The sequence below is a fragment of the Diprion similis genome, chromosome 11 (genome assembly GCF_021155765.1).
Source record: "Diprion similis isolate iyDipSimi1 chromosome 11, iyDipSimi1.1, whole genome shotgun sequence".
NCBI classification, from domain to species: domain Eukaryota; kingdom Metazoa; phylum Arthropoda; class Insecta; order Hymenoptera; family Diprionidae; genus Diprion; species Diprion similis.
This window is the reverse complement of record NC_060115.1, coordinates 7,390,350-7,678,707: the sequence shown is the minus strand read 5'-3', so window position 1 is coordinate 7,678,707 and position 288,358 is coordinate 7,390,350. Positions and strand designations below refer to the sequence as shown.

Below are 288,358 nucleotides of genomic sequence, written 5' to 3'. Positions count from 1 at the left end.
CTGATCGTATCGGTGAAAATCAACGGTACAAAAAACATAATTGAGTAGAACCGAATCTTCTACACCACTTTCGGTAGAACTGAACATTTTCCCGACGACGTAAGAACACCTTTCCCGTGACTTCCTACTACAGACTTGCAATCAAATGATCAGGATGAACGCGATAGAGTATGCGCTTTCCATTCTACAACATCGTACCCTGCGTGCGAGGACGAACTGCAAATGGAAACGGCTCGGCCCCTTGAAGTCGAGAAGTTTCTGGATCGCTGAATGGAATTGTCAAGCAGCGATGAGACACACCCTTAGCGGCACAGTAGTGGGTATACGCCCTGTCAGTCGTTGGTGGGTGGAACGATAATTTCCCGAAGAAGAAGGTGTTTCGAGGGGACCTGCAGGTAAAGGCGTGAGACCTTTGCTCACACTGGCACTCCACCAACACGGCAACACCGAACACATGTCCGGACGAAAGCCTGCAGCGTCAACAACGGCCCACGGTATAATGACATCTCGGTAGTTTAGGCATTCCGGAGACGCAGCGGGTGGGTGACGCACTCGGAATGGACCAGCGACAGGAGCGATTCTTTGTCGACGCATCATTCTTACGTCACGCCGCATTGAGTCCTGTATTCATTTCCAACCCCGAAAACCAACGCGGTCTTTATCGCTAAGCGGATGTCATCTAAATGGGGAATGGCTCTTTCCGCTCTGACCGCTCTCCTGCCGACATTCCCTAACGTCGAGTATCAAAAATCACCATTTATGGTCCTTAGCACAGTCCTTGCGCAAATGTTTTCACTTGTCATAGGATTAATAGCGATCGTATATTTTCCATTGTGGTACAGAAAGATCCATGTTTCACGTAATGTCGATTATATTATTGTAAGTGGTCTTTGAGACGGTCAGAATTGTATACCGATACCATTTCACATTTATACCCATTTTTTTTTTGCGAATGACAATTTACCGTTACCGTTAAAATTTATGTCCATGAACACATATAAAATGTAATGGGATTTAAATGGACTCGATTAATGGTTCAATGAGTCTTGAAGTGAAGAAAAAAAAAAAAATATGAACATTACACGAAGTACGTCGTATTATTACACACGCGCCAAATCGGCACAGAGAAATATATATTTTTATTAGACAACCAACCCGTAACTGGTAATAGTTATAGTAATTGAGTCATTCAATAGTATATAGCGTATAGATTACCCGACTATAATTCGCAGTTACGAATGCGATTCGATATGCAAGAATGATAGGTAGGTAGGTAGATTCTCGCGTTGTTTCAAGTGATCATTACACAGCTTCACAATCGCGTGGCAAGAGGCGATCATTGACGAGCGGTGCGGAGCGCACCTAGACAGCTGTGAAAAACTAATGATCTAAAAAAGCACTCGTGTTATATGGCACATAGACAGCGAGTGTGGGCTATCTTGTTAACGGAACGCTTCCGGTCCCCAAACCACGATGCGATACGTGTCTTTTTTCCCCCCATGACCACGCGTTTAATTTCTCAATTCCAAGGTCCCCGTTAAGTTGAACTGTCGCACGACGGGCACACCGACTTTTGCATAATCCGATAGGTACCAGTTTCGGCTGGGATGGCACCCCAACCATCCCCCGCGAGGATATCTCGCGACGAGGGGTTGTTTCTGCAACTCAGCACGCTTAGCTCCGCAACGCACTTATATATACTCGTATATATATTATACCGATGGCTCTATACAGTTACCTACCTTGTTACGGTAATCATCCGAGTAAACTCCGGATAACGCGGGACCATGATTGGCACAAATGACGCCTCCGAAACTAATGGGTTGTATGCTGTAATGGGGCTCCCGCTCGTCTTTAGTTTACCGACAGACGAGCTGCGCTGTGAAAAAGAAGAGGAAAAAGTGATCTTCCTTAAACTGTGTGTATATATTTATACAGGCTCCGAGGATCTCACAGGTGTTTGCTAGTTGGCTTTGTTTAAGGTACGTCGCACGAGTGTGTCACTCACCGTTCGATCATCCCCCGTAATTACACTGAAATAATTAATCGAGCTTTCCATTCGAGAGCCGAGGAGCGATCGGGTCCGGAAGTGAAACTGATGGCCAGAATTAGGATCATGTCGCTCGATCTGTCCGAGCTGGGGGACAGTATCCAGCCAGGGCGACGCGAGGCGACGCGAACGCGCGTCCTCCGCGGCAAACGAGCCGGTTTTGTCCTCCGCGCTCCGATGCGCCGCGGCTCTGCCTCTCAATTCTCATTTATTCTATTGCCCGTTAATTGGTAGTGCAGAGAAAGTTGGTTATCAAAGAAATAGTGTTGACCGAGCGGCGTAATGGTACCGGGCTGCATGTGGAGCCGCCGCGTGTCTGCCTCCACATGCACATTATAAGAAAACAGGCGAAGCAGCTAGAAGTGCCTTAACCAGATATACATAGAGACGGTGGGCTGGTGGGTAGGCTGCAGGTATATAGCGTGATGCATACATCGTGTGGAAAATTTATGTCTTACCAGAAAAAGCGAGATAGGTTGGTAGGTAGGTATATACCTGCTACGCTCGCGCGGTCCAGCTTCGGCCGCTTCTCTAATTCCCTCTTACGCACATATATATTTTATGGATAACGCCGCGACGTTGATTTGTCAAGCACGGCGGTGCCCGGGTCCTCTGATGGCTGCACGACGACGCGTTTTTCCGTCTTATAACAACGCTGTGAGGCGATGCACGATGCACGATGCACTTGTAAGTGTAAAGATAAGGGAGCCCGCATGTGTGCATGTAAGAGAATCGGTATCAGCTGACTGCGACAGTTGTTTATTGGCTCCGAAATGTCAGCTTGTAATAAAGGAACGTTCGTTGTACTTTCATCTCACGGTGGATCTCGATAGCTACACCTACCACTGGATCGCGGTGTAGGTACAAACTCTCCCCGAGTTTATGCGTCCAATGACGCGGTGGTGAATCCGAGTATATTATCCGCACAGCATCATGCGCCATTCCTCGTCTCGTTTAAAGGCATATTGACGAGGCTGTATAATACTCGGGCAGTGGCACCGACGGCGGTCTGATAAACTCTACCTCAACTCAAGTTCGTTGAAGATGTAGATTCCATCCGAAGAAAGGAATCGAGGCGAGTTGTCAGCTCGTTAAATTTTCAACTTTCAAGGAAACTACGTTGTGGTTGTATAAGTGTCGGCGTCGGCGTCGTGCGCCGTTTAGCGACGGGTGTTTCAACCTGCCGCGCTGCCGGGAGCTTAGAGTGTTTGTGTGTGGTTCTTTGCGGACGAGACGCCCGGCCGTGTTATGTTGTACACGTTACATGGAAACTCAGGAACTCGGTGGAGTATTTAGAAAATGTCGAAACTTTCGAAAGGAAGCGCAGTGTGCGGGGCGTAAAACTACTATAGCGGGAAAGAAGAACGACTATAAGCAGCGTACACACTCACGACGAACTCGAGGCGGTTATCCAAAATGAAAGCAGCCTAATATATCTCGGCTACTGCCACGAGCTCGGGAGATGACTGTGACTTGCAACACTATACGCCCGTTAACCTACCCACACTTAAGGTGCTGCTGCTGCTGCTGCGACTCTCTCTCTCTCTCTCTCTCTCTCCCTACATTTATTTCCCTCTCCTCCTATCCCCTCGAACAAACAAATGGCTCTTTACAAACGAGCGAAGTTGTGTAAAGTGATGCTTGTTTCTTTCATTATCTCTGGCTGCTAGGAACAACTTTCCCCCCGTGCACTGAGGCTGTACCTGCCTATACACTTTTTCCCCATGTACTGGTATATACATATCTATTTACATGCGCCAGAGTGACAGGCAGGTGTAACGTTCGTACATACATTGCGAATTACAGGAACGGACACGAGACGTGCGCATACTGAGCTTTGTGATTAAGTGGACCAGTTATGTGAGTTTACTCTGACTAACGGAAAAATACTCTCAAATATAACGCAAGAAATTTAGTCACGCGTGAAGGTGGGTTCGGATTTTTTGATTATATAATTTCCAGTTTACTGATGACAACAAATCGAGGATGCAAACTACAGAAATCGACAAATCGAAATTTTTCAACAAGATCGTTCGATTGTCGTAAGGTTCATCCCTACATCAAAACTTGGTTTACTTTCAATTTTCATAAGGATCAGTATCTCTTAAATTATCAACTTTGGCAATCGATTTTGTGAGCTTCAAGGTAGAACGTCTTTTCAATTTGGAAACTTGGGGAACTGAAGCCATGCCGTTGCAAATATTTTTTTTTTTAGATGCGCTCATGGTCTACGATTGATGGGTCAGTGATTTGAATTATCATTCCAACGTTTCCTCATTCGTCGAAGTGCAGCACACCGATGCTCGCGATGATAAAACTGCAGTCTAAGAAATGAATCCTGATCCGTAAAAGCCCCCTCTAATACCGTCACGCAGGTTCTCCGTTGCAGAAGAGGAGCCTGCGTTTATGGTGTACGAGACCACCCGCGGCGGGTTCGGTATCTGAATTAATTATATTTGTTTTAATATAAAATCCGCGTGGTGTGATTTAGTTGACCGCCACGGGGGTAACTGGGCCTCAGGGGCATAAATATAAGTCCGCGGCCGCGGGTCTCGTTGTCTTGTTGTCTCGTTCGCCGGTTGACTGGCCCCCGAAGACTCACCAGGTATACACATAAGAGGAGAGGAGATCGTGCACACGCCCGCAGCATCCCGACGCTACAACACAGCGAAGCAAAGCAACATTATACACCGCGGTGTGAAAGCCGAGTTTCTTTCGCTCGACCGAGCTCCCTGGCTCGGGCTGCTTTCCGTAGGTTTTAGCTGGTTTCGAGAACTATTCGTAACCCGACACCCGCTGGTTAATGACACGCTGGTCTCAAGCCGGAGGTAAATAAACGCACTTTTACCTCGGCACGGGCTCCCGCACCACGGCACCATAGGAGGACCCGCAGGTGTGGCTAATTGTGGACACGTACGCGAGACGGTTCAAAATTCTCAGCCCGGTGTGCAGGGACTAAACGAATCTATTCCACCCGCCAACACTTCTCGGTGTCCTTGCGCGACCTCGCTTTCTCGATCAAACATAACTGCCACTGCAACGGATTAAATTTCACGTATATGGCTATGGGATAAGTTATTCACCAATTTGCATAACCACGATCTATCGTTCACACGCCTGAGCAAACACGCGTGTGTGTGTGTGTAAGTCAGCAGGCGCGTTTGTTTCAGAATTTCAAATAGCTTATCATAATGCTTTCGAAGCGACGTCGTTGCTGAAGGTTCCTTTCTGCACGCGGTGGCCCGAGGATCGATTAAAATCTCTCTGTTTTGTCGTCTGCAGTCGCGTTTCGTTCGCTCGGGGTCTATAATTCGATCGTCGTCAAAAATCGATTGAAGCCTCGCGACGCGCATGCACGAAACCGTTAATACCTTATATACTGATTACAGTCTTCAGTGTTCCAGTGATTTACGCATCCTGCCCACAATCGCCTACTACGCGTACACCCTGTATCCCGACCATATGAAAGATGCGCGCGCCTCTTGATTGTGAATAAATTATCCCTAATTTCACATACTACCAGACAGTTATGTTCAGCAGCCCCGCCAAACTCGCTACGCACTCGCACGCCACGTTAACGATCATTCCGCACCTCCAACCTGGTGCCTGATCACGACACCGTGCGTGCAGTCCGATGTTCACGTGGCGTGACGAGGCGAGGCAGAGAGCGGACCCAATTACGGACACATCAGGAATTCGGCGAATGATTTGGTGAAGAATCAGGCGCGTTGACGGTTCCCCGATTGATGCCATCCGCGCCACCATCATCCTGGATATTTGTGTATCCCGGCTTTCAACCTGGGAATCTCATTAACTGAAGGTCGCGATCGAGACGCTCGCGTGTGAGCGGGGGAACGGTCGAACAGGCAAACCAGTGTCCAGCCAGGAACGGGGTCTTCGCTCGGCAGCCCACTAATCACCACTAATGTTAATATTATGCAGCAGCCACAATGCTCCACGTGGAGCCTCGATAACCCATGCGAAGAGTCGTGAGATGCATGCCGGGTTCGCATGCGATCGCTTGTTCCTGTCGCCTTTATAGTCGCTCATCCCCGGGGCGAGACGATGGCATAAAAATGAGAGTGACGAAGCTCTCCTGTAGTTGCTTCGCTGAGGCTCTCGTGTATATTGTAGTCAATTTACCCGTTGACTGGCACGTTTAACATGTTGCAGGATAGACTCGATTTTATGTACGATACAAAGAAGCCAGCTCATCACTTTGCAATGAGGAAATCGCGCGATTTGCCGAGTCTGAGAATGATCCTCTCTCTCTGGAAACGACGGTATACGGTCATCAGCGTTTATCACAAACGACGCGTTTCTTCAAATATGTGCCGTTTCGTTTCAGGAAGCTAGCAACGACGGAATCCAAAACAAGTTTCAATTCACCTCCATTCCCCCGCGATCACTTCACTGATCTTTTCGTCGGCATGACGCGGCTGCATCGTTTGCTTCTTAATCAGTTAACACGCCGAATCTTAGAATCATAAAACGCACTCATCGGATGGACAGTGATTAAGGTTAAAGGTCAATTCCATCTTGATACTTCACCCTGGTCAACAAACTTACTCTTACCGATTGACCATCTCAATGACAAGTCCTGAGCTTCCACCCTCTGGTCTACGCCCCAGGCTCCAGGGTATCCTTGACACTCGGTGTCGTCATTGCCCGGAGGCCATGACCCAGTTGGCATGTCGAGCATGAGCCACCCCCTGAATAGCGGATCAGGCTGTCGTGCATACCTACTGTCGCGTCAGAAACGCGCTTTCACGGGCGTGTGCGAGCAGCGTGTAGACACACGGGTGGATCATTCGAGGAGTGTGTCGTTCTCCTTACCTACACAGAGGCGTCCTGGTCGGCAACCGCATGGAGGCTGAGAGATTTCCACCTTAAAGCGACGACCTCTTTGTTCACCGTGTACCACTTTAAGTGAAAACGTCCATTCATAGAGGCGACAATAGTTTGCGCCTTGAATACGTTAGAAGATGGACGAACGGTCGAACGTCGGAACAGCGGGGAAGAGCAGCAGCAGCAGCAGCAGCATCAGCAGCGGAGTCCTTCTGAAAGTGGCTACACGAGATTGTATAAAAGTGGTCGTCGTTCCGAGTCGAGTCAAGCCCTGCATCGGAGGATCGAAGAGTCCGGTCGTCCGGCCAACGGAGCACGTTGCGCTTGGCTTCTATTTCTGGTTCTCCGGTTCGAAAATTGATCGGGGTAATGAAACGAGTAATTAGCAGGAATATATCGGCGGCTCATTCCCGATCCCTATCTCGCGGTTAGTGTCTCCGTATAATTCCAGGAGCCCGCGACGTACAGCAGCTATGGCACGGAAATATCCTGGAGAACGGACAATTAATTTCCGCGGATAATGCGACCGCTTCTTAATTGCACGGGGGGGCTTGAGTCTCGGGACAATATCCAGTGCGTCTCGCCCGACGTAAGTCCAGCCATTATTATACATTATGGTGGTTATTAAACGGGCGCGTTTTTCCCCGATACCCGGGTCCGGTGAATGTGCCGTTAGACCGAGGCCGCGGGTTATCGCTTCTTCGAGGTGGACTCGGAGTAATGAAAATCTATCAGTTGTACGTACCTACCTTATACCTACCTATAGTCGGCTGATCGTTTAGGGGCGTATGGAAGCTGCCGCGCAGCGATGCGTTCGGAGCGAACCGCGTGCAGCAAACGCGGCGCGGTACGTGTTCCACGCTGCTGCAGGTAAATGCGAGACCGGGAGGAGGCAGCCAGGGACTAGCTCGAGGGCTCGAGCGTTCGAATGTGTGTAGGACAAGAAAGACACACCGTACGCATCTGTATCGCCGCGGCCTGGCGCATGGCCGCGGCTCGGCCAGCCCCGGGGTCGCTGACTCGTACGGTCGCCGATCCGTCAGTCGATTACTCTGGGGATCTTACGTGAACGTGGAAACAGGTTCTTGGAATCCGGTTCTCGATTCTACATACAACTCTAATCAACGCGGTTAGATTGCTGCGTCCTCCGCCGTCCGTTCGTTCGTATGTACGTACCAACCAACCTTATTCCTACCCTGCAGCCTGCCTTTTCCACCTTTGGCTTCACTCCGGCACTCCGCTTCATCTTCGTACTTACAACCACCTCGAAGACCGAGCCGGCTTAGTCAGCTCTCAAGCACCCCTTGTCTCTTCTTCGCAACTAATTTTTTCAAACAAGCTTCGGGTCTTATTATCCCTCTGAACGCTGGTACAGGACTCGCTGGCGAAGATATGTTGTAAAAAGAAAAAAAGACACGATATTACGATGTAGTCGATTGAATCGGGGAGGCAAAAACAATCAATCGAACACTTCGTACCTTGATATGCGGTCAAGAAAGCTTTTAAGAGGTCATACTGGTTGCCGTAACCGAGGTCTCTGTAACTTCGCGCATGCGTGTCTATAACTGAAAAGCCATCTCTAAGTGGTTGGAAGCGTTTCCCCAGCCGACGACCTGAGGTACCTCGACAACGATCATTCTAAATTGGTCCGCACAACTGATATCACGAGCGATTGCACGTGACGTAAACGATAAGTGGTAAATATCAGTTTTTAAAATCGGCTCCACTATCACCTCGAGAATATAATCGACTTGGCGATTCTTCGAGTACACGGTGGGAGCGAAGGAGGTTTCGAAGGTATAAGATAAGACGATGAAACCAGATCCCCGCGTCAAGGTCGCGTCGACAGGCGGTCAGGTGCACAGGCAAAGCGTGTAGAGGTATGGGTGTCGTGCCTACGAGAGTAGCCATCATGAGAGTTCCGTCCGGGACGAACCTCGGGTATACATAATACAAATCGACTACGAGGCAGCGAATGGCACCTCGTTAACTTTGATGCGGGGCCCCGCAACAAAGACGTCCAGGATGATGTATCTGTGTTTTAAGGTCTTCGAAGCGATACGGAGGCACGACGGGCTGCCCCGTTTGCCCTATCAAATAATCGAGGTTAGCCGGCGAGCGGCGATCCTCATTCATCCCTCGATCGGAAATCCCGGCATTGGGTGGAGGTGGTCCCGATGTCCGGAGCAAGGTACCAAGTTGCGCACCTCGCCACTTCGTGTACCATATGCAGCGAGTCGTATTCTACCCGCGGTTTATTCTGCACAATTCGCATTCACTCGTGGCCTCGGAACGGCACATTGTTGAATCGATCGTTCGTTCACTCAACGTTACAAGCGTTTTTCCTGGTGCACCGGAGCCGAGCTGGACTGCCAGGATCAACGGTAACGACGTGGCGTGTAATTATTATTGGTATATAAGTATGTATGTTGTACGTTGTACATCTTTTGACGGAAATTTCAACCTCTCGGCTCTCCCGACTCGATCATTATACATTGCACCGGTGTACCCGGCAGTGTTCTCGTACAGGTATGCTCGAATAAAACATCTGCGTTCCCGTCCATAGTGCGTTCGTGTTACAGGTGGGTACGCCTGTATCTCCGAGTCTGAGTGACAGCCGTGAGGGGCAGGAGAGATACATACCGCGATAATTTCTGCGCCACGGTCCACGTTCTGGATAATTTTACGGTTAATTCGGGGTCAAGTCAACTCTTTGTTTCTTGAAACTGGACTGACACCGTGACCCGTAATCTTTCCTCGAACGTTTGACTCGGAGCGGCGTTCAAAGGTGTGTGTTTGCGTGTGTTAAAATAAACCGCGGACCCACATACAGCTGCCTTTCACCTGAATTAATAAATTATCAAACATCAAACGCCCGTCGGTCTCACGCATGTATAATACACATGTGCACTCGCAGCACAAGTCCTAAAGCAGTACCGCGACGGGGAGTCTATCGAAGAAAGGAAAAAAAATAATAATTACAGGTTCAAGTTCTTCGTGCGGGTATTCCGCGCCGTGCGAGACGCGTGCGTCGTCGACAGAAACAATCGACCCTTTCCCGTATCGCCGATATCCGGCGCGAGTGTTCTTCGCTCCGAATAAAAAAGCATTTTACCTACCGAGCAAAAGGACAAGGTAAAAAAACAAGGCAGTAACTAACCGGGAGGTGCAGGATTCTTCGGGGGTGATGCGGACCCTGCACTCGTGCCCCACGAATTCTCGAGATGCCCTGCGGGCGCAATGAAAGTTTCCGTCTCCTTGAGTCAAGCGTTTGTACAGCCAAAGTCCACACAAGTCCTTCTTCATATTCTGACACACTTTTAGTGTGTACCTTGACATCTGGGATTTTTTTAAGTAGCTTGAACAGTCGACTCTATGTGCTCGAGAATTTTGAAGATTTTTCTGAAAATGTGACTTTGTCAAATACAACATTACAATTATTATACCTATGCATAAGTCATCAAGAGTGAAACAATGCCGGAGATTGAGGATGTCTTGGATTTGTAGCAGCACCTTTCTCATTGCGACAGTAAAACGGCGTAGGAGTTGAGTGATTAGTGGAAGACTTTGATCTCAAGAAGTGTTATTCCATGTTCAAGATCTCGTCTACGATTAAAGTAATAAAATAAAATTGTTATGGCATCCAATCAAAGCCACATCGACGAATCACTTCTCGTATGCCTTGGATATTTTCACCGCGCTATATCGAATATCCAATTTTAACGATCAAAGCAATTACGAACCTTTATTATATTACGGTATGCGATCCACAATACTTGTGGCACCGTTCCAATTCCATGTGTAATGACTAATCGCATTCAGCCGTGATAATTATCTACGATGTCTTTTTAAGAATTCCGAGCCATCTCATGGCATTTTAATTTTCATTGTCACAGTTAAAAAGCCGTGAATAAATTTTTATAAAATATTACAAATTTGATCTAGATATCGCGTTATTATTTTTGTACAGCAAAATCTTTTTCGTAACGTCACGGTGTTCAATGCATATAGAAAAAAGTTCAGTAAACCCAACATCTGAATTGCTGTCACGAGTGGCGAATGAAATATTGATCATCAGTTATTTATGTACATATGTTACAGCCGTAAAGTTTGTGGCTGCTGAGGCTTTTAGAACATATATTTCACAATTCTAAGGGTACATATATTACTTGTTTGAAGTATTTATTCTGCAAGTAAGCTCGTAATTAACGGGTTGACGATACAGTTCGGTAATAAATTCAAAGTTCAAGCTAAATAAATGTGAACAAGTCCGGTGTGTTACAATGTTGCGGTAATGTTAAGGAAAACGACCCTTGGCCAAATCAAAGGGAAATCAACTTTCTCCTTTTTCTTGGAATCGGTCTGGGCTGAACATCATCAATGTGTGAGTGTTCAGGTGACTTGCAGGCCAATCAAAAGACTTAAAACTACGGTTTCTCAAATTCCTAGCGTCGTGCCTAGCAAGTATTAGTCCCTTTCCGGTTATTGTCCTAAGGTTAAGACCTTCTGCGATACCAGATAATTCAATGCCCCGTATTGCAAGCCGTTCGTAAGCTTAGTTCTTACATTACACGTGAACGTCGAAGTCCTAAACAATCTGAAATAGATATCCGAATAAAAAACAAACGTAACCCAGTATTAATTTGTCGATATCGGTTATGTATGAACGCAAATTTGTGGCTGCACAGTGATGAAATTATTCATCTCACAGGCACAAAAAGCAAACCGCAGTCGGTTTCGTGGAGTGTTTTTCTCCTCAGTGTGCAGCTTGATCGCATTTTAATGGCTAATTGTTTGATGAAGGGATTGAAGGGCCGTATTTCTGAAATGCACGCGGTATAATAGTAGCTAATTGTTGCCAAAGTCGTTGAAAAATTGGCAAAAAAAAAAAGCAGCGATTCTGTATTTCGAGCGAGAGAACCATCGTCTTCCAAGGGTAAAAAGCATATATACATTATACACTATAATCCTGCAGCAACTGCAATTTGAAATAAATATGAGTAGATATACGTATATTAAAATGGGCGATTCGAGTCATAGACAGTTAAATTCGGGGTGTCCGGTGAACGATAGCGTCGGGGACGGAATTCATGGTATCCGTGAGTGCAGGGATGAAGGAAGGACACGGGCGATGACTCTCTCCCGGCTCGGAGGTCCGCACGTCGCGTCGTTCTCCTGGAGGATGGTGGTGCGGTTCGGAGCTAGGCGGTGGATTCGGGAGGGGAGTCGGGTGTGTGACAAGTGAGGAGGCCCCGGAAAATAACCACGGTCGCACGATGCGTGCAGGACGAGAGGAGAATGGGTCCGAAGTGTTGTTGCCGGCGGTGCAGGAGTATCGCCGTGCAGCCGGAGAGCCGAGCTGCGGCTGCCCTGCGGCGCTGGTCCGACGACATTCCTGCTGCCTTCCTCTTCTTCTTCGTCTTCTCCGTCTTCTTCGCCTTCTTTCTCCACAGCCGCGTCTTCTCGCCTCTTCATTCTTCTCGGCACGTTCGTCGTCTCGCTTGCTCCCAAGGTCCCAAATTTAGACTCACAAGAGCGGACGGCTAAACACTCGACTTTGTCACCTGCTGCCGCAGGGTGTCTTTTTCCCCCGTCGCGTTGTTTTCTCACCCGGTTTGCGGACGCCCTTATAAGCCGCGTTAAATCTTGAATTACCTATTAATTAATTTAATCGCGTTAATTAGCGCGGCCAATTAACCCGGTTATTCAGGACCGCGACGAATGCTGCCGATCCTACGGATAGGTACCTTATACCTACACCTCGCAACAATACGCGGGAATCCGGAGAGGCGCAAAAATGCTCCCCGTCTACATCGGCAGCCTCGGCAGCACGCTGCGGGATGAACTTTCTCTACCAATTAGCCGGTTCGCTGACTCTCGCAGTAGTCTCGCCCGATGATTGTGCAGCTCGTGGCACTGCGCGCTGCTGCGCTAGCCGGCGAGATTTATTCACGCCCATAACCTGCGCCCTCCGGACCGCCAACATATTATAATACCCGCCAGCCCAGGAGACACTTTCCTCGACACACCTCGACGCTCGTTTATCATCCGCCATTATCTTATGGCGCAGGTTATACGTCACCGGGACCATTTTTCCTACCGCGGGTCCAACCACCCGCCCTAACAAGAGACGGATAACCCCGGAACCTTTTGACGCGTAGCCGCCATGCGCCCTGGCTAAGAGAGATATTATACAATGATCCTTGTATATTATATATGACTCGAGTCAACGATGACGGCTGAATATTCGCCAGCGATATCTTGAAGCCTGTCGGATTCCGCTTCTTTACAACCGGCTCGGTCAATTAATACATGCAGCTGGTATGATAAATCAAGGGAGGATGAGTAGGGGGAGGGGGATGGAAGAATGCAATCTGGACGGTTCACGAAAGGGGAGAGATCCGTCGGCGGGTCCATCCTGCGCATGGCAGCAGCATCCGTATCGCGCAGCAGTAGCTTCGGTGGCTCTCTCTTAGCCTACAATCTGTCTTACATATTCATTATGGCTCGAGGGTGAGTGGGTATTATCTTAGATGGCCGGTTTCGAACAACGTATAGCTTGTAATTTTCAGAGCCCCAGTATGCACCGGCGGTCCTCCCCTCGGGTCCCCGCGGACGTCCTTTCGTCGTAATAATGGCAGTTCTTTAAGCACGGATGCATTTACCTGTATGCGCGAGCCCCGGAGGCCGAGGGCATTATAACTTGCGAGAACAACGCGTGTGGGTCGTTTCCTCAAGCTTCACCGCACCGCAGCATCAAATCACGCGTATAAAGCATTTATCCCGCAGGATGGATCGTGGATGATCGCGTATATGTAGGATATATAGGTATGCAAGCGCATGCCGAGAGGTGGAATTACTTTCCCTCGATAATTCTGCTCGTAACTGGGAGGAAGATAAACCCGCCCCGAGGACCGTTTTCAGGGTTAATTCAGACTCGTTTACCCCTCTTTCCATACCTCCGACTACCGAAACAAAGCTCAGTCGCGCTAAACGACGCTTCCTGCAGTTCCTCCAGGGCCGAAACTGATTCAAATGATATACCGCGTAATTCCACGTGCACGAATGACAGCTGAACTCGCGGTTTTCATACCCGCAACGACGCCTGTATGCGTAAACTCTTAACGTCTCTTTCCGCGTCGAGAGGAATCCCCGCGCCAGGGTGACTACCTAAAAACTGTGTCACTCCAGGGTGCAACTGCGAGGCTTTCCAAGGGCGGTTTGGCCGGCACGGCACGGGACAAGCGGAACCAACAATAATCAATGGAGTGCTTAGCTGCATCGGGGTGTGGCGCGCAGCCTCCCGGTGTCCGCCGGCGTCTTCGATCGCAGCCTCTTGCACTCGACTGCAGCCCCTTTCGGTCCCCGCAACCCTTTCGTCTGCTTGTACACGCGTCGCGGATAACCGGGACTCGACGATGCCGCGGGAAGCGGTGTAGAGTTTGTTCTTTATGCGAAATCGATTGGAAATCGTTAACCGTTACAAGCCTCGTTGGAGCCGGTTTAACCCGAACGGGGACGCAGTTAAGTTCTTTCCAAAAATGGTCATTTGCACAAAAATATCGTAAATATTATGCTTTTTGAACTAGCGTCGACCGGCTTCTGATAATTAGGCATCAAAATTCCGGAGAGTAGGAGATGAAAGTGGTAGATGGATGGATGGACCGCACTTGCATCGCTTATTCATTGGCGGCCTTGAATCGCATCATTCAATTTCCAATGCCGCTGCAGCATCAGCGCAGGCCACGATTACTCTCGAGAAGAGAGGAGCCGACTCGAGATAGTCTCATCTATCGACGAAGACTCTTAACAGTCGACGACAATTTCCTCAGGCGAAATTCCCCACATGTTTATTATATTAATTATACGCGCACATGTGCACTTTCGGAGTTTTAAACTACGAAGGGAAAACGTCCGTAATTGCTGTGCAGCAACGTAACGCCGAGGTAATTAGTTATCTCATTTTCGCTGACGTGTTGATTAACTTCTAGTCGTTATTAATATATTATCCACTCGGTAAGGACGTATCTATCGGTTCGTTTATATTTATATACATAGGAATTTCCCTCGCCGTTTCTGCTAGAGATTATTTTATACTAAATATGTATATGTTATATACATTATATACATATATACGAGAATGTATAGACATACCTGTGTAGTCGCATAGATATGTTTATATTCTAATATACCTATCCCGTCGACGGGCCTCATTTATACTGCAGATCTTGTCTGCACCCATATATGACTTCTTTATGGAAATTAATTTCACTCACATAATAAATTATGTAACGAAGGAATAATCGATTTTTATTGCTGTGTCACGTATAGGACTTTATTTTCAACGCAACTCTGGCCACATCACCGACTTAAAAACAAGAGCAAATCTAAAAGAACGCATAAAAGACGTGCATGGATGTAGGTCAGCAGGAGTTAGGTCGTGGAAGCAGAGGTCACAGGGGGGCTGAGGGACATACCCCCCCCCCCCCCCCCCCAATATATATGCTTTGTAAAAATAAAATGAAATTTTAGAAATTCATAGGAATACAATAAGAATAATTGTCTTTATTTGTGGCGGGAAATATGAGATCATATTTTTCACAAATGCGGAAGAAAAGTGCAATTTTTTTCCCAAAGATGAGGGAAAAAGTAAAAATAGAATAATATGCCACTTTTGTCGAGAATAAAGTAATCAATGAACCCATAGAATTTTCTCGAAAAGGAATACGAGCCTCGAGATGTTCAATCAAAGATCAATGGAAGGTGCAGCTTCTATAATTCTCTGTACCTGATAACTCGTATTAATAATTAACTGCAAAGAGCATCGCCTCTTTCTGTGATTTGAAAAACTCTGGAGTACAGCAAGAAAATCCGGGCGTATTTCACAGGTGGAAATAATTACATGCGTATTTGTATAGTAATTCGTACCACGTAGACGTGCAACTTTCTTAAGTGACCACCGAGAGCTGAAACGGTGAGACTAAGATGAGAAGTAGGAGTCGAAGAAGTAGGAGGAGGAGGAGGAGGAGGAGGAGTGGCGGTGTGTGCCGGTAACCCAAGGTGAATCGGATATTGATCTCGTCTTCAGGTAACTCCGGTTTAACGGGGAGAGAGGGGATAAGCATGTTGGGCGTTGCACTGCACGCGTGCAGAGGACCGACGACACACGCACAACAGACACGTATGTGGTATACACACTGACACAACAGCGTGCAGGACGACGCGGGACGCAGTTTCATGCATCGCAGAATCGCACAGGTGCGTGGGATCGGTTGTGCGTCGATCGGCACGCACGCGGGCCGCGTCTCGGAGCCGGTGCAGCGCGGCGTGGGCGCGGGCGTGCAGGAAGTCGTGTAAAAATGGGGAGCAGACTCTTTCGGCTCCAGGTATCGGTGGGCGGTGCAGGTGGATCGGCGGAGGAAGTCGGCACGCCGGATTGAGCTGGTCAGCGTGAGCTTCCGGCGGTCCAGGCACGCGCCTTGCCCTCAGTTTCTTTCCGCGGAAGCTGCGGCGGCCACCGAATAGCGTCGACGCGACGCCCGGCATCCGCCGAGTCATTCCTTGTCTGTCATTCCGGGAGCCGACCTGCGCGTCGATACTTAAAGCAGCACTGTCATCCCCGGGACGCGTTTCATTCACCGGTTTTCCACCGGCTCCATTCAGCCTCTCCGACGCCACGGCTTTGATCTGTATTATAGAATGTTGTGGCACGCGTTTCCGTTTTATTGGCCCTCGGCGGTCACGAAGATCAAGCCTGCGAAGCACCCTGCAACCTTTCCTAATGTTCAAACTCCGGCGAGTCCCCTGACTGTGAATCGTAATTTACCGGCTACCGCTAACGCCGTGCCGGCCCATCACCGGTGTAATTATATTGTCTTTATTTTCTTCCTGTTTCTATCGCGCCGTGTAGGTTAGGCAGGCAATCCTTTATGTGTAATGTGCACAGCCATAAAGCCAGGACGGAAAACAGCTGTGTTATTACACGGTCGTTATCACTTTTGGTATTCACGTAACTCTACGTCGCGTGTGCGTGTGTGTGTATGTGTGTGTGTGTGTGCTGTAGGTACACACTTGCACGCGTAAACCACACGAGGCGTCGTAATTCAACAATTTCATTCAACTATACATATTAGCCCCAGAGGATGTGGGAGGTATATCGATTAACACGCAACGAAAATTGAAACCATACAAATTGTTTAATAATTCCAAGATTAGCGGTATTCAACCGTTTCATCAATTTACGATTCAATTCCATTTTCGGCCGATGTAGAAAATCGTCATGTACATATGATACAACACACCTGTGTACATATTTGAGTTCTTTTCGAATTACATTATTACCAAACGGCAGAATCAGGTCGTCGAACCGTGCCTCGAATCCCGGAAATGAAATCACGTAAACTGTAATAAAAATGATAATCGTTCATCCCATTAGTCCAGGACTTGATAAATTGAAATGGCGTGAAAAAATTACGCAACTCGTAACACCGAAAATAGTCTAAGCTCCAAAAGAGAAAAAAATTTTGTTTTAAAATTGACCCTGTTCATAAAATGCAAAAAATTCCCGGGGGAATCGACGAGGGGGTGAGTTAAGAGAGGGCAAGAAAATCGGGTGTATTTCGGCGGTCATAAGAGGTGGCAAATGACCGAGATGAAAACGGATGCAGCGGATAAGCTTCGGCGGCTTATCGGGAGCGTTTCTCTCTTCGTGGGGGCGCTCGTGCAGTTAGGATTCGGAACGTGTTTCTTTCCCACGTGATCCCAGGGGAATTTTTCCGATTCACGGTGAGTAGCGTTAACCCAAATGCTCATCGGCTAGGCGGACAAGACCGGGACAAATCTCGGATTGCTTGTATCGCGGGGCGCATTGTGCAGCGGCGTTGAGGACGCGCCAGCCATTGTCGGTCCATTGTACCTCCCCTCGGGCGGAATAAAGAACAGATTTTTCGACGCCACTTAGAAGGCCACGTCGGCGGGGCGACACAAACGCAACTCATCCCCTTGTCCCTCTTTTATTTATTCCCATCCCGCAAAGCCGCACCTCATCCCTTACATAGGTAGACTACCTTATACTTTTAGCGACTACTATACGCGCGCACCCGTCTTTCTGCCTTCTGTTCAGAATCCTTTTAGCTGCAGGACATTACTCGCATATTAACCAAGTCTGGGCGAGGCGAGTAAGGAACGCACGACGGTTGAAACCTCACAATTTTCTTTACTTTGAGAAGTTGAGATTCTTTCAAATATCAACATCGAAAGTAAAAGTAAAATTAAAGGTGATCAATGTGGCTGTGGATCATTAGAAATTCAATAGACGGCAAATTTTTGTTCTGCAAATAAAACAAGATGGAATCGATTTTACGAGAGATAAATTTCAATCGAGTAGACATAAATTGTGTTTGAATCAATATTAGTCTTCTTATCTTCAATCGCGAGATTCAAATCATCCTCACGTTGCAAAATGTAAATCTTAAATTTGTGTTAATCTTTCGCTTGACCTTAAATTACCGAGAGAACCTGTCAAGGCATGAAAAAAATGTCAGGGTATAAACGTATAATTTCAACAGCTTACGTATATGGCATACCTGTTCCCGTCCAGTTATCTCTGATAATATGCGGCCGAAGTAACATTTTATCGCAGGTTCTTTCTTCATCCTCATCGTTTTATTTCACCGTCGACATGGTGGCCCCGCAGTAAAAAGTCTCGCCAATGATTGCATTTATAGTTCAGACTTCGGAAGCGCGGTAGGAGAGGAGCTGGCAAAGAAGAAGAAGAAGAATAAGAAGAAGAAGAAGAAGAAGCGGCAGAAGCAGCGGTTTTAATTGAGGTTGGAATATCACCGACTATCGCTTCTCGCTCATTAAAATTCAATCTGTAAACAGTCCAGATAAGCGCCCGACCTGCGACCCAATTCCGAATGTTATAACGAGGCTTCTCAGTCGTCGAAGCTACGCAGGTTTTAGGTGTAGGTAGATTAAAGGACGAGGGGCTGAACGAGGACGGGATGAAAAGTGTGAAGCTGCAGGAGCGATTTGCAGACGAGGCACGTAGTTTTCACCTCGCTCTCTTGTCCCTTCTGCTTGTAACGTGGCGTTATTGTTTCCTACTGTAATCTGCAGTGGAAAAAGTCATAAATTATTTATAAAGGAAAGGTTATACGGCTCTAATTAGTAGGCCAGCCTGTATCCTACTCGGATATTGTAATGGTAATGTGCCGAGGGACCCGTCAAACAATGTTCTACCGACGTACTGCAATTAGCTGATATTCTGCGATAATACGCGACTTACGACTCCCGTTCTCATCCTCATTGTTATCCCCCTTTGTCCCGCACGCCGCGTTTCGAAAATAACGCAAACCGTCGAGTGCGCAGCGGGTTCACCGCGTCTTTCCCGCATCTAGACGAGAACAATTGTATCATCCGTCCGCAGCTTTCCACCTCTTCGCTTATTGTATTCGCAATTATCAAGCATTTCAATTAAAGCTCACAATTATACGACGCAGTTTTTCTCTCCAACTAATTTCACGAGACGTACCGATGTAGGTGTAGGTAGGTACCTACCTACCTGCGCACTGTTTCTGCCTCGCCGCTTATTCCCTTTCTCGTAAAGTACCAGGTATGCACTTACTCTCAGATAATCTCGTCGTGAAAAGGAACTCCGCGCGACACATTTGATACGTACCTAATTTATGTCCCGCGTCGCGAACACTCGGAATGATTTGCGATGACGTAACTGCGGCTTGTTAAGGAAAAACGACTGATATCTTCAGCTTCTGTATAGAAGAAGAAAGAAACACCCGACCGTCAAATGTGTGCAAATGTTTACCGAAGGAGAGATCCTGTGCGGATATATAGGCTGCGGTTGTTCTTGCAGCTAGCCAGGACTAAAGAGGAGGCCGCTCCGGTTTACTTGAATCGGACAAAATTGGCTCTCCTAGGGCAGTAAAGAAGCCGCTGATACACTGATACGAGAGAATGGATTCGCCGGTGTAATCCTCGGGCGAAAAGTTCGCTTAGCATTGCACATTGCGCGAACGGGGTGACACAAACCGGTCGCACGACTAAGCGTCCGATCCTCCAACTCCAGCTTCTTCCCTGCCATCCGTGCGATCGTCACAACTCCGGAGGGTCAATCTCCTCCCGCGAGATGCTAAGGGGTTACCCAAACACGTTGGGTCGTCATTTTTTAGAAAGAATTTTGGCTTTGTCAAGAATTTTTCTCACAAAGGTTGCGATTTTTCAACGGCAGTTGGTTTTCGCATGAAGTTAAAGCAAGAAAATAAAAAAAATTGAGAAGCTGACGAGAAAGCTGATTTAAGTTCAGTGTGACTATTTTTCTTTGAAAAAATTCTCAAATTTATTACAATTCACACATTCACACTTGGATCGCTAACCTATGCTGAAAAAAAAAATTTTGAACGCGAAAATACAGATTTTTCTTTGAACTTTCGTCCGTTTTCTGATGTATCATTTTCTGTCAATTCCGCAATATATTATATAGCAATAAAATATTGAATTTTTATTATGTTCACCTTCAACACTTGATTGAAAAGCCAGTTTATAATTTTTAATTTTACCTGCACGATGATTGTCTCGCGTGAGTCGATCCTTGTGGGCACTGACTTGAGAAATAGAACGAAGAAATCGATCGAGTATCAGGCTCGTTCCCACAGCGTCATTGCGATCTTCAGCTTCTGGATTTGTGCTCCGGCACGGTTACAGGAATACAGGAGCTCGCTTCGGCGTTGGCTGCGGAGGCTCGGGTCCGTTTTGCTTCTGTTCTTCGTATCGAGAAACCAGTTCATCACTATTGAATGGTTAGCCTTGTCCAGATGGCTTATCTCTTTACGCATGGAACTTAGTAAGCCATTGTCATGCCATAGAAGAAAGGCCGCGGCGGCGGCTGCTGCGGCTGCAGGCTCGCAGCTCGCGGTGCCGATCGGATGCGAGACGGTTAATACCCGCTTGTTTATCCCCATTCCTGGTGCCTGAGAGCCAACTTGGTAAAACCGAGTCTTCTATTTGCGAGGGTGAAAATCGCGGGGCGGCACGCATCGTCTGCGGATTCCGGCTGATCCCGGTTTTGGTACAGGCGGCAAAAAAGTACCTAAATTATCAGCGACAGTAATTTTTCCGCGGACAAATTAACGCCGGATGTATGATATAGTGTCCCGCGATCAATCAAGATCTTGCGCTGAAATCGAATCGCCGAGATCGAGCTGAAACTCATTCACCGCACCGCACCGCACCGCATCGTGTAGCGCTCGGCTGTGCGAGCCAAGTCTTTAAATTGGATGTACCTACCGCAGGATTGTGTTCACCAGACAGGCAAGGTTTTCCCAACGTAATGGCCGGGCATTAATTCTAATTAGAACTGCGAATCAGTTACAAGTTGACATACATGCCCCGCGCTTCAAGCCTATAGAAGCTGTGCGCCCGCGGTTAAGCCATTGGCAAATCTCTGGTAATCTGGTTTATTAATTGATGCTGCTGCTGCTGCTGCTACTGCTGATTCTGCCGTTGATTTTACCGCTGTTTCATCGGAGCTATCGGAGTTATGCGGGTAAATGCAAATTACAGGATGTAATGCAGCGCAACTTTCCGTTTCGTAATTTGCTAATATTGATGCGTCGAATCTGTAAGAAAAAAATAATACCAATAAAGATTGATGGTAAAATTTCATTGCGCTATTCATAAAAAACATCTGATATTCTTCCAATCTTGTGAAAAAAATTTTTAACCAAGAGTTTATTTAATTTTCAATAATATCCAAGTATTCGGCGAGTTATCTTGTATCCCATTTCCACATTGATTCCTTATGAATTAATATTCCACCAAGGTGCCGCCCTGGAGAAATTTGCCGGTCTAGAAACTTGTGCAGTTATTATTTTAAAGTGACTAGACAGACGGTTAATTATTTGAGCTAGTATGTAAGCCGCAGCGATGTCGAGTATATGTATATTGTATATACAGGCGAAGGAAGATGAAGAAGAAGAATGAAAGAAAAGAAGAAATTAAAGAAGCAAGAGATGCTGCTCGAAACTAATATACAGACTGCAATTCGGCAAAACAATGCCGAATAAAAAAGGCGTTCGTTTATAAGAGCACAATGTGCTTTTGCATGCTTCGATAATTACGATTATCTGTAACTATTATTGTTATCGTTGTTGTTGTTGTTATTAGTATTGTACCGTTCGTCTTCGAGTTATTTTTTCCGACTCTTTTTCTTGCAAGTCGAAGTATCACAAAAGATTATTGTTGTTCTTTTTCTTTCATCTCAGGCGAGCGCGTCTCTTGTAGCCGCAGTTCCGGGTGCTAATCACGTTCTGAAAAAGTCTAAAAGCAGTCTCTTTGTCGCGGGTGGTTTTTTGTCAGTCTTCTTTTTTCTACTCCTCGTTTTCTTTCTTTTTCTCCCCGCGTATCTCTTCTTCTCTAAGCCTCGGGCACACAGACGAGCGAGCACAGTCTTTTCAATAATAGGTTTATGGAAAGTGGGTTCGCTTAAATTTCTGGTCACCTACGATGGCGAACCTTGGTTATTATGATATATGCGCACCAAGAGAGTAATGTCTAAATTTGTAGATATACACCAGGCTCCGCGACTACGCGAGGCTTGTCAAATACGTTAAACAGTCATCTTGAATACATTAACATTAATTTACACATTTTGTCAAATTGGTTTACGACATAACAAGGATAGGTTGTAAAATAATTTTCACATCTTGTCATTGTGTGCTATTAACTAGCAGCGCCCGTGTGTCGTAACGCGATAAATAATTTGCCGCCTCTGTTCAAATTTTTAGCGGAAAATCTAACAAGAATAATACTACCATTTTCAACGCTCGTCATTCCTAAAAAAAAAAAAAAAAAACTTACTCAGCGTCGAATCGTTCCAGTATATACCGTACATGTCCAAGCCTACCAAATTATAACCTGTGCAAGTTTGTTCCCGAACACCTGTAAACAACGACTAGCGACGACGATCCATGCACTTCTTTTAGTTCACATAAAAACTGTCCATTTTTTTTTTTTTTTAGGGGATTTCTGGATCCATTTCCATCGCTACACGATACCCTGACACTCAGCATTATACCCAAGCGTAGAACTCTCGCCACTGAAAGAGCGAGCTGATTGAAGGACCGATGCCGATGTATAAACGCAGCTGACTACGAAAGCAGATCGTACGTACGTACAACGTACGCGTTGCGTTGCGACGATGGGTGGGTGCGAGATATATTCGTGTTATGGATAGGGTGCGCTGATCTAATTGATCGGAACTGGGGACGAGCTCAGGATATGACGCGAAGCTATTGTGCCCCACATTATTATAATACATCATATACAATATCCTCCACAACTGGTCCACCACCGGTCGCTGCAACGTCGGCGACATATTGTACGTATGGAGGGAGTGAGAAAAAGCGATTGAATGTGTGCGTGAAGCAACATTGTTTCAGTCGATCAACCACTGCTTCGCGGTGCCGATGTAGTACAAACGGGGAACAACTACCGGACACTCCCGTGTATTCCAAGTGTACGAAATCTTTTCGATTTGTTGCGAAAAGCAACTTAGTTACCGAGGGAAAAATTTTCCGACAAATAACGGAGATTTCAATCTAGTCACTCAGGGTTAAAAGGTGCGATAATACCAAGCGTCTTGTCGTTTCAAAAAATAAATTTAAAGGCAGAAACAAAACCAAAAACAATAAAAACAAAAAAACGCTAAAAAAATTGTGACTACAAAATAACCTCCTTGCGGAAGTTGCGCCATTGCGTTGAACGAGTGTAAGTTTTATATAGATAGGTACGAAGCTCGTTATCTCGCGGAGAGTCGTTTGGACACAACCGATCAAGGAACAGGTGATGCAGTGTAGTTAGAGGAAGCTGGCGCTGCTGATTCCCACATAGGTATGTACCTATATAAATGTTATACGCGCATGAACCGACGTCCCGTCGTTGCAGTTAACGACCACTCAAGGAGGACCCGAAGCTCACCGGTATGGGTAAGATGCCATGCCACGCATGCAACTCGGTTGGTAGGTACGATATAATAACGAGCGATATGTCCCGCCGCGGCGGCAGCGCATTGTGCGCAAGGACCCCTTAACACCCCTCACCTCCCCCCCCCTCCCTCTTCCCCGGAAGAGGTTTGAATCTCCCTCAGATTTATCGGTCACCGAGCGTTATGCCTCTATAGGAGCCGAAAATAATTGCCCGGAGTGAAATATGAGTGATATCTATACCCATTGCACCTTGCGCTGTATGCAGGGACGTCTTTTCATCCCCCTTCTCTCCCCCCCCCCCCCCCCCAAAGGTTTGCGAACCGAGCCGAGGCGACTACCTGCCTACTTGGTACGCGAGACGCACCGGGCGTAATTGCGCGCCTGTCTTGAAATTATTCATCTCCCCGCCGATCATCCCGTGCGCCTCGCGGACCAACGGACGGAGGCTCGAGGTACGATAATGCATAGAAGTGGCAGTCATTGTACCGGGAGGGCCATCCGAGGCAGATTACATGCCTCCCGACCCCTCTCGACGCGACTCTCCCTCCCCTCCCCCGGCATCCGCAAACGTGGTCGGTTGATGCATGCGTGCATGGCTGGACCGATATCTTGATGCGCACCTTGATAAACCCCCCTTCCCCCCCCCCCCCCCCCTGACTTTGGTCGCAAAAAGCGTAATCTACTGCTTGAGGACGATGAAATGGGTTGTTCAGCTGCAGTGAAGTGGATTTCCTGGATGATGCCACTTCCTGGATTTACTGTTTCTTCTCTGTGCCTTTTTTTTTTAACTTCTATGAGATTCTCTGTTATAATCGCGACAAACAGTCATTATCATTGATTATTGGAATTCGTGGGCTGGATAGTCAGACCTGAAGCCATTTGTCAGGAACATCATCAACTCGATGTTTTTTTTCGGCGATAATGAATGACGTTTTCGCGTGAAATTAGAGAATCTCGTCACCAGGATTGTACAATGATGGTCGTAGGTGCTGGTGTCCGGTAAGTCTAAATATTTCTCAAAATATCCAGCAAAATTTAATCTATTTTTACGGAATTTGTTCAACGGAAGAAAATTACGAAAATCCAAATCCGCCGATTGATCAATTCCCCGAGGGATAAATTATTACGACTAGTCAGCACGAGACTAGCTGAATCATGTTGTCCTATAATTTGAGACATGCAGGTTTTAAAAATCGTTCTCATATATTTCTCGCAGGATCTGCACTTATGTTCTTGCTTTTCTTACTACATGTCGTGATACATGAGCGTGAGTTGATGCGATTGCTCTTTACGTTCGTTAACAAATTGGTCGACACGGTTTGCAAAGTGTGTGAGTCGTTTCGCGCCTCGATGTCGGTACCAGCGTTTATAGCAATTCTAAACATACGTATATACCTAGATACCTACGGTTTTACTGCTAACAACTGATTGATTCCACGCGAGGTGAACAAGCGGCGAAGCTACATCCGGCGTGTTAAGAAAAAAGACTCAGAGTAATAATAATAAAATAATTTAAAATAATAATAATAACAATAATAATAATAGTTGAAAAAAATTCATATACGTGCAAAATGAAGTGCAGCGATGAACGGACGCGTTCACACGCAGCATTGAGAGAAAGTGCGGGTTGAGGTCAAAAATTTATGAACGTTGAATGGTTCTCGTCTAATTCGTGCGTATAAACTAAGCGCGTGCATACACGAAGACAGCTAACGCCCGTGTACACGCTGGTTATTCATTACCCTTTCCTTTTCTGTATTCCCGCAGGAATGTTGGGGAATATTTATGGACACCGTAACTATATGAATATCCCGGGCCGGTGCATGTGTGTCCGCGTGTGTGTACGTTTGACTTTTGAAATAGCCTTGAAATTGAACACTGGGCATTTTTATTACACACCTGGGCGATTCCGACTCTCGGGGAATCGCTCGACACGTAACAACGTCTGTCTCCAGAACCCATTCGAGGAAAGAAATGGACGGTACAAAGTCGACAGAGCGAAAAGCGGGCTCTTCTACAGGTCGGTCGGTGCCCTCGGCCATTCCTCGGGGTCCGGCTTTCCGCTGCTCTCCGGCATGGCATGGGGACTGACTTCTCCGAAGTGCCACGCCATGCTCCAGGTTTTTATGAATGGGAATTCCCCTGCGTGCCTGTCACGAGACATACGGTAACTCGTTGAACTTTGCTCTCAGTCACGCGGAGACGCTTTCCTCGAGCTCCGAGAGAAGCCGCGGCGTTTGGACGTGTGCTACAGGAATGAATCTGTCCTTTTGTTGGTCAGGAGGATTACACGCTGGGCGCTGGGCGCTGGGCTTCTCGGAGGGAAGGGGAAGGAGGAAAACACGGCGCACTTGGGCCGCGAAGCGTTGCGGCACGTCAAGCCGCGATTATACGTTAACGAAATCTTTATAGTCGGGGAAAATCGATTAGCTCGAAATTTATCACCTCTCGATTATCCCTCACCTTGAGAGCTGGGTTCACCGCGTCTACACCTGACGTTCGGTCCCTCTATCGCGTATTATATCTTGTAAGATATCAGGAAGTTCGACGAACCCGTATTCCCGTGGTGTGGTCCGTTGAAAACTGGTATCAATCCTCATCTCTTCCCTTTGTGAAATCAACTGTACCTATACATACACACAGAGACACACAGGAAGACTATCTCCAGAGGAACAATGAACAAGGTGTGCAATTGGAGGAAACCTCGACCCTGCAATTCTGGACACTCCACGTCCAAGACCAGATTTACCCTTTTCAATGAATCACCATTTTCAACTTTTCCTACAACACTGACACTCACCTGTCAAGCTACACAGATGCCAAGAAGAAGAAAAATAAGAAGAAGAAGAAGAAGTGTGCAGCGCACACTTTCCTCCTCGCAGTTCCGGAACCGGAGCAGTAGGATCGTCCAGGTTACCAATCGCGTGTAACAGCACTGAGAGCGAAACGTATCGTTGGGTACCTCGTTGGCGGTTGAACGGCGGCAGTGCAAGGAGGCAGGGTTACATACGTGTATACCGTGTGAGAATGGCAGCGAGGCTAATGTATTCCGGAGATGTCTGCTCATTATTCAGCGATAATTAATTGGAGGCTATAAATAAGGCCGGCTTGAGCATAAATAAATGCTCTGCTTGAAAGAAACTGGTAATGGTGACTTTGACTGACCGTTTAAACTGGAATAATATGGGGTACGGCTACTCTTCTCTTCGCCCGCCTGGGGTTCGCCCTCCCCGCAGACGATTCATACCTCCTAAATGCGCGCCGGGCATCCGAAGCGTCTACGACGAGTGCAGGGTGCATGAAGAATTGCATCGGAGTCGTCAGATGGGTCTTCTGAAATCAGAATTAAAAGCTCACAGATATAGTCAGTGTCGACTTGAAGTGATCAGACAGTTTAGACACGATTATTGCTAAGTGCGAACAACGTTTTTAAAACTTCACTCGAAGTTTTAATCATAACCATGATTTGTTTTCCGCTGCTTTCTTCAATCGGAAGTGATCGCGTCGTACATCACGACCCATTCAATCCTGGTGAAATTTTATCTTTCACGCTGGTTCACTTGTCTCATGTCTTCGAACTAATGAAGAACCGTTCGAAGATCGATCAGTCGTTGCATTAGCTCGGATATAATCCAGCAGGAGCATGAGACTATAGCAGAGTTATGGACCTACGTATAGATTTAATAAAGTCAGACAAGTGCTTGTACACACACACACACACACGCACACATGCCACGTTTACCCGATAATGATTATACAGTCCTTCGTAGCGTCGATGAGCGGCGGTGCAACGAAGTTGAACTCGTTAAACCGCGTCGCAGGGAGTTTGAAAAAATCCGATGTCCATTCGCCGTTAAAACCGAGAACGAGGAGGGAGGCCGTTGAGTTTCATCGAGTCATCCAAAGGGACTTGAAAATCCGGTCGCATTAAGATATCTATCGAAACAACGGATGTGCGCCATTAAACTTTTACTTTATTTAGCAGCCAAGGTGCGGAGCCTGAGCTGACGCTCAGGCGAGACTCTCGAGTCCAGCCTCTTCGTTTACCAAGGGAAAGGTGTTGGTAGCCGGGAATTCTGGTGTACGTATACGGGGAGGCAGCTGACCACACGATGGGACGACGGTGTGATTGTTTCTCAACGTGTAATTATTATTTACGTTTGCTTTTAACGATCTGCGCAGCTCTTACGCGTTCGAGTTCTCCAAAGAAGACAGGCTACACAGAGGTTATACTATAGTCAGGCAGGCACATTATATACCATTCAGAATTGCTAATGATCGCGTACATCCGATCAAGCTGCCAATATAGATACTAAAACTCATTATCCAACGGTCTAACTAATTGGGCTTACATCTGAGGTCCGCTGCTGATATTGGTTTATTACGAATTACATGGTACAACCGGGTTTGTGGTCTTGGGTTGGGGTCATTGGTTCGACTTGTTGATCTGGGGAGAGAGAAAATGTCCGATAATACGGTTACATGACGGTAATACTTAATCCCAAGTATTGTTCACTTTACAGTAGCTAATGATGGACTTGCAGTTTCATTATTGACACGTTTAGCTGCAAGTTTCCTTTATCGTATCAACCTTAACGTCAAACTGTTCGACTGTTCCGTTGACGGTATGTCCGAAAGTCGTTATCTTTCTACCGGTCCAAATGATTGAGGTTTCAAGTAGCAAAGCAGAGATGAACTTTCAAGAGTGTGAAGAAAAAGCGATCCAACAGCGAGTAAGATCAATTTCGCTGTGACAGGTTGGCTCGCGAAAATCGTACGTCCCACTGGGTGAAATTAAGAGAACGAACGGCCAAGTAGAGTCGATTATATTACTTATATCACCTGAAGGAGGTTTTAATCTTCTTCTCGCGACGCACCGCGCAGCCGGCATTGCATATCTACCCACGGCTTGATACGTGGAAGAGACCGACGTTGCAGAGGTTGGCAAAAAAGCGCTGATGAGTCGCGACCGCGGAAGATACGTTCCTTCCGCTGATTCCCGGCCAAGTTTATTCCCGTTCCACGGTGCGGCCGCGCGGCGCCGCGTAAAACAAGAAGATGCCCGTCGGCCGTCGCGAGATAGCGTCCATCCGACGTCAAGTCCGACCGTCGGCCAGTCCGCGTATCGCGCATATTATAGAAAGTGGAACACGTCCGTGTGGCGATTTTTGAACCGCGCCAATACGCGCGTATATGCACAAACGGCGAACAAGGATCTGCGGGATGTGCGGCTGTTAGACACTTGCTCCGCACGCACGCATGCATATATATATATATATATATATCTATACCTACTTACGTGGAGCGCGTGTAACGGGGCGAAATCCAAGTCCACGCATCACTGACTTTTCGACTTATCGCCGGAGTACACCAGCGTTGTTACTCGACAAGCGATATCGTTGCATCTAAACCTGACGTTGATGATCTGAGACAGCGGGCAACCGATAGCGGAATAACGATACCGTGTCGTGCGTTTGATCGGACACTGTAATATGACTGACGGGGCTAAACGGAATTACGCGACCAGTTAATCTCCGGTACCTGATCTGATACCGAAGCTCGGGTTTATATATTCATGCCGCTTTCAGTCCTTCACATGTGCGCACCTTCATTCGGCCAGCTGCGGAAGCGTTTTAATATCCATAAACGTAACCTTTTCTCTCGACAATAATCTTGCGTCGAGACCTGTACCTACAGGAAAATGTCACTCGATTTCAAAGTGGTTTTTCGCAACATTTGACATAAGCCACCACGTGTTCGCACGTGCATTTTGATCGAAAGAGAAGACTTTACCTCGTGCCAAATGTTCAGAGATCGTTCTTACACGAACCTTGCGAAAGATCTATGAATTGCACACGGCGGAAGGCTCTGGGTATAATTCTGTAGCTACGTAAGAGATAATTCCGGCGGACGTGCGAGGTTGGGGTTGGGCGATAATCGGAGGTCTGCGCAGTGAGATCTCGGTGTGCTCTTAAAGTAGAGATTCATCGACGCATCGATCACCGCGAAGGATAGTGCAAAAGCCTTTCTCGTTATCCGCCTACAGTATATTACCGATCGGCCGGCATACATCATTCCCTCTTTATATATAAGTACTATCTATACCAGCCCCGCGGAGAACATTCGCAGGTTGTATATTTATACTTTAATGCACACATGAATAAGCCGGGGATTCGCTCGATGCAGCATCCTTAGCGTGGGTCGGCCTCGAACCGCACCGTTTTTGAATTGATGTAGTGCAGATCATGCCTCACGGACCGGACAATGCAGAAGGTGCATCGTTTGTGAATCGTTGCATATACATTCGAGAGCTCCGTATCGCGTGTACCAACGGCATATGTGCCTGTGCAAATATGCGCGTGTTGCGAACAAGCCGGCGGCTCGATGCAGGCGTATTAACCGTAATAACCAAAGATTTTCTAATCCCCGGAGTCTAGTCGTCGTGACGCGTTATTTAAGGCACATCCAACATACTCGAGAGGAGACTCGCGCAATCGCCTCTGCGGAGAGAGACGTTAATTTACTTCCAACATATCTAGCGCCTGCATTGTACGATCTATGGTCTACGTCTTACGTAGGTATGTAGTTAGGTACATATTCTCGACGATTAATGTTTCCACTGATCAATTGTGTCTCCAATCAATTACCTCATACCGGTATTGATCGATGATTCTCCTTTAATTAGTCACGTTTATCTTTACTCCGATTATCTACGGCCACGTACTCGACTCTATCCCACACACCTGAAATCCACACCGTCGATTTCACTTCGTGTACCAAACGTCTGCATCGCGTATAGGTATACCTGTATACATGACATATAATGAGTTCCTCGATAGGCATGAAGTACAGTACATTGCGTGCGAAGCTTGGCTCGCAAGAAATTTGACAGTTTGATCGTTTCGAAGGAAATTTTCACAATTAATTATACCTGCACTAATTAGGCAATCAAGTCGATACCTCGACTATTTTCGCAACTGTCGTTCATAAATCAAGGGAAATGTATCTTTGTTAATTTACAAATATCGATTCAGACTATCCGAACCGATTTGACGTTACGTAAACAGGTCTTTTACCCCTAAAACAAAACTTCCTCGAGTTTAACCATCCACACGGTTTCCACTCAGCTAAAGACTCCCATGCATAGGATCCTTTTTTCTCGACGTCGAGCAAATAGCCGAGAGTGATTTCCCCGTGTCGGATCGAACACTTTACATGAATTAGGCCCAGGCTGGGAGCCTCGTTCTAATAGCGTCGAGTCGCGGGGTGGCGGCGAGGTGCAGCGAGTATACCTAAGCGAGACGAAAGCGGTCGACTTGTCTCCCGAGACACTGGGACATTATTCTTTCGGTACAATCGAGCGGTTCTCGCGGTGTCGAGTTCGTGCCTCGCTTCGCGCGCGCGTGAAAGAGAAAGATAAAGAGAGAGAGAGGGATAAAGAGAGAGACAGAGAAGAGTGGCCGATGGGCCCTTACTGACACCGAGGTGTCGGCCGGCCGGCTCGGCGTGCTGTCAGCCTGTCAGCCGTCAGCCCACGCGCGGCACCGCCGTCTCTCCTCTCCTCTCTCCTCTCTCCTCTCCTCTCCGCTCCTCTCCTCTCCTCTCCTCTCTCTCCTCTTCCTCTCCCCGCGCTCCCGGTCCAGGCTGGAAGAGGCTGCAGCGCGGCATCACCGGCACCCACACCGGGACGACACGGCCGGCCAACATTGTTTCCTCCGCACACGTGTGCAGTGCAAGCAGACGTCATTAGTCGTAGACGCGTGTCAATCCCCCGCGCTTCCCGGTCCCCGCAGCAGGCCGTGTCCGTCACTCGTTCCCAGCGTTTTCAACGAGTCCACAACCTCCGTCGTAGCCGTTCGCTCCATGTCCGGTTGGCTCGAGATACCAGCTCCTTCGGACTGCCACGGGAACAGGTGTCCCGCGGGTTTCAGTCCGAGAAGAGTGTTGAAATAGAGAAAATTCCGAGATGACGCGTTATAACACGCCGGTCCCATGACACAAACCTTTTATAGCTATACTCGCTAAGCGCATCAGGTGCACAACGTGTTCATCTACAATATCGGCTCGGAATCGATTCCTACCTTTGAGAATTAGGCATTTGAATGAAAAATTTCGAAATATTCTATCAAGTCCGTCGTAGATTACAGATTGTCGAAAAGTAATTGACGCGTAGTTTTTCTTTTTTCAATTCAATGTTAATTAACAAAGTTACGTCACGCCGAATTCCGCGTGACGTCGTAATGTTCACATTGTAGTATGTTTGTATATATATGCACATTGTGACGTCACGCGTCTATCTGAAACTGCTATATCTTTGTTAACGAACATTGAATTGAAAAAAGAAAAAATACGCGTTAATTATTTTTCGACATTTTATCTGACGAATCTAATGGAATTTTTCATTCAAATACCGAATTATTGCCACGAATTTGGGTCTTCTTACTAGGATAGTGCTGGTTTCAAACTTTTTCACCCCAACTTCGCTTTAAACGAAGGAGGAGATTATTATTTATTCATTTGTAACCAATCTGAGGGAAGGGCGGGGGGGGGGGGGAGCAGATAAGTCAAAATTGGACACAACTTACGCGGATAGTGTTGAATTTTACACCAAATAGTTTGGACTTCTATGGGCACCGAAAATTTCCAAACAGTGTTACTTTGGGACAGTTTTGTCCGAAAGTGGAACGACAACGTAATCGGTTTGGAAGAATGTTGCAACGATTTAAAAAATGTATAATCCGTGCTGTAGATTCGACATATTTTCAGTCTGTGTTGAACGGTCAAAAACCTGTCCCGCGTTAAAGACGCGCGTGCATAATCGAAAAGCCGGGGTATTACATCGTGGTCTGTAAAAAAATTCATCGTTTAATCGTCTTCATTAAAAGCGGTTTCGGTATAAAATACAGCCTTTAAAACCGTTCGCGAGGTGAACAAAACGAGCTCTGACTCGATGTAATTGATCGATAAAATATCCTGTCGACAAAGATCCTCGGGGGCAATTTTACGGTAGCAGAAGAGCCGCTCGGCCGCGGCGATTGGAGCGTGCGGATATACCGTTTCGCCTTTTTCGTCGCCGAGAGAACCGATCGTAGGTTTAATATCCGTATACATACATACGTGTAACAGGAGGCCGAAAGTTGCGCGAACGCGGCGATACGAGCGTGCGAGCGAGCGAGTCGAAGCGATTATTACACATGTAAAAACAAAGCGATTCCCACACGTTGCTGATCGTCTCTATAATTAAATGGCAGATATTACAGCAGCGCTAAAAGCGGCGGAGACCGGATTCTCCAGTCATCTTACGCAGCTCATCTCGACTCGACTCGGCGGCGGGACGCGAGACGCCCGAAGAGATGGTGAACGGTTAATAAAAGAGTTTCGAGAGAAACTGCAGCATAACTCAGCAGGGAATCCAACGCCGCAGCGGTCAACGGTCGAGAGAGCACCTGTTCTCCAAAACTCCCAGGTCAAGGCACGTCTAGGTTGTCGGGAGGCCGTTTCCCCTACCCGAAATCCACCTCGGCCAGCCTCCACGTACTTACCTACCTACCTACCTACCTGCCTGACGCGATGTGCTCGCCTCGCGATAATCTCGCCGATCTCTCGACGCATTTGTGCCCACGAATTTCATCAGCGTTAATTCGATCGTTGGTCGCTGATGGACTCGAGTTCGTAAATTATTTCCTAACCGATTCTTCACCGATAATCTGCACGAACTAGAATCTGCAGGTGGCAAAAGAATCGAAGTGCACGTCTGGGATGATAAATCATTGCCTTAGTCGATTCTTCGTCACAATTAAATACACAATTATTCGTAATCAGAATTAACGCTTGATTGTTTCTTGAAAAAAAAATTTCAACGGTTCTTTCAAAACTTATTCAGTAAAATATTTCCACTCGAATTGTTTGGCGTTTTACGTATACGTATAGGAGACCAAACGACTTTACCACATTTGACAGGATAAAAACAAATCACTTTTTAAATATCGAAAAATGATTTCCTCACGATGAATTGTGTTTTTCAACATGGAAGGTTGAAAGTTCGATTTTTCCGCAATCGATGAAAATCCGCAGGATCGACGAGCCGCGCATCTCTCGGCAATGTTTTCCCTCTCACGTGGGATGGGCTTACTAATCCCTCATCCCGGCGTGTGTTGCGGTACCTATATTTTGCGCCGCAGCCGGGCGTTATTTAAGCTGAAAAACATAAGGAGCGGTGGTCAGCGCGACGTATCTTCGTGATAATTATTCATAACGTCTCCGATTCGCAGCAAGCTGCAGCAGGCGGCTCACGGGGTGGTAGCATCGGTTCCCGGCGCTGTAGCGCTGTAGCGCTGTAGCAGAGCTGCTGCGTGTGTTATAATCTCGGTATCCCATATATCCATGCAGCAAGACATGCCTACCATTTTAAATATGCCATCGTGTAATTCATAATAAATGACTTATAAATGTAATGTACTTTTTGTGGAGCCGAGCAGCGAGCGGAGATCCTGCATCCCGCAGGATACACGCAGGCCGCTCCCGAGGCTCGTATTGCTTTGTTATTTATCTATCACTTTTTAAATATTTCTTTTTCGGGACCGCTCCTCCGGGAGAAGATGAAGTAGGAAAACCCGGCTCGCCGGACACGTTCTCTCTCTCCATACCGGCGTAAAGTGTAAAGTACCGTTCGCATACTTATAACAGCTGCATCCAGGTACCTACGTGTGTTTGCCTTGTTAAGGCAAGCTTGGCTTACAAAGCGTTCGATAAGTACTCTAAATGGAGAGCAATAAGTGGTACGCGTTATCGGAAGAGCGCGTTGTTCACTCGAGTGTTTGAAAGCCGAAGATCCACTCATTCCATTTCCTATCCCCCGTTAAGGCATAACCTATACAGTATACAGTATACACCTGCACTCCGTTTCATTCAAGGTGAATATTAATTCCCGACTCCCGACTCCCGACGATTATCCGCTAGTCGCTAGTCGTCTTCTCCGGCGATACAGCGATACCGATCCTTTTACCTGACACAATATCGATTTCGCAAACTTTTTGAGGATCCTCCGTCGCGTCCGCGGAATAAATAAGCGGAATATAATACCCCCGAGTCGAGGGTAGGTAGGCGAATCGCAAGCGGCAGAAGGACTCGCACGGCAATACCGGGAAAGATTCTCCATCTGTCGCAGCGGGGCGCCCCGCTAAATAATGCAATAACACAAGAATTATTGCAAGGTAATGCTGTTTTATGTATAATTATTATACCTGCGCCTTATACCACGATCCATATGTATGTAGGTATGCCGGGTCCTGCGGACCAGTGGAAAGACCAGCTTATAACCAACCTGTGTTTCGATGTCGATCCTACCGATAACCGGATTACTTAGTACCTCACTCGTCCAGCATCCCCCTCTGCTCCCCATCCGTGCTTAATCGCGTATGCATAATGGAGGCTCGTCATTCGATTGTTTTGCCTCGTGCAAGTGTGATTCAAAAAAGGATTGAAAAAATTTATAAAGTAAAAGAAAAACGCGTCGTACGCACAGGTGGTTGATTCGAAGCCTCGAAAACTTATTCTTCTCGTCGCTTTGTCAGAAAACTGGTGATGAGACTAGTTTTTAACGAGCTGTAAATCGGGAGTAAAATCTTCAGAAAAACTGAGGCGCTGGTAAAAAGCAGAAGTCAACGTGAAATTTTTATTTTTTTTTTCTTCTTCTTCGAAACAATTTGAGTAAACGTTCGCCAATTTGAGGAATACATCAAATTCACGCTACTGCAACAGAATTTCAAAGGAATTGTGATCAAGTTTCAATGATTTTGAACGTTTCCATTGCCAATTTGCTACAGTGGCTAATTAATTCTGAAACAAAAAATCCAGGCATATGAAAGTCGACCGATTAATTACTTACTCGATATTTCTAACGCAGTTCACAATCACTTAAATTCACCCGTTCACTCTTAAAAACCAGCCGCCAGACGATCGGTCTGTAAAAAATGAAATTCTAGCCTACAAGAAAAGAGTACATAGAAATACATGCGAAAAGAAAAGGTGAATCGGCGTTGAATCCCTGCAGGGCTCGGCTATACGCAGGATCCGAAGACGCAGTGGTCAACAGGTACAGAGAAGTGTAATAACGAGAAACATACACCATCAGGAGTATGAGAGCCCGGCATGGATGCTCATTGCCCACACGTACCTTCGCAATACACGCGTCCTTCGAAACATTGATATATTTACTGGTTTTATAGACGACACACGCATACGTAGAGTAGGTATACATATATCGAGTTGCGGAGAAAGACGGAGCTAAAGCAAAAGGAAGAGAGGAAAATGAGAAGAGGACGTACGAAACGGCGAGAGGGGTTGGGGGGGGGGGGGGGAGGAGGGGATCGGCATAATTTATAATGTGTAATATGTAAAGTGGTAATGGAAGGAAGACGGGGGGAGGGGGGAGGGGGAGGTGGTGGATATGCAGTGCAGTTGCAGCGGGTTCGTTTGCCGGGGGTTGAGGGCAGGGGGGGGTGGGGGGGGAGGCACCGCTTGCGTGTCGAGCCTTAATGAATGCAAACCACGATCCGGGCGTGCAGAGGCGACGTGGAGCGCGGACTCGGGTCCACGGGATGCTGGATACTGGATGCTGGAGGCCGATCCCCTCTTCCCTGCACGGACGAGGAGGAGGAGGAAGAGGATAGAGGGGTGGCGACCTGTTGTTTTCCACTCCAGATAGCCTATAATTTTTATTGTCACGGGGAGAAATAGCCGGGCTGATGGAGGCTCGCCCCGGTTTATCTACTCTCTTCGGTCTCCCGTTCCTCGTTCTTCTTGCCTCGTACCTCCTATACCTCCCTATATGTATACGTACAGGTATATCTATAGGTATACACTGGCGTTCCCTTGGGCGCTGATCGCGTACCTTCAGCAACGTCCCACAGGCATCAGGGTTCGCCGTATAAACTCGCGCCTGCAGCAGCGGGAGACGCCAACCCCCCTCCCCCTCTCCTCGGCCATAACTGCCTGCCACCTTCGTGCGTGTATGAAACGTGCGAGAAGATCATATACGTATATAGTGGAGTATACACCTGTACACGCCTTTCATATAACCTAACGCCGTGCTGCGCGCTGCGTTGCTGCACCGCGGTTCAGTTCAGACTCGCTCTCTTCGCTTTTGCTTCGCTTCGCATCGCGCCGCGCCGGCTCGCTTTAGCGCGTCTCTTTCTCTCTTTCTCTCTCTCCTTAATTGCAGACCGATTGCGGTGGACGCGTCGTCCTTTTTCGCGGGTGAAACCCGCGTCACGCGGTCTCCCCCTCACCGCTTCTCCTCTCTGGAGGACGACGATAATATAGGTACCCAAGGCGATACACCTTGTTATACTTTGGAGAAAGCTGTCCGAACGTTTCACACTCTTTCCAATTGACGCGCGATGTACACGTTATATACCTACCTCGCGTTCAAATTGTACGCGACGTGCGTTTTTTTTTGCCAATTTCTTGTTTATTTTCCTCTTTTTTTTTTTTAGTTTTTTTTTTTCTTTCCCTTCTTTTTATTTTATCCGTCGGTATATACGTCGATCTGAACTCACGCATGCATCGTTCATCACGCGATCGGGCCAATTTTTTATTTTTTTTTTCCTTTTTTTTCTGATTTTTTCTCTCCTTGTTTTTACATTACATTACAATGTCGAAAATAATAGGTTTTGCCCAAATTATAAGTGAGGCTAATAGCTATACGCGTATGCTTGTTCAGGCTTGGCGATTGATTGCATGCGATCGGCGAGTTTGTTGCACTTTGCAATTTCGGTGGGTAAAAAATTTCCGTACAACGTGAGAATTTTATTCCGAACGGAGGGGAAGAAATAAAATTTATAAAAAAAAAGGCAATAAAGATATCATACACCTTTGGAGTTCTTTTCATCGGGTGCGATCGTGGCAATTTGAAAAGTTTTATACAGAACTCATAAGAAAATATCTGCTAAGAAAGTAAAATTTAGAATCGAATATATATACAATATTTGTTTTTTCTTTTTTTTTTTTTTTTTGAGTAAAATATGTATAATGTAATGGAGTAAAATTTGTGCAAGGCAAGGTCAATTCTTTCTTCATCTCGAAGAATGTATAATAAATGTATAAAAATTTCCGTCACGTAGTATTCTCGACATCGCGGTTGTACTCAGAGTCTGCAATCGGCAAAAACTGTTCGATACTTTTTTTTTTTTTTACAAATCGGGGAATAATTAGCAGGCTCTTAAATAGAGATAAAGAGAGAACAAGAGGTAGAGAGAAGTATACGGTTGAGACGGACAAGCCTTGATTATAGAAAAGCAATTAGCCATAGACTACGTTTACACGCCGTATATAATATACACATACATACATACACCAAGGGATAGAGATAAGAGAGGGGGAGAGAGAGAAAAGGGAATAAAAGTGAAAAAAAAAACCCCCCAAAAAAAAAACAAAAAACCAAAAAAAAAAACGAAGAGGTAGAAATTTTTCAACAATGTACAATTATTTCGTCACGAAGCGGCGAGAGTAAGCTGCACGTCTGCAGCAGAGGCGAGCAGGTATCCATTAAGTTCATTATAACGGTTTAGGCTCGGGTTAAACCATAAAAGATTCAACGTTAGACGGGCGGCTGGCCGGCTGGACGTTCCTGGCAGGGCCGTCTTATTCCCCGAGTCGTCCTTCTTCTCCGACTGTCCAAGTTGAAAACTGCCTCTTGTTATAACAACAAAGTAAAGTATTTGAACAGCGCCAGTGTAAACCGAGGCGAGTCGTCGTCGGCGCGGGTCTCGGACGCGGCTATGTTAGCCAAAGAAAATCATTTCTCTTTTTTACTTCCACTATCTCTTTTTCCTTTTCCATTCCCCCCCCCCCCCCATCGCTCTCTCATTCTCTCTCTCTCTTTCTGTTGAGCAATTGATCGGTCGAAGCTCAGCACCGGCGAAGAGAATAAAGAAACTTGCGCGCGAGGGTAAGAGATGCGTTATACCTATACGTGTAGGTACGCACGATGCGTGCCCACTACCATAGGTGAAGGTAACGGTTTGCTGGTTGCTCTCCGCATTCATCATCCGCGCGCAATCTTAAACGATAAAAACTGACGACCAATTTATAATCGAGATAATTACAATATCAACTACCCGCGCTCATCGTAATACCGGTACCTACATACCTAAATATCATTTAACGATTCCCCGCGACGTCGACGTAACTCCACAAAGCCGGAATACCTTGGCGCGAAATTTCCGTCGCAAACTGATCTAAGAATGAAAAAAAAAAGGCTCGAATTTGAATCGGAGAAACGTTCTCATGGATGTGAGGAAAAACCCTTCGAGTTCCGGTTCGTGATGTATCGAGGCGTTTCTCGGCTGGTGAGCTGGTATACATAGGCAGTGGTGGTGGTGGTGGTGGTGGTGGTGATTGGTGAACGGTGCTAGTCGAGTCCCAAATATAGTAGTCGCCTAATTGGCAAATATTGACGGACGCGGTACATGCGGCTAGAGGCCGGGGCATCGGGCTTTGTTTGCCAGGTGACCTCACGCACACGCGTATAAACGTGGAGGGTGGCCGACGCGACGCGTCGATGCAACGAGGTAGTTCCGGGTATCCTACAGGAAGCGCGATGTCTTCCGGCCAATTTGACTTCGACGCGAAGGCGAAAGCGAAAGCGAAAGCGAAAGCGAAAGAGGAATAATGTGGGAGGTGGTTGTAATTTTGGTGGAGTTTTCGGCGATGGTGTGCATAACTCAAAGGGATGTAACGTCGGTGAAACGTCGATAAATACGAGATGCGTACACCTTGAGAAACAGGAGAATCCCGAGCTGGAATTGAATCGTTGGATTTTGCTGACGCAATTCCGCACGACGAGTCTTATCATCGTTTATAATGTGTATGAGGTATAAGTATAAGTAATACGGATTCGGTTCCACTAACCAAAGAAGCATTTATTATTTGTGTCCTGCGGTTGTGCGCCATCAGCAAAGGATTACGGTAATCCCATGCAAATTGTTAAAGTTGAACCATTAGACAGAACTAATGTGATTTGTTTTCGCACTCGCCGCCCGCAATCCTCCCTCAAATTTCCGCCTGTATCGATGGGTTCGACAGAGGCTTTCGAGGTCCGCTATTTTCACTCGAGTTGGGGGTGAGATTCCCTTCGTATATTATTATTATTATTATTATTATTAGACGAGGGATGTTTCGAGGCACTTCTGTCATTAGTTGTTTGAGTGACACGCGCGGATTTCAATGCGAGGATTATAATTCTGTATTACTTGTTAGATATTCTGTCTTTTCAATCGTCGAATTTCAATCACACAGAGACAATCGATCAGCTATTGGTTGAAATACTTATGAGTGTCAAAAAAGAAACAGAAAATTGCAGGTCTGTTACAGAGAAAAGAACACCTGAGCATGACGTATGCGTGACGGTATAATGTGCTTCGTCAAACGCACACACAAACACACGCGTACAACGCATATACGCGTATTACGCAGTCGCCAAGTGTTATTGAATCCTTGAAGTTAGCAAATAGAACGAAGAGGCAAGTAAACCAAAATGTTTCAGAGGCTTCGGGCAGAATGTACATGTGTAATCTGTCGGACGCCCGAGTGCATAAGCAGTCCCTTGATGTTTCAAAAGGACACGCGTTTTTAATCGGATACACGCGTTTAATTTCACACTGAAATTATATGCGAGAGGTTTAACATTTTTTCTCTCCAAATATGGAAAGGAAGAATTCAAGTTGGCATTTCACGGATGTTACGATTTCTCCAAGCTCTTGTATAATTTACCGTTGGAATTTCTTAGTTCAGAAATATACTCGTTCAATAGCGCGGACATCTTCAAGGTAATCAGACAACGCTATTCTACAGTTTTAAACTTTAACAGAATCGAGAATAATTCCATTTGCAATTGCAGGCGAAGTCGATCTATCATAACAAACAAAGTTCACATTGCAATTGACGTTACCCCATGCAAGTACGAAGCACCCCGAAGCATATATCAAAGACGAAGCGAGGAAAAAAAAAAGATTCTTCGACGGGTGAAGAGTGAATAATCTTTGTGATCTGGCCGAGGAGAGGCAGCGCATTGGAATCGAGAATAACAATCTTGATCAACGAAGAGGAAGAACGTATTCGGACTTTTTGACCGAGCTGAAGGCTGCATGGAGCTCGAGGGGAAGTGCGTGTTGGTTATATAATAATATATAAACGTGTATAAGAAGTTTGGTACATAGATATATGCATATCGTACATACGTGTGCAATAGTCGAGACGGAGCTTACGTCCCGGAATACGTATAGTTGTACATAGTTGTAGAGTATTCCAAGGCAGCTCGTTGTTGGAGGCTGAAGATTGAGTGGCTCTTTGGAGATCGTAGAGGTATGTGTAGAAACTGGGTACCCGGGTCGTTGCGTAACCGCGAACACAATAGTTTGGTTCAAGAGTCTTTCGTTCTAACCGAGGATTTTTACGTCTGAAAGATGAGCAGCTTGCCGCTGCTGCTGCTGGTGCTGCTGCAACGGACAAGCGTAAGTGTATCTCAAAGAACAAGCGGAATATAAGATGAAGACGAGCACGAGCACGAGGACGAGGACGAAGGAGAAGAAGAAGAAGAAGATACGGCATATAACGGTGTTTTAGAAAATAACGTTCGTAATTATACAGTTGCGACACACATTATTTGTTCGAGATTGTAACGTGACTGGTAGAGGCCCGAGTTGCCGGGTGTTATGAGATTTGTAGAACCGAAAGGCGGGCTCTCGAGAACGGTAAAACGTTAATCAGTAAAACAAAAATTAGTACACTCGCGTATGCGTACGTATATGTGTACATATAAATATATATATATGCAGGAAGACTTTTATAACTGGTCGTAAACAAGGTGTTTTTACCAAAAAATCTGGCGCCTGCAATCGTATCGAATTCTTTCCCCATCCTCGACGGTCATGTAGGCATACCGACGTATAAACGATCGGAACCACACCAGCGAGTCAGGCCTAATTCATTTCGTGGTCGTAAATATCATCGTCCATCGGCTATAATTACTCCTCACCATGGTCCACGGTGTCTACTGTAAATCGTAATGCTGGATGCCTGCATATTACACACATGTAAGTACACGCCATACCAGACGAATTAATTGTTAAGCTGCCGTTTCGCTCCGCGCGAGGCTCGAGAGTTCAACGATCGGACGAAAAGTATCAAAGCAAGCAAGGTGCACTTACCTTGATCATCTCCGTAAAATCGCGCGAGAAGAAACCGATCGTCCGTAAATTATAACCCGAGTGAATGCTCCCGGCATTATTCCCCGCTTTTCCATTATGTGTATATAATACACGTATGTATACATCTACTAGATACGTTGCCGATAATTCTCTCGCCGCGATATATCTTTCTAGGAGTCGAGAAGGACTAGGAGAATCGAAGGAATTAAGTCCTCCTCTCCAAATCGGCTGCTCGAGTAATCGATTATCCGCCAAAATCAAAAGCATGTTTCTACCGGGGAGTGGAAAACGTGAATCACGGATGCACGCGGCTTCTGGCAGGTATTATGTATTATCGTCTGGAGCAATTCGCAGCTGCGGCATCTTGGCAATGGGGATTCGGGCGGGGCCTTTTCAGTCTCCCGTAATCAGGGAAATACAATTATCGCGACGAATGTAGGTATACATATACATGTGCGAATGTAGGTATGTACAATTAAAGGAGAATGTATGATATATAGGTATGCATCCTTCGCGCACACACACACATGCCATGTCGCGAGATGTCGAGGTGGAGGAGGAACTCGGCAGCCTTAGCGTCGTGTAACGACGTCTGATTGTATAAGCCGTGGATATTGCGTTAACCAAACAATGATCAAATGACGAAGGAACGAACGGAGTTAAGGCCCGAAATTCCCCGGCTTTTGCAGAAGCGTCTGACGTCTCTTCGAATCCGCGGCATGTAGACGCCCTGATTGTCGTTAATCGAACAATTGTAAAGCATATATAGATTTGAAGTGAGGAACTTCAACCCCGCGGGTTGAACTGAAGAGTGAAATTCGGTAGCAGTTATACGTCGATTCTCCTGATCGGCGAAAAGGAGGATAAAACGTCAGACCCGGAAGGACTGTACTAACACGGTAAGTCAGGATGGAGGCCGATAATGAAAGTACATACACGACGAGACCAATTCCAGCTTCCAAACTGTGTCACGAAGTTGATATCGGAAAGAAAATAGCGAAAGAAGCTCTCTGCGAGCAGGCTGCCGGAAGTTGGCGATAACAATCACGAAGCGCGGCGAATAAGTTTCCCGAAGTTAGGTACGTAGGTAGGTAAGGGAATGGCGAGGGGGGCGGGGGGGGGGGGGGGGGGGGGGGTCGGAGAGAGAGAAGCAACGAAGGAGGCGGCTTCTGATCGAATGTTACAGGAACTCGATTTTACCCACCGGAGGATAGCCTAGATGTGTATGTACGTACACGGTGCCTGCAGCTCCCACATTCGATTCGCGGAAGTTGGCTCTTACTGGTAGTTAGATTGGCATGCGGCGCCTGACGTCGCGGCGGCGGCGGCGGCGGGGGCTAGACAAGGATGCAGAGCGAGAGCTGTAAGGCGAAGTTCGTTCCCAACTCATATCCTGGGGCGTCAGCCGCATCGTCAGCTCCTTTACACTCGCGGAAATATAAAAATTGCCTTCCATTTACTCGCGTTCACTCCCGCAGCATCTTCCATGGACCGTATGCAGCAGCACGGCGTGATGCGCGACACTATTGCGACGCGTATGGTATATAATCACCGCTGAGATCACCTTGCCATTCCTGCCTCGATCCTCCGGCACTGCATGAGTCCTTGCACAGAACGCCTATGACGTAGGTACCGTCGATAGAATATACCAATTTCCGCTGCTTCTGGCTTACCTATATATGACCTCACTGAAAAACCCCGGAAAGAAATCCCGACTTCCGCCACTGTCATCAATTTATTTCGTTTTAAACGGACGGAAATTCGCAAGGAAGTCTCAAGACACCGTAAAATTCGTTGATTATTTTTTGTTTTTTGTTTTTTTTTGTCTTCATGCACGTATACCGTATACATGTAATTGAGCAGATAATTATTTTCAATTCAAGAACAACTTCAGAAATTCTACTTTTTCACAGGATTTCAAAAAAGCTCAGAAAACAAGAAAAAACGAAAACGAAAACTTGTCCGTAAAATTCGCGTTTATAAGAAATTTTTTTTTCAAACTTTGCAAAATCTGAATTAAGTTCGAAAAAAAAATTACCGTTTTACAGCATCACCGCAGAATAATTCTAAGTATTACACCGATAACAACAAAGGATGAAAATTTGCAATTCAGTAAAATAATCGTCGAGAGAAAAATGAAAGAAAGAGTTTGAGAATGAACAAGAGGGTAGAGGACATTTCGTGGAGTTAAAAATGTAGAAATATCGAGAACCGGAATGTAGAAAAAGTCAAAGTGTGTATAGGAAAGGTTAAAGTATAGAAATACAGAAACGCGAGAATGAATTCTGCGAATTCTATATTTTGTATGTCGATTTTTGTATACTTAGAATTTGGACATTTTGAAAGTCGGTGAAGCAAATTATCGCGTCTTTGAAAGTCTCATATTGCGACCCTTCTGTTTTCTGGTCTGTCTTTAAAAATTTCACCACCACCCGAGGACATTGAGTGCATTATGTCTCGACGTGGCGCCCCGGCACCCCGTAGACGCGGAGTGTTTCAGACAACCTAATTACATCGGGGTGTACACGTACCTACATCGAATGCCGCGACTTCCCCTTGGCAACTTCGAGGTGTTCAATCCGTGACGTGACACCTCGGCTCCGCAGAAGCGACGCGACGAGACGCCACGGCGCGATTACGCCCCTCGAGGTAGATCCACCGATTCTGGCGAGCTCGGTACCGATCGATGCGTTCGTCTATCGATCCATCTATCGACTTATGCAAATTATCAAGGTAGATAAATTTTTATTTTCTAATCAATCGTGTGTTTAAAAGCTCTTCTCGGTATTCGCTATCGCATGTCCGAAGTTTAGTGATTATAATTCAATAATTGAATAGATTTATTTTACCAGAAACAAGCAAACGTTCGACAAGATTGGCCATAAATTTTTACCAATACTAAAAACTCGAAGGATGCAGAAATTGGGTGGGATGGTTGAGGATAAATTGGTATTTGAAATAAGGAAGGATGAACGACCAATTAGTTTTATGATCCTTGCGCATCAAAATACAGGCGTGAATTTGACAAAATTCTTCTTTCATCAGGAAATTCACCGTGTAGGTACACCACGTGGTTTCAGCCTCCTTTCTTCTTCTTCCTCCTCCTCCTTTTCTTCTTCGTAATAACGCGATAATCGAAAGCCTCGTATCATATGGAGTTTTTATTTTTCCCGGATGTTTGATGTCTTTTATTAATTGGTCGTTTTTCGCCCGCAAGTCAGTGTGTGTGTGTGTGATCAAGCTGCTTCCATTGAGAATAAAACGAGCAACGCAAAGAAGCTCGAAGGGACCGGTCAGGTTCGCCTTATCCCTGCGCGTCTCGCCGATGCGGGCATAAAGACTTAAGATTCCTTATGCAATGTCAATAAATATCGATATTTTATGGCGTATGAGGTTGTATAAAATACCTACACGCGAGGATTACGGCGACGAGTTCCTGCTTATAAGGCGGACTCGGCTCAGCGAGAGATAGGGAAAGAGAGAGAAAGAGAAAGAGAGCGAGAGAGGGACCTCGTCCTCCTCCTTGGCGACTCTTATTCTACCTCCCGGTCATTTTGCCATGCCAACTGCCTACTCTGCACGGTGATCACCGAACAACCGATATGGTATGCTGCCCGGTATCTCTATGCACCGTCTGTGACAACCTCCGCTCGAAATCCTGAGGCAAAAAAGCGTAAATGCGAGCTCCGCGAAATGATTTTGACAGAATCTAGAAGACTTATTCAATAAACGAGCTTGATTATCGATATTATGTACGAAATAATGAGAGTTTCATCCTTGCCGTTGCAGGACTTTCTTTCTTATGACGGATATAATAAATAGAAGGAATTAAATTCTCATCCGGAGTTATTGAACTTCAAAGAGATTTGCAGAAGGTGATAATATTCCTCGAATCGATTTCCATACCCCCAACCTCAGGTGATTTACAGTTTTCCTTATCTCGAAGGGTCCGAGTATCACATAATAATTAGACTGCAATTACAAGAATATTCCCCAAGGAGATTAGTTATATCATCCGGAACACGCTGCGCTGCTCTCTGCACAGTAGGTACATAAAGCGGGACTAATTACGAGATGTTACAATTTCCTTATAATTATTGGCATTTGAAAGGAATTTTTTTTCATCCTCGATAGATTCATGTACCTACTGTACACGTATATTCGCATGTAAACGCCATAGGCGAGCCTGTATAAAACGCAATCCATATACGAGTCTATATACATACATATATGTATTGCATCGCTGCAGCACGCGTACGAGAATAACACGAATGCCTATAGCTCAGAGGACTCCCATACCTGAATCGAGCCTCACGGAAAGTGCGTCCGAGGCTCTTGATTAATAGCCTTAATTAAGATATTTAATTGCTTTTATTTTTATTTACCCTCGTATAATGGCGATGTCGCCGGCCGATGAGATTGCATTCTAAGACTATGACCGCACTCCTCGATCCTCCGACAGTCACCGACCAACGACCACTTAGCGCCCGTCATCCTCCCTCCTGCCGATTCCGCTCTCGAAGCGGACGGTATATACGATACGCAACCTCGTCACCTAGGAACGCTGTTCCTTATTTTTTCTCCTTTTTTATTTAATTCAATTATTATTATACCTGCATTTTCTCTTTCCAATTCACTCGCGTGTGTGTACAACGCGTTGCTGCTCTCTCTCTCTCTCTCTCTCTCTCTCTCTCTCTTCTAAAATGCGAACGTATAATGATCGATTCAGTTTTTTTCTCAATTTATACCTTTTACGCACCGCCGCTGTTTTCTTTTTTCTAAATTGCCCAGGTTGAAGGACTGAGCGAGAAAATCGATCGTAAAATTGTTCAGAGTTTTGAAACGAGCCGTTTTGAGATAAATTTTATTTCGACCAGTGCAAGGATTAGGTGGAACAAAATTCTTTTAACATTTTTTAGAACGCCCTCCTTTTAGTCACGAAGCAGGTTAGAAACCGCAGAATATTTCAGCTGGTGTAACATTAAATAGGAATAGAAAAATTTCATTACACTAATCACGTAATCGAATCTTCTTTTCTCAAGTTAAATAAATATAACGTAAAACTGACTCGGATGAAGTACCTAAACGTTTACCTCTTTATCCATGCTGCATCTGAAATGTGTCTTTATATATAATACGCTGATCTTCAAGAACCAGAAATATAGTGAGAATTTCTATTTTTCAACCGATCTTCTCGAATCGGTTGAATCAAAAAACCTGACAATGAGTAAAAGAATAAAGTACATAAAAATAGTGTTATCACGCAAGAATGGATATACGAAGAACGTCGAGAGTATCCATTGTAGGTATATTATATAGTATACACCCATACGGTTGTACGGTGGGCAAAAGGAGGCCTTTGTGAAGCGAGAAACAATGCGAGGCAATCACGCGTGAAGAAATCAGTGATTGTTTCGCGAGCGGCTGGATTGTGTCCCCCTCCACCTCCACCCCTCCGACACCCTCGACTGTTGTATCCGCAACTTTGTCCGACACGTAGAAAGGCGAGGCGAGGGTGTACGTCTCCCCCCTCCACCCCCTCGTTCATTGGGAGCTTCGTGACTTCGCGGCCATCCGGCCTCTGCGAATGCGATGCGGTTATGCTCGTATTCACCTCTCTGTTTCACGGCGAAGCCCCCCGTGGACGAGGGACGAACGGGGGTTGCCGGCTCTCAGAATGGAACAATCAGCCGCGAATCAGGCCGGAATCAGCCCACCGCTTGTTCCACCTCTGGGCAACGACGAGGCGCCGGGCAGCCTTTGAGTGCAAAAGCCGATTATTGCAATTATTCTACGGAAACCAGCTCCTTCGCACCTATAATACCCCCCGCGAGGGCTTCCTTCGCCTCGTTTCTAACAAGGGTGCGAATTGAAGCGCGTGTCGAGACGCCGTTCAGTGATCGATATTCTCAATTTCTCACGTGTAAGGTTTTCAAACGTTTGGAAAAGAAGATATGTTTTTGAATTTTTTTTTTTACAATCTTAAAAAAGGTACTCTTCAAAATCACTCGCTCAATTATTTATATGTTCAAATAATTATACAGTCGAATAAAAAGTCTGGAAAAATTCTGGGTACTGTTTCAGAGTTTGGACAATTGGGTAAGACTTTTTCAACAAAATGAAAAATGGCGAGGGTCAGACGTTGATTCGGCTCGCATGGGATTCCCCATACTTATAAATGTACCCAGAAATGTATAAGACAATACAATCAGTCTTGTATTTTGAACATTTAAAGTTGAGGTTCAATTCGGCAGTAAACTTACCCTGTTTTGATTTTCGAGGTCAGCTCGTACCATCTCAAAGCTATGACGTCAAAGGAATCATCAATACTGTGCTTATCGACAACAGATCTCGCGAACTCCAGTGTAATCACGCTTCGATGCACACTACTTATATCTTCTTATTTATACCGGATATCTCATACACTCGATACACTGTTAAAATTTCCTTCGCAACTATTCACTGGTCACCATATAATTACAAGGCATAATGTTTATTAAAATATTTCAAACACTGCAGATGCTGATTGAAAATTATCTGACCCGAAAGATCTCTAGATGCTATCGAGATAACCGTATCTCCGAGTCTAGAATCATTTGAGAAGGCGTATTAGCTAAGCCTCTAACAAGTGCTAACAAGATGCCGAAAGGTTCCCACAAAAGTGTCATAGAATTTCGAAAAGCAGTCGCCGCCGTCGACTTTCGAGCGACATGACAATAGAAACGGATAAACGGTATCGCCGCCTAGCTTTAGCATTCGGTGCGTAGGTGCTGTCGGAAATTTCTCTGATGGAGTGTAAGAGCGTGAGGGTGGGGGTGGGGGTGGGGGGAGGTCGAAGCCGGTAGTTTTTTAAGCCAGCGTGTATATCGGCACGCTCTGGCAGCAGCAACAGCAACAGCAGCAGCAGCAGCAGCGGCAGTTCGACAAAAGCAGGAGAAAACAAAGAATTGAATTTCTAAAGAGTTTTTTCGTCGAGTCGTCCGTAGCCAGCGAGATATTGTGATCTCGGTGAGCCTAACGACGGGATCCGGGAGACACCGAGCTCCAGGGAGGACGAGGAGGACGAGGAGGACGAGGAGGACGAGGAGGACGAGGAGGACGAGGAGGACACCAGGACCGTGAACGTCGCTCAGAGCTCAGAGCTCAGAGCTCATCGTCAGAGCTCAGCCCAGAGACAATGTCGACAGCTCTCCCGTTCAAACTGATGAAGTGTCGTTTGTGTCACTCGGCACCTCGTCGACCGCGACTCGCGCCCCTCGACGCCTGTTATTCTTCCCGTTCGCTTCTGCAGCCCCTGCCGGGAGCAAGAGGAGCAATATTGTTCAACGACGTTCGTTTGTCTCAGGGAATTTTATCAATTTTTTTCACGATAAGTTCTTTTTCCTCATTACCCTTCATTCTTTTTTCCTGTTTCTGGATCGTCGCTTCCATCGCCAAGTGAATAAATAAATAAATCGCGATAATGTCAGAAAATGAGTCAGACTAATTGGCAGAATATTACGTTTGATTCTCACATATGCATGCATAAGTATGTATGTTTATAAGCGACGTTCGCATTTCTTTTTTAGTATTATACTTTTTCATCGATGTTTCAGTCCAATTTGATTTTTCGAATTGTTTAAACAGACTCCTGACGATTCTTGACAACGAAATAATGAAGTTCAGAAATCTTAGAGACAACAGCCGATGAGTTTCGACGATGACGATGTTTAGGATGACATGTGTTTTCCCAATTCGTCAAAGTGACTCAAGCCTCGTCGAGGAGATAGATACAGGGTATAATATTACGATCCAACGGCGTTTCGTGACGTGGGTTTCGAGCGATGCGAGAAGGCTGCTGGGTGGTTTGCTGGCTCGAGTGTATAACCAAGGGTATAAAGGAAGGGGGTAGCTGAGGCATACAGACATGGGTTGTGGGTGGGTGGGTGGAGGGTGGAGAGGGTGGAAGGGCGTAAGAAACAAGGCATCGGAATGGTTTGTTTGTCGCAATCAAAGCCCATTCAAAGACGCGTGGGCATCGATCGCGGAAGGCCGCCGTTGTGCCGTCGATTTGCATGGAGAGTTTATTCTACACATGCCTTGGTACGGGTGTATAATACGAGCACGAAGGTGTCTGCGCTCACGGACAGCATCTCCGTAATCTCAATTCCTGGAGCTCGAGTTCACACGGTCTCTTCGGTGGTTCACGGTTATGAGAGACCAAAATGAAGAAGATGGAAAGGGGAGGGGGATGGAAATAAATAAATAAAAATGAGTAAAATGAAAGATAAAAAGAAGGAAGGAGACGAAGAAGAAGAAGAAGGAGAAGCAGCCGCAATTAGCACGTCGTCACGGCGCTCGGCGTCCTCACTGTTAAATGACGCAGCCTCTACCTTCCACGTTTGCTCGTATTAAGTACTTAGTAGCGTCTACTTAAGTCTTGAATTCCTTTTCGCCTATTTTCTTTAACGCAAAACGTACAGCTATGGGTGATTAACTATCCGTGGCTGAACAGGTACAACAGCTCCGAAAACCTCTTACAAACACGTTCGCATATGACTGTCGAAGCACGTGGAGCACGATTAACATTGGAATTAACTTCTTTATACGATATTTTTCAAGATTTATTCGCAATGAGTTTTTTTCCGAGGTCGCATATGTACGTAAGACGATATACCTGTAACACATGTAAGTATATTCGACGCCAAATCACGGCGATAATGCCTATTAAGGAACATCTCCGTTTGCATTATACGTTTGATTATTTAATAAAGTAAGGACATAACTCTGTGTGAATTTATTGTGATAATAACTTTTGGCAAAACTTGAATACAATTCGCAAGGAACATGTTCAAATGATAGAATAAAAAGAAAGAAAAGAAATATCAAAAATAATACGATGCGTCGCTACTGCCGAGGACCGTTCAACGACTTCTAATCGATACTTCGGGTTATTCGCGACACCAAAACTAGTATTGCGGTTTATTTCGTTTTCTAATTTCAAATATCAAATGGTTTCCTCGATCGTAAAAACAGCCTGCGATTACCGTTCCTGATATTAATCGAGTGACCAGATCGCGAAGAATATCTATCCGCAAAATAAAATATATCGGACGATGTTTAGAACAGAATTCTATCCATACTACATACAGTACAATGCTACCTATAGGTATAACATTTGTTAAATCAGGGCATAGCTAATCTTATCTTAATTACCATAACTCAATCACCTTCTCTTTTTCTTCCTCCCCCTGGATATAAACGCAAAGTTTCGTGCTTTCTCTCCCGTATCTTTTAAATTAATACAATTGTTTCACACCGTATAAGCTTATAGCAGCCTGCACACCTGTCCCGCAACGTGTTTGACGTCTGGTTAAATTAACCTATTGCCGTCGGATCGAGGGCATGATGATGATGATAATGATGATGATGATATAACGCCGAGGTGTGTAAATCGGCGTAAAAAGGTTTTTAATCGATTGTACGGAGTTAGAGAGAGAGAGAGAGAGAGAGAGAAAAAGAGAAAAAAGTCCAAGAATGAAAAACAAGGTACGTCGACAGTTTGTTTGCATTGTGTCTAGAGGCACTGACGTTTCATTAACGCATTCAGCATTGAATGTAATTGAAAAATCAGGCTGACCCCTGCGGGGCACGATTAGTTTTTGTGCCAGGTTATTCGACGATGTTAATTAAAGCGAGAGAGAGAGAGAGAGAGGAAGAGAGAGATCCGACACCTCATAGACACAACGCACACCTCGGTTGCACACCTTCGTCGAGATCAATCCAACGGTCGGTGCACCAGCTATGTAGAAAGTAATGAAATTACGCTCCTGCGGCGGTGTAGGAGTCACCTGGTTACATAACCGGCGGTCGAAGGCGTCGTACAACGGCGGGAAGATCGAACCTCTCGACGCAGGTGCGCCATCACCACCACCACAACCAGCAGGACATCGTCCGAGCACCTCGTCGATCAATACGCTGAGGACATCCTCCGGCTCTGTCATTGATTCCAACATAATTACATTTGCTCGGGTCCGCTCTCTCCGCTCGACGCTGACATGGACATCTCACTCTCCTCGATCTCTCTCCTTCTCTCTCTCTCTCTCTTTCTCGCTCTCTCCGAGGCCCAGAAACCCACTGACATTGACATTGAACTCGAGGTCATTCGCCTAACCTAACCCCACAGGGGCAAACTACCCTCCACCATTCGGAAGCTTGCACGTCGTTGTTAACCTTTGTCACAACCCCAACCGCGGCGCCTCACCCTCGCCAATTTCAATTTCTGCATGCAGCTCGCGTACCTCGTAACAATTGCCAATTCTTCCATCTTATGCTGCGCGAATGGATTTTCATACGATTCTTCTTACTTACTTACTTACGAAGTGACGAAAGTGTAACTGGCATTAATTTTCAGGCAATGCCTGTTACAGTTCTTTTTTTTTAAACTCACTATCAAGTTCTGATAAACTCGTAAAAATACTCCATGAGAATTTGCAATTTTCTAATATCTTCTTTCGGAAAATTCTGTAGGTTTTTTCCACAACTTACCCGCACCTTCTTTATCAGTGTGTGTATTTATTTTTTCTCATCGATTAGCGGCATTATGAATATCTAAGTCGTTTTAAGACTTGGACGATTTCTGTATAATTATGAAAGAATAGGAAGCCCGACTTGTTGAACCTCCATCGATGTATGATCTAATATTACAAGGCGTCGTCGAGCTGTTTTGTGCCCGGGCAAGTAAGTTAAATGACCAGCAAATATAGGAAGTTTACAACAAACAAGTTTGAAGGTGACGCAAGCTTCTTTGTTCAACTTATTTGTGAAGAGTCGATAAACAGTTGATGCGAAGGCAATTGTCAGCAATTTGCATGCGGGCAATTAGCATTGAAAACTTCAAATATTTGAGACCGCCTCATTAAAGTGATAAGGCGTTCGGAACACCTACTCGACTCACGAAACCCGCATTATACTAACGCGGCGCGAGTTAAGATGCTGCGGTCCGTCCGTTTCTCTGCATGCCTTACGTGGCCTCGATATAATGCTTCCTCTGTGTCTATTATTCCACGTCTACTTTACACTCTCGGACGACGGCTCGAGAAAAATGAAACTTACCGCGTCCCGTTGACGAGATTAAAGCCAGGTTAAAAATGGAAGCGTCACAGGACAGAACGTTTCACATTTCCTACCGTCGTTTACACGCTCGGCTCTACATGTACATACATCTACCCGCCTTATACCTACACTCGCGAGGTTATATTTAGACGCGATATAACCTGCGCTTTCATTAATATACACACGCCCTCTGCCCCATGCACACGCTTATAGACTTCACTGCAGTTTATTGTCTTTCCTCGATCTCGTCGAGCTCTTGTTACCCAAGCTCGTAGACCCGTCACTCTGTATTCCATCCTCACTGTAGCTGGCAGCGTGCAATCTTTCGATTCCAGCCACAGTTGTATAGACAGGAAACAATCCGCCGCGTTGGGAAATGAAAACGTCACCTAATTATTCGTCCGCAAATTTAATAAGAAACAAATTCTTTTCTCATCAAGAAATTCAATTCGTAAAATATAATTTTCTCCTCGCCGCAGATTCTTTCAATATCAAACACAGGCAACGTTTACTTTCGTGCTTTAAAAAAAGTTTTTACCGCCGCGACGTTTCCACCTATTCAAGTTTACCGATTGCGGTCAAATTTCCGCAAAACGTCGTCAAGCCAATTCAGCCCAAAAAGCCCGCCAAACATGTTTCAATCGTCCGCGGATTAGGGGGCATAACAATTAGTCCCGTGGGTGGTTCGATCCATCCAACTTCTCCCGGTTTTTTTCGAGGATTGATCCTTCCGGAGGAGGCTGGTTTCCCGGGCACACGCCTCAATAACGATTACGGGTTCAAAGGGGTGACAGCGCAAGGCCGCGAAGGGCCGGCGGATTCTGATGCGGCAAAAGAGCAGCTCGCCAGGATTTTTTTTTCCAACTCGATCCTTATTCCGTCTACCTTTCTTTTCCTTTTTCTTTTTTTTTTCTTTTTCTTTTTTACTCTCCCACAGCAGCTCGCAGAGCGGCGAACAATCGGTCTCGGCGAGATGCTGCCGCAGCGGAGAGCCGCGAGAGCTCGTTAAAGCCGCGGGGAGAGCATCCGAGCAATCGTCCAAGGACAAGCGTCGTCGGCAGCGGCAGCGGCAGTGATCGCGTCCCCTCGTTTCGCACACGCAAAAGCCCTCGTTTACACGGGGAAGTCCTCCTCCGAGTGTTTGTCGAGAGTCGGTTTTTCGCGGAGTGCACGCAGTTGCAGTGCATCAGCGCGAATTCGCGTGCGCCGCACGCAATCGTTAATGCACGCCGACCGCGGTCTGACTCTACGGGCATTGTTCTTTCGCGTATCCGGCTAATTGCGCATTGTAGGTACGGGATTCGGCATGCGGCTATATCTCTTCATATAAAGCACGCAAAACAAGATAATTAATTACCAGTCTTCCGACCGTTGTTAGACAGTAAATAACACCACGGACTGCGGAGAAGCGAGGGGCGAACGTCCAATTAAAATATTCAAACCAAGACAAACAACAATGCCCCTGTAACCCCCGGACCCGTGAGCTTCAGAGGATGGAAAGTACCAGCCCTTCATCCTCATCCTCATCCTCTTGGCCTGCGTCCACACGCTCACTCGGAATTCCGCGCTGCGAACGCTCCTCGAACCCGGTACAACTGCTGCACCGCCGCAAAGTCTTCCTCGAGCACCAATGAGCACCACGTCACGTCGGTCCTCTCACCTAAATTATAAGTGGCTCCTGAGGAAAGAGCCTTCTCGATGCCCTGCAGTGCCTTTTAACCGCCGTCGAGATGCACTCGGAAAGTTATTGTTGCTTATATAGCCTGATGATCGCCGTCCGCGTCGTTCGAATCAAAGTCCAATTACCTACCACTGGAGCATGCGGTTTTTCGATTTTTTTTGCCATATGTTTGAGTGCAATGCCTCGGATGAAAAAGCGAGAATATTATTGAAGCCACGTGGCGTACACGTGTAATGGCGAAAATTTGAAACGGGGGGAATAGGGTTTGAGAAAATCTTTTGAAGAAGCTCACATAGTCGCTAGAGTGTCGGTCCGCATTTACATTCTATTGATAAAAGTCGTTTCAGCTTCACAGATTTCTTCTTCTCGGCTCGGTAGTATTTTAGTCTGACGGTTCTCTTGATGCCACATTTCTCAATTACCTTAATCGGAGATCACTGTCAAAGTCTCACGATCAGAGGCTGAAAATCTGTCCACACGTGGTTGTAACTGCGAAGATCCGTTGGAACAGGTCTGCCGAGATGATGAAGCGACATTTTTCAGTATAAACGAAAAAACTTGAATGTTGGTCAACGCGGTTAAAAACGTACCAAATCAGCCCAACAACACTGACGAATTGGTGAACCATGAACATACCTGCCATCATCCTTTAAACACTATCGACTCATGACGTATTCGTCAAGTAAACAGAACGACAAAGATACTCGTGAGAATCTAACGAGACAGACGATTCAGCCGGCTGCAGTCTGGAAGCACGCTTATAAAAATATAGGACAACAGCAGCAGCATTAGCAGAAGTGACGCGATAGTCGTTGGCTAAGATTCGAAACGATTCCGGATTGACGTATCCGAAAGTATATCTTTATCCCTGTTAGGATGTACCGCGCGGTACATGTCCCTGCTCACAAAGCGACATACATGTGCATACGTACCTATACCTATACCTATACCTTGAAGCGCGTTACAGAGAGCAGACCGAAAAGAAGACGACGACGAAGAAGAAGAAGAAGAAGAAGAAGAAGAAGAAGTGGCTCGTGGTTAGGTGGCGCAGACGACGGTGGGATGGATATAAGGCACGCGGTGTAAGCCGTCGTATATAGGATGGTAGTAGTTGTGCAGGATAATGTAAATCATTCGCCACTCGTACTTCTCTGGCATTGTAACACAGGCCCTTGGCACGCCACGAGACGTGAGAGACACACAAGGGTGAGGGGAGGGATAGGTGGAAATCTGACGGTATGTATAAACATCGTATGTACACACGGAGTTCCACTGTAGGTGTAGGTACCTACGATACGTGGTACATATCCTGCGATACCTTCCTCCGTCCTCCTCTTATCTCGTCTCTCCCTGTTCTCGTGGTAGTCTCCTTGCCCTCACGCTTTCCTCGTCCTTTTCCTTCTGCCCCTCTTCTTCTTCTTCTTCTTCTTCTTCTTCTTCTTCTACGTACGTACGTATGTCTTCCGTACGCGTTGTTCGTTGGTTGGTGGATATGGAGCCTGAACCAGCCCCCTCCGCCGCTCTGCAGTTATTTATTGCTAGGTACAAACCGTCGAGTGCAAACCTCAACTCGACCTATGCTAAGGCCCATACTCTTCTTATACACCTCGCCCTCTTTTTACGGGATTACATTACAATACGCGTAGGTATAGTGCATTCGGTGTACCTGCATGCTTGGGTTAGGTACTGTCGGCCTGATTCATTACCCGCGAATGATTGTCGTTCCGCTTATATTTTTAAGTAAAAAAATTTCAAGTCATTCTCTTCTTACACTTGCCGATGAAGCGGTTGAAGTAAAATAGAAAGAAAAAAACATTTTCTTTACCTAACTTAGCTCAGAATTCAGAAAGTTTTGAACACGCCAGTATGAAATGGTTTACAATTTCATCGCAGGGTTAGGAGTACTCTGATCGTATTGCGATTTAATAATCTAGCTCGAACTGCGAAGTCGAGTTAATTGCAAATTTCATGTCACACCGTCGTACAAGGTTCGCAACGATTTAAAGGTCTCTAATCATTCCCCAGCCCAGAGAAGCACCATCAAGCTAGTCGAACCTGAAATCGTAGGACGATAACGTTACGTACTGCAACATTTTTACGCAACTGTGGCCAAAAATGGCCCGCACATTTCTGTAGGTCATCATGATGATTCCTAGCTGTTAAGAGCGCTCTAAATAACAACGATCGACTGGCTCATAAAGTCCGCCTGGAACGAGACGTGTGTAATAATTGTAATGCAAAATCACGAAGTTCGCGTCCACGCATCGATCAGGTATTACACAGCAGTATACAGTATACAGTTACGACGATCACGCCGGTCCATTATCCCAAGTCTATCTATCCAGCATCTATCTAGCCATCCATCCATCTATCCATCTATCCATCTATCCATCTCTCCATCTCTCGATTTCCAACTACGGCCGGCATGGCAGGCTCTCCAGTAATTAGATCGTTACCATAACAATTTCCGCCAGCGCTCTCTTTCATCTGCAGTATACAGGTAGGTACCATGCGTAGGTATGCGGCTAGGAACAGCATATCGTGGCGTGGCGAGTAGGTACGCGAAGAAGCCCGAGTGCACGAGCACATGCCCACGGGGTCCACAACACGTGCAGATCCAGACTCTCGGTCGTCGCTGAAGACTAGACTAGACGAGACGAGACGAGACGAGACGCCTTCTGTGTGCTTTGAGCGTAGATAGTCCCGGGGACTAACCGATCAGGAGTGCAGTCAGGTGCGCGGGCTTACACAACTGGTGGATTCCTGGTCCAAGTTGCCCGGACCGTCGCGTCGTCGTCGTCGTCGTCCACATATCGGGCGTCCGTCTCTCGTCCTGGACGCACGTTATAAGGTGCGTAAGATACGGCCGACGAGCTGATCGCGGCGCGGATCGCCAGGAGCGGTTTCTATTCCCGCACCGCGGCGCGATTCTCGCTCATCCGATCAAATCGGCCATACTCGCGCGCCCGATTTATAGTATCATGCGCCATTAGAGATAATCGTTAGGGCTGATGTTGGACTGCCCTTTGAGCGGCGTAAGATAGGCAGACGGTTTTTCACCGCTGCATTGCTTTTCTGTTCCGCAGCTTCCCGACGCATGTATCTCTACAGTATTACACACTTATACAAGACATTGCACCACCGTGTGCGAAGCATACGCACGTCAATTTGCCGGCTACAACACGTAGGAACACACTCGGATATAAACCTGCCCAGCATGCCGAAGAGGCGGCGTCTTGTTTTACTATGTGCGAAATTTCCTTCTCCTTCCCCTCCCCCTCGCAGCTCGTAGTAGTACGCGAACCTTTGTGCACACGTGTATTGATTGTTGTATGCACGCACCTTAAGCCGCACAACACCGACGTCATCGTCTCTTTGAACGAGCTGTTTTACAGCACGCAATAAAGATGGCGGCTTTTCAGGCAGGTTTGACCCAACGCATGCCGCGGTTTTGTATGACTACATCAGCTTATACGCGCGGGAAGATGAGACCCCGGGTAATTGGAATTACATGACTAACGATTAGAAATCATTGAATAGCCGGGCTTAAACGGTGCAATAACACACGCTGTACACTTATCTTACGCCAATGTCCCTGTGAAAAGTAAAGTGTCGAAAGCAGCGTAGCTGAGAAAATTATGTCATTATGTGCAGTTGATCGTTTCCAAGGTTTGAGGAGTAAGGTTCGAGTGGAAGGTATTATTCAATACCGGTCTGACATAAAAAATCCTATCAACCGTCCGCGAGTCGTTTCCAAGCGTTTGACGCAGTGACGTCGATCTATCCAACATCTGTATTGTGTAACTGTAACAAGTATATAAAAATGCACTTCAGTTATGCCGTCTCTAGGCGTGTTTTTTTTTTTTTTTGTTTTTTCTCGTTATTTTTTCTTGTTCCCCTTCCGCGTGAAAGTTTAAGCCTGCTTGTTTATCCCGAGGTTGTTTGAGTAGTGGTAGGTAGGTAGGTAGGTAGGTAGGTAGGTATACGCTGCTATAAATATACCCTCCACATGCGTGTTATACTATAAGCACGTTTTCAAGTGTCTGTATGGATACTGCAGGTGCCGCGTATTATACATACCGCCGAATGCCAAGAGAGTTTATGGCATTCTTTTCTCTCTTCGTCTCTCGAGGGATTATGTAAGGTCGAAATCATTTTTCGACAGTCCTCGACGCGCTCCTATATTATGCAGGTATATATATATATATATATATATATACATACGTGTGTTTGTACATCGTAAACACACATATGCATATGCATACGCAAGTTCAGAATACATATACAATATACATATACATATATGTATGTAAATATATCGATGCGACGCGACTTAATACTCGAGGTGGAATAACGAGAAATGACGGTCAGTTCGAATTCTCACGAGAGTAAAATAAGGAGCGTGGAAACCTGAAACGCAGATGAAATTTCAACGATCAGATAGTCAGCAGCAGCAGCATCAGCAGCGGCAGCAGCAGCTAATGAGCTTAATCGTATTGCTGAATATAAAGCATGACGAATAGCTGGCGGAGTTAATTCATTATTATTCACAATTACAACTCGATGTCGACGGAATATTTTAATGACGATATAATTAGTGCAGATCCAACTAACCGGACGAATTGTCAAAATCGTCGATAATTCTTCTCACATATATACACCTACTTACACATAAACGTTATTTATACGCAGGCGGTTCGAGCCTCGCTGACTGTCAGCGTCAAGTGTCCGCTCGACCGGTTATCTCGAAGATAACAATTTCGTGCTTAATACGACAGCGGGCTACATCGGCACCTGCCGACTTTTGTCGAGCCGCGCAAAGGAAGAAGGCCACGCGAGGTATTCGAAGATAAGCGAAAGAAATACGAAGATAAGAATAAACCGAGTGAACGACAGATAGCCGATTGCAATAAAAGGCGGCAAAATTGACGATGAAAAGTTACAAGCTATGGAGGTATCGAGTCGTTATACCTGATGGTAGAGCCGCGAATGAAACGAGACGAGATCCTGCTACTCGGCCGTATAATATACGCGATACCGGTAACGCGCAGAAGGATAAATTAAAAGGACAAGCTCACCTATTCCGAAGTATTAATGCCTCGCAGCGTGTTATATGTACCTACAAAGTGGGTAAAATATGCAGGTGCTGTTTAGCCAATAAAACGGCCTTTGCCGCGCGCGTATTAAAGTATAAAGTCGCGACGCTGCGGGAGCGGCGTTTCTTCCTTCTTCTTCTTCTTCTTCTTCCTTCGTCTGGCGGTGGCGGCCATTTGGTACTCTTAGTTTAACAATTGGCTCTTAAAGCGGAGGCTGCGTGGAGCAAAGGAGGCGCCGACAGACTGATATCGGTTAGGCCAGACCCGCTGCTGTTTCTCGTCTTCCTCGCGGTCCCCGGGCGTCCTCCGCGTTATTCGCCGCTGCTGCTGCACCCCGAGGAACCCCGCAGCTATCTCACCATCGTCGGGGTGGCGCGACTCGACGATAGACGTTCCCCAGCTTCTCGCTCTCGAGCCAAGACAGACGGACAGACGTACAGACGTACAGACGTACAACTTACAAGGAAGAGAAGGATGCAGGGAAGGAGGGAGGGCGGGGGGAGGATTCCTCGCGAGTCCCGAGCTTGTAAGCCGGGTATTTCTGTCAAGAAACACGGCGGCATCGGCCCCGTTGCGTCATTCCGCATCCTTATTCGCGATCAACATCAGCGACTTCCTATCCGCAATCACCTCCTCCTTCAACTTCTTCTTCGTCATCACCATCATCTTCTTCTTCTTCTTCTTCCTCCTCCAAGTCAGACGTTCAAGGGCCGACGGCCCGCGGCGGGGTCGCCGTATGAGCAACCTGCCATCGCTGTGATCGTTGATGTTGGGACGGGTTTTGACGCGGTGAACCATCGGCGAGGATTACGATCGCGTCGAGAGGAAGAGTAAGAGGAGGTGCCGGTCCCCTGTTGTAAAACACTTCAAAGCGAAGGCGAGTCTCGCGTATTTAGTAAACTATACCGAACGGTTTTAATTACGTTAGGAAAAGCTTTTCCCGGAGATAGCCGCGAGTGCAGTCGCGAGTTGGGCCGGGAGTCCGCGGCGGGTGCAGGAGAGAGGAACTGTTTGTTTTTCCGAGATCCTCCGCGTACACTCTAACAAAGCTGAGCGCTTAATGGACTCGCGGAGGGCAGCCTGAGTTACAGGCGTTGATTTACGGCCGAAGACGGGGGCGCCGAAGAGGCCGGATAGGTGTAAGAGGGGAATAAGAGTAAGAGGAGCCGCCGCGCCGCGCCGCGCCGCCCGAAACGCGGCTTCTGCAAAGTTTTCGTATGAAACGTTAGGAGGTGCGCGCGTTTTACGCCGTTCGAGAGCCGCGTGAAATTGGAAAATATTGATTTCCAAGTCTCGAGCCGGCCGCCAGCTCGGGTATATATATGGGAAAAGGCATAAAGTAGAAAAGAGTTACGCGAGCGAGCGAGCCCGAGCAAAAACGGGGCCGAAAATTCAAAGGATGTATTCCGGCGCGGCGTGGCGCGGCGCGCACGTTTCCGCGGCGAGGCAGTAAAATACCCAACAGTGGCGCACCAAAGTAAATGTTATAACAAACAAGCACACCACCAGCGGCTCGCTCCGCGCGACCGCCCGCTATTTTACATTATTTAGTTTGCTTTGTGGCACGTTTAAACAGTGCAAGCCTGCCTACTACTATGTTTTCTCTCCCCCCCCCCCCCGCCCCGCCCCTGCCCCGCTCCATTTTTCTGTTTTTTTTCTTCTTTCTTCTCCTCTTCCTCCCCCCCCCCCCCCTCCACCCCCCCGTAGGTATTTGATCTGCCCGTGTGTTTGTTTTCTAGGTGGCAGTGGCGCACCGCCTATATCGCAATGCTAGGAGATATCGTGTCTACTTTAGACCCGGACTGTACCTGCGCCTCATCGCGGGTCTTTGAGTAAGACAGAGAGAGAGAGAGAGAGAGAGATTGAGAGCGTGGCGGAGGGCAGGGAAGGGGGAGGAAAAGGGACCTACTTTCTAGCTGGCCTACCGCTGGACCGTCCAGCATCCGGCAGCGCCCGAGGCATTCGTGGGTCCACTCTCGCTGTCTCTCCGTGCTTCGTTGTCGTCGTCGTCGTCGTGTAATCCATGCATATCACGGTCCATATCCACATGAACGATTCTCTGACGACGGTCAAAAAATTTCGAGGTGTACCTATACCATTCCGTCGATCCAAACGTTAGGAAGCATTATTTTTACGGGGCGCCGTCTGCGCTATTATATTCGCTCAGAGCTGAGTATGAGAAGGAGAACGAGCAGCGCACACACACACAGAGGCATATTATACGTAGATATGCATATACGTGTTATAGCGGTTAAAAATTCTATTCCCACTGTTTGAAAAAAACAAAATCTTTTTATTTTCGATTATTTTGACTTTATTTATTTTATTGTCACGTTTAATTTATTCATTCTTCCATAGGCATCGCGCGCGGATGTCTGGAGTGTGGATATAAACAGTGTGTATAATATATAATATGTTTATATGGGCTGGCTTCGTTACTTAATTGGAATTCAACTTCGGTCGAGATTTTATTATAGGTAACGATATATCTATGGCCCGGTCTTACAGAGTTGATGGCAGGTAATAGCAGGTGTCGACTATCGTAGAATGCAAATAAACGTTTCCTTCTTCTTCTTCTCTCTCTCTCTCTATAATTCTTTCACACAGATCCAACTCATGCTCGGATCAGAACGGTTATACGCACACCTAATACACACACACACTGTATTTATAAATGTGTGTATATTTAACGGGCTAAAAGAAACGTGTGAATAATGAAAAATTGCGTCACATACAGTGGTGATACGTTAAGAATAGAGCTCACTTTGGCGTAAGAGAGAAAATCGCTTTTAATTTCATTAGCAAAAATCCCCGCATGCACGCTGACGATGCATATGGATGTGCAACCGCGGATAACGAAGAGAAGGAGAAACGAGAAACGAGAAACGAGAAGCTGGGCGGCATGCATCAGGCAGGCAGGCACGAGGCGGTTTCGCCTGTTAGAAACGGATGTGCAGAAATATTCGTAGTTTTTTCCCCTGGGACAGGGAGGCGGGCATGGAAAGCTCGCGCGCTTCTTGCACGCGGGTAGATTACATGTGCACAGCATGAAGTCAGGCAGGCAGGCAGTCAGGCAGGCAGGTAAGCGGCATTGAAATTTCAGAGTTAACTACACTCGGGACGTAATGGTTACACTGCGAGTAGTAGGGCCATTGGCATACCGGACACGCCGCAAGCAGCCATTTTAGCGACCACAATGCGCGTTGTAAACATGCTCGACTCGTGTAATGCGAACGTAGGTAGGTTATAATACGCGGCCCCTCGTATATACATTCGTTAAATTCCTCCTGACCGCACTTATTAGGGTGTCATAGTAGCCCTCGAGCCCAGCTTTGCGCAGCTCTCCTCGCATCGCGAGGCTTATGCAGCCTTATTCTTATGGGGCACCTTGCCAGAGCTTTGCGCTTGCAGATCGTCTCAGCGTCAGCGACATACGCTTTTACGGTAATTTATCCAGAAACTGCGACTACCACATCCAGCGTGTAATGAGCACAGACAATCGTCAATCTGGTCTGCAGCATCCTTTCGTTTTCCTCATAGCTACATCAAGTGCGTAAGTGCCTGTTATTAGAGGTACGACGCAAGTACCTACACGTCAAGATGCAACTGCGTCGGTTCATTTCTTTTCTCTAACGTGCACGCATCATACTTGTGCGAACCGAATTTTAACACTCAAACGTGAATAAATGTGGCGATATATTATAAGTACCTGAAATGCTGAACAGAGATTTTTCGCCTTGCAGATTGTACGCGTGTGTTTGTGAGTATAAAGTACAGTAATATTGCGAATTTTAATGAAGAAAGAGCGAGTGAAATTGAGGCCATGACGAGGCGAGGGATGATATATATACATATATATATATGTATATGGGGGGGTGGATAATAAATCCGGTTGAAATTCGTCAAGTTGGCGTTACTTCGGAAAACGATTTTGACGAAGGCTGCAAACCAGCGGGTGAAATGCAGGGTTTGAGGTTCGCGAGTTTCCGAGTTACTGGAAACAAATACCGAGATGAGAAGGCGGGGGTGGCAAAAGAGAGAGAGAGAGAGAGATAAAGCGAGGATATTCTCTCACTCTCCCTCTTCCTCTCCTCTCGTCTCCTCTCTGTATATCTCTGTATATACAGTAAGTCTCGAACCTGGGTCGGGGGTCTGCGTCGACTGGATGGTAACGAACGGGGGCGGCAGGAAGCGACCGAAGAGTAGAGCAGAGGAAAGGAGAGGAGAGGAGAGGAGAGGAGAGGAGAGACGGTACCAAAGCGCTTCTACGGCAGCAGCTCACATCAAAGAGTCGGCTTAATAGAAAGCCTTAGAGGCGTTTGTTCGAGTCTCGTCATCTGACTAAATATTCCTGACTGAGATATCGACGGGCCAAGATACACAGCGTGCGGATCTTACGAATAGAACAAACAGCATCCCCCTTCCGCCCCCGGCACCCCGCGCAACGCCCTCAGCGGCACGGTTACCTCGCGATACGCGTCTCTGCATGCACATACATATATACATACACATACACATAAACGTGTATCTAAACACACACACACACACACACAAGTACACACATACACACAAGAACGTCGGTCGGAGGTATTCCTAAGAGATACGTAGCACGGAGCGTCTTTGGGTACGAAGTAGACGTAGCCGTTTGTTCTAGGCATTCAGAAGCAGCCTGGAGCCCGTCGTCGAGGAGGAGGTGGAGACGCCTCTACCTCATTTGCAAATATTATATTTCGCAAACTAATATCTCTGTTGGTGTATCTCTATGCTTGCAGGAAACTCGCGATTGATTCAACCTTTCCGAGTGTAGCTCGTAGGTACCTGACTGACTGTCTTTAATGCCAAGTTTATTCCTACACCAATTAAACTCCGAACGACTCTTGTGAGATAACCTTAGACTTGATTTGTAGGAGCATGGACTACGGTTTGCGCTTACATTTCCTCGGAGAATCCCGAATGCATTCTGCTAGATATGTTCCGCGAAAAGGATATGAGGCATCGACCGAATTGTCGGACCTGAAACAAAACGCATGATCGACACGCGTCAAAGCTAACGAACTAACTCGATGGGGCGTAATGATCAGTCGTGGAATTGGCTGCAGTATATTACATCTGCGGTGGAGTTTCCGGTTCAACGGACTTACAGCTGAAACATATATACCGAGCAGAAGCAGCGCAAAGCGCGTATTTTCGATTGATGGAATCGAGCCTCTCCGGACGAGCTTCCAGGTTCGTTGATCCGCGGTGCCAAGCCGCTCGCCGAGCCAACCTCTAACCTTTTATCCTGCAGTGACAGATACAAATGAATCCGATCGGCGCACGCGGTAATCCTTTAAAAGGATATTCGGCCTCTGTTTCGGTTCAGTTAAGCTATATAAATAGACGTGGGATGTTAGCAATCAGTGGAGCCTGCAGGAGCTCCGAGGTTTGGGGCGGGCTGCGGACCAGGGTGGACGGATACCTAGCCATTTGTAGATGAGTCCTTACCCGCGATCGCCCTACGAACCCCAAGTCGCTGCTTTCACCCAAACAAATCCCCCGTAACCATTGTCATCTCACACTCGGCGTCCCGGGTGGATAAACGTTGTTCAGGGTGGTCCGAGGCGAAAGTCGGTTGAATCATCTCCTCGAACTCCTGGTGACCGTTCACGGTGAAAAATCCTCAACATTTTCCACCACTGAGGCTCATCGTCAGACTCGCGCCTTCGGGGACTTCTCACTCGAGTATCATATAACGAGAGAAAGAGAAATGGAAAAAGTCTCATTGTCAGTGGGAGAGGATCACGAGGACCAATGAGGACCGCGGTTCAACCTTGATTCCCATTGTCTTCCGCGTCGCGTACCTACGTGGGCATTCGTCTCTGCGTCATGACGCCGCCCTCTTCTCGGCGGCAGACCAGTAACAGCGATTTCCGCTCACCGATATCCCTTTACTATATATATATACATCCATAGACAACGTCCTGTTGTGCAGTTTACCAAGGTATGCACGTATCGTCCTTAACAATTATATTATTCAAGCAGAGTAAGAGCGAGCCTCATGAATTAACAAGATCTGTCATAGGTTCACCCCTTCTGGTTCGCCCTCCACCCCCGGCCCCAAGGTTTCTCCTGGATTGGCGCGGGTCGGTCCGACGGTAGCGACGGTAACGAGCAGCGCGTCTCCTCGCCCCCCCCCCCCCTCCCCCGCCCCTCTGCCGCCTCCACGTTGTTTGCGCGCTTACTTTGCGCGAGTTTCCCAGTCTTCCGGCATTGTTTAAATACAATTTTGTAGTTTACTAATTAATGCGCCCCCGGTACATCAAAGAAGATGTTTATTGGTTCATGTGATACTAAAGAGACGGTAACGAAGAGGCGGCTCCACTCCAACAGGGATACGCGGCGGTGGTTGAAGGAGTCACGGCGGGGCGGAATGCGACTGTCGCTATCGCGGTTGGGGATGAAGTCGGAGGGGGATGTCAGGTGACGGGGAGCGAGGGGCGTGGGGGAGGGGGAGGGGGATGCGACGAGGGCAACGAGCCATCCTGCGGAACTTGTGTACTACGTATATATCTATATATCTATATATATATATATATATACAATATACAATATACATATACGTTACCCGGTGTGCAAGTCGAAGGGTTTCTGCTGCAGCCCCGCCTGTATCTCGACTGCTGCCATCATGTTACACTGCACTACCGATGCCCGTGTAGCTGATGCTTCTTTTGCCACTGCTGCACCGCCGTCAGACTGTCTGCATACACTCAAATATGTACAACGATCCCAGCAGAGACACGTCCGTTCGTTCGTTCCACAGTTAACTTTGTTCTACCGAGATTCCTGGAACCATTCCCAAGTGCAGCAGGCTTCTATCTCTCGCCGTTTGTCCCAGGCAAAACTGCACCCCGTTACTTTACCCCTCGTGTGACAGACTCCGCGGTCGCAGAGCTGCGTCACGGAATACTTCACAGTTTGAGAGGAACGTAGTTTTCTTCCTCAAACGAAAGTCACCCGGAACAACACTGCAAACGCAGGCTCGAATTTAAACCTCACGGAGTTCGACGGAATTCTTTCTGGAACAGATAATTATTCGTGCGGTTGATTAATTGGTTCACAATTTTTTAGCAAAAAGTTTCGAAATTTTTGATTCACCGATTAGGGATTGTAGGAGGCCCTAAGCTGACGTGCACGTTTGTCCTTCTCCACCTTCCGTACATAATTTCTACAGACAATTTTAACGACTTCGTTTCAACGGTACGATAAAACGATTAATCTGTAATCGCGCCAGGTCATCACGATGCTGCGTTGAAAGGTATACCCAGGGACGAAGTACGTTTGTACCGGGAGCAAAATACGCGCTTGTGCATTCGAGCGATCACGAAACACCTTTTCTGTCAATCGAACAAAAGGGGATTACAAAACGCAATCTCTGTTAATGGGGGAGGTGGAGGGGGTGGGACGGCCATAGCCGACGCGGTGTATAACGAATGCGGAATGATTGTAGCCCGCGTAAAGATACAAAAGCGGGCTTAGAAAGCCTGGAACAAAGAATACGCGGTGATTGATCAGGGGGGCCGCAGAGATTCAGCCTGTTGATACCGCCGTCGCCGACCGGGACTCGCGCCCCGTGCGGCTCCACACCTCGACGTCGACTCTGCGGCCCCCCGCACCCGGGTTTACTTTTATGTACACAAATACACGGGCATCCGGCGGCCTGCGCGCATAGAGACGTCCCTGGACCGGGACGAGGACGAGGAACCGAGGGATTTGGGGTGGGCCGCTGGAGCCGGACGATAATGTTGTCGTGTTGACCAAACTGCTCCGAGCTGTCTACGAGCTCCTCTTCGGCGTGGTCCAGCAGCCGGCGGGATAACGGTGCCTCCCTTCCCCCCTTTGCCACCCTCGTCCTTCCCTTCCTGTGTCAATAGGCTCTATTTCCCTTTCAAGTTGTCAACTCTTTTTGTATGCCTGGCAAATTGTCGATCCTTTTCGGGGGAGTTAAATTAACATTATTGTTGTGACAAATATAGTGCAGTGTGCGTATGGTTGTGTATAGGCGTGTGCGTGTACCTACAGGGGTTACCACCCTAGTCGCCCGTCTCGAGGGTTGCGGAAAACGGGATCCAGATCTGAGAGGGGAAGGGGGGACGGGGGTCATCAGAGTTAGGGGTCACTAAGGTAAACAATTCCACTTGATGATCGGCCCGTTTGATGTCGGCTGATTACTCTCGATAAACAATCGGTGATTCTTGCGCAAAAAGAAAAATAAAAACAGAGAAGAAAAACTGATAGGTACGTGTGTGTGAGTGGCGGTCGATGTTCTTCTGATATTGGTACGCCTTATAAGTTATGTTATTTCAGAGAAATTTTTAATAATATACTTTTTAATTCAATCTTGGATCTGACGTGCGATGCTTGCGGGTATCTAAATCAATATAGATACTGACATAAATAAAAGAAGAAGATATGATTATTTATATTCTTAAGCAACTTGAGAACAGAATTGCCATTAAAATTGTGAAAGATTCTGATTCGCGTCGACGCGAACGTTTTGAAAGGTTAATTCGACTCGATTATCGACAGAGTTTTATTCTATTCGCCATAAATTTTAATGGCAATCAAACTATTTTTCAAAGTCTTTCAATTTCACATCGAGAGTGGGATCGATTGGTTGTAACGCAAAAATTTGCTTTTCGTAAAGATGATAATTCCCGGCACCGTTTTTACGCGCAACCCAGCTATAATAATAACAAAAAGTTTGAGAATTTGAACGATCGAATTAGAATCAATGACCGCGTATCGTTTGCTCAATTAAAATTAATTGAACGTGTATTAAGCTGCGGTACGTTACGACTTGAGTGCACACGCGGTATCGTAGCCTGAGACTAATGGCGAAGTAGAAACAATCATTTATAAACCGAATACACACACGAACATAAATATATAAATATAGGATGCGGCCAACCACCGTCTTACCAAAGTTAAAATATCCCAAGCCACGTGACCCGTTTTAAAAACCAGTTCTCGCGACAGATGGTTGATCAATCTTGTTAATTAGTACTTAGTCTCAGTCATTCGAATATGTAGATGTGCATGGTTAATTTGAAACGGCGTTTAACCGCCCCACGTTATTCGTTTGTTTCATCCATCCTGAGGACTCGACGTAGCGATGCCGCCGCGATTCGAATAGCTTTATGTACACGCAAACCTGGGAATTCTCACTCTACTCCCGAGGTTCCAGAGAGTCAACTTTCCGGGCGGCGATAAAAGAGGGGGGAGAAGAAAAAGAAGAATAAGAAGACACAGAATGGTAGGTATTCCGGCGGTCTAGCGTTGGTCGGGGAGTTGAAACAGGCAGCGTACAAAAGACACGAAACGTATACATATATACATGTATATATATATATTATATGTATAAATAATACGGTGAAGAGGGAATGTCGCAGAAGTGTACAGCAGCATGCGGTGTATCGCCTCGCGTAATAAACGAGGATGTTCAATGAGTCGATGCCTCACAGACGCAAATATTCACCCTCGGCAGTCACACAATCTGAATAAAAAATATATATGATCAATCAATAGATAAAAGGACAATGCTCTTTTCATCGCTGAGAGTAAGGAGCCCCCCTCTTTCATCCCCCTTCATCCACCGGCGTGCAACCCCGCGCCACTCAACCCCCGACAAAGGAACTCCTTCTATGCAAATTAAATGCTGTTTCCATAACCATTCGGCCGTTCCATTGAGCGAGGTTCGCCGGTTCGCCCAGTTCTTTATCATCAAGGTAAAGAGGGAAGTTTCACGAGGGCTGTGGCGCGGTGCCCCTTCCTTCTCCCCTCCCATACCAATCGCGATTTCAATAACCAAAAACCTCCGCACGTTTCTCCGTATGCCATTAATCAGCGATGAATTTTCATCCTTACTATTATGTATACATATATATGTACCTACTCGACGGGTATTCGACGGTGAAACAAAGTTCCCCCCCTATTTTGTCTAATTTTCTCGAAAAATATCACAAAGTATGCGAAATGTGTACCTATGTATGTATATACATATATGTATATATATATACACACACGTAGCTATACTACGCGAGGTAACGAAGCTACAGCGAGACTCGCGTGTAATATATCTTGAGCGTCTAATTTCCATGTTTTCCACATTCACTCTCCGCTTCTTCTTCGAACCGAGATAAGACGCAGCGCAGTTCTTTCCCCTCGTAGCTGCGAGTGCGAGGCTCGCACAGTCACGCAGGAATCTCCGGTTCACCCTTTTATTAATGGCGACTAATCGCGTTGCTCCTTGCCTCCGCATGCAGCCGCGTGTGGTTGTTTCTCGCCGGGTAAATTCATCCTTTGAATCAAAGTAGGGAATCCGACGAACCCGATGTCTTGAAAAACCCTCGTCCCCTACCCCTGGTAAAAGCGGCCTTTGTAATCTGCGCAATTAATTACTCCTGTACGAGGCATATGAGAGTGTCGAGATAGGTATCGTTCACCGTTTCATCCGAGTGGACCAAATCATCGCGTGAATCTGAAGAAATCCCGCAAAGTGCATGTGGATTTGAGAAATATTTTGAAATTGAACAATCGGTAAGTGTTTTTTTTTTTAACGAGGCTCGTTTATCTCAGGATACGAATTAAGAAGACTCGAAACTCGTAACAACCCGCGACTCATCCTTGCAGGTTTTTCTTTCGCGATCCCTCCTCGTCGTTGTGAATACGGCGCGACTTGCAAGAATTGTTTGTAAACTCGTTAAGAAGCAAGGAGCAAGGAGCACAGTTGGCCCGTCATGCCCCGAACGAAAGTAATTAGTGTACCTCATCCACTTATAGGTAGGGGAGCCCTTATATTCCTACGTTATACATTATACGCAGCGCGATGAAACTGCGAGTTTATTATTCTCCGACAACCCTATCGCGGAGTGTAACGGGGGATGACGGGGTGCAACGAGCGCGGCTATTTAGCGAGAGTAAACATGCCGAATGCCGATGCAGCCGATGAAATAAGAACCGTAAAAGGACGCCGCGAGCGTCCGCGCGGGTAATGATGCTGCGCGGTTATGTTAAGGCTGCATCTCTCTTTTTATCTCTCTCTCTCTTTCTCTCTCTTTCTTTCTTTCTTTCTCTCTCTTGGCAAATGCTGCCGCTGCCGCTGCTGCCTTCGAACAGAAGCGACGCGGTCGTATACTCGGTCGTATAGTTGGCGATGGGTGATTCTTGTGCCTATACTACTATGCGTTACACAGGTACCCGCGCTGCCATGCACTTATCCAGCGATGCAAACCGACCGGCTGCACTTTGCCTGAAGACATTATTAGCCACGCGTTGTTGGGTTTTGTTATGCTCTCTCAGAGCTGGCAGCATCCGACCCAACCCCCTCCCCCTCCCCCCGTCCGGCAACCTTCGCGGAGGGTTATTCCTGCTCTTCTCGGAAGCCTCTCGACGTAACGCGGTGCGTAACTCGTTATATTGGTTATTGGTTATTGGTTACACCGTCTTTGATTAGCGGTTTTTCGCTACCTATTTGCTCACCATTCATCCGGACGCCACTCGTTTCGCTCATCATTCGCTCTTCGTTTCGAAATTGATTAGACGAGTGTTCTCAAGCGTTTTCTGTACACCTGCGCAAATTGCCTGTAAGCTTTGCTGTGTTTCACTAGACTTGAACGCTTAATCAATACTTTAAGAACAACCGTCACGATAAACTCTAAATTTTCACCTCTGAACAGAAAATCATCAGCCCTTCGTCACAATGTCTACCTTTTTTTTTCTCTCTTTTCATTTACAGATTCGTAACTATTCTTCTACCTTATATAATACTGTCTTCCAAAAGATATCCCCTCCCCCTCAACTCCCGTCTTCTTTCCGCAAGCACGAAACGCTAAATAAAACTTGGTCCGTTTCCTCCAATTCCCATTTCTCCACCACCAATCGAATCCGGGTGTTCTCGCGCGTGCGGCGATCGAACGAATTGGCGAAGAGGAGGTGCATTGTCTCGGCGTCAGGTTATACGAATATATAAGCCGCGGGAATCGTCCGTCGGCGGTACGGATTGGATAATTAATTGGCTAGTAGCCGAGTATAATGGGGGGGAGAAAGAGAGAGGGAGAGAGAAAGAGAAGCTCCTTAAGGCGGATTAACAACTGGTCAGCATCGGGTGCCCGCAGGAGCACAGAGGCAGCGTATATATAATATGTGAGAGGCGGCATCGCGGGGCCCGAGAAAAGGGCCTAAGCTGGATAATACATGTGTGCCTTATACCTCATACCTACGCATGAGATATACCGCGTTGCGCGTCTCGTTTTTGCGAGGTTTGCTGAGCAAGAACGTCGCGCCGGGAATCCCATCCGCCATAGGGGGGGGGGGGGGGGGGGGGGGGCAGGCAGGGCATGTAAATTCCCCCGTTTCAAGACTGACTGAGGCGACCTGAAATACCATTGCAAAAAGGGCCATAACAATATCTGCATAAACCGGCGGGCCCCGTCACTCGGAGGCGGCTAGTTAGCGAAGCGTTTCATTAGGCAGATAAGGCAATCAACCCGCGGGTCGCTATATATATAGCCGATGCTGGCAATTGCCGAGCGTCAGGATTCCTCGGCTACGTTTCTACACCACCACCATCACCATCATCAACGAAAACGACAAGGCGACGAGCGGTCATCGCAGCTTTGGAAAATTGCCTCGCGGTCCATTATCTCTCAAGGGCAGGGGGGGGGGGGGGGGGAAGGGATGCGGATCGAATATGATCGCGGCTTTGTGCCGCACATAAAGACGGGCCTTATCTGCGCCCACTGACGTCTGAAAACCGGGCCCTGTCAGTGATCAGCACCGTCTGTATGGGACTCATCATTGGACCCTGTTGCATGCACATTCACCGACGAATGAATCTCGCTCTCTCTCTTTCTATTTCTTTCTCTCTATTTCTCCCTGTCTTTCGACCGATAGAGTGCCACCTGCCATTTCAGTCGGTGAACAGCGTGGCCTGGGTCCCCCCACGACTGCATTCGTTACTTACGGACGTATTATTCCTGCGCACTTAATTTTTGCATACATGCATGACAAATCTCGGTTAAATGTATGTAGGCGTATGGACAGCGCTCACTCTGTTGTGCGTATATATAGAGGGTGGTCCGTTTCAATCGCCTCAGGCGAATATCTGACGAGATAAAACAGTAGAAGAGAAAAAATATTACTCAAATGTAATATTACAATTTACTTTTTTTTTGTTTTGATTTTTCATTACGGGTTCTTAAAACCGTTTTGGACATTGTGTTTCGACGTTTTTTATTCAATTTTATGGAGTCACAACTTTGATTTGGGTCGGACGTGAGATTGATTAATTATTGATATCGTTATTAACTCACGAATATCTTTTTAAACTGTGCAATTTTGTATAACTTGGAAGAAAATTGTCGGTCAAAGTTGGGCTGAAATTAACGCGCGCCGTAGTTATAGGCTAAGAATAAAAAAGAAATTCAAAAAGCACGTTTGACAAATTCTTTCTCAAAGTCTGTTAATTTGTCTTCAATCTTATTATTATCTCTACCTATCCTAATATCCAAGATACTCGTTTCTCATCTAAAATCTGATAGTAATTTAAAAATCTCTAAATTGTCACAATTCAGAAGTCTAGTGATATTTTTTCAACCAGCGAGTTTATTACTAAAAAAAAAATTTTCCTTGGTCTCTTTTTCGTCGTTAAAAAATTTGCCCGAGGCGATTAAAAGGGACCACCGTGTAGATACGTCGGATGCACTTTGTGCGGAAACCCCCTTGACCACTGCTGTTTGTCGGTGTTATGCCTGCTATATCTGCCCATACCAAACAGACGTAGGTATTATATACTAGGATTATAATACTCTTTGAGTTACTAAGTTAACGCAGGATAAGATATACCTGCCTTATGGATATGATATTCCTTGGCTGCAGACTCATGCACCTCGTACCTGCAGCGAGGTGGAGCTTCGGGATGATTTATGTCGCGTAGTTTTATTGTCCAACGGCACAGGATAGACCACATCGATATGCCCCGTTGTACTCATAGTAGGAGTTCTAATGACGGGCAAGGATAAGTGCAGGGCCCAGTTTGATTTATATCTTCAATCTACGCGGTGTCCGCTAGTCGCGCCCCGTGATCCTTTCTTCGAATATTCTATTAGATTACGGTGCCCTGCACTTCGTATCATCCTCGTACAAACGTTTGCCGATAAGTGCAGTTTTTAATTCAATGGCATGTGAATTCGACTATTTCACGTTACACCGCAACCATGCGAGAGAGTAGTCTAAGGATAAATAAAATTTGTTTAAAATTAACAAATGTTGATTCAACTATGTTGAATCTGTGACGTAAGAAACTGGTTTTGAGTACGGTATGCGATTACTTTTTAAACTGTCTGCGACTGTGAGTCATTTTTTTTCCAAAGGTTATTGGACCGTAGAGTCTGAATCGAAAGACAGAAAGAGAGGGAAAAAAAATTGTCGAAATATTCGCAGCATCGATGTCCCCGCAAATTGTCTAGATAGAAAACATTCAAGAAATCTCGCATTACAGCACAGTTACGACGCGGAAATATAATTCTTATTAATTCTAAAACCGTATTTGTACAAATCTATATATTTTCATCCACGATTCTAAGAGATATTTATGTCAAACACTAGAACAGTATGAAAAAAAAACATTTTAAAATTTTTTCTACCACTTAACAAATGGTTAAATTGTTGAAAATTGAGTTTAGCTAATATATTATTCCATAATTTCGTTACACATTCCTTTCCATCACGCGGTAAGATTTGTTATATATTTTAATTGGTGGTTCGAGATTATTTGAACCTTTTTCTTTTGTCTTTTTGGCCAAATTTTGATCTATGATTAATCGTCGTAAGACTCCACGGTCCATTCTTCCTTGAAAAACGAAAAAAAAAAAGAACCGGAGCAAATTATCCAAGGTGAAATATAATTGTTTTCGGAAGGAGGTGTCGTCGTCAAACGTCGGGCATCCAAGGGACCTTTGTCAATCCGATGAAAGGAACGACGGAATAAAAACGGAAGTAAACGGGACACGCGTTCCCCCATAAATGTATATGTATATACACACGTATTACACTGAGGAAGAAATGACCCCTGGCGACCGGCTCTTTTACAAGGGCGCGACAGCGCGGCGAGATGAGATGAGAGGAGATGAGACGAGAGGAGATGAGAGGGTCGCTTATCTGCGGGGAGCAAATCGGCTTTCTTCCGCCGCATTGTATTCTCGAGAGGGCCGAGGTCCTCAGGGCGTTTGTCCATCGGGCGTCGTCGCGTCCCCCTCGAGGTCCGCCTCCGGCGCCTCCACCGCCTCCACCGCCTCCACCGCCTCCGGAGAAACCGCGCCGCGGGAATACAAAGTGCAGGGACAGACAGAGGCAGGCGCACGTATAAATACGTGAAAGCGATCGCTCCTCTAGGCCGTTCTTTGGGTACATATATTTTCTCCTGATCTGGAAAACAATACGCCGCGCTCACCGGATTTATATGCACCGCTACCAAAGGCAATAACTTACGAGACACGCCGCGCGTTTCTCTGCTACTTGTGTGCAAGGTTTTGTGTTTGTGTTTGTGTGCCTGTATCTATGTACAAAGTGTACGACGGGGGTGGAGAGGAGAGGAGAGGATCTCTAGCTACCGGTGGTGTCGCTTCACCACGCGGCAAACGCTCCAACGACTGAATAAGGACGCAACGGAAATGGCCTTCTATCTTCTTCCTTTCTTGCGCCTATATCCTTGCGGCGAACTTCTTGCCTCCCCCTTTAAAAGAGACTTTATTCAACCGAGCCGCGGATGAAAAACAAACCCCGATATCAGCCGCCTAAATCACCTCTTGCCTCTTGGCTATTTTGGCCAAACTGTCGCGCGGACTTTTTGCGCGGAACTGTTCAACCCTTGGCTCGCTTGAAAAGCGCGGTATTTCCGTTATCGAGACAACGACGATGAGATAAAAGTGGTGAAACTAGAGAGCGAAGAAATAATAGACCCGTCACAAATCCCAAATCCATGTCCCTATTTTTTCGCATGGAATTGTTTTCCACATAAATATCTCCCCGTTATTGGGGAAGGGGGTTATTTATGCCAGGAAGATTCAAGCAAATCGCCCGCGATAAATCCAGGAACCCAGCTTCCGGCACGAAGAATGGAGTTTCCCTGGTACCGCCGATTTGTCACCAAGGGTTTCCAATACCTCTCAATAGCCCCGGGGTTCCTCTACGTCTTCCCATCGCCTCGCCTCTCCTCGCCTCGCGACTCTATCCAAGAAAGCCCTTCAAATTCACTCGAGCCAAAGTCCGTGGCGACGCTGCGGAATCCGTTATTATACACTCTATGCTCTCTCTCTCGATAAAAAGGAGCAAAAATATTTGCCAAGAGGTACACAGAACTGCAGTATAGGTATATTGATATTAGAATATAATATTTATGTGTCTAAATACTTTTCAGTTTGAATGAAATTTAGTGGTAGTTGATTCGTTCTTAGTGTATTAGGTATAATTTTTCGATTCTACCAAACTCTTGGAATAAATTGGTCAAAGATTTGCGGAAATACTAAATGACGCACGAACAGAACGACAAATCCAGATTCTCCGCATTAAACAAATTCCAACAGAAAAGCAATTCGTTGTAAATCTCAATTGGCACGATGTGATTATCTCAAAGTTAATAAACTAAGACGCGTCGTCCGTGACGCGGGTAGACCGGGACGGTATAGAGATATAATGGAAGTTGACGTTAATTAATAATTAATAACCCTGATCCGGGGACGAAATGGCTTTGAGAGGGGTCGAGGAGCGACCCGAAGGACCGACATCGAAAACACACCCAAATCCGAGTAGGAAGCGATGAATGCCAGGAACCCCGTCGACGGGGCGAGAAGGAAGTTCGTTGGTATACGAGGACGACTCCGAGTCCGTGACTTCGTGTGGGTACGAAACGCGGGTATTAGACCTCTGCGAGTGCGGCGAAACCGCGATGTGGGGTGGCTACCGTCGAGGGGTGGCGTTTTCATGGGGATCCATTATTTATGCGAGCCATCGATCATCCGGGCACCGACCACCCCGGTAATCGCCGTATGACAACCGTATTTATTTAAACCCCGTGTACAGCCCGTCGGCATGTGATACATTAATTTTAATTGTTTGCATTTGCGACCGCGCCGCACAGCTTGTCCGCATCCGCACACGATCACCGAATGCACGCACAACCGTCAAGTTCTTTCGATCATCGGTGGAACTCAGATTCAAACGTGGACGGATGACCGCCCCGTTTCATCCCTTTTTTTCTTATTCAGACTTCAGGATCGTGAGATGTAATGAAATTTTTACCACCTGATCAAGAATCTCAATATTTCATGATTTTTCTAACTATGAGGTAAATGGTTGGTAAAAAATATTCAATATGTGAAATGGTAAGCTTGTAATTCAGCACTGAATCTATCATTGTTACAAAAAAATTTCCTCGGTCGATCTGTGAAGAATTTTCTTTCAAAAATAAAATTATTATTACCAATTATTAGTTGAGATTGGAGAAACAATGTAAACTTTTCGGTGAAAATTATATAATAATGTTTTTTCTTTAACGAAGTCTTTACACTTAAATTTCGGAGTTTTAAGCCCCCCCCTCATGCAACCATATAAGCTTAATTTTATTTCAACCACTTTTTATCCTTGAATAACGACGTTGTAAGCATTAAATTTGAAACTCGAATGCCGGTACCTTTTCTATCCGTCATACTATGTTCATCGAGATTACTAGAAGCATTCCAACGTTGTAATTAAAGATGACCGATTGTCGGAAGAAAGTGCGCTACAGAAACATAAGTCGAGGAAAACTAACCACAACCTGTTGAAGAGGTAAAGCATAAATCTATATGATTGACATATACGCGCCTCTGTTCAGAGTCTGACGAATGGTGAAATGCTTTGTCCGCGCCTGATTCCCGCGAAAATTTACGCTACTCGTATAATTTATTGTTTATTACGCGGTAACAATTGACTGCAACAACTGTCGGCCCTGCGCCTCGGAATATACCGAATGAAATGAATTTTTAGCATCCTCAAGTGCGCAGACAATTCGATATCTGATTCCACACCACGCGCACCCTCCACTCAACAACTCTTCAACAGTCTAATTATCTGAATGAAATGGAATTATTCTGGCAATTAGTCGAAATCGCGCGACTCCTCACGCGATACATAGCATAGAAAGATTTTCTAGAAAAAAAGTCGCAAAATTTAGACAAAGAGGGAGAAGGAGGTCCTAATTTGACTATGCATGACGAAGTATCAACGCCCGTTCGAATCGTTTCACAGAATTTGAAAACCCCTTTTTGTAGGTGGATTTTTCATGAAATATGACAAAGTCACGTTTCTACTTGAGCGGATTTTGCTGAGCTAAAAAATTGCCACAGTTCATTTCCCCGTGTTGCGAAAAGTCTTCCCGGCAGACTTATGACTCCTATACAATGTAGGTACGTCTTGTGCTCTCCTCTCCTCTCCTCTCGGAGCGCAGGACGAGTCGTGAAGTTTATGGCTAGAGAGTATGACCGCGGTGCGAATTCCACGCTGCAAGTATCAGTCCTGATGTACGCGACCCGAGGTGCGATCCTTATTCCCGGACGATTACCTTCTCCATTACCAAGGACTAGTGCAGACGCGAGGAAGGATGCAGGCCCGTAACTTTGTCGGAGGAAAGGAACGAATCCGTAAATTGCAAAATTCTCGCCGTTCGAAGACGTTCGACGGCGGCGCACGGCATGACACGGAGACGCGGATAGACGGGGAGTTTTTCGCCCCCGAGAGGGATGAGCAGGAAAAGGGGTTAGCCACCCCGTATTACGACGGCAGCAGGGGTCGTCCGTTGACCTCGTAGCCCCCGCTCAACCCATTATCTTGGTGCAACATGTGTACACAGAGAGACGAAGAATAATGATTTATGAGGGAGAATATTTGCGCGGGTATAAACCGCAGGCCGTTGCGTTGAGAGCTGTGGGTACACGTTGCACGTTACACGTTACACGTTACACGTTACACGTACGCATACATACCACGGCCGTAAATCAGATTTAACTTAAACATAGCAAATATTTTGAATATCACACAGGATATTGCGCGACGAAGATTTCACCGCGGTTTTTCGGCTCCTTTCAACTAGCTGGTGGGTATTACGTTATGAATGTGCGATAAATTTGAGGAAAAAAATAAGAAAATATCGTAAAGTGTAGGATATAAGGTGACGGAAGAGCTGCATGCAGGGAGGATTAATTTCACCGGGAATTTATTGAAAGCCCTCGTTGAAAATTTGGGGTAAACATTATTTATCACCCGCTGCTTTTCAACCGGGCGTCTATCGGCCGTATCAAATAATTAGGTACCGATATCATCACGAGGCCGTATCTCAGAGTTTTGTTATCATCAACTGACATTTTTCTCGCGGAAACATCGCTCAGGCCTATTTACGTTTTGATATACTATATCCGAGTTGCTATTCTTGGCCTCGCGGAGTTCGGAAAAATTTATTCGTTTATTACCGTAAACGCTTACGGTCGGAGTCTTTGATCGGAGGTGGAAAACTGGAATTATGAGCTCAACACTCGGAGGTTCTCCGAAGAGCGTGAAAAAAATGATTTGCTCTCAAGAATCTTGGAACAGTTAGTTAAATATTTCGCCTTTAGATCTTGAAATAGTTCGGTAGTTGGTATAATAGTCGAGATATCCCGAAAGAAAATCGGCGATAAGCTAAAAATAGAAACAGCAATTGCTTGTAGGTAATTTCATCATTCCGTGTAAGACGTAAGCGACGAGACGAGTCGAGTAGAAACAGAGACCTCGGATTGCCGTTACGATGACCAATAGGTAAGTGGGAGAAATGTTGTTTTTTCCAAATGGTCAAGGAACTGCTTCATTCAGCAGCCCGTTATGCAGATTTGCAATCGCGGAAGCAAAAAGAGATGAGAAAGAAAAGAAAAGAAGCCTGAGTTCGTGCGCGAGGACTTCGACGTCTTCTTATTGTTGTGATTTCCATCAGAGAGGTGAAGAAGAGGATAAGAGCGATGATCCTCGCGGTGTTGGATAGCCAAGAGTGGAAAAGTGGCGTCGATACGTTTGAGGTAATTCGATATAGGTAGGTAGGTACGATTTACGTTGGAAGTAGGCAATTTCCGAACTGCAGTCTTAAGCCTTAAGCCGGGACGCGAAGCTGCGGGTAACCTCCGGAGTCGAGATAGCAGCCGCGTAGGTAGATGTAGCCAGATGCGTTATTCGACGTCGGCATAGCATAACTTGTTCAACACGTTCTCGCACCAGAGGTCAGCGCTGATGTACTGACCGGCAAAGGTCAACGCCGGGGTTGCGGTACTCGGATGTAGTCGGGAGGCTGCGAAGAAGGAGGCGGAGAAGCGGAGAAGCGGAGACTCCGCGAGTCAAAATCCGAGTGGTTATAAAAACGCGGATTCACCATATTATGACGACGTCGAAGCGGGTGGAGGTCAAAACTTGGAAGCGTCCATATTTCGAATGGCTGATGTATCAAGACATTGTAAAAACATGCAAAAAATTAATTGTTCGAAATCTTGACTTTAGGTGAGATTTTAAAAAGTTAGGATTTTGAAAAATTCGTCTTTCCGTTAAAATAAACATTAACTCTTCCAAGTTTTGTCTTCAAAACTTACGATGCTCGCTATTATTATACATATATGGTTTTTGGTGTCTCGGGTGAATATTTACTTTTGAAATCATTTGTTCTAAGTATTTTTCAGGTCAAGTAATCCGATTATGACCATAAAAAGTTATATTTTTCTCGTATTCGTACAGTTTTAAGCTCTCGAAGTTGACGAATTTTTTAATCATTTTCTCAACTAGCGTCATAGAATAAACTGTCATCTTCTTTCTTCGGGATAAACGTTTCTTTTCAAAAACATTGAATGATAATATTTTTCTGTCCAAATACGCAATTTCAAGAATTATCTTGGCAGCTAAGTGACTAACGGTCAGAATTCCAAGCTGCCAAATCTTCAAATGGTTGAAATGTCGAATATTCAGGTCTCCGGACAGTAGATATAAAAGTGCATGAAAGTTACAAATTTTGGAACGACTGAACCTCGAAAGTAGATCTGTAAAAGAATTTCCGATTCGTCGATACGGTCCCAATTTCTAAATTAAGTTGGTAACTTGTCTCAGTTATACCTTCACCAAAATCGCTGATTAAATAACTTTAAGATCCAGTCATCCGGAGTACGGACGTCGAAACTTGTCGGATACAAAAGCGACCCGGATACGAGGAGTCGAGAAGTGTATCATACATGCGCGAGTTAGAGGCGCGAAGTGGAAAGTGAAAAGTGTTTATATCTCGGTGACGGCGGCCGTCCGGAGTAATTAATACAAATGTATTCCAGGGCGTGGCGGAGAAATGCGGTGGGTTCACGGGTGTTAACAGGTTGTCAAGAGAGATAAAATCCGTGGCTGCAGAGCCCGGGCGCCGATCCCCGGCACCACAGGGTCGATTAAGAGCGTAATTCTCGCACACAGAGGGTAGAGGTCGAGATTCTTTCTCCTTCGCCCGACGCCCCTCGGCCGGGCGTCGCGACGCCTACCTCGAGGACGCGGTTCTTCTCGCTGCATCTCTCGCTGATTCCGATTGGGATCCGGATAATATAAGAGTGTAAACGTCCCCCGGAGCCGGCCGGCCGGCGACGAAGAGGGTGAGGGTGGGGGTGGGAGGTTTCCGTTGCTTTTCTAATGACAACGGCGCCCGGGCGGGCGACCTGAGCGGCGACAAAGCAGGGTAATGAGAGCCCGAGTAAATCATCGTCCATTGTCGGGTAATCTCAGTGTATTGTCTGGCCGCGCGTGATGTATTATGTTATATCGGGAGGGGGAGGGGGGGAGGGGGGGGGGGGGTGCAGGGCAGGAGACACTCCGCTCCTCCATTCGACGGCGAGTTCGCCTTTCCCGACGACGTCCGTATCGTCGAGCAAGTGATGCACGTCTTCCTCTTCGTCGATACGCAGGCGTCGCGGCGTCGGCGCTTGGATTCCGACTCAGCGTATGAGGTACGGATCGAGGAGTATTATGGAATGGAATGAGAGAGAAAGATTGTGGATTGATATAATAAGTATATTTTTAAACTACAAAAGTGCCTTGCTGACCCGAGACCACCTTTTGAATTACCCCCGACTACGTGGAGGCAACTTCTTCGATGGATCGACGCGACGTCGGCGTCTGGATTCAATGTACGGGATATTTGACTACTGTGAAACAAATACACGAATATACAAATTTTTTTTGAAGATTGTTGTTGAGATTTTAACCCGGATTTTTAATTTTTACAATGAGAAGAAAAACGGGAAAATGGTAATTTATATGAAGTAGACTTTATTTGCATGGGTGAAAACTCTCCCCGAAACTGACATTAAATTTAAAAGTTCCGTCGATCAGTGAGAGTTACAAAACGGCTCAAGGAATGCTTGTATAAAGCTTACGGAAGATTCTGCTACTTAATGAAAGTACTTTTCACAGCAGTTTCCAAATTTAGTTCGACATAATTACAAAGATCGGAAAAATATATGGAAGTAAGAAAAATAGTAGAAAATTAAAGTAACGAGATGTACAAGAGAATGAATAAAATTTCTAATTTCTTGGATGTATAAGCGAGATAAGTTAAGTAACGTTAAAAAAGTGGTAAAAGCGTGGAAACTTTATCAAACCGTGATGAAAAAGAAAAGCGACTGAGTAGCCTTCAACGTACGACGACGACGACGACGACGACGACGACGACGGACAAGCTTGACAGGAAGAGAGACAAGCAGACGGACGGATGGCTACATGAGCGGCGGATAGGATAGCAACACATCCGACCACGGTTAACACACACACACACACACACACACACACACGTAAACGAGTGCATAAGCGGATGAGTAAAGCGCGAGGCGACGTACTAGCAACGGCCTTTACGTAATGAGGGATAACGTGAAGAGCAGCGAAACGCGCGTGTTAATTTCACCTTATATAAGCAGGACGGCTCGTCTCCATCACACCGCCGCGGATAAGCCGGAGTCGCTCTATTAAGGGCTGCGGAAGGAGAAAGAAGGAAAAAACGATGAAGGCGGAGATAGAAAAGAGAAAAAGAAAAATTAAATAAATAACTAAACATAATTTATACACGTGTGTATAATCATGTGAATGAATAAATTAATTGCAAAAACATTCCCCCACATGTGTGTGCGTGTGTCTATAGACAGTGTACCTACTGCACATGCCTGACAGATATATACCCCTTCAGGTTCACGAGGAACCCTCGCCCTCGACGCTGCAGCGGCGTTAGCCCTTTAGCCAAGGTTGGAATTGAGTCGGGTCAGTGCCGCCCCCCTGCTCCTTGAACGGAGGGGTGAAGGGGAGGGGGGGGGGGAGGAAATTAAATTCCCCGAAAGCCTTTCACGCCATATACGCAATAGGTATACCTACGTGTGTTGGAAGAAGAGTAAAAACTGTACCTGAAACATTATGGCAGTTGTCAAGATTTAATTGTAGGAGGTTGATTGACCAAAAATTGATAATTTTTACTCATATTTATCACAAGATAATCTTACATTGTGTGATTGTTGTATTTTTTTATTCGTAGGCTACAATACGAATTAGAGATCTATTTAGAAATATGAAAACTTATATGTGAAATTGCTTCGAAGTTATTGATTATCTCGTAGATTTCTTCAATGTTTTTTCAATAATTGAAACACACTTTTTTATCATTATGTTAACATCGTTAAATTGAATCCAATACAACAACAGACCACCGATATTGATTGTGATCAACAAATGGCGGTATCGAATAGATCGCGTTCTCAAAAAGAAAACCAGTTTCGATGGATCATTTAAAAATGATTATATAGTCTTCCGAATAAAATTACCCCATCGTGAAGTGAAGTCAAACCAGTCGAATCCAGCAGACAATTAATAGTTTCGAAGTGCTTCAAAACGTACCATCAATATGCCATGGCTGTTTCATTTATAATTCCAGTATTTTCTATTTTCCCACTTTGGTATATAAGGGATCCACTTCGTACCTTCCAAATACAATAATTCGATAAATATCCAGCGTACAAGCGTCTCATTAATAAAAAAAAATGAACGCCAAGTATCGATATTCGGCAAACAAGGTAAACAAAGTGAATATTTTTTTTTCCAAAAATTAGGAGCGCGGTGGCGGGGGGGGGGGGGCGGAAAGTTCGCGAGCCCAGCGAAGGCCGATAGGCGGATAAGTAATAACACGTGAATAATCGAGGAATGCGTGCGCGATGCGATCCTTTGGCCTTTGGGGGTGGTCGGGGGCGGAAAGGGGGCGGCGGGCAAGCGGCCAGGACGGCGGAGCGTCGTAACGCGGGGCTAAACTACACAGGCTCGCTAGTATAAGTCGGGCTATTATCGGGCTATGCGCCGAGGGCCCTCCGCTTTCATCCGCTAATGGGCAGCTCTCCGCCCGTCTGCTCCTTTACTGCGTCATTAATACAAGTTGCACATGTCGAGAGTCGGTGCGCTACAATAATTTACATGAATGGAATTGAAAATTTTCTACTTCGCGGAGGAGAAAAAGGAAGAAGACGAAAGAAGTAGGCGGGTGCCGTGCCGTGCCTCCACTGACGTTGGCAAAAAACGAGCGGCACGAATTGAAGGCGGAAAAAGATTAAACCAAAGCCGAACGACGGCCACCGCGAGGGGTGGGGGGAGGGGGAGGGGGAGGGGGGCACAGAGAAGAAGATTAAATAAACTAAAAAGGAAACAAATACAGAGTTATAGAATAAACAACTCGCCACTCTCACATACGGAGCATATTAGATACATACATATATATATATATATATATATATACGCAGACGTATTAAAAATCAGGCAAAAAGAAATGAAAATATGGATACAAACACACACGCGACGATGGGAAAAATCTTGCGGTATTTTATGTCGGTAATTAGATGAAAGATGGTCCAGAGCAGCAGCAGCAGCAGCAGAGGAAGCGGCAGGTTTCACCTCCTTTCCAACCCTCCGCGACGGACGAAAAGCGCCTCTTTCAGTCAGGCAGCATGGAGAGGACGCACAGAGAGACCGAACTGCCGGCGCGGATCTTTTTACGTTTTAATTTGTGAACGAAGTGTGTCCGGCTGGACGAGACTGATTTTTCGGTATGAAAAAAATGAAGGGAAAAGCGAGAGTCAAGGATGAAAAAAAAGGGGGCTCGAACTGCGTACATAGACAGGTAGGTATAGTCGGGAATTTTTCTCTGCAACAGGAACGCGGAGAGACTCTTCAGTGTTTTCGTCCGGTCTCGTCCTTTAGTGCATGGTTTCGCGACTCGACCACTCTTTATCCCACCTCGGAGCTAATTAGCACCGAGATACCCGGACACGTGGTCTCGGTTCCCCCCGAGGGAAGAGAGCATGGCATGCAGCGGTGCATTTAGCCGGTCAGCGGGGGCCTTTATAAGCAGGGAAGGCGAGAGCAGCGCAATTATTCGAAACTGATTCCAACTGGTTACTCGCTCCGGTAGGCAAGCGAGTGTAACACGAGGAGGACAGAAACCCGCTAACGAGACGCGGTGCGGAGGAGAATCGGAGACACGTCGGAAGACAAAAGGAGCGAGGAGAAGCGATCACCTCCTCGAGCTTACGGGGTCGGGGAATTAAAGGGGCAGAAAGTGGGCAGAATTCATTAGGAAATGGAAATTGAAATGGAAACGGAACCAACGTCGAGTGAGGATATATCAGAGAGGAAAGGAGTTCCGCGGACGAGGAGGAGAAGGACGCAAGCCGAGCTTTGAAACTCCTCGCGATGACTCTCACTGATAATCCATTAGGATCTACTTCGAGGAGAGTATAACGTCTATTTGAATGCAAATCGATACTAAAGGGGGAAGGACGCCCGTTAGTAATTGGTCCGGCTTTATTGGAACCTCTCGGTGTCTCAAAGAGCATCTCATTTGGTCATCTCCCCGGCTCTCTTGTCCTCGCCGCTCCACTCGGAGCGAGTCTTGCCCTCATCCTCCTCCTCCTACTCCTCCTCGTAGGTTTTACTCGTAATTAACCAAACCTCGGAGGCCGCATTATAGTGAGTTCAAAGCTCTTTCGACGCTCGGATTATACGCCCTGCTTGGACCGCGCTGATGAGACCCGGATTGTTCCCCCGAGCTTTACTGTAACTTTTTTTTTCAGAGGATCTTCTGAATACCGAAGATGACCGCGGCAGCGCTCGATCTTTGCTTTGAATTCGTTTTTCAAAAAGGACATTACAAACGATTCAGAAAAAAAACGACACCTCAAACTCTCAGGAAAAAATAAACTAGCGACAGGAATGAACCTGCAATCCAAAATTCAATTTCGATCGTTAAGCTAAGATGAACGAGAAGGTATCGTGATTTTCTGAGGTCAGTGGGAGGCCTTGATCATCAATTACATCGGCAAGTGGGTGAAAATGAGTTCACCGATAGAACCTAAATCATGATATTAAGAGGCTCGCGTGATGTAGACCGACAAGTCATCATGCATAACAAATCGTACCAAACATATTTTTTGACTGATTAATTGCTCAATCCAGTCTATAAATTCCGACGCAATTCCTATTTCCACATGATATTATATATATATATATATATATATAAATGTTGTCACATGGTCTGCGAGTTGTGGAGAATAAAACAGACACGTTATAAAATTGGAATACAAAAAATGCAGTGTATTCTGAAACAAAATAAAAAAAAAAAACATACAAATGGTAGAAATTTATCTGACAGTTCTTTCTCGCATAGGGGTAATTATTCAGCTGCCCTAGCGTGGCTCAAGAGTGAAACAGGTTTCCCCGATATCGATATATAAAGGAGGAGGGGGGGGGGGAGGGGGAGGGGGTGTAGGGGAGTTAAAAAATAGGGAGTCAGGAATCAATAAATCAGAGGGCATAATTGAGGAACAAATGGTATAGGTATCGGTTTAACACCAGAGGTCCAGCCGAGCCGCCTCGCGGCTGGCTCAGGATCCCGCAGGAGGACGGGATCATTAAATTGTCGAACCCGTGAATGTCCCTTTCCGCTTTCTCGCGGAGAGTGGCGCCGTTGTATTCTCCGCTGGCTAGAATTCCCGAGAGCGAGCAAGCGAGCATTAGTTCGCTCCCCCAAAACACGCGGGTTTGGTAATGGCTTCTCGTAGGAGAAACCGTGGAAGATTTATTAGCTCCCAACGATCAGAGGCGGTCCATACATGCATAAGGTACCTACGCCGCGAGAGGAATCGACAATGCCTCGATACAACACAATTGGTTACGTGTTGGTCCCTCGCCCAGCTCTCTCTCTCTCTCTCTCTCCTTCTCTCTCTCTCGTTTCATATCCCAATTCCAGCTCGTCGGCTCCGGCTCTCCTCTCATACACACCGCAGCACACACGTGACTATAACCGTCAAGTTCCGAGTACTCGCGTCACGCCGACGATACGACCCTGCACGATATGTACAAATAACAAGGCAGGGTGGTCCAGTGATTGAGGCACGTCAAGAGTGGCTGTGGCCGTACAGTTTCACCGAAATCCGAGAGTCCTGTGGAGAGAAAAACGTTGACTGCAGATGCGCAGCGTCGTCCGATCGATTCTTTGCTCAACGGATTGCGGGAAAGAAATTTCTCCCTTCCGTATGTAAATCGGGAAAACAAGTCAAACCCACGGATTATTATTACACGTTTGTCCAAACCGTTAAAAAGGAATTGTAAAGTGCGAGGGAGTCGAGTGCCAGAGGACGATGCGCACCGATCAGTGACGACGTTTTCGAATGACGTAACACTTAACACTAATTCGATGCGATATCGCGTGCGAGATTTTTCTCAGGTACGATGCATACACGAGTAGGATGTAACCGACGCTTCACGCTGAGCGTTAATTGGCTTGAAAAGAGAGTGAGGGAGAGAGAGAGAGAGGGAAAACAGAGAAAATAAGCTCGGAGACAAGAATCGTCGTTTCTTACAACAAGAATACGAGAGAGAGACACACCTGAATTTTCATATTCTTGTAAGAATAAAGAAAGAAAGGTGAAATTACCGTGTGTCATGGCGGTCAATCGCTATATATAATACCGGCACCTTATAACTATGGACGAATTTTTTCACAAGGTCGTCCTGTACGCCGATAGAACTGATCGCGAAGTTGTAAGACTTCCGAACTACATACGTATATACCTACCACCATATACAGGCATCTGTGTGTGTGTATATATACATATGTATATATGTATGTACCTACGTACGAGTTGTGCGCGCGGTGTTCTCTTGAGAAGTAAAGTTTCTTTTTCGCGAACAGGCAATGATTAACGATTGAAGGCACTTGACTCCCGTTCGACATCGCTTCAGCATTCAATCCTCAAGTATATAAGTGTAAAGAACGAGAACGTTCACCGATCGCTGCCGATCGCCGCCTCTGTACACACATATATATGTATATATGTATATATATATATATATATATATATATACATGTGTGTGTGTATGTGCTTTTATATACATGACGTATAGAGAGGCACATAGCAGCGTAGATCTGCGGCAGCACGCATAGCAGCAACGCGACTGGTCCAGTTTGCCATTTATTTCCGTTTCTTTATTCCCTTTTCCTTTCTTGTTCCTTAGGTGTTTACGATATATAATACATATACACATAATACACATATATACGTATATATATATATATGACTTATCGCCTCTTTTATTTTTCCCTCCGCATCTCTCTTGTATTCCGAAAACTTTCTCACCCACCCCCCTCCTCCTGGCAGTCGCTCGAATTGATTTATGACATATTTCGTCAACTAGCTGTTACACACGAGCCAACACCCACGCTCTGTAAAACCGATTCCACATACATATAGAATATACATAATACATTGTATATGTATATGTAATTTATAAGGAACCTGGTGGGAACAAGAAACGTAAAATAAATAATTATAATAATCTTTTAACACGTAGGTATAATGACGGTGATAAAATCACTGAAACGCAGTTTGTAACTTTATAACATAACTCTATTATTATATTAATCAGGAAGTTTGAATTTAACGGTGAAGAAAAAGGCAAAATCCATTCCTTCGGAGAGAATTAAGAAAAGAAACAAACGACTGCAAGGTCCAGAAAAATTGAGAAGTGTGTTTAAGCGATTATCGACTACAATTAGGTTATTGGTTGAACGGTACGATTGAAAAGGCGCAAACGGAGCATTGATTAAGAGATAAGAGGTAGACAGGTAGCATGTGTCGCGGCGAAAGAGAGGCGAATAAGACTGGTTCACTCGCTGGAGAGTTATGATTTATCAAAGTGCACTGCACAGCGGACACACTGTATTATCATACTCGGAACAGTGCGGCAAGCCTCTGTCGAACGGCATGGTTGGTGGATTGATCGACGCGTGGGCGGAATCCTTCTAAACCAGGGTAACGCGCGAGGTGGTGGTACACAGATACCTACGTAAGAAGGTAAAAGGACAGGGCGACGCACGGGGCAATAATAATATACCTCCGAGTCACGAATGCGTCGGGATTAGGTATTGTAAGCCGGCGATTTATAATCAGGATTGCAGCAGGGAGTTGCAGCAGAATGAAAGAGGCATAACTGAATACATATATATATATATATCTACGACTCTGCAGCGCAGCGCACAGAGAGCATTCGACCGTCTTATCGGTGGTAATAACTCGGTATCTCGTTATGCGGCTTGGCGATGTAAAAAAAATTTCATCTCGCTGCATTAGAATAAACTGCATCGCCGGGCGTGTAATTCCCGGTTTACACAACCGTGCAGTTTACAACAACGACGCCGTCTTTCTCTCCTTCTTTCATTCAGCGCGGACCATAGGTGTCACAATGCGCTCGTTGAGCGCTTTCCCGCTCGCCCGCCGCCGCCGCCGCGCGCCGCGCCGTTCAGGACTATTAAGGACGCGAGGTACCTCGGCTGATCCTTGTCAGATCTCATGCCGGATATGAGGAGTGCGTGTAATAACGCGTATTGCTTCGCTTATCGTAAAACTGAGACATTTGTACACCGCGTCTTGCCTTATACGCCGCGACGTCGCGGCCACTCTGCACTCCTGATCCTGTAGGAATTATTATTACAACAAACGCTTGTGCGAAGTGAAAGTCCGCAGATTGTATATCGTGTGGAGCTGGCGTTATTTTCCTTAATCTTTTCCGTGTTGCCCATTTCTTTTATTTTTATTTTTGATTTTTTATCTTCAAAAGTTTGCCTCGTTTCACTTTTGATTATCCCGCGATTTACCTCCTCGAATTCAACTCTACGAACTAATTTTTAGCGTCAATTAATTCGATGTTTGATAGAAAATTTTTATACCCGCACCTGTAAAAGCGAGAGGCTGGATTTGTAACTCGATCTGGCCGCGGTTATAGTAACAAATGTGTATTTTATCATAATACTTTTATCAAAGAGAATGGCGCACCTACGTGCATACATTCAATTGCAGGGGTGCAGTTATTGCCTGATTTGCAAATATAGCAAAACACGCGTGTATAGCTGTATTATAATGTACGTAACGTGCACAATATATTATAACCTCTACGACTATAGGAAAGGAAGAAAAAACGAGAAGTAAAAACAGAAACCCGAAGAAAAGGGAAAAATTAATCGACAGACATGATGGAAAAAAAGGAAGAAAAATAAGTTTATCCGTTGCAAAGGCGTTGCTGTCAAATGCCTGTTATCAATCTCTTATATACATACAAACATACTTACATATATATGTATACAAATAGACATGTGTTATATATATAATACGCAGAGTGCACACACGCGGAATCAGCGAACCGTTTAATTATGCAAGCAATTTCAGCGCGATATGCGGTCTGTGTACGGTGTATTATAATATTTCTAGAATTGCACGACCGCTCTCCTCGAGCAGTTCGTATAATAACCAATCAAGCCAATTAGCTGATTGAACGAGTGAAAACGGTGGGTCCCGAAGTTGAAAAGCGTTGTGCACGAACGTCAAGGCGATTAAGGAGAATAATAAACGTTGAAAGAATCGTCGTACATATATATATATTTTATTTACGCACCATTCGTCGAGTGATAAACGTGCGATGATCCGAGCGACGGATTAATAAAAAAATCTGTTATCCTCCTTTCTCCCGCGGCGAACCGGTTGAATTTATATCAACGCTGCAGATGCGAGTTGAGATTATCGCGACCATGATCGAAGTAGAAGAAGTATACTCGGCGTAAATGTTTTGTGAAAGTAGGATAACTTCCCGATTTCTGCAGTATTATACACCGGCAGTATGCGTAAAGATTTGATCAAGACACTAATTGTTTGTTTGTTGAAAGGAGAAAAAGAAGGAGAAAGAGACAAGGATACGAGCCAAATGAAGTAGAGAGAAAGAAAACAAGATGAAGAGGAAATCTTGCACGACAATGGGTAAAAAGAGAGAGAGAGGGAAGGAAAAACAACAATACCGAGTAAATATATTCATCCGGTACAGTATGCATATGTATTTACCTAATAATACGTTGCACAGAAGCTGCGGCACAGCTGCAATTACGTAAGTAACGGAGGACTGGGATCCGCGTTGTCTCTTTGCACGTACGAGTTTCATCGCGATTTCATCCCCGGGGATCGAGGCGGCGGCTGGGCCATTTTCAGGATCTCTCCACCTCGTTCCTGAGGGATTTACGGATGATTGTCTTTCTGCAAACAATATCCTTTCTGCAAAAAACAACAAATACGCACGCACGCACGCACGCACGCACGGGTAATCGGCGAAACGGTTATTATATATTGCACTGACAATATAATTCACCGCCCTGTGGTTTTCCCTTCTCTCTCTCTCTTTCTCCGAAACTGTGCACGGTGAATAATTATATTTGCACAATAAACGAGTGACGTGCGTCGCTTTTGTGTACCCGATGGAATACCGATTGCTCTCATGCTTTCAGCCTCCCGATCCCTGTTGTTGCAGCGTGGATGCTGCAATCAGGGACCGAGAGAGAAGAGCGGGGTGCAAAACTGTTTCGTTTGTTATCGCGTGTGTATCGATAGACTTGTGCCGATTTGGCGATTTATCGTTAGATGTTCCTACGTGTTGATACGAAACTTGATTTGCGCAAATTGTAGAAATACGTGCCACCTTGTAATAGTAGGATATTCGTCACGTATTGAGTGGATGGTATCGAGTTCCTACATTTTCTTCCCTGAAGCGTGATATCAACAATGTTATCGCCGAGTATATGTGAGGGGTTGAAATTCAAAAGAACCTTAAAATTAAAATAGCAGTTGGGAGAAATTTCGTTTGATTTTAGTTATAATTGAAGATTTCATCGTGAAATATGTCAGGAGATATCGAGGGTGTATACCGTTTCTTATATTTGATATCGTGACAAATCTCACGTGGAAGTTTCCACACACGTTACACCCACACACGTGTGCACACGAAAGAAGAAGAAGAAGAAGAAGAAGAAGAAGAAGAAGAAGAAGAAGAATAAAACGAAAAACAGATATTCCGGTGCCCCACGAGGACAGGTCGGGGTGTTATTTTTCTCCAGGTGTTGCACAAAGCCTAAGTCTTTAAATATCCTTCAGGACGCGCGTGACGTTTAACAAGCGACATGTAGCGGCGAGAGGATTACCCACACACGAGTCGTGCCTCGATCTCAGCGAGGTGGAGAAAAGAGAAAGAAAAAGTAAAAAGTAAAAAGGAAAAAGAAGAGGAGGAGGAGGAGGAGGAGGAGGAGGAGGGAATTGGTTTAAATCGTGAATACCGAGGACCGCCGGTGACGGCGAACAATTATAGGTGCAGGAGGCTGGTGTGCAGGGAGAGGAGTTTTGTCCCCGGGTCGCATGTCCGCTCTCCTTTTCCCCCCTCCGTCGACAGTCCCTCTCGTCGAGGCGGCGGCGACGCGAGTCCCCGGTGTGTGAATTCACTACCATGACAGGGTACAGTGGTGGCCGGGTTGCTGAACGACCAACCTGGCGCCAAGGAGATGTAGCCGGCGCGTAACAACCGAGCGGGCGCATGACCGCCCTCCCCCTCCCCCTCCCCCATCCCCTCTCCCTCTCTTTGTCTCTCCTGGGAGAAAGAGAGTCGGAAACTGGGAGTCCGGCGTAGAGCCTCCAGCATCCCGGGATGCCTTAGATTCCGGGGGGCTAATTAACTCTGTGTTATGCTAAATCTCGCTAAAAGTATACCACCGAGGTCCACCGCATAACTCAGGCTTAATTAATCGGCACCCAGGAGTACCTACACCTACGCGTGTTAGAGGAATCAAACGCTATGAGCTGAGAATACTCGAAGAACAACACAGTATCTGGCTCCGATGATCCTTTCGGCGTACTTGCCCGCGCTAATAGAATGAAAAAGGTGTAACGTTGGAACCTCGAAGGTTTCACATCGTGCCTAAGAATTTACGACCTTCTCACCGGGATCCACGTATGGCTTATGGCTTGTATTATACCCGCGTATAAAGTAGGTACACGCCTGTACCCGAGATTGAGGAAAGATCTCGCTGAGGGGATACGGACAATTTGTATCAAGATACAGGCGCACCTGCCTCCGGCTTCTATTCTTCCACTACGGCGTGTCTTTGACTCGGCCTTTGTCCACCAGCGAGGCTAGAAAACTGGTATATCTACCCACTGCAGCTAGAGGACGACTCGCACCTTGACGAAAAAATCAAGAAGTCGTAGTAGCCGTTAATCTTCCGAGCTTTGTATGGTAATTACTTTTGTAAGGTCGGATGACAAAGATGGGAGATTCGAGGATCCGGCCGCGCGAGAAAGTGCGTTTTGAAACGCTGTATTACAATTCCGTCGATTCGGAGAAAAAAGAAACCTTCAATCAAGCCCGAGTGCAGTTGGCGCGCGGTTTAATTGCAGGCGAGAAAAGCTCTTCCGAGCCGCGAGTGCGGGACGGACGGCATAAAATGTGTATAAAAGGAGCTGCTGGAAGTGTTCGGCGAGTATAGAGTATAACAGATAAGACAAGACGGCTCTGGATGCGATTCCGCGTTGTAAAGAGCGGATCCAAAGGTGTGCAGTGGGCGAGTTGGAGCGTTAACGAAGCGCGTGGATGCAGAAATGGCGTCCGTCGTGGTGGTTCGAGTGGAAATGACGATACACGGGTAGATAAGAATTGCCCAGCCTGCACAATACACCTGCCTTCGCGTCGGTTCTCTCGGGCCGATAATATGCGATTCTGATCCGGCGTGACTAAGGCCGGTGCCTCTTCTCTCCTCTCCTCTCCTCTCTCCCCTCTTCCCGTCACTCCCTCAGGTCCGGTCGAAGGATCGCATCGCGGAGAGGTGCCAGCCGTGTTGACCAGCCGCGAACCGGCTGGCTGCAGAGCCTGAGATATAGCCAGGATAGTGTTTCAATCCTGCAGAGACCGACCTTCGTCAATGATACCCCGGCACGGCTCCCTGCAACCTGCGCACCGTATCCCGAAGGACCAGGTTCTCCGAGTGACGTCAGACCGCGGTGGTTCTCTTTCCTCTTTAGTTCATTCCATTTCGTTTCCATCTTCGCGCAGGAGGGAAGACCACTCGAGTGAAGAAGGTTAATCGAGGAAGCGGCTGGCTGGGAGTGCCGCGGGTCGAGAGGGAGTCTGGCCAGGTGTACGGAGTACCGACCGACGTGTATAACCGGCGGGATAACAATTTATCCCCCTCCAGACTGGGCGATCCGAGTCCGCAGGCTTCTTCGCGGGATCTACGTGTGTACCTGCGATAAACGCGACGAAGGAGCCGATCACCTGTGCAGCTCACCGCAACAATCCTCCTCCTCCTCCTCGTCCTCCTCCTCGTCCTCCTCCTCGAAGCGACGGGAGGACAACTCGAGATATATTCCGTCCATTGTCCGGATAAAAGGATATGAGGATCGGGAGGGGTGGAGAAAAATGGGGAATGGTCCGGAATAATACGGGAAAAGACAATGCGTCGGTGAATCCTTAGAATATAAGTCCGCCGTCTCAGACGTCCCACGCCATAATGGTAAATTCATGTGGTAAAGAGGCCAAAAGGTATATGTATACATGGGGGGGTGCCGACGAGGGACAGGCGGAAGGTGACCCGGGCCCTCGATCATTGTTAACAATAAAAGGGCACCTGAGGCTCCACGCGTTTGCCCACGTACGGTTTCGCAGATGAAGAGAAAGAGAGAGGCTGACAGCCCTCTGCACGCAGCGAATTAAGGTGATTGCGGTGCACGAGAAAGGGGAAACGGTCCACGGAAAGTTCCCGGCAGAGAAATTACCCGAACAATTGCCACACTTGAACGTCTCGAGCGATGATCTCCTCGGCGACTTCTGGTCACCCCTTTCGAAACCATTACCTGCAACCCATTGAGAAAATAATGGGACCGTTTGCACGTCGGTGTTGAATCGCGGTTTGACAGGGAAGAGAAGGAAACCGAGAACAGTTCCTGCGGAATCTGTATTCCAAAACTAGCAAACGAGAATAGTTGTAACCTCGGGTGAACCCCGGAGAGAAGGAAGGAGGAGGAGACGAGGCGCAAGACTCGAGGACGAGACAATGCATGGACTCTGCAGGGAGCTCTCGCAGCGGGGTCTGAAACGGGACTGCATCTCAGGAATGGGGACCGGTGGAACGGGTAGCGATGCTCTCCCATTTGTTCGCGAAACACCGGACTCGGACAGCTCCGGGATAGAGGTGCCCCGGTTTGTACATGCACGCGTCAACCTCACCACCACGTGGACGCCACTCGACTGCTGCACGCACACCCGTCTGAACGAGACACACGTTCGCACTTACCGAGCACCGGTCTACCCGGTGATCCTCCTTCTCGCGCCTACAGGGTGTTCCTCGAATCGCCTCGGAAATGGTGGTGGAAATTTGGAAATCGAAGGTTACCATGCTATGACTCGACCAGTTCCACGAGTCCTCTTTACCTGGGAGCTATGATACCACCTACTTGGTTTCCAAATTCAAGATGACGGAGCTTTTGAGGTTTGTGCACCTATTGCGAATACTCTACAGTCCTTTACAACAAGTGAATAACAGCCTTGTTACCATCAATAGACACCACGCGGGACTGGAGAGAAGTTTCGACGTCGAAGAAGGAGGAGGAGGATCAGGTGGAGTGAGTTGGTAGCAGACGCGGAATGAATGGAGATCCGCCTGAGGATTGTTGGGATAGGGGCGCGGGGCTATAACTGGTGCTGGACAGTAGCAAAGCGAGTGTGTATAGTCAGGGAGTCGAGCCTCCGCAGCATGAAGCAGCCGTTGAGAATAAGGCTGCCGGAGCGTGATGCGATGCAGGCCCAGAGGCGCGATGAGAGTCGGGCGTCGAGATGAGCCAGCGTATAAATAATATTTCATCTCGGGATGAGTTTGCATCTTTCGAGCCAGTCGAGAGCGTACGGTAGCTCCTCGATCCGGCTTCCTGACACAGCCTCCAGGGGTCACGGTCGACCCTTACGATTAGCCAATAACCGATTTAAACGTCACGAGTACAAACGGCTTCACAAGCTTCTAATCGGATTTGAAATGCACCTGTCTTCTTTTCATTTTGCCCGTTTTCTTCATTCCCTTTTCCTCTGCGTGGTTTTGACTGACAACAACAGAGAGGAATCTGTAAGACCGTGAGAAGTATGCGCGCGTATGTGAAGTATCCGACACGCGATTGCTGCTTTGGTACCACAAAAGCTGAAGCCAACATCTGGTTACCGCTGAACATCGACGAGTCATTCTGCCAATTGGACAGATCGGAATCCGTTCTATTTCCTCAGTCGTAAAGTGCAGATAGAAATATCTGTTACAATATCGATGAGGAGCCTCGGAGTATTTGTGTTTTTTGAAAGTCTGACGCACGGACAGTACCTACAATAAAGCTGAAAAAACTTACCAACCCAGTGTTTCTCTTTTTGTCGTGGTTTGTTAAACCTCGATGTTCGTGAGGCGGTGGAGGAGCTCAATCGAGACGTGCGCGACCCTAGAAGTCAATAATTTATTTATTGGTCAGGGATCCGGGGCCGAGGATCTTATAGCCCGAGTTTGTAATCTGGTTTGGGGCTTCGCCTACGAAGAGCAGCGTTTCGGAGAGTCGATAGAGAGGCTCGTAGGGATGGGAGGGGAAGAATGAAAATAGAGGATGGGAGAGGTGGCCGGAGATAAAGGCCAGGTCGACGTTTGTCTAGGAATTTAATTGGCCACCGTTGAAGACGGGTCTAACACAGGGCTCCTGCGCGTAGAGAAGTAGGTACCTAGACGTGTCGTTGAAAATAAGTAATTTTCTCCTGGGCGTGTATATAACGCTCCAGCGGACGGGTTAAAAAGATAGCGGTAACTTCTGCCTGAGTTACGTCTTCCACCAAGTGCAACGGCACCCAAGTCTCGCGCCCCCTCCTCCTCCTCCTCCTCCTCCTCCGCCGCCTCCTCGCCCTTCCGCGGTTCGCTTCCTCGTCATCTCCTCGAGGTCCTCTCGAACCTCGGTGTGCCCTCCTCGATCACAGCCAAACCTCCAGCTCGCACCACGGCAATTCTCGACTCTCGCTCCCCGCCCACGAGAGAATTATTGCGCCACCGAAAATATCCTAGGCCGATCTCAATTAACGAGCTGAACCGCATGGAGCACGAATCACGGCCGCCTCGAGCTTCTGTGAAAATGAATACCAAGGAGGCGGGGTCCACCCGGTCCTATCTTCCTCTCTCGCTCACTTTCTCTCATTCTTTCTCTCGCCTATTATTTACGCGTGGTTTAGTAGAGCACTCGGTATTGTGGAGAAGAAAAAGATACACACGAAACGTAGTAGAGACCAGGGCTTCAGGTTTAACCACTTACGATTCGTTTTAATGTATTCGTCCGGACTAATGAAGTCCTGATCGACTCTATTAAACATTCTCATGTAGTTCTACGGATGCAAAAAATCGTAGAATGATCCCTCGGAAATAAACTGCCAATCATAAATCAGGCCGTTTTGACATATCGGTAAGACACAATGAGTTACGCATCATTTTCATTGATTATCGTCAAGACAACTTGCTAAATGTACCACAAATTTGAGTTTATCGATTACTTATGTGACCTCAATTTTAACGGTCCGAGATGATTTGGAAATACGAACCTTTTCGTATAGAAATCGAAACAGCATGTTCCTCCAAAATTTATTTTCGAAGAGGATGCAATTTTTTTATACAACGGTATAATGAACAATTTACATCGAAATTCGAATACTTTGTCAAAAGTACATTCGTAAGTAAAAATTTTTCAACTTGACCTTTTTGAGGTACAATTTTCTCTTCAGCGATGATTGAAATTCATTGTGCTTGGTATGAGAAAAATGATTGAACCTAGAATCTACATTTACAACTAAAAACTACCGTAACAATAATTTTCAAAAATTGACGCTGGAAGGATACGTGAAGAAATTGGTATCCAACTACCGGTTAAAAATTTCATCCTTCATCTGACGCGAGTCTAACAATAAAGAGCAAAAAAGCAGGTTCGATATACGCCAGTAGCTTACAATCTATAGACGTGTTTGGTTCGATGCTATATAATATATATATATATATATAGAAGAATAAGTAATCGTGAATAACGTGCGGATCGCGTTTGGTGAAGGTTTCGCGTTGATACTGAAAATCGGGCAACTTGATCCGGAGTCCAAGGGCCCGGGGAATAATGGAGAGCGGGTCGTACATAACAATCGGGTGGACCAGAGACGGGCGCTTACCACGGAGAACGGAGACGTAGGTGAGCATCAACACGCGCGAAGACGGGGACCCGGTTTTATATTGAGGAATATTGGGGCATTGTGCGTATGGTAAGCGCGTACGTGAAATGACAATGGGAAGCCTCCGCCGGTTCCTGGGTGGAGGGGAAAGGGGGTGGAGGCCTCGTCCAGGAGTCCAGGGAACCGTGGGAACTCAGCCAAGACTATATTCTATTGTCGCCTCCTTTATAGAGCTCGATAAAATCGGCTTTGATTCCCTCCCCCTCCCCCATCTTCCCAATCTTCCCGCTTCTTCGACGGGACTTCATCCCTCAGGACCCCCCACCCATTCCCGACTCACGGAATCCGAGACTCTTTTGGAACAAGATAGAGACGGTAGATAAGGGAGGAATTTCCACGTCGTCTTTTGTACAACCTTCGTTTCCCTCGGTTCTTAATTCTTCGCTCCAAAGTTCGATCGAATTAATTGTTTCAAATCGAGAGGCGTTCGAAGGTCTTCTTACCCATCCTCTTCCTCCTCCTCCTCCTCCTACTCCTCCGTCTCCTTCGACTTTCCCGTCAATTTTCACGGAAGCGCGGTATAATCCGATTGTCGGAGTTGAAAGGAACGGAGGGAAAAAGAAGAAGGAAAAAAGAGAAAAGGGAATAAAAGACTCCCCGTAAATCATAGATTACATTGCGGGCATTTGTGGTCGTTAGGCTGCATCTGAGCATTGTGTCAGCTATGCTCAAACTACGTGCGCCTTGGTATCGTCGGTATATTCTTTTGAAGAAACATCCACTGGTTACATTATGCCTGTATATATATAGTATATATATACATATATCCAACAACCACAGCGCCAATTTAAAACGTCCTACCCACTGATTTTTTATTTCGATTCTCGTAACCTGGTCCTCGACGTGATTTTTATTCCCTTGGCTAGTTCAAATCTAAGGTAAAGCCATTTTGCGTCGAAGGTATGAAATCCGAAATAAACGCGACGTTTTCTGCCAACCTTGGAAAAGACGAAATAATTTTGAGTCGGTGCAAGTTAGATTACGACGATCAATTTGCACGATGTACTTCCAAAGGGTTTAAATATCGTGGGAATTAATCCAAGGTGTATACCGACGATGTAGCGATCTCGTTGGACTCGGACGTACCTACGCGTGTGTCGGAGAATTATTGTACAAGGTATCCGGACCTGGTATAATAACGTAGGTTCTTAGTGGCCCCGTGCATGTATCGACATGATACCTATTCCCATCGGTGCGAGCTTGAACGCGAACAAGACGGAGGTACAAAGAGGAACGGCGGAGAGTATTGTCCATTGAAATAAGCCCTGCATGAGCGCGTTCCTCGACCATGCATACCTATACCGTGGGGTTATGAGTTATACCCTCTTGTACAACTTGATAATCCGTGGTTACCATAAATCCTCAGTGATTATCCGCGTGTCTATTTATATTCTCCCGGCCTCTCGTCTCGTCCTCCCTCCCCCTAAATTCCCAGCTCATGTTTCAAACCTTCATCCACGCACCGTGGTCTCGTGTCGCTGCATCCGCGACTCTCGCGAATATCAGACTCACTCGGAACGGTGATGATTCGTTCGTTTTTGTAACCGCGTTCTTCGTGTCAACGATCGCCCTTCGATTTTTTGATTTTCAAAATGAAGTGGGCGAGGAGAACTTACGACGATCGGGATACGTTGGGCAATTCTCAAATTAAGATCCAAGTTATTATCGATACAAATTCGAGGAACGAGAGGGATAATTCGGGTTTACAAGCTTGAGACAGCCGGTTACGAGGTGTTACAGAAAAGATGAATGATAAAATTGAGTGGAAAAATTTTGAGGCTGTCAAGTGATTTGGAAAGGCAATTAGAACAAGACCCGGTGGCATAATTGACTCGTCGTCGTCGTCGTCGTCGTCGTCGTCGTCGACGTGGCGACGTCGACTTAAAGCTCTTGGGTGTATCCAAACGCCTACGCTTTTATGGTTTAATTTGTGCCCACGGATGCTCGCTGCACGAGGTTAGAGATATTCGACGATGTATATAACAAGCATGTAATACATACATGTATTATATCTATATTATGGCTTTGAGTTACTAGAAAATAAAGGGATTTCGCGACAATTAAACAAATGCAACGAAACGCTCAAGTTAAAGTTTAGCGAAAAACTGTTTCTACAAGAATAATCAAACGATTCATCTATTCGTAAAATGCTTTTATCTTACAGAGCTAATATTTCCTTACCTTCGTTACGATATATACGTAAAATTAAAAAAAACGCATGGATCGGAGAAACCGAGAAAATCGAGTCGGCGATAAATAAAACGAGCCGCAGCAAAAGTGGCACTTTGTCATCGAGTGAAGATTGTACAATTCGAGCGGAAAGAACACGTGTCTCCGTGATTTTTCCCGCTCGTTCTAACAACGTGGCACGACCCCGAGTCGATTATGAAAATTTAATAATCAGAATACCTACCGGTCGAGGGATTTCGAGGCGCGCGGAGGCGGCAGCCTTTCGGTTAATTAGCCGAAATAGCCGGGCGCAGCCTCCGAATGGATCAGATTCGGCGTGAGATGTAAAACGACGAACGCGCCTCTGTTCCCGGTCCAGAAGCTCATAGAGTTGCCGCAGAGCTTGCACGCTCGAATTCCCGCGGTCTTCGAACCCTTTGTCGCGGGGACGCCGCGCCGCCGGAAGTGCAGCTTGCAGAGCGAGAAGAAGATGCGAGAAGATCGCGGGGCGAGAGTAGTAGCTTGGCTGGCATTGGGTCTCGTGATTTTACATCTCGTTTGACACGTGCTTACCGCGCTGCAGCGGCATATTTATCACCACCTGGCTTCCGGTGTGCCAGGCATTGCGAAAACCCCGGTCGACTAGAATAACAGGATTACATGGCACCAGCTCGTCGTCATATATCGAGCAGCGCCTCCAGGCTGTACCTAACGCCAACGTCGCGTCTTTGGAACGGCAAGTAGAACCTCATCCTCGATGCGAAAACGGTGCCATTTTCACTCTCGTCCGATATTCTCGCTGATTTGGTTGAGAGAGAGAAAAAATGCGTCTATATATATGTGAATATATATACTTGGATGTATTCAAAGTCCAGAGATGATGATTCGTGCACGGGTTTAAGGGGCGCATCGCCCGAGGGATGAGGAGGAGGAGGATGAGGAGGAGGAGGAGAAACCCGGGTCCGAGAGGGCCTCTGCTCTAGCGGCGAGGAGAAGCTATTAAAAACCGAGTTATGAATGAAAGCTGTGCTGAAATAGCACTCGCCTTCCCCTCGCTCCTCGAGCCCCGTTCCCGCCCTCCAGGCCATCCTATACCTGCACCCAGCCTCTCCCTGGCTGCACTGCAACGGCATCCCGATTCGGTCGTTGGTAAAAAAAAATTGTAATTCTTTCACGCGAAATCGTCGTTTTCATTTCTTTTCTTTGTCTATTATCGTCAAGGCGGTGTTTTTATTCATAGTTTTAAACCTTTTTGCTGATCACGTATGTATAGGTGATCGAATTATTCGATTGATTAGATTTTGGAACGGTTAGTTTATTTATTTTTTTTTTATTTTTCCTTGATACTAGAGAGTCTATTATACTCTTCGAAATTACAAAATTTGCAGCAAACGTGATTTATTACGGATTGAGGAATTAACAGGCTGCGCGTTACGTTATACTCGTCAAATAATTTCACCTCCTCGGAAAAATTCTTTCCTGGAGTTATACAGAGGTAATAAAAATTTCGATTTCTTTTTTTTTTTTTTTTTTTTTTTTTTTTTTATTTGCCTCTACAATCTCCGCGGCGGAGTGAAACAATTAAAACTGATTTCAAACATTAAATTCTAAGAATTGTAAGCTGATTTGATTTAGCTGGCCTAGCTTGAAGAATTTTGTGGTTTTAAATTACAACAATCAACTCCAATTTTTAATTAAAACTTAAAATAACACTTTGTAGTCAGGCTATTAAATAATTTCACGGTAGTCACACTGAATCAATTCTATCCAGTCATTTGTAAAAAAAACAATCCTTATACAACTATCCGTCCGATGTGGATAAAAAAAATGAAGGAACTTGCTTTGGACATTCTCAAACCACACATTAAACTGCCAATGAAATAAGAACGATTCGTTGCATTTGAAACAAAATCAAGTAATAATCTGCCGCATACAATCACTGCACAAATCTTTAATTTCCCGCTCATTCGCGGATATAACTGTTACGTAATAAAAATGGTTCTGAAATGGCGAAATAATGCTATGATCTATAAATGTAACGGTAAACAGGCTGGTGACACAATTTTTCATTTATCTCTTGTAATAATAAATATCGTTTCGACCGCGGTTTAGATATGCGCTAAAATTCGTCACGTGGTACGCCTGTGTGCACCGTTATACACATTTAACCTACGCTATGTACGAATATAAGCTAGGTACCTACAACCTATGAACACGACCGGAATAAAATAATCAAATAAATATATAGCGATTCTTGCAAAACGGTGTTAGCGCGTCGCTTGGCCGCGAGACGCGAGACGGGCTTATAACCGAGATTATGCGTTACCTGGTAAATCATCTTCGCATCCCGTCTCACCGTCGGGATTATTAATGCCGGAGAGATTGGTAAACCGCGGAACCTACGAACCGAGTAAACTTTGCTTTGAAATCGCGTGAATAATGTGAGCTTCGCCTCGCGGACGTTTAACCCGTTACATGCCGACAATTTTTCTCCCTCCTTTTTCCTCTCGTTCGTTCGCTTCTTTCTCAATTTTATTTTTTTCTCTCCTCTCTCTCTCTCTTTCTCTCTCTCTTTTCTTTTCCCTTACAACGTCGAGCATTGCATCTAGCTACGCCCAAGAGAAAAGCCGTTTCGCTTGTATAATTCATGGAGGCGAACCGGTCAAGCTAATTGTCTAATAGCCAGTGGTTAGGGCGATCGATAATAATTGTTTGATTAATTGCCGCTCCGTTTACATGAGTTGAAAAAACGGAAACGTGCTCCCGGTAAGCGATAAAAACGATTATGTATCGGAATTGCACAGACGATGAAAAAATCCGCATCAGAAGTTTCCGCGAAAATTGCCGAACCGCCGGGGATTTCGGATATTCGGAATTCCCGTGGGCGGTAGTCAAAATCCGCCGTCATATCTACATATTATACCCACCTATATCATACACAGTTACACACGTGTCGCGATATTATTATAAACGTAGGTATAGAAGGTGAAATCGAGGTGGCGGAGCCACAGAAACGGTCTAAATCGATCGGGGTTCGATTATAGACGGTAAAAGCCCCGACGAATCAAGCTTCACAATATATTCGGTGTACATGACGGCGTCGCCAGAGAGGAAGGAGGGCGGGGGGGGGGGGGGGGGGGGGGGGAGAGCTTACGCAAACGGGTATCTCGCTTAGAGATAAAAATAATATTTTTTCAGCTTATTACATCCGGCGTACAACGTCGCGGAGACCCTGCAGCATCGTAATCGTCATCGTCATCGTCATCATTATCATCATCATCATCATCATCATCATCATCATCATCATCATCTCGCAGACGATATAAATACGCCGGAATGTGACCCGATACAGCTTTAATATAACAGAAATCGGTCGAATCGCCGTCTGATCGGCTCTTTCCATTTGCCCAGAAATTCCTGAATCAATTTCCAAGACGAGGCACGAGAAGCGGATGAAAGCCTCGCGGCGATGGACCGGGAAGATGCTGCGAGGCCTCCGGGGTGACAATGCAGCAATCAATAAGGTAACGACGAGGGGCGTCGGAGGGGCTTCATCGAATTATCAATGCGGTCGTCCACTTTGCACCCTCGTGCGACGCCGGCGGACAGAGGGCATCGCTTTTCTAATGGACGGACACACGCCTCCCCCCCCCCCCCCCCCCCCTCCCTCTATCCGTGGCCTGCAAGCCGATCGTCTCCAGGAAACCGTATTGTCATCTCGGCCCTCATCGTCAGTGCATCGCTCGCAATTATACCGCGAAGACCGAGAGCTTTCGACTCTTGCCGACGGCCAAAGCTGCGATTGAAAGTAACTTTTCTCGCACGAATTCCTTTATACTCGGACCGATTTGTTGCATGTATGTTATTTAAGTATACGTCTAGATCGGTGAGTGTGATTTTCGCACCTGTATAATAACGTTATCAGGCTTCAGAAAGACCGTTACTTCGAACCAGCTGCCGTGTTCTGAGTTTCGTTCTACTGTTGTTGTCGTTGCTCAAAATGCGTGAGAGAATTGAACGATACTGCTCACGGTCTGACTCTATGAGAGTTATCTGGTACATATACGTGAAGTAATTAATTGTCGGTTAACGACGTGTTTCACGCACTCCGCGTGCGGGTCGATACGGGATTTTACGATTATTGTATCTATAAGATGGAAATTGGTGATCGGTTGTGTACGTGTACAAGGTGTGACGCACACACGCACCCTCTCAGGCCGAGTTCAACAAGTTTATATCATCGCGGGACCAGCTGACGAGAGTAGGTTGCTACAATTTTTTATACTTTGAATTTGAACACTCACCCAAATTACACTCGTCGTTCTTCTTTTCGTGGTTTACGAAGTCCTGCAGACCCGAAACCCACGTTGACACGTAAGATGTTATTTTGACCTGCAGCAGTTGTTGTGTATGAACAGGAATATTATCTGGAAAGAGAAATGAGAGATATTTTTTATTAACAGGAATGCAATGTTTTTGGATACTTCCGGAAATTGTAGTGTAGGCATGACAACGCAAGGTAAGTAAAAATGCCGATGAACAAGAAAAACAAGAAACTGATGAGCCAAGTTATTGTTACGCACGGTATCACGCACGTGTCTCGCCGCGATATTTTTCTTCATACTCTTTGTTTGTCGCTGAAATATTCTATATCCTCCCGCGTTTGTATTATTATACTTAATAACAACGAACAGAGACTTCGCACGGAGTTGAAAAGTAAGCGTGGCAAATAAAAAAAGTTCTATGATTATCCATGGTGAGTTATACAAAGTTCGCTAATTATCGGCAAAACAATGAGCAACAATTATTATCGATAAGCCTGGGAAATATGGCAGCTGGAAATCTGCAATTCAGCTATGCGTAACGTATCTAATCACCCGATACAACATCACAATAAATATGTACCTGTAATAATCTTTGCACGCATGCAGAACTTTCCGAAGCGAGTCACGTGCCGCTCTGCGAGCCAAATCGTTCACGTCGTTCACGTCGTTCACATCCACGCGCCTCCTTTTATGTACATATTACGCGTACTGTACATAATTATAAAAGAAAAAGGCGTTGAACTTGTATTACGGCCGCAAGTTAGCGTATAATATCACCATCCACCCGACATTGGCACACAATAATATAATGTAATATATTTGCACGCCGAAGGCGCAGGTGTCGGACGTTCCGATTCGTAAAATTTTTCACAATTCGATTGCAAATATGCAATCGTGAGGAGATTCCTTCGTCAAAACTTGTGTTCCAGGGTGTGCGACATGTATGTACATACGTGTGTCGTTGTACCTACGCCTGTGACACGTATAATACGGTAGCGTTTGACTGAGGTGGCCTCGACATGTTTGCACAAATGTTTCGAGGCCGGGTTTCTTCCCTGCAGCCTGTGTAACACCGTCTACAAACTTTATGGTTAGAAATATGAACGAATTGTTTTGACTTACAACAAGTTCGGGAAAGCGAAAAACAACCTGTGTATTGCAACAACGGGTTGTGTACGAGAATCGCGACGCAAGACGTTTCTATTTACGCGGGTTCGCCGTGAATATAATTATACATACGTACGTATGTCCCGCGGAAACTTGGTTGAGAATACACGCGATGTTATATCTACCTAAACATACATTTATGTATGAAATACCGTATACAGACTGAATTTATAACGATTCAATGGTCCGGCGACTGCGAAAATTCAATGCCCTCGTCTACCGTCTAACAAATTTTTTAGGTTAGAAACAGTTGGTTTCAGTTTTCTCCCGGATTATGGCATGTGCGCGTTGAATTTTACCTGACGATGGTCAGAAACTCGCTCTGTTTTGGCCGAAGTTTGTAGTTTTTACTGCCGATGATATTTTTTTCAATTCCGAAACACAATCCCTGCACGATTGTCACCTTCGTTTGTTTCGAGGGATCGAAAGGCTGCGCAGAGCTTTGTTGTCGGTTACGGTCGAGTCGTAATTTTTTTTGCTTCAGATAAAGTTGGGACTGATTTTTCACGATCTGTAATGTTTACACGAAGCATTACACAGGTGATAGACACGGTGAAACACGATTACCTGATCGTTGCTGCAGGAAAACCGCCCGGTGTACAATTATTTGATTATAGAGACTGTTTGTCTTGCGTGTTATTCCCACACTCGATAAGCATAATATATGGAGTATTATACACCGGCGTTTACGTACAAATACTTTGATTCAATATTTTTGTTGTTACCTGTTCCGTACGCCCAATCACCCTCGGACGTACTTATAATATTGTCATTGTAAATCGCTGTGCAACTATTTTCATAATAACCGCATGCGCGTATTGTTTTTTTTCATATTCGATTTTCAGCGAACACAATTCAACGTTATTCCACGTTACGAAACAACGAAACATCGAAACGTTCGAATAAGTATGTGAAATCCACTAACCTTCTATCTGCCCATCTCTCTCTTTCTCTCTCTTTCTTCTGTATATTATATCTGCATCATATTTGAGGTTAACCAAGTCCTCAAATCGACTAATTGCCAACGAATTTCTTAAACATATTTATACGTACCAAAATTCGTATCCCTGCGCCTGCATTAGAAGTAAATAATACCCGTCACACCGATGTTGCTTGTGAAAAAGTTGGAAGGAATCAGCTTCTTGTTTATTTTGTCTCACCGAGACCGAATCGTCGCGGTGCTACAAGATAGCAGCAGAGGGGGAATCGCGGCTAGACGCAAGATTCGAAACTAAACTTGAACTCGGTTGGTAAAGAAGAAGGGAGGCGTCGATCAGGCGTCAATTACGTAATCGTCAAGAGCGACGTTTGACCGACGGGGTTCCTGCTTCCCATCCCAACTGCATCCCGCGTAAAATGCACATAACACGCTTAGTATCGCGTATTATTACGTTATACTTCATGACAAAAGGGTGCAAAGAAGCGCGAGTCGCTACGCCATGCACGTAATACATCACGTACGTATATTATAATGTAAATCATACCTGCACGGATACAACATCCATATAGAGATGCCGCGGTTAAAATCACACCGGGTCCGAAACAGATGGATGGGCGGATCACGGCCGAGATAAGGGGAGATGACAGGTGGACCCATGTGACGTTACTATCTCTCCTCGAGGCAGGTAGTCGTGCCCGATGGGTATTATAACCTGCACACACGATCACATATGATACATACATATTCATACATACGCATTTACGTATAACCCGCAAGCACGCTGGTGTATCATCAATAAGAGAGCGAGAGGACGAGAAGTCGTAGTTGTCGGATGTAAGGGCATTGAGGGGGGAGGTTCGATAAAGTGCTCGGAGCGTGGGCAGTTTCGTTGACACGTTACGCGACGGCGGTGGCGGTGCCTGATCTTCTTCTTGTTCTTTTCCTTCTCCTTTTCCTTTTCCTTGTCCATCGTCTTTGCCTTTGCATTCTCCCTGCTGCAGGGCACGGGCATGGCACGGATGGATGCAGTGGCCCGGGTCAATGAATTTGGGTATAATCCCCACCGCGGAGGAGTGGAGTGAACGGGAGGGGAGAGGAGATGAAGAAGAAGAAGAAGAGTCGCCGAACAATCCGATCGCGGGAGGAGCGGGAGCAGGAACAGCAGCATCAGCGGCGGCGAGGGGAGCGACGCATTAAGGAACGATACCTTGCATGACTGCTCCGTCGTCCGCAACCTCGCCTCACTTCATCCCGTCCCGACGTCCTCCCGATTCCTCCTCTCCTCCCCCCCCCCCCCCCCTTCCCTGACTGCTCTACTCCTGTTTACCGCGTGCTCCTTCGCCGGTGGAGGAGGAGGATTCCTCACAGTTTCTCGCTCTCCGTCTCTCGTTCCTCATTCTTTCGCTCATACTCTCCTTCCCCGTGTTGCACAAAGGCATGTTACTTACATCGTTAATAGACGCACCAGGTAACCACCGAGAAACGACAGCGACGACGATCAAAGTGAGGTGAAGTCTTCTCCCAACTTTAGGCTCAGGCTGCTGTTGCTGCTTCGGATCGGAAGAGAGGAAGAGACAGACGTCGAGGTGCGTACACACGTCGGTTGTCTCTCCTCTCCGCTCCTCTCCTCTCGTACGTGTGTGCCTGTTACCCCCGCCACTCCCGGCACTCGGCACTCCGCTGGCTCCACGCTACTCCTCCTCCTCCTCTTCTTCGGCCCCTCTCGCCATGCACGGCCTACTACTCCTTCTACCTGGCGAGGCGGTCGGACGTCATGTGTGTATGTGTACCTTGGACTTCAGTGTAAGATCCGAGCTAGCGGCGAGCGCACGGCATTGTTGTATTGTTATAAATCGTTTATCGTCGTCGTCCTCCTCCTCCTCCTCGTCCTCGTCCTCTTGGTTCTCGTCGTCTTAATTCTAATCAACGTTGTGATTGTTGTTGTTGTTGTTGTTGTTGTTCGATGTTACAACAGTGCCGATTGTCCAGTTTACGTTTTACATATGTTGATATAACGGTGTGTGCCGTGTGTTTTTCAAGGGTCGAATTACCCGCGTCCGCGTAGAATATCGCGCCCTCTCCGCCCTTCATCCTGCCCCAACACACCCACATTCGTATCAATGTCGGCGTCCTCGTAGCTTCGAGAATTTCAAGGGCAAGGATACGTGTCATCAACCGTTATGCGATATGAACACTTCGCTGATTTATAAACTGACCAAACTTACGAGACAAAGAAACCGGCGTTCAGAGATCATCCGATCTCACTTAGCCGATTAACATCGATCGATCGTTGCTCGCGCTCTTTCCGGAAACACGTGGGTCGCCGGTGCTGCACCAGGTTCCGCCGCGGCAAATTCCTAAGGGAGGAAAGACTAAAAGGAAGGAAGCAAGGAAGGAAGGAAGGAAGCGGGGCCTCCTCCCCCTCCTCCCACCCACTCGCCCCCCCTCTTCACCTTTCCCACGACGCATCCCCCGTGGATATTGTCACGGGATGGAGCCGGCAGCGGGGAAACTCGGCTGGTGTTGCTCGTCGACCCTTAGACAAGGGGTTCTCTTCTCGGCTCGAGGATTGACGGCGAGGCGCGGCTCTAACGCCTAATTAAATCGATTAGACTTTGGGGTTAATTGTTCTGGAAGGCCACGCTCGCCTTGCAACCTTACAACCCTCTGCGTACAGTTATAACACACCACCACCACCACCACCACCACCACCACCACCACCGCAAGGAGGAAACTGATCGGCGGATCGTATGCCGGCTAGAAATAACAACGATCTCCTTATTACACACACCGATCGGCGATCTTACGGCGACACTCGCCTTGAAACTACGCCCCCGTTTACCTACGCCCAAGATATAATACCTACGAGAGAGGGTTGAGAGTGAGTCCGTCGGCTCTGATGCTGATCAGTCAGTCTGCCCTCGCCGATCGTCCGGCGTCCAAGACTCGACGAGGAACCTCGAGTATCGGAACGCACGCGTCGTCACTCTCGTTCGTCGACTTATTCGTCATCGTCTTCGGTAATCGGCCGCAAAACTCACCCACCAGCCTTATACCTTATACCTTATACCGGGCGACGTTATTCGCTCTGTTACGCTTCTATACAGACCTGTTATTAAATATCTACTCGTGAATTGTGACACAGGCATTTACCTATGTAATGCGGTGTGTAATGAATTCGTCTGTGCTTGCTTAGTTGTGTTTGGTTTCTCGCCGCGATATTAAAACGCTTAATATTATAATTATACATAATACACATGTATTTATATATTACACGTATCGGCGGGTCGGCGTCGATTTGACATCGCGTCGCGGCTCCTACGTTTTTAAACCCTGCTTTTTTGCTCAATTAGTTTTTATCCTACAACTCGTGTGCATTGTTACGCCCGTGGTTCACAATGTATTCAGGTGATTAAAATGTTTGCTGCTACGTTTTATCCGTCGACGTTCGGGTGGTAAATAAATCTATACACACACGAGGATAAATAATACACATAATAGTTTAAACGAAGATGATAAACACTCGAGCGCTCTTTATACGTTTCGCGGTAATTAATAACATGATCGTATATAATAAAACGATATTTTAACTAGTTGTGATTACACATGTGATAATAAAACAAAAACGTATATACATATAATATATACGTATAATAATACCTAACTTTAATACACGACGATCCGTATGTATAATATATCGATAACGTAACAGTACGCATGATATTATAACCTGATGATCAACCGATCGTTACACATCTGTGAAAAGACATAAAATTAAAGTTCGTTGTTGGTTTTTCTTCATTCTATTTCTGCAATTTCTCTTTTTTTTTCTCACTCACTCTCTGTCTCTTTCTCTATCTCTTCCTCTGACCTGATCTTTTTAAAATTTGTGTGTATAATGTGTATGTGCAAGGATAAAAAACGGTGTCAAATAATTGTATATGAATAATATTCATACATATTCATATGTATGTATATATAAATGTATACGAGTGTGCGTATTATCGACACAGCTTATAATAACATAGACCACCGTCGCGTGATCTTTACATGAAACATAAAACGTTTATCGTGTGTGAATTTGAGAAGAAAATAGAAGAACCAATTGTGTGCCAAACGAACGAAGCGTGTATGATATTAATCGTGGATATTAACACGCGTATTTGTGTCGATTTTTAGTTCTGTGATCAAGGAAGTGGGATTGTGACGTTGAGGAACAAAAGTTTTACTTGGAAATTGCTGCGCAGAGTCGGGGTGAGTCTGAATTTGTTTAAACAACATCATTTCCGTATTATAATCCTGTCATGCGATTGCGCTACGATGATGATGACCAACTGCATATTCATCATCTTCCGTACATTCATCACTTTGAATTAAAGCTGTTCGTTTTTATTCCGTATTTTCTCAAAACGCTATTTTTTAATTCTTTTTTCACAGTTTCGCATAATCGTTTTTACGTTTTTCCTTTTACAATTATGCGATGCGCATTGTCACGTTGCGCAAAATCGTGCAAAAAATAAACACGATTAACGAGGTTCTCTTCACTGTGTATTATTTTTCATTATAAATTATGCGCAATTGTGACGAATCCACGGCACACAAGCATTATTTGTCTTGTCGTTGCAATAGAGAAATCTACGAGCACAAAGATCGACGATAATAATTTTCTTTGTTTTCGCACGCTCTTTCCGCGGACAAAAGTCGCTCCGCTGCACGGCCAATCGATTATAGATCTCTGCTGGCTGCTGCAGCTTCGCCTATTCGAATGGAGCAACGTAATGACTCTATAACGCTGCCACCGTTTGTTTTTCTCCTTGTATTCTCTCTGCGTGCATGAAGCTAAAAAGGCGAATGACGAAGCTGGCCGATTACCATTCTCATTGTACCGCCGATATTTGCACTTCGGGTCGACTGCGATAATAATCGCGCCTTTTAGATACGCCGGATTGATCTCCAAAAAAAAAGAAAAAAGTTTTCCTAAATCTCAGCCGAATATCTCGTAATATTAATAACAACGACAATAATAATAATTTGTCAATCGTAGAGTCACGACGAATAATTGTAAATAAATTTCATTTTCGCAAGTAATTTTTGCTCAAAAGGGTAAATTACAAGTCGAACGTGTCAAAAGCAATAAACATCCTTAGTTAATAGGCGTTAAAACAATCCTGTATATGAGAGCGCAGGGTGAAAAGAAAGATTATTACCGCGGACTGGACGAATTACGACCAGGTGCCGCCGCCTTTTGCCGCCATGCCGCTGCACCGTTTATACCGCGGCGGTAAATTGCAATAGAAGTTATACCTCAAGATGTGTAGGTACAACCTGTAACGCTGGTATATCCAGTACAGATAAACGCGCCTAGAGTAGATAGAGGCAAACATAGAGCCGTAATACAGTGCATAAGTAAATGCACATAAATCATACCTGTTTAGGGTTGTAACTTTCAATACTCGCTCCGGACTGTCTAAGGATACGTACGCCAGGTTAAAGTTCCCGTTTCTAATACACGATGTAAACCCGGAGGAGGTACACGGGCATTAGGCCTCCACTAATTGGCCGGAGACGTTGTTAACCCGCGGTATAAAGCCAAACTCTGTAAAAGGTGCAGGGAATTGCTTTCTGGTGCAGGGCACGCGCGATTACTTTATTCCTGCGTCAAGGAAACGAGTAGTTGGTCGTGTGATAAAAAGGAGAGGCACGTTTTTAAATGAGGACGAAGTTGGGAAGATCGATGTTTGCGAAAAATCCTTACTATAAAGCACCTTTCTAATAACTCTGACAGACGAAAAGCCAACTCCTTGAAAATAACTTTTAAACAATTTTTTGGATTTTTTTTCTTATATATGTATTATACAATCGAAGTGGTAGTCGCGACGGATTTTTCTTTGACTTTTTTTTTTTTTTTATTAATTTTTTCGTCGCGGTTATTATATTAAAAAAATATAATTTTCCGAGGGGCAAAAATTTACGATGCATGAAATGTTGGAAAAATCGTCGAACACGTGTTTATATTGAGGATCTTCGTTACGCCCACGGATTTCGCGGGTGTATATGTATAAAATGATCGAGCCTTGGTCCACGCGGTCATCGATCTTCATTAAATCGATGGGAATAGAAATCCGGTCGATGGGATCGCCGGGAATCTGTGAACGGTTAAATCGTCATCGAGACCATCTATACATAGATATTTTACATCGATTTGCGTACGCATAATATACAGCGGAAAATTCGTCACTCTCTCTCTCTCTCTCTCTCTCGGCGATTCATATAATATGACGTATGTATAACCGCGCTTGGAATTTTTATCTCGGAGACGTGTAGCGTATTATAATAATGTCATATTTTCACACCACGGCCGGGGATGATGGGCATTCAAAGCCGGGTTACAGCAATCAATTAAAGTGAGTGATGATCGCCGGTCGTTTAGCGTTTTTCATACCGGTAGGTAGGCCGATACCTACCGAGAGGAGAGAGGATGTGCGCGATAGATATATATATATATATATATATATATATATATATATATACATATATATATATGCTTGTTTACCCTGCTGTCGTTATATTTCGCAGATCTGTTTGATCTGCGCGTTACGCTTTCTGAATTCTTATGTCACCAAAGTGACACCGCCGGACGCGATAGAACCTAATTTATGTATGACGTGTCGCAATTCTCGTTTTTATCTTTCGAAAATTGTTTTTTCGACCAATTCTCTCTTTTTCACTCCATCCCCGTGTCCTCGCTATTTTTATATATATTTATACGAGCGACAAAAATCATCGAGATCTTCCTTCTCGTCAACGTATTATATATATATATATATATATATATATATATATATACCTACCTACCCAAAATTAGAGAATAAAAATAAGAATTTCGCAAACACGCACGTATGCTCTCAGGCACACATATAACAACCTATAATATATTCCGTCGACATTTGCATTCCTGAATTGATGAATTTTCTCAAAGACGCTTACGGACGATAACAACAACGGTCATCCGTAATACACCGTTTGAATATCGTAGTCGAGAACCTGCGTAAAAATTTTTTACGCAATCCGTAATCTTGCTCAAGCTGCACCCGAAATTTTCTACGAACAATATCTGCAAACAATTTATACATATAATTATATAAACCAAAGTTTCATCAAACCTTTTATCTTTTTCGTCCTGTTACCGAGTCCGGAGTGATGCTGCAACCTGCGGAATCGCGTTGTTGTAATAATATGATTAGGAAGAACTGTCGTGAATGTAGCATTATATATATAGCAAAAAATTATCATCACGAAAAAGACATTCGTTTGCCGCTACCCGTTTAACATTCGCACGTTATTGTATTTGCCAGCCGTAATTCGCGCCTGCGTCACTCGCTAAGATATTCAATAAGCATACACTTTGGAAATATTTCACAATATTTCAACGATGGACAGATATATATATATATATAAAAGATAACCGCGTTCAAATTATTTATATAATCCTATTGTACAGCGTTGAAAAGAAAACGCGTTTTCTCCCCGGAGAATGAAAAGAGGAAAGAATGAAAAATTTGGTGAAAGAACGAAAATAACATAGTTTTTTCGTCTGCAATATATACATATATACACATGTATACGGTAACAGTACAAGTGACGTTAACAAACTGCCTCTGTTTATCACTATTATAAAACTCTCGGTGCGTGCGCTATGTATTATAATATGTATATATACATACATATAGAGAAAGGTGTAGCGTGATAACGATCTCCATTATGATCCTTGTTAAATGAATATCAAGATTTGGGAACACAGTGCTATAAATGCACCTGTGCCTTACACGGAAAGACACTACGAGTAAAAAGGTTCGAAAGAGAAAAGAACAAAAAAGAAAAAGGAAAAAACTCTAAAAAAAACCGACTTAGCCACAAATTTTTTTTACTCACATTCACATACCCATATATATACAGTAGGTATCATGTACATTTGTGTACATATATATATATATATATATATATATATATGTACACACATATATGTGTGTGTGTGTATTTCTCGTGAGGTCGTAAAGCGTTTGAAAAACTCAGGATTTCAATTCGTGCCGGTCGATCGGGAGGCAGAAACGTGATCAAGGAACCGGTGAATAATATTTGTGAGAATAATAAAATATAATAGGTAATCCTACGCGGATGATGATTTTTTTCAAACGGTTTTCAGAATCTCGTTGCTCAATGGCCGAGTGGCATCGCCATTTTTTTTTTATCTGACCAATGTATGCTGTAAACTTCGGTAATAATTACAGGCTCTAAGGTGACTCGAGATATTTTTCATCCGACCCAAAGGTCGCGGCTTGCATCGAATCCTATTACCCTTGTACAGCTTTAAGTATTTACCTATACCTACACACGTTTATGCCAGAACTTATGGACAGTCGAACAATTTGCTTGCAAAGCATTTTATGAGCAATACTGAATACAATTGTGCATAAATTGGCGAATTTTTACATTTTCGGGGGTTAATGTGATATCCGTAGACTGTTTCGAAAAGATTTATTCATTTCATTTACGTACGATTTAACGATTAATCATTATTACAGAAGCACTAACAGATGTCTGTTTTTATTGATATCTCGTGTACGAAATATTTCCACGTACAATGTTTTGAATAAAAAAATAAAGAAATAAATAAATTATAATAAAATGAAATAAATAAATTAAAAAAAAAAAAAAAATCAACTTGGAAATAATTGAGGAAGATTGTATTCATTCGAATAAATTTTCGTTTCACAGAACCGATGAACAGGTTCGAGTGAGGTTTTGTTTTTACGACGAATATTAGACACTGTCTGGAATTATAGCTGCAATTTATTTCATTTCTTGAGTGAATATTATTCGTTCTCTTCTATACTCGGAAAGAATAAGTTTTATTTTTTTTTTAAGGATGATGGGTGTGTACAGTAGACACATCGTGAAAGTGCAGCGAACTTTGATCGTTTCATAATTGGCAAAAACTCGCAGGTACAAAACGAAACAAAGTGAGAGGATTTATTGATTATTGATTGTTTTTGCTCACGATTCTTAAAAGTCGCTTCAATCAGTCAAGTCAGCTTCCGAGTTTCAGTTTCACCGCAGTTTCGCACTTTTAATCAAACGGTACGATAATGCGCCTTGTAATATACTCTAAAGGGCTTGAGAAACGTGTCATAACGAACTTACAAATGATATCCGGTTTATAACGTCAATAAATTATAACTTTCTCGTATATAATTGAATGTTATTCGTCATGCTCAACTCACACGTACAAGTAGTTATACCTATAACGCGTGTTATAATGTACGTAGTATTTAACCTGCAGCTACGGCTTGTGCGTAATTTTTGTAAACGACATTAAGCAGCGTGTATGTAATTCTTCACGTTGTTAATTGAACCGTTAAACAAATCAGTCATACTAACACGTATAATAATCGGTGTCTGTAGCTCAAAACCGAGTGACTCGTCCTACGCCGAGTGACAAGCTTTTCTCCCTAACTTAAATTCTATAATTCAAAATGTCAAGGGAATATTACAATTTTTAAATTATATATATATGTAATTTCTCATACTTGGAAAGACTCTACAGGTCAACGAACTTGATCATATAAAAGATACCTACTTCATCCGACAACAAGATTCACGGTACAAAACGATGAAAAATTTAGGTTAGGAAGACATTTTGCAATATTTTCAATAAATTATACCTTCGTGCAAAAAAAAAAAAAAAAAAAAAAAAAAAAATATCGACCGTATCAATTCGGTGAAAATATTACACTTGTTTCAAATTGAATTTGCCGCGCCAAGATAATACATATACACCATGAAATTTTCAAACCTCGTAATTTTAACAATCAGAAAAAAGTAAAGCAGAGTAACCGATTGATCACGGTTCAATTCCCGTCGATGCAATATATCGATCATTTTTTTCTCCGGCGTTAAAAATTTCCTGCAGCATCCGAGGATCGAAAGGAAATACAATTCGACCGCGAACATGTTACTTACACTGCATAAAATACGAAACTCGTCTCGTTCTTTACTGTTTCCTCAGTTTTCCCACCAGCATCTCGTCAAATAATTATATGCCGAATGATGCGCTGATCCGCGGACTGGACCTTCCAAAAATAGTTGTAAGTGGTGACGGGTTGACGGAGGGAGAGGGGGGGGGGGGGGGGGGGAGGGGATGCATAGGTTGAGCCTAATTAGTCAGGTATATATTATCTGGAATCTTAGGAGGCGAGTTTTGTAGGCCTCCTTAGTTTTATGTTGGTTGGTACGCGGCTAGGCGGATTTCACCGGGATTAGCATACAAATCGATTTAAAGAGGAGATAAATGGCCGCGGCTCAAAGCCGTCTCACGTTAAAGCCGACTTCGACTCGCAAGCATTATCTTGTCCACTACCCGCGAGATTAACGCTTTAATGCTTCACGCACGCACACACACACATATATATATACATACTCCCGTTTTATTTTCTCCCCATTTTTATCTTACTCAGTTTACTTTCTTCCACTTATTTCTCCTTCATTATGCTTATAGAATATATCATGCATGCTGCAGGTATGATATTATAGACAAATATGAAAAGAAACTTTTTACCGCGGATCATTATCTTAGGATTGATAATTAATAGATGTAATAGGTTAAATAATATCGACAGATGAAACGTTTCGTTAGATTTACTCCGAATTTATTCGACATACCTATTTCATTTCTATGATACGAAGTAGATAATCCAATGATTTTGCGATTGCGGTGAGACAAACGATCTGCACTGTAACCAACGAAACGTTTCTCTGTGATTTCGAAACGTTATTCCTGGACATAGCCTTCGGAATTTTGTCAACCACCTCTAACACGGGCATATCTTCATCGGTCGAACAAAAAAAAAAAAACAAGCGCGTCGAAAATACTTGAGCAATCGAGAAATCTGTTGATATGTTGATTTACTAATCTTAAGTAATTGACGAGTAAATATCATTATGTATTAGAGTACCAACTTATTATTATTGCATGTATGCATACTTCAAAATTATCTATGAATTATATTCATATATATATATATATATATATTACGTAAATGTAGCTGCACTTTGAGTATTACTGTAAAAAAAATAAAAAAATAAATAAAATAACAGGCATAAAAATCTAACGTACCTAGATGATGCTCATGTGTTATGTACCTTACTTGCTTCGTTCAAGTATGTATTATTATTCCGCAAATATGCGTCTTGCGATTGACGCGCAAAGAATAGGAAACATATTACTCAAAACTTACTTCCACTGCCTTATGCATCAAATTTCTTGCACGCCGCTTATTGAGCTTTTACCGTAGAAAGTAGTAACGTAAGATGATGATCCGGCCTTTTTATAGTCGCAGATAAAAAGAATAACCGCGATTTTATTGCCGAACAGCCAATATTATCTGCAGTAATTATAGCCAATGTATTAATTATATTACACATAAATCAAATTACATTTATCATTTTCTGACAAACTTCAGAAAAGTTACGGCTTTCCGAAATTTTTATCACATCGTGCCATACGTACAGGTTTATTGATCAACGGAAATTTTTTCACGTAGGATGTACATACAATTGTAGCACAGAAAAGTGAGCAAATAATCGCCACACGTAAAAATCATTTATTATACATACCACTGACGGTTATGCGGTAAACTGACCCGCAATATTACCGTCTCTAATTCGAATGATTACCTCATGGTATCTACGATATAGAAATGAAATGTTTCCAACCGTAACGAGCCTAAGAATCGAGATCTGTCGTGGGTTACATGATTTTTATTTTACGGGCATAAGATGATTTCTGAAAAAGCTTTGAGTAGTTCTAATTAATTCTCTATTTTTTTTTTTTCTAAACCTTCTACAAATTCACCGAACAAAAGAAATAATTTATAAATTGATTCATTTTACGAACGAATTATTTGCGAAAAGGTGAATCAACGGTACAACCAATTTTAGAAAACTGACAAAGTGTATAGATATTATTCTACATTCCATGATAACCCAATCCAACTCAAATCAAATGCCCCGAAATTTCCTTTCTCCCTCTACCTCTCCCTCTCTCTCTCATTCGCCTTCTCCGTTACCTCGAGTAAGCAGTTAAGCGTGACTTGAGAGAGGATCAGGTGTATCGTGACGTGTGCAGGCAGGCGGTGTAAGAAAGAAGGCGGAGGTGCGGATTCCGTCCGTCGGTTCGCCGGTCAGTCAATCGAACCTAATCGCGGATATAAATCATGGGTGATGGTCCAGCGACCTCTTCTCTCTGCCCGTAAGATCTCGGTCTTGGTCTCGGCCCTGGCCCACCGGGATGGACGTTAGGATCGCGGGCTTGAACGGGGAGCGCGAAGCTCTCCTGTAGGACGAAGAGGGGCGAAGAGGGAAGAGGGAAGAGGCAGCCGGAAAGACTCGGCAACTGGGCCACTCTTGAAACGGATGAACAGGTGAGCGAACGTAAATCAGGGTGGTGGAAGGCGGGAGGAGGGAGGAAGGAGGAAGGAGGAAGGAGGAGGGAGGAGGGAGGAGGGAGAGCACTTAACGCTGGACCAAAACCAGCTGCTGTCAACCGAGATCTGCGCGCGCGCGCGTCGCTTCAATTCGTTCTTCTCGGCTGATCTTGCCTCTCGCGCTTTTACATTATGCAGAATACTTATATGCGAATCCAGAGAATTATAAGTCGTGCGTACGTGCTGCGACATATTGCCGAAATTCTAATTCTTCTCTCTCTTTCTCTCACTCTCTTTTTTTCCATTTCAATCAGCTTCAAGTTCTCATAATTATTTACTGTACCCAGCAAGACAATCATGCTACTACTATTATCTTCCTAATGTAATCAAGTTACTTTAGTTGTAGTGTTCTGTTCTTTTGAAATTTTTTACTTTACTTTACTCATTTCTTGACCTCCTCTGTCTCATTGTTAGGCTTGTGTTTTCCTTGATTAGTTCTTACAACTTGCATGCTTTACTGTCTTGCTGGACTTACTTTACTTTATTTATTCCATTCGAATAATTTCTCATACAGAACATGAACATTTGGTTTGTTTTTTTTTAAATTTTTTTGTTCTTTTTAAGTTTGGCACCGCAATCCGAATGATTTTGTTTGCTGTTTCGTGATAATGTAAAGTGATTTTTTTTCTATTATTCTAACTGAACAAATTATCCTATAGATCTAATATACCCTGTATGGAATAGGCTCAACATGAAACTGCGATCAAAAAAAAATGATCCATTCCTAATTCTAGGCTTATTCGCAGAAATCTCTAACTGCTAAGATGAATGGTCGAATGTGACGGTTGAAAAAACAGCGATACCTTATTTTCTTAAGCTACGATGTTTAGCAAATAAAATGATGAATACACGATTATAAGTTATCAGTTTCGGAGAAAATTTCTTTCTTCACATTTTCACGATGACATGATAAAACAAATGAATTATATTGCATATGCCATGAAATCGATGATCGAATACTTCATACTGTACGCACACTATGTATCACGATTTTTTTTCCTTCCAATCGTTCATCCAATTTCAAAAGTAATTTCAACAAGCAAACGAACTACACGTTTTTGATACAAAGGCAAGAAATTGAATTGTATGATATGCAATATATGTCTCAATAGAAAAGAATTGCTTTCTCCGAAAAAAAAACAACAATAAAACGATTAAAAAAAATGTAGAGAAATCTCTCTTATATTATAGCGTTTTTTTATTATAAATTAAAAAATTTTTCCCATTTATAATCACGCAAAGAAACTCGAAAAATATCACGCTACAGAGATTTTCATTTTCTCACGAAATTCAAAACGTGGGATCCCATTATCACGGCTCTAATCGTTGTCTCGGTATAAGCAGTCCTCGGAATATCATCGAGGTGTACGGTATTCGGGAATTATACCTGTTACAAGGCATTAAGATGACCGCCAAACCGGCCATCGCTCGTAAATAACTTGAGCACGGATTTCTAAATTCTTTCTCCACAAGAATGTACTCGTGCTTATACGCCGCCTGAACCAAACATGCCATCCTCATCTACTTCCTTCCAGCATTTTGTCCGCAGCTATTATTCCCACTCACTGCATGAATTTGGTCCTTCCACGAAAAAATTTCGTACGCTTATTAGATTTATTTTCTACGGGAATCAAAAATTATTTGGACACACTTTTTGCTTATATTCTTTGTTCGATTGAAATGATGATATTTTGACAGTAATTACGACAGTTTTGAAAATACTGATAGTAATTACATAACACAAAATCAAAGTGGACAGGCAAAACGGTAATTTTTTATTAATTTTTCAACCAATTAAGGATTTTTTTTTTTTTTTTAGCTTTGATTTTTCTTTCGATTAATCTGATGGAACAACTATCACGAAATTTCAATCGAAATTCAAAAATTGAAAATCGAAATAACTAACAAAAAATAATTTAGACTTTAGAAATTTTTTTCAAATTTTAATAAAAATTTCAAGGTAGTTTATATGTTAATAAATATATATCTATTGAACCTTGAGAATTCAAAGAAGAAATCAAAAGTGCTAAAAAAAATTATTAATTGATCAAAAGATTAATCAGAAATTACCGTTTTGCTTGTCCACTTTGATTTTGGTTACGACATTTTTAATCTTGGCTAGAGAAATTATGTAATTTGTTTTATAATTTTAAAAAATGTCACCATCACTGTCAAAATATCATCATTTGAAAAACTATCTGGGGGCGTCAGAGGTGTTAAAAAAATGTGAACAAAGTCTGGAACGCTTTTTAGAGTTGAAAAAACAAAATAAAAAATTGTGAACCAAATCCAAGTGTCAGACCCTAGTCGAATTGACGTGGAATAGCCCATATATGTATTCCAAAATGCGTGAAAATCAATTGCTTGTAACGTATCTCCGATTATAAAATTTATCGATCAAACTGAATAAAAAAAATGACTCGATTATTTTGTGCTTCTCTACTTTGTAATAACTCTACGTTTTTTCTTTTCGAAAAATCCAAAGACCCAATTCCCGTTGCAGCTGATAGAACCGATATCGACGAGCCAAGAAATTGGGCTCAATTTTCTGCGCCTACACGCCGAATTATATTGCAATAAATTATTTGCACCTACGCGCGAACCGTCGACTTGAATAATATAGTTTCATTCTCGCGTTCCATTTACGTGGTTTTTTTCCTTGTGAGGTTGAACTTCGTATAATTTTATTGTATCGTTGCATTTTTGAAAAAAAAAAAAAGAATACAGATCACTGAAATCTTTCTAATTTCAACTTCTTCACAGATTACATATTCCGAATATATATATATATATATAACAGCGATTTTTCTTTCTCCACTTCGTTACCCCAACATTTGTTATAGCACACTTAATTTGACCTCGATCTCTCCCTCATTTTCAACATTTTCCCCAAAATTGATCAAGCTCACAGTTGAAGCTAAAGGTGAAAAAACGACGAGACGAAAGTTAACGATTCGCGATTTGAGGCAAGACGGAATTTTTTTTCCTTATTAAATACCCAAATAATCCACCCAGATGAACGAGAGAGTCGGCATATATACGTATACAATATATAATGTGAGCCTGGAGCAGGAACAGAAACGATCCGAGACGACAGCTGAAGTGGAGCTGTACAACTACCACCACTACTACTACCACTATGCTACTAGCCCTTTGGGATGAATCGATACAGAAGAATTTGTTAAAGAGAGGGACGTCGGGAGTGGAGGAGGAATAAGAAGAAGAAGAAGAAGAAGATGCTGGAGGAGGGAGGGAGAGGGAGAGGGAGAGAGGAGAAAGGGGGTGAGGAGTGCGGGAAAGGAGCCGACCCGATACCGTTACTGGACTCTGGAGGCTGTAATAAAGTAAATAAGGAGCCTTGCCCAACAACTTGACTCTCCGTGAAGCGAGAGGTGTTTTTTTTTTTTTTTTTATTTTTTTTTTACTCTGCTCCTCTTCTTTTTCTCTTCTTTTCTCTCAGATTTTTCAGTTTCTTCTTTTGTATACCTTTCCTTCTCTCTCTCTCTCTCTCTCTCTCTCTCTCATTTATATTATACTTATACATTATTATACAGGTACTATATATCTGTTGTAGCGTCTTTTCTTTCATTTGATTTTTCCCTCCTCCTTATATCCGTTTTATTTTTTCTCTTTTTATTTCAAGTCTCATCGTTCTCTTTTCTCTCTTTTCTCTCTTTTCTCTTCTCGTTCATTCTTTCAGTCTCGTTTCTTGACTCATTTTCGATGCCGTGACCGACTCCAGAGCCTCGAGAAGAGGATTTTACTCCAAGATGAGGCTCTCCGGCACCGTTTGACTCTTAATTGATTTTCATCTATATACACACACACACACACATACATATATACACACTCGTAAGCAGTATACATATTGTATATAGGAAAATGCGCGACGCTATGAAATTAACAAGAAATTCTTTGCTTATTGTTTACGTCGGTGTTTGAGAAAAAATGAAAAATTTTTTAATTAAAAAATTCTCACGATTCATACACAGTTCTCATCCATCCGTTAATACAATATTACTTTGACTTATACCCGCACCTTATATATCTATATATATGTATATTTTTTTATTACACATACATATTATATATTTAAATAAATATTAAATCAAGAAACGCGCGTAATCGCTGTAAAATAAAAGTTCAGTGTACCTGGAGCAAGGCTCGAGCAGGTAATAATTCCGCGAATTGTGATTCGTTCTTTCCTTCGTTCCTCTCTTAAGCTTCTCCTTGTTTAAAAAAGTCTCGTGCCGTGTGTTTTATTTCCTTTCGCCTCCTCGATTCTCCTTATTATTCTCCGCTCGTCCGCATGACGCTTTTTCACGCTAAATCATCCGATTCGTTGTGTTTTAATTTTTGAACCTCGGTATAATACAACAATTTGCGCAGTTGATTATAATTATTTATCCGGCGTTGCCACAACCGTCACTTACAGTATATTACCAGTGTGTAAATATCGTCCCCGTATTTATCGTAATGTGCATCATTGCGCGCGCGCGTTGTTGCTGCTGATGCTGCTGCCTCTGTACAAGATTGATTATACTTCTCAACGAAACTAATATATCCGGAAATTAAATGCGGGGAATACATTAAAATGAACAATTAGGCCTCGGAGCCACTGCGTCGGGGTCAAACGGGCCACCTCGCCTACAGATGGACCGAGAGAAAGAGAGAGAAAGAGAGATAAAGAGAGAGAAGAAAAAGCAGAAATTGAGAGGAAAAAGAAAAGGAGATGATAAAAGGAAGCGAGAGAGGAGCCCAGCACAGCCGAGGGGCCTCTTCGTGCCATGGATAGACCTCACTCCTCCTCTAACCAACTCCCAACTCCGTGTGTTGTGTGCGGGCACGAGGGCCTCCTCCACCACCAATTCCACCACTTCCACCACTTCCACCACTTCTATACGTCTACCGTCGTCCATCGGTCCATAACGGAGGATACAACAAAGACACACGTTTCTCTGTTCATGGTGGCTGCTGCCGGAGCTGGAGCCCAAGCCATAGCTGGTGCTGGTGCTGGTGCTGGTGCTGGTGCTGGTGCTGGTGGCTGCCTTTGCGTATTATACACACTTTGCCGTACACGGTACCTTTCGTTGCCCCCGTGCGCCTTTGATCCTCGACGCGATTCCGTCTATTCCTATATATATATATATATATATATATATATGGATGTATATGCATTATACTCACCGTAGGACGGTGTATGTACGGAGACTGGCGTAACCCGTAAACGTGAAGGTGTGCAAGGCGATGACTATGGTCTGCTAGTCTTCTGTGTAATACGCATAAAGGCTCATTGTGCGAACCATGGGTAGAGTCCGGCTGATTCGAGTGGGCAGAGACTATCTGCCGAATATGTGGAAATAAAAGACACCTTTATCTTCATCTCTATTTTTTCTATCTTTTCGATGTTTCTGGCTCGTTTTTTTGTCACTCAATATCGATGTGATATAGACAATTTCACGTAGGTATTTTACGTTATGCATATATCTACGAAAAACGACTTCGCAATTAGGACTTCGATTAGGAATGTGGATGATCTACGAATTGTAGATATATGCTATAGATGCTGTTTATTTTTTACATTTTACACGAAATTTCTGATAAATATTCTCGCATTTGGTTGATCGACTTGCCTAGAGGTTTTCATCGTTGTTATTCGATGCGTCTGAAGGGGATATTCACTTTTCTAATCTCAGCTGTACCTACACGTTACAATATTTTTTTTCAATCGGATTTCAGGGTATCCAGCTGTCAGAGGAATCTGGAAAACCGGGAATTTTCGGGGAATTTGCATGTCTCTGGAAAAATCGGGAAGATCTTTAAAATGTAGAAAGTGATTCGCTGTGAGGCAATCTAGGGGGTTAAGAATTGATAAATTTACGTTGACCACTACGTAAAATTTATGAAAATACACGAACAAGTAGATACTAAAAAGAGTTCATACGCTAAAATTGATGTCTCTCTACCTTCATGTTTCGAAAGATTAGCTAATCCTAATCTACCGTTAGTTTCTTAAAATTGTTATTGATCTATTTGGTACTTGAGTTTAAGTATTAATATATATGTATATATATTTATGTATATATACATATATGTTTATGCACGGTGTTCCAACTGCAGCAACCGAATCTCGGTAAAGCCAAGTAAGACGATCCATTATGAAATAAGGCAACTAATTACATATCCCAAGATTAAAGAGTGCCTTCTAACGAACCTTCCGCCTTCTGTTCTTCGAAGAACTTCACTCTGCAGCGATGCTGACTGGCATATGGACGATTCGGAAAACAGAAACAAGAAGAAGAAAAAGAGGAAGAAGAAGAAGAAAGAAGAGGGGAGAAGCTTGTAGTTAATGCTTTCACAAAATAATGCAGCATTTTTTCGACTTTGCATACAACAAGAAAATCTCGTCTAAAATTTAGCATATTTCATAAATCGGAAAGTGGGAAAACGAGGAAAGCAAAAACTGCACAAATTAGCATCTCTTCCAATTACCATTTTCTCTTTTCCTTCGGACAGTGAAGTACATGATTGAATTGACCCCGGAGAGTATCTACGTACATACTCGTGGATGAAGTACTCGCAAAGACGCGTATATATATGTATATACAGGAATGATAATAATATAATAATAAAGAGAACCGAACCAAACGAAAGCTCGGTAGCTCCTTTGACCCCCAATGGCTGTTTACTGATAGAGTAATTAACTAATTAAGTAATAAATATCAATACAAAATGATTATTTATCTACCGCAGAGAAAAGTATCGCTGCTGAAAATACTGATACAAATTTCGCCTACATACCTACGAGTAGATACATACAATTTCACATGCATAATTTACATTGACGGTGATTTTCACGGCACAGCCTCTCACAGATGCTGGAAATTTTCACTCTCGTTCCCTCCCGTTCGCGTTGTACTCTGCAGTTTTACTTTTTAGTGAGAAAAAACAAAATGAATAAATGAAGTAAAAAAATAGGAGAATAAAAATCAAGCTTCGGTTATGCCGCGAGTGTAAAGCGCAACGCACGACGAAGCGACGTATAAAGCGCGAGAGCAAATTTAGTCAGCCAGTTATGCGGGAGAATCAAGCCGCGATCTATATACATACACATATGTATAATAGCTTCCTGTGCTTACAATATTAGAATCTCCTCTTCTGCTCTCCCGAAGGGGACACGGCTCGCGAATATTCTCAAGACTGTTCATTGAAATTACACTCTCGTCGAGAGATTTGCGAAACGCTCGATGTTATCAAGTCTTCGGACGATCTTTGTCACAGCTGCGCTGCTATCAACGCTTTTTATGGAATTCATTACGATTCGTTATTTCGAGTCTACACAATTATTCTTTTATTTATTGTTATAATACGCTTAGGTATAAATATATGTCATCCAAATATTACCGCTTTCGCTGTAATAATAATCGCTTTATCATTCACACATTCGACTGAACATAAACATTATCCTTTATACTGCGCCGTATGATCCATGCAGTTGTGTCATTATGAATATAATATTATACATCCTTTCTCTCTCTCTCTCTTTTCCTTCCTTTTTTTTCTTTCTTTACAATTATTGTGATGAAATTATTATTCTTCAAGACTAATTAGTATATATGTTTATATATTAAATACTTGTTAGATTTTGTTACATCCTATATACATTATATTATACCAGAAAAATATTTTCACAGTCGCAATCGAATTCCGTTTCCGTTACGCAATTCCCTCTTTTTTTCGGTTTCACGTCCATTCTTAGCTCGACGTCTCTACAGACAAGAAATAATTATTAGAGCCTAACTAATTTGTTAACAAGAAACCTTGCAGACTCTCGACATTCCACTGTGTCTGTAGAATGTCTAAATTAGTTTCTGTACAGTTTGCAGTTTTCGGTTGACCGCGAAGCACCGTTAAAAGGAAAACTAAAAAATTCACTCGTAACGATCATGAAGCATCGAAGAATCGATCGACGATCACCCAGTTCATCTAAACTAAATGCATATATAGACGAAAATGAAGTCAATTGGCTCTGTTGCGCTTCTTTTTCTTTTCTCCTTTTTCCGCAGCTTTCTGTTACGGGATAATTTATTATCTCTAGATAATTAGCCATCCATGTATCACGCGCATTTATATTATACGTATATACACATATACATGCGTGTGATGTAGACATTATAATATATAGTATACCAGTACCCGATACGTGATGTGCATTCGTAAAAGGCAAGACACGAGGCACGGTACATACGGTGATTTTCATGGTAATGGAAATAACGTGTCGCAGCGTCAACGCGCGTCAATTTCAAAAGCACGAGATCTTTGTTCAAGAAAATAAAGGAAGATCAAAAAAAGAAGGAAATGAAACATAAAAAAAAAAAAAAAAAAAAAAAATTAAAAAATAAAATAACGAAGAAGAAAAAAAAGTAACAGAAAAATGGATCCGAAATATTTATCGGTATACACAGTGAAATTATTATTATTCAAAATTTTTCTCTTTTTTACTCGTCGTGATTTCAATCGAAAATTATCAAATCTTTCGATCTGCGGTTGGCAATATTTGTTTAATAATAGAACGTTGAAGAGAACTACAGTTGGAGTTACTTTTGGTGTATAGGTATAGATTCGAGTATAGAAGTTCTTGACGCTTTATGATTTCGTGTACCTTTATCTGTACATATATCATTTATTTACACTCACTTAGGCACCTGGCTTTTATAAGTATTTTGGTACAGGCACATACCGCTGTTTGAACGGTTCTTCTTTCATTTTATTTTTTCATTCTACTTTTTAAACATTTTTCATAAAGCCAAGTCGTGTTCTTTGAATACTTGAAAATTTTAAACTGATTACGGGGAACTTTCAACAAGTGAATTTTTATACAGAGTTAAGCGAAATTATTGTTTTTTTTTTTTTTACCAGGGGATAAGAAGTGAGAGTGCACTGAAATGAAATACCAATCAAAGTTTAAAAATACAGATTTAGTCACGATTTCAATTGTTGTGTAACTGTTTTCTGGAAAACTTGCTTTTTCAGATCATCAGAGAATGCAGCAGTGCTCATTCTGCAGTCGATATCAATTCCCTGATAACCGTATAAGAAATCGATTCAAATTACGTGTCAATGAGCGTATAACATAATTAATTTTCAATCCCTGTACGGATAGCAGGTTGATCGTTGGTCTGATTTGAAAATTAAGAATCCCATGACAAAATGTATCACCGCAAAGAAATTTTTCTTCGTTTCTCATCAATAGAGGATATGAAGAAGTTCTGCGCTCGTATCATCGCGTGAGAAATCGAATAGCAGATATATAATTTTGCTCTGCAATTTGTTGACATGTAAATTGTGACTGCGATCGGAGTAGAGACGAAGGGGTTGGTCCAGTCCTCAAGTTCCTTTGATCCTCTCGAAGGATCGTACAAGGTACGTGTAGGCGAGTGGCGTGCCGCGGTATCTCTACGATGTTATAAATAAAATATACATATATATATATATATATACATATACATATACGCACGCACACAAATTCATGCGTACAACGTACATATATATATATATATATCTGTGATATCACACAGGCAGCACAGTGCGTGTATAAAGCGTACCGGGTGAATTGAATTATTTTGAGCAGTGAGCTCGGAGCACAGTAGTCTTTTATGAACGAATCGACAATGGAGTCTTTGTGCAATACGGATACGTAGGCGGGGTGGAAGAGAAGGAGAGAGGGGGAGGGGGAGGAGGGTCAGTGCAGCTTTCTATACAGCCACCGCGTGAATGTGCTAATAACGAAGGTAAATTTGTTCCAAGGAATCATTAATTAAAGTATTTTGTAACGAGGCGCCCGCTGCCGACGCCTTACGTTGTGCTCCATACACGTATACATTTATATACGTATATATATATATATATATATATATATATATAAATGTACACCCACAATCATTGTATGTACAATGGTAGGTAATATAGGTACATACGCGCAAGCTTATGGAACGTTTTCTTTGGCAGAGCGCGGTATTTCCACCTATAATAAAAGAGGTGAGACGTATGTAGGTACGTACGACCACATTCGTATCTCACCACTTATACTCGACCCAGCGAATAAAGACCGGTAATCATAGAATCGCTAATGTTTCAAAGAGAATATTATTCTTTTCACAAGATGACAAGGCACCACCGGAGCTTCTTCGTAGTCGGCAACCACCAGCAACCTTTCTTTTCTTCTCTTTTCTGGCGGCTTTCAGGGCACAAGCTTCACCAACGATTCGCCACTGACGATGACAGAAGCTTCGCAGTGTCTGCCTACCTATACATCAGTGTAGATTATGTTCCTGCATAATCTGCGTTATGCGTATCTAGATTCGAATTCGTGACGTGAAGATTTACGCACTCCTGGAGTCTCAGATTGGCGTCTGTTCTCTTTTACTTATGTACTTCACTCGCCGATCTAAGATGTAACTTGTACGTTTATCAGTCGACTTCTCGATGCAGTCGCGTGCGCTGTTGAATCCATTTGTATGGGAGATTTGATGGAAAGGATGGGATACGGGAGGCGTAATATTTCTGTAACTCTTATTCTTCTTCACTACGCGTTTAAGCCAATATCGTTCTGCGTCGAAAAAGACAAGCAGCCTCGGCTATTCAAAGCCTCCATTCAAAGCGCATGACTCCATTCTTGAAACCGTGCCACGTACGCCTTATGACATGTACATACATATGCATATATGTATATGTATATATATATATATATGCTGTATATACGGATATGTGTATAGGTATACCCGTTTCTGATTCGCTGTTACGTTTACCTTCTCTGTATTCGTAAGCATAGGTAGTCTTGAGTTCACCCACTCGGCGCCATTTGATTCTGGCTATAATAATGAAGGACTTCCTGTCACACGAAAGAACCTAATCTCGAAAATACGACAGCTTGTTGGCCAATTTTTAATCCCGTAACAACTGATTTGTGATTAATTTGCGTTAGCGATTATCGAATTTGAAAGCAGGATTGAGTTTCGTCTCTTTTGGAAAGAAGTGCAGCATGTCACGTGACGCAAAAAGTGAACAAAAGTTTTATGGGAAAAACAAAAATTAAAATCTAGAATTCAATTTTCAAATCTAAAAAAACCCGACTTTCTTTCCGTTATTCGAACCCGGCTGTAAACAAACTTGTCTACCTATTCACTAGACGAGTAAAGCTATTTATTACCGGCGTTCAATGATAACGAGGAAATCGTTCACGCAGGGACGAAACCCTTGGTTGAAGAGCAATCGATGCCCCCTGCAGCACCCTCGTTCGTCGAGCGAAAGCTGCGCTTATTAAGCCTCCGTGTACGCAGACACATGTTCGACACAAACCACCACCTTCCCCTGCACGGCATTTCACCATCCGCAGATCTGCAGAGGCTTTGGTGTCGTTGACACACACCTATGTGACGAAAACGGGAAAAAGACGAAGGAACGCGCTTCCGGGACGCCGGAAGAAGGAAACGCGACACTTTGTTCAGCGCGGATGGGATAAAAGTTTCCTCGGATTGTTCGCCGATCGATTCTTCGCGATCGGGGAGAGATAAAAAGGGGAACGAAACGAAACCGAACGGTCGCCGTTGACGTCAGACACTCCTGGGTGTCCTGGGAGTCCGGCACAGAGGCGATGCTCCATCCGTTCCAGTAATTGTCATTTTCCGGTGACTTCCGGCAGACGATGCTTTTTTCATCGGCAGGGCTTTACGGGTGTTTTCAATTATTTTTACGATTAAGAGTTTCATCTGTGCCGAGGCGACTCTCGGCCTCTCTCTCTTCTTCTCTCTCTCTTTCTCTTTCTCTCTCTCTCCTCCGCTACGTCCCATCCGTGACTCCGATATATCGAGGCACTTCGTACCCACGAACCTGCCGTTACAGGCACTCGATGCTCGCTCGGAGGTAGGTAGGTAGGTAGGTAGGTAGGTAGGTAGGTAGGTACTCACGTGTCCCGGTGTTTGTGACGGTAATTACACGCGGACCCCTACAACAGATCCCCTACAACCCCCTCCCCTTTCTGCCCCATCTACAGAACTCGACGAGTCGCCGCGTCGAACCGTGAGGGGTAATCGGTCGTTACCATATTTTCCTTTAATAGCTCGTTCATGTCGACGCGTGCTGCCGGTGAATAAAAAATGTGAGAAAATTGAAGAATCGAGGAAACAGGCAGTTGAACGTATTTTCACGATATTGGTGATGAGATCTTTTCTCACACCGACAGCTTTCATCCTCAAGCTTGTTTCTCTTCACATCCCTGCACCGTCGTGGTACATTAATTATGCTAATTAGAGGACCGAATTATAGTTATTCGAGGGGCTATATTCACACGATGACTTAGTCGTAAATTTAACGGGTTTATAACAAGTTAAGCTCGAAAAAGATATCATTCGAAATCAATTCGTATATATACGATGGGAATCAACGAAGACGCGCATGATGAGGTTGAAATTAGTAGAAATTATTCTAAATCAAAGTTAACGAATTGGGTTCGATCGTCTATTTCCAAGCAAATGGCCCCGCCTAATAATCTGATTTTGTGACGACCTCGGGCTGTTTTGACATTATCATAATTCATGTGAAATCGTAGCTCATTATCGATCACATCGGTCAATCGATGATCTCGACGTTTAATTCCATTTCAGGAAAACAAAAAACCTCGTCGACTTCTTAAAAATTCTTCTAAGTACTTGTTCTTAAAAATTTCTCGATTGATTTAGACAATACCGAAGTACAATTAAATTTGAACGCAGTGTAAAATATCTTCAATCGATATTGAAAAAAATATATCACGTATATTTATGTGTGATCGATGAATTTCGGGGTGTAATAGCCAGCGATTACGATGAGATACGTAGCAATGCTCCGCATAACAGGGAATAAAAAATTGAGGCGATCCGGCCGATTAGGTGACGAGAGATCGTGGTCATTTCGTTGGGGAACCAGTTTTAGCTCTGCGGGCATTTCTATTACGACTGAGAGCTAAATAAGAAGAGAAGTGAAACGCTGCGCATGTATATATAGCTGTATCGAGGTACCTACGTCGTGGTGAACGTTTTGATCCGAACCGCGCCATCTTAACCTAGAGTCGTTACCCACCGATAGCCGGGGGTCCCTCTTACACGTACTCAGGTATGGTTATAATGGAATTACGATTATCTCTCTGTATGGTCAGGCTTCTCGAGCGATCGCGTCATCTTATCGCATCCCGCGGGGTTTCGGCCAACGGCCAAATTCACCCGGCATACCGAGGCTCTCCATCTATCGAATATCAACTAACTAGATATATCAGCTAGGTCCTAAATGGTCGTGGTGGGAAATCGTCGCAACCTTGCTAAAAAAAAATCCAGCACTAATTAGCTGCGGATTTTTATCCAGCGTGCAAAAACTTTGACCTCGGAAACAATTGGGGGTTGAAATGCAGGTTGAAACTGTTTCTCCAGGGGTAGAACAAAAGAGAAGGATGATCCCTCTGTTGTTTTGAAAAGTGGAGAGAGAGAGACGCTGCGAGGCAAAGCAAAGACTGTTTGCGTAATTCGAGCAGATTGTCCGGCTCACAATCAGTCAGTCAGGAGTCAACGGGAGTCAGTGCGCGTTGCGTTTTCTCCTGCGGGAAGGGCTCCTCCGGTCGACCGTGTAAAATCCCGGGATCGAGGGATGGAGTGAGAATTTTCGCCGTAAGGGCGGGGGTGAGTAAGGATCGAGGGCGGGACCCTCGACTCCGCTACAGAAGGATTAGCTCCCCCATCTAGCACTTTCGTCCGGCTCATTGTAAACTGATTATCTGGAAATGAGAGAAATCTCCACCGTTCGTTCGTTCGTTCGTTCGTTCGTTCGTTCGTTCGTTCGTTCGTTCGGTGTACCTTTTGCCCGACAATCAGCCTCGACGATTCAATGGAAGGTACAAACGACCCTTTGATCCTTGCTCGACTCAACGATTCGCGGATTTACCGATTTAAGGCTCCGTCGCACACTTCGCGTTGCTTCTGTCCGACGACGACGACGGTGGGATATCGATTCGAGTATCAGGGCGGCTCGGTTTAATTGTACAAAATTATTATTACTACCAAATTTACCGTTTCCTTCCACACCGAGAGGGAAATTCACCATCGATCGATCAACGCGTGGCTGAACATGCCTCAAAGATCGCATGAATGCACGTACGTTGTATATATGTATATTGAATGTAAGTAGGTATCCATACATACGTTTATGTATTATGTATATTACACTTTTTATTGAAATTTTAATCATTATCGTTAAGGTCGCAATGGCTGTCCAAAGTTCCCATTGACATTCCCCCCCTCCCCTTGGCGGCAAGTGTTTGACTTACTCGGTAAGCGTGGAGCCATTTTCACCTGGCCAAACAAAACACAACGAGGACGAGCCTCGCGTCATTGTGTTTGCATTATTATTATGTTAATCACGAAAAGGCAGTGACAATACGTCAACCTCAATTTCGTTCCTGGTTCGGCTCAAAGGAACACACATATTTACTCATGTAACTGAACAAATGTTGTACCTACCGACTCCGCAGCAAGGCTTGCCTCGTTGGCCTACCTAGGCAAATCGTTTCATGTCCATAGTTTCACCTACTCGTATACGGCTACTCGTGCAATGCTCTCGCGTAGAGATGCTGCAGAGATTCTTCGATCACTGATTAACCCGCGTGTGTTTCGCTCGAAACACTTATACTTATTTTCATTGAATTAAATTAAGCACGTGGATGCTCGATCGTTGGCAAATTTTGCGAATTAAACTCGAATGTTTCGTTTTTTTTTTGCGTTCCCTTTTTCAACGCTGTACGTCTGTGTGTGCACGCGGCACGGACATATGTCAGTCAAATATTTTATCATTGCCAAACGTTAAATAACGCATGTTAAACGCACCACGTGCTGCGCGCGGATACGCAGCTTTCATGCGCTAACGCCTCACAACTATACGAGAGTGTATGAACGAGACTTCTTGCTCCCATATTTTCGTGTAGGTATAACCTGATAGTCTCTACAGTTGAGAATTCGAACGTATAATATCAATGAATGAAACCTCGTGTATGTATATACACGCTGAAATAATTGAAACAGAGTATTTTCGTCAGGAAATATCAATAGTTTCTGCACTGACACTTGTTGTTACATATACATACACGCTTAGTGTGTAGTATATTTTATTACAGTACAATTTTACAGTTTGTGTTTGATATAATGACATTTTTTAACTCTTAACTTAATTTTATGAATAGTAAAATTGATTAAATATTTGACAGATCTTTTTTTTTCGTTTTTTTTTTTTTTTTGCTTAAACTGCGGAATTGAATTTTTTGACATTTACTTTAAGGCCTATAATTAGGTGTAATATGTCTATACTCGATGTCACATAAACTGTTTCCGCCAGAGTGTATTTCTCTCAGCGTGAAACCTGGAGATAATCGCCGAGAATTTGAATGTATATATAAATTATTATACAGATGTATACACACACACACACACACACACACACGTGCGCGCGTACACACCTGCGGAAATTTTAATATATGCAGAGGAACGAACGGTAGCTAATGTACTGAAATTTTAACATAAACTGGTTTAAAAAAGCAGGATCGAGAGTATGCAATTAGCTTTCTGGATAACCGGTATATACGAGAGACTAAATTTGCAAATAAATGAAAAATTTTTCTCTTTCGACTAAGAAATATTGAAATTGTTAACACGAACGACGGTTCAGACTATTCTAAACTGTGTTTCAGTTCATGCGCCATCAGCAATAATTAATATCATAGAACATAGAAATTGTTAACGAGATTTTATAGCAATTTTATGCTGCAGAAGTTCTCGCGTCTCGTTTATATACACACTTGCTATCTAGGATTTAAGTATAAGTGTACAAGCGATACCCAATTGCCTTTCACGCGGGTAGCTGATTCGCCGATTAATTATCATCTACCAATTGATGTTTAATCATTCTAAAGTAATCTCATTTCGCGGAACAACATTCACAATCAGCGAATCGAGTTCACATTTGGCTGAAAAGTAACGTGTTCAAGATGCGTCGATGATAATGAAATGTCGAAAATACGTCCGCTAGACTACGCGCGGAAATTCTTCACACATGATAAACAAGATGGTAATATATGAGCAGCCTTTTTCCTCAGCGAGTCTTTTCACTCGTAAAATGGACGCGATCGGACACGGACGTCATAACCCGGATCGTTAGCGACATCCCGGGTATCGGGGCACGTGGTCCAGTCATCCAGCCTAACGGATTCGGTATAACAAGGCTTCGAGCCGACGACGCGACGGTCAAGTGCAGCTGGAGTCAGCGAGAATCGGCCTCGACGCTAACACAAGTACCTACGACGGAGTGAAGAGCACTCGCGTTTTATCGAGGCTAGCAATTATCATCGCTGCGGCAGGTTTTCGCCTCTATGCATGCTTCGGTTCTCATGGCACGGCACGGCGCCTGGGAGCGAAGCGAGTCAAGTCCGCGGTGATTGAGTCCTAAGTCGTCGTCGTCGTCGTCGTCGTCGTCGGCACCCTCGGGGCGCGTAACGCAATTACGATTGTTGTTTGAATGAACAATCAAGCGCCCTCCAGGCTCGCCCCAATCATTCAATTTCTGTTCAATCGCCGCCCCCGAAACTCGCGAAGGTCGAGACTTTGTGCACCGTGCCGGAGAGGAACTGAGAGAAAGAGAGAGAGAGAGAGAGAGAGAGAGAGAGAGCGGTAACAAAGCCAGACTTTGCCAGCTTCTTATTTCCTGCGGGTGACAGGGCGAATATTACCAGAAGAAATGTAATAACAGGTCGGGTTATCAGCACACACGGTCCCTCGGTGTTTCTCTTTCTCTCTCTCTCCTCTCCGATACCGCGACATCAGCGCCGCGTTCCGGCCTCGTTTCACCCTGTGATTAGGTGCTGCATGCCCCTCGACAAGCCCCCGGGGGAAAAACCGTTCGAACACTCGAACACCCTACTCCATTATTTCAGTTACATCGCCCCCTTTCCGCCCCTTACTTCTCGCGCTCAGCCAGAACCGGCAATCTTCTTATACCCCGTTCATTTCGTTTCCTTTCATTTCATTCATTTTCATCCGATGTCCGTGATTTCGTTTTCTATAGTCTCTTTTAGCTTTTCGTGACAATTTGTCGCAAGGAACAATTCACACCGTCGCGTCGCGTCGTCAATCGTCTATGTTTTCTTGATTTCACGCACGGGCAGCACGACAGACGATATGAAGTTTCTGGTATTTTTAGAAAGTCTTTTAAAGACATGAGAGGAGATTTGAATCGTTCCAATCGCTTAACCGTTTCTTCTAATTTTACCAGATTTCATTCGTGACAGTCGAGGCTCTTATTTATCGCCTACTTATTATTTATCGGCTACTTACTTAGTCGAATCTCTCGATCTACTGGTTTAAACATTTTATGCTTAATTAATTCGATTCGTTCAATTCGGAAATAAATTCGAATATTTTTAGAATATTTTTTACCGTTTTATTTCCTTTCTAATCGCTTTATCACACTAGTTTCATCAATTGTATACACTCGGTTGATGTGAAATCTTCAATTTATAGATCAATACCTATACAGGATATGCAAATTATATGTATATATATATATCCTGTGACCGACGTGAGGCAAAATCATTTTTCAGGCTAACAAATGCTTTACAAAGTTGTAAAAAATAATTTTATATTTTCATTTTCTTCATTCCTCTGTACAATACAACAATCATAGGTAGGTATATCCCTATGTAGAATCTCATACAGCGATAAACGACCGAACGAAACATGCATCGACTCCCTAAAAACTGTATAATTAACGATCAGGTTTATCATCTCGATCCTGCACCTGCATGCTGTCCTTATATATATATACACATATAACAGTGTGAGGTACAGTATGAGGTGTAATAACAGAGCCCACGCCGCATTTATCATATACAATATACACGTGTGTGTGTGCAAAGCTGCAGGAATGACACACGCCCAGTATTACGTATAATGCCAAGATTGAGGTAAAAGACTGCAAATCTCTCTCTCTCTCTCTCTCTCTCTCTCTCTTCGAAGGTGCGCTATATCAGCTGTGCAGAAGCACAATCCATGCCTGCAACACGCATCCATCGCGGATTCGCGGGCAGAGAAATCCAGCTTCCACTCGCTCGCTCGCTCGCTCACTCGCTCGCAGGTACGTAGGTATAACCCACGGCATGGGCGCGAAGGAGGGCAGCGGGCAGCGAGTGACCGGATCGTGGCGGGGTCGTCGTCCTCCGGCGTCCTTGCCAGCCACCTGACCACGCCGCCGCGTCGTCAGCACCGTCAGCACCGCGGCTAGCCGGCACGCAGGACGCGAGCCGAGCGCCACCTAGCCGCCGCTCGCTTCGTTCGCTTTGCTCGCTTCGCTCGCTTTGCTCGCTTCGCTAGCTTCGCTCGCTTCGTTCGCGTCACGATCCGCCGTCTGCACCCCGATCGATCCTTAGATATCGCGTCCTTCCTCATCTTATTTTATCCTATTTTATTCTATTCTATCCTTGACGCGATGCCACGCGATGTTAAACTTGCACTCCGAACGCACACGCCCACGAATAGTCACCTCGTCTACCTTCGCGTACCTTGTATACCAACCAACCTCTACTTTCCGATGCGCTAGAGCGAATTGCTACGATCTTATCGAGACTTTGCGCTATTAATAGAGAGCCGAACTCCTGCGCTGATACCGGCTTGCCGATGCTCCTGCTGCACGCCTGCTCGTTTATGGCTGACACTTTTTGGCTCGTAATCTTGGTACTTTATTTGCTCATTCGTTGAATCACATATTCGTATTTTGTGCAAAACACTTGTCGATAACTGTGCGTAATGAAGGATTGCCGATGCAGGCATCGTTGTGTTATGTGCATTCCGGTTGGTCGACTACATTTTAACCGCGTGTTGAAATAAATTATGTAAAACAAAAGTATCGACTTTGCCATTATCGAATTTATTCTCCTTCGATTCTCACCTGTATCATTTAATTATGTAAGCTTTGGGCTTCCTCATGGTGAGCAAGACAATACGTCGTCCTGTTTAAAAAAAAATATATTGATACCACCGAAATTTCGATTCGAAAAACTTATCTTCTCTCTACCATTGCGACACTTTTTATAAGAAATAACATTTTTTTATATCGTCAATAATAATGAAATTGTTCAGGGGTTATCAGAGTTAAATTGACCACCCTGTATAACTGTGTTCAGAGTGAGTCTCGTTCGCTTATTTTTCAAATTCTTATATTTTACTCGCTGCGCTATAGCTTGATCATAAATATTTATGTATAAAGATGATAATGACGATGTTAATAACAATACGAACGCGTGTGTTTAAGGTCTAAACTTCATAATCACTAGTTTTTACGCGACCTTCTGTTTTTTTTTTTCTTTTATTCATGAATTACTCAACGCCGACGTTCTTAGAAAATATCAAAGTGCGATCGTTAAAACCAGAAGTCAGTGGAAAAGCTTACGATTAGTTTCTATCCGTGAAAGAGGTAAAAACTTAGGCTTATTCCAAATCACATGTGTGGCCACCTAGTCATTCATTCATCCCCCTGAACACGCGTTATATTCCATAATAATCGCAACTCAAAGCCGCCAGCGCGTCAAGTTAATTAAGATTAATCACAGATAGACAATAATTGGCAGTTTATGAAATTTTCTGGAATCGGAAACGAAGTCGGGGAGAATCAGGTTTGAACATCGTTTATTCCGACTACAATTTTCGGAATTATAACCTGCTGTATAACAGGATTCAGCCTTATTATGCAACAATTCAGCCGTAAATTATCGACGACGTGTAGAATTTTTATTCCTATGTTCTAACAATTTCGTACCGAGCTATCGAATGGCGTGATTCGATCTGCAGCTACAAACCGCTGTGTCTTGGGCTAGATTATAATCGTTATTGCGATGCAGACGGGTGAATAAATTGCGCTATTATAGACGTACATCTCTATGATTACAGCTGTGGTTATAATGTCTGAAATTAAAAGAAATAATTTATAACAACGACTTATTATTTACTACGACTGCGACGACCGAAAGGAATGAGTCGGGTTGAAAATAAAAGAGGAAAAAAAATATTACCGGTATTAAACAGCTGTACACCCGTAACTGCAGTTATGAAGACGCACCGATCTGGCTAATAAATTTATTGCCGATAGTATATAATACAACAGTCACGTATTAATTAACCATTTGAACTCTTGATTTTTTAACCAATTAGGTATGCCTATACCTTATACGTTTACGTCGGCAGGTGGTTGACTTGTTTTAGCTGCTAGACGCTTCTTCTTCTTATTTTTTTATGCGGTCCTGCAACGATGAAATTAACGTCAAATATCCTAGACATTGATCTTCAAAACGGTTCATCGTTTTACGCGATGGATAAACTCACGCGACGCATCTTATAGGTATTCTAAATCGATATCTTTCTTTCTTTTTTTATTCTTTCTTTTCAATTCAAATTCCGTTGTTCGTTAGCGCGGAAAAAAATTATGCTCTTTGTGTATCATAAAATTCTGTGTAAAAAAAAAAAAAGATGATTCATTCTCCGATTCATCAGCGTACAAGAATTAGTGATTTTTTTTAGTGGAAAGGAAGTAAAATATATAGGTAGTCAATTAAAATTTCCGATTACGCATAGGTTTTTATAAATATCCTTATAGTTTTCGAGAACAACGATATTGCTTTCGTACGTAGAATTCATATAATATATATATATATGTACGTAAAATACCGGCAATATTATGTACATACATAAATTATCGTCGTTTCGTTTCGTTTCGTTTTTTTGTTTGCCTTTCGGTTGTCACAATCGAGATGCGGGAGCATAATTAATTTGGACTCGAACGCGAGGAGCCAAAAAAGCTTTGTCCACAATCACGGGATTTACCCGATATGCTTCCATGATGCAGGAAACACGTATACATGTACTCCTAATTATATGTACTTACCTGTGCGCGGGCGCAGGTATTTGTATTAATACTTGTTACTTTTTCTGAGAACATGCCCGATGGCCGACGACCGCGAAATCACCGGCTGACTCGTGACGCACGTCTCGTTACAAAGTTGGATTCCTTTGTAATGTGGATAGGAAATAAAAATATTCTCACCTGATGGAATATGAAAGCGCGAGATGTGACGCAAGAGTTTATTCCTCGGTGACATTATTGTGCATTAAATATTCCGGCGCGTGATTTATCTTAGCTTTTTACCGTCTCTCCATAATCCCCGCGAAACTCCGATTACATAACAAAGACGCAGGACTAACATCCTAGCGATAATTGTATTTCTAATCCTCGTTTCTCAATTTTTCATGTCCTTATAAAAAAAACTTTCGTTTTCTTACAGAAACTAACAGGTCCTGATGTTCCCTCCGATATACGAACGGTCGGTGGGCACCAAGCACCGATAAAAAGCCGAAAATCAGCTGGCAGAAGATTCCAACCCGGTAAGTTGTTTCACTATCGATTCTGCTATTTTCTTCCCATGTATTGCCGATCATTTTCAGACTGTAAAGTAGCTAGACAAATAAGTCACACGGTATATTTGAAAATTGTGCAACGTTTGTAACGTTTCAAAAGCTTGTAACAATCGTTCCGAACTCGGATGGTTTCAGTAAAAATTTCACGATTGCCGAGCTTAGTATTCGGATCTCACATTATGATCACAATCGGTAGTCAAATTTATGCGAATTAATCTTGACTAATCGCGTACTTAAACGACCCTGTAAGCTGTCTCGAAACACTCATTAAACGGTGAATATTAATCCTGTATTAAAAACATGAAAAAAAAAACAAGTAAGAAAGATACGGCATAAAAGTAAACGTTTACGGCTACATGTACAAGGTGTATACCTAATGTACGGTGAAACGACGCTCCGATCGGCAGGAGAAACAACGAAGTGGGCGCCTGCAGATAAATTGGAAGCGTGAATTTCCGGTGCTCCTTGCACGCGATGATCGTAAAACACAAGGTGGTCGGCTTCGAGTTGCGATCGGCGATCTTATAGCCGGCAGAATGCATAGAAATATCGAAATATACAGGCTTCGCAGAAATCGAGGCGGGTCTTTGCTACCTACGAGTGCGAATCGACGTGCGAAGTTTGTTTGCAGCCGGATATCTAATCTGCGGAAATATAACTCGGGCGACAAAGTAAACTCGAGGAAATGTAGGGTGCATAGGAGCATGGATCAACGATCGGTTAGGGCTCCGGTTACGATCGATCAAACTCGTTCATCCTCGGTATTACTTATACAAACTTACTTACTTACTTACTTACTTACTTACTTACCTGTAGTCGCTGGCTTCCGCAAATTCTCTCTGCAATGTCTCTTGTAGTGCTCCACGTGTGTGTCCAAGTGCGCGGTTCTAATCCATCAGATTCTGAGTCAAGACTATCGATTCTTCAACACTCGTTGGAATATCTGTCCGCTGATAAGAGAGTTTGGCCCAAACTTCTTCTTCTTCTTCTTCTTTTTTGTACTTTTCTCTCCACCAGCGGTGAGTGACTGTGAAATTTATTTCACTTATTCGTAGTTTAATTATAAGGTCAGATTAAACGTGTTTTTCATATGTTTTATTGCCCTTCTTGCTCACCCTTGTTCTCGAACAGAAAACGAGTTGATTGGTCGAATGTAGAAATATCTGGGCAGATTCACTTAGGTTGTAATTATTTTCTCCGGAAACTTGAAGTAAGTTTTCAATTCACCTTCTGTTATTTTTTTCGACGATAAAAAGAATTAAGCATATCATAAAATTAAAACTTCAACGATTCGCCCTGGATTTAGAAAAGATTTTCATTCGCTTATTTCTAGTTAAACAGTTGAAAATATTTTCGTAAACCTAATCGTTAACGTATTGAAAAGAAAGGTGTAAATCGAAATGAGAAAACTTGCGAATTTCTGCTAATACAATCAATAATCAAAGTACAATTCTACATTGACGTGGATACCTGTTATAACTTACGAGCTTAAGTTATCGACTATGGATGTTGTTGCGTAATAATTATTATACCTCGAAATTCTAGCTATGATGTTGTGATTAGTTACACGAACGAAACACAGACGGTGTCTATCTTTTTATTCACGCGAAAGTTCAACACGTTTGTTAATTGATTTTTGGATCATTAACGAATATTTCAAATACTGTTGCGTAACGCGTTATTTTAGTCGCGCACGTTTTATGCTACTAAATTAGCTTACATGCTGTACCCATCTATAACGACGCCTTTAACAGGTTTTCAAAACAGCCTCGATGAAAAAAACGTGTGATGAGGGGCGGGGGGGGGGGGGGGGGGGGGTAGAAAATAAATCAATAAATGACAAAAGGACTGTAAAAAAAAAAAAAATTAATAAAAAAAAAAAAGAATCAGAGCAATAAAAAAATAACCAAGTAAAAATTGTATATTCTGTAAACGTGCAGGTAAAAATGTCAGACTTCGATCCTTCGTATGTTAGTTACATGTGTTAGTGTGATAGAAGCTTATCAATCCCTTTGACGATAAACGACGTGCAGAAACGCGAGTCGTATTTTGCACGCAATTGCGGATGCGCGTGGGAAAGTAAAATATTTTCATATAATATCGATAAAATGAAATTCTCAAAGGGATAATTTAATTAGCGCTAATTATTTTTAGACGTAATGCGCAAAGCGTCAATCAATACCCGTTTGTAAACGCGGTCGCGCGTAGGAGGAAATATTCTCGACGAAAAGAAGTCGAGTCGAAAAAAGAAAAAGCTGATAGAGATAGAGCGAGAGAGGTAAAGGGAGAGAGGGGGGGGGGGGGGGGAGGGGAGAGAAAAAAAGGAAAAAAATCGTCTACAGACTTGATTGAACGATCAATTAATATTTTCTCGCATTACACAGGTACCTAACGGCATTATTAATCTGCCGCGGTGCAACCAATCGACCCGTCATATCTGCAGGTGACAAATAATGCTGTAATGAATTATCGGACATACTCCAATACGCAAAGCGGTTGCCGTTTCGATTAGTCAATGTAGGTCCCGTACGTAATAATCCAACAATCGAACCACGCTGGTCGGTCGGTTTCTACCGTAGCGACTCATAGAATACGATTAGAAAGGGTTGCAATTACCGCGTGTGGAAACAAGCGATAATTCACAATTCAAAGTATATTTTCTCTGCGGTTCGTGCATGTCTCGGACAACCATGCAGGGATTTTTTTCTCCCCCCCCCCCCCTACCTGCACACTTTTCATCCGCATAGCGTGTAGGTATACGTGACACGTGAAAGACAATCCGTGTTCATTACCTTTCTGCCAAAGTGCAAACTATAAAACACACACACATACACACGCTTGTTTGCGCATATGTATTCAAACAGTAATTGCGCAACTTGGAATATTGTACCCTGTATAATAATATCCTACATCGCCGGCTTGGATAGACAGGCTATAGTTTGCTATCCGCCTATGTGCAATATAGAAAGGCCGTTATGTTATATTGACTTACTTATACTAGTGCAAAACGCACTGAGCACACAGAGATCGGTCACAGCAGCAACGGCTTGTCTCGTATTGTAAATACAACAATATGTGCACCGACTATAATGGCCCCGTTTGTGGTGGTCTATCGGTTGGTTGGTTGGTTGGTTGGTTGGTTGGTTGGGTATCTCCGTGTTACCTCTAACGCAGATTAAGATTTTTGCCACCGTCGTACACCTAGTGCAAATCTCAACACACCCAGATTGCAATTTCGCAGTAGAACTCGGGCTTTCATTTCGCACCTGCGATTCTAGTATAATTTGTATACCGTAGGTTCGCATTTGCGGATTACCAGATGGTATAATATATATATATATATATATATATATATATATATATATATATATATATATATATATATATATATGCTGTATGTATGACCAAAAAATTGAGACCCATGGAAACGGATAGTTTATCATCGCACTTTTATACTTTTTCGGGTTATCATTCATTCTTTTAAGCGATCACCTGTAAGAACTCGTTTAGAAACTAAGATGGCCACCGATCTCGCTAAACGTTTGGGACCTTTAAATTTCGTCCGAGAATATCATCGCGATTTATAAACGTGCCTCGGGCTCGCTGAGAAAGAGAAAAAGAGAGAGAAAGAGAGACTTGACTTTTACGAGCTCGTAACGGTGCGTCGGTTTTTAGGTACGTATTGGTATATCATAGGTATAGGTGAGACACGTGTGTTTAGAATAAAATTAGAATTCACCGCGATCATCTCGTCTCGCTGCCGAGAATTCCTCGTTATTTTCTGTAACGACAATTCTGCGGCAATGCGCGACGAAATGAAGAGGAAAATACGAGGCAGGGAGGGTGGGTGGAGGGGGGTTTAAACGGAAAGAAATCACCCCCTGAAATCGATCGTTGACTGATATATTTTAAAGAAGAAAGAAAGTAAAAAGAGAAAAGAAAAACAAGCAAGAAAAGAAGGAATATAAAAATGTGAAAGAAAAATTTTGTATAAAATAAAATAAAATAAAATATGAGACGCGTTGGAAATATCCGGTAGCTGGGAGGAGACGCTTCCGTTGCCGCCCACCGAAGCTCGCAGTTTCTGCAGATTTCATCATCAGGTTAGCCTGGCCGCAACGGTTTTCCTCTTTTCAATCTCTCACCCATCTCTCTTTCTCTGCTATCTTCTACTTTCTCCCGCTATCGTTATCTCTCCTTTTCTCACTCTCCCCTCGTCGCTTATACCGCACAGCTGTAGAAAAATCTTCACGAAAGGCAAGCTTTTGTGGAAATAGCGATTATCTACTCTCGACCACGTCACGATGACATTGATCATTAGTATACCTGCATCGGCCTCGACTTACATTCTTATTGTCTGAATCAGAAGCGAAATAAAGAGGACAGATTAGACGAAAAAGATTAGAAGCGAGCCAAAAACACCTGCGGAGTTCGATCATTCTTAAGGTTATTATTCTTGGGTATAAAACCTTTTGTCGAATTTTTTTTTTTTCATCTTTTTGGTGTCTCACTTTGTTGTACTCAAAGCTAAAGAGTTCATTTCTATAACGGTTAGTACGGACGTTGTTTCATTCCTGTTTCATCATTCGATTTTTCAAACGATGTTAAATTTCTCTGTTTTTCAAAATTTTTATTCACCCTCTGTGGCCAGGTACACCGAACACGTAGATCACAGAGATCGAGCAGGATTTCCGTGAAACCTTCGACGCAACGTGCAACGGTCCCGCGTTGCACCCACACGTGCGATATGCATAACCCGGTGCAGTTCTACTTGTGCCAATTAGAAAACAATAGCGGTAACAATGCAGCCTGGCAGTGAGCAGGTTACGCGGGGGAACGAGCCGTATAACGCCACGACAACTTGTGAAACAATAGCCAGCTCGCCCGCGTAATCCAGTTCGCAATTTCACGTTTTTTCTTTTTTTTTTTTCTTTGTTTTTGCTCTTTCTCTCTCTCTTTCTTTCTTTTTGGATCTAATTTTTACGCCTCGGTACCGCGATCATGCCGTGCAGTAGCGACTTTCACTACATCCACAGGACAAACCGAATAAGGCTTGTTTATTGTTGTGGGGAGAAACTGCTCGCAGTTTATACAGTTGCGACTGTACTGTAATATATAACAATTGTAATATATCATTCTGTTCAGTCGGTACTACGGGTTACGGTAATACATATATATATATCATTTTAGAGAGGAGAAAAAAAAAATCTATTTCTGCCCCAACGAGTATGCATGCAGTTATGCGAATTCTACTATACACGCCGGGGGAAATTCAATCTTTATTTTATTACGGGATGAAAACGCGTTGTATTTATACGGGATGGCGTGTACGTGATGCAAACAAACGCGCGAAAGATGTCTTTCCGGGGGCATTAAAGTACACCCACCACCGCTTCATATACATACATACCTCGTCCCGTGTACCTCAAAGAAGAAATAATGTACTCCCTGATTACCCGCCTCGGTGGAAATCATTCCGTTTCTCCCCCACCTCACCCCACCCCACCCCACCCCACCTTGAGTCTTGTTTTTCCGCTGCCTCTGTGTCCTCTTATTCCTCGTTTCTGCTGGGAGACAGACGAACGGACGGGTGGAAAGGAGGAGGGACGAGGGGAGGGGTAAAAATGATGTTTGCGCAAAATTCAAATGCATTACCAAGTTCATCTTCTGAAGTAGGTGGGTGGCGGTGGTGAGAGGGATGAGGGGGATGAGGGAGAAGGCTGTCTTGGTCTTCCTTTTATCTCTTATCGTTACTCCTGTGTCTGTATTTGTTTTCTTAATTTTATGTCAAGAAGAAGAAGAAGAAGAAGTAGAAGAAAAAGTAAAAGAAAAAGAAAAAGTGCGTCTTCTTATACTTTTTCTTTATCACATCGTTTGCGAGCAGGAGGAAAAATGAATTTAAAAATAAATTTAAATAAAATATAAAACAAAATAAGCGAGAAAGCAGGAGAAAAACGAATGAAAGAATGATATATATAAAGAAATATGTATAACGATAAAATATTATTTATGCATGTATATCAAATCTTGTACAACCCCCACGACCGTGCGTATACAAAAACACCTTGGAGTCACACGAAATGAATGCGCACGCATATACGCATCAAAAAGTCTTTCATGTCTGAGAGAATTGTTGTTCCTCGATTTCGTGCAGGCACAAACTTCGAGCGCAAAGAGCTTTCCTTTAATTAGTCAATTAAACTCACTGTCACATTAATTCTGTATTATGTGTATGTACGATACACCTCGTATAATATTCGATAGGAAAAAAGAAAATAAATAAATAAATCGAGCCTGCTCGCAAATCAACCCAATTACACTAATTAGTGTCCAACGATGCTATGACACGTTGTAACGCAAATGAACAAGAATAAAAAAATAGAAACTAAACAATTAAAATCAAAAAATGAACGGTTTTGAGAGTGAAAGAAATATCTTATTTTTTTTTTTTTTTTTAATTTTTGTTCTCCAAGTCAAAAGGACAAAAAAAAAAAAAAAAATGTAGGCGAAAAAGGCAAACAGGAAACAGGGCTCGGGGGGTAGCGCAGCTACTACCCATAATATATGGCGAACCGCGCGACGTAAAATTCTCCAATTGCAAAATTGATGCGGCTTATGTTACCGGGAGGCCGGTTGGGGTCTCGCGGGTGTCCTCTGCCCCCTTAAAACGAAGGCGAGAGGTAGAGGGGGAGTGAGAGAGAGAGAGAGGGAGCGGGGTTCTCCTCGTTTCACCGTAAAGTAACTCCCTGATATTGTGCAGCGCAGGGAGACGTAATTCATTTTTTACCGGACTCGGGTCAATTATTTATAAATTGCTGCTCCCCCGGGGGTCGCAGGGGGTGGTTTTCCCGTCTGGAAGTGGGCCCGCCTGTGTATGTAATACGCATACATCTATACCTATATGTACGTATATATATATATATATGTATATGTACATATACACCCACTATCTTTCGCGGAGTCTTGTGTCACGCCGGTGTTTTTTTTGTTTTTTTTTCCTCATTCCTCTCCTCTACTTTTCTCTCTACTTTTATTTTTTGTCTTCCAACTTTCGATTTCGTCTTACGTTTTAAACCGCGCCAGTTCAATACCGCCGAGTTATATAATATAATTACTCGTGGGAAGTTTGTGTTCGTGAAGGTTTTTTTTTTTTTTCTTTTTTGCCTCGATCACGTCTCCGCGCGTTATTCATCATGCGGTAATGAACCGATCATACGCTGCACCGGAAATGCTAAACAAATAAAGAAAAAATGAAACTAACCGCGTGCTTTGATAAGGTTCTACGATAAGGATCAAGGTGTGCATCCGCACAAAGACGCCGACCCACAATCTCTCTATCTCTCTCTCTCTTTCTCTCCCTCTCTCTCTCTCTCTCTCGTTGCCGTAGTAAAGTTACCTTCCCCCGTTGTTTAGAACCCAACGCATATACATACAGTACACATCCTCGTGTTGCGTTTGATGCTCAGATCATCCCGACGAGGGCCACGCGCTTTGACTGCTCCCCGGAGGACAAAATCTATCCCCCTCTCTCCGACCCCATTTGTCGCTTTATCTATCCTCCCCTCTCTCTCTCTCTCTCTCTCTCTCTCTCTCTCTCTCTCTCGGAAAACCTGACCAAACTCTCTATTTTCCCCGGTCGTACGTATACAGCGGACCGACCCTTTTGAATTATACACCGCGTGATGCATTCACTGCCTTAGAGATCCACCGATAAGGATGATAATTCCGTAAGGACACATGTATGCAATTCATTACGCCGATCCGTGAAACGTGCACCTCGGGGGTTGCACCCTCGATATAATCGCCTCCTACAGTCTGCATCCTACGCGTATACCTATAAGGGTTCAGTTTCGTCGGGGAAAATGAGATACTGACAAAAAATTTCTCCTCGGTTTTTTTTCTCTCCCTTTCACTCTTTTTCCCACCCATTATCATTATACCTACCCGCTTCGCAAGTTTTTTTTTTTTTTTTTTTTATTTATTTCTCAATCGTATAAGACGAGGATCCATGTATAAGGAAACGTCTGGTAATTAAAAAAATTGATTAAAAAAAGAACGTATTCATCTTTGTTTCAATGATTTTAATCGAATTTTTTCCAACTATCGGGATATCATCAGCGAATCTGACCGAAGGTTCTTTTTCTTAAAAACTTAGTACGTTTTACTTTATTCTCGTTTTCGATATTCGCCATTTAACTTCTTGAAAAATTTCTTTAAAAGAAAAGTCACGGCGTTGAATCGGATCGACGAAAGCAGTAGTCAGTGTCAGTGTCAGTGTCACCTGAAAATGGTGAACCTTCAAGCTAAACACCCGGGGAGCTCGAAAGGTGACAAATTAGAGGTGTTAACTCGACGCGAGATAAACGAGCGCTACAACGCGAAGGTCTCCGGGTGCGGAGGAACCGAGAGTAGTCTTGGCTACCCTTGAAACAACCTTGATATTATCCAGTTGTAGAGGGTCCATTGTCGGCCGGTCTCATATAGACATTGTGTGCTCTTTGAGCCTCCACAAAGGCTCCGGCTGGCTGCAACGCGACGCTCTTCACGTGTCCGGTATAGTATACAACTATACACTTATGCCTTCGCGATACTTACGGTAGACGCGTTCACACAGAGAGACTCTCGGAGAGCCACGGTTGACGGTGCATTGTCCCGGACGGATCGGAGAGCCTCGTTGTCCTCCTCCTGAGGTCCAAACTCCAAACTAAACGGAGATTGCGTGGCTAGACGACGAGAGGAGAGAAGAGAGAGACTCATTTTTCACCGCGCAGTCCCCTCCTATGGCTGAAATATACACACATACGTGTGGCTTTCTCTTTCTCTCTCTTTCTCTCTCTTTCTCTTTCTCTATCTCCTACACGAATACACAATGACCAGTTTAGGCGAGAAGAATTTCCATGCGGAGATTAATTAGTTACATGGGGACTTAGCGCGTGTAGTTCGCTAGCTCTAGCGGCAAGGAGGGGGGTGGGGGAGGGGGGTGATATGGGGATGCTGCGCTGGTTCTTTCTCTACGCCATAAGCCTCTTGTGTCGAACGCTGCCGCGCATGCGTGCCGAGGCCTTAAACGGACAATAAGTCTCGGCCAGCTCGCTGAATGTGAGCATTAAACGATTATAAGGAAGGATTTATACTCTAAGAATAAATAGATTCGACAATGGGAGAGATACTTGAATGCGCGTATACAGAATGTTGCCTCGCGCATGCAGCTTCACGGCTGGCCCGTCCAACGGATTGATATCCCGTGAAATTCAATCGTGGGAACCTTAAGACGAGGACGATACCCTATCGTCTCGAAATTTTGTTTCGCGCCTTTCCACCGCACATATCGCTTGCCACAAAATCTACGCTCAACTCTCGCGGAGAGAATCTTTTTCAGGGGTATTCAGACCAACCAGCACCCCCAAGTCGAGGCCGGATCAGGCTGTGAGACAAAAACAGCAGCTGAAACATCTTGCTTGTTCTTCTACCCCGAACTGCACGTGGACCCAGAGCTGCATTTCCTGTCCTCAGACTCCGGATCTGGATTCCTTCTTATCTCGCAGTGGTTTTAGTCGAGAACGGAAGGCTTCAAATTCGTCGATTGATTCTTCGGCACGCACGCGTTCAACGAATTATAATACATGCTCTACAGGCATGCGCGACGCTGTGAGAAATCGTAAACGCGTGTCGACGAAGCTTGGATTTGGACGTCTACAAGGCATAATCTGTAACCTCGTCTGGTCATGATCCGATCTTCCTTCTCCTCCTCCGGTACAGGGATGAGATAAATAGAGAAAGATGTTACGTTTGGCCGGTTGAAGCATCCATCAACCAGCTGCTTCTATCCATTGTGTCGTCACCGTTTCGTCTGGACGGGTTAGGCCACTAAGGGACACGTCGACCCACCTCGGACAAATGTCTATTCTTTGCGCAGGGCGATTAGCCACCGTTGCAATGCTGAGGCTGATGGTGATGGTGATGCTGCGGTGCCGAGTGTGCAACATGTGGCAGATCATCTCTTGTCCCACTTCCCTTCCGGCTCTTGGCCGCCGTTTCTACCGTCTCAAAGGTGAGCTCGGTCGAGTGGATGGTTTATTGTCTCCTTATCCGAATAAACTTTTACCCGCATCGTGACGACGATGTTGACGAAATTATAGTCATCGAAATTCGAATACTGTACAGATACTGTAGATTTATCTTGAATTTAGCTAAGTCGTTTTATTCCCATGAAAATGCAGTTATAGACAGACCAACGGTGGCTGTTTTTAGCTAAGGATTAAACGTTAAGCGTGCACCTCTTTACAAGAGAGGCAGCGGAATTATCAGCACGTTTTGCTGCAGGTTTGCATCGAAGTAACGCAGGTTGTATCGTCGAACAGGATAAGATAAGAACATCTCGAATGCAATTTACCGCGCGACAAGTAAGGGGACTCGTGATTTTTAGTTTAGAATTACCCGCACTGTGTAGTTGCGTGACTGCTTCCTCGTCGGCCAAGTGCAGCCACTGGGTGTCCTGCATGTTTCCTTCGACCGTTTCTCCCTCTCCCGTTTTCTTTCTTTCGAAAACTACGTAACGCACCGGAATAACCTAAACGGCCAGAGACTAAGATGATCGAAGGGCACAGGAAATCCGGTCGTTCTTGACTGCACGCGCCGCCTTTTAAAGCCGCGCTACGACTTCTTAATTCCCGCCGAAGATGAAGTAATTTACAAATGGTCATTTCTCCGCTCGACGGCTACCACGCACGTGGGTGTCGACGCCCAGGGGGGAGAGGGGTGGAAGGGAATGAGAAGAACTCTTTGATGCTCGGCGTAGATACAACGATAATGATGATGGAGTCTGCCGCTACGTTTAATGGTAGTCAGCCAGCCCTGCGTACCTGCCTTCTCTTCTTCTTCTAGCTCTACATCAGTGTCTGGTACCGCGGTACAGTCGGTAGGTTTCCATGCCCCTCGGGCTCCACGGACTCTCCAGGAACAGTAGTCAAGATCACTTTGCATCTGATATGCGTACCTACGATGTAACATACATGTATATTGTATACACTTGCCGCTGATCTTCACGCGTCACAAACAGCTGAAATGAAGAACCAGCCTATTGCGATTTTTTCATCACGGTTTCGTTTTTGCCGATCTAAGAATCGGCGGATAGGAAGTCACACGCAAAAAGATACCAATTAGGTACCCACTCGACGCGACCCGCGCTCCTTATGTCACTCAATCCATAATCATTAAGCTTTTATACCCGTTCGATTTTTCCGCGGATATAGGTACGTTGCGTTGGATGGATCGGGAAATGGAAAGAAAGAGACAGAGAGAAAGAGGGAAAAAACGGCTGGCTTTTTTGCCCCGCCGACCTTAATGGGAAAAGTCGAACGCGCCTCCAACACCGGCACCCCGTAGTCGTCGAGGATCGCAAGACCGTCTTTAGCAAAAAGCAAATCGCGTTGATACCCGCAGCCTGCAGCCGCTCCGGACGTAGGTACACATACGTGAGGCACTGGGTATCCAGACTTGGAAAGTTTAGCATTACCATTGTTGTTCCGTGACTTTTCTTGCCTCTTACAAGGCTTTGTGTATATAGCCTCCAGCCGTCTTCTGCGTGTCGCGAATAACCGGGAGTTACGCAGCTTCTGCTGCTGCTGCTGCTGCATTTGTGTGTGCAGGTATCTCTCCGATCCTGTTGACGGAACGGTTTCAGCCGCTGATCAGTCGCCCTCGAATAAGAACTGGAAATTCCTTGAACATGATCGTTTTTGATAAATCTCGCGTGAAATGGACCCGCCGCGCTACGGCAGGGAGAAACTTGAAGGCTGGGAGATGACAAAAGAAATGATTCCTGGACATACCTTAAGCTTCTGTTCAAGAATTAAGAGCGTCCTGCTTTCACGCAGTCCACATCGGGCACGAGAAAGTATCCCGGTCCATCCGCCTTATACATACCAATCGAATAGAAAGCCAGATGAGTGTTTATAGGCAATCGGAATCATTAATGTGTATAAGCTCTGTAGTCGGCCAACTATATACCTTGTTCGAACTAGGATCTCGTCACCTTGCTCCGTGACCCGGACTCGATATCCTCTTTATCCACGTTCGCCCCGGCTTTTAACGAACAACGCCGCGCCCCTCAAACTCTCATCAACGAACGCTGCATCATTCGAAATGGACCTAATCCTTCGCGATCCACGTTATTGTGCCGTTACTGAATACCCTTCTTGATTGCCAAACCCTCTTATACTCTCGCACTGCAAGCAACTGATAATTTTAGGGTATAATTACGAGCATGCATACCGTTTTTGGCTAGGCATTCTCATTTTGACTTTTTTTTTTTACAGATCAAACGTTAAACAAGTTTTAAACGACAGAGGTTCGTCTTCACATTTGATACATTTTACTTTATCACATTTACTTGGTACATTTTTGCGCCGATATAACCTTGGATTACAGGTAATAAATCTGACCGATACACGCGTGTATTACATCATACACACACTATTGCAGAAAGCGTTTCTACCGACGACGTTAGGAACAGCCTAGCTGACCGAAATACCGAGGCCGAAATGCTACCGTGAAAAATACACACAGGTGTCCATTAGGCAATCTAATCTGTTGATCAAATCGGCACCGGCCCCCAGCAGGAGAACAGAACAGTGTCTCCCGAACTCGGAGCGGAGCAGAGCGGATCGGGGCGTGGAGCCGGCTGATCGGTCTTTACCGTATATCAAAACAGCGACAAGTGTAATTCGGTTATTCGAGGCTGCAGCAGCACGGACACGCTGGGAATAATCATTCGAACGACGGGTGGTCCCTGCAAGACGGAGAGTTACCTGACGGCTGCAACCGATGTGAGATGAGCTCGCGATCGTGTAATTTATACCGTGAGGAGCTTGTTGAAGAGGGGTTTTGGGAAGGGGGAGGGGGGGAGTATCGAGCATATACCTACGCTCTGCTGACAATTGTGGCCGGCCAGCCGGCTAGGAGCAGTTAAAAAGGGAAGAACGGGATACCCCGGATCGGTACCTACATGATCCCTTAGGCAGGCTACATTCTACGGGTCCGGAGGCAGCAACTCGCACGGTGAAACCGATCGCCTCGCTTCGTCTATCTCTCGAGTGCTGCGGAGAACGCGCGAATTGTGTCGGTGTTGTTGGGATGTGTGAGCCAAGGCTTGTGTGTATGAGTGTGTGTATCTATACCTATACTCGGAGGGCCGATAAATACGGCAGAACCGTATAGGAGGGTGAGCTGCCCGGCCGCGAATTATTGGCGTTTTAAAAATATTGTCCCATTACTTATTCAGCCCGTGGCGGGGCTAAAGTATTGCTTTCCAATAGTATCCTTCGATCACAATTTCCCACCTTATGTATTATTGAAGGCTCGGCTCGCCTCGCCTTGCCTTGCCTTGCCTCGGCCCTTCATGCGGGAACTCGTGTGCTCTCTCTCTTTCTCTCTCTTTCTCATGTACAACTGGGGTCTCTTCATAGAGTCTCGACCCCCCACCCCCACCCTTCCCTCTTCTCGTTCCTCTTTTGCCCCTGCAGCCATCGAGGCAAATCGGTTCTTTTATGAGAGAATTTTTAGACGCTCATGCACCGCATGTTGCTACTGTTGCTACCGCTGCTGCTACTGCTACTGCCTTGCGCCGAGGGAAACAATAAAAGACGCTTTTTATCGGACCAGGGAAAAAGTCTGACCGGGGCTACGAGTCGCGTTGATAAAATATTTAACGTCACCTTTATGAAGAGTCGCCGTTCCATCGCCACGGCAGCCCCTGTACTGCATGAATTAGAGTATACAACCGGGGAAAACCGACTTCTCCCTATTCGCTTTTCGGTTCACATGGGAGATCGGAGTCGCAATAAAACGCCCAAGATTCGTTCCGACGAAACAACGTAGGTATATATATATATATCAAGGCGTCACGTGGTGTTGGACCTAACGTGGGAATTGTTTTGCAAACGACAGATTGGAATTTTTTTTTTCATTCTTGGCATAATTTTTGCACAAATTTTACGTAGGGGTTGGTATATTTCGCAACCCTTTTTATTTCACCCTCCGGTTTCGAATGTACATGTTAAATCCGTTCACCCACGAGGGAATCGTCGCAGATATATCATATCGTATTATTACGTTTGAAGATTGATGATACAATACGATTTTTATTTTTTCATTTGCTTAGCAAACCTTTCTTTCTACACTAGAGTGGATGATCTTGTAGCAAAAAGTTAGCCCGTTACTTTGTTTATGAGAAAAATAATCAGATTATCCGGTAGCAGAATATTTGAAAAATAATGATTATGAAAAATTTCTTCCCTCAAACACTTACGACGAAGTTTCAGTTGCGTTTGTTATGTTCTTGCGTTGAATATGAACATGAAATACGGGAATGACAGTATTAGACTATAATATGCCGAGGAGTTTGCGTCTGTCGTGTAAATCCGAAAGAAACGGTATAATTTCGGATGTATAATAGGTGAGAAAAAGTTGCAGTTCCAGAAGAGGAGAAAGAAGAAAAAATAGAAAAAGAAGTGTCAGAAAAAAGATTGAATGATTAGATAAGCATCGGATAATTAGAAAGTTCCGAATACGAGAGCTGAGCGATTTATGAATTATTTAAATACCGTTGAATATTCGAATTTTTTTTATACGCGCACGCACTACGCGTATTTCTATTTTATTCATCAATTACCTGATATTTCCGGTATGTGCAGTGATTCCACGTTCATGATCACGCGATAATTTCAATCAATCACGTGCCGTTTTAGACTTTAAACGCGGCGCGTGTCGCTCATTACGCGTATTACTTATACGTGCGGTGCGTGTCACCGAAGTGTTGCGACAATGCCAGAATCTAAAACGACCGAAAGACGGTCCTAAGCGATAAAAAAAACTACATAAAACGGAGTCGAAAGTCCTATCGAACAGCTGTAAACTTCCGACCAATTTTATTGACTGGGGTTCGGTTTTGGGACGTTAAAACAGACTCTGAAACCCGGCATCTTAGCATATCTGTTCACGCACAGGCATCAGGTGCTACATATCACACGAGTGAAAACTAAGACACGAATGATACCCATCAGGATGTTGAAATTATTATAAATTATAGTTATTCCGATGTTATATTGTATACTGTGAGAACTTTCGAGAAATCAAAATAGAAATTTAGACGAATGAATTCCTTGCTTTGTAAAAAAAAACTTTAGTTTCGGGAACCTATACTCGTGTAAAAAAAAAAAAAAAAAAATCAAGTTTCTTTCAGAGAGTAAAATCCTATACATATAAGGATTTGAAAATTGCGCTTTTGTAGTTATTAAAAAAAAAAAAAAAAGAAAAAAAAAATGTCAAGAGAATGATTTAACGAGAATTGATTAGCTCTGTTCGCATTATTTTATTTCCACAAAGGTCTTCGCTCGAGTATATCGCGTGCAGCCGCAACTGCTGGAATAAGAAATCGCGTAAGCCAGAAGTGAGCATGGATATATAGGTAGAGAGTGTGGCTGTGAGAGAGCCGAGCGGGCAGGTATATTATCGGAAATCTGTCGAGGAGGTTGCGTCCTTTTATTTTCAGGGCCCGTGGGTCGTCGGAGGACAAAACATGAGGTCTATATCGTCGGGCGGAGTCCGGGTCTCTCGGCCCGGGGGCGGTTTCGCAGAGGCGTTAATGAGGGTCGCCGGTCGAAAAGTCGCGAGCTTCCAGTCGCGGTCGGGCCTGGCAATAAACGCATACATTAGAATTTGCCGATCAGCGCTACGCGGCGCGATCCGATCGGTCCAGTCGGCCAGCCACCCGAGGAAGGAATCTTCGGAGAGGAATAAGGAGAGGAAAGCGAGTCGGAGAGAGAGAGAGAGAGAGGGAGAGAGAGGGAGATGAGAGAGAGAGATGAGAGTCGGCGGACAGCCTGCAGCCAGCATCTTCCAGGAGACCGGCGACCGGAATGGCAATGCTAAGCGCCGCGGTGCTTTCAATTATTCCCTGAACAATCCCATAGCTTGTTTCCTTTCCCGATTACATCTGCGGGTATTTATTTGCTTCTTCGTCTCGGGTCGCGTACCTACCCTTCCCCCCATTCTATTCGCCTGCCTTTATCCACTCAACTCAGTTGCTATAAGGACAATCCACTTCGTCTACTCGATGGTTGCAGGATCGTTCTTTCCTTCCTTCCTTCCTTCCTTCCTTCCTTTTGAGAGCCTGCTGTTGTACATTTGCACGCCAATTTTCGTTCGGTTATTTGCTGTCTTCTTTTTTTTTTTTTTTGTTTTCAGACGCGGGGATTATTCCTCACTCAGTCCGACAATATTAATGCGGGATTTTCAGATAATTCTATTATTAATTTGCAATTACGGGACGAATCGTTTTTCTATCGATGTTTTTACAAGGTCGTTAATTTTCGACTGTGTACAGTGACCAGTTTTTTTTTTTGTAAAATTGTGACGATATTTTCGCAAGACTGGATCAGCTTGCCTTTTTTTTAAGCAATTTTGAGAATGAAATTTTTAAAACAAATATAAAAAATAAAAATAGAAACAGTATCAACCCTTCTAAGTAATATATTCGGCATCTGTTCAGGCTTTTTTTTCGAATTTTTTACTTTCACGTGATAGCTTTCACCTGCCACTTAACGTGTTCAACGAAAGAGATTATTTACGCTTCTTCCGACGCTTCATTACGAGAATTTATTTCATCTGACTGATTTAGAGGGTAAAAATTAAAAAAAAAAGATTTAGAAAAAAAAAACAACAAAAAGACCAAATTTAATACGTGTAACTTTATCGTAGCTTCTGCACTAGGTACGATTGCGATACGAAAAAAACTGTACAGTATAGAGATGTCGTGTCGTCCAGTTTCCTTTTCTTTTCTTTTTCGTTATTCATTTAATAATTTGTTTATTTATTTTCTTTTTCAATACGTTGTAGGCGACGAGACGGTACTCGTACAACGTACGGTAGTATATAACAACTCGGTCCTGCACGTCATTGTGTATAAGTAACGATTCGAGGGCGGCGATCTTCCGGCAGTGTAACAAGACAACCACTCGAGTTAGACATACGTAGCAGTAAAGCATAGTTTTTAATATACACTTGGAGAAGAGTAGTTCAAAACTCGACGGTAAATTAGAATAAATAAAAAGTGCGCTGCGGAGGATCGTTGATATAAATCCCGCGACGGTTCTCCATCGAGCTTAGAGGTACCCTGAAGACCTGACGACATTCACGCTGGGGAAGCTCCTGTCTCAGGGTGGAGAAAGAGGCGGGGAAGGGGGGGGGGGGGGGGGGATTCGGGGACGAAGAGAAGGGCTAAGGTGTCACTCAAACCGCGACGACGCATCCGTGACACGTGCTGCGGCGATGCACCGCACCGATCCGGTCGCCTTCCGCCCCTGTTGTGTCTATGCCGATGCGATGGCAGGGTTGCGCTGCGTATGGTTCACACGTGCACTCTGAATTATTATTGTCTGAAATATATAGCCAGGCGAGAGATGAGCCGCGCGTATAACTCGACAAGACTCGACTCGAGTAGGTATCTCCCTCCTCCTTCGCCGCCACGCTGCCATTTAAACGACGAATTTACAACGATGTTCCATTAAAATATGACGAGCCACATTTATATCTCATATGCTTGTAGGCTGCTAGCTAGCTATGCCTGTGTATCTATAATACGGTATAAGCTATATACATTAGCGTCGCGCGGTGACATCGACGAGAATTTTTTAATACACTCTAGTTCTATTCTGCTCGAGCCGACTCTATATGAATTGGAATATCCACTTGCCTACACATTGGTACATATTTTTATTTTTTATTTCTTCTTTTTTACAATATATTATTTGTATATATTACCGTGTGAAGTATTATACTAGAATTTTGAAGCGTCGCAAATAATCGCAAGGTGGATTTATATTTGTAGATTTATTTTTGAAACGTTGAAAGATTTTTGTTTATTTTGTTTTTTATTTTTATTTTTTTTTTGTTTTTTCGTCTTCTTCGCCCCTTTTTTTTTTACGTTGAACACAATCCAAGAAGATATTACAAATTTTCCAATAAACACTTGGCGAATATAGAAATTATTTTTATCTCACGCAAGAGGCAAACGGTTTTTTGTATCGATTTATCTTGTACTATAAATATATAATTGAAACGAATATCTTCCTCGAAATGAGCGGTGTCTTTTAGGGTAAAGTATATTTATCTGTATCGAATCGTCAACGACCGTATAATATACATATTTAACCTTGAAATTAAATTCCAAATTGGTTAAGATTAAAATTTTGTTGAAAATCCAACATTCCAAACTGACGGTTTCAACTAAGTTAAACGAACAAACTGCAGATCGCACGTCACGTGACGTACGATCAGGAATGTGTACCTATGATAAAAAAAAGTGTTAAAGTGGACAAGTGCGCGTTGCTTGAAAGGTGAAAGAAAAGCAACGGTGAGGAGCGAAGATCGGGAAAGCTTTTTTAACCCCCGTTCAATTCATCAAGGCCGTCTGAAGATCGGGGTGAGCAACTGCATGGCCGTTCCATTTTTACCGGTTATACGGTTGTTTGTGTAAGCGGCCCCGAAATAGGCTTGAGTTTCGTTCGATTTTTTTTTTTTCGTTTAGTTTCGTTTTGTTTCCCCTTGGCTCACCCCCCCCCCCTCCCCCTCCCCCTCCCTCCTCCTGTTTTTCTACTCCGGGTGGATTTTTTGCCGGGCCTTAATTGGGCCCTGACCTAGCTTAACCTGTTCGGCAGAACCTCTCCGACTCCGGGGCTAATTCTAATTCCGAACTAACGCCGCGAGTGCATCCCAGCTCGAAATAGAGCTTCCGCGGATGCCGGAACGAAAGCTCCGGTGACGTCGAGGTGTCACGCGGCGAGTGGAGCCGGCGATCAGACGCAACAGTAATTAGGGACAAGTGGAATCGGGAAAGGGTTTAAACTTTTGGCACGTGCTCTGGCCGCTCTGATCACCGGATACGGAGCGAAGGGTAGGCCAGATATTTATTAGGACGGCATTAACTCGGGACGCCGCAGCCGCACCTCGTGCATCAACGATGACTTTAGGCTTCTTCGCTCGCCGAGAGCTGCCTGCGTAAGATATTACGCGGGGAGCGAAGTGCAGCCGCAAGCTCGGCGATTAACGCAGACGGCACACGTTCGACGCGACGCGTCGCGACGCTATTTATCCCCCTTGGTTTTGAGATAAGGTGACGCACGGCGGAGGGACGGAGCGAAGGAATAACCATCGCGAGAGGCAAATGGGAAATATTAAAACAAGAAGACTCCGATGGGCTCATCAATTTCGAAGATGAGAGGCAGATTTACTGGGAGTTGCCTGCCGCTCCGCGCCGCACCGCCCGCCAGCTCTTGTATAGGATCATCTCGTAATCTGCCGACGTTTCTATTTCGATTTTAAAAACCATCCTTACAGATCATCAGTCTGGAATAGCTTTTCTTCCATTAGCTTAATTCTAGGCTCGCACGCGCGCTCTCCGAAATTCAACAAACGGATTCAACAATTTTTTAAACGGAAAAACTTTGCAATATAATTCATAATCCGTCACGATAAATCGTACGGATATGTTATACGGATTATACCTAAGTATGTAATATGTTGATTTTTCTGTTGTAACGCTTTCGCCATTTTTTTTTTTCTTTTTTTACCGAAAGCCTGATCGGCGAGTGGAGACAAATTTGCAGAATCTGTACTTAATGGCGATTCGCTCTATTATATTCACCATTTTTATAATATCCTGCAATATGAGGCATCCGACGAAAAAACGTGGCAATTTTAGGCGAAGCGTGCAGGCGAGGAACAAAAGGTGGACCAGCCGCAACGCCTCGACGACGTTTTGCGGAATTCGACTAGGATGTAGGGATTTTCGCAAGTCGCGACGTCTTGTAACGAGCAATCGTCAAATTAAATTAAACGACGTGACGCGGATCTCTGCAATGCTTATAACCACCGAGGATACGACGAACCGTGTGACTGCTTCACGCATCGATGCGCCCCGTTAAACTGCACCGGTGGAAACGGAAAAAGGGTCCGGCGCTTCAGTCGCGGATTCGACGCTTAGATCCTGCTCACCGCTGATGATGCTGCTGATGGTCGTTCATTTCTCGCAACCGGGGTTCAAGATGTATCGTTATAACCGCGTCGCATCATCCGCGATCCTCTTATCATCAACGGGCCAGTAATTTTATATGCTTGCGAATTTACCGCTTATACACCTTCAACTGCTGCAAACACACGCGAAATTATGAATTTTTCATGTTTTTCATTTTATTCATATACCGTAGACTCGTGGCCGAGAGGAAACTTAGTTTCACTTCTCGACGCAAAGTGCAGAATTTAGGTTTGTTTTTAATCATCTTCTTTTCACAGGTTTAAGAATAATTATTTCGCCCTAATCACACTGCGTAATCGCAAAAATTTCGCTCACCATGAAGATCGAGTTTTTATGTTTCGCGTTGCAGGTTATAGAATTTGTTTAACCAGATACAGTAACGCATCTACACCTTCTTAGCTTCTGAAAATTTCCGACGAACCTTACTGACTATTTTATCAGATATTAGATTACCGAAGTGCGTTTGACAAATTTTGACGAACGCGAATCAGCTGGCGTGATTCTATTCTATTTCGCGGATGTGAATCCCGCGCTTTGAAACGCTTCGTAACGATCGTGTTACGAGTCTTGTTTTAACCCATAAATTATTTATTCGTAATTGCAATTAGTGTAACGCGCCCAGGGAATCTCCGCGTTGTAACAACCGTAACTTGGCGGAAAACGGCGTTTCAATTCCAGAGGCGATAGCGCCGAAAGTGCCGGATAACGACCTCTGAAATCTACGACAATAACAAGGATTATGGTTAAAGAGCTGAGGGATGAGGGATGAGGGATGAGGGATGACGACGGCGATGACGGAGGCTGGGTAAATTAGAGGGGGGCGACAGGCTTTGAACGCGTGCACGGCGACGGCGACGATGTGCCGGTGTAACGCACAACGGACGCGTTTCTATCCTCATGGGGTGTTATTCGCGGTGGCAATTAATAGTAGATTACCGAGTGTGCGTTTGCGAGGCGGCAAAACCCTGGGCACCAAGGAGGTGCGAGGCGAGGGACCTAAGGGTGGGGGTGTAACAAGGCGGGGGCGAAAGGGGGGAGATTACACACCCGCCTCGGGGATTACCGCACTCAGATTCTCCGATAAGAATGTCGAAATAAGCCGACGACTCGTCGTCGGCTTTTCGTAATCCCCAGAGGCCCCCGCGAGAGCGACCGGAGTAATTACATTGTGACAACGACGACGCCTCTCTTCGACAGGTCTGAATGGGGGCCGTGATCGGGACGCCCTGGCAAATCATCGGGATGACCGTCACGCTACAACGCAACGCGGCAATCTATGGTATAATATGAAACACGGTGACGGATCGCGTCGGAAGGCCGTGACTCGTGTCTTTCCTTCTTTCCTTTCCTCCCGCGTCAAATGGATCTGCCTTTTATATTAAGGCAGGTTGACGTAACGCTTGAAAAGGAGGAAGAAGAAGAAGAAGAGAAAGAAGGCGAAAAAAGACAGAAAAGGAAAGGAAAAACGATCTCTTCTCAGCTCTGACGTGATTGACAAGGAAATTAACGTATCCCTTATACGCCTGATACAGCAGCTCGCTTCGGTGTAGAGAGAGATTTTTGAAAAAGCTGGGAATATGAAGCGATCTTTTAACTCAGCTTCCACGGTGTTTACGCTCAAGGTTTATACCTATTATACGAAAAAACTTGTAAACCACTGATGTCTATGCAGTGCTACCGAATTGCGAAAAATCATTCGAATCGAATCGCAATCATTCATCGAATGAACTTCGTGAATTTTCACAACAGCCTAACGTTAGCTTCTAATAGAAAGAATTTTTTTTTTAAACGATTCAGGTTTTAAAAGGGCACCGCAGGTCGAAGCCGAACTGGAAGCGCTATACAATAATGTGAACGTGATGAACGGATGATGGGTATAAAGAGCAGGAGTGGGGTAGAGGGTGATAGAAGATCGTACAAGTTGGGGTGGATTACCGTCTTCTTATTGAGATCACCTTCTGTCCTCCCTCTGAGCTTGGCCGATAAATGCTGCAGAGCCACGATCAGCGGAGTGTCGTCGGTGCGCCTTCTTTTGCACGTATGAAGCAACTCGGCTGCAGAGGCTTGCTTTGTGTCTGTGTGTGTGTGTGTGTGTGTGTGTGTGTCGCTTAAATATAGAAGCTGCATGGATAGGACAGGGCGAGTGCTGTGGTGTGGGTGCGTATAAGGCCTATGAAAACGGGCGTAGAATGATGTTGACATTAGCAGATCCCAGTCGCGGATTAAAGCTTTGTGTCGCACAAAGCGTCCCCACAATGGACCCCGCTATTGTGTCCAACCTCGCCTCTCTGACCTTATGTATGCGAATATACTTTGGCAAAGCGACTCCTCTATCTCGCTCCGCAATATTCATACCCAATCTCGCATTATTAGGCGCTATGGGCACTCTCTGTTGGCATAGCGCTTGGCAAAGTCGTCGCTTATGTGATGGTGAAGGTAGGAGAAAATAATAAAACAAAACTCGCACAAAGGATCATGTTTCGATCATACGTGACACGCGGATTATTCGCACGAAATCTGAAATACATTCTCAGCGATAATAATGTAAAAGATCTGGATATATGCCGTCCATTGAAATTATCGCTAGATCGTTCGAAACGAAAAATAAGCTCGTTCAGAGAATTTTGGAAAGTTTGGAAAGTGGTGCTACGATCTCTAAAGTGTTCAAGCCCGCACGTTTACCTGGTAATCATTGCACTGAGCTTCAGTGCTCCTGCAGTCCTGTCATCGACCTTATTTTATTAAATAGTTTATTAAGTACCTAGTAAGTGCACCTTGTCAGGTACCATTGCAGTTGTATACCCAGCGTAAGGATTGCTGGAATCCTGGCTTTCAGAGTGATGAGAGGATGCTTTTGTTGCATTTTGTTATGGAGACAAGTGGAGAGTTGCTGGAAACGATTTGCAAGGTGAAAACGAGGATGTTCCAGAATTTGGGAAAACGAAGTTAAGGTCGGAGGAAAGCCGAACACGAATAGCTGAGAATCCGACGATGATGCTGAGCCGAGGTACGGAGGTGGGAGGTGGGGCTGGTGGTTGGTCGGGTCCCCGTAATATCTTCGTAAGCTTCGTCTTTTATGACAGGACTAGCGCGCTCTCAAGGATATTGGTAATCTTCGGGCTGGCAGTAATATCGGCTGAGCAGTGATCTCTCACCCCCGCGCGTCGCTACTCCAACCCTGTATCCTCCGACTCCGACCTCACCTCGAGCCCCCGACAACCGCCACCTCCTTCTGGAACTTGAGGCCCAGACTATACGCTCGCCCGCCTCCACCTTCGCAGCTCCTTCACCCACCGGCGCACCACCCTGCACCCCCTTCAAACCCTCGCCAACGACCCTGCTGCCTACGTCCGGGCAAGCGTATTGACGCGGCTTTGCAGCCACACTCCTGGAACCGGTGTGCACGTCTATACGTACAACCTGTCCGTCCTCCACCCCGAACCCCCACCCCGTGATCTCCCTTCGCCATCCTTGTTTCACGTGCGACTATACCTACCCAACCATCTCTTATCGCATCGAGGACAGGGAGGGTGCTTTACGTGCCTCTTAATCTTTGGTGAAGACGGAAATTCACCGAGACATTTTGTGCGTTGCATCGACGGAGGTGGTGAAGGACTGCATCTTTGATATTCATTTCAATCGTAGCGCAAATTTGTGAAGTAAGAAGTCAGTGCGCCGATGGTAGGCTTGAAGGGATTCTTGGAATATTGTGCTTCTTCTTCGTTTCTTGTTGCACTCACTTTCGGAAAGTCCATCAAGATGATTCAGACATGATGAAAGCTGTCAACTTGTAATACTTATTGCGTATCTCCGAACTTTTGCTCGATCTTTTCTTACTTTGTGCGGTGTGTTTGGTATTTCGGTCTCTTTGAAGTGATGAAGTATAGACGATGCTTTCTCGTATTATCGGGAGGAACGAAATTGCTCTTGTATGAACTTCTCTTTTCGTAGCTTTTACGAGAATGAAAGAAGATATACAGATTTGTTGTCTCGAATGTATAAAATCTCGGCACACGCGTGATATGCACGGTGGACTTGTTGATTTGTAAATTTTATTTTCTTTAAATTTGAGGACAATTTCCAAGTATGTACATACGAAAAATGGTGAATGACGTTGATCAAAGTTTATGGTGCTTCTGCTAGTATTTTAAGCTGTTGATTCCACGTTTTTTTTATTTCATTAAATATTATATTTTCTACAATCAATTCTTCCTTTTCTTTTATTTTTAATACTACGCTTTGGAATTCCTCCAGTGAAATTTTCTCATCCTATCGTAATGGATACTTGGATGGTGTAAAGAAGCAGAAAATTGCCGATTTTTTTTTTTATATATATATATATATAAAAGTAAGATTTCTCCGCGTGACAGTTTGGAAATCCGTATTTTCGCTACCCACGAAGAAAACTAAAACCGTCGACATCAGGCTACTTTTCTATGTACCCTTAAGATACATGAATAGGAAAAGATGTGAATTAGTAAGTAACCGTAATTGGAACTATTCGCGATTACAATTCTTTGGAAAATGTCCTCTTTGTAAACCGTGGTGAAAAGAAATGAAGAAAGGGTTGTGCATATACAATTTTATATGGAAACGCGATGTACAGCTTATATATTCGCTCCATATTCGCCCACTTGTGTCTCAAGCAAAGAAGCTGGTTGAAGCAAAAGCAGAAGCTGAAGCACTGTAGAAAATTATGTATATAAGAAGATAATAAGAATAAAACAGTAGTAATAATGATAATATAGTTAATTGCGTAATTTAAACTGCGGCGAGGGGCGGTGGAAAGAGGGGAAGGAGGCAAGGCGCTTGCATCCGTTGTTGATCCTAAGTAATTAGAGTCGCAATAATTATCGTCACGTATAAAATAAGCATGTATAATAAACTAGGCGGGTCGGGCGGAGGGTGGATGTCTTTCTTCCGCTTGACACCCGTCGTCGTCGTCGTCGTCGTCGTCGTCGTCGTCGTCGAGGTCGTTCGTCGTCGTGGTCGACGGTTGTATAAAAAGGCGTAGCCGTCGTCGTCGTCGTCGACGTCATTGGCGTTTGCGTTCCCGTTCGCGGCGGCACGCGGTCGGGGGTTGAGGGTTGAGGACTGAGGGTTGAGGCTTGAAAGTGGAATGAGTTAACACGAGGGAAAAATAAAAGCTATTGAATTCTCCCGTAGCGGGTTCCTTCTCTCGCGTACAAAAATAGCCTCCCAATGAGAAAAGGAACCTTACACAGTTTCTTTTCAACGCTTTCATGAAAATTCTGAAAACTAATTTTCCTCCGGTTCTCGCGCGCGGGGCACGCGGCGCGGTGTTACGATGGCTTGGCTTGGCTTGGCTTGGCTTGGCTTGGCTTGGCTTGGGCTCAGTCAGGGTACGAGAAAGGAGAGCTGCTTGCCGGGCTCCTCCTCATCCCCCTTTTCCCCGTTGCCACAGAAAATACCCCATCTCGCCCACCCCCACCCCTCCTTCCCCCTGTCTATACGGTACGTACGCGTATATGTATACCCACTTTTATGCGAGGTGCTAATCTTCCAGACAAGTCCTTCTGCGGCCCAAGTAGATCCGCGCCCCCCTCACCTTCACCCTCACACTTTCCATTACTCTCGAACCCCCTTTTTTCCCTTCTCCGCTAAAATCGCACTCGAGATTATAATCCGCGCCTATATTGTATACACATTGCTTCACGTTATTTCGCGACACGGGGGTTGGAGGGTGGATTCGGGCCTGTCACGCGTGCTCTCTCTTTCTCTCTCTTACTCTCTGCGTCTAATCCTCGCGGAGGTCAGAATCGTCGATAAACGGTCAGGTTTACGACACCCAATTACTTCGGCGCGTGACGTGACAACCGCCGCGAACCCTGCTGCAGGAATGCTTCGGATAACGGGGCTACTTTTACAGGGGGTGAGTGCGACGCGGTCACGTCGGAAGAATTTACCGCCGCTTTCACTTGTGTTTTGATTATCTCGTGTTTCGGAGCGCGATGCCAAAGTCGAAAATACAGTTTTAGGAAAACATTTATTCACGGTTTTTCACCCTGCGATCGTCGAGAACCTTACGTCGTCCCTCAAAATTAGGGTACAAATGAAATGGACACAATTTTGTACGGTAATTTCGAACTTTTCTACAGGTCATCGTGGGTTTATATACTTTCTGAAATAATGTCTCTGCTGGAAATTAGCCGATTATTTAAACAAAATACGTCTTTCCAAACACTGATGATTTTCTTTTTTTTCATTTCTCTTTCAATAATACACGAGTAGTGGTTTAACCAACAATATCAAACCGAAGAATCGTTTTTGGTTTAATAGAATTTTTTGACCCGTTCTCGCGATCTGCAGTTTATACACTGCATGGAATGAAATTTGCAATTGAAAAAAAAGAATCCGCGGCTTTACGGATGTGCAGCAGGGTGCAGCGAATGGATGAAATGGGTTAATTCGTTTCGAAACATCGGCGTGCCGGTCAATCGCGAAGTAAAAAGCCTAGCCAAACGTGGCGTCAGCTATATAACATATAACGAAACGTTGATCGTATATACGTACAACCAAATTGACGTGTGTAAAGCAACAAACAAACAAACACGTACCAGTGAAAAAGAGTCGAAAAGAGAATAAATAAATTGGAAAAAACACAGGAACCGCCTCGTTCCTAATTCCGCACAACGTAGGTATGCCGCATGCCTATGTTTAAACTGCGAGCTCCGTTTTAATGCAATTCGAACGGGCAAAAAGGGCTAATGGAACAGGGGTCACAGCGAAAGGATCACGGCTCCAAAGGCACTCGCCTGTAACGCCACTCTCGGTGATGTCAACACGTGTTTTGCTCGTCCATTTCTTCCTGCCATGCCGACGGTAGTCCCTTGTACGATACATCATAGAGCGCGTAGAAAATTGGCCGTTTTTTAAAAGGTACGAACAAAATCGTTCCTCTGATCGAGATGTTATTTTTATCGGCCGTTCGATTTTCCGCTGGATCTGGAATCTGCGGTGCCATTGACGAACTCCAGTTTGTAACGCACGCCGAAGTTTCTCTTTGCATCGCTATTTCCACTTGTTTAATGCGTATTCGGTAAGGGGGGATGGAGGGGCCAGCGAGGACGTCCCGAGGGATCGGATTTGGGATCGGGAGCAGGTACGCGCCCTCTCCCTCCCCCTCACAAGCCGCGCGAACAATGCTGCCGCCTCTTGAATTATTCCCTTTGATGGGTCGCGTGCCTGTTCGTTTCTAGGCGGTGGCCCTTCGCTCCGTCACGACCTGACGACGCGACGTCGACGCCTAGGAATTGCGGCTCGGCCGACCCGCCAGGGGTTTCGTCCCTTACATGTACGCCCCCGATTAAGCGACGCTGTCACCAGCCAACCCCCTAAACCCATTCTACAGTCACTTCCCAACCGGGTTCAACGGGTAACGAGGTTCAATCATGCAAGGTCGAGTTACTCCGTCAACGATTCCTCGACAAACGCGATTTCGCTTCTCTATACTCCGATAATATGTCTGACACATGTCGATTTCTCGCGCGATTTCGAGTTTCAAATCGGTGCAGAGCGTCGATTGTGGACGTTGGAAATATCAGGGGGGAGGGGGGGGGGGCTGGAATCAGGTTCTCTTCTTCGGTTTTGAACGATGATAAAAGCATCAAAATCATCTTGAAACCAGGTGCCGTATCGAATTTTTATAGTTATTGTTAATTGGTATCGAGAAATATTTTTGTCGAAGAGAGTATAAACATGTAAACAAAATAAAATAACGTTAGTCTGCAGCTGTCCATGCGTGCTGTTAATGTCTCTCGTAATATAATTTCATATCGTTGCTAAAAATCGTGTAGACTATTTTTAAATGTAATAAAACAAAAATGTCGGTCCTTTCGCCAATATTGCGATCTCTTTGTGGTAAAATTCGACGCGGTTTTGCCGCGCTCGCGTTTCGGCTGTGCAGCGGCAGCGGCAACGGCTTAGGGCGTAATACTCTGTCATCCCTTTGGCACAAAATGCCCTTTATTTCCTGACACTGGGTACATTATATTACCGCACGCAATCCATCTCTCCGGGACAGGCTCACAATGTCCTGATACTGCGAACGTAGCTGAGGACTCGGGCTGAAACACTTCTCCCGCTAAATTCCCAACGATATTCACGATCAGCTATATGAGGTTCCGGTTATACTGCGCAATACTTATTCCATGGGCTCTTGGCCCGCCGTGACTATGCCATGTCAAATTGCACCATATAACATTACCATTTTTATGTGAGAAATAAAACGGATGAGATAGACAATTTATTGAACGTATAACGTTGAACTGGGGCAAATATCGATGAACTGATTTAATTTTCCATTTCTGAAATACTCTGGTATGTTAACAATTTTTAACGAATTTTTCCAACGAACAAAATTATTTAAATCGAATAATTAAATTCAACGAATGGCAACGCTCTGAAATTTGATTTTACGCACAAAGCTGTGGGATATAATCGATCGATCCATACCCGTTTAGGCGCGATAAATAAGAGGGTTGGTATCTGCGGATCCTCTCTATACACTCGGGGTGTCATGCGGCACATGACTTTAGAGGTTGAAAAGCCGGCCGATAAGTGACTCAGCTTTTTGTCAACTCGCTTCGTGCACGTTTTGTATTACAAATTCATCGGATCATTTATAATCCTCAACGAAGGTTTGCTCCAGAGACTCGGGGACTCGAACCAGCTTGTTCGCCTGACTATAAACTAACCTTATACCTACGTTAAATCTGGTTTCATTGAAATAATTTCCCCCAACTTCGCAACGACGAAGTTTAATCTCGTCTCGTTTATAAATCGTCGAACAATAACAAAAGTGTAGATCGATGTTCACCGTAAATGAATTAAAAAATAACGTCAATATTTGACGATGATGTCGCATCGAAACCTCGTATAATTACGAGACGCTCGTGCAAATCCTGCCTCTTTCTCTCGGAGGGGTGGCTGGTGGCTTCAGCTGAATGAATTCTACCGATTATATTACATTTATTGAATGTTGCGGCAGGCGGTGTGTGACAGGTCTTGAATAGCGAATGAACTCAACGGCAGAGCACATGCCGGAGAGATACAGAGGCATTCCGGTGTACCCGAGCACCTACATGCCTACCTATAAGCGAACGAGCCACCAGAGTGAAAGCAGACCGGCGAATCAATCATTCCGCGAGTCATTAGCCGCGCTCTCGCCTCGATCCTCACCCTAACTACTCGGTGATCCGCCACCCGATCCTCGGGAAGAAGACCTTCTCCCGATCCTGCGGGAGGATCGAAAGTTGGATTGACGTCGCCTTGCTCAGGCAATAATCTAATTAAGTAATTATTTTGAAAGCCGGAAATTGCAAACAATAATTCAGACCTTCGTGATATTAAATCATATTGTTTTGATATTTCACATCAAGTTCGGTTTAACTGATCTCTCCCGCAACCACAGACTGCGGTCACCTAGTAGACGAAATCCATGCAGGATCTATCCTTTATTTCGTAAGTACAGACGGCGGGTGGAGGATTTTCGACTAGCCGAGGAATCTCCCGTCGTGACCGGAGTTCGAATTTTCGTTTAATATTAAAGACGAGCCGTCCCGACGCCGGATCCAAGTTTATACGGTGCAGCGACGCCGCGGGTCCAGGTGGACTATCTAGGACCTTGGAGGGAGAAGGGGGAGGAGATCGAAGAGGGAAGAGAGAAGCGAGAAGCGGTGTAAGGCACTGGCGAAGACGAGGTTACCCCTATTAGCAGGACGGATCCTTGCGCTCGAAGGATTAGTCGGGTCGTCCGTGGCCTCGCCCTATCAACTCAAAGGACAAACGTAACTACTTTAGCCCCGGCCGCAAACTCAAGGGTTAAGCGAGCCGCCCCCAACCCCCCGTCTTTTCCTCTTCCTCTCCCTCTTCCCCCTCCCCATCCTCCTTCTTCGCATCCCCGCGAGTGATCCACCCCTTCGCCAACTCTCGCGCCCCGTCCTGCCGCGCTAGGATTGATTCGGTCTGAATATTTGATAAGCCCCAACCCCCGACGGAACTTGTTACCCCCTCGCCTGCTCTTCATTAGGGTCATTATTATATGATGAGTTTATAATACGCCCTCGTCGCTGATCCGCTGAAGCGTTGATCCTGGAAAACGAAAAACGTTCTTTAAGACTTTTTTTTTATTATTTGTCAAATATTCAGTTGTCACGGAAATTTTGCATTGTTTTTCATCGTTTATTTTCTTGTGAAAATTATATTAACGGTTAATTGCGGTAGAATCAGGAATTTGTGGTAAAAATTGGTGAATTTTGAAAAATACCTGCGTCAAGCTTGCCTACAAATATTTTTCTGTATACCTATAATGATGCAATTGTTTGCGGAAATCATTTTCAGATCAAACTTTGAAAGTGCAGGGTAAAAAATTTGTATACAATACTTACACCGTTTCATTCCAGGACTTTCTCAATTAGATCAGAAACCAACTGCGGAGTATAAATCGATAAAGGAAAATGCAGATTTTTTGTTGACAAAAGCTTCACGTAAAAGCTAAACGAGTTTCTTGCCACAGTTAGAGAATAAAAACGAGATTCGAGGTTTATTTTGTACGGAGAATATTTTTGCTTTTTTCTCAATCGGGCCGCAGGTCCAATTATCGTATTTTTTCCGTCAACCGAGCAACGATTTTTACCATTCCGCTACAATGGTCGACCGACTGAACTCTCGTGATTGGTTTTTGTCCTCCGGCTTCCGTCGCCATCGCGCTGTGATTATATTCTGCAATACTGCAAATGAATGTGTACCGTGGCTCGGTCTCTTGTTTGAATACCCGCAGAGTTGATAAGCGAGGGGGTGGAGGCATGATCCAGGGATCTATACGAGTCCACACATTCCTGCCGCTGGATACGACTGCGCAGATATACTCGCACAATATCCACGTATAACGAACGCATGCATGTACCTATACACACGAAACGCGGGGACGCCTCGCGTCAATCAAGAAGCTATGTTAATTTGTCATACGCTGATCAATCCTTTGGCTCGAGCTCTCTGCTCGGGCTGATCAATGAACCGGATGCAAACGCGTGAATCATACGAGCCTAGCCTCTCTGCCGTCATCCCAGTGATAATAATTATTAGGTACACAGTGCGAGCGTTATCACCCAGCCATGCAGCACCAGCAGCAGCAGCAGCAGCAGCAATGCACTCTCGCAACTGTGAACACAGCATTCCACGGTTATGCATAATGCAAAGTCAGCTCTCATTGGCCGGTAGAGTTAGAGTTAGTCGGTATTCAATGGGAAGTTATACGGACTCCATTAATGGTCCCGGAGTGGTCGCCTGTCCGCGAATATCCGCGTTATTCGTACATACATCGAAATATCAGTGCAGCCTACGGGGACGAATTGTGTGTCGTTAAATAGCCTGCTTTGACGGAAGATCGAATGCTGGAGCTTTGAAACGGGTGGGTTTTTTTTTTTTTTTTTGTCTTTAAGAGATTTAGGTTGTTTCCATGTGAACTCATTTTCATTTTTTACCCAGACATGCAGTTATACAATTTTCGGTTATGGGGTGAGAATCGAAAATAGTTAAAAACTGTACTGCAACCGTAAATAGGTATGGGGTTTTGTTTTTTACTCGGGGGAGTAAGGGGAAAAAAAAAACTCGTCAACGTCAACGTCTTCATGCGGTACGAAATTTGCGGAAAACTCAATTTCGGAGTGGCCAATGTAAGGAGAGGCTCCAGGGTTTTCTTACGGGAAACTTGAACCCATCAGCTCCGACTAAATAGCCATCCCTTTTCTCATTAACTTTTTAGTACGCGAAAGCATGAAATTCAACGTCGGTCGGTGAAAGTTGGGTGAATGTCGAAAAGATGGCGAAAGGGGAGGGGGAGCTGCTGGCGGCATCCCCTCGAAAATTCGTGGCACAGAAACACCGGCCAGGTACCCGCGTCTGCGTCCCCCTGCGTCGGAGAAAAAGAAGGAGAAAGAAGAGGAGGAGGAGGAGGAGGAGGAAGAATCCTGCCAGCCACGGGACGCCGGGGCGAACCTTGGGGAGAAACAAATGCCGAGATCAAAGTGTCCCTGGGCTCATTGAGTGGAGTTGATTATTTTTATGACGTGATATAGAAGAGCGGGAGAGATGAGACGATCCGCGTATCTCCGGATCCCTCTTCCACCTCCTCCTCCTTGCTCCCTTCCTTCCTCTTCCTTCTCTCGCTCCGCAATTCATCCCTTGCCGCCGTTCCTGCGGGACCCCCGGGAGCCCCGAGGACTCGCCACGCGTCTCCCGTGACCGGAATAGCTCATCATACCGCCTTGTCATTCGTTATACTTTCTTACGGCATACTTTCTTTCATATATATATACACACACACACACGCACACACACGTATACATAGACTTTGCTCGTTCTCCTCGGGCTGCGGCGATATTAGGTATATACGACGCGAGGAAGACGAGAAGAGAGGGCAGTCAGGCGCTCTTCATCTTGTTACAACCTGCTGACACTGGGGGTGGGGGGAGGGCTAAGAATTACAGGCCATTCGCGAGATGATTAGAAAGAAGGTTCGAGGGGTATAAATAGATCACCGATTTCCGATCTCTTATACTGCAAAGGGGGAAAGGAAGCGGGGGAGTGGAGCTCGTGAGGCGGGGGGACGGAATGATGTCAAAATATTTACTGCAACGGTCACATCGGCCGCTCTCTTGACGAAGACCAGGTTTCTCCAATTTTTCACCAAATTCTAATTGGCTTCTGCACCATCGTCCGTGATTCCGTGGACGAAAATCGCGACGAGGAAGAGAGATGAACGGACGGATGGATGGATGGATGGATGGATGGAGAGAAGCTCGACGAGCTAAAACGAGACCCGGGACAGAATAGCTACGTGTATTATTATACCCCAAGTGACGGATTGACGATGTTGTTCTTGACGAAACGAGATACGCTCGTCACGGCGTTGTGGAAGCTGCGACCAAGTTTCGTCGCGCGGTAGCCAATTTCCAATTGTCGAGACTCAGCGAGAATTAATATCGCCGTCACGTGACGTGCTATATGATGTCGCAAATCGTTCGTTATTATACGAATATAGAAACGGCATACCTATACTCACAACGAATATATGTATATACATATACCATAGCTAGGGTGTATAATTAAAGGCTATTTAGAAGACGTGCAACTTGCCTAATAGCTGTATACGCACGTTTATCTTGAAGTTTGACAAATTGATGAAACACACAAATTCAGTCGGACGTACGTTTTGTACTTAGTCATACCTTGTTGTGGATTTTAATTCTTTTTCAACTACGTAACGAGAAAAATTCTATTACAGCGTTTCGTATTCTCTTGAATATTAACCAGGTACCTACCTACGAGTTTCAAACAATCATTTGGAAACCAAAGTTCAGGTATTTCTTGATTAAACCTGAGGAGATTAAGAACAGAATCGTCGACACAACTGTCTTCCCTTACACTCTGGAGATGAAAATTTGGTTGGCATAATCTGACCAATGGAAGCATTCGAATCTTTCTTAAGTGAATAAAGCATCTAGCTGAGAACCGCTGAGAATAATAAAACAGTTAGTTCATTATACGTTAACGTCCGTATAATACGCAAGCATCTCTCTCTCGCTCTGTCTGTCTCTCTCTGTCTCAACGTCTCTCTGCAACACGCGAGCAATTCGAGTGTATGTGAAAAACTAATCTGAGACCTCGGACGTACGTGAATGCAGTGTAATGTAATGCGTTGTATAAAGTACAGAGAAGAGTCCGCTAATTACAAAGTCTTGCCACTCGGCGCGGTTGTCTTGGCGCCTCGACGAGTCGCGCACAGAGATTTTCTTTGTCCGGCAGCATCGGGATCGGCGAAAGAGGATAAAGAGAGACCAGAGGAAAAGAATGAGGGAGAGAGAGCGAAAGAGAAAGAGAGAAAGAGAGAAAGAGAGAGAGATCGGGGGCGGATATATTTACCGGAGTGAGCCGGGGAAGAAAAAGGGAGAATAAAAAGAATCTGGAAAGGGGAATAAAATGAGCCAACAGAGGCGCTTGCTCGTTATCCCCCGACGACTATAATACGTCGACGTACGTCTCGGATGTATTATAATTGCCGTGCCGGCCAAACGGCGTCGGTCACTCCGCAGCGTTCGAGGCCGGTCATTCTCTCGTTTTTGAGGGCGATCAGCCGTCGTCGATGACCCTACACCTCCTCCCCCTTTTTCGCCCTCTTCTTCAGCCCCTTGCAGCCCGCTGATAGGTTAGAGAGCCGCGTGTTTTGAATAGAGGAAGAAAAAAATGACCGAAATATTCCTGTGTGTATTATTCTGTGTTAGGGGAGGGTGGGGCAAAGTGAACACCTTAAAATTTTTGATGTGAAAAAATATTTGGGGGCAAAGTAGGCCGCCTGAAATTTTTTAAATAACAAGGGATAAAATTTAACAGCTGAACTTTTTATTAAGTATGAATTACTCGAAAATCATTTACTCGAGTTATTGCACAGCTCGTAACGCGAAACGTTTCAAGTTGTGCTTTACTCTCAACTTGAATTTATGATTACTTTTTCTTGAGAAAGCTAGATAATAATTTAGCATAATTTTTCGTATGAAAGCTAAACATTTTGTTCTGATTTCATAGGGATTATTTACTTAAGGGTCCCACTTTGCCTCACCCTTCCCCGACTTATATTGTGTATTTAAATGCGGTAAAAAGGTACGAATTTCGAATTCGAGGAGGGATTTCGTCGCTTATACATGCAGACTAGTAAAGTTGTAATGACGACGTGCGTGCCACGTATGCGGATCGCGACACGTGTTTAAAGAGGCAGACAACAGTCTCATTGTATCTACAGCTTACATCGACTTTGCTTATACATATGCGTATGCTTTTTGTTTGTTATATACATTCATTTTCGACGGTATGTATAATAAGTATTAATCCTTCTACACGTTAGAATGACACGTATATAATATTAATACACGTATATATATATTACAGTAACAAGTCAACTACGGTGTAAGAAATGGCACCGATAATGGTGGGCTGAGATTTTATGCCGAAAGTTTGATAAAAATTCACAGTGATCAACAATTTGGATTTTACATATATGTCTTTTCTTTGATTTCTTTCTTCGACTTGAATTCCATACAAATTATTCGACGATACATATACAACGAAATATGAGAATGATGATGATTCGATAAATGTCGAACCCCTGAGAAAAGCTTTAAAATAAATAACAATTTCTTTACTATCTGCAAACCTTGAGCTTCACAAATGATACTTAAGGGTAGACCTTCGTCGACGACTGAACAATGCGTCTTGAAATTAAGTCTCATCGATTGAATGTTAATTTTCGGGGGTGACGGCACGCACGTGCATATACATATACACGCCATGCACCCCATGCACCCCATCTCGGGTATACATGTGGCGGTGAGGATCGTCTTGGTGGTCGTCCTAGTCGTCGGGCACGTCCCGGTTTCTGTGGAAATCCAGGAGATCCGGTAGCCTTTATACATATAACACACACATACATATATATATACTATACCATATCCGTCCACTGCACAACGCCATACATTTACGTCGATAACGCTTTATACACACGTACACATATAACCTACCTATACAGAAAAGGAGATGAAGATAGTACATGCATGTATGTATGTATGTACGTATGTATAGTGCGAGAACGTGTAGAAAGTCTGCAGAGAGAATGACGAGCGAGGTACGAGACTAGGGAGAGGAAAGGTGGGTTACGTGTATACGTAGGTGTGTGTGTGTGTGTGTGTGTGTGCGGGGGTGGGGGTGTATGTACCGAAAGTTGAAGACAGATGGAAAAGGGAAAATCATTCCTATAGAAACGTTAATAATAATAATCATAATAATTCTCTTCTCTTTTCACGACGTCTGTTCGGCGCGCGGCCTTTTCATCCTGCGATATGAATGGAGAGAACGAGTTGAACCGCCGCCTCCGCGTCTTTCTACTCTATTTTTCCACCCCCTCACCTCTCTCGCCATTCCATTTCACCCCCGCAAGGAACCGAACGCGACCGATTGCCCCGAAGCTCTGGCTTCCAACCCCCCCCCCCCCCCCCCCCCCCTCAACGAGTTGGATGAAATACCTGTCTGCAAGGTATGACGTTCGACCTGAGAGTGCATGTGGTGCACATGCAGGCACTTGCAGCCACGGGAATCACTTTGTACCTCGGATTCGATGGTCGTCGAGGCTGCCCTGCGGACGCTGCAGCGCTGTGGTCAACTTGGTGCTGTTCGCTTGGGGGTTGAAATCGGGTGTGCATAGAGTTGGAGGCACGATTCTGCCCGCATTATACGGTGCATAAAAGGAACGTGCAGGTACATCTCGCGGCTCGTTACCACGCATCATATCCTATGGCTCTGTACTTATAACCCGCGAACTTGCGATTGAATGCGAAAACCTAAAGTGGATTATATGTAGACGGATGAGCACGGTGGAGAAAAAATATTTGATGTATAAAAATAAATCGAAAAACTGGACCCCGGTACCCTCTCTCTCTTTCTCTCTTTCTCTTTCTTTCTCTCTTTTGAACTGCAGTGGATCATGTATGCGAAGAGGAGGGAAGTTTTTTTAATTTTTTTTATTATGTGTGCGGAAATTGAGACGCTACTCGTGCCCTGACTTTTTATTAATATTATCGTCGATTCCACTTCATAGATAAATCACTCCTGCCTTCACGCACACGTTCTTAATCAACTTGCGTCTACCGCGTTTCTATGTATCTACTTGATCATGTTACTTCGTACAGACGGAAAAGCTCTCGCTCGTATATTCCGAATACCAATACACGATTTTACCAATTTTATACCGATAATTAGGCGACTTTTTGATGTACACTAATTTATACATCGCTATTTGATTTGATTGATGATGAGGATTCTTTTTTTTTTTATAATATTTTTAATGCGTACGATATTATATGTATTGAATTGAGAATACTCGAGTAGAGTTGACCAATATTTGATATCGGACGTTGTACGATAATCCGAGACTATGCAACATGACTACCAGCCATTTGAAATGACCAAAACGATGATCGTTTGTATGTAAAATTTCTTTTCACAGAAATAAAAAAACTGAGAGACTCGAGTGAATGTATAATACGACGACGTAGCGTGTATCTCTATTGATCGTATAAAGTGAACTAAACGTCTGAACTAAATCCAACCAACGGATGAGAAGTTCCATTTGAATATATAAGTAATACATCGAGAGAAGATTTTAATCTTTTAACGTAGGTACGCCGTTTACGCAAGAACGTTAGCCGGTTGTTGACGCGAGTCGCGTCGCCGTCCCACGTTTAAGTTATTGCTGCATACCTGATCTGTTATAATACTGTAGTTAAAATGCATGTAAGTAAGGGGGCATCGGGCCGATAGACGACGACGACGACGACGACACCTACATTTACTCAAGATCGGTGCACACCTTGCCCGTGTTTCTCTTCACCTGGTCAGTAACCGCGGGCTGCTGCTGCTGCTGCTGCTGCCCACACGTAGAGCCAGTGGAAATGACCAGCGGTGACACGCTTCGGCGACGCTGCTACCGGCGTAATTAGACAGACGTTATCGGTTCATAAGTCAATCGGCTGCCACCATAAATTGTATCGAAAACCGGCTCAGCTCGCTGCTGTTGCTGCTGCTGATGCTGCTGTTGCGGCAGTAACCGGCAGTACTATAATCTAGAAATGTTACTTCGGATGCAACCCGATATCTACTCGCTTCGAGCCCGGGGCAAACCAGAAGAACCCGATGAGTCGAGGTGCCGTGAATACAGTGTGCATGCAGTGTGTAGAGTACGTACGTGGGGCGTGAAAACAGAGAAAATAAAAGGGCGCCTTGGCGTTCGGCAGTAAATCGTTTTGCACCGCTACCTACCTTCCTTCGTATATTCGCAGTAAGCGACAAAGATGAAGGTAAAAAAGAAAACGGAAACAGCAGCAAAAATCTCATTTAGCGAGAGGAGACTCTGGCAATTTCGTGTTCAATTTGTGTCTCTGATACGCGGGGTAGAGATGCTTGGAGCTAGATCTTATCTGATCTACTTTTCGTCGACAATCTTTCGAATGATCGACTCAGCACCGGTGTCAATGCGCGCGAACATGGCCGCGGTTATCGATGACTTCCGTGTCGACAACAATTAACGCCGGAGTTAGTTGTTCTTTATTTAAACGCGGAGAGTGAAATCCGAAAAACACCTTCGGCCCGGTTCGAGTATATATTTTAAGCATCTGCTCGCCGGCTGCTCGCTCATCTGCGACCCTCTCGGCTAGCCAGAATTCTTTTTTTCTCGCACAGCTCGTGCGGTCCGTACTTTTGGGTCTACTGGACGCGCTGCGCGTAAGCTCTTCGTGCTTTTGTTGACCGGTATGAAGAAACGAAAAAATTTAAGTACGTAAAAAGAATCAACGCGGCCTAACGCCGGAGAGCTTAGCAGCCAAAAACTAGTCAAGCTCGTCGTGCAAGCTCCGCTTCTTGTTGTACGTACGTAAACCTACTCGACTTTGGAACCATGCTCGAGGGATGACTGACAGATAGACCTGCCGACTACCGGCTGACACAAAACACACGCGTGACAAATCGTCACACCAGAAGTTGGTCTCTCTTCTACTCGAAATTACCACAACGAAACCAGCCGAAATAGATCGCATTATATACCTACCGAAACGAGGCAAAATTTTTTTCTATAGTTTCAACTTTTACCGATCACTCTTTAGTCATTTTTGGTTTCGAGATAAACGGCAGATTTTGGAATCAGGGATTTTTTAATATTTCAGAAAATACATAAAATTCTTGTTAGTTTTGAATTTCGATTGCAGAAATGCGATATAGAAGTCAGAGAGGAAGTGTAATTTGCAATCTTTTACTCGACTCCGATAAGAAAGTCGTCGGAATTTACGTGAGACTTTATCTCTAACAGTTTATTATACACTGGTAATCGACCGAAAACCGGTTATCGTGCAGGTCGTTAATCGAAGATGAATATTTTCTCACAGCGGTTATCGTGCAGTTATCGCTTCCGGGCTAATTGGAAACGTGCGAATTTCCTCTCGCCTTCCGCTCACCCCTCAGCTACAACGACATTGACGAATATATGAAAAATCAACTAAAAGAATCGGAGCTAAAGCTTGAAAAGCTGATTCAGTAGAATTACGATACGTGGCTCGAACAATTCAATTCCGGAAAAGTGTCGATCGCGTTTAGCTTTTAACTCCTGCTTCCAGGTTTCCCCGCATAACGAGTCGAATATCCCATATCAATCTCGGCGCGTCTTAGGCTGACTCGCACTCCTGCGCCTTCGACATAGCGCAGTAAATATTCACCTCGACGCGCGACGTAGAAGACGATGAACGACCTCCCTCCGAATGGGACGAAGGACGATGTTTTCACGATCGAGGTTGAAGCGATGGCGGGACGTTTTGCATGATAATATGTACCAGGAAGATCTTTGACGAGAGTTAGGATATCCAGCGCGACGACGTGAGAAGAAGCCGAGGAGGAGGATCGCCTGAATCTTATCGAAAGTCGAGGTGAGCGTTCCGGATAGCCTGGGGGAATCTATCTCGACTCCTGGATCGTTCGGGGCGCGTTTTTGCCAGGTTCTTTGCTACGCCCGCGTCTCTTTCATCGCCTTCTAACTCTTGGCTACGATGCCCTTCGCGTCAAGGGTGCGGGGGTGTGTGTGCGAGCTGGGCGAGCTGGGCGAGCCTGCAGGAGGCGTTTAAGAAAGGCCAACCCCGTCGCTCCTTCTCCCTTCTTTCCCCGCTTTCTTCCCATTCAGTTTCAGATTATATAGCCGCCGTCGCGCAGCTCGACGACTCGAAACCAAGAGACGAAGAGGTCCTGGGGGCGGAGAGGTGGATGGGTGACCACCCCACCCACCGAGGGTGGATGGAGCCGCCGTTCGGGGGATGAGAAACGTGTTTGTCAATAGCCTGTTAATGCTCCAGCCCATTAATCATTGCGCCAGCCCGTTTCTGTCACCGCAACCTCAACCCCCTTCCGCGGTGGTGCCAACGAAAGCAGCCCCCTCCTCTCTTCTCTTCTCTTCTCTTCTCCTCTCTTCTCTTCTCTTCACTTCTCCTTTCCTCCTCTCCCCTCTCCCTCACGGTCACATTCTTTTTCCGCTTAGACATCAAGTAGCTGCAGAGCTTGTTCGGGGGTTGCAGGTTTCCCGATCATTTTCGTTCCTCTATAGCTGCCTCGGTTGTATCCCGCTTTGTTTTTGCGGTATTTAAGGTGTAACGTGTCCGCACGACGACGAGTTGTTTTAGATATACCGATACGCGTTTACAGCGAATCGTTGCCTCTGAATCGAAACAGGAAGAAGATGAGAAACGTAAAAATAAATCCTATCAAACGAGTATATTATACGTTAATTTATACTCGCCCCCAGGAAATGGAGCTCGCGAAACCACGATTATATACACCTGTGTATAGGTGCATGCATGTCGATTGATCTCAATAATGTAAAGGTTGTACGTACATGTAATACACGAGTAATTTATGATCGCTGCACGCGAACGCGGGAACTTGAAGTGATGCAGATTCTGATTTCCAAACTATTTCGCTCTTGATCAGTAGGTACTTACATGCATATATCTACACGTATGCATACCTGCTCACTCCAGGATTTTTTCAAGGATCAATTTCGCATTATAAATTACGTAGGTGTACGTCTGCCGTGTTGGCTAATTTTTTATATGCATAATATCGCGGGAATTTTTTATTTGCTTTAGGTATACCGTACCGTGTTCCGTAAAATCCGGGATTATGCATTAATTCTGTAACGCTACGAGTTTCGCATTATGCAGACCTCCGGATTTTTTTGTAAGAAAAAAGAAATTTGCTTCCAATTCATTCCATATATTCGCGGTTTCTTTATATTAAATTCGATCAGTTGGCTAATTTACTTATACACTTGTAGAATGTGTGTGCGTGCGGATACTGCACGAATACTGATAAAAGAAACTTATATAAGAGAACGAAGAGGAAAAAAACGTCCCTGAAAGCTTCCGGTGCGTAGCTACTACACCTATATATATATATATATATACACAACACGCCGCAGTTTCGAATATGTGTGATGCTGGCTAAATTAGACCGAATAGGCGAAGTTCAGGGTTTGAACGACCTTCCGCTGGTCTCTTTTAGACTCGTCGAATTCACGCCACCATCACCTTAATTAGAATCAAAGACAAATCTCGGGCTCGCGGTTTCATGAGCAATAAATCCCATCGCAGCAGAGAACAATTTACTCAGATCACATTAGGTATTATTTTAAGGCAAAAATTTTTACGTCTTTCCATAAATACTGTGAAAATCTATTTCCCGTGTAAATCACAGGATATAATATCCATCCAAGGATATTTTATACGTACACGTATTACATCGCTGCATAACGACTCGAGTCTGTGATAAAAAAAAAATAATAATAATAAAGAAAAAAAAATTTGATACTTGTGCAGATATTATATAGATACATTCGTACGATATAAGTTTTTAGAATTTATTCTTGAAAAGGAGAAGAAAGTTTCTCGAGCACCCGTCAAATTCTGGCTGCACATTAGGAATCGAGAGGATGCACAACGAGCCGCCAACTTTCTCTCTCTCTCTCTCCTCGTCTTCCTCTTTCTCCATTTTCTCCGGAATAGCAAAGCGCGGTTAGGTATATAGAGTTGCGGACTCGCGCTTATATTCCGAAACACAAATGAACGACGAGACTGCAGAGGAGAAGTCCGAGGAGAAGAGGAGGGAGGAGGGGGGAGGGGGGAGAGGCCGGGTCCACATCATGCATACGGGATGACGAGGCGAGAGGAGTGCAGGAAGGTGCGGCGGGTATCTGGTGAGGCCGCACCGTCTTCACCGCACTATCCTGACCTATTTTTAGTCGAAAAAAGCTCCGTGTCGTTCCCGCGGCCTTTGGCCGGCCTGCTGCACCGGCACTGCACTCGCTGCAGGCTGCAGGCTGCAGGCTGCATCGATACCCGTGACGAAGGAAGAAGAGAAGGAGGAAGGCGGGAGGAGAGCATTATTATCGTAGCCGTATACGGAGGGACAGAGACGGCGTTTATTATCTCCCTGTTTGTTGTGCTTCCGCAGACGATTAACTCGTCTAACTCTCCGTCAAGCGCGATTGACTGACTTCCTGATACGTAGATACACCCCATATGCACCCATCACCGGCGTAATAAGGCAAAAATAATATTGATTTTGAAAATGGTACCGTGGCTGCTTCCTACCATTATTAATTTTCTCCTCGAGTAGGTATATGTATACCATGCACGCGAGAATCATCGAAATACGATAGCCTGTTTGTCTTGTTATATAGATATTTTCAAAAGCTTGAACGGATCAGCCAATTTGAAAATACTTTGTTTCGACATTGTCTACAAAAATCGTGACAATAATCACATCGTCGTGTGAGTAGTAGGCGTGTAGGTATATAATCGTCGCTGCAGTCTCGTGCATCGCCGTTTCAGTCGTTTGTATATTTTCTGTAGATAGCGGCTTGTCTCCGTGACCCCTCATCGCTGCAACAGTAGTAGCACTATAATCTAACAAGCTTGTATTATATTATATACACGGTGCAGTGTCTCGATCAAACGGAGCTACACGCGAGCTGACTTCGCGGTGCCTCGGTTTGTTATTCCTCTCGTTTTATTTGTGTATAAATTCTTCCGCCTTTGACGTGCATTATACATTTTCTTTCCTTATTTCTTTCTTTCATTCTTCCCTACTTCCTTCCTTTCTTCCCGCCTCCTCGCGCCTGCGAGAACTATACATATACCTAGTCGGCTGTACATATAAGTACGTAGGATGTAGGTGCGAAGCTCCGACTCGAGAGAAGATAATTATAAGCATTAAAGCACGGTGGGGCGAGCTTGCGAACCCGCAGCTTCTGCACCCATACTGCATGCTATTGTATACCCTGCAATCTTCCTCGACGTCATAACGTATTTCACACTTTTTCGATAACGCAGATTTCCTAAGCTATGTAGATACTCGCTGTACGCTGCACATGCGTACATACATGTGTCGCTGGATCATTACAAAGTAGCCATTATTCCTCGCCTCGTGCAATTGGCTCTCTGCTGCCATTCCGACGCGGAGACCCGTTTCATTCATAAGCCGACGATAAACGCGCGCGAGAATTAGATCTATGCTGTCTCTACAGGCTTCCATATCGCGCGATCTTCGCGCTCTCTTCCACGTGTCACGTGTATCCAAGTCTATCTATCTATCTATTTTTCTCATTCTGTTGCACAATTAATTCTTGTGCAACAGAGTCGACAGATCGTCCGCAGGTGATATAGTTCCTGGATGATATGACAATTATAGAATGCAGTAATTGTTCACGCGTATTATAATGATAATTATTGTAATAGAGATAGTTATAACAAAAGCTCGTGCAGTTATAGAGACTCGCGACGCATCGTGCAGAGGTTGACGGAACCGCACACCTATTTATAATTCCAAAGTGAGGCCTGCAAGAGTGCGAAGATGAATATGGGTGGGTGAGGTAGCGGCGGAGGCGGGGGCATGGAAAGAATGAGTTTTTAGCCGGCGACCCGCGGACCGCGAGGACGGCAATATTAATAATGGAAGCAACGTGCGCAGCGCCGACCGAGGAATCCTCAGCTTATAACTTAGAGTAGATTCTTCGTCGTCGCAGCGGTGCAGAAGCTGCGAGGTGTTGGACACGTAGGTGTCGGCGAGGGGGAGAAGAACGTCGCGAGCAGAGGGAGAGAGAGAGAGAGAGAGAGAGAGAAAAAGAGAAAGGGAGAGAAGGATAGTCCTCCTACCCTTCTCTTCCCTTTCCCTCCCATCATCATGACGGTCTAAATTCAGCGACGCGATGCATCTCCGCCAGGTTCTCGGGTACGTCTCGCACAAGCTGTCCGCTTAGCTTCGGTAATCGGAACGGGGACTCATTCATGAAAAGCGAAGCTGAGGACGAGAGGGCGACGCACCGCGTTGGAAAGAGGAAAGAGGAAAGAGGAAAGAGCGGGGAGGGGGGAGGAGGGGAGGAGGGGACTCGGCCGCCGGAAGCGCCGCGAGCCAATGTTCATTCACAAGCGTCGCGTCGCGTCGTCTTCGCTGCAGTCGTGATGCTCCTCGTCGTCGACGTCGCGGCGGACATAACACGGCGTCCGTGACCAGCGGGAGCAAAACGTCCCGAATGCTTCTGCTTCTGATGCTGCAGCACCGAAACGCCGTGCGGCATAAATCTCTCGCCTCCGCCGCCTCCACGTGCTGGTGCTGGCTGCAGCGGGACGTCGTGCACACTGCATGGAGGTATGCCATCGAGAGGGAAATCGAGATCATTCCTCAGCTACCCGAGGCGACTAGCGACTGCAGCAACGGCTTGTAATACCGACACTCATTGTTCTTCATGTCTCTGCGGATCGCGATTCACCAACCAGAATAGAATAATATCGTAAGAATTTTTTTTTTTTTTTTTTTTTTGGATATTCCAATGTTGGATCGTCGTAGATCGGCTTGAAATATATTAGAAAAAGAAAAAAAAAAAAAAAACAACAAATCTCTTAATTTTTCCAGATTTTTATTTACAGCCTTGAATCTCCCTGTTGGTCTGTTTTTTGTACCTAATTCTTGACCACTAGGATGAAATTCCTCACACATTTTTTTGTTGTACAATCGAAAATAACGACGATTCAACGATGATTAAAAAAAGTGATCGAAAAAATGATATAATGAATTAATATATAAAAATATGAAAAAATTAGAGAGCAATTTTTTGTACACTTGATCGTGATCTTCCATTTAACGACCACGCTAATAAGCATTCATGCATATATGTATATAGAATATATGTGCAGGATGGACACTAGTTCCTATGTATGTATACGCGGCCTGAAACGCAGCTCTTCGCGTGTAACCTGTAAGCTACAATTCTTCTATCTACATAACGTGACCACGGACAACTTCTTGTATATTACACTGGACTTCTTATATACGTACGTTTACCTATCGGGACACTGATCACGTATTATTACCGCGAGGCTGAAATTTCACCGTTCGGATCAATTACCCTGCTTCACACAGTGACGAGGCTTGCGTGTAAGAGTGTAATGTGTATGAACGGGACTGCATCTCTTTAATACGGGTTCGAAACCCAATCGCTTCGACTGACTAGTTTGCCACTCATTATATCGTCAACGATACCACCGCAAATGTATATCATACTAGTTAGTACCTGTATGTACCTACGGTGTTGATTTCTATTATCCTGGACACTTGAACAATATGGTGCAGCATACTTGTACCGCAGGTGCTTATCTATCTGGAAGAACAGTTGTAAATCGCAGTTGCCAATCGCATCGTGGTTTACGGAAAGAATCGAATCGACCGATTTCGGTATCGGTAGACGTCATCGTAGAATATTCACCACATTTTAATGGATTACGTGATACGCGTGAGTTAACGAGTATTCTTAAAATATGGATAATAGGAAAAGATATGTTGCGTGCAGATAGTTTTTAAAATGTGATAATCTACTCCTCTTATCATCTCTCTGAAACTACATACACGCTACACTGTTAGGAAATTTATTTGATCCGTGTAAACGATAACGTACGTATTGCAGTTTATCAGAAAGTAATCATTTATACACGTAGCTGTATAAGTATACTTGGATCGAATTCAACTTGGAAGTATTCTTAACTGCGGTAAATATCAACAATACGATCTTCACTTGCATGTTGTCCAGCTATGTAGGTACCAATTTAATATCCTCCCCGTATGTCCCGATGTATTCATTTTCAAAGCGTATCTAAATAAGGGATGATAACGTATGCCGGGTGAGGGATGTATAAGCGGTGCCCATGGTCACGTGTGCCTATCCCATATCTGCAACCTAGTTAATTTGGAGAGAGTGAAGCTGGAATAAGTCATGTCAAGGTCGAGGAAAAGTTTAAGAGCGTGCTCCAGTGCCACGATATCGTTTATCCCATTGGTAAAAAGTGCATGTTTCCGTGGCAGGGAACGGAATGTTTTCACACCTCTACATCTGTACGATTAATAAAACGGAAAATGAGTAAATGAGAGGATTAAGAAAAAGAAGAAGAAGAAGAAGAGGAGGAAGACTGGCTAGCGATGACAGTTCATAGAGATATACGTAAGAGTTTTGCAGTGCGGACAGACGATCGAGATGTGACGAGTGTGCGAAAAAAGTCCGGAGATTAAAAGCCCTCGTGGATAGTGGTGAACAAAGTTCCCCGACAAACCGTATGAGCAGGGCTCTCCATTGATGGAGTTCGGGTAGTTAGGTAGACACTGTTTCTTCCCATACGTCTACATATTCATTTGTAAGAAGAATTCTCGAGAGTAAATGAGAAAAAAAAAAAAAAAATGAAAAAAACGGAGAGTTGAAAAAGAGGTAGAAAAACAAAGAGAGGAGATGAGGGGGGTTAAAACAAGGAGTAAATTTCCTCTCCCTCTCGAGCTCCCGGGAGATTGACAGCCCAGCAGAAGTCCCGGTTCTCGGAACAAAGTCAAACACGTGCTACGGCAGAGGCGTCATTTGTTTGGGGCGGTATGCGAGCTGCTGGCTAACTCCGAAGAAGAAGAAGATGATGATGATGATGAGGAAGCTGAGGAAGAAGAAGAAGGAAAATACGAGGAGGAGGAGGAGGAGGAGGAGGATGAACCAACCCGAGACTGTGAGCTTCGCCATTGACTATTGTGGAGCTTGTAAATAGAAGTCTCGTGGCTAGAGGGGCGAGAGACGAGAGGCGGATGAAGTGTATCTATTTCTACAACCCCGGGCGATCTCATTGTCAGAGAGACGGATGGATACCCGCCGCCCGGATCTCAGACCTTCCAGCAGCGTATCGCCCTGCAGTAGACAAGCTGTTTGTCTAGCTAAGCCATGTAATTCGGGGTGCGGATTTATAACGCCTCGGGAAAACACTCGTCATTCAATCCCGAAACCCGGCCTACATTATATATTCCTCCTGCTGCACCTTCCGCAGAGCGATGTTCTTCAACTGCAGCACGGCCCGACCGCGCGACCCAACAATGCTGCCACTACTGTCAACCTGTTTATTTTACTTCTATCCCACCCTATATACATTTCCTTTCCCGCTTTTTACACTAACCGACGATCATCGCTCCCCCTCATACAACGAACCTCGCATCCTTCGAGGTGCAAGGTGCGTCTCTATGAGCTTTTTCGAATACTTATCTCAACCACCGAATACATCTCGTCGCAGTGGCGAAATCATTCTTCGGTTAGCCCTGCTACTGCAAATTTCCTACTATTCGCAGGTTTATTTTATTTGATTTAGTTGCTTCTTTTTTTTTTTTTTTAATTTGTATTTGCTCTGCGAGATTGATTTAAACTCTAAACTGCAGGGTAAAAATAATAACTAGAAGCCCAAGTTATGCAATATTTTATACAGATTTTTGATGATGTTCTCAGGATCGAATATCAATAACGTCATTCAATATCGATTGGGCCTGATTATTTCCATGATATATAATTATTTGAACATTAAAGTAACCGAGTTCGACACAAATTATAATCGATGAAAAAATTTCGTTTCCTCGTTACAGTTTGCATTTTTAAGTTTATAATTTCCGTGTTGTTCCTTGCTTAACGTTCTAAAGTTCATTCGAATAAGGTAGTGAAGGTGGACAATAAAAAATTTTGTGAAATACCTCGAACCATCAATACCTGTTCATAGAATTACGGGGGTAAGACTGAACCGCATTTTTCTATTTTCAAAAAGTTTTAACAAGCTTGGCTGCTAAGTTGCAGCCTCATCTTGCCAGTTTGGAAACGCTCTATAACGAACGCAGATCGGTATCTTGTTGATCGGTTGACCGATATACTTGTTTCCCGGTAATATATATCTGTGTACATACCAGACACACTTTATACCTAAATCTGAAAGCAAACATTGGTACAGCTACATAACGTGTCGAGAGAGATAAGACATTAACAGTACGAAGGGAATATCGGATAAGATTCAGAGCAGCATGATTTTACTACCCCCACGCGGTCACGTTATCGGTGATAAAAATGACTGTGGTACTTGGTACTTTGGGGACTAGTGCGCTTTTGTTGTTGACGTTACTGTAATTTTCTTTTTATAGCCACAATTATTCTCCGCGATTGATCGGACCGTCGATCCAGTAACTCGGAGGATTTTTGCAGTAACTTTAACAGAGAATTACAGAAATTGAAAGTAAAATAAAAAAACAAAATCTGCTAGTCTCTCATTTTTCCGAAAAGATCGTAAACTTGATAGTTACATTTTGATCCGCTTATTCTGCAATGTGAACGAATAACGTGTAGAAAAAGGAAGACTGAAAAATTTTTAAGTGGAAAGCAGAGATGCGCAGATAATTCTTGGCCTAAGATCGTAAAATTATTATATTGCATATTGTAACATTATATCGCGAATCCTGTTTCGGAGCTGGGATAAAGAAAAGGAAGCTGGTTATATATGCGTGAAACTGTTCAATATTTCCCAAGCTTAAGTTAAATCGCCGAACTGCCTCGGGAGCAAGTATTATAGTTTAATATACATATTATGTATATACCATGTACCATATATATATATGTATAGTATACACAGAGACTGCATATTGTCTCGCCTCCTTGGCCTCCTCGCGCAGCTCAATGAGTTCTCTTCTTCACGAGCATTTCAGTAAAGTCAACGATTTTATCTGACAGTTTAAGATCGCGGGTTAAAAACGCGGCACGAGTACTTTGAAGTTCTCGGTTAGCTCGCATCATCTCACCTCAACTATAACCGCGGCGATAATACGGTTCACCTGCAAAAATTAATAACTCGAGAGCCATGTAATAAATATGTTCCTGGTATGATCGGGCAAGACCTGCGCTTATATTACAACAAGATGGAAAACGCGTTCGAAAAAGAAATCGTCAACGCGCGATACTGAAATTAATTATTCAGGACTAATTAACGAATGATATAAAAATCGTTTAGCGTATAATAAATGATCTGAAAAAATTGACGCGTTTTTCACTCACAATCTTATAAGGATTTATGTATAAATCTCTGTTTTACTACATTATTACATTATCCTTGTTACCACGATCCTGTAATATCGATAATCATATAATCCCAAGAATGATTATCATTGTCATTTCAATTCCGCAATCGTTGCTCGTCCTTCTGGTTATATATTATAATCTACAACATATGCATAGGGTAAAACAACACGCGAACACACGTCGTGAGTATAACGCGGGGGTGGGTGGGTGGGAGGGTAAGAAGGGCGCAGCTCGCGCGGTGTTTCAACGACAAAGAGACCATCCGCCGACGCCGCGAGTGGCGGAGGGGATGGTTAAGGGAGTAAGGGGGCGGAGGAGGAGTGGTGGAACGGTTTGCGGAGTACATGAAAGGGATGCGCACCGGCGCCATTCTTGTCTGAGCCCCGCGTCCTCCCCCGCAAAAGCAAGGACTCTCCGGGAGAGGGTGGCGTTCGCCCCGGCGAACGAGCATCACCATCCACATCCCCCTTTTCATTTAACCAGCGAGGAAAGCGAGGCGAACCGAACCGAACCGAACCGTGTTCACGGGGCTCCTGTGATGTGTAGGTTGTATAGTTACAGGTATATTACGTAGAAGAAGAAGCCGCGCAAGGTGAGAGAGGTGAGCAAGGGGCAAGGGACGGCGGAGGGGGAGGGTTGATGGGTATAACATAGGTAGGTGGCTAGGTGGTAGGTATGCGGGATATTGAAGGAGCGAGAGCCGCGAGTCGGCGAGGCTACGGGGGGCGGAGGCGAGACCGGTAAGCGACCTCAACCCCTTTGTCGGCACATGCGCGTAAGTCTGGAGAACCGTCGCCGCCGACGTCGGCAAGGGTGGGCCGCGGCAACAATGAGCATTGTGATTTGCGCGCAGCTCCGATTGGCCGGACGCCCCACCCGCGGCGAACCGGCTCTCTCTCTCTCTCTCCTCCTCTATCTCTATCTCTATCTCTATCCATCTCTCTCTGGCGCCGCGGCGCCTGCAAGGGGATGATTCTCTCCCCTCGCCCCCGTCGCCCGTGACAATGAACCGCGCCGCCCCCGACCGGACCTGGACCGACGAGAGAAATAAAGACAGCCTGCACAGCACCTGCACACTCGGTTGTAGGTAATCAGCGACCGAAACAAAAGGAAAGGAAACGAAAGAGAGCCTGTCGTTCGCCTGCAGCTCGCACACCCGACCGCAACTCGGTGCAAGACGCTACTATCGGCGTCGCGACGCGGGGCACGATTCTAGCTACTGTTTTATACTCTCGTGCGTTGGTTTGCGGGGGATCACATATGCACAGAAAGCCGTCGATGCTCGTGTGTGCGCCGCCTTCCTTCGTTCGTTCGTATGTATGTATGTATGCACTGCACCATATACGCGGCTGTTCGAGCCCGGAGCGAACCAGAGGGAGAGGGATAGAGAGGGAGGCAGAGAATAGAGCGAGAGTGTAGCGTGGGTGTCGGAGATCGGGGGCGGGGCTTCGCCGGCAAAAGGGGTGTGGTCCTGGCGACGGGAAGCGGAGGGCCTCGGGTGGGGCGCCGCGGCGCGCAGCGTCGCTGAGAGCCGAGGGTCTGACGGTGGCCGCTGCCGCCAGGCTACTCGCGGCTTCAGTCAGTCAGCCGACGCTCTGACGTCGCGATTGTTCCCATTGTAGCGTCGCAGGCAGACGGCGACGACGTCCTTCGTTACGCATATCGGTTTCGCCGCCCCCCTACCCCACCCTCCGCCCTGCCCCCCGCCGCCCCTCGACGCCGACCGGATACACTCTGCACCTTGTGCGGACTCGGTAGTGACTTCCGCCGCGGCAACTGGTTCAGAGGAGCTCTGGAACCGCCGCGTGTTCAGCGGTAACGAGAGATAAATAAGAAATAAACAACAACAACAACAACAAGAATAAAACAAAACAAGAAAAAAAAAAAAAAACACCCCCAGTTGACTACGACACAGTGTTAGATATATGTATATATATATGTATGTACATATATGTATGTATGTATGCATATGTATTGAAACATCAAAACGCGATCACGTCACTCAAGGGATTCCCCTCCCCGAACGGGGGGCGGGTTGTTAATCGATATAAGTGTGATAAATACAGGAGGTAAATCATCGCGTGATATAGTGCGTTAAAACACCCCGGTTACAGTTATCTTACACGTATAATACCTGATATGGATTTTTAAAGAAAGGGGGGTGCAGGGGAATGTAACGGATCGAGAGATTTTTACGTATATATTTATATATGATTGTATATATATATATATATATATACGTATGTATGTATATATAAATGTCGATAATCGTGCGGGCAACGTAAATTCCAAGTTTACCATTGAAACGGAGGAAGAGAAAGAGAGGCGTCAATTATACCGTTCAAGTCAAGACGCGACCCAGTGAACTGTACCACGTAGACGCAGGTGTATTGCATTAACGTCGATCAGTGAAAGATATTAATAAATAGATAAACAACAGTGAGAGCTGCAGTGTGCGGTGCAGGTGAGAGAGTGTCCGCGGCTTTACTACCCTCATCCTCGTCCTCCTCGAGCGGTCCTGCACCAACCCCAAAAAGCGGCGTGCAGCATGATATGAACACGATCGGCAGGTAAGTGCACTTTGACCCGCAACCCCCAGTTTCGCACCCTCGAGATGTACGGGCTTCGCGATTAAAGTTTCACACATATATACTCGTATTAGGTAGGTACTTCAGTCACCGCTGTCGTCTGCAACTCGGCAGTCAGAAAAATGTGCGATTATAGATAGAACGCGCGGCTATTGTGTGCCGATTTATTTGGCAGCAGACCGGAAAAGTGACGCAAGTCTGGAAACGGGATCCTTTTTGCGTGTGACGCGATTCGAGAGTGTATATTAAAATTCGGAACGACACCTATATCCGCCGATGATCGGGTTCGGGTGCCAATTTTTGCGGTTCTTAATATGCGGCTGGCGCCAGACGCGGAGACAATCGGCTGTTAACTTTGCTCGGCAACGCGTGTAAGCATAGCGATCGTGCGTCGTGACGAAGAGACTCAATTTCCTCCTCCACGTCTCTCTCTCCTTCTCTCCCTCCTTATTTCTCTCTTTCTCTGGAGGCCATGTGCTCTGGGCATCGGAGATCGCGGAGGAGGTAGATGAGGAGGATGAGGTGCGGAAAGGGGAAAGGTGCGGGGGAGGGGGAGGGGGAGGGGGGCGAAAACGGGGACCTGCATGCCTCCTCGCCGCGGCGTTTTCTGTGTGACCCAGTGACCTCATGCCGAAGCCGCTAATCGTAAGCGCGCGATTCATCTCCGCGGTTAATTCATGACCGTCGAACTCGTTGACGGCTTGTAAAACGCCTGCTCGCGTTTCACCCTCGCGACAACTTTCGGATATCGGCGTTCATTTCCTCCCGTATCTCCTCCTCCTCCTCCTCCTCCGCCTCGTCCTTATTCTCCTTCTCTAGATCTTCTTCTTCTTTCTCTTCAGCTTCTTTCGAGCCAGACAGTATAGTAGCCTGGTTTTGCTTCTTCTTTCTTTCTTTGTTTCTTTCTTTCCTTCTTTCTTCGTTAGCTAGCTAGCTAACTCGCTCGCTCGTTGAAAGGGAAATGCTGTTGTTTTAAAATAGGCCCTGCAATCGTAAAAAAGAATAATGACTCCTGTGTAGACTTTTGTAACTCAACCGACGGGGTATTTACAGTTCGTGTTTCAAACAATCCAAACCAAGATCCCACGACGTTGGGGGAAAAACCGTATAAAACTTTAAACGACGAGTCACGTTTCTTCGGCTTGAACCTTCTTCCTATTCACCTCCTCCTGCCCCTCGTCCCATCTCCCCGAAGACATTATAAATTAAAAGAACGTCAATTCGGCAGATCTGTCTCTTTACACACACACACACACACATACACAAATAATGGATGCGTGTGTGTGTGTGTATATACATATACATAAACCACCGTCGTTTTACTTCAAACAGCTTTTCACGCCAGCGCTGTCATGTCCCCCGCGATTCCCAATTATCGTCAATTTTCAGCCTGTCGTTTATATATTCTCCTCAATACATTAACTCTGCACCTCGCTCATCGTCGCGAGGATAAATTAAAAATAAGATTAAAAAAAGAAAGAAAGAAAATGAAAAGTCAAAATAGACAAAATTAGTATTCCCGAAAGATAGATGGAGAGAGAGAGAGAGAGAGATCAAATCTCTCGCTGTGTGATAATAATTGGGGCGAATAAAACACCGTCGACGGATTGCACACATGACCGCGACGAGTACAAACGACGTCTCGTTTGACCACTCGACCGTAGGCTAGAAGAGCTTCTGCTTCTGCTGCTGTTGCTGTTACTGCAGCTGTTAATTCAATTATTCCTGAGCTTCGTGCCGGATTTGACATTGTGCGTTATATTACGGGCACATTGTCAGCTAATCCTCGACGAGATCAGCTTCACGACAACCAAGCGAGCGAGGAAGCTGCTCGCTCGTCTTAATTCTCGGACAACTTGAAAGCTCGCTCGAAGGCGGTGGTTTTTTTAAAATCCCGTCGACGTCGGTTCTTCATTTTCTCAATGCGATTTACAAGCGATTTTCACCCTTTTTTATATCAATTCTCAACGTCTTACGATTAAATTATCACCTCCGATTACCTGCATTTCTATCTCTATTCTTCTTCGAGGTTAGCAGCATCGCGCTCCTCGTTTATAAGTGACGTAAATTTTTCAAAAATTCATCAAATTTCATAACCTCTATAAACGTGTACGGAAGACTTCCGGTATTTCAAACCCGCGGCAGTTACCAGCCCGTCGTTGCAACAAACTCTATTTAACGTGCAGGCTGCGTCATGCAAATCACCGAATATAATATCTTGCTGCAGGTGCCAACGCGTGCGGCTATTCCGGAAGCGGAGAGTTTAAAAAAAATACCCAAAAAAAAAAAAAAAAAAAAAATTGATGAAAAGACAAAGTAAAGAAGAAAGAAAAAAAAAAAGAAAAGAAGAAAAAACGAAACAAAACTCAGGCAGGCTTTTTGCAGATTTATTGTTACAGAGAATATTTTGAAAGCAAAGAAGACGGATAGAGAAGAAAACCGCTAGGGATTTTTCTTATACAACGCTCTCTCGCTGCTGCAGCGGAGAAGGTTTTGTTTTTTGAAGAAATTCTATTACACAAACTTCGATCAATCCCGCTTGCACGCTGCTGCTCTATAGCCGTCGAGGAAAGAAACATCGGCAGACGTACGATTTTGTTTCGTTTCTTTTTACAAAAAAAAAATTTTTTTTTTTTTTTCACCTTCACTTCCTCCAAATACGCATCAGACCCGATGAAGAGCCACTTTTCCACGCTGAAGAGTAAAAGATATATATTTATTATTGGTAGGTCTCGTCAGGAATCTAAAGTCAGGGGGAAAAAATGAAAGAAAAAGCGTGAAAAATGAGAGCAAAAAAGGGTCGGTGAGGCGGGAGAGGGGGAGAAGGAAATCAGCTCGCGGGCAAGGCGGTTTGAAAATTGCGGCTTGTTTGTTTGTTTTATCATCAAGGGAACGGCGTGGAAACATTATTTCGACTTATATACTTTTCACTCGATTTATGTATCTATGCGCGGTGTATGTATGTACTCGCGTATACATATATGCATATAGTATATAGTATATATGGTTCATGGTATATCCGACCTAGTAGGATAGTCAATTTTTCGCTCGACTTACCGAGAAGAGGTTAATAATAATCAAAGAAGAAGTCAACCGGTAAATATTATACGGTTTTCGGTGTATACGAATCGTTTCCCCGCTTCTACGTTCCTCCCCGCGGTATGCATACAGATGTACGTAGATACGTGTATACATGCACGTATTATACACAAACTTTCATAAAGTCTCGAAAATTTAACTCGTGTCAGAGATGGTCTTCTTCATCTTATTCATCTTCTTCTTCTTCTTTATATCCTCAAACGCGAATCTCAGAATTGACTGCAAGGGCGCAGTAAATATTAGAGTCACCAGCCCGCCTAATGTGTCCCGGTATTTTTAGCCTATTTTTAAGCTCATACCATCATCAAACGAAGTAGGCTTAAAACGGTGTCATACGCCTCTGCGACTCGCTCTCGCTTCTCTGATACCGCGGCTTTATTCTCTTCATATTCTTTTCTTCCTTTCAAACTACACCCTTCTCTCCTTGCCCCACCTCACCTAGTATTTCCGTCCTCTTAATCCTTCGCCTTTCATTCTTCTTCTTCTTCTTAGCTACTGTAGCCACTGTGCAATAATAGTTAAAAAGACAAATAAAAAGGTCAAGATGCTGTTCAGGTTCGATCAACTTAATCTTCAATTATTACAGATTAAAATTTCTACAGTTATTCCGCCGTTGGACCAAATTGAAATGATCCAATATAACGAAAGAGTGATTAATACGAATGAGATTATATGCATGCGAACATTTGCAGCGTTTCGCACTCCCGCAGAATACCGTCGGCCGTTCCATTCATATTCCCCTTCTTCTCGAACCCCTCCGGAGACCGTAATTCATCTTCCGTTACAACCTGCAAAGAGAACTAATCCTCCGGCTTATTTCCGATGATCGGCGAGTGATTAAGAGCGGTCCCGGGCTCTTCTCTTCCACCATCTATATTGACCGATTACTCGGTGATCCTTCACCCTTCGACACCCCCTTCTACACACGAACTCGTCTTCCGAGTGTTCCGCAGATGTCGGGGTGAGAATGCCGCTTGCCGAACGACCGTCGAAACACTCGAATTGAGCATGGGAATTGGAATATATTGGCTTTTGGATAAGGAAAATTTAAGGGGATGGAAATCGTGTGGTCACGGAGGATTGCTAAATTCGCTAACTTTTTTTCGTAGGTTTCAAATACGTAATGTAAGGCGCTCGAAACGAAAGCTCAGAAAGTTTCATCTCGAAGCGGGAATTTTTCATGCGTAAAACTCGTGCGAACAGACCGACAATTGGGTCGTGTTTCGGTATTCTAAATCCTTAGAATGAAAAATTCTAAGAATACCGTTTTAAAAGAAGACACAAATAACAGCGAAAGCTTGCCGTAAGTTTTCTAGCCTGGTGAGAATGATCGTGAGAATTGTTTGAAATACGGGTATTATTTTTTAATGCAATACGAAAATAATTCGTGGCATATTTTTATTTCATATCGAGTGCAACTTGATTTTTCAATCACATTGCGAACCTCGAGTCTTCTTTCATCATATAAAATGGTACATAAATGTAAGTTTCACAAATTTTCACGTCGACTTGTATAAAACACGATTTACCACTGAGTGCAGATTCAACTGTTTCAATTTCGGAGTCACAAGCGTTTAAAAAAAAAATCCTCGACCTCAGGAAGACTGAGGAAGAGCTTTCGGTGCAGTGGTTTCCCGACGTGCATCAGGCACGAATTAAGGAAGCAGTCAGCCTGCAGGGTATGACGAATGTGAGAAAGTTGGGCGGTGTCAAGGGAGGCCTGCATAGTTGGCGCTCTGATTTCTTTGTTTCGTCGAGGTTCTCGGCCTGCTCGAGCGAGATGAAGAAGGCGGTGGTTACAATACACGCAAGATATTGTAACGCAGGCGGGTCTGCAGTAACGAAAAGACGCCTCGACGACGTCGCTTTTCGTCTGTAGTTTCACCGAAGGCGTATAGCTATAAGGCACATGTGGGTGTCGCGGAGAGGAGATGAGAGGAGAGGAGAGGAGCGGAGAGGAGAGGGGGGGGGGGTGAGGGCCGGGAAACCTCTAACGCGTTCCAGATGCTGAGAGCTTTGTTCCCAGCGTATACGCTAAGCGCGCAGCCTCCGTGCGTGGACCAAGTCTCGTCTCGCTCGTCTCGTCTCGTCTCGTCTCGTCCCGAAAGGCGCGCGTATCGCCCTCCGCGTGCGTCAAGCTCTTTTCTCTAGTACGGTAGAAACGCGGCGCGTGCACGTGCAGCCGCAGCCGCAACGCGGCAACGCGGGTAGGTTAAACCTCGGCGAGCAGACGACGAAGACGAGGACGTCGAAGAGGAACCCGGCCAACTCGACCAACTTCTAGCGCAACTTGACACTGAACACATGGCCCCACTTTGGCCGAGCCTAACCCAACTGCCGCCTCTCCCTCACCCCCTCACCCCCTCACCCCATTTCTCCGCTCTCCTCTCTCCTCTCTCCTCTCTCCTCTCTCCTCTTTCCTCGTGGTCCACGGGACGACGATCGGATCCGGACAATTCGAGGACAGGCTCAGCTTTGTCCTTCGCGGATGCAGCGATGCTCGTGAAACTGCTCGGGCTGCTGTTGGTCCAGAATTCGGCAGTCGACACTACAAGTCGTGGAGAAGTGATCAAGAGAGAGCAGGGAAATTCTCTTCGGGCCTACTTTCTATGCTTTCTTTTATCCGTATATATATATCCGTATATATATACTTACCCGATGCAACGTGTCAGCTATTAGATTCTATATACTACCGATTTTCAAGAGCATACAGATTTATTTATTTATTTCTACGTTGCTGCGGCAAGGAGATATTGCTGAGAGAGAGATTGCCGCAGGGGGGCACGGGGACAGGGGGAGGAGGAATAGATATCGACTGAGTCAACCGGAATTCGTTGGTTATATACCCACAGCGTTTCGATGTAATGCGAATGAATTCGGAGGATTTTTCGTTAGTCATGCAATTCCAGCGATATTACAGACTCCGATTAATGAACGTTTGGATTATCTCCGGCTTGTGCGATCCCAGATCTCGAAGGAATTTCTACCTATAAGATTATATTATACGCCGTGTTATATGTGTACAGATATTGTGGCAAGGGGAAATTTACTCCTTCAACCTACGCTGGAGGATATTCGACCTTGAACTTTGTACACTTTTCCATCCTTGTTTCAGACGATAGTACGAAATGGATTTTTTTCTTCTCTTTTTAATATATCGATGGAGAGAATTTGGGAATATTCATTTTGAAATCGGGTATACGGATGAGTATATAAGTATTGAATATTATTATATCTAGATACGTGTGTGTAACGTGTTGGCAAAGCCACGGCGGCAGATGAGAAACTATTAATGGGTTCAGGAAGATACCAGGTATCTAAATATAAACGACCGCAGCCTAAGCTGTATTAATATACACGTATTTTGTTATTTATAGCATGATAAAAGGGAAACTAAACGATGAAGATTGAGAAAAACAATGATTGTAACGATGAATAAAATATCTAACGCGCGTATGAGAATCTAGCTAATTGATCGATTTGCGAAAAATAAAAGGGGCCAACTTCGCGTGGGGGAATTTTGGCTTTTTATTTTCCTTATTTTCTTCTTCTTCTTCTTCTTCTTCTCCGTTATACAGATTGAGACGGAGATGAAGTCGGAAGTCCTTGTCACATTATTTACGTCTATTCAGCGTCGGGCTGAAGCCGTCACGTCGTTAGGAACGATTGTTGAAACAGTGGGTATCGAACGGCAAGGGAAGGAGTGAGGAAAAACAGAGATGAAAATATAGCTATTGGATGCGGATGAAGAACAAAAACGTTGTGCAAGAGAAATATCAGCTGCGGGCGGATTTTAAAAGAATCGCCGCCGGCTCGACTTAGTCTCTTCTCTCAAAGCAGCTGTCATTTGCTTGCTTGCGGGGTTATTTTTATTCATTGCGGAAGAATCTTCATTTTATTATTAGTTGCGTATAACCCGCTTTATATATACCTACGACATCGCATGGCAGGCAGAGCATCGTATTGTGTTGTTACACCTACCAACCTACCTTGAATCTATCTCGCGTATTACCCGCAAAAATGTATATTTGAAAGAAAAAAAAGTTCACCCACTTTGCTAGCTTTGAAGAAAATTCGTGCCAGAATTTTTCCCAAAATTTAGATTTCTCAATCGTGTTTACAGACGCGTATACATTATAATGCATTTGAAAATAGATTGAAAAACAATAGGAGAATCCACGGAGGCGACGTGTTGCGCAAAGGTTGGAGATGAAAACTTGAAACGTACCCAATAATCAATTTTACCGCTCAAATTCGTACGGCTGTACCTACGTATTTCGTACATACATCGTGCGAATAGGTTACAAAATCTGCGATATATATCTATATACGCTTTATAGATATGCATGTGTATAGACATCATACAGCTATAGGTACTGTTAGTTATATATGTGGTTCTTGCATACAACATTGTCATGAGTACCGAACGAGCGACACTGGTGCAAATTATTCGTGGTTGCCAATTTTTCATCCGTTTACCGGGATCATAAATAATAAAACAAGTACTGGAAAATGTTGACAGTGTGCGAGCGTTCGTGTGTGCGAGTGTATATACATATATGTTTGCCCACCGTCTACTCTTCAATTATGAAATTCGAGCGGGAGTTTTCTCGCTCTGCATTTCACCCCCCTTTTTTTTCTTCTTCTTCTTCTTCTTCTTCTTCTTCTTCCTACTCTGCATCTTTTTATTATTATACTCGTTTTCACCCACGACGATTATACATGTATAGAGCAACTACTGCGTGTAAATTCCTTTCATCGAATAAATATTTCTCCTCTCGCAGGGAGTTAGTAAATCTTTTCGTTAGAACGGGATTGAAACTACGCGCAGGGGCAATCAAAGTCACCCATGCAAGGATGGATAGCTTCTCCTTAGCGACGAGGTAGAGAGCTGTGGGTTATCCGAACACGTGGTTGTTTCGTTTTCCATGTATACATATACCATATGTACGTATAAACGTACATAGAACAAAGGTGACTGCTTTTTTTTCTCCGATCACCCCCCACTACCTTATTTTTCCCCTAACTTCTGCAGAACTTATAGTTTAGTGTCCCTGCACGCAGTTGTACACATTCGACCACAGACTTTAATTAGCCGTGAAAAAACCACAACCCCTCCTAAACTCCGAGAGCTGCGAGGGAATAGATATATAGTTTCGGAAAGTTTTCCTCGGTCCGAAATCCTAGCCGCTGCTGCAGTAGGGGGAGCAGAGAAACTCGACGTACGCTGCTTGGAGAAGCGACGAGTAGAAATTTGAAACCGACCGTTAGAGGTCGGAACTGGAGTATTTTCCGTTTGTTACCCGGCTACATCGGATCTGATTCAAAAGGCAATATATCTCGAAAGAAATGCCGGCTCGTTCCCCCTCATTTTTTTTCCGTTTTTTTGCTTTTCTTTCTCTTTTCTTCTTTTTTTGCTCGTCTCTCTGTTGAAATTCTTTGTTTTTAAGGGGGCCATCAATTAGTCAACGGATACCGTTACCAAACCGTAGCAAATTAGTGACGCCGGAAGTTCATTCATCTCGAGATAACAACGCGGGTTTTATAGCCCCTTGGCTGCCCGGCGATCGGTCTTCGGACTCCGGAATTATATCTCTAACTCTCTCGAAAAATCCCGAATCATCGTCATCTTCCGCATGTATATTATGCATTCCTATCCGCGAACGACGTCTCCGCGCGCCTTGCTGCTTCGTTTGTGTATTCGGAGGCGAGGAGAGATATAGAATTGCCACGGTGTTACAAAACGACTTTTTCAACTTCTAATATAACACAGCGCGTCAGTGTAGCATCAAGAGACTCTTTTCACAGATTATTTTATTCAATATTGCATCATGCTTGAGTTCCTGACAAATAACTGGAAAAGTTAATCGCTTAATTGCAGATTGTTGGATTAATTGAAAGTTTATTGAATCATGGGTGATCTGAATTTTTTGCTGATTTTTGAAAACGATCATAATTATAGGCAATTCTCGGGGAGTACAAATTTAAGGGATGATTTTGAATTCGTGATATTTGATAGGGGATGAGTTGATTATAATAAGATTGCACTTCACCATGGCTCTGAAATGATAATATATCCGTTTACACTTGAAGGTGTGAAAACCTGTCGTTGGAACTTCAACAGAAGACAATAATAAACACTCAAAAGGTTTCGATTATCGTGGTATGCATTCGTGAAACTGCTAATACAATCGGTTTCAAAGAGCTCAGGTGATTGTAATCTTAGAAAAAATCTATTACTCGTAACTCGCTTCAACGCAACTGACTGAATAATAATTCGCGCAATTGCAAGCTCAACTCTTTCACAAAGTAACGCAGTGACTATAAAATAGTAAAATATTTGTATAATTATTCAAAAGTCGCGAACGCAACGCGAATTCAAGATCATCGCAAAAAAGACGACGTTTTAGGACCCACGTAATCAGCTCTGCGGGATGATATCATTCGTTGCACGCAGCCGCAGGTTTTGCACGCTGCGGTGCACTTTGCGGTGGCGTTTTACAGGGTGTATGGACGGGTGGATATCCAGCGGGATCGTTTCTCGACTACGACGAGGAGCTAACCTCCAGCAGCTAGGGCGTGGGTGGAGTCCGCGAGCTCATACATAAACAAGAGAGAACGGTCGACGGAACTTGAGCATCAAAAGAAGAGACGCTACGCCGGGACTCCATTATGTAGAACGTATCCCACGCTGCTCTGTCTTCTATAAAGAATACTAACGACGACCCCTGCACCCACCCCCACGGCCCACTTTCACCCCACGAACTTCATCTCTTACCGAAGAACGGCCTTCGAGCTTTTTTTCATTTGCGGGGAACCGTATTCCTGCAGATACCTTGCATCGGTATCTGCACCCTTTTATTTATGCAAATTAAGCGAGGCACTGCGGAGTGACATGCGAAAATTTGCTTTGCTGTTTTTATACTATTCATGCAGGGTTGAACTGTAATTTTTTGACGTTTGTATAATTACTTGTCTAAATCTAAATCGACAATAAAACAGTAGAATTATTTTTTGCTAGGGGTTACGATGCCGTACATTGATCGGAAGTTAGCAACGTTATTGTAACGATTCACGCCGACAAAAAACCGTTACTTCGTGACTTTGGAATCGTTTGAAATTCGGTAAATATCGCAATAAAATAAAAAATACAGATAATTTGAAATTTTAGTACCTTCAAAGTCGTTGTAAAAATAAGGAAATAGTGATTTCTTGCCCCAATGTTTCGTCACGATAACGTGAATTCTAGCTACAATCTCGCCATTTGATAGAATATAACAATGAATCGATGTAATAACGAAGGTATCTTGTAGTCGTTATGTAACACCGTTTGCTGCGGAATAACGTAATCGTTTCAGTAAGGTCAGAGCACGCGGTTATTTTTCGTTTCTCTTCTTTTCTTTCTTCTCTTTTTTTTTGTTGCTCTTTAATTCGTTGAAACTGTATTACGTACGCAGATATTAAGGAATAATGACTCGATACGTTCGTTACTTAACGAAGTGGATTTTAGCCTCTTACGCGACAATCGATCTGCGATTTGCGAGATGCTACGTGTATTTACATCATATACAATTCGCTCATACCCACCGACAATTGATTACTTTATTCACGATCACGCAAAACAATACGCGTGTGTATTTGGCGATACGTATAAGTACGTATAATACAACAAATAAACGCATACATCTTATCTACACGCGAGAAACATTTTCACTGATCAAACCGCCTGTGATTTATTAAACGGTGATAACCACAACCCGCGACAAAGTATCCAACTGCAACGTTTAATATATATCGTGTATTGTAGGTATATATGTATACAAATACATACATATATATATATATATACATATATAGATATTATATCTCCCGCATTCTTCGCGGCCTACATATCGTCGGGCACGATTCATACTCGTAGGTATATAATTACGTATAACATATAAATTCTCGCAATATGGATATCGTTATCACATCCCACGTGTGTACGTATGTATGTATATATGTATCTCTCGAAGAAGTAAAATTTTCTCGAGCCTAGTCGACGTGCGATCGAGATTCGAGACTTTCGAATTTCATTTCCTACATTACGCCTACCCGCTGCTGCTGTGCAGCTGTTCCGCAGAATTGGAAAAGAGCGCTTATAGCGCAGCGAAACGCGAAAGGGGAAGGTGGGCTCGTTCGAAAATGGTGTCGGGGCGAAAAGGGTTCGCGAACCGGAAGGGGCTCCTGAAGGGTGAAATCCGGGGCCGGGGTAATCGCCCCCGCATCATTCGATAACCGCCTTCACCGCGTAAACGGATTACAATGCGCTCGGTTGTCCTTCCGTCGACGTTCAGCCTTCCGCAAACCCACTTTCCGACCCCCCACTCCCCCCACCCCCACCCCCACCCCGGCTATTGCTATTTCTCGAATTAGGCGAACGGCTCTGCTATGCAGCCTCTGGGCTTCTTTCTCACACCACCTCGACGGCGGAAGTCGACTCGAGGTCCGACCCTCCGTGCTACTTGAACCCAAACAGATGCCAGTTTCTGGCTTTTCGCCCTCAAGTTAATGTGGCCTAGACGACACGACGGGGTGCCTACTTGCTCTTCCGCGTCTTCACGAAAATTATTCGAATCGTGAACGCCTGCCATCGGCGAACTTCTCGTAGAGTTTTTACATCATCGTTGTAAGCCGTTTCTTTCATCAGCTGTTATTTATTTATTTGTAATTTTATTATTAAGCCGTTGTATAGTTACGATTTTTTTTTTTTTTAATTCTTTTTATTATCTCGAATATGTTGATTAAACTTGCTGTATATATAATATATTTACGTTATTGCATCGAAATGATTCGCGTGTCATATAATTTTTTACCAGATTATATTTTGTGTGTTTCGGCCTTGATAATGGCGATTTCGTTTCAACATTTTCAGGCAGTTCGTTCTTGCCGCGAAATTAAGAAGATTCGAATTATTGTCTGCAGTTTGTTCGGATACTTTAATAAATGAAATAGTGGACTATATCTTCCTAAGATCTACGCGATTCACTGTTTCATTAACTCAGTTAAAAATTGTCATTCGTTCGTTCTGTACAAACTAACAGTGAAATAAGAATTATCGACAGAAAGCTTTAGTCCTGATCCGGTAGGAAAAAATGTAGATTCCTTGACGATGGCATCGCATGCGTGAAACATTTCGAACGATTTCGTAGACGAGTAATTTAACCCTCACGCAACCGTTGTAATATGAAAGTTTGCGTATAATTATGCAGTCGACCGATGTATAAATACAATATAAGTTCAATTGTCCGAATCGTGCATACATCCTGCATGGTTTATGTTGAGATTGTTTTTTTTTTCCCGGGGATAAAGAGCTTATCGCGGACCTTGAACGAGAAAGATTTTTCACAATCTCTTGAATTACCGCTGATCGTTATTGTACGTCGTAGTCTTCTTCGCGGTTGTTTTTAATGCGATTATTAGCCTGTCCGGGATTTATGAATGTACTGACGTGTGTATAGAACGCACGTACACCCTACAATAAATATATAACTACGACACGCGTGAAGAAGGTTCGCCTGCTCTGATCACAATGGAGTAAAGAGAGACGGACGAGGATCGTGCACTTGTTCGTTTCTCGTTGGTTCTCCGTTCGACGGCATTCGCTACTATCGCTAATCTGCACACAAATTATTGCACACAAGTATATTACAGATATACGTACACGGTGTAATACAGGCCAGACCGAGGCTCTTGATAAAGCTCTGCAGAGTCGTGATTTTGAATATAGTCATAACATCGCTTTCAATGATACCGCTTTATCGCTGCTTTATTATATACGCATACCTATATAGAATATAATATAATATAATATAATATAATAATGTAATATATATACATCTGAGCGCAACATCACCGCGGGATCGATGTGTTTGACCTTTCACCGATAGCTCAATCGCCGCTTGTACGTCTCGATTAAACCCCGTTATATTGTCTCCGTTATACAACCTCGCGATATATATGTTACAAAGCTTGTTATACAGTATACGATAATTTATTGTAGCTCAATATAGATATGTATATATATATATGTATTTATTTACCGTTAAATATTATATACGCGCATCGTTTCCGCTCGCAGATATATTTTCACTTCTATAACGAGGATGGATCTTGAAGTTTTCCCAATCTCACTCACAGTCGATATCTTGCACACTCGTTAAATATCGATGCAAAAAACTGGAGGAAAAACGTCCGACGATTTATATACGGCTGTCAGATCGAAGACGAAGGCACGAAGGCACTCTGACAGATACTATCGGATCGGATTAGGTATACATACTTACTCGTACATCATGGCTTTCGACCGTTTTACCACAAATATTTTCACTCGCTTATCCGTCATCGTTTGATTGAATGTAATTATTTCCTCGACGTCGTATTAACGATGTTTACCAAAACGTCAATATTACCTACTTCCGCTATTCAATACACACGAGATATTCAATGCGAAGTGGCAGTGCGTCAGTCGGAAAGTCTTCGAGGCAAGTTATATTATTCACTGCAGCAAATATGGATTCGAATAGTATTTGAATGATTGAACAAAAAACCAAAACATCTGACGGGTCGGGGATCAAAAGTTAGAAACGTCAATATTGCAAATGGCCGATATATATCGAAATTCAAAACATTCGAAAATAAACTATCGAAAGTTGAATTGTTCGAAATGTTGATTTTTCAAAGTGGTCATGATTACTAGCCGTTTTAACATTAATCTAAAGCTGCTGTAACCGTCGGAGAGAATGTTAAAGTAAAAACTGCGCTCAAAATCGCTGCGGATTCTGTCCCGCTGGTGCAGCAATTAGGCCGAGAGTCTCCCGTGCTAAACGGATCGTCGCGGTGAATCCCATTTAAATAAAATATGGTGGACATTATCTGGCGTAACTTATAGTTGGTTGGGTCTATTAATTACCTCGGAGACTTCGGAACGCCAAAGATTCTCAGCGGGTAGCCAATAGCTGCAGGACTCCTCCGTCTTCCAGGACCTGTTGTTCCCCTTCTTCTCCCTCCTTTTTCCTCTCGTCGGTTAATTATTCATTTGTTTATTTCAACTTTTTACCGCACCTCGCAGTTTTCTTTTTTCCTCATTCTCTCGCTGGACGCCTTATGTATAAACGCGGCTTCCAAAAGACAATCCTAACGCATATCTTTTGCCGGTCTGCTTATAATCCGAGGGCATCTGCACGCGAACCAGAGAGTAAAAACTCGGTGGAGCTCGAGCTTTGTGACCCCGCCAAACGTCTGTGTGTGGATCGGATTTCGTTCATCTTGGGAGTTTCTTTTTTCAACGGTATTTGAAGAAAGACGATTGTCTTCGTGTTTAATTTTCAGTAAACATGTTTTGATGTTGAATTATTTAAACGTCAGCGATAAACGTAGTTCTTTCGTTCTATAAAACACGATACTTCCACCAAGTAGTTGATAATTTTATCAAGTTGTTGACCAAAGTTTTACTCATTCTTCCCTGCCGAAGGAACGACCTTACAGATATATTATTATTACGTTAAGTTCATCGTCAGCTAAGGTGTACAAAATGTTTGAATTATTCCTAAGGTCTTTCAATAATCTTTATACAGAAATTTGGTAGGCATCATCGAGTTGCAACAACGTCGCTTGACGAGTGAAATCGCGTACAGATACTAGAACAGGGTGTCAAGTATTCATGGAATCAGGGAATTCTCAGGGAATTTCATGTCGTATCTGGAATATAATAATTTTCATCTTAGGTTCATAAAAATTTAGACATTTGGTGAGAAAAAAAAAATATTTTTCTTTCAACTTTCAGGCAATGGTCATGAACGAATCCCTGATTTCTTAAAAATTGTACGTGCAAGCGAATTAATTCTTACAAATTCGCCTCACAACAAGCTATGCTCTAGTCAAATACAGTACAAATAATTTTCATTTATTATCTACATGAGAACAAACTGAATAAATCATGATTCTTGTCCGGAAAACCTGGAAATCTCAGGGAATTACGTTTTCACAAATAACTGGACACCCTGTATATGGTAATAAGATGAATTTGCGATGGGCATCCAAAGCCTTCGGTAAATTCCTATTTACAAAATAAAATGTGTAAACAATAAATTTAAAAAAATAAATTAATGAGTAAATAAGTAAATTAAAAAAAAAAAGATGAAGGATAAGGATTAACGAATGGATAAAATCTTGTGTTGAAAATCGAGAGCTAATTTTTATTTTTTGTCGATACACGAGGAACGGAGGTGGACACGCTCCTCATACTTTGCGAACACCCGGCTTCAACGTGATCGCCTCTGTTTCCTAACTCGCCTCAGCGTGATGGTCAGCGTTCCTTGTTACAACGAGTTAACGCGTCGCGCTGACGCGTGCTCGGTCTCTTTCTTTCCTCAATTTTTGAATTTCTTTTCTCTCTCTCTCTCTCTCTCTATCTCACTCTCCCTCTCCCTCTGTTTCTCATTCTGTGCCGGGATACTGCGCGCGCTATTATCTCGATTCTAATATTATTATACGAAGAATAATAAAACTGTAACTCGAACAGCGCAGGCTGTGACCCCGGTCTCAACCTCCTCGTCTTGCCCGATATACGAAGATAATGGAATATGTAATACGCTGCTTGACGCGCCACGCCGTGTATAAAGAATATAAAGCATCTTGCAACATACGATTATTACATTATTCTTATTCTCATCGGTTCTCAAACCCGCGGCTCAGGCTGGCTATAAAGATAATATCGCGCCCCTCGAGGTGTACGAATCTGACTTCTTCTTCTTATTCTTCTTTCTTTTCTTTTTCTTCTTCTTCGCGGTTGCGCAATTAATCCGTGATTCAGAATACCGAAATTCAAAACCATTATACATTCACACACCGTTTTGCTCCGGAGTTATATTCCCGATACTATACCTCCTCTGCACCGATCAAGCGATTAAGGTGTCTAATTTGCCAAAGGAAATTATACTGCTGGATAGGCGACGAATGTGTCGGAGAAATGCTTCTAGAGTCTCTCATCTCATCTCATCTCATCTCATCTCATCTCGGGTGTTTGGCGTATCTCGAGATTCTCGCCCTCGATATTATTCCGTCTCTACAAGGTATAACACATATATAACATTCATTGCGGAAGGTCTTCGCAAGGAGTTAGTGTATGTACATAACGTATTGGAATCAATCACCTGCAACGGATGTTGCTTATACTGCACACTTCCGGTCAATATCTAGCGACTCGCAATTCGAGGACCTTCTCTCTCTCTCTTTCTATCTCTCTCTCGTAATTACGAAATCACCCTTCACTGCACCCTTGGCTACACGATTCATGTACCTAACCACCTTCTCGTGATCGAAGTTCGAAGCGTGCGGAGTGCCGGAATGTACACGAGGCACAACCTGCGGAGACGTCCGTCAAAAATAATTAGCAGCTTTGCTTATAGCTAGGCGTGGAAATAGAGATACGCCCGGGTATAATATCTCAGGGCATTATTATTGAAAAACCGGTCGGCAATTTAAAATCACCGATATACCTATGCACGACGTGCGTCACATGCGGACATTGAAAAATGGTTCGATCGATTGTTATTTCAGTAGAAACCTATTTTTCTCTCTCATAAAGTGGAATTTCTACATCGCAGGAATGGCTTTGCTCATTTGCGTTTAGTTTTTTTTTTTCTCGTTTCGATAATTTTATTGTGTCGCGAAAGTTTGAAATGGCACGTCTGAAAGGGAGCCAAATTTCAAATTAAAAATTTTTTACGAATGTTTGATGTATAATTATACAACCATGAGTCAATTTCATTCTCGTTTATCTTTTTCGTAAAATATTTTCTCTTATAACGAGACAAAAACCATTCATTCTGACAATTGACCACGTCAATTTCTTTCATCATATTACTCACCCCAATTAAGCAAGGTTATCTACTGATTTTACCAAATAACTATCAAACAGAACAACAATTCACAAAATTTGTTTCGTAATTATTTAGATTTAAGTATTATTTCCGGATCCAAAATACGTGTATAAGTTTAAAATAATAATAAAAAAATGATAGAGGAAAACTGAGCTATATAGGAGATAAAATCAGAAAAGCGGTTTAAAAAGTACAACACCGAAAATGCGAATGCCATAAAAGTGTCTTTTATAAAACACAGGCTCGACGGAATCGTCATCTTATAATTATACTTATTCTATATTCGATAGTTGTTAAAAACTAAAAAAAAAAAAAAAAACCTAAACAGTAATCCTTTATCCCGGACACGAATGAGTCAAAAATACCTACGTTTTTCCCCCGAATGTTTTCTGTCGCAGAGTAAGAATGTCCTCGAAGAGGAAGTCGCCGCCAACGAAGCTATCGGAAGGTGGAGGCGGGGCGGGAACGGTGGGTGGTACCGACGAAGAGGAAGACACGACGTCGTCGGCGATCCTCCAGGGGGTCGAGAGCGTACCTGAAGATAATTCTGCCCCGGCCGAGGGTGGGATAGAGGAGTGTTACAACCACCCCCTGCAGAGGGGTGACTGCGAGTCGTCGGGCTGTTCGTCGCCGGCAACCCCGAGCGAGCACGACCCCCGGGACTCGCCCTCACCATCGCCGGCAAATTCGCCGCCGGCGGCGAAGCGGCAGAGGATGGTGTTCCTCCAGACGAACGCCGAGGCCCTCCAGGGTTACAACCACCTCCACCTGCAGACGAACGCCTCCGCGGCGACGACGGGGGCGGTCGCGGAGCCGGCGAGCTCCTCGGAGTGCGGTTCGCCCCCCACCCCCCTGCTGGCCGATACCTATTACGGCCACCACCACCACCACCACCACCATCACCACCACCACGCCAACCCCCATCACAACAACAACAACACCGTCACACAGAACAATAACAATCATCACACAAACAATAACAATAACAACAACAATAACGGAGGGGGTGTCAGCGCCGTGGGGGGGAAACGATCCATGGACGATGTACTCAAGAGGCTCACGTGCAAGATGAACAGCGGATCGTTATCCTTGCAGGACGACGCCACGCGACGGACTACGCCGCCGCCCTCGTCGACGCCAAACACCCTGCACCTTACCCACAACTCGCACAGGTCAGTCAGTCACTCCGAGTTTTACCTACATGGATGTTTTATTGTTAAAATTATTCAATTTATATACAAATATGATGGAAAGATTTTAATTCGGGTTCAAATTGTCAATACGAATTATTGTTCTGACCAACTTTTTCGAAGGGCAATCGACGATGCAGTCAGTCTACAGTCATTCACTCGTTTTATAATCTCGCACCCAGCATCTGTGCATAGCGTACATTATGTTTATTATACCTATATACATATGTATATATATATTTATACACACATGTATATGTTATATAGTAATGACAGCTCGTATACATTTCATGTTATTATACCTATATCTATAGACACAGTTATTGCCATGTGCGGTCGAGTTGTCTCCGGGATCGTGCTAATTGCTTCTTATCGTTAATTACTCGATAATTATTGTATTTCGCTCCGCTGATTTCCCGTCGCAATTTCCACAATAATTCAACACATTTCACCACTTATTCGCTTTCGCGATCATACGTGTGTAAACATTCTCTCGCTGTTACAACACGATATAGTCTTCATTATCACGTGTCTCTACTCAAAACCGTCTTGTAAGTTATGTGTCGATATTATTGCAAGTCTACGTTCATTCACAATATCACATGACGATTTTTTATCTTGTACGTGATATTCTATTCCGTATTATTATAGATATATCACGTATAATAAATTCAGTCTCATTGATCAAAGAATGTTGCTGAAATTATTTTTGTATCTGAATCTGAATTTTGTAATTGAAACTTAGGTTGTAACACGACAGATTCACAAGCAGATAAGTTTTCTCGATGGGTCGTCCGGAGGTTTATCAATCGCATGATACAATCAATCTGAAAAACTAAATAAATTCAAAGGTATTTCGATTGTGTTTTAGGTATAATATTATTTACGTACGTAGAGCAGTGCAGGAGAGAATTTCTTGCGATGTAGGTACCTTAAGGCGTAAAATAATATACAATATACGTTTGTGTAATAAAAGTGGATTATTGTGAGGTATGGAAGTGAGGTAAAAAAGCAGGTGGTCGTATGAAAAGGACAAAGGATGAATAAACGCGAGGTATGCGAGGTAATTACACGCGTAAGTTACTCGGATGAAAGTATAATCATGTACAATATTGTCGTTGTACCTACACTCGAGACAAGAATTATACGGTGCGGGATGTTACTTATCGCCCTCGAGTCGGTCGGTGTTATTGCAGCAGCTTAACGTGGAGGAGAAATTTTGTGTAAGACCTCGGTGACGAGGAAGAGAATAATCGGAGGAAGATAGGTAGGGAGAGAAAAAGGGAATCACGAGAGATAAGGTGGAGGGGAAAAAGAGCTGCTTCGATATTGTAAGGAAGGAGTATATATACTATATATATATATATATATATATATATATATATATATATATATGTATGTATGTATGTATATAACGTATAATGTATAAGCGATGCGGCGCGTTTATCTCCGCTTTTCGTAGGAATTATAAACCCTTTTGATTCGTTCATGGAGCGAGAGAAAGAAAGAGAGAGAGAGAGAATTTCTTGTCTTCGTTCGCGAGCCGGCTCGTTGAATAAGTATAGTATAATAATAAATAAGAACAGAATGAGGCTTTTGTTCGTCACGGCTGGTCGGTTGGTCGGATATACAACTGCGGAGAGGTCAACGAGGTCACTGGGCACGAACAGAGGAAGAAGAAGAAGATGAAGAAGATGAAGAAGATGAAGAAGAAGATCCCGCGGGCTACCGCGTCCGCTCTTTATACGCACCGTCGTCGACGTCGATAGGATATCATCCGTCAAAGAAGGTCATACACAGTCCTTCCCTCCCCCTGCGGCTCTCTTATTATTTCATCAAATGAATCCGCTTCGTCGCTTCTCTCGAGTAGCACCGTTCTTAGCTAATCATCATTACGCGTGCCTGTATACTTTGTACACAGCAAAAGCACGCCAAGTATATTAAATCCCATTATTATATATTAGGTATTGTATTATAATCTTATGTTTTTTACAATTTCTTTCGAAAGTTTCGTATTTAAACGCGCTATGTTAGGAGCCATTCGTTAATTACTTAAGCACGATTTTAGCCATTTTTAACCCCCCCCCCCCTGCCCCCATGTCAGAACAGATAAGATTTTTTGGACTCCCTCTCTCGCTTCTCACGTAAGATTTTACCTATAATTTTCATTTATAAGCTTCAAAGTTTGCAAATATGAACACATTTACGATTTGAAATAAAATTTTTTTACAATGACAGTATATAAATGAAATTGTATATTAAAAATGAAAAAATAAATCTTATAGTTTGTAGAACGTCTAAGTAGAAATTTTTTTTCCAAGTTTTGAAACTGCCCTTTAATTTTCTATGCGATTTTTATTTCCTGAGACATTGCTGTACGGACATTTTTTCTCAAACAATGGAAAATGTTTATTGTACACATTCCGACTTGTAAAATATTACGTAAGAATGACTCCCTTCCCCTCCCAGAGATAAGATCGTGTATTGATTTTTTTAATCCCCCACCTCTCCCCCTTGGGACCCTTAAGTAATCAATGAATGGCTCCTAATACATTGACAATGAGTATGAATCAAATCTTGAAAGTCAATTGCGACGTTACCGAATCTCTGCGCTGAACCAATGAACAAGTTTTTTTTATCTCTTTTACAATCGTCGCCGTTTGCAATTTTTTTATTTATTTATTTTTTTTTTTTCGCGCCATCTTAAGACGTAAGAATAAAGGGGAAAGTCGACCATCGCGTCCAGGAATAACGAGTAGCGACGACGATCGCGAGACGAGGGTGTCTGTATCCCACGTATAGGGTGGACAGGTGTGCGGGGTATGGATCACGTCTTGTTTCGCGTTCAGGTTAAACGTAAAAGAAGAAGAAGAAGAAGAAGAATAAGACTAAGAATAAGAAGGAGGGGAAACGGGTCCCATCACCACGGGCAAACACACTCGGCTCGTTGAGATTGCGCGGCAACCGCAAGAGTCGTTCATTATTCAGGCGTCCGTCCGGCGTCCCGACGCCCGGCCCTCCCGAGAAGCGTGAAGAAGAGACACCTCGATCCCTCCGAGCTCGCGACCCCGAGAGGGATGAAATTGACCGAAAACCCTTAGACTGCACGTCTGGGTTATATACATCAGGCGTGCCAAACGCGTCTCTCTATACAGCCGCGTGTTATACGAAGTGAACCTCTGTTTCAGCAGCACCAGCATATCGAACAGCGTTGCGCCGTCGCAGGTTGCGGGAAGAAACACGGCGACGGAAGGACACCAGGACGGGGCCGCCGCCCTTCATCGGGTTCTCTGCGCCGACAACTTCGTCGAAAAGGAAAGATGCCTCTCGGAGATGATACTCAAGCTTCAGATGCTCAGGGAACAGCTTCTCCAGCAGCAGGACCAGACCAAGGTCAGACTAATTTCCGTTTATCATTCCGATGTTCAATTCCACAGCTTTATTTCGGCGTCAATTGATCTACGGGTTTTATCGCATTAATAATAATAATAATAATCATAATGATGATGATGATGATGATTTTAATAAGGCGCAGCTTATAATTACGCGCAGGATTTTCCTGTGCCAAACAAGCTGCAGCATATTTTTCCTTTTTTTCGCGTACGTGTGTTGACCGGGTGCAAGCTGCACTTATCGCAAATTTTCTGCAGACAATTAGCGACTCCTTATTACCGCGCGGTATAACGTAGGCATGCGGTGTATAATAAGAGGCAGGTTATGTGTAATGCAGGTTTATCCCTGCAGCTAAGTCGCTATGCCGTTGATTTCTCTCTGAAAGTATTTCTTGTTGCGTATGCATATGCACATGCGGTACATGCAAACTGCAACTCGGACTGGTGTTATAAGAAATAATTCTACCGGCTTGTCCGCGCTCCTGCTGCAACATGTTATTGCCACCTCGTTGAGTTTGCATCGTAAGTCGTATAAGCGAACGTGCCCGATTATTCTTTTACCTTTTTATTGCAATTGCAATGCACACATATTTGCGGTATTATATTATACAGTAGTTATGTACGTGTATAATAGACCTCGAGGTATAAAACGACGTTATTCGCCCTCGGCCAATCAGCCCATCGGCCCATCGGCTGCTATCATGATTCCCGGTTTATACACGATATTCTATACTATGTATGTGTAATTATACGTAGGCCGTGCAAATTTATAGCAGTTTGAAATTCACGCAATTAGAGGGAGTATAGCGGATCAGACTCATCCGCGAGCAAGGATCAGGGCTTGTGTAAGCAGTTTAAGCACCCTGCAGCACTCTTCTCAAACCGAGTTGTTAACCAGTCGAGGCCATCGCATCGCCGCGTTGCCTCGCGATCGCATGTCGTAAATTCATTCAGATTGAGAAAAAAAAATTTACAACGCGATTTACGGATATATCCAGGATACCGGTGATATTATATATAGGATTAATTATCACCACGTCGAGCTACGTCGCGGAGACGCTATATATAAATATATATGTGTGCATGTAGGTACATAGATAATACAAAATAAAAATCGTTTCGCAATTTGATTTTCAAAACAAAAACGAAAATGATCCCAAGTTTTGTCAGCAATAGGAATTGAATTTTTTGGATATCGATTCACGAATCTTTTTAAAAAACTGTTTTTTTTTTCATCATTTAAAAAAGTCTGATTAATCTGTAAAACAAAATGCAACCGAGTAGTAATTGACTAAATAATTTTTATAAATAGACAATCTTACGCAAATCTTTCGCAATTTTTTCCTCTCCTTCTCACGGTATATGAATATATTCGAATATACCGCAAGGGATGAAGTATCAGGTATCAATTTCACGAGAATAAAAATATAATCTAAGTAATTGTCTATCGCGGAAGATAAGAAGCAACCCGCCATTGCTATTTTGCATATCCTACTTGCGAAAGAGGACAGGTTACTCGTATATATTGTAAACTATCATCTCCGGTAGCGATCGCTTGCCCGCGTGCGTTTCATGCATGCGTTTATATTCCGCTTTTTGCACACTTTACGGACGTTGTGACACGTCGGCGTAAAACGAGGACCTTGTTTTCTACGATATTATACACGCAATGTGCGCAGGAGTATACCTACATACAGCACTCGTCCTCAGCCATCGTATTGGCTGGAATAACGCGATCCTCGACATCCTCGACATCCTCGCGGCCCCGCAGCCTAATGAACCGGTAACACAAGGTAATGCCAGTGGACTCGCTGATATTTCTGCATCCCACGTTCTTCCCGAGACGATCGTTGCACGCCAAGTCCTTGCGCCGAAGGAGGATACTTTTATTATCACCGCGATATCCTTATAATATTGAAACCTGATTATCAGCCGGCGGGGTTTTGTTGTCGGCAATGCAAAACGCGAAATACTTATGAAGCATTTATAATTAGGGGATGATTTTGTGGCTGATTAGAATTATTCAAAGATTACATGATTTCAAAGGATTTGTCGTATCGTACAATCTTCGAGATTTTGAATGTGCGATTTTGTGTCATCTAATCTAGTCTATAAATTTTTTTCGATGTGTATATAGAAAGTTGCGAAAATCTGAAAATATTTTAGAATATGCTGGAACATTATACCGGCTGGATTTCGGCTTAGTTCGATGGATCCAGGTTAACCGCTGCGGCTGATCTTACCGAAACGATCGATGGATAATTAGGTCGACGAGAGGAAGCGGGAGGAAGCGAGCATTAAATATTCGATGTAACAAATGGCAGCAGGCACGTTTAGGCGTATAACAACCGAGCGATGCCGTTCCTGCTGAAAATATCACATCCGATCATTTAATACCGGTGAGATAACACATAAGAAGGACGCGGATAGCCCGGATTCTCCGATAACTAAATATACCACCCCGTGATTTATTGATCCGCGGGTGTTTCGTCCGTAGTTATAATTCGACGCGTGTATAATCTATTCCATTGATATTTCGGACATTGCAGCTCGGTGTATTATTAATAGGCGATTCACCGCCCTAAACTTGATCCCTAGGCTGCCATGCTTGTCAGCTTCCGCAGGCTCGCGATCATCCCATTCACCCCATCAGCTTTGTCCATTCGCATAATATCATATCATCATATCATCGAAAAATATCATTTCTTACACTTACTGTAGAAAATTTTGACGTTATAAAAACGGTTTATTTAAAATTGGAATTGGAAAAAATTTTGGCTTATCGTACGGATACAAGTAAATTTTCTGATCATTACAATTGTGTACTTTTGTTGAATAAAGTCGTGACATCAGTTTGTCGTTGAACCAGCAACAAATTATGTCGCAACGGTTAGAAGATAATTTAGTTATGAAAGTGGCGATAACGAAAAATATTAGTAACGCGTTACACTGGATTTTTTGTCTTAGTTAAAGCTACGAAATTCATTTTCATGCGATTTTACCTGCGCCTACTACGTCAGTTTTTAACTCCGGAAATACAAAAATTGGACCTCCTATATCAACACGCCGCGTTATATACATTGTGAACGGTTCAGACGAGAACAACGAGCTTTGTTCTTCACTGTTTTTTAAGAACAATCCAAAACCGCCGTGGCTCAGACAGATCGCGTCGCGCAGATGAATAGAACCTTTATATTTTCGATCTGTAAACTGTAACGCAGCATCCATCATCCACGGATCGGGAAAAATAAGGAATTTTAATTTTTCACGGTGTGCAACGTTATTCAGAGGTAGCGCAAGTCAGGGTTAATTGCCATTTCCAGAATTAGGTATTTTATTATAGATCGACGATTCAGATATTGGCAATTTACATCGCACAATTATATTCTCCGAACTTGGAAGTACCGGCTCTTGCAAACGCCATTCGATCTAGTTACGTACCCATTTCCTGGCGATTCAACCCTTAGAATCTTCACCTAGAATTTCAATTCACCCATCAATTAATTACACGTGTAAAATTTACGGGTTGATTATAACCTTTAACTTAATTCCGACAAACAATTATACATATCCAACTAATCTTGTAATTTATAATTTATAGTTCCCTAGTGTACAAAAATTTACTTCTCCAAAATCTTATCGTTTGAAAGACTTTCTTGGCAGGCTTTATGGTGGTAACGGGTCATGTAATATTCGTTAAAGAATAGAAATAATTTACGTCAATCGACGCGATTGGTCTGCCAGAAAAACCTCCTCACGTCATTTTCTCTCGACGATTTTCCAACCGTGCAACATCGTACAACTCAGAGATACCTGGGTGGCTGTAATCCGAGGGCCATGACATAGCCAACCGTGGCCGCGGCGCTGTCTCTACGTGGGAGGTGGCAAGGCGGTCGCCGGTTTTCTCTGCCTCCTCCCCCTCCTCCTCCCCGAACGCGTGCGGAGGGCGTAGAGGAGCCGGTGGTGGGGATTCCTCCTCCTAGAGGCCGAGGCTCTACCCTCACCTTTCCACCTGTTATGCCTCGGATCGCTCTTCCTCACCGCCCCCCTGGGCTACCTGCCGTCGAGGCACAGGTGCAGCCGCCTCGCCTCTCTTCCTTCTCCCTCTCTCCCTCTCTCCCTCTCTTCCACCCTCTCTCTCTTTCTCTCTCTCGGCTATTGTGCGCGGGCCGCCCGGCTAGAGCAGCCTCGCAGGTAAGCACTCGCCGCTTTCACCGCGAGCTTCCGTGGCCCTGCCCTCCTCCTCCTCCTCCTCCACCTCCACGTCCACGTCCACCCCCTCCTTTTCCTCCTCTTCCTCCTCCTCGTCGCCGCAGCGAGTCGCGTGAGCGGCCGGCAAGAGGCGCCAGTAACCGCGCGGCGTCCCGACGCCGTTTATAGGCCTCGTCCACCTGCCCCGCGCCTTCCAATCGCCGACGACCATCGATCGTCTTTTCTTTCCTCTAACAGCCCTCGCTACTACACCCTGAAAATTTGGGAGCATCATGGGAAGAAATCTGTGGGAATTATGGGTGGGTCTGGAAATTTTGCATCAGGAGGTTCAAGTTCGTATTATTTATACATACGATCGGAGTAACGACTTATTTTGATTTAATGAATTCTTGACCGACGATTTGTTCCGATTAGTGCTTTTTTGTATGTACAGAAAAAATAGTTTGTTTTTGAGGAATTTTGTTGATTGAAAAATAGAGGGTTTTTTTTTTGGTACGGATAAGTGGATTTGTATCTCGAAACAGATACTTACTAACTACTTTGTTAGAATGCACGTTGATGAAACTTGGTAATGATATGGAAATTGAACGATAAGTTCGTGTTAACTGAAGAGGAGCAAGCAAAATATTATCTTGAAATTAATCAAGAAATTTTTCACTTGAAAATACAGCAATGAAAATTTTTTTTGGATTTTGAGAAATTTTATTGAATTTGCACAACCTTTTATTCTTGTTTATAAACCTTATATATACTTAAATTGTAATAATGCTATACAGTGCATTTTACGATTCAACTTTTTTTAAATCATTTAGCAGTCACAAAATAGTAATTTACTTTATTCGAAAAATCCAATCTGTCTAACAATTATCAAAGTAGTTGCTATTTTTTTTTTTTTTTTTTTTTTTCATCTAGATGTTAACTGCACTTAATGATGACAGCTGAACCCACACGACTGATGAAAAAGATTATGCCATGACAAATCAGAATTATAGTAATTGCTTATACGGTTATTAATTAAAAGCTTAAATTAATTTCCACCTATAATTAAGCGTAATTTTTAGGTAACAAAATCTGGAATCATATATTATAGCGAATATCAGGTTGGTATTATTTCATCGTACAAGCCAACGCGGCACACGTTCATGATGGCGTCTGAAATAAATGTACGTTGATGCGGACTGATTGCTCGGCAAGTTTATTACGAGCTGGTTTATCGCGCTGGCTCATTTGTCTACGCGTGATGCAGGTTCCAGTGCAGGAAGTCCCTCTTTCTTGCTTTTCTTCTTGGTCCACCCTCGTCACTCTCCTCTTCTTCCTCCTCCTCCTCCACCTCTTCTTCAACCGTAATCTATAACGTACCCAATTCCATCGGCCGGCCCGTTTTTTATCGAGTCCGTATCATTAGTCAATTCAAAGTTCTCGCTTTTGAATTTCGTGATGTACGGACATGTGCGTATGGAAGCCGCGTAAAATCTAAACCCACTTAATCATCGCCAGTTTCCATAAACCCTGAATCTCCACACATCGACACGTTTGATACGTAGGTGTGTAATCTATAACCGTCGACATCGATACACAACTAATTATATTGTTCACCGTCCTTATCGTTAGCCGGACGAATTTGTCTTGTTCCAAGATTTTTTCCTTGCCAACCAGTTATGACATGTTATATTGGAACGGCGCCACGTAGTCGGCAGCAGCTCGCTCTCTCAAACCACCTATGACAAATATGGCGCCCGTCTAATATACAAGTCCCAAGGACGTTCTTCGTTTATTACCAGACGAGTAATTATCAACGCGAGAAAAGTGAAAGAAAAAAAATTTCTGCTTACCGTTCCTCAACCCTTATTCACGAGGTTAAGAATATAAGTCAGAAAAAAATGTCAATTTTTATTATGTAACGACAATTTTTTTTATACTTTTCCAAAAAAATTCCTCATCATTTTTGATGAAATGAATATTTTATTACATTTTCATGTTATTATAGGTACACGTATGCAGGTATATGTGCATATTGCGTTTACGGACGATTCATCCAGCCGTTTGCGAACCGCGCGTACGTATCACGTCCCGACGTTTAATGGGAATTAGCGGTAGGTATTGTCGGTTCCCGGGTTCACGAGTTTCCCGGCTGCGGGAGTTCGGGAAAGGGAAGAGCTGCGCCGGGACGCCGATGGGCTGACTATATATTCATTCCCTGAAACCGGGGACGGGGAATTGTTTGCCGAAACGCATCCCATCCGCGGTATCATCCCGAATTAATCGCGGGGGGATAATCGCCGGCCATGCAGACTGCAAAGCGTTATTATTCCCGCTGCAATGGATATCAGCCGTAACGTAACGACTGTTTGTGCATCGTGTACGGAATTAATCCGACGCGGGTAGTATGGGTATATTATATACTATGAAGTTGCCGATATTTGCGACATTTTGAAACATGTATTTTATGTATAGTTTGATGTAAAATTGAAATTATTATTCTTTATCCTTTCAATTTATCGAGATATTTATAGCCTATAACTAATTTTGAACCTTTTTTTTTCTGCACAAAGAATTTTGCCTTGAAGAGTTCCGTGAGAATTATATATTATCTTCTCATTTTTGTATGCAGTATGTTCCCCTTTTTTATTTCAAGTGTACCGTTAAAAGCTCGACATACGAAAAGTCGCGTTTGGTAAATAAAAGTAACGACGTCGTTCTGGCGCGAAGGGTCAGCCATGAACGCGTTGCGAATCTGTCGACCCTTTTTTTACCCCGAGCTTTTAAATGGATTTGTGCTTTTAAGCAGCGCCATCGCTGTCATCCCCTGCGCGCGTCTCACTCCACCTTCTCCCGACATGTGTGGGTTCATGGCTGTTTCGCGTTTGTGCGCAATGGGTGCGGGTTTATCTCTCCGAGCGATCAAAGCGCGACGCGAAACGTCGCGACGCCGTCGCGTTTGATCGCCAGGACGACGCACCGCCCTCGACGCATCGAGGCGTATCTCTGCGTTGCGTGAACCTGAGGTCCACAGGGTGCACCTGACGCTGCACCCATCCACTGCAATTTCGCCTTTATAATTTGCAAACTCAAAGCTTAGCGGCTTACCTGCGATCTGCGTTGCGCCGAGGGTCGAGCTTTACTGTTGCCCCTTTCGCTGTAAAAGTTATCCCAGTTATCGTTGTAAAAGTCATTACATCATTGCGGGAACAAAAAAAAATTTAACACGCAGTAGGAATTGAAAAATTAAATTGTAAAACCAGTCATTTTTATCTGCTTTTTTTCATGCAACGTGTGTCTGTGTGTGCGCACGCATGTACCATATATATATACCTACGTGCAACCTTTTGCCCGCATGCGCGTTGTGTAGGTATAGGTATAGCTATATGCAGAGGTAGGTGCCTATAAGGTATCTCTTCCGCACGAGGTGAATCGCGTTCCCGTCAACGAGCACAGTACTAATGCATGTAATTGCAGGTAACCTCATTAAACCCACCGACTGATCTCACTCCCGTCATCCTCCCAGCATCAAACCCCTCCGCGATTCCTCTCCTCCCTTAATTCACCCCCTCCTGCACGCTTTTACCGACTCTTCTTCATCCCTAATTTCTGCAACAGATTTTCCGACCTTCTGAATATGTACCTCGATGGGTTGTTACAGCGCGATGGAATGAGGGATTTATTTGTTTAAGGTTATTATTATTATAGATATATTTGTTTCACTGAATTAAAAGCTCAGAAAGAGAGAGAATAGAATAGAATAAAAGTTTACTATGTCAATGACAATGTTGGACAAGTAGGAGGAAGATACGGAAAGTTCTTAAAACTACTTTACAATTTAACTAAAAAGACAGAGAGAGAGGCGGTGAGAGAGGGAAAGGGGGTAATCGTTACTTAAAGCGTATACTTTGTACGTGAACAAGATATTAAGAAACTTGAAAAACTACATACTCAGGGTAGAAGTGATAAGTAATTTGATTTAGAAAATTTGTAATTCGACGTTACAATTTCTTTAAAAATTAGCAGATGAAGAAAAATCTAATAACGATACATTAAATTTGCGCGTTTTAATTATATTGCCATTTATGTACAATAGATTCAACCAGCCGCGCAGAATCGAGCTGAGCTTTAGGGGGTTGTTGAATTTCGCGAAATTGGTAGAGTTGAAAATTAGGAAATCCTACGGCGCGCCGTTCTCCGTAATATTTCTCGTTGTTTGGTGAACAATTCGCTGGATTACACGGAAGTATAGAAGGAGTAAGGTGCGACCCTGCAGACTACGAGGGCTGTGAACCACTTGGTGCCCGCGGTTTTCCTCCCCCTCAAGGCCCTCGAAAATCTCACCCTCTACTGCCGGGGTGAAACATCACAGCGTTCCATCTCCTCCGCCGATTTTCCGGGCAGAAAATAAAAGGAGGAATATAAGTGGGTGGCGTACCGTGTGCACAATACCTAAGCAGGGTATATATATTGTACAGTGTAGGTATATATGAAATACCGCGGACTCGGAGACGAAGAATGAGACGAGGAAGAAGAAGAAAATGAAAGTGAAGCGAGAAGTAATGAAACAAAATGAAAACAAGAGAGAGGGAGAGAGAGAGAGAGAGAGAAACGGAAGAAGAAAAAATGAACGAAAGAATTCCTCACATAATTACTTTTCTCATTAACATTGTGCTCATTGTTCCCACGATCGTTAGCGCCATACGACGTGCACGGGGACGAAAATAATAACGTGCTTTAGGTTTAAATTGCACGAGGTACGAAAAAAAAATTATAATAATAATTATTATTATACTCAAGTAATCTTATCCCGTTTCGCGCGGTTACTTTAAGAGAAAGAATATACGCCTTTTTTTCTCCGTTTTCTACCCTCCTCCCTTCTCATTCTCTCATTCTCTCGCTCCTTCTACTTTACTTCTCATTTTCTCCTTCGCCGCAGACTGCAGTGTAATTCAGCGTTTACACCTTAATCCGCAGCTTCGTGGAGGTTAACCCGCCGGACCGGCGTCTTTACGCTCGGTTAGGAAAAAACGCGACCGCAAAAGACCAGGAGAGTAATGAAAAAGAAAAGTAAACAAGTATACAGATTATGATAATACTAATAAAATTTGATTAATCGTTTTCGTCGTATACCTACCCGGTATAGGGTATATAATAATAACATTGCGCAAAGTGCACGACGACATTGTTCAGAAAACCGCGATCAAGTTTAACTCGCTAATTAATTACTGCGACAAGTTCTCTTCCCGTTTTCCAGCTATTGTAGCAGCTGCGTCGTACCGTCGTTTTTTTTTATTCTCTTTCTTTTTTTCTTTTTTGGAAGGAAGAGATCTACGCTTCTATTCTTCCCTGTTACGGCTGCCCATGGCTGCAGCAGCATCCCCGAGGAGAAAAATGGGCCAAGACTTCCGGTCCAATATGTAAAAGCGACGTGTCGCAATGTGTTCTTGAAACACGATGGCATATTTCACTCATATACGTATACGTATACATATATTGTACTACATAGTATAATGCACCGCACCTTATGTAGGTACCAAACATCCCATATACCTACTTAATATACGCCATGTGCAAGCCGCAAGCCGCAAGCTGCAAGCTGCAAGCTGCAAACAAGCGCCAGCCCTGCAGCTATATGCGATGGCATTGCCATCCTATTATGGATGCCTACACTGCAACCTTTCGAAAAATAAATTTTCAAACGCCTCGTTGATAAATGAGCTTCGCGCGACGGAAGAGAAATTAATATCCGTTGCTGCTGCTGGTGCTGCTGCTGCATTGGTACCTACACTCGTAACTATACCTACCTGTGACATTCCCTGCAGGAACGCGAGAAGACGACTCACTCTGCTCCTTTACGTTAACCTTTACGACACACCCGGATGCTCTTCGTACCCTAATATCACTGCGTGTGTAATACAATCGGTTATAAATGGCACAGCCCACCTCCGATATTTGTATATGGATATTGGTTTAAAAGCTGTACATTCCGGGCTCCGAATTTTCAATTTTTCATTTAGGGTGACTCGGTATAATTAACTTCACATTATATGCACAGAATTGATATATGAGTAATTCCACGAAATTCGATGCGCATAAAAGTATAGAAAAAATTGTCATCGTCCATGTTATTATTACTATTATTGTTGTTGTTGTTTTTTTCTTTATTATTATCACTATTCGAATGCCTCGGTATAAAGTAGGCGCGTCGATCCGTCAACGTGATATCAAAGAAATTCCGTGGTTGTCATTTTTCACCCTTCATCTCATATTATAAGTGTATATACCTAGTGTGTGTATGTAGATAGATAGACGGACGTGATTTTTTCCTCTCACGTACCAACTAATCTGTATATTCGGTGTGTTTTTAATTTATTTTTTTTATTTTTTATTTCTTTTTTTTTTCACATTTTCCTTTTTTCCCAATCCTGCAGGCAGTATGTTTATTTAAAATATTATACCGATTTTTTTCACGCTTCGCTAAAGGCCCGGGGTTATAATGCGTTCTCGCGAGTCTCCCTTTCACTCTCTTTCTCTCTCTCTCTCTCTCTCTCTCTCCTCTCTATCACCCGAAAATAGATTAAAATAAATACGTGCATGCAGTGTAGGTAGAGTTGAAGTTTGAGGTAGATGAAGGTATACATATAGGTATGTGTTATAGGTGTATACACATATGAGTGATAATCCCTGTGAAAAAGCAATTTTTTCAGCTGCTCCAAATATACACTTGACATACCCTGATGCCGCTGCCGCTGCTTCCAGCAACAGTCATCTTCACTATGTAATCTACAAGTAGTAAAGGGAAAGCGGGAAAGCGTCTATAATATACCCAGTAAAGCCGCCTCTCGATATAGCGAGCGCATCCCTCATACGACTCTATACATACGTAATATGTACACGAATGTCACGCGTGACAAATACATCGCGCTTATTAAAAAGCTCTCTGCCCCCTTCGTTATAGAGACTCTTATCACGTTTTATAAAAAATATTTATATTCACATGTGTTACACGTATCGTTATACATATATATATATAACTATGTCGGTACGTGTATCAAGTATGTTGTAAAATTATTGTTAATCATTGTATATAACTATATATATGTATCTACCTACGACGTCACGCGGAAATAATTTTTAACGCGTGTGATCTTGGATGACCCGATTTGATCCAATTGCGGAAGCGATATCCGGGGGTGTTCAGGGGGTGTGAAATTTCGATGAGGGGTGAACCAACCCAAACCCCCGTCCTCCCCTCTCCCGAGTACCGCCATCGTCATCGGGGTGAATTCGCACTCGCGGAATGAATGAACGTGACAAAGCCGCGGGTGAATTGCCGGGGTCCCTCTCTCTAATTAGACAAATTTTCGCTTTTATTATCGTTATACCTACGTAATGTACATAATACGTTACATAACGGGAGAAAAGAAACGACGTTTCCATCGTCTTCTTGTTAGCTACATATTATATTTTTCGTACATATGACCATTGTTATATAATTCGGTGACAAAGGTGTCGATGAGGACATCGGGCTGAGGATTTTCCTCCTCCCCTGTCATATCCTTGTATAATGTCATTAATATCGTACAATATTTGCATAATATCGTTACATGGCAGAGACGATCGCAATAATTATTACCGAGACACGCGCGACAATCGACTCTGCAGACAATAAACTCGCCGCGACTCTCGTTCTACGTACGCTTTTCTATATTTAGGAAGGCCGCGGCTGCCATGCAGTGGGTGGCGGCTGCGGCCGCTCCGCAACGAGCGCAGACCGCATCCGCGGACCTGTGCCTGAAGGCATGCATGGCACAGGAATTCCGACGAATGTGAATGGACTCGTGCCGCAGCTGTGCATTCCATTCTCTTCCATTCCATTCCGTTCCGTTCCGCCACCGTTGCAAGTCACTTCTTTTCGCGCATCCCCCGCCTCCACCCCCCCAAAGACTGAATTCACTTTCGCTCGAGTGACTGACTCGGATTTATTAAATGGGACATACGCGGCGGAAAGAGAATTAAACGTTTGGATGAAATGGAAATTTTTTTTTTTTTTTTTTTACGCGATTAACTCTTGCAGCAGCTATGATGGGGGTGCAATATGCAGGGACCCCGTTTTTCGCGTTATAAATTCAAGTTTTATCTAGAGACGTTGTTTAACCCGTCCATTCGTCATCTAGGAAGAATTTTTTCAGTCATACTTTTTTCGAAATTGTCGCTCGACTCCATTTCTTGAAATGAATCCTCGAACTAGTCACCCAAAATTGTTTTTTTTTTTTTTTTTTTTTTTTTGAAGCTTTGCTCACCCTTGAGTGGGTAAAGTAATAGCCCAGGACCAATTTTTCCTAGGTGGCCAACGATTTTAGCGAAAGTATAGGTGGTCAAAGAAGGGTTAACTATATGTAGGTGAGGTTCAAGTATGTATATAAGTGCAAGGAGTTATTCTTACTGTGGAAAAGCTAGGCTTGTAAAAATAGACGATGAAACAATAATGAATCGAAAGAAATTAGAAGATCAATGAAGTTAGAAGAATTAATAAATTGTGACGAATGAAAAAAGAAAACTGTAATTTTAATTTCACAAACTGCAAGAATTATTCACGAATAATACGATCGGTAAATGTTTTTACACTTGAAAAATCTACAATAATTATTCATGTCATGATTATTACTGAGAAAACTTGAAACCCGATAGAAAAATTTCGACGATACTTTTCAGTGAAATTTTGGACAAAAATCAGTTTTTTTAACTCTTATACAAGATTGTAAACGAAAGTCATATAAACATTTTTTCTCTTTCGAACAGAAAAAAAAATTTCAAACTCCTGTGAGGAAAATATATACACAAGAAACCTTTTTCGAAGAAGATTTTGCAAAAAAATCCTGGCTGAAACCTTGTTTCATGACCTATATCAGCACAATCTAAAAATTGATGGAAGGTTTTTTTTATACGACTGCCTGTAACGATTTTCAAAATCTTAATTAATAATCGTACGACAACTGCGGTACGTTCAACCCTTGAAGAAACGCAGTATAAACAATAAAAGTGAATTTCATCTTCTCGTGGCTGCCGTGCAGTAAGTCTGAGTTCTTCTCACGTTTCGCGAAACGTTCCCATGGCAATATTTCTCGACCTGTACACAAGTATAGATGTATCACATATTCTTCTCGGTGCCGGACAACCACCGATGACGTATCAGTTTACGCTCAAGGTGTAACCTGCATCTTGTATTATTATACCCGCCTATATCATTCTCTCAGCGCGTCTGCATGGCTGCACCGCAGCTCCTCATCCCCCCTGCAACGGATCCCTACACTATAATACATCTGTACAGACAGACATATATTATCTAACAAAAATAAATTAAAAATATTTTATCCGCATATTCCGTTGAAGAAACCTCGAAAAAATCAGTCAGGAAAAGTAAAAAGTGGGAAAAATAAGGCTGTCGTAAATATTTCTGGACGGGGCACGATACACGCGAGCCCTGCACATCGCCGGCTAGCCCGGGTTTCGAGTATCCGCTTTTGGGGGTTGGGGACGAAAAGGGGGAAAAGGGGGAAAAGGAGGGCAGGGCCACGTGCACGGGCGCATTATTCTCGTTTCAAGTGGTTCTTCGGACCAGCGTAGATATCTCTGAATGCGGTTCGTCGAGCACCGCGTGGTAGTTCTGCTCCGGGTGCTCGGTCCGTGCATGGCGATGGTCGCGTCGGGATTATTATAAGGTTATACTAACGCACGTATCCTCCGCTCTTAATATTTGGTGTACCTGTGTGGGTGTGTGTAGCGTTCGAGTTGCGCGGTGACTTTATGCCCCCGTTATGCCTGCGCGCGTATACACGAAATTAATTAAAGTCAGTGAATCACGAAGGCGAGGAGCCGCCGCTTCATTGTGATCCGCGGTCGCTGAGGTACAAGGTTGTGGCGTGTATTGTGATCGGCAGTACAGGCTGCATTACGCCCCACGCCCCACGCCCCTCGACGTCGACGTCGACGTCGACGCCACCCGCCGCGGAGGAGGAGACGCGCGGACGCTCAAGTAGGCGCCCCTGAGAACCCACCCCTTCAGAATTAATCACTTTCTAGCTCGTGCGGTAGCGCGGCCGGGCAGGACGGGTTATTTTAATTGTCTGCGAATTATTAAGGAGCCGACTCGACGATCCGCTGGGCAAAAAGTCGGATTCATTCGCTTCTGACTATATAGAGACTATTGGAATAGTCGGGGAGTTTTGTTTTTGTCTAAATGGATACTGGAAAATTACTCCAGTTTGTTTTTTGTTGCTTTTTTTAATAAAGATTTCGAACTCCAATTTTTCGCTCCAGCTTAACCATTGCTAATTCGAGCTTCATCTTAATTTTTTTTTTTAAATCACAATTTCTGTATCTGGAAAATCTGGAGAAGTTTACAACCGAAAATTAGCGCAGGCGATATATGGGACAGTGGAAATGATGCTGTTTCTTTGTGAGTTTGCGTAAAAGCTATTGCGCCAATTATTTTGGTATACTTAACTGTTTTTACAGCTGTTACGTGACAATCTGAATTTCTATATTGCGGTGCGTGGCGTTGCGTTACCTTGGAGTGGAATGATAGGAAAAAGGCTTGGCAAGTATCTATTGTAAGCCCATTACTGTTTTTTTATTCCCTTTACGTCGGTCTTGGCTTGGGGCCACAAAGTCGAGTGAACCCGATAGGAGAAGGAAATAAACAAACCACGAGACTTTTTATAATCAGTATATGAGAGTACAATTCTGGTCAGTGTATACAATATATGTGTACAATATATATATATATACACACATACATACATACATATACGATATGCTATACAGTCAATCAAATTAAACGATTACATTTATTTTCGTCTCGGTGGAAGGCTGTTACAAACGAACCAAATGAATCGAGAAAAAAAGAAGATAAAATCAATAGAGGAAAGCATAATAGAGCATAGAGAAGAGAGAAGAAGTAGTCGAGAAGAAAAAGAGCGCCTCCAGCAACCAACCGCATGCCAACTAATACTCTCATATGTAAAGCAAAGTAGAGGAATCTCTTGTGTCGTGTTCGCACGGCGCAAGCCTCTCTCATTTCAACCGCTTACCTCAAACTTTGCTGCGTGTAGGTATACCTAACAAGTTATTTGAAAATGAAAATGGCGAAAATTTTAAACTATCATTAAATCACTTTTCTACGCACTTGACCCCGCCAATTACGTATACTTGAATTTCGATTTTATTGACGAGGCGCAGAAACAAGGTATTTCATTTATACAAGGGATATCAAGGAAGGGTCGTAGAATCCGAAATGTGAATCAAATTAATTGAGTCCCCGTCAAATAGCAATGAAAAAAAAAATTGGTTTATATTTGTGACGTGTTTCGTCGTCGTGCCTCAAACCTCGTGTACACTCTGCACCCTTCGGCATTACACCCGAAACACGTGCGGTAAATTAAACGCCGAACGTGTGGCGTTGGTTGACGATCATCGCTCATATACTCGTAGGTTCGACCGACGCGGCGGGGAGGTTGTCTCGAATAACACTCGACCGAAGAGAGAAAGAGCTGAGTCGAGATGAGAATGCGGGTACGGAGGGAGATGGAAAAAAGGGAGAAGGAGATACGCGGGAGTAGCGAGGTGATATTTGTTTTAATTTTTCCGTAAACACAAACCCGGTGAAAACCCGGTAAAAATACCCGTACTTATACGCCCCGCGGCAAAACTGGGGAGGGAGGAGAGTCCCGGTGCCAAAAGTGAGAACAGGCCTCGTTTCTCGGCACCTTATAGTCGTCGAGTGCCGGCACGTCGACGATGGCGTGAAACGCGAGAGAAAAAGAGCGAGGGAGAGATAGAGAGAGCGAACGGAGATAAGGAGCCGAGTCTGTTTTCCTCTCCCGCCCTCCTCCTCCTCCCCCTTCTTCCTCTGCTTCTTTTTCCTCCGATCGCAGAGGCGTCGAAGAGGTCGGTACGTCGACGCCGAGCATCCCGACGACGGCTCCCGAGGGGTGCGGACAAAGGGAAGGAAATAGAGGTGACGCTTTCGGCGCGGACGCGTCCTGACGTCTCCGGGTCCCGCGGGACGCCCGCGGAGTCGACGGGATGTAGCTACTCGCCGGAGATAAGAACCCGGGACAATAATCCCCTTGACAGTCGGTCTCTTCGGTAGGTCGGCTTATTTCTACTCGATCCGCGAACGCCACTGGGCTACAACTCTGAGCCCTTAAGAGGGTGGTGCACACATACTCGCGACGTCTTCGTTCCGGGTGTCCTGCACGCCTCGCACGGCATTAGTTTACGCTATTAATATACCATGGATATACATATATATTATATATATATATATATGTATAACGTCAGAGGCACGTACCGTCGGAGAGCTTCTTGGCTTTACTCGGCGAGTCTGATCCCGGAGCGGGAACTCGTGTCATTACTATTACGGAAATTATTCGCTACTAATGCCGGGAAATGAAATACCTAAAACCTCTCATCGTACCTCTGAGAATTGTGACAACAATTAGTACAATTCAGTAACTTTGACTTCCAATGATTTCTTTCTCAACGATCTTTGCGGTTTTTAGTCATTTTCGGATTAGGATGAAGAATCGCAGGAAATCATAAGACATCACTGTACATTGCCTTATAAGAACGCTGGAAAATGATTGAAAATTAATAGAAATCGTGCAATGGAATGTTGACGAATTGAAAGCATTTGACGTTAACCGCAAAATTTATCAACGATTTTTATAACTTTCAATGATTTCAGTTATCTCGATTGATTGGTAGTCATTCTAGAGAGTAATTCGTGCCATTTCACGTCATTCAAACTCCTCGGATCGGCGGTTTGATTACCAACTGTTAAATTTATGACTTCCTTAAGCGAATGGCTTCTCGAGTCGGAGAATTATGCATGCTCATTCATAAGGAAGACCCGCTTTTCTTACTCCAAGTTTTAGTGTGAGAGATTCGGAGACCGGCCCATCTGCCTGAGCTTCGGTGTGTGTCTGTATAGATAGCTGGAATAATCGTGTAGCGGGATTCGTTTCTCCGAGCTTTCAAGCTTTAACGCGCCGAGGCTCGAAGCTTTGTTGTGTCACGAATACAGAAGAACGCGTCAACATTTTTACGAGGATGTCGTCGCGAGCTCGTATAACGAGCTGGAACCACATCGGGAACTATGTCTACTACAATCCTCCGGTAATTCCCGAACCAACTCTAGATGCGGTGCAGCGGGGCTAGGGAGGGATTTTTTCGTGTATTTTAGTCCTGGGTTGCTGGAAAAACGAGGTCAAAATCGTCTCGGAGAGACGGGAATTTAAAAAGAGAAAAAAAAAACGAGTTTTTATTCATCGATGTTTTACGCAGGATTCACTTAGTCAACGATAATTATTCGAATTTTTGAGATTCTGGGTGAAACTTGTTTCTATACACACGTGACACGTGACGATTTCAAAAGAATATGAAAACAACCAACTGCACGGAGCTTCTCTCGAGACAGGAAGTCAAGGATTATCGCGGGATCCGCGGTTACTGAACAGCATAAAAAGTGGCGCGAATCGTGGGACGCTGTAGGGTAGGGATCGTGGGGAATAGAAGGAAGAGGGAGTCGATCAAAGTCCCAATTTTATCAAACTTTCCTTCACCAATTCCGGCGCAGAACGGAATAACCCCTGATGTGTTCAATTGCTTTCAGACGGAAGTAATATTGACGTTCAATTTCGTGGCGAACAAGGGTCGTCCGTAAGCGGGATGAAAAAAAAGACACAAATAAATCACCCCCCCCCCCCCCCCCGTATTTCTCGGGATGCAAAAAAATTCTTGTCTACCTGCACATGCACGAGTTTAAGGTAAGTGTACCAGTTATTGACCCCGTCCCAATTATTGACCTCTTTTCGTTGTATCTGTTCGATTCTTGGTTCTAAAATTACCAAAAGAATAATTTCGAAATGGCTAAACTTTATAGCAACTGGTTTTATTTAATTTATAATTTTGTAAAATAAAAGAGACAATAATTGGGTCTAAACGTGTCCATAACTGGTGCTCTTACCTTAATCTTCATTCTCTCATCGCCTTCATCTACGATTAACACTCGCTTTCGTTGAGAATAGACAAAATTTTGCCAGCTATGAGGTATACTCGAAGATCGTTAGTTTTTATAGTCGATTTTATTGTTAGTATGCTCTTTTGCGAAAAGTACAAACCTGAAACCTGGGACGTTAATAAAAGTTCTTCTTTACTCCGGCGTGTAATCCATGTATTCGTAGTGTATACCAGTATAAATACTTACCCCTTTTACTGACCCCAATGTAAGTAAGTAAGTAAGTACCCAGATAGAGTTTTGACAATACGCGTGGCTGTGCTTCATGTCAAATGAATTGCGATGACACAAGTCGCGCAGTCGCTGCTGTACTGCGAACATCAGCCAAGTGTATCTAATACCTCGTACGGGTCACAGATGCTACTGTTTGATCCCCTCCACCCCCAACGCAACTCTATTTGCTCTTGGCCCTTTCATGCTCTTCTGCTGCACGCATTGTTACCACACAGCCAGCCCTCAGCGCATTGACAGTGAATAATAAATGTCCTGCTGAAATTTTCATTCCACGTTATAGAAGAGCGCGTTGAAGCCGGCAGCGTTAGAATGACACACAGAGATGAAGAGTAAGTAATATTATTCAGCCGCTGTCAAATATCGGAGATATTATTTTATGTCACGAGTTACCTAATGGCTGGAAAAAGTAGTGAGAAATTAAGAAGCGGATGATGACAAATATCTTGCACAACGGAAGCTGTAACCCGTGCGAGGACAGGCAATGGACCAAAGTACATACATATAATACGTTACAGCTTAAACTCGGGCGGTTGGAAACAGATGCGCGATATTCTGCGAGCTGGCCAACTGGCCGCTACGCGTTTTACCGTCCAAAATTAAACCACAATAGTTATAATCTTGCGAATTTGTCGTTTCTCGCATTCCTCGGATAATGTAATACCGAGGCGAATACGCGGCCGCGTTCTTCCAGAATAAATCGGATTTATTTTCCCCAATTGACGATGACGATGACGATGATGAAGAGGAGGAGGTTGTCGCCGGTGAACGACCCGACTGATCCAGAATCATTCTGATCATGACGGAACGTCGTCGTGCGGCAGTAAAGGCCTCGATTTCGATTTCCGAGTATCCTCGGTCCGGCGAGAAGACATTATACAGAAGCCCGTGATATCTGTGCGACGACAACGGCGTCAATATGTCTCTTGTGATATATCGGGTCGAACGATCGAGCTGCGCCGGGAAAGAATCGGCGATAAGAAGGACAGCTCTGGCGAAGGAACGAATGTAGAGTGACAATTGGTGTTCTGGCGGATGAGAAGCTGCCGCTGCACGTCGACGGAGACGATATCCGAGACAAAGTCGCCTTTGTGGCGAAGCAGAGCACCCTGACGAACGTAGCCGGGAAGAAGAGAGACGCCGTGATATATTATAGTCTGAGCAATGAGACGGACCCGCGTCTCTTTCCAGTATACAGTATCCGTCGGACCGGGAATCACACACACGGCTATTTATTAATATTATTGCTTAGCAGAAACCCGCGCCTGCTAGCGAATATGCAATTTGTTTATCTATGAACTCTGACGGTGGTATCAAAAGGAATATGCTAGAGGCACGTAGAGGCGACCATGGACGGACGGTCCGTAAACAGATAATAAACATCTAATAAAGATACGTCCGAAAATATACCGCGCATAGGGTGTATCCGCGAAACGTGGCGCAAACTTATATCTCACTAGCTGCCCGGACGACGATCGTACCAGGGATCACCCGACTACATCCACAAAGTCGCGTCAGTCCAGATCCTCCTTCCGGGTACTTTGACCGTTTCACGTCTCTGCGGCTGTCTTGACATCGCAGCCTTTGGTCTCTCTGTGTAACACGCAACGCCCAAGCTCCAAAGAAGAGCTTCTTCCCGCGAGGCGGTTGGTCCAAGGACCTCGGAGGAGGTGGGAATCTAAAGGACCCGTGCGTGATAGATGAATTGCACGTCGGGACGAGGGACTTGACTCGTGGAAGGATGATACATTTCGCAGTCTCGGAGTATACGGCATCGGGCAACGATTATGAGAGGCATACCTACGGTTCGGTAATTGCATGGCTAAATTTAGGCGGCCGGTGCAGTTGGCGCGAATGCGCGAGCGGTGTGGATATTCGGCACAACCTCGCATACTGAGATGCAGGCAAACTCGGCGAGGCTGCTGCCATGGTCCACGAATGCGCGCGTCGCGTCAGTGTGGCTGCGTGGACGTGGATGTGAATGAAACCCTCTGGCAGTGAGCCTATTTAAATTTAGCCACTGTGGGCGGTATGGCTGTCATGGATACGTATCATCGGCATAACTGCGAGCCTTGCAAATGAATAATGAAGTATGCTCGGCTCTGATCGCCGTTAGATGACCGGAACTTTGGTCGAGCGTTGCAGCCACGCGGTGCATCCGGGTACTTGCGGCTACATTTTATCACGCTTCCAGGTGATTCATGGTTCGTCCGAGTCTCTCTCTCTCGCTCACTCTCACTCACGGAACGTTTCTCCTTCTGCCTTTCAGTCTTACCCTCCGCACCTGAACGCCGAGACTCAGAAGCAGATCGACATGCAACGGTTACAAACCGAGCACCTCAAACGCCAGCAAGAGCACATCATGCAGCACAACATCCAGGAGCTTCAGGCACAGATTAGCAAGGGCCAGGTCACGATGCCGGGGCCGCAGACCCTCATGTTCCTACCCTTCCTTCAGGAGCAGCTTCGTGGACTACCCGTGCCCTCCATGCCACCGCCGACGTCGACGGCGATGACGGGAAACAAGCATATCAACTCCATAGCCAACGTGAGTATGATAACCCGGCCCGCGCACTCGGTTAATATACTCATCCACACTCCTCTACGTATATATACATACATATGTATATAGTCACGTATATTCGGCGGGGATTAATAATTCTCCCGACGCGATCGCTGCACGCACGGTATTCCCGAGATAATATTGAAACAGGAAGACTCTCCCCCGCCTCCGCCTCCGCCTCCGCCTCCGCCTCCACCTCCACCTCCACCTCCCACCGAACGAGTAGGTCAGGCCAACTTGGTTACGTTGGTATTTTTGTGTCAATAAAAGATCTCCAGATGTCACGACGCCGCCGTGCGCACCCTAGATGCGTTTCAAAATCGTAACACCTACACCCACTCCCTCGCTCAATACGAACTGTAACAGTGAAATACAACTCACCGATGCACGATGCGCACGGCACGCAATTTAACATATTCGATGACCTGTCGACGATGAATCGGCACAATATTTCAATCTTGAATAATAAACTTTGAACGTTTGTTATTTCAGATGATAAGCGGGCATCGAGACGGTCCAAGTTCCTGGGCGACGGCACACCTGGCGCAAATGACGACGCAGATGGAAAAGGAGTCTTCGCCGACGCCGACGCCGAGCTCCGGATCCTCGCAGCCAGCGGCACCGACGCACCAGGATCCGGACACCCCGTTGAACCTCACCAAGCCAAAGTCCTCGGGACAGACGGCGTCCTCTTCCCCGGGAAGCGACTCCCACTCTACCGGGGCGGGAAGCAGCGGTCATCAGGAGCAACCCTTGCCCGCGACGGCACCGAAACTCTTCCATTCGAGCCTCCAGATGCCCCGTGGATACCTGCCGAGTCTACCTTACGGCGGACTTCCGCCACATCTCAGCACCCTCTCGTCCAGTGAGTATTAGTAGGAATTTACGGTTCAACTATAACTATAACTCTGTAAGGTGTCTCGTCTGCGGGTGGAAATTGCCACGAGAGAGTGAACGGCTTGAGATGGTCGATGGGAGTTGCTTTCAGTTCGATTAGCTAATGGTATTGCTCTTTCTATACCGAACCTATATACTAGCTGTTGTTTCAACTGCAGATAGAAGCACGAAGTTTATTATAGCATCTCGCGTTACTGGCTTCGATTAATGCTCAAGTTTTTTTTTTTTAGAAAATACAGTCATTTACACGCTATAGGCATCATTAATCGTGCGGCATTGAAAGCGTACCTACGTGTTACAGCCAAGTAAATTAGGCGACCGAATTGAGCTGAAAAGAATTTATATTAGTTGCGCCCAAGTTGTACCTTGTAGCTTTAACCTGAAGAATTCTGAGGATAACGTGGGGTGTGCGGTTTGGTTTGGTGTATCGGGTGCGGGAGGCCCACCACCACTTTTATGTATACAATTTTGACGTGCTATCTCAAGATCAAAGAGGTGGTTACTTGCCACTTTGAATCTGGCAAAAGAGAGAGAGAGGGAGAGAGAGAGAGAGAGAGAGAGAAAGAAAGAGAAGAAGGAAGGCGAAACTGTGAAACGTATAGGAATAGAAGGAGAAAAAAAGAAGTAATAATCATAATGATAAAACAACGCCGATGTCCGATGAGCGAACGAATTTCATGCTCAGGAAACTCGCACTCGGGATTCCAGATGTGGTTTCATCGTTGTGAAATTACGAACGCGGTTCCTAGCAAGATGGTCATCCTAATATTTTTCCTTCTTCACCTTCTTCTTCTTCTTATTCTTCTTATTCTTTTTATTTTTAATTCTCACATGTATCCTCTGTTCTTCGTTCCTCATTGTCGGATTCTTACAATATTCATTATACATACCAATTCGTCGGTGATACATATTCCCGCTGTAATCTACGCAGCTTTCGACGGACGGCTTGCCTTCCCTCACTTTTTCCCCTCTCTAACTCTCTATTTGAGATGGATATATATGCATGGATATACATGATGCAATACATATACTGCAACGTTCTTACGTTGACGTTCCAGTGGGCAAGGTGATGAATAAAGAGGAATCCGGAGGCGGCTCCGCCGCTGCGGCGGCCGCAGCAGCCGCCGCTGCTGCGGAGAAACACTTCGCCATGCACGGAATCTACGGGATGCCGTCTAGTGCCGGTGGGATGCCTCCGTCCCCGCAGTCCCAGAGGGGTATGAAACACTCGGGTAGTCGGGAAGATCCGTCTCAGGAGGAGTCGGACTTTCTCTCATCTTCGCACAGTGAGTTTTCTTTCTATTCATTTTTCTCGCATCTATCCTATCATATTTATTGCAACGCTCGGTTGTTCTTCTCTTTTCTAATTTTCAATTTGTTGAATTTTTTTTTTTTTTCTCATTTTTTCTTTTTCCTTTTTCTTAATTTATTTGTTTTTCACGCCATACTATATTGTACGCATATATGTTACATACGTGTTATATGTATTATATACTATACAGACAAGTGACTAAACCTCGGGCGGCGATGGCGTCACCGAGATCATAGCTGCAGGTTTACATATTTCTCACGATACACGCGGAGTGTCTTTCGGCGAACGCGTTTCGAAAGAAAAAGAATGCGTCATTTTTTTTTTCACTTCAAAGATGAAGGTGAAGATCTTCTTTGTTCCTTTTCTCGTCTTTGCGCAGCCCATGAGTAAAGTCATCGAGCGAGTATTATGCAAATGTTATATTAAGTGTAAATTTATGATTGTTACATGTGGGATGAACGACAACAGTTTGGATTTGTGTGTATTAGGGTGATTTTTTTTTTCTTTTTTCCTTACACGTCTTATTCTCCGTCTTTTATTTGTTTATTTTCCTCTGGAAGTGGTCGTTTAGCCGTGTAACGACTGGAGTTCGCTAAGAAATTTCAAGATTGTGGTTATAAGGTCTACGACCTTTAACCACTTGATACTGCAGTCGCAGTGATCTAAAAATAAGCTATACCGTTCTCCTAATTCTCTTGCCTTTTGAAATATACCATAGGACAGGGCGTCAGGATGATGCTGGCTGGCTCTAATCAAAACGTCTATTTCTACGTACGAGATTCGTACCGAGCGAGAACTAGAGCCAATGATAGGTCTATCTATAGTGCAAGAAGAAGAAGAAGAAGAAGAACAAGAAGAAGTAAAAAAAATAATGAAAGTAAAAATGAAAAAGAAATATATATCTATCAGGACCACACGTGTCGAAGAAACATCATGCGCTGTAACCTCGGCTGTATATGATCGCCTGTTTCGAATGATTCACTGCAGCATAACCCTGTTCCTGCAGCATGACGACAAAATTTACAATTTATTACCCCTGCAGCCATTCTCGTGTATAACGTATTGCATACACTGTATGTATATATATATATATATATATATATACATGTATACACACACACATATATGTACTCATAAGTTTCGAAGAAAAATTATTACGTATGACGTGAATTAGACCGAAATGTTCTTTATTTTATACTTTCTTTCTTTTTTTCTTTTTTCCTCTCTTTTTTCGTTTCGCTTTTCTACTTGTTCTCATTGATCGACGATCATGACTTGACACAACGGTTTATAGAAATTTATTTAAATCTTGTCGAAACGTATAATTGTTCATTTTGTTTCAGTGTGGGGACGAGAGCAGGGCTACAAGGTTCCTGAAGATATAACAGAAAAAGGTGATTAATTTATCATGATAATTTGTTGTTTTAAATTAAAATAACGTAACGATTGAACGTGCAAATATTGGAATTGCGTAAAAACCAATGAAAAGAAATTTCATGGTACAGTTTTTTTTTTTTCTTCTTTCTTTTGCTATTTATTTCTCTCCTTCTCGTCTCTCTATTGGTGTGATCGAAGCGCTCTTCGGCAATCCTTTCAATATTCGACGAGTTAAAAATAATCCTACTCGTTTATATTTAGCGAAAATGGTGAGGCAGCAGAAACGGGACGGTGAAAACAAGCCGCACATTAAACGACCTATGAACGCGTTCATGGTATGGGCCAAGGACGAACGGAGGAAAATCCTCAAGGCGTGCCCGGATATGCACAATTCGAACATATCGAAAATTCTCGGTAAGTAAAAGGGCGCTTTTGCCTATTATTATTTTACTTTCAGTCAGTGGTGATTACATCAGTCTCGTCGTTTTCCGCGGGTAAAAATCACAACACGAAAAATGAGCGATCTCGCACTCTCCGAAAATTGCAGATCGATGTATTTAACCACTGAGAAGTAAAAGGATATCATATAATTTACACGACACTATAAATTTGAAGACAGTACTCTTACGATTACACAGTTTATCCTTTTCTCAGTCATGATAGGAATTCTTTTTCTGAAAAAAAAAACAACGATCGTTTGAAGTTGAAATTCAAGTTTTCATCAAAGATATTCAAAAAGTGGATTAAAAAAAGTCCCCTTAAATTCGGTATAAAAATGTTTTTCAACAAAATTTCTCAATTCGGGGTTACAGGTGCGAGATGGAAAGCGATGTCGAATTCGGAGAAGCAGCCGTACTACGAGGAGCAGTCTCGACTTTCCAAATTACACATGGAGAAGCACCCGGACTACAGATACAGACCGCGTCCGAAAAGGACCTGCATAGTTGATGGCAAGAAGATGCGGATCTCCGAGTACAAGTCCCTGATGCGACAGCGAAGGCAGGAGATGAGGCAGCTCTGGTGTCACCGAGACGGCGGTGGTCCCGACATGGGCTTCCTGTCACCGGTCGGCCCGGAAATGACGTCACCTCACCCTGGACCCTCGGCAAGGCCGTCGGTCTCGCCGCCGGCGTCGCTCCTTAACGGAGGGGGCGCCGGTCCGAGTTCGGATCACGGTTCGTTCTACTACCCCCAGGACAGTCTATCCCCGAGTGACATAATGAACTTTTCCCCGGAGAACCCGGGCTCCGTTGGCGGTTACGACGTCAGTCCGCGGCATCACGACGAGGATTGAGCCGCGGCTCCGGGTCAGCCCTCGTGGCCACCCGGAGCTAACGCAAGACTTGCCCACGAACTCTTTTGGTAACCTGGTTGGAACAGGGGCCGGGTTTATTTATTGTTTCGTCGCCAACCCCGCCGCCGAAGGACGTGTATGAACGTGTCACGGCGAAGGGAAGAGTGGAGAAGAAGAAAGGTAGGAGGGTAGGAGGCGAGAAGCTTTTCGGCTGGCCATCGAACGGGCTTCTTCGCATATTTTATCGGATATCGTAGCAACGCCATGCAGACTCGCGAGCAAAGATTACTTAACGGTATGATTGTACGTAGGTACGTTGCCTGATATATGTATGTATAATTATGCTGCATACGAGATTGAGGAACGACTGATTCGCGTCGGTAGTACGAAGCTGGTGTAGTATCGAAACGCGTTTAACCTATGGTTTGGTGGTGTATGTATCAGCGACGAGGTGAATATGTGCAATGCGTCGTCTACTGGACGGAAGAACAACATCGTTGTGACCGTTGCGCATAGGTACGGATAATCAAAATTCAACCAATTTTTTAAACAGTTTAAATGATATACAGAAATTAAATGGTAAACGCGAAGGTCATCTCTAGCCGTGTATAATACTATAAGCGTATACATATACGTATATGCTACAGAGAATGCACTGTACGATATGTAATGCAAATGTAAACTCATCTTTACAACGTAGCTATAGTTGTATTGAATAAATATCGATCTGCGCCTACCTATTCATACATACAAATAAAACACAAGCTATTATAATGAGATTTAGAAAAGTAATTGAAACACTTGCGAGCGTTACTGAGGCAATTAATAGAAAGAGAGAAAAATGAGAGTGAAAAAAGAAGAAAAAAGAAGCTGCGGAATAGACACTGCGCGCCTGATATTTTTTCACCTACCGTATCTCGACCTTCTTGTGTCTGGTCTCAAATTCATTTGTCAGAAATCAAAAATGACGAGTATTTTAAAGTTTAGAAATAAAACGTTAAAACTGGTTACAAAGGTGACCCATCACTTTGACATTTTATACTTCCACACATTTGGCTTATCAGCACTGATCTACATAATATTAAAAAACGCGAAATTTTTTATCCCTCAAAAACGATTGTAATATTCAATGAATTCAATATCAAGCCAGGAAAATAGAGTCAATGAAGCGGGAGGTGAAGAAACGTACACATAATATCGATTTGAACGTAGAATGGTTCGTTTATTTCAGTTTTCTAAACATTTCAAATTATCAAATCATTTGACACATCAATCGCCTAATCTAGAGTGCTGCGTCGAGTACCTAGCATTGGCACTTTGAGGCGTTCTAATAAGAAAATATATAAGTGCGCGCAATACATAATTATAATAATAATAATGATGATGATGATAATAATAATAATAACAATAACAATATTGGTAACCATGATAATGAGAATTAAAAAAAAAAAAAACAGTAATAATAATAATAGTAGTAGTAATATTGGTAAACGTAATGTAACGTTCCGTTGGTTTGCTAAAGCGCAGTACACTTTGTATTTCAGAATGTTATATTTGCCGGGGTTCGACGGATCACGTACAGAAAAAAAACCTTGTTCCTAATTCTTCCCAGTCTTGTAATGGACGATTCATTTTGACTAACAATCTCGTGCGATTAATGACAGATCGGAAGAGTCTGGTCTCATATCAAGCTTCTCTTCTTTATTCATCGCGTCCGGGTTTAAATTTTGGCAATAAAAAAAAAAAAAAAAAAAAAAAAAAAACGAACGAACGAACCTGAAAATGAATCGATGACAAACTACAGACGGATAAACGACACTTTACCGTTTCGCATTGTAACTCATAATATTTCACACTGAAACACTCCTCGTTCGCGTATATGTATCGTTCAAATTTGCGTACACTTGTATTACCTATACGCCTTATACATTACATATAGGTATATCTACTTTTAATAATTGTCTTCTCTGTCCCTATCCCTCTCTTTCTCTTTTTCTCTCTTTCTCTCGTTCAGCGGAGAGGGGTATATACTTTTCACGGAGATCGCTCATCGACGTTGAACATGTATTATATTTATATATGTATATGTATTAAACAGTTTCCATGTAATAAGGCAGGTTAATGTGACTCGGTGTAGCGCCGGGAAATTCATGCAGATCCGTACTAGCATGACACCAGTTTACAGCCTGCAGCTACGCTACAATATTATACCTATATAAAATATTATTAATAATATAAGCCGAAAAACATACACACACCACACCACACACACACACATGTACACACTTAGTACTTATAGTATTTGCATCATTAATTTATTGACTTTAATATTACTGTAAACTATATAATAGTAGTTAATTATTGTAATTATAAGGCAGGTTATATGTATAGAAACAAACTAGAGAACGAGAGAAAGAAAAATAGAGAGATGAGTTATGTGAGTTTTAGCAAATTGTTATTATTAAATTATTCCTTTGATCGCAGTTATTATTGTCATTATTATTATTAATATCATTATTATTATTATTATTATTATTATTAGTCTTATTTATTAATCGGTACAGACTAACAATCAATCAGTTTAAAATTATTATCTGTTGTATATTATGATGATGATGTTGTACCGTTCTACCTTTGCGAGCGAGCCCTTTTACAATTTTAATTTGTATGTATATATATATATATGTGTGTGTGTGTGCGTGTATGCGTGTGTGTGTGTAATTTTTTTTCATGATCTTCCTTTTTGCGTACCTTCTTGTTTATTCGTTTACTTTTTATTTAGATTTTCTTGCATTTTTTTTTTTTATTCTAACCCGTGCATATGTACCGTCGTTCGTTCGTTCGTTCGTTCAATCGATCAAATCGTGTTCGCATCCTGGCCAACGACCGAGAACCATCCAATAACGGATTTAAAAAATTACCGCAGCGATTAATCAACGAGTTTCAAAAAAGCAGAAACCGATCGCGGGATATTCTTCATTTTCTTTTCTTTTTTTTTTCTCCTCTATTATATCGACTGCTCCTACTACAGACGATATCATCTTTTCCAAATTAACGGTTTGATAGTTTTGAAGAGAAACCGAACCAGGCGTAAAATAAAAATCCCAAATCCGTTACTGCACGTCTTATGTGTAAAGTAGGTAGGTGAACGCCATTCGGGTGGCTCCTTTTTCCTTTACGAAGGATGTCCGGCGAATTATTACGACGACGGAAACTTGATGTGATATCTAATACTAATGTGCCAAATAACAGTTTTCGAGGAGAAACGAACTTACATCTGGGGCGGGTCGAATCGCTCACAATAATAACTCGTAATCCCGTAGAAGTTCGTTGAAAATCTTCTTGTGCCACTATAAATACATATTGTGCCACCTTGATCGCGTTGGTGAATGAAAAACTAACATCCATTTGCTATTTTTAACAAATTTTAATCCTCAGCTCTGTTTCTTTTGTCTTGTAATTATAAATGTTTGTTAGTTCTCTTTTATTCCTTTCTTTCTTTCTTTCTTTTCTTCCTATCTTTCGTTCGTGCATTTCTATTATTTATGATATATATACATATATACATGTATAATCAGTGCAATTATATACAAGGTACCTAATATAATTTTACAAAGAGAGCCAGTATCCTTGATATATCTGTACCCCAAGATGTAACTAATCTGATCTCGGTTTGTGTAAAAGACGCTCGGATCAACCGCAGCACAGATGCACATTTTGGGTCGACAGATAGGATAGCTTAAAAGGGAAAAAAAATTTTTTTTTTTAAATATGTTTATAATAATATTTATTTTATGTATATAACGGATTCGTACTCATAATTATTATGCATACAGTTACCTACATATATGTAGTACATATATAAATATACATGTATGTATGCATCTGTATTGAAAAAAAAGTAATGAAAATTCGCATCGTCATCCGTAAGAAAACACGTTACAATACGATACGGATATTATATTATATTATATACAGATATAAAAATATAATCCCGATATTAGCGTTAATATCATTAATGTACAGTGTAACTATATTAATTGTGATGTACCTACGTAGCCGTACGTGTAATTGTGTATATATATATATGTATATATATATACACACACACATATATATGTACACATACATATGCATACATGTATATATATATATGTGTATATATATATTCTATATACATATATATGTATACAGTACTTTAGATACATATATACATATAGTTCATAGAATATATCGTTAATTCAAATACGAAACCCATTATTATTACAATTATTATTTTTATTATTAGGCATGTCTTTATTACTATTATTGCTATTGATATTGCTATTATTATTACTATTATTGTTGTTATTGTAAGCTATTAATTAGTCTTTTAATAACTCTAGGAGTAGAAAAGGTTGTATATGTGCCAGTCTAGACGACAACGCAAAGGTTGGATGGTCAGATGCCAGACTCGATGATACTCGAATACTCAATAAAAAAATAATAATAATAATAATAATAATGAAGAAAAAAAGAACAATCTTTTTTTTTTTTTTTCTTTTACAAACTCATAGCAAAAAACGATATAATAATATATGTATGTATGTCACGGGTAACCGCGATTAACTATTACACCCCTCCTCTAACTAACACACATTATACCTGTAATTAATTACTATTCATTATTCATTTCCATGAAAAACATCACACTTGCGCATAGCTTACATGTACTTAGAGGTATATAAATATTGACCAATTTTACTTGCTAATATGAACGACAACCGTTTTATCTCATTATACAGTATTTGTTATACACATCTATAGATCCTCGATAAATTTTACGATTTAGTAATCCTAAAGTCGTTTGCAGATTTCTTTCATTTCACCAACATTGAAAAATTTGAACCAACCGACATTGTTTAAGAGTCGCGGAAACGAGTGGATGGAACGGTATTGATTTTTGTTTTTATTGATAAGCTAAATAATTACGTGGTCACATGATGGATACAATAGAGAGCAGAATCTCCGCCCATTTTTACATTTTATTTGCCTAATGTGCCATGTATATGTGTATATATATAAACCTTCCTAACTGCTGTCACTGCTTCCTTTCATTTTGTCAAATTTATATATATTATCTCACCTCGATCATAGACAAGATAATTTATGAAAATTGACTTGTTCGCATTTCGTTTAAATTCTTGGCAGTAGATTGACGCACGAAAATTATATTGGTAACTTCTTTTTAAAATTATTATTTGCCTGACAATTTTATACCTGCATGACAGTTTATTATTTCAACGGTGTCAGCTTGTAATAATAATAATAATAATAATAATATCGCGTGCGAATGAAAATATGCAGACGCGACTGCGAATTGTAAAAGAATATATCTTGTAATAAATTTTAAATCCAATTAGAGTACTAACCGTTATTATTGTACGTATAAACAAATGAGAAAGAAAAAATTGTCCAACAACCAATCTCGATATTCCAAGAGTTCACATTTCGATTAAACACCATGTAGTTTGTGGTTAATGATACGAGAATTGATAAAAACAAAACGTACACAAAATCAAATGAAGTAATGATGCTCGTCTAAAATCAGATTTAATTTTGGAATACATATATAATAATTATCTTTAGGAACGTATAGATCTGCAATACAGTTCCGCGGAGGAGTGTATAAGAGAGGGGAAAAGAGGAAAATAGAAAAAGTAATCGCGTATGGTATATATGTAAATAGAGACACAGTCTGACTGGATAAAGGGAAATGATGTCGAAATACGAAAATTGAATACTAAACATATAATATAAATAGTAATAACGTGATAGGTATGTACGCATCGGATCCATCTTTTATTTTTGTTGAGTTTGGTGAGCGTGTAAAGAATCTGTACGTCTACGTTCCAACGTTCATCTAAACACTGCACCCCTACGATAAACTATAATAATTCACTTGTAATCTACAGATCTATAATACTTGTAGAGGGAGAAAAAAAACATAACATATATTTACAAGTAAAGCAAAAAACGAATAAATCAAAGGCATAAAATCAAAACATATTATTACTATTATTATTACTATTATTATTATCATTAATACTATTGCCATTATTATTATTATTATTACTATTATAAATATGTTGAACGATCGGTTATTGTGTGAACTGCAGGTAATACTAATTAAATCTTGATATCGGTTGAAACCCGTGTTTAAATTTTCGTTACTGCATGCAATGGCACACACATCATGCATCGGTAAAATTTACAGTTGATTTGTTCCTAGGGGAGTATTAATTACTTTTCGGTAAAATAGTGTTTGGGTGGATGATATGATAATGCATGAATATCGTTTCTGCATCCAGGCGGATGATGAGATTCGTGATGTATATATACCTATAATTATATTTTATCATGAAGTATAGTTAAAAAATCCGCGTTTTGTCAGGAATACCTTCGATTCGATTCGATTATGATGATTATAATACGCCAAATACACAGCGTTTATTACGCGGATTAATTGTCCATAATATCGTTTATACCTCTTCAGTTTCACAAAGAGAGTGTCGATTAATTGTGCGACAAAACGTTATATTTATGATAATTTGCCTGTAACGGTGTGATGTATAAAAGTCATTATTGTACGCGTTTCTCGCATGATTTGCAATTTTTAAGATTTATTAACAATAATAAACAATAATATTACACTTATGAATGTTATTTAATTACCGAATCGGCAAGGTTCACATATGATGAATGTATTATTATCATTATTATTGTTGTTGTTATTATTATTCTTATTATTATTATCATCGTCATTATTTTTGTTTTAATCAATCAATTATATGAAGTCGTTGAAAAATCGTTCACAGATTTCCACCCCAATCACGCGTATTTCTTATATCAAAGTAGGACCTTCCCAGCAGATGATAATGACACTCAAATGCTGCGCTGCTGTATCCTAGTATTTTGGAAAGCAGTACTATCGGTACATACATACATATATCTATATACATACCCACATATATATATACACACACACACACACACATAATAAACACACAGATATATCATTATATTTATTGTAATAATTTAAAAGTTAGATACTCTTTGTTGTTAGTATTTTAGATGCGTAATCATGATTATTAATATTATTATTATTATTATTATTATTATTATTATTACATATTAATAAAATACCCGTATGAAATAAACGATATGTTATATCGGTTGTCGTAAATTGTTATTATTACCTTTTTACTTGATTTATTGACCAAAATTTTTCTGGAATTGAAAAATATCTTTGAACTCTTTCGGGCGTCAAGGATTCGTGCTAATCGTAGGTATATAATATAGGCATCTGTGCGGGCAATATGATGATGTGCCTGTTCGTGATGCAATAATGTAACGATTTCGAGATTTGCCGAAAAACAAACGGTATGTAACTATAGCGTATAGTCTCGAAATTTATGAAGTCACTAAACTTCCTAGTTATTTATAAAACGAACAGTTGAACAGTTATATTTATTTTCTCACACTTACTTGAAACTTACCAGCGTTCTTGTTCATTTATTTACATCGCTTTGATCTACAGTATAATGTATTTATGTGTTTATGCGCATTTCATTGGGTTGGAATCCTATTTGTACGCCCTTACAGACAAAAAATATTTGGATCCCGAGAATGCCATCGAGAAATTTCTAGTTTTCTCGAAGTTACCAATGGTAGTCATCTTTCGAGATGCTTTTGGATCGCCGAGCTCACCGGCTTTATAAAATTCGTTAATTGTTCCTGTCTTGTCATTGTCAAACAAAGTGATTTAATATGAATGTTTTTATTTTTCTTGATACCGTAAATACATTGTTAACAAAAATAACGTATCATCTATCTGTAGCTCGCTAGCGCCGAGTTTTTTAATTATGTCTTGTACTTTTCCCAGTTCTAATTTTTCAGACGGGGTCATCATTTCCGCTATCTGTAAACATCACGGGAAACAATCAATTTCAGCTTAATAAGGATTGCTTAAAATCGGGTTAAAGACTTAATTATATCCATTGAAATACCGACATCATTTAACTGTTCTTCAGTGGCCCCATGTTCTTTCAAGTTACTGGTGAGCGTCTGTACCCGCAAGTGTTTCTCAATCATCCTCTTATTCACCGTGTTCTCGTGATCTCGCCGCTGTATGGTATTATAAAGAGCATGATAGCAGTGACTAATTTCCATTCCGACAACCTGATCAAGGTCTATGTGAAAAAGGAAGAATATTTTTGTCGGGGCATTCGAAACCGTTGTCTTCTTCAATTCTTGTACATGGATATAATTCTCCTGCAGCAACGTGTACGTCAGATGCTTAGCTTCCTTAGCAGGTATCATCGCCAATTGCTGAATCTGTTCCTGCTCAACGTATTTCCTTGTGCGTACCAATCTGTGGAAGAACATGTTATTAGTCACACGTTATATGAGTGCCGTTCGCTCTTATGTTAAATACTGACCTGAATATTCTTGCGGCCTTTGATCCAAATCGTTCAAGAACAATATTCTCCAGAGTGGTCCAGGTCAATTGCGTGAAAGCTTGTTTCATGTTTATGCTAAACTGTCCACCTCCGCTATCTCCAACCCTTTTTAAAAACTGGCAAGTATCTTCCTCTGCAATTACACGATTTCATGTTTTTTCTTTTCACTTAATTTCTCTGGAATTAGAGATTCAAGATTCTGAATATATAAAGCTATTTGAATAGTTATTGTCAAAGTGAATAATATCAGCTCAATAATCGAAATAATTTACTGACCAATAAGGCACAGATACTGATCCAGGTGTTGAATTAACATGGGATATTTCAACTTTCTGACTGCATCCTTTATTTCTACGTAAGGTATAGGATTTGACGTTGTCCGCCATTCAGCTGTGCGCAAGTACATTAGATTCAGCATTTGCCTCATTAACTCTCCGGCATTGTCATCGAACCGCTTGGAGATAGCAGAGACCATGATTTGATCTCTGAAACGTAATATGCTCAGATAAAACATTGGGTTGAACTTCGTGACATTATTGTAACGACGCAGTCTTATAAAAACTCGTTATTTCGCAACTTGAAAATCTTTTGGAATTCAACAAATCATAAGACAGCATGGACAAAGTCAGATATGGTGAATTGAACTCTTTCAGTTATTCTAACGCTCTGAAATGGTGACTTTTATTTCAAAGTTTCATTACTCTAATGTTACTAAGTACAGTCTCGTGATAAAGTTAATCAATGCAACCGATTTGATTCATGCAAGTTGATCATTCTTTGCAGTGTTTGAACTATTACCTGATATCTTGAGTGAATCTGTCAAAATTAATGCGCCAATATATATTATTGTCTCCAGGGTTTGCTGCGGTGCCATTGGCCATTCGAGAAAGTGCCAGGAAATTAAGATCTGGGAAACTAATGTCAAGCTTTTCTGCGGTTAAATCTGCAGTGTCCTCTACAGCAACTGGCGTGATAATGGAACGCATTAAAAATTGATGCTTGACCAGTAACTCGAATTTTTCTTTCAACGTTTCCACCGGTTGTTGGCGGTCACCTGATGATTTGACAAAATTTAAAGGATGTACATATACGAATGTCAATCAAACAACCAAGAGTTGAATAAATCTTTTCAAAACAATTACTCACTCGATAGCTGCTTCAGTCTTTGATAAGTTTTGACTATTATTTTTGAGGCTGTTTCATAGCCTCGTCTCAATAGCTCCTCTAGCATAATTTCAGCTTCGTCGCCCAGCAGACTTTTGACGAAAAACATGTACCTTGGGGGAAGTGCGGTTTGATAAAAGTATCAAGGTAATAAATGGAGATAATTTGGTGCCTTTTATCAATGGGTTAACACAATACCTTGGATATCGCAGGATCATCAAAATTCGCTCATGAAGAATAATGTATTCGTTGAGTTTATCATTTTGGCGGTGTTCAACAAATCCATACTTTATAAGAACGCACATCACCTCCTTAACCTGTAAATGAGTATTAAGGATCAGAATAGTGGAATAAAATTAAATTCGACATATGTTCTGTTTTTCCAAATTATCTGAAATCAACGATGCCATACTTTGTTAAGCGGTAGATTTACAGCTGCTTTTATAGCTCCCAGTGACCTCCGATCGTATTTCAGTAAATCCTCACCCACAATCTGCACCACAGGTCCAAAATGTTCCAGCAATAAAACGGAACATAATTTGCAAAGGTAGATAGACATCTTTGACGCACATTAAAGGCAGTATTTGACATAAACTTGAAGTATAAGCCTGGGTCTAACCTCAATCATAATAATTGGGATGTTTTGAGGTTAAAATCAATGCCGACCATGAAGATCACGGACTTAAGAAGCACGACCTGAAGTAGGGTGGAGAACGATGTCATGGCTGCCAACAGCAAGCAGTTTTAGCCTAGTTTCGAACTAGTCAATGTGTGACGTCAGAATGACACTCCGATGAATCCCAGAGTTAAGGCCCCGCTGACCTGGCATGTCATATATATATTTCGTGACGTCAGAAGCGGGGAAATTGGGTGAAAAAGCCTATACGAATCCTGCGATAACGAGAGTATGAATTTTATTTGAAAATATTTTGAATCGTAGCTTGAATAATAGTGTACGTGTGAATCTCAGTCACTGCTCAGGCAAATCGCTGATAATGTTTATAATAAAGAATGATGAAGTGAATAAAATCACGCGACAACAAACATGGCCGATCGGAGCTACCGCATGTTGAATATTCACTGATTGCACTGTTCCACAATTTCTTTCACCCTCGCCAGGGAGATTCACACGTACAAAAGCACACACGTTATCCGGGAAAACTTATACTATCAGTTATTTTTTTGTAAACATGGCTCGATTCGTATACGCGTTTTTCATGTGACAGCAGCCCGTTTATGGTCCACAAGAAGTATGTTTCGATCTGTAACTGACATCATTGGTTGGATCTAACAGAACAAGCCAATGAAATCAGCGGCCTTAGTTCACCGTTCAACGTTCAGAGGCGCTGCACGTATTTATGACGTCACGATTTGATATTTTCAAGTCAGGTCAGCGGCACCTTAAATACAGATAGTGGTCGCTCGACATAATGAGACCACTGAAATGTATGTAGTACGGTCTTGTGTTTTGAAGTAGGTACACAATCAGCGTGAACTGTGGATACGTAAGAACTAACAGACGGGTTATTTTTCGTGACAGTTCCGCGGATCGAGACGGATTTGGGCAAATTAACGGTTTCACGTATGATCTACCGAGGAACTGAACACGTCGTTAGAGAATTTCTCCGTAACCAACAACTATTGCGTGCAAAGTGTTCATGCCACACCGTAGACCTCTGGTTTTGACGTAATATTAGATTCTGGATGTCGATCTACTTTTTATATTGTAGAGCGAATTCCGAATAAACATTGAAAGTTCTGTTTAAAGAAGTAAACGTTCGTTTAACGATTTTTCTGATACAAATCTTTGGGTCGTGATTCCTGTGCCGATTATCTTTTGCACTTTTTGCTGTGATTTTTGAGTTTCTGGTGGCGCTATTACTCTGCGAAGGGTCATACCAATCGATTCCAAAAAGAAAAATTCTCGGCTCAAAAAATGACCAAAAAAGTGAAGCTAACCCGTTTGGATTTTTTGCGGAAATTTCGACGATTCAGGGAAGTGCTGCAGAGATTTCTTTCAGGCACTATTCCAACGTGATTTTGCGAGAGAAATCGATTGAGCGCAGTCCGAATGTGCTGCGAGCAACGGATCAGAAGTTACAGCCGAAAAACAAAAGACGTATTTGCTCAATTTTTCTGCTGCTGGTCTTTGCGTCGTGATTTCTCTGCTGTTGGTCCTACGTTTTCTTTCTTGTGTTTCTGAGTTCCTAGGCGTCCGATTAATCTAGAGAGGGTCATACAAATCGATTCAAAGACGAAAGATTCTGACTTCAAAAATGACCAAAAAAGTAAGGCTAACCCCTTTAGATTTTTGGCGAAAATTTCGACGACTTTGAAAAGTGCTGCAATTAATTCTGTAGGGCACTATTCCGACGTAATTTTGCGAGAGAAATCGATTAAACGCAGTCCCAATACGCTGCGAGCAACACCTGTAAAGTTACAGCCGAAAAACTCATGATTTTCGTCGTCATTTCTCTGCTGCTGGTCCTACGCTATTTTTGATGTGTTTTCTGAGTTCCTGGGCGTCGAATTAGTCTAGAAAACGTCATACGAATCGATTCCCAGACAAAAGATTTTTCGGCCAAAAAAAATCCAAGGCTAACCCCTTTGCATTTTTGGTGAAAATTTCGACGACTTTGAAAAGTGCTGCAATTAATTCTGTAGGGCACTATTCCGACGTAATTTTGCGAGAGAAATCGATTAAACGCAGTCCCAATACGCTGCGAGCAACACCTGTAAAGTTACAGCCGAAAAACTCATGATTTTCGTCGTCATTTCTCTGCTGCTGGTCCTACGCTATTTTTGATGTGTTTTCTGAGTTCCTGGGCGTCGAATTAGTCTAGAAAACGTCATACGAATCGATTCCCAGACAAAAGATTTTTCGGCCAAAAAAAATCCAAGGCTAACCCCTTTGCATTTTTGGTGAAAATTTCGACGACTTTGAAAAGTGCTGCAATTAATTCTGTAGGGCACTATTCCGACGTAATTTTGCGAGAGAAATCGATTAAACGCAGTCCCAATACGCTGCGAGCAACACCTGTAAAGTTACAGCCGAAAAACTCATGATTTTCGTCGTCATTTCTCTGCTGCTGGTCCTACGCTATTTTTGATGTGTTTTCTGAGTTCCTGGGCGTCGAATTAGTCTAGAAAACGTCATACGAATCGATTCCCAGACAAAAGATTTTTCGGCCAAAAAAAATCCAAGGCTAACCCCTTTGCATTTTTGGTGAAAATTTCGACGACTTTGAAAAGTGCTGCAATTAATTCTGTAGGGCACTATTCCGACGTAATTTTGCGAGAGAAATCGATTAAACGCAGTCCCAATACGCTGCGAGCAACACCTGTAAAGTTACAGCCGAAAAACTCATGATTTTCGTCGTCATTTCTCTGCTGCTGGTCCTACGCTATTTTTGATGTGTTTTCTGAGTTCCTGGGCGTCGAATTAGTCTAGAAAACGTCATACGAATCGATTCCCAGACAAAAGATTTTTCGGCCAAAAAAAATCCAAGGCTAACCCCTTTGCATTTTTGGTGAAAATTTCGACGACTTTGAAAAGTGCTGCAATTAATTCTGTAGGGCACTATTCCGACGTAATTTTGCGAGAGAAATCGATTAAACGCAGTCCCAATACGCTGCGAGCAACACCTGTAAAGTTACAGCCGAAAAACTCATGATTTTCGTCGTCATTTCTCTGCTGCTGGTCCTACGCTATTTTTGATGTGTTTTCTGAGTTCCTGGGCGTCGAATTAGTCTAGAAAACGTCATACGAATCGATTCCCAGACAAAAGATTTTTCGGCCAAAAAAAATCCAAGGCTAACCCCTTTGCATTTTTGGTGAAAATTTCGACGACTTTGAAAAGTGCTGCAATTAATTCTGTAGGGCACTATTCCGACGTAATTTTGCGAGAGAAATCGATTAAACGCAGTCCCAATACGCTGCGAGCAACACCTGTAAAGTTACAGCCGAAAAACTCATGATTTTCGTCGTCATTTCTCTGCTGCTGGTCCTACGCTATTTTTGATGTGTTTTCTGAGTTCCTGGGCGTCGAATTAGTCTAGAAAACGTCATACGAATCGATTCCCAGACAAAAGATTTTTCGGCCAAAAAAAATCCAAGGCTAACCCCTTTGCATTTTTGGTGAAAATTTCGACGACTTTGAAAAGTGCTGCAATTAATTCTGTAGGGCACTATTCCGACGTAATTTTGCGAGAGAAATCGATTAAACGCAGTCCCAATACGCTGCGAGCAACACCTGTAAAGTTACAGCCGAAAAACTCATGATTTTCGTCGTCATTTCTCTGCTGCTGGTCCTACGCTATTTTTGATGTGTTTTCTGAGTTCCTGGGCGTCGAATTAGTCTAGAAAACGTCATACGAATCGATTCCCAGACAAAAGATTTTTCGGCCAAAAAAAATCCAAGGCTAACCCCTTTGCATTTTTGGTGAAAATTTCGACGACTTTGAAAAGTGCTGCAATTAATTCTGTAGGGCACTATTCCGACGTAATTTTGCGAGAGAAATCGATTAAACGCAGTCCCAATACGCTGCGAGCAACACCTGTAAAGTTACAGCCGAAAAACTCATGATTTTCGTCGTCATTTCTCTGCTGCTGGTCCTACGCTATTTTTGATGTGTTTTCTGAGTTCCTGGGCGTCGAATTAGTCTAGAAAACGTCATACGAATCGATTCCCAGACAAAAGATTTTTCGGCCAAAAAAAATCCAAGGCTAACCCCTTTGCATTTTTGGTGAAAATTTCGACGACTTTGAAAAGTGCTGCAATTAATTCTGTAGGGCACTATTCCGACGTAATTTTGCGAGAGAAATCGATTAAACGCAGTCCCAATACGCTGCGAGCAACACCTGTAAAGTTACAGCCGAAAAACTCATGATTTTCGTCGTCATTTCTCTGCTGCTGGTCCTACGCTATTTTTGATGTGTTTTCTGAGTTCCTGGGCGTCGAATTAGTCTAGAAAACGTCATACGAATCGATTACCAGACAAAAGATTTTTCGGCCAAAAAAAATCCAAGGCTAACCCCTTTGCATTTTTGGTGAAAATTTCGACGACTTTGAAAAGTGCTGCAATTAATTCTGTAGGGCACTATTCCGACGTAATTTTGCGAGAGAAATCGATTAAACGCAGTCCCAATACGCTGCGAGCAACACCTGTAAAGTTACAGCCGAAAAACTCATGATTTTCGTCGTCATTTCTCTGCTGCTGGTCCTACGCTATTTTTGATGTGTTTTCTGAGTTCCTGGGCGTCGAATTAGTCTAGAAAACGTCATACGAATCGATTCCCAGACAAAAGATTTTTCGGCCAAAAAAAATCCAAGGCTAACCCCTTTGCATTTTTGGTGAAAATTTCGACGACTTTGAAAAGTGCTGCAATTAATTCTGTAGGGCACTATTCCGACGTAATTTTGCGAGAGAAATCGATTAAACGCAGTCCCAATACGCTGCGAGCAACACCTGTAAAGTTACAGCCGAAAAACTCATGATTTTCGTCGTCATTTCTCTGCTGCTGGTCCTACGCTATTTTTGATGTGTTTTCTGAGTTCCTGGGCGTCGAATTAGTCTAGAAAACGTCATACGAATCGATTCCCAGACAAAAGATTTTTCGGCCAAAAAAAATCCAAGGCTAACCCCTTTGCATTTTTGGTGAAAATTTCGACGACTTTGAAAAGTGCTGCAATTAATTCTGTAGGGCACTATTCCGACGTAATTTTGCGAGAGAAATCGATTAAACGCAGTCCCAATACGCTGCGAGCAACACCTGTAAAGTTACAGCCGAAAAACTCATGATTTTCGTCGTCATTTCTCTGCTGCTGGTCCTACGCTATTTTTGATGTGTTTTCTGAGTTCCTGGGCGTCGAATTAGTCTAGAAAACGTCATACGAATCGATTCCCAGACAAAAGATTTTTCGGCCAAAAAAAATCCAAGGCTAACCCCTTTGCATTTTTGGTGAAAATTTCGACGACTTTGAAAAGTGCTGCAATTAATTCTGTAGGGCACTATTCCGACGTAATTTTGCGAGAGAAATCGATTAAACGCAGTCCCAATACGCTGCGAGCAACACCTGTAAAGTTACAGCCGAAAAACTCATGATTTTCGTCGTCATTTCTCTGCTGCTGGTCCTACGCTATTTTTGATGTGTTTTCTGAGTTCCTGGGCGTCGAATTAGTCTAGAAAACGTCATACGAATCGATTCCCAGACAAAAGATTTTTCGGCCAAAAAAAATCCAAGGCTAACCCCTTTGCATTTTTGGTGAAAATTTCGACGACTTTGAAAAGTGCTGCAATTAATTCTGTAGGGCACTATTCCGACGTAATTTTGCGAGAGAAATCGATTAAACGCAGTCCCAATACGCTGCGAGCAACACCTGTAAAGTTACAGCCGAAAAACTCATGATTTTCGTCGTCATTTCTCTGCTGCTGGTCCTACGCTATTTTTGATGTGTTTTCTGAGTTCCTGGGCGTCGAATTAGTCTAGAAAACGTCATACGAATCGATTCCCAGACAAAAGATTTTTCGGCCAAAAAAAATCCAAGGCTAACCCCTTTGCATTTTTGGTGAAAATTTCGGCGACTTTGAAAAGTGCTGCAATTAATTCTGTAGGGCACTATTCCGACGTAATTTTGCGAGAGAAATCGATTAAACGCAGTCCCAATACGCTGCGAGCAACACCTGTAAAGTTACAGCCGAAAAACTCATGATTTTCGTCGTCATTTCTCTGCTGCTGGTCCTACGCTATTTTTGATGTGTTTTCTGAGTTCCTGGGCGTCGAATTAGTCTAGAAAACGTCATACGAATCGATTCCCAGACAAAAGATTTTTCGGCCAAAAAAAATCCAAGGCTAACCCCTTTGCATTTTTGGTGAAAATTTCGACGACTTTGAAAAGTGCTGCAATTAATTCTGTAGGGCACTATTCCGACGTAATTTTGCGAGAGAAATCGATTAAACGCAGTCCCAATACGCTGCGAGCAACACCTGTAAAGTTACAGCCGAAAAACTCATGATTTTCGTCGTCATTTCTCTGCTGCTGGTCCTACGCTATTTTTGATGTGTTTTCTGAGTTCCTGGGCGTCGAATTAGTCTAGAAAACGTCATACGAATCGATTCCCAGACAAAAGATTTTTCGGCCAAAAAAAATCCAAGGCTAACCCCTTTGCATTTTTGGTGAAAATTTCGACGACTTTGAAAAGTGCTGCAATTAATTCTGTAGGGCACTATTCCGACGTAATTTTGCGAGAGAAATCGATTAAACGCAGTCCCAATACGCTGCGAGCAACACCTGTAAAGTTACAGCCGAAAAACTCATGATTTTCGTCGTCATTTCTCTGCTGCTGGTCCTACGCTATTTTTGATGTGTTTTCTGAGTTCCTGGGCGTCGAATTAGTCTAGAAAACGTCATACGAATCGATTCCCAGACAAAAGATTTTTCGGCCAAAAAAAATCCAAGGCTAACCCCTTTGCATTTTTGGTGAAAATTTCGACGACTTTGAAAAGTGCTGCAATTAATTCTGTAGGGCACTATTCCGACGTAATTTTGCGAGAGAAATCGATTAAACGCAGTCCCAATACGCTGCGAGCAACACCTGTAAAGTTACAGCCGAAAAACTCATGATTTTCGTCGTCATTTCTCTGCTGCTGGTCCTACGCTATTTTTGATGTGTTTTCTGAGTTCCTGGGCGTCGAATTAGTCTAGAAAACGTCATACGAATCGATTCCCAGACAAAAGATTTTTCGGCCAAAAAAAATCCAAGGCTAACCCCTTTGCATTTTTGGTGAAAATTTCGACGACTTTGAAAAGTGCTGCAATTAATTCTGTAGGGCACTATTCCGACGTAATTTTGCGAGAGAAATCGATTAAACGCAGTCCCAATACGCTGCGAGCAACACCTGTAAAGTTACAGCCGAAAAACTCATGATTTTCGTCGTCATTTCTCTGCTGCTGGTCCTACGCTATTTTTGATGTGTTTTCTGAGTTCCTGGGCGTCGAATTAGTCTAGAAAACGTCATACGAATCGATTCCCAGACAAAAGATTTTTCGGCCAAAAAAAATCCAAGGCTAACCCCTTTGCATTTTTGGTGAAAATTTCGACGACTTTGAAAAGTGCTGCAATTAATTCTGTAGGGCACTATTCCGACGTAATTTTGCGAGAGAAATCGATTAAACGCAGTCCCAATACGCTGCGAGCAACACCTGTAAAGTTACAGCCGAAAAACTCATGATTTTCGTCGTCATTTCTCTGCTGCTGGTCCTACGCTATTTTTGATGTGTTTTCTGAGTTCCTGGGCGTCGAATTAGTCTAGAAAACGTCATACGAATCGATTCCCAGACAAAAGATTTTTCGGCCAAAAAAAATCCAAGGCTAACCCCTTTGCATTTTTGGTGAAAATTTCGACGACTTTGAAAAGTGCTGCAATTAATTCTGTAGGGCACTATTCCGACGTAATTTTGCGAGAGAAATCGATTAAACGCAGTCCCAATACGCTGCGAGCAACACCTGTAAAGTTACAGCCGAAAAACTCATGATTTTCGTCGTCATTTCTCTGCTGCTGGGCCTACGCTATTTTTGATGTGTTTTCTGAGTTCCTGGGCGTCGAATTAGTCTAGAAAACGTCATACGAATCGATTCCCAGACAAAAGATTTTTCGGCCAAAAAAAATCCAAGGCTAACCCCTTTGCATTTTTGGTGAAAATTTCGACGACTTTGAAAAGTGCTGCAATTAATTCTGTAGGGCACTATTCCGACGTAATTTTGCGAGAGAAATCGATTAAACGCAGTCCCAATACGCTGCGAGCAACACCTGTAAAGTTACAGCCGAAAAACTCATGATTTTCGTCGTCATTTCTCTGCTGCTGGTCCTACGCTATTTTTGATGTGTTTTCTGAGTTCCTGGGCGTCGAATTAGTCTAGAAAACGTCATACGAATCGATTCCCAGACAAAAGATTTTTCGGCCAAAAAAAATCCAAGGCTAACCCCTTTGCATTTTTGGTGAAAATTTCGACGACTTTGAAAAGTGCTGCAATTAATTCTGTAGGGCACTATTCCGACGTAATTTTGCGAGAGAAATCGATTAAACGCAGTCCCAATACGCTGCGAGCAACACCTGTAAAGTTACAGCCGAAAAACTCATGATTTTCGTCGTCATTTCTCTGCTGCTGGTCCTACGCTACTTTTGATGTGTTTTCTGAGTTCCTGGGCGTCGAATTAGTCTAGAAAACGTCATACGAATCGATTCCCAGACAAAAGATTTTTCGGCCAAAAAAAATCCAAGGCTAACCCCTTTGCATTTTTGGTGAAAATTTCGACGACTTTGAAAAGTGCTGCAATTAATTCTGTAGGGCACTATTCCGACGTAATTTTGCGAGAGAAATCGATTAAACGCAGTCCCAATACGCTGCGAGCAACACCTGTAAAGTTACAGCCGAAAAACTCATGATTTTCGTCGTCATTTCTCTGCTGCTGGTTCTACGCTATTTTTGATGTGTTTTCTGAGTTCCTGGGCGTCGAATTAGTCTAGAAAACGTCATACGAATCGATTCCCAGACAAAAGATTTTTCGGCCAAAAAAAATCCAAGGCTAACCCCTTTGCATTTTTGGTGAAAATTTCGGCGACTTTGAAAAGTGCAGCAATTAATTCTGTAGGGCACTATTCCGACGTAATTTTGCGAGAGAAATCGATTAAACGCAGTCCCAATACGCTGCGAGCAACACCTGTAAAGTTACAGCCGAAAAACTCATGATTTTCGTCGTCATTTCTCTGCTGCTGGTCCTACGCTATTTTTGATGTGTTTTCTGAGTTCCTGGGCGTCGAATTAGTCTAGAAAACGTCATACGAATCGATTCCCAGACAAAAGATTTTTCGGCCAAAAAAAATCCAAGGCTAACCCCTTTGCATTTTTGGTGAAAATTTCGACGACTTTGAAAAGTGCTGCAATTAATTCTGTAGGGCACTATTCCGACGTAATTTTGCGAGAGAAATCGATTAAACGCAGTCCCAATACGCTGCGAGCAACACCTGTAAAGTTACAGCCGAAAAACTCATGATTTTCGTCGTCATTTCTCTGCTGCTGGTCCTACGCTATTTTTGATGTGTTTTCTGAGTTCCTGGGCGTCGAATTAGTCTAGAAAACGTCATACGAATCGATTCCCAGACAAAAGATTTTTCGGCCAAAAAAAATCCAAGGCTAACCCCTTTGCATTTTTGGTGAAAATTTCGACGACTTTGAAAAGTGCTGCAATTAATTCTGTAGGGCACTATTCCGACGTAATTTCGCGAGAGAAATCGATTAAACGCAGTCCCAATACGCTGCGAGCAACACCTGTAAAGTTACAGCCGAAAAACTCATGATTTTCGTCGTCATTTCTCTGCTGCTGGTCCTACGCTATTTTTGATGTGTTTTCTGAGTTCCTGGGCGTCGAATTAGTCTAGAAAACGTCATACGAATCGATTCCCAGACAAAAGATTTTTCGGCCAAAAAAAATCCAAGGCTAACCCCTTCGCATTTTTGGTGAAAATTTCGGCGACTTTGAAAAGTGCAGCAATTAATTCTGTAGGGCACTATTCCGACGTAATTTTGCGAGAGAAATCGATTAAACGCAGTCCCAATACGCTGCGAGCAACACCTGTAAAGTTACAGCCGAAAAACTCATGATTTTCGTCGTCATTTCTCTGCTGCTGGTCCTACGCTATTTTTGATGTGTTTTCTGAGTTCCTGGGCGTCGAATTAGTCTAGAAAACGTCATACGAATCGATTCCCAGACAAAAGATTTTTCGGCCAAAAAAAATCCAAGGCTAACCCCTTTGCATTTTTGGTGAAAATTTCGACGACTTTGAAAAGTGCTGCAATTAATTCTGTAGGGCACTATTCCGACGTAATTTTGCGAGAGAAATCGATTAAACGCAGTCCCAATACGCTGCGAGCAACACCTGTAAAGTTACAGCCGAAAAACTCATGATTTTCGTCGTCATTTCTCTGCTGCTGGTCCTACGCTATTTTTGATGTGTTTTCTGAGTTCCTGGGCGTCGAATTAGTCTAGAAAACGTCATACGAATCGATTCCCAGACAAAAGATTTTTCGGCCAAAAAAAATCCAAGGCTAACCCCTTTGCATTTTTGGTGAAAATTTCGACGACTTTGAAAAGTGCTGCAATTAATTCTGTAGGGCACTATTCCGACGTAATTTTGCGAGAGAAATCGATTAAACGCAGTCCCAATACGCTGCGAGCAACACCTGTAAAGTTACAGCCGAAAAACTCATGATTTTCGTCGTCATTTCTCTGCTGCTGGTCCTACGCTATTTTTGATGTGTTTTCTGAGTTCCTGGGCGTCGAATTAGTCTAGAAAACGTCATACGAATCGATTCCCAGACAAAAGATTTTTCGGCCAAAAAAAATCCAAGGCTAACCCCTTTGCATTTTTGGTGAAAATTTCGACGACTTTGAAAAGTGCTGCAATTAATTCTGTAGGGCACTATTCCGACGTAATTTTGCGAGAGAAATCGATTAAACGCAGTCCCAATACGCTGCGAGCAACACCTGTAAAGTTACAGCCGAAAAACTCATGATTTTCGTCGTCATTTCTCTGCTGCTGGTCCTACGCTATTTTTGATGTGTTTTCTGAGTTCCTGGGCGTCGAATTAGTCTAGAAAACGTCATACGAATCGATTCCCAGACAAAAGATTTTTCGGCCAAAAAAAATCCAAGGCTAACCCCTTTGCATTTTTGGTGAAAATTTCGACGACTTTGAAAAGTGCTGCAATTAATTCTGTAGGGCACTATTCCGACGTAATTTTGCGAGAGAAATCGATTAAACGCAGTCCCAATACGCTGCGAGCAACACCTGTAAAGTTACAGCCGAAAAACTCATGATTTTCGTCGTCATTTCTCTGCTGCTGGTCCTACGCTATTTTTGATGTGTTTTCTGAGTTCCTGGGCGTCGAATTAGTCTAGAAAACGTCATACGAATCGATTCCCAGACAAAAGATTTTTCGGCCAAAAAAAATCCAAGGCTAACCCCTTTGCATTTTTGGTGAAAATTTCGACGACTTTGAAAAGTGCTGCAATTAATTCTGTAGGGCACTATTCCGACGTAATTTTGCGAGAGAAATCGATTAAACGCAGTCCCAATACGCTGCGAGCAACACCTGTAAAGTTACAGCCGAAAAACTCATGATTTTCGTCGTCATTTCTCTGCTGCTGGTCCTACGCTATTTTTGATGTGTTTTCTGAGTTCCTGGGCGTCGAATTAGTCTAGAAAACGTCATACGAATCGATTCCCAGACAAAAGATTTTTCGGCCAAAAAAAATCCAAGGCTAACCCCTTTGCATTTTTGGTGAAAATTTCGACGACTTTGAAAAGTGCTGCAATTAATTCTGTAGGGCACTATTCCGACGTAATTTTGCGAGAGAAATCGATTAAACGCAGTCCCAATACGCTGCGAGCAACACCTGTAAAGTTACAGCCGAAAAACTCATGATTTTCGTCGTCATTTCTCTGCTGCTGGTCCTACGCTATTTTTGATGTGTTTTCTGAGTTCCTGGGCGTCGAATTAGTCTAGAAAACGTCATACGAATCGATTCCCAGACAAAAGATTTTTCGGCCAAAAAAAATCCAAGGCTAACCCCTTTGCATTTTTGGTGAAAATTTCGACGACTTTGAAAAGTGCTGCAATTAATTCTGTAGGGCACTATTCCGACGTAATTTTGCGAGAGAAATCGATTAAACGCAGTCCCAATACGCTGCGAGCAACACCTGTAAAGTTACAGCCGAAAAACTCATGATTTTCGTCGTCATTTCTCTGCTGCTGGTCCTACGCTATTTTTGATGTGTTTTCTGAGTTCCTGGGCGTCGAATTAGTCTAGAAAACGTCATACGAATCGATTCCCAGACAAAAGATTTTTCGGCCAAAAAAAATCCAAGGCTAACCCCTTTGCATTTTTGGTGAAAATTTCGACGACTTTGAAAAGTGCTGCAATTAATTCTGTAGGGCACTATTCCGACGTAATTTTGCGAGAGAAATCGATTAAACGCAGTCCCAATACGCTGCGAGCAACACCTGTAAAGTTACAGCCGAAAAACTCATGATTTTCGTCGTCATTTCTCTGCTGCTGGTCCTACGCTATTTTTGATGTGTTTTCTGAGTTCCTGGGCGTCGAATTAGTCTAGAAAACGTCATACGAATCGATTCCCAGACAAAAGATTTTTCGGCCAAAAAAAATCCAAGGCTAACCCCTTTGCATTTTTGGTGAAAATTTCGACGACTTTGAAAAGTGCTGCAATTAATTCTGTAGGGCACTATTCCGACGTAATTTTGCGAGAGAAATCGATTAAACGCAGTCCCAATACGCTGCGAGCAACACCTGTAAAGTTACAGCCGAAAAACTCATGATTTTCGTCGTCATTTCTCTGCTGCTGGTCCTACGCTATTTTTGATGTGTTTTCTGAGTTCCTGGGCGTCGAATTAGTCTAGAAAACGTCATACGAATCGATTCCCAGACAAAAGATTTTTCGGCCAAAAAAAATCCAAGGCTAACCCCTTTGCATTTTTGGTGAAAATTTCGACGACTTTGAAAAGTGCTGCAATTAATTCTGTAGGGCACTATTCCGACGTAATTTTGCGAGAGAAATCGATTAAACGCAGTCCCAATACGCTGCGAGCAACACCTGTAAAGTTACAGCCGAAAAACTCATGATTTTCGTCGTCATTTCTCTGCTGCTGGTCCTACGCTATTTTTGATGTGTTTTCTGAGTTCCTGGGCGTCGAATTAGTCTAGAAAACGTCATACGAATCGATTCCCAGACAAAAGATTTTTCGGCCAAAAAAAATCCAAGGCTAACCCCTTTGCATTTTTGGTGAAAATTTCGACGACTTTGAAAAGTGCTGCAATTAATTCTGTAGGGCACTATTCCGACGTAATTTTGCGAGAGAAATCGATTAAACGCAGTCCCAATACGCTGCGAGCAACACCTGTAAAGTTACAGCCGAAAAACTCATGATTTTCGTCGTCATTTCTCTGCTGCTGGTCCTACGCTATTTTTGATGTGTTTTCTGAGTTCCTGGGCGTCGAATTAGTCTAGAAAACGTCATACGAATCGATTCCCAGACAAAAGATTTTTCGGCCAAAAAAAATCCAAGGCTAACCCCTTTGCATTTTTGGTGAAAATTTCGACGACTTTGAAAAGTGCTGCAATTAATTCTGTAGGGCACTATTCCGACGTAATTTTGCGAGAGAAATCGATTAAACGCAGTCCCAATACGCTGCGAGCAACACCTGTAAAGTTACAGCCGAAAAACTCATGATTTTCGTCGTCATTTCTCTGCTGCTGGTCCTACGCTATTTTTGATGTGTTTTCTGAGTTCCTGGGCGTCGAATTAGTCTAGAAAACGTCATACGAATCGATTCCCAGACAAAAGATTTTTCGGCCAAAAAAAATCCAAGGCTAACCCCTTTGCATTTTTGGTGAAAATTTCGACGACTTTGAAAAGTGCTGCAATTAATTCTGTAGGGCACTATTCCGACGTAATTTTGCGAGAGAAATCGATTAAACGCAGTCCCAATACGCTGCGAGCAACACCTGTAAAGTTACAGCCGAAAAACTCATGATTTTCGTCGTCATTTCTCTGCTGCTGGTCCTACGCTATTTTTGATGTGTTTTCTGAGTTCCTGGGCGTCGAATTAGTCTAGAAAACGTCATACGAATCGATTCCCAGACAAAAGATTTTTCGGCCAAAAAAAATCCAAGGCTAACCCCTTTGCATTTTTGGTGAAAATTTCGACGACTTTGAAAAGTGCTGCAATTAATTCTGTAGGGCACTATTCCGACGTAATTTTGCGAGAGAAATCGATTAAACGCAGTCCCAATACGCTGCGAGCAACACCTGTAAAGTTACAGCCGAAAAACTCATGATTTTCGTCGTCATTTCTCTGCTGCTGGTCCTACGCTATTTTTGATGTGTTTTCTGAGTTCCTGGGCGTCGAATTAGTCTAGAAAACGTCATACGAATCGATTCCCAGACAAAAGATTTTTCGGCCAAAAAAAATCCAAGGCTAACCCCTTTGCATTTTTGGTGAAAATTTCGACGACTTTGAAAAGTGCTGCAATTAATTCTGTAGGGCACTATTCCGACGTAATTTTGCGAGAGAAATCGATTAAACGCAGTCCCAATACGCTGCGAGCAACACCTGTAAAGTTACAGCCGAAAAACTCATGATTTTCGTCGTCATTTCTCTGCTGCTGGTCCTACGCTATTTTTGATGTGTTTTCTGAGTTCCTGGGCGTCGAATTAGTCTAGAAAACGTCATACGAATCGATTCCCAGACAAAAGATTTTTCGGCCAAAAAAAATCCAAGGCTAACCCCTTTGCATTTTTGGTGAAAATTTCGACGACTTTGAAAAGTGCTGCAATTAATTCTGTAGGGCACTATTCCGACGTAATTTTGCGAGAGAAATCGATTAAACGCAGTCCCAATACGCTGCGAGCAACACCTGTAAAGTTACAGCCGAAAAACTCATGATTTTCGTCGTCATTTCTCTGCTGCTGGTCCTACGCTATTTTTGATGTGTTTTCTGAGTTCCTGGGCGTCGAATTAGTCTAGAAAACGTCATACGAATCGATTCCCAGACAAAAGATTTTTCGGCCAAAAAAAATCCAAGGCTAACCCCTTTGCATTTTTGGTGAAAATTTCGACGACTTTGAAAAGTGCTGCAATTAATTCTGTAGGGCACTATTCCGACGTAATTTTGCGAGAGAAATCGATTAAACGCAGTCCCAATACGCTGCGAGCAACACCTGTAAAGTTACAGCCGAAAAACTCATGATTTTCGTCGTCATTTCTCTGCTGCTGGTCCTACGCTATTTTTGATGTGTTTTCTGAGTTCCTGGGCGTCGAATTAGTCTAGAAAACGTCATACGAATCGATTCCCAGACAAAAGATTTTTCGGCCAAAAAAAATCCAAGGCTAACCCCTTTGCATTTTTGGTGAAAATTTCGACGACTTTGAAAAGTGCTGCAATTAATTCTGTAGGGCACTATTCCGACGTAATTTTGCGAGAGAAATCGATTAAACGCAGTCCCAATACGCTGCGAGCAACACCTGTAAAGTTACAGCCGAAAAACTCATGATTTTCGTCGTCATTTCTCTGCTGCTGGTCCTACGCTATTTTTGATGTGTTTTCTGAGTTCCTGGGCGTCGAATTAGTCTAGAAAACGTCATACGAATCGATTCCCAGACAAAAGATTTTTCGGCCAAAAAAAATCCAAGGCTAACCCCTTTGCATTTTTGGTGAAAATTTCGACGACTTTGAAAAGTGCTGCAATTAATTCTGTAGGGCACTATTCCGACGTAATTTTGCGAGAGAAATCGATTAAACGCAGTCCCAATACGCTGCGAGCAACACCTGTAAAGTTACAGCCGAAAAACTCATGATTTTCGTCGTCATTTCTCTGCTGCTGGTCCTACGCTATTTTTGATGTGTTTTCTGAGTTCCTGGGCGTCGAATTAGTCTAGAAAACGTCATACGAATCGATTCCCAGACAAAAGATTTTTCGGCCAAAAAAAATCCAAGGCTAACCCCTTTGCATTTTTGGTGAAAATTTCGACGACTTTGAAAAGTGCTGCAATTAATTCTGTAGGGCACTATTCCGACGTAATTTTGCGAGAGAAATCGATTAAACGCAGTCCCAATACGCTGCGAGCAACACCTGTAAAGTTACAGCCGAAAAACTCATGATTTTCGTCGTCATTTCTCTGCTGCTGGTCCTACGCTATTTTTGATGTGTTTTCTGAGTTCCTGGGCGTCGAATTAGTCTAGAAAACGTCATACGAATCGATTCCCAGACAAAAGATTTTTCGGCCAAAAAAAATCCAAGGCTAACCCCTTTGCATTTTTGGTGAAAATTTCGACGACTTTGAAAAGTGCTGCAATTAATTCTGTAGGGCACTATTCCGACGTAATTTTGCGAGAGAAATCGATTAAACGCAGTCCCAATACGCTGCGAGCAACACCTGTAAAGTTACAGCCGAAAAACTCATGATTTTCGTCGTCATTTCTCTGCTGCTGGTCCTACGCTATTTTTGATGTGTTTTCTGAGTTCCTGGGCGTCGAATTAGTCTAGAAAACGTCATACGAATCGATTCCCAGACAAAAGATTTTTCGGCCAAAAAAAATCCAAGGCTAACCCCTTTGCATTTTTGGTGAAAATTTCGACGACTTTGAAAAGTGCTGCAATTAATTCTGTAGGGCACTATTCCGACGTAATTTTGCGAGAGAAATCGATTAAACGCAGTCCCAATACGCTGCGAGCAACACCTGTAAAGTTACAGCCGAAAAACTCATGATTTTCGTCGTCATTTCTCTGCTGCTGGTCCTACGCTATTTTTGATGTGTTTTCTGAGTTCCTGGGCGTCGAATTAGTCTAGAAAACGTCATACGAATCGATTCCCAGACAAAAGATTTTTCGGCCAAAAAAAATCCAAGGCTAACCCCTTTGCATTTTTGGTGAAAATTTCGACGACTTTGAAAAGTGCTGCAATTAATTCTGTAGGGCACTATTCCGACGTAATTTTGCGAGAGAAATCGATTAAACGCAGTCCCAATACGCTGCGAGCAACACCTGTAAAGTTACAGCCGAAAAACTCATGATTTTCGTCGTCATTTCTCTGCTGCTGGTCCTACGCTATTTTTGATGTGTTTTCTGAGTTCCTGGGCGTCGAATTAGTCTAGAAAACGTCATACGAATCGATTCCCAGACAAAAGATTTTTCGGCCAAAAAAAATCCAAGGCTAACCCCTTTGCATTTTTGGTGAAAATTTCGGCGACTTTGAAAAGTGCTGCAATTAATTCTGTAGGGCACTATTCCGACGTAATTTCGCGAGAGAAATCGATTAAACGCAGTCCCAATACGCTGCGAGCAACACCTGTAAAGTTACAGCCGAAAAACTCATGATTTTCGTCGTCATTTCTCTGCTGCTGGTCCTACGCTATTTTTGATGTGTTTTCTGAGTTCCTGGGCGTCGAATTAGTCTAGAAAACGTCATACGAATCGATTCCCAGACAAAAGATTTTTCGGCCAAAAAAAATCCAAGGCTAACCCCTTTGCATTTTTGGTGAAAATTTCGACGACTTTGAAAAGTGCTGCAATTAATTCTGTAGGGCACTATTCCGACGTAATTTTGCGAGAGAAATCGATTAAACGCAGTCCCAATACGCTGCGAGCAACACCTGTAAAGTTACAGCCGAAAAACTCATGATTTTCGTCGTCATTTCTCTGCTGCTGGTCCTACGCTATTTTTGATGTGTTTTCTGAGTTCCTGGGCGTCGAATTAGTCTAGAAAACGTCATACGAATCGATTCCCAGACAAAAGATTTTTCGGCCAAAAAAAATCCAAGGCTAACCCCTTTGCATTTTTGGTGAAAATTTCGGCGACTTTGAAAAGTGCTGCAATTAATTCTGTAGGGCACTATTCCGACGTAATTTTGCGAGAGAAATCGATTAAACGCAGTCCCAATACGCTGCGAGCAACACCTGTAAAGTTACAGCCGAAAAACTCATGATTTTCGTCGTCATTTCTCTGCTGCTGGTCCTACGCTATTTTTGATGTGTTTTCTGAGTTCCTGGGCGTCGAATTAGTCTAGAAAACGTCATACGAATCGATTCCCAGACAAAAGATTTTTCGGCCAAAAAAAATCCAAGGCTAACCCCTTTGCATTTTTGGTGAAAATTTCGACGACTTTGAAAAGTGCTGCAATTAATTCTGTAGGGCACTATTCCGACGTAATTTTGCGAGAGAAATCGATTAAACGCAGTCCCAATACGCTGCGAGCAACACCTGTAAAGTTACAGCCGAAAAACTCATGATTTTCGTCGTCATTTCTCTGCTGCTGGTCCTACGCTATTTTTGATGTGTTTTCTGAGTTCCTGGGCGTCGAATTAGTCTAGAAAACGTCATACGAATCGATTCCCAGACAAAAGATTTTTCGGCCAAAAAAAATCCAAGGCTAACCCCTTTGCATTTTTGGTGAAAATTTCGACGACTTTGAAAAGTGCTGCAATTAATTCTGTAGGGCACTATTCCGACGTAATTTTGCGAGAGAAATCGATTAAACGCAGTCCCAATACGCTGCGAGCAACACCTGTAAAGTTACAGCCGAAAAACTCATGATTTTCGTCGTCATTTCTCTGCTGCTGGTCCTACGCTATTTTTGATGTGTTTTCTGAGTTCCTGGGCGTCGAATTAGTCTAGAAAACGTCATACGAATCGATTCCCAGACAAAAGATTTTTCGGCCAAAAAAAATCCAAGGCTAACCCCTTTGCATTTTTGGTGAAAATTTCGACGACTTTGAAAAGTGCTGCAATTAATTCTGTAGGGCACTATTCCGACGTAATTTTGCGAGAGAAATCGATTAAACGCAGTCCCAATACGCTGCGAGCAACACCTGTAAAGTTACAGCCGAAAAACTCATGATTTTCGTCGTCATTTCTCTGCTGCTGGTCCTACGCTATTTTTGATGTGTTTTCTGAGTTCCTGGGCGTCGAATTAGTCTAGAAAACGTCATACGAATCGATTCCCAGACAAAAGATTTTTCGGCCAAAAAAAATCCAAGGCTAACCCCTTTGCATTTTTGGTGAAAATTTCGGCGACTTTGAAAAGTGCTGCAATTAATTCTGTAGGGCACTATTCCGACGTAATTTTGCGAGAGAAATCGATTAAACGCAGTCCCAATACGCTGCGAGCAACACCTGTAAAGTTACAGCCGAAAAACTCATGATTTTCGTCGTCATTTCTCTGCTGCTGGTCCTACGCTATTTTTGATGTGTTTTCTGAGTTCCTGGGCGTCGAATTAGTCTAGAAAACGTCATACGAATCGATTCCCAGACAAAAGATTTTTCGGCCAAAAAAAATCCAAGGCTAACCCCTTTGCATTTTTGGTGAAAATTTCGACGACTTTGAAAAGTGCTGCAATTAATTCTGTAGGGCACTATTCCGACGTAATTTTGCGAGAGAAATCGATTAAACGCAGTCCCAATACGCTGCGAGCAACACCTGTAAAGTTACAGCCGAAAAACTCATGATTTTCGTCGTCATTTCTCTGCTGCTGGTCCTACGCTATTTTTGATGTGTTTTCTGAGTTCCTGGGCGTCGAATTAGTCTAGAAAACGTCATACGAATCGATTCCCAGACAAAAGATTTTTCGGCCAAAAAAAATCCAAGGCTAACCCCTTTGCATTTTTGGTGAAAATTTCGACGACTTTGAAAAGTGCTGCAATTAATTCTGTAGGGCACTATTCCGACGTAATTTTGCGAGAGAAATCGATTAAACGCAGTCCCAATACGCTGCGAGCAACACCTGTAAAGTTACAGCCGAAAAACTCATGATTTTCGTCGTCATTTCTCTGCTGCTGGTCCTACGCTATTTTTGATGTGTTTTCTGAGTTCCTGGGCGTCGAATTAGTCTAGAAAACGTCATACGAATCGATTCCCAGACAAAAGATTTTTCGGCCAAAAAAAATCCAAGGCTAACCCCTTTGCATTTTTGGTGAAAATTTCGGCGACTTTGAAAAGTGCTGCAATTAATTCTGTAGGGCACTAGTCCGACGTAATTTTGCGAGAGAAATCGATTAAACGCAGTCCCAATACGCTGCGAGCAACACCTGTAAAGTTACAGCCGAAAAACTCATGATTTTCGTCGTCATTTCTCTGCTGCTGGTCCTACGCTATTTTTGATGTGTTTTCTGAGTTCCTGGGCGTCGAATTAGTCTAGAAAACGTCATACGAATCGATTCCCAGACAAAAGATTTTTCGGCCAAAAAAAATCCAAGGCTAACCCCTTTGCATTTTTGGTGAAAATTTCGACGACTTTGAAAAGTGCTGCAATTAATTCTGTAGGGCACTATTCCGACGTAATTTTGCGAGAGAAATCGATTAAACGCAGTCCCAATACGCTGCGAGCAACACCTGTAAAGTTACAGCCGAAAAACTCATGATTTTCGTCGTCATTTCTCTGCTGCTGGTCCTACGCTATTTTTGATGTGTTTTCTGAGTTCCTGGGCGTCGAATTAGTCTAGAAAACGTCATACGAATCGATTCCCAGACAAAAGATTTTTCGGCCAAAAAAAATCCAAGGCTAACCCCTTTGCATTTTTGGTGAAAATTTCGACGACTTTGAAAAGTGCTGCAATTAATTCTGTAGGGCACTATTCCGACGTAATTTTGCGAGAGAAATCGATTAAACGCAGTCCCAATACGCTGCGAGCAACACCTGTAAAGTTACAGCCGAAAAACTCATGATTTTCGTCGTCATTTCTCTGCTGCTGGTCCTACGCTATTTTTGATGTGTTTTCTGAGTTCCTGGGCGTCGAATTAGTCTAGAAAACGTCATACGAATCGATTCCCAGACAAAAGATTTTTCGGCCAAAAAAAATCCAAGGCTAACCCCTTTGCATTTTTGGTGAAAATTTCGACGACTTTGAAAAGTGCTGCAATTAATTCTGTAGGGCACTATTCCGACGTAATTTTGCGAGAGAAATCGATTAAACGCAGTCCCAATACGCTGCGAGCAACACCTGTAAAGTTACAGCCGAAAAACTCATGATTTTCGTCGTCATTTCTCTGCTGCTGGTCCTACGCTATTTTTGATGTGTTTTCTGAGTTCCTGGGCGTCGAATTAGTCTAGAAAACGTCATACGAATCGATTCCCAGACAAAAGATTTTTCGGCCAAAAAAAATCCAAGGCTAACCCCTTTGCATTTTTGGTGAAAATTTCGGCGACTTTGAAAAGTGCTGCAATTAATTCTGTAGGGCACTATTCCGACGTAATTTCGCGAGAGAAATCGATTAAACGCAGTCCCAATACGCTGCGAGCAACACCTGTAAAGTTACAGCCGAAAAACTCATGATTTTCGTCGTCATTTCTCTGCTGCTGGTCCTACGCTATTTTTGATGTGTTTTCTGAGTTCCTGGGCGTCGAATTAGTCTAGAAAACGTCATACGAATCGATTCCCAGACAAAAGATTTTTCGGCCAAAAAAAATCCAAGGCTAACCCCTTTGCATTTTCGGTGAAAATTTCGACGACTTTGAAAAGTGCTGCAATTAATTCTTTAGGGCACTATTCCGACGTAATTTTGCGAGAGAAATCGATTAAACGCAGTCCCAATACGCTGCGAGCAACACCTGTAAAGTTACAGCCGAAAAACTCATGATTTTCGTCGTCATTTCTCTGCTGCTGGTCCTACGCTATTTTTGATGTGTTTTCTGAGTTCCTGGGCGTCGAATTAGTCTAGAAAACGTCATACGAACCGATTCCCAGACAAAAGATTTTTCGGCCAAAAAAAATCCAAGGCTAACCCCTTTGCATTTTTGGTGAAAATTTCGACGACTTTGAAAAGTGCTGCAATTAATTCTGTAGGGCACTATTCCGACGTAATTTTGCGAGAGAAATCGATTAAACGCAGTCCCAATACGCTGCGAGCAACACCTGTAAAGTTACAGCCGAAAAACTCATGATTTTCGTCGTCATTTCTCTGCTGCTGGTCCTACGCTATTTTTGATGTGTTTTCTGAGTTCCTGGGCGTCGAATTAGTCTAGAAAACGTCATACGAATCGATTCCCAGACAAAAGATTTTTCGGCCAAAAAAAATCCAAGGCTAACCCCTTTGCATTTTTGGTGAAAATTTCGACGACTTTGAAAAGTGCTGCAATTAATTCTGTAGGGCACTATTCCGACGTAATTTTGCGAGAGAAATCGATTAAACGCAGTCCCAATACGCTGCGAGCAACACCTGTAAAGTTACAGCCGAAAAACTCATGATTTTCGTCGTCATTTCTCTGCTGCTGGTCCTACGCTATTTTTGATGTGTTTTCTGAGTTCCTGGGCGTCGAATTAGTCTAGAAAACGTCATACGAATCGATTCCCAGACAAAAGATTTTTCGGCCAAAAAAAATCCAAGGCTAACCCCTTTGCATTTTTGGTGAAAATTTCGACGACTTTGAAAAGTGCTGCAATTAATTCTGTAGGGCACTATTCCGACGTAATTTTGCGAGAGAAATCGATTAAACGCAGTCCCAATACGCTGCGAGCAACACCTGTAAAGTTACAGCCGAAAAACTCATGATTTTCGTCGTCATTTCTCTGCTGCTGGTCCTACGCTATTTTTGATGTGTTTTCTGAGTTCCTGGGCGTCGAATTAGTCTAGAAAACGTCATACGAATCGATTCCCAGACAAAAGATTTTTCGGCCAAAAAAAATCCAAGGCTAACCCCTTTGCATTTTTGGTGAAAATTTCGGCGACTTTGAAAAGTGCTGCAATTAATTCTGTAGGGCACTATTCCGACGTAATTTCGCGAGAGAAATCGATTAAACGCAGTCCCAATACGCTGCGAGCAACACCTGTAAAGTTACAGCCGAAAAACTCATGATTTTCGTCGTCATTTCTCTGCTGCTGGTCCTACGCTATTTTTGATGTGTTTTCTGAGTTCCTGGGCGTCGAATTAGTCTAGAAAACGTCATACGAATCGATTCCCAGACAAAAGATTTTTCGGCCAAAAAAAATCCAAGGCTAACCCCTTTGCATTTTTGGTGAAAATTTCGACGACTTTGAAAAGTGCTGCAATTAATTCTGTAGGGCACTATTCCGACGTAATTTTGCGAGAGAAATCGATTAAACGCAGTCCCAATACGCTGCGAGCAACACCTGTAAAGTTACAGCCGAAAAACTCATGATTTTCGTCGTCATTTCTCTGCTGCTGGTCCTACGCTATTTTTGATGTGTTTTCTGAGTTCCTGGGCGTCGAATTAGTCTAGAAAACGTCATACGAATCGATTCCCAGACAAAAGATTTTTCGGCCAAAAAAAATCCAAGGCTAACCCCTTTGCATTTTTGGTGAAAATTTCGGCGACTTTGAAAAGTGCTGCAATTAATTCTGTAGGGCACTATTCCGACGTAATTTTGCGAGAGAAATCGATTAAACGCAGTCCCAATACGCTGCGAGCAACACCTGTAAAGTTACAGCCGAAAAACTCATGATTTTCGTCGTCATTTCTCTGCTGCTGGTCCTACGCTATTTTTGATGTGTTTTCTGAGTTCCTGGGCGTCGAATTAGTCTAGAAAACGTCATACGAATCGATTCCCAGACAAAAGATTTTTCGGCCAAAAAAAATCCAAGGCTAACCCCTTTGCATTTTTGGTGAAAATTTCGACGACTTTGAAAAGTGCTGCAATTAATTCTGTAGGGCACTATTCCGACGTAATTTTGCGAGAGAAATCGATTAAACGCAGTCCCAATACGCTGCGAGCAACACCTGTAAAGTTACAGCCGAAAAACTCATGATTTTCGTCGTCATTTCTCTGCTGCTGGTCCTACGCTTTTTTTGATGTGTTTTCTGAGTTCCTGGGCGTCGAATTAGTCTAGAAAACGTCATACGAATCGATTCCCAGACAAAAGATTTTTCGGCCAAAAAAAATCCAAGGCTAACCCCTTTGCATTTTTGGTGAAAATTTCGACGACTTTGAAAAGTGCTGCAATTAATTCTGTAGGGCACTATTCCGACGTAATTTTGCGAGAGAAATCGATTAAACGCAGTCCCAATACGCTGCGAGCAACACCTGTAAAGTTACAGCCGAAAAACTCATGATTTTCGTCGTCATTTCTCTGCTGCTGGTCCTACGCTATTTTTGATGTGTTTTCTGAGTTCCTGGGCGTCGAATTAGTCTAGAAAACGTCATACGAATCGATTCCCAGACAAAAGATTTTTCGGCCAAAAAAAATCCAAGGCTAACCCCTTTGCATTTTTGGTGAAAATTTCGACGACTTTGAAAAGTGCTGCAATTAATTCTGTAGGGCACTATTCCGACGTAATTTTGCGAGAGAAATCGATTAAACGCAGTCCCAATACGCTGCGAGCAACACCTGTAAAGTTACAGCCGAAAAACTCATGATTTTCGTCGTCATTTCTCTGCTGCTGGTCCTACGCTATTTTTGATGTGTTTTCTGAGTTCCTGGGCGTCGAATTAGTCTAGAAAACGTCATACGAATCGATTCCCAGACAAAAGATTTTTCGGCCAAAAAAAATCCAAGGCTAACCCCTTTGCATTTTTGGTGAAAATTTCGGCGACTTTGAAAAGTGCTGCAATTAATTCTGTAGGGCACTATTCCGACGTAATTTCGCGAGAGAAATCGATTAAACGCAGTCCCAATACGCTGCGAGCAACACCTGTAAAGTTACAGCCGAAAAACTCATGATTTTCGTCGTCATTTCTCTGCTGCTGGTCCTACGCTATTTTTGATGTGTTTTCTGAGTTCCTGGGCGTCGAATTAGTCTAGAAAACGTCATACGAATCGATTCCCAGACAAAAGATTTTTCGGCCAAAAAAAATCCAAGGCTAACCCCTTTGCATTTTTGGTGAAAATTTCGACGACTTTGAAAAGTGCTGCAATTAATTCTGTAGGGCACTATTCCGACGTAATTTTGCGAGAGAAATCGATTAAACGCAGTCCCAATACGCTGCGAGCAACACCTGTAAAGTTACAGCCGAAAAACTCATGATTTTCGTCGTCATTTCTCTGCTGCTGGTCCTACGCTACTTTTGATGTGTTTTCTGAGTTCCTGGGCGTCGAATTAGTCTAGAAAACGTCATACGAATCGATTCCCAGACAAAAGATTTTTCGGCCAAAAAAAATCCAAGGCTAACCCCTTTGCATTTTCGGTGAAAATTTCGACGACTTTGAAAAGTGCTGCAATTAATTCTTTAGGGCACTATTCCGACGTAATTTTGCGAGAGAAATCGATTAAACGCAGTCCCAATACGCTGCGAGCAACACCTGTAAAGTTACAGCCGAAAAACTCATGATTTTCGTCGTCATTTCTCTGCTGCTGGTCCTACGCTATTTTTGATGTGTTTTCTGAGTTCCTGGGCGTCGAATTAGTCTAGAAAACGTCATACGAACCGATTCCCAGACAAAAGATTTTTCGGCCAAAAAAAATCCAAGGCTAACCCCTTTGCATTTTTGGTGAAAATTTCGACGACTTTGAAAAGTGCTGCAATTAATTCTGTAGGGCACTATTCCGACGTAATTTTGCGAGAGAAATCGATTAAACGCAGTCCCAATACGCTGCGAGCAACACCTGTAAAGTTACAGCCGAAAAACTCATGATTTTCGTCGTCATTTCTCTGCTGCTGGTCCTACGCTATTTTTGATGTGTTTTCTGAGTTCCTGGGCGTCGAATTAGTCTAGAAAACGTCATACGAATCGATTCCCAGACAAAAGATTTTTCGGCCAAAAAAAATCCAAGGCTAACCCCTTTGCATTTTTGGTGAAAATTTCGACGACTTTGAAAAGTGCTGCAATTAATTCTGTAGGGCACTATTCCGACGTAATTTTGCGAGAGAAATCGATTAAACGCAGTCCCAATACGCTGCGAGCAACACCTGTAAAGTTACAGCCGAAAAACTCATGATTTTCGTCGTCATTTCTCTGCTGCTGGTCCTACGCTATTTTTGATGTGTTTTCTGAGTTCCTGGGCGTCGAATTAGTCTAGAAAACGTCATACGAATCGATTCCCAGACAAAAGATTTTTCGGCCAAAAAAAATCCAAGGCTAACCCCTTTGCATTTTTGGTGAAAATTTCGACGACTTTGAAAAGTGCTGCAATTAATTCTGTAGGGCACTATTCCGACGTAATTTTGCGAGAGAAATCGATTAAACGCAGTCCCAATACGCTGCGAGCAACACCTGTAAAGTTACAGCCGAAAAACTCATGATTTTCGTCGTCATTTCTCTGCTGCTGGTCCTACGCTATTTTTGATGTGTTTTCTGAGTTCCTGGGCGTCGAATTAGTCTAGAAAACGTCATACGAATCGATTCCCAGACAAAAGATTTTTCGGCCAAAAAAAATCCAAGGCTAACCCCTTTGCATTTTTGGTGAAAATTTCGACGACTTTGAAAAGTGCTGCAATTAATTCTGTAGGGCACTATTCCGACGTAATTTTGCGAGAGAAATCGATTAAACGCAGTCCCAATACGCTGCGAGCAACACCTGTAAAGTTACAGCCGAAAAACTCATGATTTTCGTCGTCATTTCTCTGCTGCTGGTCCTACGCTATTTTTGATGTGTTTTCTGAGTTCCTGGGCGTCGAATTAGTCTAGAAAACGTCATACGAATCGATTCCCAGACAAAAGATTTTTCGGCCAAAAAAAATCCAAGGCTAACCCCTTTGCATTTTTGGTGAAAATTTCGACGACTTTGAAAAGTGCTGCAATTAATTCTGTAGGGCACTATTCCGACGTAATTTTGCGAGAGAAATCGATTAAACGCAGTCCCAATACGCTGCGAGCAACACCTGTAAAGTTACAGCCGAAAAACTCATGATTTTCGTCGTCATTTCTCTGCTGCTGGTCCTACGCTATTTTTGATGTGTTTTCTGAGTTCCTGGGCGTCGAATTAGTCTAGAAAACGTCATACGAATCGATTCCCAGACAAAAGATTTTTCGGCCAAAAAAAATCCAAGGCTAACCCCTTTGCATTTTTGGTGAAAATTTCGGCGACTTTGAAAAGTGCTGCAATTAATTCTGTAGGGCACTATTCCGACGTAATTTCGCGAGAGAAATCGATTAAACGCAGTCCCAATACGCTGCGAGCAACACCTGTAAAGTTACAGCCGAAAAACTCATGATTTTCGTCGTCATTTCTCTGCTGCTGGTCCTACGCTATTTTTGATGTGTTTTCTGAGTTCCTGGGCGTCGAATTAGTCTAGAAAACGTCATACGAATCGATTCCCAGACAAAAGATTTTTCGGCCAAAAAAAATCCAAGGCTAACCCCTTTGCATTTTTGGTGAAAATTTCGACGACTTTGAAAAGTGCTGCAATTAATTCTGTAGGGCACTATTCCGACGTAATTTTGCGAGAGAAATCGATTAAACGCAGTCCCAATACGCTGCGAGCAACACCTGTAAAGTTACAGCCGAAAAACTCATGATTTTCGTCGTCATTTCTCTGCTGCTGGTCCTACGCTATTTTTGATGTGTTTTCTGAGTTCCTGGGCGTCGAATTAGTCTAGAAAACGTCATACGAATCGATTCCCAGACAAAAGATTTTTCGGCCAAAAAAAATCCAAGGCTAACCCCTTTGCATTTTTGGTGAAAATTTCGACGACTTTGAAAAGTGCTGCAATTAATTCTGTAGGGCACTATTCCGACGTAATTTTGCGAGAGAAATCGATTAAACGCAGTCCCAATACGCTGCGAGCAACACCTGTAAAGTTACAGCCGAAAAACTCATGATTTTCGTCGTCATTTCTCTGCTGCTGGTCCTACGCTATTTTTGATGTGTTTTCTGAGTTCCTGGGCGTCGAATTAGTCTAGAAAACGTCATACGAATCGATTCCCAGACAAAAGATTTTTCGGCCAAAAAAAATCCAAGGCTAACCCCTTTGCATTTTTGGTGAAAATTTCGACGACTTTGAAAAGTGCTGCAATTAATTCTGTAGGGCACTATTCCGACGTAATTTTGCGAGAGAAATCGATTAAACGCAGTCCCAATACGCTGCGAGCAACACCTGTAAAGTTACAGCCGAAAAACTCATGATTTTCGTCGTCATTTCTCTGCTGCTGGTCCTACGCTATTTTTGATGTGTTTTCTGAGTTCCTGGGCGTCGAATTAGTCTAGAAAACGTCATACGAATCGATTCCCAGACAAAAGATTTTTCGGCCAAAAAAAATCCAAGGCTAACCCCTTTGCATTTTTGGTGAAAATTTCGACGACTTTGAAAAGTGCTGCAATTAATTCTGTAGGGCACTATTCCGACGTAATTTTGCGAGAGAAATCGATTAAACGCAGTCCCAATACGCTGCGAGCAACACCTGTAAAGTTACAGCCGAAAAACTCATGATTTTCGTCGTCATTTCTCTGCTGCTGGTCCTACGCTATTTTTGATGTGTTTTCTGAGTTCCTGGTCGTCGAATTAGTCTAGAAAACGTCATACGAATCGATTCCCAGACAAAAGATTTTTCGGCCAAAAAAAATCCAAGGCTAACCCCTTTGCATTTTTGGTGAAAATTTCGACGACTTTGAAAAGTGCTGCAATTAATTCTGTAGGGCACTATTCCGACGTAATTTTGCGAGAGAAATCGATTAAACGCAGTCCCAATACGCTGCGAGCAACACCTGTAAAGTTACAGCCGAAAAACTCATGATTTTCGTCGTCATTTCTCTGCTGCTGGTCCTACGCTATTTTTGATGTGTTTTCTGAGTTCCTGGGCGTCGAATTAGTCTAGAAAACGTCATACGAATCGATTCCCAGACAAAAGATTTTTCGGCCAAAAAAAATCCAAGGCTAACCCCTTTGCATTTTTGGTGAAAATTTCGACGACTTTGAAAAGTGCTGCAATTAATTCTGTAGGGCACTATTCCGACGTAATTTTGCGAGAGAAATCGATTAAACGCAGTCCCAATACGCTGCGAGCAACACCTGTAAAGTTACAGCCGAAAAACTCATGATTTTCGTCGTCATTTCTCTGCTGCTGGTCCTACGCTATTTTTGATGTGTTTTCTGAGTTCCTGGGCGTCGAATTAGTCTAGAAAACGTCATACGAATCGATTCCCAGACAAAAGATTTTTCGGCCAAAAAAAATCCAAGGCTAACCCCTTTGCATTTTTGGTGAAAATTTCGACGACTTTGAAAAGTGCTGCAATTAATTCTGTAGGGCACTATTCCGACGTAATTTTGCGAGAGAAATCGATTAAACGCAGTCCCAATACGCTGCGAGCAACACCTGTAAAGTTACAGCCGAAAAACTCATGATTTTCGTCGTCATTTCTCTGCTGCTGGTCCTACGCTATTTTTGATGTGTTTTCTGAGTTCCTGGGCGTCGAATTAGTCTAGAAAACGTCATACGAATCGATTCCCAGACAAAAGATTTTTCGGCCAAAAAAAATCCAAGGCTAACCCCTTTGCATTTTTGGTGAAAATTTCGACGACTTTGAAAAGTGCTGCAATTAATTCTGTAGGGCACTATTCCGACGTAATTTTGCGAGAGAAATCGATTAAACGCAGTCCCAATACGCTGCGAGCAACACCTGTAAAGTTACAGCCGAAAAACTCATGATTTTCGTCGTCATTTCTCTGCTGCTGGTCCTACGCTATTTTTGATGTGTTTTCTGAGTTCCTGGGCGTCGAATTAGTCTAGAAAACGTCATACGAATCGATTACCAGACAAAAGATTTTTCGGCCAAAAAAAATCCAAGGCTAACCCCTTTGCATTTTTGGTGAAAATTTCGACGACTTTGAAAAGTGCTGCAATTAATTCTGTAGGGCACTATTCCGACGTAATTTTGCGAGAGAAATCGATTAAACGCAGTCCCAATACGCTGCGAGCAACACCTGTAAAGTTACAGCCGAAAAACTCATGATTTTCGTCGTCATTTCTCTGCTGCTGGTCCTACGCTATTTTTGATGTGTTTTCTGAGTTCCTGGGCGTCGAATTAGTCTAGAAAACGTCATACGAATCGATTCCCAGACAAAAGATTTTTCGGCCAAAAAAAATCCAAGGCTAACCCCTTTGCATTTTTGGTGAAAATTTCGACGACTTTGAAAAGTGCTGCAATTAATTCTGTAGGGCACTATTCCGACGTAATTTTGCGAGAGAAATCGATTAAACGCAGTCCCAATACGCTGCGAGCAACACCTGTAAAGTTACAGCCGAAAAACTCATGATTTTCGTCGTCATTTCTCTGCTGCTGGTCCTACGCTATTTTTGATGTGTTTTCTGAGTTCCTGGGCGTCGAATTAGTCTAGAAAACGTCATACGAATCGATTCCCAGACAAAAGATTTTTCGGCCAAAAAAAATCCAAGGCTAACCCCTTTGCATTTTTGGTGAAAATTTCGACGACTTTGAAAAGTGCTGCAATTAATTCTGTAGGGCACTATTCCGACGTAATTTTGCGAGAGAAATCGATTAAACGCAGTCCCAATACGCTGCGAGCAACACCTGTAAAGTTACAGCCGAAAAACTCATGATTTTCGTCGTCATTTCTCTGCTGCTGGTCCTACGCTATTTTTGATGTGTTTTCTGAGTTCCTGGGCGTCGAATTAGTCTAGAAAACGTCATACGAATCGATTCCCAGACAAAAGATTTTTCGGCCAAAAAAAATCCAAGGCTAACCCCTTTGCATTTTTGGTGAAAATTTCGACGACTTTGAAAAGTGCTGCAATTAATTCTGTAGGGCACTATTCCGACGTAATTTTGCGAGAGAAATCGATTAAACGCAGTCCCAATACGCTGCGAGCAACACCTGTAAAGTTACAGCCGAAAAACTCATGATTTTCGTCGTCATTTCTCTGCTGCTGGTCCTACGCTATTTTTGATGTGTTTTCTGAGTTCCTGGGCGTCGAATTAGTCTAGAAAACGTCATACGAATCGATTACCAGACAAAAGATTTTTCGGCCAAAAAAAATCCAAGGCTAACCCCTTTGCATTTTTGGTGAAAATTTCGACGACTTTGAAAAGTGCTGCAATTAATTCTGTAGGGCACTATTCCGACGTAATTTTGCGAGAGAAATCGATTAAACGCAGTCCCAATACGCTGCGAGCAACACCTGTAAAGTTACAGCCGAAAAACTCATGATTTTCGTCGTCATTTCTCTGCTGCTGGTCCTACGCTATTTTTGATGTGTTTTCTGAGTTCCTGGGCGTCGAATTAGTCTAGAAAACGTCATACGAATCGATTCCCAGACAAAAGATTTTTCGGCCAAAAAAAATCCAAGGCTAACCCCTTTGCATTTTTGGTGAAAATTTCGACGACTTTGAAAAGTGCTGCAATTAATTCTGTAGGGCACTATTCCGACGTAATTTTGCGAGAGAAATCGATTAAACGCAGTCCCAATACGCTGCGAGCAACACCTGTAAAGTTACAGCCGAAAAACTCATGATTTTCGTCGTCATTTCTCTGCTGCTGGTCCTACGCTATTTTTGATGTGTTTTCTGAGTTCCTGGGCGTCGAATTAGTCTAGAAAACGTCATACGAATCGATTCCCAGACAAAAGATTTTTCGGCCAAAAAAAATCCAAGGCTAACCCCTTTGCATTTTTGGTGAAAATTTCGACGACTTTGAAAAGTGCTGCAATTAATTCTGTAGGGCACTATTCCGACGTAATTTTGCGAGAGAAATCGATTAAACGCAGTCCCAATACGCTGCGAGCAACACCTGTAAAGTTACAGCCGAAAAACTCATGATTTTCGTCGTCATTTCTCTGCTGCTGGTCCTACGCTATTTTTGATGTGTTTTCTGAGTTCCTGGGCGTCGAATTAGTCTAGAAAACGTCATACGAATCGATTACCAGACAAAAGATTTTTCGGCCAAAAAAAATCCAAGGCTAACCCCTTTGCATTTTTGGTGAAAATTTCGACGACTTTGAAAAGTGCTGCAATTAATTCTGTAGGGCACTATTCCGACGTAATTTTGCGAGAGAAATCGATTAAACGCAGTCCCAATACGCTGCGAGCAACACCTGTAAAGTTACAGCCGAAAAACTCATGATTTTCGTCGTCATTTCTCTGCTGCTGGTCCTACGCTATTTTTGATGTGTTTTCTGTGTTCCTGGGCGTCGAATTAGTCTAGAAAACGTCATACGAATCGATTCCCAGACAAAAGATTTTTCGGCCAAAAAAAATCCAAGGCTAACCCCTTTGCATTTTTGGTGAAAATTTCGACGACTTTGAAAAGTGCTGCAATTAATTCTGTAGGGCACTATTCCGACGTAATTTTGCGAGAGAAATCGATTAAACGCAGTCCCAATACGCTGCGAGCAACACCTGTAAAGTTACAGCCGAAAAACTCATGATTTTCGTCGTCATTTCTCTGCTGCTGGTCCTACGCTATTTTTGATGTGTTTTCTGAGTTCCTGGGCGTCGAATTAGTCTAGAAAACGTCATACGAATCGATTCCCAGACAAAAGATTTTTCGGCCAAAAAAAATCCAAGGCTAACCCCTTTGCATTTTTGGTGAAAATTTCGACGACTTTGAAAAGTGCTGCAATTAATTCTGTAGGGCACTATTCCGACGTAATTTTGCGAGAGAAATCGATTAAACGCAGTCCCAATACGCTGCGAGCAACACCTGTAAAGTTACAGCCGAAAAACTCATGATTTTCGTCGTCATTTCTCTGCTGCTGGTCCTACGCTATTTTTGATGTGTTTTCTGAGTTCCTGGGCGTCGAATTAGTCTAGAAAACGTCATACGAATCGATTCCCAGACAAAAGATTTTTCGGCCAAAAAAAATCCAAGGCTAACCCCTTTGCATTTTTGGTGAAAATTTCGACGACTTTGAAAAGTGCTGCAATTAATTCTGTAGGGCACTATTCCGACGTAATTTTGCGAGAGAAATCGATTAAACGCAGTCCCAATACGCTGCGAGCAACACCTGTAAAGTTACAGCCGAAAAACTCATGATTTTCGTCGTCATTTCTCTGCTGCTGGTCCTACGCTATTTTTGATGTGTTTTCTGAGTTCCTGGGCGTCGAATTAGTCTAGAAAACGTCATACGAATCGATTCCCAGACAAAAGATTTTTCGGCCAAAAAAAATCCAAGGCTAACCCCTTTGCATTTTTGGTGAAAATTTCGACGACTTTGAAAAGTGCTGCAATTAATTCTGTAGGGCACTATTCCGACGTAATTTTGCGAGAGAAATCGATTAAACGCAGTCCCAATACGCTGCGAGCAACACCTGTAAAGTTACAGCCGAAAAACTCATGATTTTCGTCGTCATTTCTCTGCTGCTGGTCCTACGCTATTTTTGATGTGTTTTCTGAGTTCCTGGGCGTCGAATTAGTCTAGAAAACGTCATACGAATCGATTCCCAGACAAAAGATTTTTCGGCCAAAAAAAATCCAAGGCTAACCCCTTTGCATTTTTGGTGAAAATTTCGACGACTTTGAAAAGTGCTGCAATTAATTCTGTAGGGCACTATTCCGACGTAATTTTGCGAGAGAAATCGATTAAACGCAGTCCCAATACGCTGCGAGCAACACCTGTAAAGTTACAGCCGAAAAACTCATGATTTTCGTCGTCATTTCTCTGCTGCTGGTCCTACGCTATTTTTGATGTGTTTTCTGAGTTCCTGGGCGTCGAATTAGTCTAGAAAACGTCATACGAATCGATTCCCAGACAAAAGATTTTTCGGCCAAAAAAAATCCAAGGCTAACCCCTTTGCATTTTTGGTGAAAATTTCGACGACTTTGAAAAGTGCTGCAATTAATTCTGTAGGGCACTATTCCGACGTAATTTTGCGAGAGAAATCGATTAAACGCAGTCCCAATACGCTGCGAGCAACACCTGTAAAGTTACAGCCGAAAAACTCATGATTTTCGTCGTCATTTCTCTGCTGCTGGTCCTACGCTATTTTTGATGTGTTTTCTGAGTTCCTGGGCGTCGAATTAGTCTAGAAAACGTCATACGAATCGATTCCCAGACAAAAGATTTTTCGGCCAAAAAAAATCCAAGGCTAACCCCTTTGCATTTTTGGTGAAAATTTCGACGACTTTGAAAAGTGCTGCAATTAATTCTGTAGGGCACTATTCCGACGTAATTTTGCGAGAGAAATCGATTAAACGCAGTCCCAATACGCTGCGAGCAACACCTGTAAAGTTACAGCCGAAAAACTCATGATTTTCGTCGTCATTTCTCTGCTGCTGGTCCTACGCTATTTTTGATGTGTTTTCTGAGTTCCTGGGCGTCGAATTAGTCTAGAAAACGTCATACGAATCGATTCCCAGACAAAAGATTTTTCGGCCAAAAAAAATCCAAGGCTAACCCCTTTGCATTTTTGGTGAAAATTTCGACGACTTTGAAAAGTGCTGCAATTAATTCTGTAGGGCACTATTCCGACGTAATTTTGCGAGAGAAATCGATTAAACGCAGTCCCAATACGCTGCGAGCAACACCTGTAAAGTTACAGCCGAAAAACTCATGATTTTCGTCGTCATTTCTCTGCTGCTGGTCCTACGCTATTTTTGATGTGTTTTCTGAGTTCCTGGGCGTCGAATTAGTCTAGAAAACGTCATACGAATCGATTCCCAGACAAAAGATTTTTCGGCCAAAAAAAATCCAAGGCTAACCCCTTTGCATTTTTGGTGAAAATTTCGGCGACTTTGAAAAGTGCTGCAATTAATTCTGTAGGGCACTATTCCGACGTAATTTCGCGAGAGAAATCGATTAAACGCAGTCCCAATACGCTGCGAGCAACACCTGTAAAGTTACAGCCGAAAAACTCATGATTTTCGTCGTCATTTCTCTGCTGCTGGTCCTACGCTATTTTTGATGTGTTTTCTGAGTTCCTGGGCGTCGAATTAGTCTAGAAAACGTCATACGAATCGATTCCCAGACAAAAGATTTTTCGGCCAAAAAAAATCCAAGGCTAACCCCTTTGCATTTTTGGTGAAAATTTCGACGACTTTGAAAAGTGCTGCAATTAATTCTGTAGGGCACTATTCCGACGTAATTTTGCGAGAGAAATCGATTAAACGCAGTCCCAATACGCTGCGAGCAACACCTGTAAAGTTACAGCCGAAAAACTCATGATTTTCGTCGTCATTTCTCTGCTGCTGGTCCTACGCTATTTTTGATGTGTTTTCTGAGTTCCTGGGCGTCGAATTAGTCTAGAAAACGTCATACGAATCGATTCCCAGACAAAAGATTTTTCGGCCAAAAAAAATCCAAGGCTAACCCCTTTGCATTTTTGGTGAAAATTTCGACGACTTTGAAAAGTGCTGCAATTAATTCTGTAGGGCACTATTCCGACGTAATTTTGCGAGAGAAATCGATTAAACGCAGTCCCAATACGCTGCGAGCAACACCTGTAAAGTTACAGCCGAAAAACTCATGATTTTCGTCGTCATTTCTCTGCTGCTGGTCCTACGCTATTTTTGATGTGTTTTCTGAGTTCCTGGGCGTCGAATTAGTCTAGAAAACGTCATACGAATCGATTCCCAGACAAAAGATTTTTCGGCCAAAAAAAATCCAAGGCTAACCCCTTTGCATTTTTGGTGAAAATTTCGACGACTTTGAAAAGTGCTGCAATTAATTCTGTAGGGCACTATTCCGACGTAATTTTGCGAGAGAAATCGATTAAACGCAGTCCCAATACGCTGCGAGCAACACCTGTAAAGTTACAGCCGAAAAACTCATGATTTTCGTCGTCATTTCTCTGCTGCTGGTCCTACGCTATTTTTGATGTGTTTTCTGAGTTCCTGGGCGTCGAATTAGTCTAGAAAACGTCATACGAATCGATTCCCAGACAAAAGATTTTTCGGCCAAAAAAAATCCAAGGCTAACCCCTTTGCATTTTTGGTGAAAATTTCGACGACTTTGAAAAGTGCTGCAATTAATTCTGTAGGGCACTATTCCGACGTAATTTTGCGAGAGAAATCGATTAAACGCAGTCCCAATACGCTGCGAGCAACACCTGTAAAGTTACAGCCGAAAAACTCATGATTTTCGTCGTCATTTCTCTGCTGCTGGTCCTACGCTATTTTTGATGTGTTTTCTGAGTTCCTGGTCGTCGAATTAGTCTAGAAAACGTCATACGAATCGATTCCCAGACAAAAGATTTTTCGGCCAAAAAAAATCCAAGGCTAACCCCTTTGCATTTTTGGTGAAAATTTCGACGACTTTGAAAAGTGCTGCAATTAATTCTGTAGGGCACTATTCCGACGTAATTTTGCGAGAGAAATCGATTAAACGCAGTCCCAATACGCTGCGAGCAACACCTGTAAAGTTACAGCCGAAAAACTCATGATTTTCGTCGTCATTTCTCTGCTGCTGGTCCTACGCTATTTTTGATGTGTTTTCTGAGTTCCTGGGCGTCGAATTAGTCTAGAAAACGTCATACGAATCGATTCCCAGACAAAAGATTTTTCGGCCAAAAAAAATCCAAGGCTAACCCCTTTGCATTTTTGGTGAAAATTTCGACGACTTTGAAAAGTGCTGCAATTAATTCTGTAGGGCACTATTCCGACGTAATTTTGCGAGAGAAATCGATTAAACGCAGTCCCAATACGCTGCGAGCAACACCTGTAAAGTTACAGCCGAAAAACTCATGATTTTCGTCGTCATTTCTCTGCTGCTGGTCCTACGCTATTTTTGATGTGTTTTCTGAGTTCCTGGGCGTCGAATTAGTCTAGAAAACGTCATACGAATCGATTCCCAGACAAAAGATTTTTCGGCCAAAAAAAATCCAAGGCTAACCCCTTTGCATTTTTGGTGAAAATTTCGACGACTTTGAAAAGTGCTGCAATTAATTCTGTAGGGCACTATTCCGACGTAATTTTGCGAGAGAAATCGATTAAACGCAGTCCCAATACGCTGCGAGCAACACCTGTAAAGTTACAGCCGAAAAACTCATGATTTTCGTCGTCATTTCTCTGCTGCTGGTCCTACGCTATTTTTGATGTGTTTTCTGAGTTCCTGGGCGTCGAATTAGTCTAGAAAACGTCATACGAATCGATTCCCAGACAAAAGATTTTTCGGCCAAAAAAAATCCAAGGCTAACCCCTTTGCATTTTTGGTGAAAATTTCGACGACTTTGAAAAGTGCTGCAATTAATTCTGTAGGGCACTATTCCGACGTAATTTTGCGAGAGAAATCGATTAAACGCAGTCCCAATACGCTGCGAGCAACACCTGTAAAGTTACAGCCGAAAAACTCATGATTTTCGTCGTCATTTCTCTGCTGCTGGTCCTACGCTATTTTTGATGTGTTTTCTGAGTTCCTGGGCGTCGAATTAGTCTAGAAAACGTCATACGAATCGATTACCAGACAAAAGATTTTTCGGCCAAAAAAAATCCAAGGCTAACCCCTTTGCATTTTTGGTGAAAATTTCGACGACTTTGAAAAGTGCTGCAATTAATTCTGTAGGGCACTATTCCGACGTAATTTTGCGAGAGAAATCGATTAAACGCAG

At 43.6% G+C, this 288,358-nt stretch overlaps 2 protein-coding genes across 4 annotated transcripts; one reads left to right on the top strand and one right to left on the bottom strand.

The window, feature by feature from the left end:
• Nucleotides 1–111,321: 111,321 nt before the first annotated feature.
• LOC124412348 (transcription factor Sox-13) lies at nucleotides 111,322–241,027 on the top strand. 3 transcript variants are annotated; one of them, XM_046892141.1, is made up of 10 exons: nucleotides 111,322–111,608; nucleotides 141,294–141,393; nucleotides 210,585–211,358; nucleotides 214,565–214,769; nucleotides 235,546–235,824; nucleotides 236,332–236,704; nucleotides 237,795–238,022; nucleotides 239,392–239,442; nucleotides 239,687–239,839; nucleotides 240,238–241,027. In XM_046892141.1, the coding sequence occupies exons 3-10, from the start codon at nucleotides 210,592–210,594 to the stop codon at nucleotides 240,717–240,719; spliced, it is 2,538 nt and encodes an 845-aa protein (XP_046748097.1). In that variant the 5' UTR covers nucleotides 111,322–111,608; nucleotides 141,294–141,393; nucleotides 210,585–210,591; the 3' UTR covers nucleotides 240,720–241,027. The 3 variants fall into 3 exon arrangements, with proteins under 3 accessions (XP_046748097.1, XP_046748096.1, XP_046748095.1); XM_046892140.1 differs by lacking the exons at nucleotides 111,322–111,608; nucleotides 141,294–141,393 and adding an exon at nucleotides 192,947–193,147 and having other exon boundaries at nucleotides 214,568–214,769; XM_046892139.1 differs by lacking the exons at nucleotides 111,322–111,608; nucleotides 141,294–141,393 and adding an exon at nucleotides 192,947–193,147.
• A 7,042-nt stretch (nucleotides 241,028–248,069) lies between these two features.
• LOC124412305 (DNA-directed RNA polymerase III subunit RPC3) lies at nucleotides 248,070–251,008 on the bottom strand. The gene is made up of 8 exons (XM_046892063.1): nucleotides 250,797–251,008; nucleotides 250,583–250,701; nucleotides 250,367–250,497; nucleotides 250,019–250,274; nucleotides 249,497–249,705; nucleotides 249,200–249,353; nucleotides 248,772–249,132; nucleotides 248,070–248,679 (listed from the first exon to the last, which is right to left on the bottom strand). Exons 1-8 carry the CDS (start codon nucleotides 250,941–250,943, stop codon nucleotides 248,539–248,541), a joined length of 1,518 nt encoding a protein of 505 aa, XP_046748019.1. The 5' UTR covers nucleotides 250,944–251,008; the 3' UTR covers nucleotides 248,070–248,538.
• Between the last annotated feature and the right edge of the window lie 37,350 nt (nucleotides 251,009–288,358).

Excerpts from the sequence above, each read along its gene's own strand:
- LOC124412348 (XM_046892139.1), top strand. Across the intron at positions 214,770-235,545 it reads AGCAGCAGGACCAGACCAAG|TCTTACCCTCCGCACCTGAA; the intron begins GTCAGACTAATT and ends TCTGCCTTTCAG. Across the intron at positions 238,023-239,391 it reads CTTTCTCTCATCTTCGCACA|TGTGGGGACGAGAGCAGGGC; the intron begins GTGAGTTTTCTT and ends ATTTTGTTTCAG.
- LOC124412305 (XM_046892063.1), bottom strand. The coding sequence starts at position 250,943 with ATGTCTATCTACCTTTGCAAATTATGTTCCGTTTTATTGCTGGAACAT. Across the intron at positions 250,702-250,796 it reads TAAATCTACCGCTTAACAAA|GTTAAGGAGGTGATGTGCGT; the intron begins GTATGGCATCGT and ends ACTCATTTACAG. Across the intron at positions 250,498-250,582 it reads ATGATCCTGCGATATCCAAG|GTACATGTTTTTCGTCAAAA; the intron begins GTATTGTGTTAA and ends ACTTCCCCCAAG.